General features: G+C 43.4%; 4 protein-coding genes across 9 annotated transcripts; 2 read left to right on the top strand and 2 right to left on the bottom strand.

Annotated features, from left to right (window-relative positions):
• The first annotated feature begins 30243 nt into the window (after nt 1-30243).
• Psmd12 (proteasome 26S subunit, non-ATPase 12) lies at nt 30244-50554 on the top strand. Its single transcript, XM_090349898.1, has 11 exons — nt 30244-30433; nt 35570-35629; nt 35716-35844; nt 38674-38781; nt 42697-42801; nt 44067-44216; nt 44307-44441; nt 45852-45964; nt 47478-47652; nt 48566-48643; nt 50282-50554. Exons 1-11 carry the CDS (start codon nt 30326-30328, stop codon nt 50489-50491), a joined length of 1371 nt encoding a protein of 456 aa, XP_090206024.1. The 5' UTR covers nt 30244-30325; the 3' UTR covers nt 50492-50554.
• A 24334-nt stretch (nt 50555-74888) lies between these two features.
• Nucleotides 74889-204828, top strand: Helz (helicase with zinc finger). Of its 6 annotated transcripts, XM_090349893.1 has the most exons (34): nt 74889-74971; nt 76605-76660; nt 79004-79097; nt 83893-83949; nt 96092-96319; nt 99761-99797; nt 114033-114157; nt 115281-115337; nt 119782-119833; nt 121104-121179; nt 123334-123532; nt 124458-124565; nt 125487-125784; nt 132324-132591; nt 138593-138926; nt 141677-141807; nt 146626-146805; nt 147670-147774; nt 150849-151027; nt 157014-157132; nt 159621-159766; nt 161600-161747; nt 167142-167325; nt 168956-169184; nt 173155-173359; nt 178106-178157; nt 179457-179647; nt 181823-182030; nt 186165-186244; nt 186478-187048; nt 187395-187629; nt 188815-189334; nt 196725-196977; nt 200228-204828. In XM_090349893.1, exons 5-34 carry the CDS (start codon nt 96110-96112, stop codon nt 200566-200568), a joined length of 5841 nt encoding a protein of 1946 aa, XP_090206019.1. In that variant the 5' UTR covers nt 74889-74971; nt 76605-76660; nt 79004-79097; nt 83893-83949; nt 96092-96109; the 3' UTR covers nt 200569-204828. The 6 variants fall into 6 exon arrangements, with proteins under 6 accessions (XP_090206019.1, XP_090206022.1, XP_090206017.1 ...); XM_090349896.1 differs by lacking the exon at nt 79004-79097 and having other exon boundaries at nt 147673-147774; XM_090349891.1 differs by lacking the exon at nt 79004-79097.
• Nucleotides 204829-214498: 9670 nt separating this feature from the next.
• Cacng1 (calcium voltage-gated channel auxiliary subunit gamma 1) lies at nt 214499-223327 on the bottom strand. The gene is made up of 4 exons (XM_090351611.1): nt 223099-223327; nt 215928-216002; nt 215084-215221; nt 214499-214725 (listed from the first exon to the last, which is right to left on the bottom strand). Exons 1-4 carry the CDS (start codon nt 223325-223327, stop codon nt 214499-214501), a joined length of 669 nt encoding a protein of 222 aa, XP_090207737.1.
• A 14166-nt stretch (nt 223328-237493) lies between these two features.
• Cacng4 (calcium voltage-gated channel auxiliary subunit gamma 4) lies at nt 237494-284947 on the bottom strand. Its single transcript, XM_090351610.1, has 4 exons — nt 284722-284947; nt 245827-245910; nt 241091-241231; nt 237494-240307 (listed from the first exon to the last, which is right to left on the bottom strand). Exons 1-4 carry the CDS (start codon nt 284939-284941, stop codon nt 239769-239771), a joined length of 984 nt encoding a protein of 327 aa, XP_090207736.1. The 5' UTR covers nt 284942-284947; the 3' UTR covers nt 237494-239768.
• Between the last annotated feature and the right edge of the window lie 3411 nt (nt 284948-288358).

The following is a 288358-nucleotide window of genomic DNA, read 5'->3' as shown; positions in this document are numbered from 1 at the left end:
TTTATGCCTGTCTTAAGTTTAGGGTCTAAGCACTGCCCCTAAGATTTTGTGCTTCCCTTAGCCCCAGTAACTGATGCATGTAATCCTAGCTACTCAGGAGGCCTAGATCTGAGGATCACAGTTCAAAGCTAACCAGGGCAGAAAAGTAGGTGAGATTCTAATCTGCAGTTAACCACCAGAAAACCAGAAGTGGTGCTGTGGCTCAACGTAATCGAGTGCTAGCCTTGAGCAAAAGAGGCTCAGGGACAGCATCCAGGCCCTGAGTTCAAGCCCTAGGACTGGCATACAAGGAAAGGAAGTGGAAGGGGAAACGGAAGGGGAGGAAGAAAAGAGAGACAAAGATGGACAGAGAATGGAGTCCTCAAAGACAATGGAAAAGAGGCTGAGCACTTTCATAAATAATGGCTCATTTTCCTCACACTTGAGCCTTCCAGAAATGTTTTTTCTTGAAAAGGTTTAAGGGGATTATTCCATGTGGACAACTAATAACCTAATATTATTTAGGGAGGGAGCTACTAAGCTCTCTTTCAGTCTGATCTTTAAAAAAAAATGTCTTTCTCTACCTGCACCCAAGTCATCTTGCCAAATCCGTAATTGCACTTGGCTAAATCCAAGTTACCACAATACACAACCCAAACGAGGTGCCTGCTGACACTTTTAGAGTTTGCATTTGGACATAACACCTCTTTACAGAGGGAAAAACATCCATCCAATAAATCAGCATTCATCAGAGCCTTCAATCCACTGGGGCTGAGCCTCCATCTTGCAAGGTACAACTTGTTCCCAGATGACTAAATGCAACTCAAGCTACCCAATTCTTAGCTCTTAGATGCGGGAGGATTAAATAGTCCATTTCATATCTGTCTCATTAATACTGTATTTTCACAGCATTTTTAAATATTAAGAAAAGAGCACTCTTGCCAGGCGCTGATGACTCACACCTGAAATCCTAGCTACTCAGGAAGCTGAAATCCAGAGGGGCTGCAGTTCAATTCTAACCCAGGAAGAAGAAGAAAGTTTGTGAGATTCAATCACCAAAATAACAAAAAGCTGGGCTAGTGGTGTGGCTTAAGTGGTAGAGTGCCAGCCTCACAAGCAGGAATCTGTGAATTTAAATCCAGTACTTAAAAAAATAGTAATAATAACAAAAACATGAATATTTGTGAAGGCTTCTTAGAGTCTTTTTTTTTTTTTTTGGCCCCTTTCTCTTTCTGGCCCCGCTCGCTCCGGCCCTGCTCGCTCCGGCCCGGCTAGGCCCCCTTTCTAGCTCAGGCCCCGCTCGCTCCTCCGGCCCGGCTAGGCCCCCTTTCTAGCTCAGGCCCCGCTCGCTCTGGCCCCGTTTGCTTCCGCCCGGCCAGCTGTCGCTTGCTCCTGGCCCCGCTCGCTCCGGCCCGGCTAGGCCCTCTTTCTAGCTCAGGCCCCGCACGCTCCTGGCCCCGCTCGCTCCGGCCCCTTCTCGCTCTGGCCTCGCTGGCTCTGGCCTCGCTCCCGCACGCTCCGGCCACCACTCGGTTGGGCTTTTTTTTGTTCACTTCAGCTCAGCTCTCTTCTTTCGCTCTCTGTCGCCGTCGCAGTCTCGTCTCTGCCACTTTTCCGGTTTGGTTGTGTATGTGGGATACCGAGGAATCGAACCCGGGTCTTTGTGCATGCTAGTCAAGCACTTTAACCGCTAGGCCAAACTCCCGGGCCCGGCTTCTTAGAGTCTTTAAAAGGACAGTGTCTATACAACATTACTGCTGTATCACTCTTATCAACCCATTACAGCTTCAAACTAGGGTAAATTTAATTGTTCCTGATAGAGGGTTATGTCACTCAGCACTAACCACAGAATTTACACATTCCAGAAGACATGAAGTATAACATTCTCTATTGATGACCTGATCAAGGTAAATATGACAATGCAGTCCTGTGGTCCCGGCTGAGGCAGAAGGATTTCTTGAGCCTATGAATTTGAGGCCAGCCTGGACAACATAGCAAAATTTTTTTTTAACCAGTCCTGGGGCTTGAACTCAGGGCCTAAGCACTGTCCTTGGGCTTTCTCAAGGCTAAGGCTCTACCACTTGAGCCTCAGCACCACTTCCAGCTTTTTCTATGTATGTGGTACTGAGGAATTGAACCCAGGTCTTTGTGCATGCTAGGCAAGCACTCTACCACTAGGCCAAACTCCCAGCCCAATATAGCAAAGTTTCATCTCAAAACAAAAACAAGACAAGTGACAGTGCCTCACGCCTATAATCTATGCTACTCAGGAGGCTGAGATCTGGAGAATGGGGATTCAACGGAGGCCAATCCTTGCAGAAAAGTTCCAGGGACTCCATCCCATCTTTAAATGAAATAACCAGTGGGGGGAAAGTGGGGAGAGAATAAGGCTGGGACATGGTTCAAGGGGTAGAACCCTTGCCTAGCAAGGCTTAGTCCAAATTCAAATCCCATTACCATCAAACTAACTAACTAAATGTCTACATCCAAGTCTCTGGTTAGTGAAAGCTTCCATTTGTAGAACTCACTAAGAGAAGTGGCAAGAATGAACATGTTACAAAGTTAATGGATAAATAAGCCATTATACTGACTTAAAGGATTTCTTCTCCTAAGTTAAACATTTATAAAGTCCTAAAATAATAAATAATATGTAACTGTACTTTGGTCCTCAAAAAAGAGACTAATTAATGTCTTATTTCTACCCTGTAAAAGAATCAACATTCTTTCTAATCACTCGCTCTGCCTACCAGCCTGCTCTCCTCTGAAAAGCTTCTTGAAGCTGCTTCCTGACTCTTCTGAATCAGGGCTACTTTTTATGTCCACTGACAGCGCAGAAACTCTTCTGAATGAAAACTGTCAAGTATGCTGACTATTGCTGAAAAGCCAAGTGAGAGCATGAAGCCCTGAGTACAAGTTCCAGTAACAACACAAAAAATAGTAAGAAAAAATTGTCCTCACTGTCTAACTCCATACCCACACAACCCACTAGATCCATTTAGAATAGTACATTTTGGGGAAGATGGAGAGGATGGTGCTTTAACTCTGGGCCTGAGCCCTGTCCCTGAACTTTTTGCTCAAGGCTAGTGTTCTACCACTTTGGGCCACAGAGACACTTCTGATTTTCTGGTGGTTAATTGGAGATAAGTCTCATGGACTTTTAGGCTGGGAGTTTGGCCTAGTGGTAGAGTGCTTGCTTTAGCATGCATGAAAACCTAGGTTCGATTCCTCGGTACCACATACACAGAAAAAAGCCAGAAATGGTGCTGTGGCTCAAATGGTAGGGTTCTAGCCTTGAGAAAGCCCAAGGACAGTGGTCAGGCCTTGAGTTCAAACCCCAGGACTGGGGGAAAAAAAAGAGTCACACAGACTTTTGTGACTAGGCTGGCTTTGAACCACAATCCTCAGATCTCAGACTCCTGAATAGCTAGGATTACAGGCATGAGCCACCAATGCCTGGCTAGATAGTATATTTTGATTAGTTTTTTTGTTGTTGTTGTTTTGTTTTGTTTGTGTTCTTGCTTGGTGTCTGTGCTGGTAGTGGGACTTGAACTCAAGGTCTCATGCCTTCACTTAGCTTTTTTGCTTAAAACTGGTGCTCTACCACTTGAGCCACATTTCCACTTCTGGTTTGTTTGAGGGGGAGGATGGTTGTTGGTTAATTGGAATAAGAGTCTCACAGACTTTTCTGCCCAGGCTGGCTTTGAATTGTGATCTTCAGATATCAGCCTCCTGACCAGCTAGCTACATTTACAATATGAGCCATCAGCACCCAGCTCATTTAAATTATGTTGAATATCTTCCAATTTGCTTACTGCATAGGAAGAGTTTTAAGTTCCCAACTCACTGTAACAAAGGCACAATGTCTCTTCCCTCCTGGTATTTTTAGACACTAATTCTGAATCACCTACAGAGGCTCCACAGAGAACTTCTAAGCTGACAGCCCTGGAAACCAAAGTTTCTGAACACCATTCAAAGGGATAATTCCCACGAGCGCTGGGGTGGTTCTCATTTTAGAGCACAAATTACAAAAGTTCTTTTCCCAAAGGAATATGATTCACATATTAAAGTCAAACAGAGGAATGTGACTTGGTTTAATTCCTAGGTAATCAGGCTAGATCATCACTCTTTTTTACTGAGACCGAAAAAGCAGACCACCCCTTTCAAAAAAAAAAAGTCACAGCAACTCCATCTCTAAAATAATTAGCAAAACCCTGGGCTGGAGGTATGGCTCAAGTGGTAGAGTATCATCTGAGTAAGCATAAAACCCTGAGTTTAAACCCCTATGACAGGGCTGGGAAGGTGGCTTAGTAGTAGAGTGCTTGCTTAGCATGCATGAAGCACTAGGTTCCATTCCCCAGTACCACATAAACAGGAAAAGCCATAAGTGGCGCTATGGCTCAAGTGCTAGGACTCTAGCCTTAAACAAGCTCAGGGACAGTGTCCAATCCCTGAGTTCAAGCCCAAGACTGGCACCATAAATAAGTAAATAAATCCTATAATATGTAACTCCTAGGACTATTATAAAGCCTACAGAAAGCTAGGCATCAGTGGCTCTTGCCTGTAAGCCTAGCTTCTCAGGAGGCTGAGATCTGAGGATCATGGTTCAAAGCCAGCCCTAGTACAAAAGTCCATGAGACTCTTATCTCTACATAACCACGGGAAAACTGGAAGTGGCACTGTGCCTCAAAGCAGTAGAGCTCTAGACTTAAGCAGTAGAGCTCTAGACTTAAGCAGTAGAGCTCTAGTCTTGGGCTGAAGAGCTCAGGCCCAGAGTTCAGGCCCACAACTGATTAAAAAAAAAAAAAAAGACTAGAAGAAATAAGAAATCACTCACAAATGCAATTTCTATCTTTCCCTTCTTCGCATATGGAAAGTGATATAAAATCTAAAAATTTTTTAATTTAGAAACCAAATTTTAACACTCATACTTTCCAAGTAGAGCCTTTCATGAGATGCCTGGCTGAAATATATAGATCTGGCATAAAGACAAGCTTGCTGGAACAGAGGCATAGCTTAGTGGTAGAGTACCTGCCTTGGAAGCACAAGGTCCCAAGCTCTAAACCCAGGCACCCCCCCAAAAAAAAACAAAACTGAACCCAGGTCACACTCAACCAAGGTCTCATTCCATAGAAACTGCCTAACTCATCACTGTGTAATCAAGCCAGCCCAGACAAGGGATTGTCACAATTTATGTGACATGTAGAGAGTGACAGGCAGAACAGCTTTCTGGGAATTATTTTTCCAGAGACAAGAGATAAGTGAAACTTTGCTGATTTAAGAATAAATAGCCAGATATGTCGGGACACTCTGTAATCCCAGTACTTAGCAGACTAAGGCAGGAGGACCAGTTCCAAGTTGGGAGATGAGTATAGGCTACATCATGACATCCTGTCTCAACAATAAAAAAATAATAATAATAAGCTGGGGCTGGGTATTGATGGCTTATTCCTATAATCCTAGCTAGGCAGGAGACAGAGATCTGAGGCTCATGGTTCAAAGCCAGCCTGGGCACAAAAGTCTGTGAGACTCTTATTTCCAATTAACCACCAGAAAACCAGAAGTGGCGCTGGGGCTCAAAGGGAACAGCACTAGCCTTGAGCTGATAAGCTCAGGGACAGTGCCCAGGCCCAGAGTTCAAGCCCTAACCAACAAAAAAAAATTAGAAAAAAATAAAGAAGAAGAAAAAAAAAAGCTAGGTACCAGTGGCTCTGTCCTATAATCCTAGCTACTAGGGAGGCTGAAATCTGAGAATCACAATTCAAAGCCAGCCTGGGCAGGAATAGCACTTATGCCATGAATTCAAGCTCTAGTACCAGCACACACATACTTGCACACATACATACATATATACATATATACATACATACATACATACTAAAAACCTAAAGGAAATAAAATATACAAAAGCAAATAAAATTTAAAAATGAAAACAGACTCAGTACATTTAAGACTTAAACAATAATAGCTTCCAAGTTAATCAAGATACATTTTTTCCTCTCTGTTTTTGTTGACAGTATTGGTACTTAAACTCAGGGCTTGCCACTTACTAGACAGGTGCTCTACCACTTCAGCCATATTCTAGTCTACAAATTTTCTTTTAAATAGTCACACAGGTGAGCTATTTTCAGTGTAAAATCCACACAGAAATACCTGGATCTGGCCCCAATACAAAAATTATCATCAGAGTAGAATCATGTGGGCACATACATAACCGAATGACACAGGCAACAGAGAATTCTGGAAATGAGCTCCGTCGATTAAGTGTTTAAACAACATTATTACAGGTTCTTAACAAATTACATTTGTTTTGCCACTCACTTCTTCAGATGATTCTGTCTGGGAAAGAAATAACACCCTACAGAGAATCAGCTGCTAGAAGAAAGGACAGTGATTTTTCTTTGCTTGGGAACAACAGGAGTTCTAGAAGGTCACACTTTGCTTACAATTAGAAAGCGCAAAGAGCCAGTGCCGGTGGGCTCAAGCCTATAATCCTAGCTACTCAGGAGGCTGAGACCACTGGTTCAAAGTCAACTGGGGCAGGAAACACCTTGAGATTCCTATCTCCAATGAACCACCAGAAAACCAGAAGTACAACACTTAACTAGCCTTTAGGGAAAAGGCCACTGGACAGCACCCAGGCCTGAATTCAAGTCCCAGAACCAGCATAAAAATTACTTAATTAACAGAGCAAAGATCAAAAGAAAAGGTGGGGGGGAGGAAGGGAGGAGGAAGGAGGAAGGAAGGGGAAAAGACAGAAAGTGAGGAGAAGAAAAGGAAGTCATTAGTTAGATTAGATCTAGAACTTTCGGTGGCCAGGTGGTTGGCTAGGAGGCACTTTTAAGTGCAGGGTGCTGATATGTAAAGGATGAGTCACTTTAATACTTGATGTCAAAATCTCCCTGCACTCTGACTTTCGTGTTTCTAAATCAACAAACAGCATTGTAGGAGGTTGCTCAGGCAGCCAGCCAGGGAGGGGCAGGGGCCCCACCTCTGTCAGTCATGTTAGGAAAAGCAGTGAGCATGTGCCGGGCTGCATGGTTCCCCTCCAGCCAGTCCATCCTCAGATTCACCCAGCGTCAGGTAGTGGGATTTTATCATCCTACCAGAGGTGAATGAGGCATGCACTGAGTGCAAATAGTCAATCCCTGGAGACCGCCTCAGACCCACGGTGTGAGTTCAACCGTTCACCTGGCAGAGGCATCACTTCCTATCCCATGGACAAACCAAGCCAGGAAGTCCCCACTCAGCATGGCCATGGGCTTCTGAACCCTGTGGTCCCTGAGGGAAGGGAGTGGTCTTGAGGAGTGTGCAGTCAGGGGAGTCCCTCTGGTTCCTGCAACCCTGCTTTAGGCAGTTTTCAAGCTGTGATTACCACTATCAGTCCCTCTAGGACCAAGTTCTGAACTAAACCACAGTCATTCCAACCCACATCTAGCAGATAATTTTTTCCAACACTCTTTTAAAGTTATCTATAGCCAGAACAATCAGGAATCCTAATTTTGTGTGTGTGTGAAATGGTATTGGAACTTGAACTCCAGGCCTGGGCACTGTCCCTTAGCTTTTTATACTCAAGGCTGGTGTTCTACCACTTACACCACATTTCCAATTCTGACTTTCTTGTGGTTAATTGGAGACAAGAATCTTTTTTTTTTTTTTTGCCAGTCCTGGGCTTGAGCTCAGGGCCTGAGCACTGTCCTTGGACTTTCTCAAGGCTAGAGCTCTACCACTTGAGCCTGAGCACCACTTCCGGCTTTTTTCTATGTATGTGGTACCGAGGAATCGAACCCGGGTCTTCATGCATGCTAGGCAAGCACTTTAACCACTAGGCCAAACCCCCGGCCCGAGACAAGAATCTTACGGCCTTTTTTGTCTGGGCTGGTTTTGAACTGTGATCTTCAGATAATGATTCCTCCTGAGTAACTAGAATCATTGGCCTAAGCCACTTGTACCCAGCAACATTTTAATTTACTCCTAATCTCAAATCAGAAAAGCCAAGTGTGGTAATAATGCATGCCTAGAGGCTGAGACAGAGGACTGCAAATTGGAAGTCAACCTGGGCTACATAACAAGATCCTATCTCAAAACCAGTAATATTTATAATAATAATAATAATAATAATGATAATAATAATAATTCCAGCTCAGTACTGTCAGTGGCTATCTCTGCTGCCTAATCATCTCTATTAAATGTTCTCAAAAAGCTTGTCCAGTGCCTTCTGGTCTGTGAGCTCCACAGCTGGAGAGACTGTGACTGCCTTTGTGACTTTCTTGTTTGTGGCTCCATCCCTAGCACAAGCACCCAGCACGAAGTCAAGAAAATACCCGTAGGGCCAGGAGTTTGGCCTAGTGGTAGACTGCTTGCTTAGCATGCACGAAGACCCGAGTTCGATTCCTCGGTATCACATACATAGTAAAAAGTGGTGCTGTGGCTCTAGTGGTAGAGCACTAGCCTTGAGGAAAGCCCAGGGGCGGTACTCAGGCCCTGAGTTCAAGCCCCAGGATTGGCCAAACTAATAACAACAGATGCTGGAAGGGATGTGGCCAGGAGGGATCACTACTACACTGTTGGTAGGAGTGCAAACTCGTTCAACCACTATGGTAAGCAGTATGGCAGTTCCTCAAAAGACTAAGGCTCCCCTATGACCCAGCAATTCCACTACTTGGCATTTACCCAACCGTCCAGAAACAAGGGCATCCTAAATCCACTAGCACAACGATGTTCATTGCAGCACTATTTACCATAGCAAAGATATGGAACCAACCTAGATGTCCCTCAGTTGATGAGTGGATCAACAAGATGTGGTATTTATACACAATGGAATTCTATTCTGCTGTCAGAAAGAATGACATTGCCCCATTTGTTAGGAAGTGGAAACACTTAGAAAAAATCATATTAAGTGAAGTAAGCCAGACTCAAAGGAACATAGGCCCAATAGTCTCCTTCATTTGTCATAATCAGTAGAAACCTTGGGCTCTCCTAGCAGAGATTTACAATAGAACAAAATCTAGAGACATTAGGCCAAATAGTATGACACTAAATGTAAGGACCTCCAGGATAAGGAACAAAAGCCATATAATGAATGACTGTTGTTCTTAATGTACTATGTTATCTCTCATCTCTTTTGCCATCCCTTGGTTATCTCATATTGTTACAATATTTCACCTTGTTATCTGATATATTTTTATATGTGCTTAATTGGTCATTTGAAATTGGATAGAGAAGGGGGGAAATCAATCCTGAGGGGGGAGGGGGGAGGGTGGGAGGGAAATGGGGACCATGTCATGAGAAAGAGTATCAATGTTTGTGAAGTTATGCACCTTTTATCTGGTGAATATAATGTAACCCTTCTATTAATCACAATAAAAAATAAATTAAAAAAAAAAGAAAATACCTGTGACCCGGTTATCAGTGGCCTCCCTCCTGTAATCCTAAGCTTAAACAGGAGGTTTGAGATCTGAGGATTGTGGTTTAAGGGCAGGGAAATCCATGAGTCTCTTATTTCCAATTAACCACCAAAAGGCCACAAGTGGCTCTGTTGGGTAGAGTACTAGTCTTGACTGAAAAAGTTCAATGACAGCCCCCAGACCGTGAGTTCAAGCCTGAAGACAAGCACAGGAATGAGAATGCGCATGTGCACAATCACTTGTGTGCACTCGTGAATGTGCACATGCCTACACACACACACACACAAAGTATATGTAAAATACACATTTTCAAGATGATCACTTACCAACCTAGAACATTCGAATACCCTAAAAAGTCAAGAAATAATTACTGCTCTCTTTCAGGGAAAGTTTCCAATTCAGCTATTCTCCTTATAGTTGGTTTGATAGAAGGACACACACTTCATTGAGTGGTGGGCACACACTAGTGTATAGATAATCCTCTTCCCTTATGCACAGTAGGCCTGGTCTAAGTAGGTAAATTCTCCCCGTTTTGTTTTGTCATTCCTGGGCCTTGAGCTCAGGGCCTGAGCACTGTCCTGGGCTTTCTCAAGGCTAAAGCTCTACCACTTGCACCACAGCACCGTTTCTGGCTTTTTCTATAAATACATGGTACCGAGGAATTGAACGGGGTCTTTGAACATGTTAGGCACTCTACCGCTAGGCTACACTCCCAACCCCCAGTAAACCCCTTTTGAGAAAGATTCTTAAGGGCTAGGAGTGGTAGATTGCTTGCATGAAGCCCTGGGTTCAATTCCTTAGTACCACATACATAGAAAAAGCTAGAAGTGGTGCTGTGGCTCAAGTGGTAGAGCGCTATCCTTGAGAAAGCCCAAGGATATGCCCAGGCCCTGAGTTCAAGCCCCAGGATTAGCAAAAAAAATCAAAACTAGAGGTCAGAGATCACAAACCAGACGAACTCAAAATTGCAGTAGAACCTTCCCCATTAGCCTTGACAGAAGAAAATGTAATGCTGTATAAAAGACTAGTTGGGCTAGGCAATGATGATTCATGCCTGTAATCCTAGCTACTCAAGAGGCTGAGATCTGAGAATCACAGTTCAAAGCCAGCCTAGGAAACCACCAGAAAACCAGAAGTGGTGCTATAGCTCTAAGTGGTAGAGTGCTAGCCTTGAGCTGAAGAGCTCAGGAGCAGTGCCCAGGCCCAGAGTTCAAGCCCCATGACCACCACCAACAACAGAAAGACTAGCCGGAAACAGCAGATGGTTTACAGGAGCTAATTTCTAACTGCTAAACAGTAAGAAGGAACTTTAGCCTTATACCTGCAAGAATTAAATTCTGCCAGGAACCATGTGAGCTTGGAAGATGACTTCCTAGCTCCACACCCACACTTCTCCTTACAGAGACTGGGAAATGATAGATGCTGTTGTTCCAAGACACTTAGTTTCTGATAATTTGTTCCATAGTAATAGAAAAATGAATATACTCCTTTGGGAACAGGAGGAAAACAGCCAGATTACATTAACTCTTTGGAATGACTGACCTCAATCTTCTCAGTGATAATGCAGAGGAATATTGTGGGGGGGGGGGGCCCTCCCTCTACCACTGGGCGACATCTCCACTTCCATCCAGCCTATCCAGCCTTTTGTTGGTTAACTAGAGATGAATTTCTTTCTGGCTTTGAACCCCAAACCTCAAATCTCAGCCTCCTGAGTATGAACCACCAGTGCCCAAATTTAAAGTGAAGCTTTTATAGTACAAAAAGTAAAGCTACCAGGTACTGGTAGCCTGTCTGGCCTGTGTGGGCTTCGGCCTGTTTTCTGTTGCAGTGAGCTGCGTGGTTTAGGAGACGTTGGAAAAGCCTTTTGTGATCTGGATAGTGCCCCTGCCTCAGCTCTGGGGGGAAAGACTGAGCTGTGCAGCTGAACTCAGCTAATTCCTGGCAAGAAGGCAGGAAGGTTGGGCGCCTCTTCAGCAGATTCGCCCATTGGGAGAGAAACTGACAAATTTCCCAAATTGGCCTGCCCTCCCTGAGCATTTTGGAAATCGGATATTTTATGGGATTTCCAAGTGGATTTGTTTTGGTAGGTCACAAAGCAGATGACCCCCCCCCAAGATATTATAAATTATTATACAGCCCAGCATCAATCATAGGAATGTAATTTTTTTGGAAAAATTATCTTAGAAACTTTACTTTTTCTTTTCTTTTTGTCCATTCTGGAGCTTGAACTCCACTTGGGTGATATCCCTGAGCCTCTTTGTGCCACACAAAAGCAACAGGATGGCCTGGGACCTTTACAGTATGAACTCACACCCCCATACATATACATATATATACACATATACCTCTGTATATGTTAATACACATATGTACATATATGTATGAACACATATATGTCTGTATGTGTGTGTGTGTGCATGTATGTGTATGCACACCAGTACTGAGGCTTGAAATCAAGGCCTGGGAGCTGTTCCTTAGCTTTTTTTTGCTCAAGACTGGAGCCACAGCTCCAGTTCCAGCTTTGTGCTGGTTATTTGGTGATAAAAGTCTCACACACTTTCCTGCCTGGCCTGGCTTCAAACCTTGATCCTTAGATTTCAGTCTGTTGAGTGGCTAGTATTACAGATGTGAGCCACTAGTCATTTATTATATATTTTATACATAATTACATTATATAAGTATATGTACTATATAATCATATCTTATACATAGTTTCTGTATTACATTATATAAATATGTATGTATACACACACACACATATATATATATATATATATATTGAAATCTCTAGGTGGAATGTTTGCTTAGCATGTACTAGAATGTGAGTGCCATTCCACAAAAAATAAAATAAAATGAAATATAATGCTGAACTAAATTTCCAGTAAGTTCAAGGCCAGACTACAGGTTACAACATGAGACTCCACCTCAAAACAAACAAAACAAATGAACACTCTTTGTGACTCTTCTGACATACTATACACTTCCCTAATTAACACCTCAGGGAAGAGGGGATCCTGGGCTGAGGGCTGAGATGCCTTAGCATTTTACAGACTGCCCAGTCACTGTGTAGCTTCATGATAGAGAACCTGCTTAGTATCTGTAAGGCCCTAGCTTCCATCCTCAGCAATATAAATTGGTAAATAACCAAAAAAATAAAGGCTGCCTACAAAAGCAGTGGTCTCAGCAGGCACTGGTGACTCTAAGCTTGGCTCTAATAGACTGAGGTCTGAGGATTATGGTTCAAAGCCAGCCAGGGCAGAAAAATCCGTGAGACTCTTATCTCTAATTAACCACCAGAAAACCAGAAGTATAGCTGTGGCTCAAAGTGGGAGACTGCTAACCTTGAGCTAAAGAAGTCATGGAGAGTGCCCAGGTTCTGAGTTCAAGCCCTATGACTGATCAAACAAAAAAGGTCTCGACCGAGGGTTTGGCCTAGTGGTTAAAGTGCTTGCCTAATATGCACGAAGACCCAGGTTCAATTCCTTGGTACCTCATACATAGAAAAAAGCCAGAAGTGGTGCTGAGGCTCAAGTGGTAGAGCTCTAGCCTTGAGAAAGTCCAAGGACAGTGCTCAGGCCCTTAGCACAAGCCCAGGACTGGCAAAAAAAAAAAAAAAAAAAAATTCTGTGCTTTGCACCAGCATTCTTACCACTAAGCCATGAGCCAGCCCCAAATGTGCACTTTCTAAGATGATTTTCTGAGAATTTTCAAAGACTGGGAGAGGGGGAAAGGTAGTTCAGTAGTAGTAGGCTTACCTAGCATGTGCAAGGCCCCAGATTCTATCCTCAGCACCAATAAATAACCCAAGTTGGATGCCAGTGGCTCACACATATAAGTGTAGCTATCAGGAAGCTGAGATGGAAAGGATTAAGTTTGGAGGTCTGGGAGAAGAGTCTGAATGACTCCATTTCTAAAATAACCAGCAAAAGTTGGTCTGGAGGCATGGCTCAAGTGGTAGGATTTTGTGAAGGATGGCATTCTTTTCCCTTAAGACCCAGTGCCTGTTTCAGGTGACAGGCATGAATCTCAAGTGGCAGGAACACACAGTGTCCTTCAGGCACAAAGTCAACATCCCTAGCTGGCTGAGGCCAGCATCTGCTCCTGAGGCTGGTTCCATTAGCAATGAAAAGGTTTGCACTGTCCATTAACCTGCCCTCCTCTTCCTGTGAGCCACTCTCAACCAAAAAAAAAAAAGCCTGCAAGATGGCTGGGCTGGGCTGTATCAGGAACATAGCCTGATCGCCAAACAAAGTTACTTAGATTACCCAGAAATCAAATCCATGAAGCCAACCTGGCTCCCTCTCAATAAAGCCAGGCTAACCATTAGAAGATTAAAATCCAGAACCTGGGCCGGGAGTTTGGCCTAGTGGTAGAGTGCTTGCCTAGCATGCACAAAGACCTGGGTTCGATTCCTCGGCACCACCGGAAGTGGTGCTGAGGCTCAAGTGGTAGAGTGCTAGCCTTGAGAAAGTCCAAGGACAGTGCTCAAGCCCTGAGCCCAAGCCCAGGACTGGCAAAAAATAAAAATAAAAACCAGAGCCTGTGATCCTAGCTAGAACAGGAGGCTGAGATCTGAGGATTTCTGCTGGAAGTCAGTCCAGGCAGGAATTTCCTGAAGACTCTTCTCTCAAATCAATTATGAGAAACCAAGAGGTGGACTTGTGGTTCAAGTGATAGAGTGCTAGCCTTGAGCACAAAAGCCTAGAGGCAGAGCCCAGACCCTGAGTTTAAGCCCAGGACCAACACATACACATAAAGGCAACCACCACCAAAATAATTCAACTGTCAGAAGAATAATGGTCATTCTGGAAAATGATAACATTTTCCAATGTATGATGTTTTCTGAGGAGCCCTAGGGAAGAAGCAGATTAATCTAAAAAGTCTTAATCAGCCTAGGAGAAACACAGTGAATACCCACGTGAGTCTTCAAAACCACTTTCCTGCACCAAGGTCTGTCCTGATTCATTTGTTGATTGTTGAAACTTGACAACACACAGGCACTACCGCACATGTGGGCCTTTCCATTCATGGTATTTCTGCCCCCCAGCCCCAGATCCTGCTCTCAGAAATGTCCATAAGACAACTCTCCAGGGATTCAGAGGAGGCCAGATAAAAGTACACTGGCTCTCTGCCAGGGAAAGGAACAAAATACTATTCTGTAGGGAATTGTTTTGCCTTTCTCTTCTTAAAGGTGGATGAAAGTGTTTTCTTCCTTGTGTACTAAGCCCCCAGAGACATCAAATAAACTCCTGAGAGGACACACATTCACCTTAATGCAATCAGAAGAGGAACTGTTCACACATGCGAAGGATCTTTTTTAAAAAACCCAATTGAGAAATAAAAAGTTCTTGCCTTAGCATCCTTGCAGGATGTACTCATCTATTGAGGCGAGTGACCCTTGGTCTTGAGTCTCACTAGGTAGCCCACACTGGCCTCAAACTCACAATCTTCTTGCCTCTGCTTCCTGAGTGCTGGGACTTACAGGCTAGTACCACCACAGGAAGCTAATATTGAGTTCTGAGGCCATGCTTCCAATAGATTAGGACAGAGACTGTCCTACATGTTCCCTGAGTAGACACAGAGACAGAGTTTCTAATGTCTTCTCAGCTGGGGACTGACCAGCAAACCTGCTGTACACATAAAGCTGAGGGATTTTATTTTCTCCCAGAGACAGGAAACATTATAGACTCTCTGGTCTCCAGTGAAACAGCATTATGCCAGGAAGCAGAAGACCTAGGCTCTAGCACAGAGCTTGCCCTTGACTAAAAGGGATGAGTAACCCACGGAAAGAGCTGAGCCTTTCACAGGCTGAGTTCTCCATAAAACGAAATGGCTCAACTATAAACTATTCCGAATAAATAGCTCTTCCAAGTCCGAAGTTCTCCAGTCTAAATGCTTGCACTGAAGAGCATGACAAATTTCTTTTTAGAGCCATCACCATCCTTCAAGGATCTTTCTTGTTCAAAACTTTCCCACCAGGCTTCTAATATGTTTAGTCCAAAGACAGCTACACTTAACACAAATGAGAGGAAACGAGTCCTGTGAAGTTTGGAAATTAAAATGAATCCATAGAATGTTACCTTTAAAAAATATATTTTATTCTAAAACTCTTTCTTTCCACGCTAGGAATTGAACCCAAGGCCTCAAGCATGGGAGACAAGTGTTCTACCACTAAACCACACCTCCACGGAATCAATGTTTGAAATAGTCCCTATGTCCATCACTCTGGTCTAGATGTAATTCAGCTCTATCTTCTTTAGAACCTACTCGGGTTACCTGGAACTATGGAACATTTATAGGTTAAAATAAAGGCAGAGGAGCTGAGCACCAGTGGCTCATACCTGTAACCCTAACTACTCAGGAGGTAGACACCTAAGGGTCAAGGTTGGAAACCAGTCAAAAGAATATGTATCTATGTAAGATGTATCTATGACATACAAACTATCAGTTGAATTTTAATTATGTTTTAAAATCTAAGTGCCAGTGATTGTATATAGAAATTCCCTTCTTGAATACTTGTTAAGCGTGTCGTTTGAAATATGATGTAAAAAATCAATGTTAATAAATTCTTTAATAAAAAAAAGAAGACAATTCTGAAAGACTTCTAACTAACCTCCCTTCAAGTGAGAAATGGAGTTGTGGCTCAAATGGGAGAGCACAGTCCATAAGCCAAAAAAAAAAGGCTAAAAGTTAAGCAAGAACATGAGGCCTTGACTTGAGTTTAGGCCTATAATAATAATAATGGGTATAGCTTAATGACAGAGCATTAAATTACAAATCAGAGGCCCTGAATCCAAATCAAAGTGCCCCCAAATCAACCAACCAATCAATCATCAAATAGTAGAAGGCAATGTTATCTGCAGCAATCCCAAGACCTTTGACTTCTTGCAATCAAAGGCACTGAGCTTGAGCCAGACGCTCATGGCTCAAGCCTGTAATCCTAGCTACTCAGGAGGCTGAGATCTGAGGATAGCAGTTCAAAGCCAGACCGGGCACCAGCATTTCCACTTACCTGCCAGAAAAAAGAAGTGGCGCAGTGGCTCAAGTGACAGAGTGATAGCCTTGAGCTGAAGAGCTTATGGACAGCACCCAGGCCCAGAGTTTAGGCCCCACAACAACAACAAAAAGGCACTGGGTTTGAATCTCACACAAAAAAATAAGACACGTAAACAATAAAAGCCCAACTAGAGAAATAATAGAACCCTATAAGAATTCCAAGGCCTGTATTTCCTAGGGTACTTGATATCTTCTGACTTCATGTGTTTCCTACAAAGGATTTTTGTTTGCCCTGGATTAAAGGGGGACTGACAGCAAAAAGCTGAATCAGGAAACAAATCATGACTCCACCAGGGCTCTCCTCCGCATCCCCCACCTCACCCCCTCACCCCAGTCACTAATCATGTGGCCTGGGTTTTGTTACTTAATCTCTGGGTGCCTCCAAATGCAAAATATGGATAACACACTAGGCTCCCTAAGGCCCGCCCATCTCCAGTAAGGGGGGAGTGTTGGAATAGGGGATTAGATAAGGCCAGGGACCCTGTCTGTACCTAAACACCGGCATTTGCTTCACTCGCAAAAACTCTTACTACTAAATAACTGTCACTATTAAATAGAAACAAGTTCCAAAAGCTCCCTGAGGGTTGAACCAGGTCCAAAGTGAATGCAGAGCTGAATAGGTGTCCCAGTAAATATCATCTTCCTAGGCAGTTAGCTGGCTTCTCAGTTTTGAGGGTTCAGGCAGAAGAGTAGAGTGAAAGGGGAGCGGGAGGTGGCCGTCCAGGGGGGGCATCCACTACTAGTTCTGATTATAGAGGTCTAAGAGCTAGCACATTAGGCCTATTATCTGGTTTGGTGGATTTTAATTCTCCCCTCCACGGTCCTGAATGCTGTCATGCAGCTCTTTTTGCTCAATGCTATCTCTCTACCACCTGAGCCACAGCTCTACTTCTGGCTCTTTGGTGGTTAATTGAAGATGAGAGTCCCACAGATTTTCCTCCTTGGGCCGGCTTCCAATCATGGTCTACAAATCTTAGCCTCCTGAGTAGCTAGGATTGCAGTTAAGAGCCATCAGCACCTGGCCAGTGGATTTGAATAGCTTGAAACTTCTTATCTATTTACCCTATTGCAGAAAACACCAGAATATGGCCTCACAGAAGCAGGCTCATGTTTTAGTCCAAATGAATTAAATAATTTATGCTTATACATCATCTTACAGGTGGAAGATGATTTCAATTAACAAAGGGCTCCACCTATACCACTCAAATACAATTACTTCACTGGCTACTCCTGGGCTGGGAGAGGGAGAGAAGAGGGTTAAGAGAGCCCAAGGAAAGAATCAACCTGAATAAAGAGATGTGATTGAAGATTCAGAACTGGCTTTTCCTCCCATCACTGGAATTTTTTTTTGGAGGGGGGAGGTATGTGATTTCGTGCAGCTTCAGATTGCAAACTTATCTAGACTCTTCCCCCAACACACACACATACACACCATAGGTGGACCTACCTGGTCCAGCCCAGCTGTGCAGGGACATGGGGGGGGGGGAAGATCCGGTTAACCAAATTGCCCACCTCCTCTACCTACCCAAGGCTTCCACCCTTCAAGACCCCCTGAAAACGTACCCAAGGCCCTCAAATGCCAGCAAAACTCCAGAGCCACGCCGGTGTGGCTCTGATCCCTCTCTCTCCCCTCTCTCTGGCAGACCTTGTGCCGGGTGGGGACAGGTTTTGTCAACCCCAACCTGCCAGGCACTGTCCGGGATGGGCCACGCAGGTCCACCACCGGCTCGCGCGGACTCGACCACGCGAGCCACCCCACACCCATCTGGCAAAGTAGGGAGGTCTGCTAGATCCAACGCACTGTTGTCTTTATTATCGACATAGTTTGTGTCTCGGGTTTCATTTGTTACGGGCTCCAAACCACACACTGGACTGTGAGTTTCCAACCGCCTCCATGGGCTTCCCAGCCCGAGCAGCACCCGAATACATCAATACTAAGCAGTTAGAAAAACGAGTCCCCCAGCCCGTCCCCCCAAAAAGGAAAGGGGACGCCGGGTCGGAAGAACCCCATGGAGGCACGAGCTCGCTGGCAGCGTGGAAGCGGAGCCCCCCATCCCCACGCGCCCCCCCCTCCGTGCCCCGGCCGGGTCCCTGCGGCGGCGGGCCGAGGATGGAGGCCCAGGTTGGGCACGGCGTGCTGGGGCGCCCCCCGGTGGCCGCGCCGCCGCCCCTGGCTCCCCGCGGCGGAACAAACGAGACCCGCAGAAAAGTTTCCGAACCCGGCGATCAGCACCAGCAGCGACCGGGTGGGCCAGGCTGGATGCGCGGGCGTGGCGGGAGTGCCGCCCGGAGTGGCGGCGGCCGCCAGATGTTGGGGCCCAGGTGGACATCGCCCCCCCCACACTCCTCGAGGTTCTGACGGGGGCCCTGGTGGGGAGGCTCGAGCCTCCCGGCGGGCCGACCTTCCAACCCAGGGCGCGGAGGAGAGGCCAGGCCCAGGGCCAGGACGGGTCACCCTGCAGCCCGGCTTCCGCGCGCGCCGGGGCGCTAGGGTTCGCCCCGTGCGTTTTCTCCATTGGAGGGAGGGAGGGGCGCCTCGAATCCTTCGGGTGCGTGGCGGCCCCCCATATCTGATTCTGGATGCCCCACCAAGAACCCACCTGGACTCCACCACCCCACCCCACCCTCCCTGGGCTGCCGGGGTGACCACGGAAACCGGGGACGCCGAGTCTCCAGGCTGGGGCAGCCGGACACACACACACACACACACACACACACACACACACACACACACACACGCGAGCGCGCGCGCGCCCCAGGTTTTCCCGTTCTCCCCCCCCCCCCAAGCTGCGATCCCGCGACGCCCCGGGAGCGGGCGAGGCCCGACGCGGCGCCTACCTCGTCCACGGTGAGCGGCATGCAGATCCGGTACTCCTTCAGCAGCATGGTGCGGCCGAACCCGAACCCGCGGCGGGCGCTCGGGGCTCCCCGCACCGCACCGCACCGCAGGGCGCTCCGAGCCCGAGCCCGGCGCTCAGCTCCTCGCTTTCCCCGGCCCGCACGAGACCATGTCAAGCTTCGAGTCCCGGTGTTCGAAGCTTCTCTCGTCTCCTTCCTGGCCCGGGGCCGATGCTCCCGAGAGTCGAGGGTTGCAAAGTCAAACAGAGAAGGAGGGAGACCCGCGGCGGTAGGCGCGGCCGCAGATCAGGACATGCCCGGTAGCGGGCGAGGGAGGAGAGGGGAGGGAGGAGGGGGGAGAGAGAGAGAAGAGGGGGGAGAGAAGGAGGGAGGGGAAAGAATTCCACAAATGAAAACAAATGCACGAAGTCCCCGCTCGTGCGTCTCGGGGAGCGGCGGGGAGCCCGGCGGCCGCCCCTTCCACCTCCCCAGCGGGTCCCCGATCCTGGATCCCCGGGATCGCGCGTGCAGCGGGGCTAGGGACGCCGACTTCCCAGACAAAGGCCCGCCCGGCCCCTCGCCCGGGTCGGTAAACACGATTTCCTGCGCGGCTTTTTGTTTTTCTGCGGGCGAGCCCCGAGCCTCCTCGAGACTCGGCTACGAGAGAAAAGGGGAAGCGACGGAGGCCGCTCGCCGCCGCCCGGCCCAGGGCCCCGGGCGCTCCCGAGCCGGGCCGCCGGCCGTGGGGCCAGGCGGGGATCGGGCGAGAGCGCGGGGCGCGTCCCCTCCCCGGGTCCCCCGGCTGCTGCTCGCGAGTTCGCGGCCGCCTGGCTGAGGCTGGAAGTCGGCGCCGAGCCGCGGGGCTCCGGGGCCGGGAGGTGGGCGCGGGAGAAGCGAGCACCGCCCGGCTGACATCAGCTGCGGCCGCGGCGGGGAGGGGAGCCCCGGCCGGCCAATGGGGACGAGGCGAAGAAGGTGCCGGATTTAAACAAAACGGCGTGTCTCGCCCGGGTTGCAGCCAAGAGGGCTGGGCTGCCGGCCTGGCAGCGCTGGGGAGGATCGGAAAGAGGGGTCCTCCTTCCGGACCCCTTCTACCCTTTGGGTTTGTCTGCAGAGGTGCACTGGGGTGTCTCCCACCCCCACGGGTCTGTCCGGGCCCCTCTGGGAAGCTTTGCGTTTCCAAGATGTACAAATACCCCTTGGCTTGGGGGCTTGGGGGGGGGAGGCGGAAACAAACCCCTTGGTAAGTTGTGCGATCTGGCAGGGGTGAGGGGTGGAGGGAAGCATGGAAATTTTAGCTACTCAGGAGGCTGAGATCTAAAGATTGAGATTTAAGCCAGCCTGGTCAAGAAAGTCACACGTGAGACTCACCTCCAGGGAACCAGCAATAAGCTGGAAGTGGCACTGTGGTCCCAAGTGGAAGAGCAAAAACACTAAGGAACAGCTCTCAGGACCTGAGTTCAAGGCCCAGGACAAAAAAAAAAAAAAAGGAGAGAGGGAGGAAAGAAAGGAAAAGGGAGGAACAAAGAGATAGAAGTGAAAGAATGGAGGAGAGGAAGGAAGGAAGGAAGGAAGGAAGGAAGGAAGGAAGGAAGGAACCGAATGTCCCATTACCTCTTCCAGGCCGCCTGGCTCTGCAGTCCCACTGCAGGCTTCCCAGAACAAAAAGAATAGGTTTTCATGTCAGCACTCCTAAGTTCAAAAAGTCACAGTGAAATGTCAGTGAAATGCCTGGAGTGTTGGTATTTCATCCATATTTAACAGACCCCTCCTTTTAACCACAAGAAGCGCATTCTTTGGTTACTCAGGAAGCTGCATGTAACTTGCTGAAGTCTGGTTTTCATTTGTCTGGGTTTTTTCCCCCCCTTTCCTTTTGGGGCTTGTTTTTCTGAAAAGTTGCTGATGAAATATGCATGGGTAGGTTGCCTGTGTGCGTGTAATGTGTAAGCATCATCTTTTAACATCATTCTCTAGAGACCTGCAGCTGCTCCTTGAAGCTTGCATTGGAAAATACAGATGTCCCAGAATTCCAGGATTTAAAATTACGTTTTGTAAGTGATTACTAAGCCACTAGCCAATGTAAGGACGTTGGGCTGGAATGAATCGATAATGTTATGAACATGATACAAAACCTGCTAGGAAAATGGCATTCTATATCCAGCTTATGTTTTAGTGAAAACTAGTTTCTAGATAAATGCTTCCCAGAGTTGGCTCTGAAATATTCACAGCAACTAATTAAAACTAAACCAAATTCCTTGAGGTGGAAGAATCTAAATCTGACACTGTAGTGTGGAAGAATAACATGTTGAAAATCAGTGATACAAAAAGAGCTCAAGCTATTTTCCTTTTTTTCCCTTTCTTTCTTTTTTTTTTTTGAACTCAAGGCCTTGTGCTTGTTCAGCTTGCTTGTTCAGCTTGCTTGCTCAGCTGGTGCCCTCCCACTTGAACCACACCTCCAGTACTGCATTTTGCTGGTTATTTTGGAGTATAGACAACTTTTGGGGCTGACCTCAAAATATGATTATCCTGATCTCAGCCTCCTAAGTAACTAGAATTACAGCTTTTCTTCTACTTCTACTACTTCTACTTCTTTTACTTTTCTTTGTTGTCTTTTTTTTTTTTTTTTTGCCAGTCCTGGGGCTTGAACTCAGGGCCTAGCACTGTCCCTGAGCTTCTTTTACTGAAGGCTAGCACTCTACTACTTTGAGTCACAGCAACATTTCTGGCTTTTTCTGTTTATGTGGTACTGAAGAATCAAACCCAGGGCTTCATTCATGCTAGGCAAGCATTCTACCTCTAAGCCACATTCCCAGTCCTTCTTTCTACTTTTTACTTGGAAATAACTAGAGTGGCTTTGATCTGGGTACCTGATTTTCTTGGCAGTAGTGGTAAAAAAAGACACCATAAACACATACATGTATATACATAGGATGTTAGATTGGGATGTGAGCTGAAGATCTAGCTTTCTAGACCTTTCACATCTCACCTGCACAAGAGGCTGAGATCTGAGGATTACAGTCCAAAGCTGGTCTGGACAGATAAAACCAAGAGACTCTTATTTCCAATAAACTACCAAAAAGCTGGAAGTGGAGGTGTGGATCAAGTGCCAGCCTTGACCAAAAAAACTAAGGAACAGTGCCCAGACCCAGACCTACTTTACTTTTCTCATGTTCTCCCTCTCTCTCTCTCTCTCTCTCTCTCTCTCTCTCTCTCTCTCTCTCTCTCTCTCTCTCTCTCTCTCTCTCTCTCTCTCTCACACACACACACACACACACACACAATTCAGACCTGCCTAGTGATTTCTATGGCTCAGTTGGCAGGAGTATCAAAGCTCTGACTCTACTCTACTTTTTTACCTCATCAATCCATCACCCCTCCTCAGCTTGACTCCAGCCAAATGAACAAACTAGTTATCATTCTTTGCCTCGTTCCTTCACAGAATCCCTCCTCAGCTCTATTTTTTTTTTGTCAGTCATGGGACTTGAACTCTGGGCCTGGGTGTTGTCCCTGAGCTCTTCAGCTCAAGGCTACCGCCCTACTCCTGAGGCCACACTGCCACTTCCAGTTTTCTGGTGGTTAACTGGAGATAGGAGTCTCACGGACTTTAGTTCTCTGGCTGGCTTTGAACCACGATCCTCAGATCTCAGCCTGCTGGGTAGCTAAAATTATAGACATAAACCACTGAGTCTGGCCTATAGCACTATTTTTAATCCAGGTATTGATCATCTGTGTTTTTGGAAAATGAGTCTGATGGCAGTGTACTGAAAAAGTTAGTACAAGTTACCAGAAGCAGGAGGTCAATATACTGTTATCATTAGGAGACATATGGGAAGGGTCTGAACTAGACGGAGAATGAAGGAAAGATGAATTCAAAGTATCTTGATAAGAATTGGGAACCAGTGGTATTCACTACTATCAATCACCCTTGAGTGGATGGGGAGAGTGCTTGAAGAGCTCATTCCTAAGACATTCACTCTGAGGAAGGAGTGCCATCTACTGGTCAAGAATAGTTGCTTAAAAATATCAAGTCCTTGTGGCCAGAATTGTACCTTTGTTGTCTTTGTAGATACAAAGAACCTGACGGGTAATCGTAGTAACTTCCCATTAGCAATGAGAAACATGCATTCACTGATCATCACATTTTAAAAAATGAAGGAAAGGAACACGCACACACGCACACACACACACACACACACAGCACAAGAGTAAAATTCGCAGAGAGGCCTTTTTTCCAGAAGGAAAACCACAAACTGCATGTCTGTGACCCCCTCTGAAGGGAGCTTAGAACATAAGCTAAGTGGTCTAATCCAAATCATGAGCTTTGCTTCTTGTGATGTGGGTTATGCCTGCAGATCAAACTCAGAGAGAAGCATTCTTTCACTGGGCTGAACCCTTACGAAATGTAGCCAGGCTGTCAATACAGGAAACCCTCTTGTCCCTCAAGCCCTCCAGCTGATTGACTCTCAGTACAGAAAGAAAGGGAGACAGGACAGAGGGGAGGGAAGGGAGAAAGGGAGAGGAAGGAAAGGGGGAGGAAAAGGTAGGGAGATGCTTGCTTATATAATCAAGCTCCATATACAATGCTGAACATCTAACCCCTAAGTGTCCTGTGTGTAGTATGATGCTGCTACTTGGTGGTTAGCTCTCAGGGGGACAGACCATTTTTTTTTTTGCCAGTCCTGGGCTTAAGCTCAGGGCCTGAGCACTGTCCTTGGACTTTCTCAAGGCTAGAGCTCTACCACTTGAGCCTCAGCACCATTTCTGGCTTTTTTCTATGTATGTGGTGCTGAGGAATTGAACCCGGGTCTTCATGCATGCTAGGCAAGCACTTTAACCACTTGGCCAAACTCCTGGCCCCTGGACAGACCATTCTTTACCAATGATATCTGCAGGCCAGAGCATAGTATGAAAGCATGTGTGAGTGAACTGATAATCAGGAAATCACTACTTGATGTGTTCAGTTATTGATTCAGAGGTCTGAATCTCATTATTCCAAGGCCAAGGTTCTGGAGAAACTTTGAGCTGTGGAAAAAGAACTAAAAGAAGCTATAAAAATGGTGAGACCACTGGCCGGAGGCCTGGCTTAAGTGATAGAGCACAACATGCTCCCTGCCCTTTATTTATATTTTGTTTCTGATAAGTTTTGCTAAGTTTTCCCAGGCTAGGCCTTGAACTCATTGAGCCTCCTTTCTTAGTCTTTCAAAATAGCTGGTGTGTGTGTGCACATACACAAAACATTGAAATCCTGTATGACTGTTTTTGTTTGGTTACTAAGCAAATGTTAAATCCTTTCTTAATAAAATGACAGAAAGCAAATCCCAAGGTAACAACTATTTATCAGGCCTCTATTAAATACACAGAATGTCTTTTTATGGAATTACTTGTAACTGTGTAGTAAAAGCCTATAAAATATAAATGAACTGACAATCATGTGGTACAAATTGCATCATATGGAAAAAAAATCTGAAGGGGCCAAGAGTTTGGCCTAGTGGTGGAGTGCTTGCCTAGCATGCATGAAGACCCCGGGTTTGATTCCTCAGTACCACATATGTACAAAAGGCTAGAAGTGGTACTGTGGCTCAAATGGTAGAGCTCTATCCTTGAGAAAGCCCAAGGACAGTGGTCAGGCCCTGAGTTCAAGCCTCTCCCACAATGCAAAACAAATAAAAAACAAGACAACAATAACAAAAAAAAACCCCTGAAGTTCTGTGTCCAAAGATATAGTTGTTTGTAAATTAATCCAATTAACTAAGAAAGAAATCAAAGCTTTAACTTGATTCCTTATTTTTGAAAACTTAACTTAAAACATGGGGGAAACAAGGAAAAGAAAAGAGGCCAGGCACTGGTGCCTCCCTCCTGTAATCCTAGCAATTGAGGAGGCTGAGATCTGAGGATCATGGTTTAAATCCAGCCCAGGCAGGAAAGTCTGTGGGCCTCTTATCTCTAACTACCAGAAGACCAGAAGTGAAGCTGTGGCTTAAAAATGATAGAATGTTGGGGCAAGGAGTATGGCCTAGTGGTAGAGTGCTTGCCTAGCATGCATGAAAACCCAGGTTCAATTCCTCAGTATCACATACGTAGAGAAAAGCTGGAAGTGGTGCTGTGGCCCAAGTGGTAGAGCACTAGCCTTGAGAAAAGTCCAAGGACAGTGCTCAGGCCCCGAGTTCAATCCCCACCACTGGCAAAAAAAAAAAGAATGCACTGGGCACCAGTGGCTTACATATCTAATCTTAGCTACTCAGGAGGCTGAGATCTGAGGATGGTAGTTCAAAGACAACCCAGACAGAAAAGTCCCTGTGAGACTCTTATCTCCAAAAACTGAAAAGCAAGGGTCTTTTAGGAAGAAGTAATCATGTCCCCTCATTTTATAGTTTGTTATAGCAAAATATATTTGATCTAGCATCATCACTTGATGTCTGCACATATTCAGAAATAATATTTCATAGCTGGATAGCATCATTGGAGACATAATTTCTTTTTTTCTTTTTCTTTTGCTGGTCCCTGAGCTTGAACTCAGAGCCTGGGTACTGTCCCTACCTAGCAAGCACAGGTTCTGAGTACAAACCTCAGTTCCACTAAGAAAAAAAAAGTTTAAAAACATTAGAGTAATTATAGTATACTACATAAGACTTCCAAAGATGCAAAGCTCTGGTCTTTGGCTCCTAAAAACATTACTTCATATGGATAAAAAGATCTTTGCAGATGTAATCAAATTAAGAATTTTGACCTGAGGAGAACATCCTACATCATCTATATAGACACTAAAAATTGTCAGTAGTGTTTGAACAGAGAGAGGGAGACTTGACATCCATAGAAGAGAGGACAATGTATCCAGCAAGGCAGAAGATTGGAGTGCTGCTGCCACAAGCCAACGAATGCTGGCAGCCACCAGCAGTTGGGAGACACAAAGAATGCATCATCCTATAGAGCCTTGAGATGGAACATGGTCCTGTCACATCTTTATTTCCCTCAGTGATCCTGCTTTCTGCTTTCTGAGAGAACATAAATGTCTATCGTTTTAAGCCACAATTTGTTAACAAGAGAGAATAAATTTAATTTTTGTTGACTTTGTTCATTTGCTATAAAGATGCTCCTCAATTTATGATATAGTTATGTCCATGTACATGCATTGTAGGTTGAAAAATAGGGGTAATACTGGCTCACATCTGTAATTCTAGCTAAACAGGAGGCTGAGATCTGAGGATTGTGAGTAAAAGGTAGTCTGAGCAGGGAGGTCCATGGGACTCTCACCTTTAATTAACTCCCCCCCCCAAAAAGCTAGAAATAATGCTTTGGTTCAATTGGTAGAGTGCCAGCCTTGGGCTAAAAAAACTAAGTCAGGACCCAGTCCTTGAGTTCAAGTGTGTGTGTGTTTCGTCAAAAATGCCTGTTAATGAGCGGGTATGGTGGCTCATGCCTGTAGTCCTAGCATTTGCCAAGTATGAAGCAGAAGCAGAAAGATTGTGAGCTATCCTCGACTATTTAATGAAACACCATATTTAAGGGGAAAAATCCTTTAACACACCTAACCTACCCCATATCACATGATAGCAACACAGCCCAGGATACACAGTTGAGCTGCATGGTCCATGTTACCTGGGATCTATGGCAAAGAGGAGGTACTGAGCCATGTGCTGCTATTCTAGGAAAAGATCAATATTCAGAATTCAAAGCACGATTCCTATTGAGTGGATGCTGCTTTCACACCATCAGAAAATTTTTAAAAAAAGATAAAAGTTGAAGAATCATTCTGGGACTCTCTAAGATAGAATTGCATTTGGCAGGAGATGATTCCAACACAAGATTTACTCAAAGATAAAATACAATATAATTTTCTCCACAAAATGACTCACAACTGGTTTAAAAGAGCAATTCCCCTAATTGCCTCCTAAATAGGCAATTCACAACAAATGTAACATTTCAGAAACAGTTCCATAAGGCTTTAGATATTATCAATTCAGTAATGAGTCCAAACTTCAAATCTCTAGCCAAAATGATGTCCCTGAACTTGAAACTTTTACACATCCACTTGCCTTCTTTTGTCTTTAATTTTGTTTCACTTTCTTCCTTCCTCTCTTCCCCCCCCCCACTTACTTACTTTCTTTAATTTTGTTTTCTTTTTCCCTCTCTTCCCTCTTTCTTTCTTGAACTCAGGATCTGTGTGCTATCTTTCAGCTTTTTCTGCCCAGGCTAGCTTCATACCACAGTATCTTCAGACCTTAGCCTCTTGAGTCACCAGGATTACAGGCATGAGCCACCCCTTGATACCTCCCACTGCATCTGGGGCAAGGGGTGCTTCTTCCTGCCTGGCTCCCTCTGATCTGTTGCATCCGCACCATTTCAGACACTTGGGCCAAAAATCTCACAAGCACAGTTCTTCCTTTTTCCTACCCATCCAACCGTTCATCAGCCAATCGTAACTTCTGACTCAACCAGTGGTTACTACCTACACTGCCCCCACCTATCTGATTCCCAAGTTCCACACCATTTTGCCCCAAGCATCACCAAGCATCCAGACCGATGTTTTATAAAGCAGGGCTGGGAATTGAACCCAGGTCCCCATGAGTGCTAGATTAAGCATTCTACCTCAAACTGACCATTTTCATATGCAAATCTGTTCCTCCTGGCCTCCCAGCCTCATTCAGATTAAAAGCTCTTCCAATGGCCAAGCCTCCCTAAACTTCAGCTCCTACAACTTCAGCCCTTATTCATTCCAGTATGCAAAGCTCAGAGGGATCTGGTCTGTTTCTCCCTCCATCCATCCACCCACCCACCCAACTGTGCTGGCTTCAGGGTTCTTGGGCCTGCTGCCCCCACTCCCCCCCCCCACACGTGGTTATCTGTGAGAAGAGCCCCCTGATTTACTTGGTCTTGGCTTGTTCAACTGTTTATCATCACTCCATCCTGGCACATATTTATATGGTTACTTTCTGCTTTTTCTCCATTGGAATGTTCATTTCATTAGGGCAGCAACCAGGCAGCAGGATTTGGGCCTGATGTGCATACCATTGGTACGCAGAAAGTGTCAGAAATGCTAAATAGTAAAAAATACCAAATGTAGTACCTAAAAAACAGGCAAATCATTTTTTTAATTGTTGGATGTGGGACTTGAACTTTGGGCCCGAGTGCTGTCCCAGTACACAGCTACGACTCTATTCCTTGAGCCACAGTGACACTTCCAGTTTTCTGGTGATTAATTGGAGATAAGAGTCTCCCACTGGGCCAGGAATTTGCCTAGTGATGGAGTGCTTACTTAGTGTTCACTAAGACCCAGGGCTTGATTACTTGGTGCCACATACATAGAAAAAAGCAGGACATGGTGCTGTGACTCAAGTAGTGGAGCTCTAGCCTTGAGAAAGCCCAAGGATGGGCAAAAAAAAAAAAAAAAGAGTTTCATGGACTTTTTAGTGCCTGGGATGGCTTTGAACCTCAGTCCTCAGATCTCAGCCTCTCTCATAGCTAGGATTATAGGCGTGAGCCACTCTGCCTGGCAGGCAAATCATTTTTTTTTTTTTTTGCCAGTCCTGGGCCTTGAACTCAGAGCCTGAGCACTGTCCTTGACTTTCTCAAGGCTAGAGCAGTACCACTTGAGCCACAACACGATTTCTGCCTTTTTCCTATGTATGTGGTACCAAGGAATCAAACCCAGGTCTTTGTGCAACTAGGCATGCACTCTACCACTAGGCTAAACTCTCGGCCCGCAAATCATTTTTAATAATAAGGTGCTCCACCACTTGAGATATTCCCCCAGCTCTTAAGCTCTATTTCCTTCTTTGCCAGTCCAGAGTTTTGAACTCAGGGCCTGGGTGTTATCCCTAAGCATTTTCACTCAAGGCTAGTGCTCTATCACTTTGAGCAACAGCACCACTTTGAGCTTTCTGGTGGTTAACTGGAGATAAGACTTTCCTGGTTAGGCTGGCATCAAACCATGATCCTCAGATCTCAGTCTCCGGAGTAGCTAGGATTATAGGCATGAGCCACCAGTGGCTGACAAACTGTCTTAGATATGGGTGTGTGTGTGTGATGGGGCTTGAACTGGGGCCTGGGTTGTCCTTGCGCTTTTTTTCTGTTCAAGGCTAGTGCTCTACCACTTGAGCCACAGTGCCACTTCCAACTTTTCTGGTTAATTGGAGAAGTCTCTCAGACTTTCCTGCCCAAGTTGGCTTTTAATCAGGATCCTCAGATCTCAGCCTTCTGGATAACTAAGTTTACAGGTGAGAACCACCAGCGCCTGGCTTCCTGTGTTATTTTATAAGGGCCAAGAGGATAAAAACGATAATAACATTTGTACCATTCTTAGGAAATTCAAATAGTTCGATTCTCATAAGAGTCATACAAAAATAAATCAAGGGGCCGGGAGTTTGGCCAAGTGGTTAAAGTGCTTGCCTAGCGTGCATGAAGACCCGGGTTCGATTCCTCACCACATGGTGCTGAGGCTCAAGTGGTAGAGCTCTAGCCTTGAGAAAGTCCAAGGACAGTGCTCAGGCCCTGAGCTCAAGCCCAGGACTGGAAAAAAAAAATAAATCAAATGTCTAATGATTTGTCCTACAAACACGGTGGATTAGAATAAAAACGAAAACAAAAGTGTTTTTGCTTTTTCTATTTCTGAACCTTTCTTCTCTCAGAAACTGCACAGATGAAGCCACCAAGGTTTTTCCACTAGGTAACTCCTTCGAACTATTCTCGCTAAGGCTTATTTACTTCGTGAGAAAAACCGAGGTCAAAGAAAAGTTAAGCGAGAATCGCTTTTCCTACCACAAAGCCGAGGTAAGTTTGAGGTTTCCAGAGACTAGAGGGGAGATGGGCAGCAGAGAGCAGAGGCGAGCCCCGCCTTCCACGAAGAGGCCCCGCCCCCTCCCTCCCTAGGCCCGCCTCTAGGGCTGTCCGCGGCAGTGCCTTACTGGTAGCAGACTCGGGGGACCTCGAGGAGGTCCTTCGCGCGGGTGCCTAACGCACTGCCTGCGCTGGTTTCGCGGGTGGCTTCCGGTGTGAGTGAAGCGTAGTGGCGGAGGTGTTGAGAGACTGAGGGGGATACTCCGGCTGGGACCATGGCGGACGGCGGCTCCGAACGGGCTGATGGGCGCATCGTCAAGATGGAGGTGGACTATAGCGCCACGGTAGACCAGCGCCTTCCCGAGTGCGAGAAGCTCGCTAAGGTGAGGGGAGGCCGGGTGGCTGTTGGCGGGCGCCAGGGGCTGAGTCACGGCGCAGATCCTGTCTAGGCCTCAGGGCCTGCGGGCTGGGGCGCCCCCGTTGCCTGCCCAGCCCCGCTTAGGTCTCGGGGAGTCCGCGGACGAGGGCGCCCCCATCGCCTGCCCAACCTTATCGAAGATTCCTGCAGTGCGGGACCCCAAGTCTGCCCGCGAGAGACCCTTGCAGCAGGAGTACGCTCATGCTTTCCAGCCTCCCTGACTCCCCAAGACAGGGGGTCGCCTCTCTTGCCCCTTAGAAGCGGGGGTTCTTTCTTCCTCGGTGTCTGTAGCGTTTAGGTTTCCCAGGTAGGTTCAGGCCACCCCAGCCTTCGATCTTGATCCGCGAGTTTGGTTCTGTCGCTCTTAGCGAAGTCTGCTTATGTCGAGAAATCGCTTAGGAATCAAGGCAGCGTGCCCGATCCTTAGTTGGGAGAGGAGGAGTAAGAAGATGATAGTGCACACATCATTCACCCAGGACCCTTGTCCTGGAGGAGAGAGTGAGCGGAATGAATTAGTTCCAGCCATGCATCATAGCGCGCCATCCAAATGGAAAGTGTGTTTTCTCCCTCCTCCCTTTCAGTCTTTCCCCCTCTCCCCTCACTCTTCTCCTCTCTCTCCTCCCTCTTCTCTCTCTCACTTCTTCTCTTTCCTCTCTCCTTTCTCTCCTTTTTCTCTTGTGCCTGTGTTGGGGCTGGAAACCAGGGTCTTGTGCTCTTGTTTGGCTTTTTGCGTTCAAAACAGGAGCCCTGCCACTTGAGCCACACCTCCCCATCCAGCTTTTTGCTAGTTAATTGTAGATAAGAGTTTCTTGGATTTGTCTTCCCGGACTGGCTTTTACCTGCAATCCTCAGATCTCAGCCTCTTGAATTAGCTAGTATTCTAGACATGAGCCACTGGCGCCTAGCAGGTGTTCCTTCTCATTGCTGGCACGAAGCTGACGTTTGAATTGGGTCTTAGTGTTGGGAGGAGGGAAAGACCATTCCTAAAGAGGACAGTAGTGGAAGAAAGACAAGTAGGCACAAAAGTGCACACACAGTCACCTAATTAGACATGTAATGAGCAATAGTTCAACTGCTTGTCTTCCGTGGAATTGGACTTATTCTTTTGTAGTGCTAGGTCTTGAACTCAGGACCTGCACACTCTACCTCTGAGTCACACCCCAGCCTTCCACTGTGAAATAGAAGCTTAGTGAAAATATTTTGGTTCCTTGAGTAGAACAACTCTCTCTCTATTTTTACACAGAGAAACTAAGGCTCAGAGTTAGTTGCTCCAGTTACAGATGGTAATCACTGAAATCCAGGATTCAAAACTCAGGTTGCCTCTTTAAGGGGATGGGTACTTGCAGAGTCAGCATCCATCCTGGTGCAACGGATTGCACCCAGACCTCCTTGAATTCCTTGAGGAATTCCACCACCAACACATATTATTGTTCACCTGTTTGCATTCACTGCAAGACTTGTCAGTGTTCCCTGGGATCTTACTGCAAAAGTACATTACAGCATAGTACATACTTCGTAGGCAGAAGAAATATCAAAAGATGTGTCACATTTAGTTCTTAGAAGGAAACCTACCACTTCCGGCTTTTTTTTTTTTTTTTGTATATATGTGGTACCAAGGAATCGAACCCGGGTCTTCGTGCATGCTAGGCAAGCACTTTAACCACTAGGCCAAACTCCCAGCCCAGAAGGAAACCTTTTTAATGCTTTTTTTTTTCTCAAAACTTAATGGGGCTTTACAAAAAGCTGAGATATGTCAGCTTCAATAAGTGGATATATCTGTACTTGTGAGGTTCAGTACAGTTGTGGAGAACAGCAAATTCATTTCTGAGTTTATAGCAGTAAATGTAAAGGAACATCCATTACATGGGATAGAAAAACTCAGATGTCAGGTGGATAACAATAGCTGGCATTTATTAAGTTCTCTGTGCTATGTACTTTAAGTGATTTTTGAGCACTAACTTATTTGCTCTTCACCTAGGCCCTGATCTTGTTTGGTTGACAAGGAAATTGAGTCTAGGAAACATTGACTTGCATGGTCTGAGATCAATAGCTAGTAATTTAGTGGAGCCAGGACTAGAACAGAGGAGAATGTCCACTTGAGCATTCACCCACTGTGTTCTGTCCAGAAAGGCAAATGTAATGAGAACATCAATCTCTGAGCTCTACCTGCGGAGCAGATCCCTACTTCCACTCTGTCTTTGCCAGTTGGGAATGGAGGTGGATCCTTGTTAGTGCTGCTCATTTTCAGAGAAAAGCCAAAAACATGGATACTTACCTGCCTTAAAGTGGTAGTTGAGGACTGGGAATGGGGCATAGTTGTAGAGTGCTTGCCTAGTACCCATGAAGCCCTGGGATTTGATTCCTCCATACCAGAAAAAGCTGGAAATGGCACTGTGGCTCAAGTGGCAGAGCACTAGCCTTGAGAAAGCTCAAGGGCAGTGTCCAGGCCCTGAGTTCAAGCTCCAGGGCTGGCAAAAAAAAAAAAAGGGTAGTTGAGCTGGGTGGGTGGGCACTATTGGCTAACATTGTAACTGTTTAGGGGGCTGAGACCTGAGGATCATGACTCAAAGCTAGCCCAGGCAGGAAAGTCCATGAGATTCTTATCTCCAATTAACTACTAGGAAACCAGAAGTAGAGCTGTAGCTCAAGTGGTAAAGTGCCAGCCTTGAGCAGAAAAGCTTGGAGATGGTGCCCAGACTCTTGAGTTCAAGCCCCATGACTGACAACAACTACTAGTACAATTGAGCTGCCTTGGCAAGCAGTGTAGGCATGGTCCTTGTTCCTAGAGTCGATGCCTTGGTGAGGTACAAAGGCAGCTAAACCAAAACAGTATAGTTTGTGCTAACTGCAGAATACAGTGAGACTGAGTGTTGCAAGAACTGCTTAGACTTCAAAGAAGAACTAGCCTCAGGATCACCTTTCTGAGATGGTCAGCATCCTGTTGAACTGCAGTTTGTGGTGTTAGAGTTCTTCTATGCTTTCCTTTTGTGCAGGTTGCCATTCTGTATTGCTGTTGCTTCTGATTGAGACTGCCACTTTCCATCTGTCGTCTGCCAGTCCTTCTTACATGATGGTAGCAGTTGTGAATATGCCAAAATGCATTGCTTACAGTAGGATGCTAGGATGAGAGGTGCAGTGTGGGGAGGGAACCCAGGACCGGGAGGTAGGAGTCCTGAAGGTCAGGATCTGTTGATCCGCCCTTGGAGCTGAACTGTTACTCACACTGTTTTGTCCTGTGGCTTTTTTTTTTTTTTTTTTTTTTTTTGCCAGTCCTGGGCTTGAGCTCAGGGCTTGAGCACTGTCCTTGGACTTTCTCAAGGCTCGAGCTCTACCACTTGAGCCTCAGCACCACTTCCGGCTTTTTTCTATATGTGGTACCAAGGAATCGAACCTGGGTCTTCGTGCATGCTAGGCAAGCACTTTAACCACTAGGCCAAACTCCCGGCCCCAGTCCTGTGGCTTTTTAATCTGGGAAATCAGGTGATGAAATTAAATAATCTAACAGTCTTTTGAGAAAGACTCCTTTTGGTTTATAATCATCAACTTACAGAATTTAGAGATTTGCCCATTCTTTTCCTTTGGCTAAGTGTTTATCCATATTACACATGAATCTGTAGAGCTTTCAGAATTGGTAGTCCTCTTTGCAAAGGAAAAATGAAAATGTTATAATTCATGTTCCAGACTTAGATAAAAGAAGTTCAAGTTGTGACTATAAGTCTGTATCTTGTACTACATTAAAATACATAATTTTGCCCAGCACTATGCCTGTACTACTGGCTACTTAGGAAGCTGATATCTGAGGATCAATGTTTTAAACCTTCCTGGGCAGGAAAGTCCATAAGATTCTTAACTTCAATTAACTGCCAAAAAGCCAGAAGTGTAGCCATGCCTAAAGTGGTAGAACACTAACAAGCCTTAAGCAGAAAAGCTTAGGAGCAGCTCCCAAGACCAGCACACATATATACACACATACATGCTTACATTCACACAGTTTAGGGTTGGAGTTGTGGCTCAAGTGATAGAGCACCTGCCAAACAAAGTGGAAGCCCAGAGTTAAATCCCAATCACCAAAAACAGCAATAAAAAATTCATAGTTTGGGGCCTGCGAGTTTGGCTTATTGGTAGAGTGCTTGCCTAGCATGGGTGAAGACCTGGGTTTGATTCTTCAGTACCACATACAGAGAAAAAGCCAGAAGTGGTGCTGTGGCTCAGGTGTAGAGCTCTATCCTTGAGAAAGCCCAAGGACATTGCTTAGGCCCTGAGTTTAAGACCCAGGACTGGCAAAAAAACCCCCACAGTTTTAACTGGAGTTATTGCTCAGCATTAGAGTATGCTTAGATGAAAGAGGCCTGAGATTCAGTTCCTAGCAACATTCCCCTCCCTCCAACAATGAACTTATTGTTATAAATTACCCTAGAAAATATGGCAAAAATGTTTTGAGGAGTTCAAAGTTACCTGTATCCTTAATTCAAAAGCTGTACCTCCCTCCAGTTCTTAAGAGATAGGAGTGTAGCAGATTTCTCTGCTCAGATAGTCCTCTAGATCTCAGTCTTATTATTTAACAGTTTAGTCTCCTATTTTATTTGTGAAGTTCATCTGTGACTACCCAGCTAGTCTCTTCGAAGAACAAGACAAACAGGTATCACTAGTCTGACTTAATAAATCAGAACCCCAAACAAAGACTAGCTAGCTGATAACTCATTACCATTTTGTTTTTACAGTCCTGGGGCTTAAACTCAGGGTCTGGGCACTGCCCTTGGACATTTTTTGCTAGTGCCACTTCTGGCTTTTTCTGTGGATGTGGTACTGAGGAATCAAACCCAGGGCTTCGAGCATATGAGGCATGCACTCTTATCAGTAGGCTACACTCCAGCCCAACTCATTACCATTTTATGTTAAGTTTTTCTTAGACTGTTGTACCTGTTGAAAACTTTGAGGCCCTGTAGGGAATCACTGGAGAAGTAAGCATTGCCATGAGTGAAAAGGAACAGAGATACTTTGTCCCAATGAGCCTTTGGTTGTCCTCAGCAGCTTAATTTAGGTCAGTTGTTTGGTTTGCATTGGTGTTGTGTTTTTCATTGTTTAATTTTGTCTTTTCTAGGAAGGAAGACTTCAAGAAGTCATTGAAACCCTTCTGTCCTTAGAAAAACAGACCCGCACCGTGAGTAGATTAGTGTGAGGTCTTCAATTCTCAGGGACTTCACTCAGCACTGGGCCACTTACTTCTCACCATCTGTTCTTGTGCAGGCCTCCGATATGGTGTCCACCTCCCGCATCTTAGTTGCTGTGGTGAAGATGTGCTATGAAGCTAAAGAATGGGACTTACTTAATGAAAATATTATGCTTCTGTCAAAAAGGCGGAGTCAGTTAAAACAAGTGAGTTCACAGTTGCTTCTAAAACATTTGCTTTTATGTAAGAACTTGGAAAACTAATTCTGTGACTGTTTTAAACATGTTAAATCATTATTACAGAATATACAGGATGTTTTTAAATCTATTTAGATTTTTCCTAGTGATACAACTGTTGACATTTCTTTATTTCTCTTAAGTGTCGGCACAGCTTTGTTCTGTTCCCCTATTGTCTCTTATTTCATTCTTTTTACCAGTCGTGGGCTTGAACTCAGGGCCTGGGCACTGTCCTTGAGCTTTCTCAAGGCTAGCACTCTATCCTTTCAACTTTTTCTGTGAATGTGGTAGCAAGGAATTGAACCCAGAGCTTTTTGCATGCTAGGCAAGCAATCTACCACTAAGCCATACTCCCCACCCTCCTGGCCCTCTTATTTCTTTTTTTCTTTTTCGCTAATCCTGGGGCTTAAACTCAGGGCCTGAGCACTGTCCTTGGGCTTTCTCACGGCTAGTGTTATGTCATTTGAGACATAGCACCACTTCTGGCTTTTTCTCTGTACTTACTACAGAAGAGTCAAACTCCAGGCTTTGGATGTGCTAGGAAAGCACTCTACCACTAGGCCAAACTCCTGGCCCCTCTTGTTTCAATCTTAAGTGGTTGTGTTACAGTCTTCAAGCTGATAAATATATTCGCTAACTCTGTTAATTAATTCATCTTTAACTGAGGATCCTGTCATTCATTGCTGGGGTGGGAATGGAGTCTTGCACACAAAAAAGCACTGATACCTCTTTCCTAAAAATACACTTTACACACAGCTTTTAGAATTATCACCATTGGGTGCTCTTCTAGAAACCATTATTATATGTTACTTAGAGAACTTGTATGTTTCATAAAAGATTGGGTCTCCCGAAGCATTGCACTTGTAAAAGCATTATGTTTTACAATGAAAAATGTGAACAGGGCACTGGTGTGTACCTTCCATCTGCTCTGGAAGTGAGGCCAGAGAACTGATTCGAGGCTAGCCTGGGGAACATGGTGAGACACCATCTGCAGAGGAAACAAAGCAAACAAAACCTTTAGCTTTTTGAGCTGAAGGTAACTTGGACTACTTGAACATAAATGTTTTTTATGAAAATCTTTCCAACATGCTATTTGTATTTTTGGCTAGGTTAGGTTAAATTGTACCTTTTTTGTCTTTTCTATTTTGGTACTGGGGATTGAACCCAGGACATTGTACTTGCTAGGCAAGCACTTTGCCACTGAGCTACATCCCAGTCCTAGGTTATAGTTAACGCGCTATTCACATTCTTGGCTAAAATTATATTTAATGTGTTATTTATATATTTGGCTAGCTTAAATTATATTTAATGTGATTTAATACTTTCATGATGACTCAAGGACCAATTTATTACCAGTAATTATGATTTGCTACTTAAAATCTAGACTAGGGTTTTGCAAATGATGGGCTACCTATTTTTATAAATAAGCTAGAACATAGCCCATACATTTGTGTATGTAATTTTTCTGTCAGCCTTTAAGTTACAGTGACCGAGTTACTTACATGCCACAGAGACTGGGTACTCCACAAAGTCCAAGGTTACTTGGCAAATATTTGAAAAAAATCTATACAAAAGATTACTCTTACCAGGCACTGGTGGCTTACACCTGTAATCCTAACTACTCAGGAGGCTGAGATTTGAGGAGTGTGGTTCAGAGCCAGCCCAAGCTGGAAAGTCTGAGATTGTTATCTCCAGTTAACCACCAGAAAACCAAAGTGGTGCTATGGCTCAAAATGGTAAGAGTGCTAGCCTTGAGCACAAAAGCCAGGGATAGCACCCAGGCCTTGAGTTCAAGCCCTGTGACCACCAACAAGAAGAAGATATTACTGTTAGCTAGACCATGGATTGTTAGCACTAGAGGAAATGAGGCCCAGTCCTCTTATATTTCCTGAGGAAACTAAGGGCAAGAGACTGTGTATTTCAGTGGTTCATTTAACTGAGGTGGTGTAATTGCCACTGATTTTTTTTTTGAGGGGGGGTGCAGTCCTGGTACTTGAACTCAGAGCCTAAGCACTGTCCTTGGGCTATCTCAAGGCTAGTGCTTTACCACTTGAGCCACAGCACCACTCCCGGCTTTTTCTGTGTATGTGATACCAGGGAATTGAACCCCGGTCACATGCATGCTAGGCAAATACTCTACCACTAGCCCAGACTCCAAGCCCCTTTTGGGCACTTTTTGCTTAAGGCTAGCACTCTGCCACTGGAGCCTCAGCGCCACTTCAGGCTTTTTCTGTGTATATGGTACAGAGGAATTGAACCCAGGGCTTTGTGCATGCTAGGTGAGCACTCTACCACTAGGCTAATGCTCCCAGCCCTAAATGAAAGAACCCCAGGTAGTGTTGGAACTCAGGGCCTTGAGCTCTTCTCCCCATCCCCTCCCCCTCGTGTATGTGGTACTGAAGAATTGAACCCAGAGCTTCATGCATACTAGATAAACACCAAACTCCTGGCCATCACTGACTCTTTATCTATCCCCTGCCCAGGGTCTGCTGGTCCAGCTTCAACACTGTGTAATCTTCTCTCCTCTAACTTTCCCTTTAGTCCACTGCCACTTCTCTGCCTCTCTGCTGACTTCTCTTGGCATCTAAGCTTTTCCAACCATTACTGATTAGTTACTGGATAGTCAGTACTTGGCTATCAGGGAGATGTGGATGTACTACATCCACAGGGCAGCTACAATTATTTAAGAGTCTAGAGTTAGTTGGGAAAACCAAATATTACCATAGCCCTGTCAGTAGAATACATTGTTTCCCTCAAATGAGAAATAGATTTCACTTAAGAAGGTTTTTAATATTTTAGGCTGTTGCAAAAATGGTTCAACAGTGCTGTACCTATGTGGAGGAGATCACAGACCTTCCAGTCAAACTTCGATTAATTGATACTCTGAGGATGGTCACTGAGGGAAAGGTAAGTGTCCTGTCAGCATAAGTCACAGTGGTCAGTGCTCACATCTGTATTTACAACACTTAGGGCATTTTATATGTTTGTCTGTATGCATTTCAAGAAAAAAGACAGTGAGGTGCTAGTGGCTCACGCCTGTAATCCTACCTACCCAAAGCACCTAGTACAGGGCTAATTTTGAGCAAAAGAAGCTTGAGGTTCCTGCCCAGGCCCTGTTCAAGCCCCAGGACTGTCATAAAAAGAAAGCCAGGTTCCTAGTGGCTCACTCCTGTAAACCTAGCTACTCATGAGGCTGAGGTCTGAGGATTGCAGTTCAAAGCCAGTTCAGGCAGAACAGTCCCTGTGAGGCTCTTTATCGCCAATTAACCACTCAAAAACTGGAAGTGGCACTGTGGCTCAAAGTGTCCAGGCTGAGTTCAAGCCTCACAACCAATAAGAAAAAGAAGGAAGAGGGCCGGGAGTTTGGCCTAGTGGTTAAAGTGCTTGCCTAGCATGCATGAAGACCCGGGTTCGATTCCTTGGTACCACATACATAGAAAAAAGCTGGAAGTGGTGCTGAGGCTCAAGTGGTAGAGCTCTAGCCTTGAGAAAGTCCAAGGACAGTGCTCAGGCTCTGAGCTCAAGCCCAGGACTGGCAAAAAAAAAAAAAAAAAAAAAAGAAGGAAGAAAAAAAAAAAAAGACACAGATGCCATCACCTTTATTCAACCATTATTCTTTATACAGACCCTTTTTAGTGTTTTCCTTCCCATAAGCACATTAACAAATTTAAATAGCATCTCTTGCTGTAATCCAGTTTTGTTTTTGGTAAGCCCTGGGACTTGAACTCTAGGCCTAGGTGCTGTCCCTGAGCTCTTTAGTTCAAGGCTAGCACTCTACCACTTTGAGCCACAGTGCCACTTCTGGTTTTCTGGTGATTAATCGAAGATAAGAGTCTCACTGAGTTCAGTGCCGGGGCTGGCTTTGAACCTCGATCATCAGATCCCAGCTTCCTGCGTAGTTAGTATCACAGGCATGAGCCACTGGTCTCCAGCTCCAGTTTGTTTGTTTGTTTGTTTTTTTAAAGAATAAGTGGTCTTGGGCTGGGAGTGTAGCTTAGTGCTTGCCTAGCATGCATGAAGCCTTAGGTTCAATTCTTTGGTGCCACATACTCAGAAAAAGCCAGAAGGGGTACTGTGGCTCAAGTGGCAGAGGGCTACCTAACCTTGATCAAAAAGTGTTCAAAGGGGCCGGGAGTTTGGCCTAGTGGTAGAGTGCTTGCCTAGCATGCACGGAGGCCCAAGTTCGATTCCTCGGAACCACATACATAGAAAAAAGCTGGAAGTTGTGCTAAAGCTCAAGTGGTAGAGCTCTAGCCTTGAGAAATTCCAAGAACAGTGCTCAGACCCTGAGTTTAAGCCATGACTGTCAAAACAAAACAAGACAAACAAAAACAAGAATAAGTGGTCTTCAGGGGCCAGGAGCGGAGCCTAGTGGTAGAGTGCTTGCCTACCATTCATGAAGCCCTGGGTTCGATTCCTCAGTACCACTTACTCAGAGTTGGAACTATAGCTCATGGTAGAGTGCTAGTTTTGAGCAAAAAGTATCCAAAGACAGTGCCTAAGTCCTGAGTTCAAGCCCCATGACTGGCAAAAAAAAAAAATAAAAAAAAAAAAAAAAAGAATAAGTGGTCTTGGGAGAAAGCAAGGTAAGATACTGAAACAATATGAGAATAACCAAGGGACAGCAAAAGAGATGAGAAATAACATAGTACATTAGGGACAGCAATCACACATGGCTCTTGTTCTATATTCTGGAGGTCCTTTCATTTAGCCTCATCCTATATGGCCTTATGTATCTAGGTTTTGCCCTATTGTAAACCTCTGCTAGGAGAGTCCAAGGTTTCTACTAATTATGACAAATGAGGGAAACCATTGAGCCTATGTTCCTTTGAGTCTGGCTTACTTCACTTAATATGATTTTTTTTCTAAGTCTTTCCATGAAATGGTAACCCTTCTGTACAACATCTGAATAATAACAGTACAATTATATTAAAAAAGAAAAAAGAATTAGTGATCTTATCTCAATATTTCCTTGAGGTAGAGGGGTTGAGATAGGATCTTTCTGAGGCCCAGGCCAGTCTCAACCTTGTGAGATAATGTATATATATATGTGTGTGTGTATATATATATAAATATATATGTATGTATGTATATGTATGTATGTATGTAGGTATGTATTTATTTTTGCCAGTCCTGGGGCTTGAACTCAGGGACTGGGTACTGTCCTTGGACACTTTTGTTTTTGGTCAAGGCTAGCACTCTGCCACACTCCTGGCTCAATGGGTTTTACACACAGACACCCTTTTTTTCTTTTGGGTCAGTCATAGAGCTACCTTGCCTGGCTCAGGTTATATATTTTTTAACGAGATAAAAAAAAGGAGTATGGGGCCGGGAGTTTGGCCTAGTAATACAGTGTTTGCTTGCCTAGCGTACACAAAGACCTGGGTTCCATTCCTCAGTACTACATACATTAGAAAAAGCCAGAAATGGTGCTGTGGCTCCAGTGGCAGAGTGCTAGCCTTGAGGATGGTGCTCAGGCCCTGAGTCCAAGCCCTAGGACTGGCAAAAAAAAAAAAAGAGTGGGATGGGGCTAGGAGTGTGGCCTACTAGTGCAGTGCTTGCCTAGCATGCAGGAAGCCCTGGGTTTGATTCCTTAGTACCACATACACAGAAAAAACAGTAAGTAGTACTATTATTCAAGTGATAGAGTGTTAGCCTTGAGAAAGCCCAAGGACAGTGCCCAGGCCCTAAGTTCAAGCCTTAAGACAGGCACAACAGAAGAGGGTTCGGGGGAAGAAGGTGTTTTCAGTAGGAGGGAAATCATGTACAAAGACAGCTAGCTAAGAAAGCCATGATATGTTTAGGAAACTTGGGGGAGTTTGATATAATTGGAAAGTAAGATTTGGGAAGAGAGGGGAAAACTGTTGCTTCAGAGAGTGAAGACTCATCTCCTGTGCTCTTAGGTTCAAAGTGTTATTTTTAATGTCTTAATTTCTTGGAAATTATAAATGCTAGCAACTTTTTGATTAGCAAGAATTTATTTTTTATTTTTTTAGTTGTAGGTATGTTTGTAGACAAGGCCTCAGTTTATAATACAGAATGGCCTGGAACTCACTGTGAAACCCATGCTTTCTTCAAACTCTACTACCTTAGCTTTCTGAGTTGCTGGGATTATAGTTGTGTTCCATTACACAAGGCTCCACATTTTTTTTTCCTTTTGCCAGCACCGAGCCCTGAGTTCACACCTCAAGACTGGCACAGAAAAAAGTGATTCAGAGCATTTGAATTGCAGATACTGAATTGCATGTACTCTCTGTAAAGTGTCATCTATCCATCTATCTATCCACCCATCAATCCATCCATCTGTCCAGCTATCTGTCGGTCTATCTGTCTATCTTTTGACAGCCCCAGGGCTTGAACTCAGGGCCTAGGCACTGTCCCTAAGCTTCTTTTCCTCAGGCCAGCACTCTACCACTTGAGCCATAGCACCACTTTTGGCTTTTTTTTGTTTATATGGTACTAAGGAATCAAATCTAGGGCTTCGTGCATGCTAGGCAAGCACTCTACCACTAACCCACATTTCCAGCCCTGCCATTTTTTAAATAATTATTTTAAAGTCATTTACCATTTCTTGTGTAATTTATTTTTATATCTTGGGCGTCCCTTTGTTAAACAAGGAATTTTGTATTTAGGTTGTGAAAGCAAGGCTAAGAAATGTTACCTCCCACAGACCTTTTCAGTTTTGCTGTGTGTGTGACCTCTCAGCTGGGCTTGTGGGCTTGTGGAACCTGATTGCAGTGCAGGATGAGGACTCAGGCATGTAATTCCCTCATGGTTCCATTCTACCTTTTTTTGATAATAGAAATTTTTCCTTCTTTGTAGATTTATGTTGAGATTGAGCGTGCACGACTGACCAAAACCTTAGCAACGATAAAAGAACAAAATGGAGACGTGAAGGAGGCAGCCTCCATTTTACAAGAATTACAGGTAAGGCATTGATGTGTTGCGGCTGGTCAGTTTTGGGTTGAGTCAGCCATACTTCTTGTGGATATCATGTATTATCATGCATTATCACCTTTTGGTAAACCACCAAGGGTGGGAATGTGTGTGACAGGGTTATTCAGCCCTCTGGAAATGATGTCATTACTGTCTTAAGTTTAATTGCTAAAAAATTATTGAAGCCAAGTTAGGTCAACAAGGTGAATTGGATTGGGAGTATAGCTCATTTAGCTATATGAGACCCTGACTTCAGTCCCGATGATTTTCCTTAATTGAGAGCCATTACTTGAAGATTTGGGTTCTCTGTAGAGTTTAAGTAGCTAATTCATGTTATTCATTATTAACTTCATTTTAGTGACTATTCACTGGCAAATTGCTTTTTTTCTTTTTCTGTTGGTCATGAGGCTTAAACTCTGGGTCTGGTGTTGTCCTTGAGCTCTACTGCCCTACCCCTTGAGCCTCAGCCCTACTTCCCGTTTTCTAGTGGTTAATTAGAAATAAGAGTCACACGTTCTTTAGTGCCTGGGCTGGGTTTGAACTTCTATCCTCAGATCTCAGCCTCCTGAGTAGCTAGAATTACAGGTGTGAGCCACTGTATCCGACTTTTTTTTTTTTTTTTTTTTTTTTTTTTGCCAGTCCTGGGGCTTGAACCAGGGCCAGAGCACTGTCCATGGGGTTTCTCAAGGTTAGAGCTCTACCACTTGAGCCACAGCACCACTTCTCGCTTTTTCTGTGTATATGATACCAAGAAATCGAATCTAGGTCTTTGTGCATGCTAGGCAAGCACTCTACATGTACCTAGTCCAAACTCCTGGCCCCTGAATGAAGACTTCTTTTTGTTGTTGGTCCTGGGCCTTGAACCAGGGCCTAGGTGTTATCCTTGAGCTTTCGTGTTGAAGGCTAGTGCTCTGCCACTTGAGACACAGCTCCTCTTCTGGCTTTTATGGCATTTAATTGGAGTTAAGGCTCTTTGAACCATGATTGTCAGATCTCAGCTTCCTAAGTAGCTAAGATTACAGACATGAGCAGCACCCAGCTGAATGAAGACTCTTCTCTTTCACCAGGAGGGCTGGAGGTTGGTAGCTTAGCTTAAGTGGTAGAGCACAAGCCCTGTAAGCAGCCAGTCCCATGTTTAAATCATAGTACTGGGGAAAAAGAAAAATAGAATTTTTTATCTAGGGATTGTTTTAATATGTTCATAAGTTCATTACAGTTCATACTAGTATTAACTTCTTTGGGAATTACTCTGTTAGGTGGAAACTTATGGCTCAATGGAAAAAAAAGAGCGAGTGGAGTTTATTTTAGAGCAGATGAGACTCTGCCTGGCTGTGAAGGATTACATTCGCACACAAATCATCAGTAAGAAAATTAATACCAAGTTTTTCCAGGAAGAGAATACAGAGGTGAGCATTTCTTTACATATCTACATATTTAATTTGAAAGCATTTGAATAAAACCCCTAAACTTAATTTTACCTTGTCAACTTTTTTCAGAACTTGAAGTTGAAATACTATAACCTAATGATTCAGTTGGACCAGCATGAAGGATCTTACCTGTCTATTTGTAAGCACTACAGAGCCATCTATGACACTCCATGCATACAGGCAGAAAGTGAGAAGTGGCAGCAGGTGAGGGTGCTCTAACTAGCACACAGCCTTGTGGGACTGCGGGTTTGCTTGCTGGTATCTCCTCAACATTGTACTAGTTATCTCTTTGTATTGTGGGTATTTTCAATGGGCCTTGTGTGCCATACTGCCTGGGCAGTTCTTTTCATTATGAATGGAGGCTTCCTGTGTACCCTGTACACCAGGTCAACCACTAACACAGGTTCAGATAAGATTCAGTATCACCTAACGGTCTTGGAGACATACAGACACAGTGCTGCACACCTGTAATCCAAGCACTTGGTTGGGTATCTGCTTGTGCTACAGTGCAGGACCATGTATCAAGAGAAAAAAAATTTTTGTTGTACTTAACTTGTTACATAATTATGCTGATAATTATGTTAGCAAGAACTAAGAAATATTTTTAAAATGTTAGCTGGAGCCAGGCGCCAGTGGCTCATGCCTGTAATCCTAGCTACTTAGACTGAGAACTGGAGATATTGTAGTTCAAAGCCAGCCCAGGCAGGAAAGTCAGTGAGACTCTTGTCTCCAATATACTACTCAAAAAAAGCTGGAGTCAGGATAAGGAAACAAAAGCCATATGAGTGACTGTTGTCCTTAATGTACTATGTTATCTCTCATCTTTTTTGCCATCCCTTGGTTATCTCATATTGTTACAATATTTCACCTTATCTGATATATTTTATGTGTGATTAATTGGTTATTTGAAATTGGATAGGGAAGGGGGGAAATCAAGATAAGCAGGGGGAGGGTGGGAGGGAAATGGGGACCATGTCATGAGAAAGGGTATCAATGTTTGTGAAATTATGCACCTTCTATCTGGTGAATATAATGTAATCCTTCTATTAATCACAATAAAAAATTATTTTAAAAAAAAGCTGGAAGTGAGCAGGGCGTGATGGCTCACACCTGTAATCCTAGATACTCAGGAGGCTGAGATCTGAGGATCAAGGCTCAAAGCCAGCCCAGGTACAAAAGGACCTGGCTTGGGGCTTGGCTTGAGTGGTTAGGTCAGTAGCTTTGAGCTGAAGAGCTCAAGGACAGCGCTCAGGCCAACCAAGTTCAAGCCCCATGATCCACAAAAAGAAAAAAAAAGCTGGAAGTGGCACTGTGGCCAAGTGGTAGAACATTAGCCTTAAGCAAAGGAAGCTGTAGGACAACACCCAGACCCAGAGTTTAATCCCCAGGATCTGAGGGGAAAAAAAAGAAAATCATCTGGTAGTAGTTTAAGCTATTTATTGTTTTATGAAAACTGAATATGTAAAGGACAGCCTGGTAAGATTCCCCCCCCCCCCGCTAAGATTATAATACAAAATTAAGATAATCTATGTATCCATTCCACAACTTTCCAGTTCTAGTCCAAGTTTCCTTATGTTTGAAATACACTCAAACAGTGTTATATGCCTTCTTTAGGCTCTGAAAAGTGTTGTTCTCTATGTCATCCTGGCTCCTTTTGACAATGAACAGTCAGATTTGGTTCACCGGATCAGCAGTGACAAGAAGTTGGAAGAAATTCCCAAATACAAGTAAGTGCACATGCATTAGCTCGTGTCTCAGAAGCAGTACCATCCTAAGAAGATTGTGGAAAACTATAAAGAAAGTGGTGAGATGTGTTTAAAAATGACATTATATGTACTTTATTGTAAACCATACATCAAATACATATTTTGTGTCAAGGCCCATTTAGGAGCTTTTGATTAACCATTTATAAAGCCGTATCAGTAATAGTTTGGGATTTTGTTATTTGGTAGACATGCTTCCTAAAAAGCTGTCCACAAGCTCTTCAGCTCAATTCTATTGCTCTACCACCTGAGCCTCAGTGCCACTTCTGAGCTTCTATTTATTTTTATTTTTTATATTTTGTTGGTCAGGGGCTTGAACTCTGGGCCTGAGCGCTGTCCCTGAGCTCTTAAGCTCAAGGCTATTGCTCTACCACTTGAGCCACAGTGCCACTTTTGGTTTTCTGGTGGTTAATTGGAGAGTCTCACAGACTTTAGAGCCTAGGCTGGCTTTGAACCATGATCCTCAGATCTTAGCCTCCTGAGTACCTAGGTTTACAGGTAGGAGCTACCACACCTGGCCTGAGCTTCTTTTTGGGGAGGGAGGGGGGTGAATCTTGGGCCTTGAACTCAGATACTGAGCACTGTCCTTTCGCTTTTTCGTTACGCCTAGTGCTCTCCTACTTGAGCCATAGCACTACTTCCGGCTTTTCTATGTATGTGGTATTGAGGAATCAAACCAGGGTTTTCATGCATGCTAGGCTAGCATTCTACCACTAGGCCAAACTCCCCTCCCTGTGAGCTTCTATTTTTTTTAATGTGTAGTCCAGGATCAAACTTGTGATCCTCCTGCCTCTTTGATTACCAGTATGTGCTACCACGGCCGGCTGAGCTTCTATTTTTAAGAGTTGTTTTTCTAATCTGTTTCATTAGTATCTGAACAGTTATGTGTAGCTTTTTAAGCAGGAGAATTCACTCACGGTGTATGGAGATGGTGGGAAAGCCCATTAGAAGCCAGAATGGAATCTGTCTTGTTCTACCAAAGTACATAAACAGCCTATCTGCTTTGAAATCTGCCATTCCACAGTCTATTTGTCCCTTAGCTGAGGTGCTGGACCCCACAAGGATTTCTAGTTGTGATTTGCTCAGACTTGAGATCTTTTACCTATATATAATGTGATCTCTTGGGGATGGAACCCGAGTGTAAGTCGTGTGCACCTCAGGCACAAGGCTTTGATGTTTATAACGTTGGTGAAACTGGCTGCTGTACCTGAGCCATCATTGCTGTTGCACCACCTGCCTAGTTCTAAGTTTCTTGGCTTCCTTCACTGGTGTCTCTTGCACACAATCTCAACTCATCTCAACTGTTTGCCAGTACTTGCAGTCAGGTATACAACTGTCTACTCATGGCTCACACTGGCACACCAAAAGTTTCAGATTTGGGAACATTTCAGATTTAAGATTTTTATCTTTGAGATGTTAACCCTGCATTCGGTGATAGTTCTTATAGACTTCTAGTATTAAACTATATGGTTTACAGGGATCTTTTAAAGCTTTTCACCACTATGGAGCTGATGCGCTGGTCCACACTTGTGGAGGACTATGGGATGGAGCTAAGGAAAGGCTCACTGGAGAGTCCTGCCACCGATGTGTTTGCTTCTACGGAGGAAGGTGAAAAAAGGTGGAAAGACTTGAAGAACAGAGTTGTTGAACATGTAAGAATCTGGCATGATAGACTGCTAGTTGTAATCTTTTTTTTTTTTTTTTTGCCAGTCCTGGGACTTAAACTCAGGGCTAGGACACTGTCGTTGAGCTGCTTTTGCTCAAGGCTAGCACTCTGCCTCTTAAGCCACAATCCTACTTCTGGCCTTTTCTGTTTATGTAGTACTGAGGAATCGAACCCAGGTCTTCATGCATGCTAGGCAAGCATTCTACCACTAAGCCACATTCCTAGCCCATAGAAATGTATTCTTTTTGGCCAGTCTTGGGGCTTGAACTCAGGACTGCCCCTGATGTTCTTTTGCTCAAGGTTAGCACTCTACCACTTGAGCCACAGCACCATCTCTGGCTTTTTCTGTTTATGTGGTATTGAGAAATTGAACCCAGGGCTTTTCATATATGCTAGACTCTACCACTACACCACATTATCAGCCCTTGTATGATGTTTTGTTTATTTCTCTTTTGTTTTTATCTTAAGAAAAGATTCCCTTATGTTGCCTAGGCTGGTCTTGAACTCCTGGACCAAAGCAAAGCAATCCTCCCATTTCAGTTTCCTAGAAGCTGGAACTGGTTATGCTTTTTTTCTTTTGAGTTTTAGCCTTTTGAATATTTGTCTCATAATTAGAAAAGTTTAACTTTGATTATTGGATTAGCAAGAACTATAGTTATTTTTTTACTATATATTTTAAAATTTGTATAAAATATAAATTTACAAATGATTCTAGAAACTATCCCCATGTTGAGGTGTTGCTTTTGCGGTTTTGAATCAGCTTTCTTCCAGTGGTGGGCCAAAGACACATAAAAGCTGTTAGTTTGATGCTGTGAGTAGATGTACTTGAATGTGAAACAGATGGCTGCAAAGTTACCTGACAGCTGTTCTGGTGTCCCCTGCCCTCTGTCTCTCCTCAGAATATTAGAATAATGGCCAAGTACTATACCCGGATAACAATGAAGAGGATGGCGCAGCTGCTGGATCTGTCTGTGGATGTAAGTAGTCAGTGTCACTGGGTGGGAGGGGTTTGCCACTGTTCATCTATCTCAAATGTCAGAAATGTGTATAAGTACTGACTGAAAACACTTGTTTTATTTTATCACTAGTTATGTATTTATTTGAGAAAGGATATATATAGATCTATATATATCCTAGGATATATATAGATCTATATATAATCCTAGGAGGGCCTCAAATTGGAGATCTTCCTGCCTCAATTTTAGAGTACTGAGATTATAGGTGTTCTCTACAACACTATCACCCATTGTTTTATGTGATAGAAAGCTTCCCTAGCTATCTTGAGTACCAAAAAAATACCCTAAAGAGTTTTAATCTTTTTTTTTTCCAGTCCTGGGGCTTGAACTCAGGGCCTGGGCACTGTCCTTGAGCTTTCTTGAGTCTAGTGGGTCTACCACTTGAGCCATAGCACCACTTCCAGCTTTTTCTATATATGTGGTATGGAGGAATTGAACCCAGGGCTCCATGCATGCTAGGCAAGTACCTACCACTAGGCCACACTCCCAGATCCCAGTATCTTTTATGCCACTTAAACCTTAGGAGTTTGGGAATCTAGGCTCAATTTCTAGTCCTCCCCATCCAGAAATGATAAATTCTTAAAACATTAACTATTAGTTTTACATTGCAGTGCATAATAAATACACTTGGGTTTCCAGAAGAATTAGTGCGAGAGTGAAATGTGAGGAGGCTTGGCTGTGTTACCCCTGGCACAGCCACAGACTTGCTGGAGCATTGTACATAGCATGTACATAGCTATGTACATTGTACATAGCATAAGACGGATGACACAGAAGGAACATCATAGCTGGAAGCTTGGTCCTTGGTGGCAGCTTCGTTCTCAATTAAGGTCATGGACACAAAGTCCTGGTCTTCTCAAGGGTTGCCTGGTCTGGGGCAGAGCATGTGTTCTCAGCAGCCTTGCTGGCAATCAGGCAGCTGCTCCTATGCATAGGGCCTTTTAAGAGGCACCAGAAAGGCAAGGATGTCAACATGCTCTTCTCCCAGGCCTGAACTAGGGACAACACAGTGTAATCCTCCTTGGACTAGAATAAAGAAGTACCTTACAGTGCGTGCATTCGTGTGACTGCTCTGCACTTGCTGTTAAAATTTTTTTTTTCTAGTCCTGGGCCTTGAACTCAGGGCCTGAGTGCTGTCCTTGGGCATTCTCAAGGCTAGAGCTCTACCACTTGAGTCACAGCCCCATTTCCAGTTTTTTCTATGTATGTGGTACCAAGGAATTAAACCTGGGTCTTCATGCATGCTAGGCAAGCACAAGCACTATGTCAAACTCCTGGCCCATCAGCTGGTGTAATTTTTGGTTGAAGAATTTAGAAAACGCTTCCTCACATTTTTTTTTTTTTTTGCCAGTCCTGGGCTTGAACTCAGGGTCTGAGCACTGTCCTTGGACTTTCTCAAGGCTAGAGCTCTACCACTTGAGCCTCAGCACCACTTCCGGCTTTTTTCTATGTATGTGGTACGGAGGAATCGAACCCGGGTCTTTGTGCATGCTAGGCAAGCACTCTACCACTAGGCCAAACTCCCGGCCCCCGCTTCCTCACATTTTATTTATCATCTGTGGTAATGTGGACTTAAGCCAACTTCTGTTTGTCTTGCAGGAGTCAGAGGCTTTCCTCTCGAATCTAGTTGTGAACAAGACCATCTTTGCTAAGGTAGACAGGCTGGCAGGAATCATCAACTTCCAGAGACCCAAGGATCCAAATAACTTATTAAATGACTGGTCTCAGAAACTGAACTCGCTCATGTCTCTGGTCAACAAGACCACACACCTCATAGCGAAAGAGGAGATGATTCATAATTTACAGTAAGGTCTGGTGCTTTTACAAAAGATAAAATTGGAAGTGATTAAAAAAAGACAAAAAAAAAAAAAAGACTTGTTATCCTGGTGTACATGTGGTTTTTCTGTCTACATTAATGTTAGTTGCAAGCAGGCCTGAGGCTGGTTTTCCCTCAGCACTTGGCCTCGATGTTAACCCTGAGTTCAGTTGGTATAAAACCATTTTATGACACACATTCTTATTGTCCAAATATGTAAGAACATGTGTCAACTTGAGTTGTTTGAAAACCTCCTGTGCTCACTTGTTCTTGTGTGATCATGAAACCATACAGGAGTGTGCTGCTGCTCCTTGGGGTGGGGTGATGGAGTAAATGATGCTGGAAACCTTCTTGACTCCAGACACACAGGATGTTGGGTGCAATTGTGATTGATATCTTTATGTTGTGGCAATGTCTCTACATGGAGCATTTTGGTAGGATAAAGATTTTTTTAAAAAATTAAAACAACAACAAAAAACTTTTCTAGCCCAGTAGTTGGGTTTCTTTTACCCTGACTTCACCCGACATTGGGTCTTAATATTTTTCTTCCACTTTTAGAGATAAGATCTATGTTGATCTTCCCATTTCGGCCTCATAAGTCAGGGTTGCCGGTGTGTTACTGTATCTGGCATAAGGCTTCTCTGTCAGTTTTACTTATAAAGTCTAATTAAATTGTTAGTTTTCTAAATTATGTGCCTATATCTATTGTACAGTGCTGGGTAATCTTATTTTTAATACTTAAAAATGACAAAAAACAACAAGACCATCTTCATAGTAAATGGCATAGATTTAATCTTTTTTACAGAATTAGAATAGTTTTATTATATAATATGTGGGGGTCAGTTAGTATGAGAAAATATTGGGAGCTTTTGTATTTCAGAGCAAATTAAAATACGAAAAAAAGTTAGAAAGTAACTTAAAAGGTATTTAAGTGAGCTGGGCGCTGGTGGCTGATACCTGTAATCCTAGCCACTCAGGGGGCGGATCTTGATTCAAAGCCAGCACAGGCACAGCAGACTCATCTCCAATTAACCAGGAGAAAAAGAAAAAACGGAAATGGCGCTGGCTCAAGAGGCAGAAGAGCACAGGGACAGCACCCAGGCCAAGTTCAAGCCCCATGATAAACACACACACACACACACACACAAATTAAGTGAGGGTCCTCTTAAAAAGAAAAAAAACACAAAACAGGGGCCAAGAGTTTGGCCTAGTGGTAGACTGCTTGTCTAACCTGCATAAAGACCCAGGTTCAATCCCTTAGTACCTCACGGATGTGGTGCTGTAGCTCAAGTGGTAGAGCTCTATCCTTGAGAAAGCCCAAAGATAGTGCTCAGGCCCTAAGTTCAAGCCCAGGACTGGCAAGAAAAAAAAAAAATCCAAGCCATGTGCAGATGTCATGCCTATAATTTTTTTAATCTAATTTTTTATTGTAATATATAGAGGGGTTACAGTTATATTCGCCACATAGAAGGTGCATTACTTCTCCCACATTGATACCCCTTTTCTGTTTTTGTCCCCATTTCCTTCCTCCCTCACACCTATAATTCTAACAACTTAGTAGGAGGCTGAGATCTGAGAAGGAGGATTGAGATCTGAGTTTGAAGCCAGCCTGGGAAGGAAAATCCACAACTCTTTATCTTCAGTGAACTATGGGGAGGGGAGGGGGGCATGCAGGGGGAAGCCAGAATGGAGCTGAGGCTTAAGTGGTAGAATGCTAGCCTTGAGCAGAAAAGCTCAGGGCAACCAGGCCGAGTTCAAGCTCCAGGAGTATCACTTGCATGTGTGATTGATCTCTCCACCCCCCCCCTCCCCAAATGAAGTAGGAAATAGTATAGTAGAAATGACATTTTTCTAATTTCCTCACTAGAGGCCAGGGATAGGGATGGCTGAGAGACTTGTATGTAGAAAGTTAATGCGTTGGCCGCATTCGTAAAGCTGGTTTGTCTGCTCTCCTTACCTCGTAAAAACTAACAGTACAACAAGCCCGGGAACATCAGAAGTTTTCTCTAGCAGTTAGAACATGGTTGTAATTCTGAAGGAAAGCTTCCTTTTGTATTGTTACTTGCAGGAGAGTTGCAGTTAATTCTAATCTAGCTTCTCAATTGTCTTGGGCATCATTACCCTTGTGCTGGGCACACCTAGACTGAGGCAAAGGTATCACATTGCCATTTGTAGCTGTCCTAGGGGCCAAATCTCAATTTCTTGATTTTTTCTCAATTATTAATCAAACTGACAGCTATTTATCAACTTCTTAGTGTTGCTAAAAATGATCCTTTCATTGAAGGTAGTCTGCATTGGGAGTGTTCAGAACACTCCTGTATTGTGTTTGGGACTGAGCTCTTACCTCCAGTGTCTGAGACCCTGGGTTCAAGCTCAGACACTAAAGTTAGCATGAAAGACTGGGTCTATTTACTTCCAAATTAAGAATAAACCCAGCAGCATGGTACATACCTGTAACCACAAAGGGAGAAGCAGAATATCCGAGATTTTGAGGCCAGTCCAGGCAAAGACAGGGAGACCCTATGTCAAAAAACGAAAGTACACAAGGGGCCCAGAGACCCAGCTCAAGTGGTTGAGCATATGCTGGGTTTGGTCCTCAGGCCCACAGAAAAGATTAAACTCCATTACCATTCATTTACCAGCCAGCATATGAGGTGGACTGCATCTTTTTGTAATCAATCTACATTTTCCTTTAGTTATTTTACAGTCCAGTAGCTATGTAATGGGGACAGCTGTCATTTTCCTCATCTTATTCAGGAGCAGGCATCTCTTTTTAGTGCTTAATAATATTCCACTGTAAAAAGAAAAATACTGAATGAAGACTGCAAGCTTCATCTTGCTGTTCCTATGAGGCTAAAGACAAGGCAGGCATGGTCATGCAGAGCATGGTAACTTCTGGTGACTGTGAGACACTTTTTTTTTTGTCAGTCCTGGGACTTGAACTCAGGGCCTGAACACTGTTCTTGGGCTTTCTCAAAGCTAGTGCTCTATCATTTGAGCCACAGCACCATTTCTGGCTTTTCTATGTATGTAGTGCCAAAGAACTGAACCCAGGTCTTTATGCATGCTAGAGAAGCACTCTACCACTAGGCCAGCCCTGTGAGACAAATTTAGAGGGAGGAGATCTTTACTTTGGCTCAGGGCTGAGTGCTCAATCCAGGCTGGCAGGGATTCGGAACTCATGGCAACCAGAAAGCAGGAGATGACAAGCAGGAAGAGATAAGGATAGAAGCCCCAATGACACCCACTGATCTTTCTCCTAGGCCTTGCTCCTTCGCAAAGAGTGCCACTAGCTGGGAATCAAGCCTTCACAGGAGCCTGTGGGAATATTTCATATTCAAACCATAAACACCAGCAATTGTGGTGCTCCAGAGGCTAAAGCAGGAGGATCATGAGTTCACAGCTAAGCTGTGAGTTCCAGGTCAGCCTGGGTGAAATAACCAGGCCTTGTCTATGAAACAAAGACCAAGCTGGGCACCAGTGGCTCATGCCTGTAGTCCTAGCTACTCAGGATCAGGAGGCTGAGATCTGAGAGTTGTGTTTTGAAGCCAGATTGAGCAGAAAAGGCTGTGAGACTTTCATGTTCAGTTAAGCATCAACAAACAAAAGAAACAAATGCTGCAAGAAGTAGAGTACTAGCCTTGAGCAAAAAATCTGAGGGACAGTATCCAGCTCCTGAGTTTAAGCTCCATGACAAAAGAAAGAAGAAGGGCTGGGAGTTTGGCCTAGTGGTTAACGTGCTTGCCTAGCATGCATGAAGACCCGGGTTCGATTCCTCGGTACCACATACATAGAAAAAAGCCGGAAGTGGTTCTGAGGCTCAAGTGGTAGAGCTCTAGCCTTGAGAGAGTCCAAGGACAGTGCTCAGGCCCTGAGCTCAAGCCCAGGACTGGCAAAAAAAAAAAAGAAGAAGTAGTAGCAACAGCCGTCTACTGAGATACAGGACTTCATGTTGCTGTAGTATGGAGATTGCTTGAGTGCCCCCAAGGCTCGGCTAAAGCAAGGGTCTTTTCTTTTCTTTTTTTTTTTTTTAGCCAATCCTGGGCTTGAGCTCAGGGCCTGAGCACTGTCCTTGGAATTTTCTCAAGGCTAGAGCTCTACCACGTGACCCTTAACACCACTTCTGCCTTTTTCTAAGTATGTGGTACTGAGAAATTGACCCTGGGTCTTCGTGCATGCTAGGCAAGCACTCTACCACTAGGCCAAACTCCTGGCTCGGGTCTTTTCTTTTTTACTTGACCTGTAAACAGTTAATTAAAAAAAAATTAATTTACTTTATGAATTTCTTTTTTTTCCCCAGTCCCAGGGCTTGAACTCAGGGTCTGAGCACTGTGCTTGAGCTTTCCTCAAGGCTAGAACTCTTCCACTTGAACCACAGCACCACTTTCAGCTTTTTCTATGTATGTGGTACCAAGGAATGAAACCTGGGTCTTTGGGCATGCTAGGCAAGCACTCTACCATTAAGCCAAACTGCCAGCCTAATTTGCTTTTTTTGTATAGAGGGCTTACAATTACGTGAGTCAGGTAATAAGTACATTTCCTTTTGTATAGTCTTGTTTCCTCTTTTCCAGTCCTCCCTCCCATCGCCACCCATGAGTTTTATAGTTCAGTTTTCTTTTTGCCAGTCCTGGGGTTTAAACTCAGGACCTGGGCGCTGTCCTTGGACACTTTTTGCTCAAGGTTGGTGCTCTGCCAACCTTGTTGCCTAGGTGTTCTGTTCCTACCAAGGAACCGAACCCAGCAGGGAATCGAACCCAGAGCTTTGTGGATGCTAGGCGAGTACTCTACCACTAGGCTATGCTCCTGGCCCTGTAGTTCACTTTCATCTGTGTCCAGTGAGTTCTACTGCTGCACTTTTCACCCTTTTTCCCTTGAGATCCTCCCTTCCACCCTGTCAAAGATACACATGTGAATATATAATACATAAAGTAGATAGAATCATCCAAAATAGAAATTAAAAAAAGATATTTATCTTAGAGGTTTTTTTTTGTTTTTTAGGTTTTTGGTTGTGGGACTTGAACTCTGGGCCTGGGCCCTCTCCCTGAGCTCTTCAGATCAAGGATATTGCCCTACCCCTTGAGCCACAGCCCCACTTTGAGTTTTCTGGTAGTTAATTGGAGCTAAAAGTCTCACAGACTTTAGTGCCCAGGCTGGCTTTGAACCACTATCCTCAGATCTCAGCCTCTTAGAGTAGCTAGGATTACAGGCGTGAGCTACTGTTCCTGGCTTGGACTTTGAAATATATATATACATATATATATAATATAAATATGAAGGGATTTTAGGAATTGTACTTTTGTGTTTCTCCCCTAAGAGTATCCTCTTTTGATCTCACTGTGAGTATCTAGAATCCTGTATAATTTATATTCCAGTGTATTTTAGATCTAATTTCTGTATATCAGAGAAAACATGGGCTGTGTGCCTCTCTAAGCTTGGCTTACCACATTTAAGACTTTCCAGGGGCTGGGAGTTTAGCCTAGTGGTAGAGTTCTTGCCTAGCATGCATGAAGACCTGGGTTCGATTCCTTGGTACCACATACATAGAAAAAAGCTGGAAGTGGTGCTAGGCTCAAGTGGTAGAGCTCTAGCCTTGAGAAAGTCCAAGGACAGTGCTCAGGCCCTGAGCTCAAGCACAGGACTGGCAAAGTAAATAAGACTTCCTAGTTCTACCCCTTTCCCTGTAAATATTATTTTATTCTTTCTACTGGTTTGTAAAATTACATTGTGTGTGTATAAGTACATTAAAAAAATCTACATCTGAGCTGTTTCCATACATTGGCTATTGTGACTAGTATGACAATGAACATGGATGTGCAGGTGTCTTTATCATATCCTAGCTTGTGATGTTTAGCATAGATGCCCAGTAGTGATATGGCTGGGTCTTTCGGGAAGACCTATGGACAATGAACAGGATATGCAGGCGTCTTTATCATATCCTAGCTTGTGATGTTTAGGGTAGATGCCTAGTAGTGGCTGGGTCTTAGGGAAGATCTATGTTTAGTTTTTTAAGGAACCTTTAGACTGCTGTCCAGAGTGGTTGTATTAGTGTATATTTCTATCAACAGTGCAATAGGCTTCTTTTTTCCCTATACCCCCACCAGTATTTGTTGTTTAGATTCACAATGTTAGCCAGTCTACCTGGGTTGAGAGGGAATCTCAGGGTTGCTTTAATTTGCCAGTGTTCAAGTCTGTAATTTTAGTAACTCAGGAAGCTGAGATCTGAAGATTGCCATTTGAAGTCAGCCAAGCAGAAAGTCCATGAGACCTGTCTCCAACTAACCACAAAAAAAAAAAAAGGCAGAAGTTCAAGCCCCACCATCTGTATACACATGCAGATGAAAAAGGAAAAAAAAAATGGGATGGGAAGGTGGCTTAGTGATGGAGTACTTGCCTAGTAGGCATGAAGCCCTGGGTTCGATTCCTCAGTACCACATAAACAGAGAAAGACAGAAGTGGTGCTAATGCCAGCCTTGAGCAGAAAGAAGCTCAGTGCCAGTGCTCAGGTTGTGAGTTCAAGCCCAGGACAGGTTTTTAAATTAAAACCAGTTTTGCTTTGCCTCCTGACCCCTTCCACTTTTTCTTAGAGAGAGGAAAAGAGGAAGAAGACAGCATTTTGGTGATTTTTTTAAAATTACTATTTTTTTGGTGGGTCATGGGGCTTGAACTCGGCCTGGGTGCTGTTCAGCTCAAGGCTACCAACACCCTAACCCTGGGCCTGAGCTCTGTCCCTGATCTTTTCAGCCCAAGGCTACCACTCCTCCATTGAACTAGGCCCCACTTGTGCTTTTTAGAGGTGAATTGGAGATAAGAGTCTCAGGTCCTTTTGTGCCCAGGCTGGCTTTGAACCTTGATCCTCAGATCTCAACCTCCTGAGTAGCTAGGATTACAGGCATGAGCCACTGCACCCAGCACATTTTTAGTGTTTTTAAGCAAAGCATGTTTTTTTTTTTTTTGCCAGTCCTGGGCTTGAGCTTAGGGCCTGAGCACTGTCCCATGGACTTTCTCAAGGCTAGAGCTCTACCATTTGAGCCTCAGCACCACTTCCAGATTTTTTCTATGTTTGTGGTACCAAGGAATCGAACCCCGGTCTTGGTGCATGCTAGACAAGCACTACCACTAGGCCAAACTCCTGGCCTTTTTTTCTTTTCTTTTTAAAAAGAAAAGCAACTCAGATTCCAAGGCCTGCATGGCACCTGGTGGCCACCAAGGGGGCGCCTCTGAGTCTCTGCCATGGCTGTCCTGCTTGCAGGGATGTGCATGCTGCTGGGCGAGGCCAGGAGCAGGAGGCCAGGAGCAGGAGTCCAGGGCTGGCCACGTTCCCCAGCAGCCTCTCCAAGGCCAGCAGGAAGCAGCTGCTGCCTCTGTGCTGCAGAGGCCAGTGGCCCAAGTGACTGGCATGCTGCCAGGACCTTGGGAGGGACTGCTGCCCATCCCCGGCTGAGCCTTTGGGAATTTTCCTTTGTCACCAGGAGAAGTTAGTGGGGGATCAGTCAGAGAGGAAGAACGACCTTTGCCAGGGTGAGTTCACCTCCAGGACAAGCCTAAGCCATCTCCCTATATCCTCCATGCAAGGCACTCTGAGGGCCTGACCCATGTCCATGGATGGGAGGCCCTTTCCTCTCACCAAAGCAGACCCACCACAATCCCTCCAGTGGGGCAAGAAGGGAGGCTGGGTCTGTGGCAGTCCTATTCCAGGCATTTCCATGCAAGGGTGCAGGATCTCTCTGGGCCTACCTGCTAAGGACTATTGGTTTATGGGGGTTACTGCAACAAAATGCCACAGGCTGGAAGGCTCCAATGAAAAGAACTTTTCTTTTTTCTTTTAAAAACTATTTCTGAGGCTTGAACTTAGTACCTAGGCACTGTTCTGAGTTTCTTTTGCTCAAGGCTAACATTCTACCATTTGAGCCACATTCCTGGTCCCCCTCTCCTTCTTTCTCTTCTCTCAAACTTCACCTTGAGGGACCCTAACCTGAAAGCAGACTCTCCCACTTTGGCCCTGGTGGGGCTGCTGGGTTGTGCGCATCTCCCTGTGGGTAGCTAGTGGCAGGCAGAGCTAAGAGGTACTTCCTAGCTTTCTTCACTGGCTTCTTTCTTCTAGCTGGGTCAGTGTCCTATACTCAGCCTTGCCATGGCTCCTCCCTGAAGTCCCAGCTCCTGAGCTGCCCTGGCCCAGCCCCTGGCTCCCTCCCCAGCTCCTAGATGCACGGGTATGAAATGAGCTCAAAGCTGAGATCTGGGAAGCCATCACCCAATCTTCTGAGGTGCCTGGGGTACAGCCTAAGCGCACACACGTACACCCCGAATGATAGTTTGAAACCATCAGCCAATATATAGATTCCTGCAGAGCTTGAGCGATGACTTGTTCTTTTCTTTCTTGGGATGAGCTCAGTTTTTCCTCCTAAGTACACGCCAAATGTTTCTGAGGCACAGACTCTGCCTCTGTGATTAGCCACAGCTTGGCTGCTGTGAGCAATGTGGTCCCAACAAGGCTGGTTACGCAGGGGGTGGGTGTGGGGAGCTTGCAGGGGGACAACACAGTGGGAGCCAACGACCCAGCAGGAGTGTCAGAAGAGATCTGAGAAGTTGTGGAAATTTACATTAAAGGCTTTCTGCACACCAGGTGAGGGGGCAGAGGCCGGGAGCTCCTGCTCTGGGGTTACATTTTACTGGGGGTGGTGGAGTGGTGGTGGTTAACATCTGCTACTGTGTTCTTTTGCTAAATCAGCCAATCAACAGGGAAACCAGAGGAACAGTGGAGGAAACTCTGAGGCACAAAGACAAGGGGTGGACCCTTTGCTTTGGCCTTCCAGACATTTCCCCTCAGCAGCCAGCCTGTAACAACTGCCAAATGTTTCTGAAAGAGCATTTGCCACCCATTCATCCCTGGCTCACATCTTCCTTATGCTGAGGGGCTGCTGGCTGGGGGTAGATCAGGGGATCATAATACACTGTTGGAAAGTGTGTGAATGGGGATCAAATAACACATCCTAGAAGCATGGAACACACAAAGATATAATAAAAAGTGATCTGCTAGACAGGCATCTGAGGCCCATGCCCAAGTAGCAAAGTCCATGAAACACTTATGTCCAATTAAGGAGCAAGAAGCTGGAAGCAGAGCTGTGGCTCAAGTGGTAGAGCACTAGCCTTATGCAAAAAGAAAAAAAAAAGTATGGGACAGTGCCTAGGCCCTGAGTTCAAGCCCTAGAACTAGTACACACACGAGGAAAATCTAGCTACCCAGGGAAAACAGCTGATAAGATTTTTTTTTTTTTTTTTTTTGCTGGTACTGGCACTTGAGAGTCACAGGTCTACTTCTGGCTTTTTGGTATTTAAAGTTAAGAATCTCATGGACTTTACAGTCTGGGTTGGATTTGAACTGTGACCTTCAGATCTCAGCCTCCTGAATAGCTAGGATTATAGGCATGTGAATTCAGGTTCCTGGATGTCTTTTGTTTTTTCAATTCATGATTTTTTTTTTTTTTGCCAGTCCTGGGCTTGGGCTCAGGGCCTGAGCACTGTCCTTGGACTTTCTCAAAGCTAGCACTCTACCACTTGAGCTTTTTTCTATGTATGTGGTACCGAGGAATCAAACCCAGGTCTTCGTGCATGCAAGGCAAGCACTCTACCACTAGGCCAAACTCCCGGCCCCTCAAATCATGATTTAAAGACAAGGGGGATCAGGCCCAACAGCTCTTGCCTGTAATCCTAGCTACTCAGTAGGCTGAGATCTGAGGATCAAGGTTCAGCCTGGGCACAAAAAGACCTGAGACTCTTTTTTTTTTTTTTTTTTTTGCCAGTCCTGGGCTTGAGCTCAGGGCCTGAGCACTGTCCTTGGTCTTTCTCAAGGCTAGCACTCTACCACTTGAGCCTCAGTGCCACTTCTGGCTTTTTGCTATGTATGTGGGGTACCGAGGAATCGAACCTGGGTCTTTATGCATGCTAGGCAAGCACTCTACCACTAGGCCAAACTCCCGGCCCCAGACCTGAGACTCTTTATCTCCAATTCACCTCTAGAAAACAGGAAGGGGGGAAAGGTAGGGCGATTGCCTTAAGCTGAAGAGCTCAGGGACAGGGCCCAGGCCAAGTTCAAGCCCCATGACCCCCTCCCCCCAAAAAAAAGACAAAAAAGGGGGAGGGATTGAGGCTGAGGCTCAAGTGGAGGAGGACTTACTCAGCAACTAAGAGGCTCTGTGTTCAATCCCTAGTACTACTAAGAGAGGAGAGAGGGTAGAAAAGAGAAGGAAGGGGATGGGGAAGAGGAGAGGAAGAAGAACTGAGGAATGTAGTTCAATAGTAGACCTTAAGATCTGCAAGGCCCTGGATTCAATTCCCACCATTCAACAAACAAAAACTGAAGATGTAATTGTTTTGAACATAAGTCCAATTAGATAAGATAGGTATAATCACCCGCTCCCTCCTCTTGACTTCCCACAAGTGTTTTCCATGGATGATGCTCTTTGGAGAGAATTGAGACACCCACAACTATCAGACAGGCTCACCTTCATGCATGTGAACGGCTCCCCCCTCCCCCATTCCTACCCCTCCAGCCCTGTACTCCCTTCCATGCTCAGAGCTGTGCTCCTGCTCTAGGCCAAGCTTCCTCCCACGGGCCCTCTGCATCAACAGCACTTTTGTCTGCTCCACTTGGAGGAGATGACCGGAGAGTTTGTTTGTGTCCTGCCTGGATGGATGCAGCCCAAGTTTGATGGGGGCATGGGCTTGCTCAGTTTCCCTAGAGGGCCCCAGTCCAAGAACAACTCAGAAGCCAAGAAAATCAAAATTCCTGCCTCTACAGCCAACATGGGCAGGCTGTTTCCTGACACTGTGTGTGTGTGTGTGTGTGTGTGTGTGTGTGTGTGTGTGTGTGTGTGTGTGTGTGTGTGTGTGTGTGTGACTTAATCAGTAATTACATTTGATAGTAAGAAGCAGCCTCACATGGAGTACTGCTGCTCTGTTTCCCTCCAGCTTTCCTGTCCCTTCATAGCTGACTTAGTTGCAAAGAATAAGCAATTGGACAGGGAGTGTAGCCTAGTGGTAGAGTGCTTGCCTAGCCTGCATGAAGCCCTGGGGTCTATTCCTCAGTACCACATACTCAGAAAAATCCAGAAGTGGTACTGTGGCTCAAGTGGCAGAGCGCTAGCCTTGAGCAAAAATTGTCCAAGGACAGTGCTCAGGCCCTGAGTTCAAGCCCCAGAACAGGCAAAAAAAAAAAAAAAAAAAAAAAAAAGTAAGTGATTGTGAATGACTATTTTTGCATTCACAGTCCAGTGAATCCTCCCATTATATAGATCAGAAGTTGGTGGTGGATGCAAATAATTGTTCAACTGGGAGCCATCTACCCAGGATCTGTCCCTTAATGTGATTTGAGTGTCCCCTCTTCCATTGTGGTTGAGGGCCTGCTCAACAGGGGGGTGCTATTAAGCAACAAGGAACCTTTATAGGGCACATGGGGGGGAAGGAGAAAGCTTTATGTCACTTGGGGATGAGGCTTCCAGGGGGATTGTGGACCCATGTAGCTTCTGGTGTCCTGCTTTTAGATGAGACCACCAATTCCTAGCATGCCTCCATCCACAGCCCTCACTAGAGACCAAGCCAATGCCCACCGAAGGAGCTTAGACTTTGAATCTCTGAAAATGTTAGCAAAACAAATCTCCTTTCCCTTCATGAGAAGCCTGATATTCCAAAACAGTAGTAAAAATCTGGCCCCATGACTACCCCCCCAAAAAAAAGCTGATTAGAATACTGATCATGATTACAAGTGCAAGGATTGAAGATACTTTTTGTTGTTGTTGTTGTTGGTCATAGGGCTTTTTTTGTTGGTTAGGGCCTGGACACTGTCCCTTAGTTCTTTTTGCTCAAGGCTAGTGCCATACCACTTTGAGCCACAGTGTCACTTCTGGTTTTCTGATGGTTAATTGGAGACAAGAGTCTCATGGATTTTCCTGCCCAGGGTTAGCTTTGAACTATAATCCTAAAATCTCAGCCTCCTGAGTAGCCAGCTAGTTAGGATTACAGGTGTGAGCCACTAGCATTCATTCTGTGAGACGTTTTCTTTTTGGTTGGTTGGTGGCTTAGGTGCTGTCCTTGAGCTCTTCAGCTCACAGGCTAGTACTCTACCATTTGAGCCACAGCACCATTTCCAGTTTTCTAGAGGTTATTTGGAGATAAGAGTCTCTCGGACTTTTGGCCTTGTACCCCACTTTTGGCTTTGTACCCCGGGCTGGCTTTGAGCTGAGATCCTCAGATCTCAGGCTCCTGAGTAGCTAGGATTACAGATATGAGCTACTGATGCACGGCTTCTGAGAGACTTTTATCTCCAATTAACCACCAGAAAACCTGAAGTGGAGCTGTGGCTCAAAGTGGTAGGGTACTTCCCTTGAGCAAAAGAGCTCAGGGGCAGCATCCAGGCCCTGAGTTCAAGACCAATGACCAACAAAACAAAACAAAGAAACCAGCACTCCCAAAACCAATGCCTCCTCTATTAAATACTTTTGGATATCACTGACTCTTGATCAAGACACATTCTATGTTTTAAGAGTCTTTCCTCCCTCCCTTCCTTTCCCGGCCTTCCCTTCTTCCTCTACTTCTAGTGATTAAACTCAGGGCCATATAATAGGAGGCATGTTCAAATAAGCAGCACTCTACTTCTGAGTTACATCCTAGCCCACAAAAGAGATTCTAAATAAGCACCATACTTTGCGTTACAGTGCTCATGGAAGCAAGCCCAAGTTTTTGCCTTAATCCTTAGCCTTCAGAAAAAAAAAATGTTTAGAAAGTATCCAAATACAACTATTGGCCAATGATCAGAGTAAATAATTGATTTACACGAGAATCATCAATGGATGCTAAAGTTTCAATGTGAAAACTGAAGAAGACATTTACACAGCCTTGAAGATGTCCTCCAACCAAGTACTTGCTAATTTTGCAAGGATAAAATAGTAACATTGTGGTGGGAAGTTGACAGCCACCATCTTGAGCAACAATGGAAGAGAACAAATTGACATCATGTGACATTGAATTCCTTCCAGTACCTCCCTGCCCAGATGTACAACCCCAATCTAATCTAGAGCAAAGTATCAGATGTTCCCAGAGGGAGAGGCAGTCTACAAAGTTACCAACTCCTCCTCAAAGATGTGAAGGTTAAGAAATGGCAGGATGAGAAAGTTTTCCAAATTGAAAGGGACTTAAAAAAAAACAAAAAAGATCCCAGGTCAAAGTTGGGGGTGGGGCTCAGTGTTAGAGCGCCTTGCCTGCAGGCACAACCTTAATTTTTGATGCAGAGAACAAGATGAACAGGATAAGAAAGAGTAACACATGACTGATTTTTTTGGGCTGTATTGGGTTCAAACTCCGAGTCTTGTGTTGGCTGTATGTGAACCACATCTTAACCCTTTATACTTTTGCTATTTTCCCCCCTTCCTCTGTTCCTCTTTTTATTTATTTATTTTTTTACCCCAGTCCCAGGGCTTGAACTCAGGCCTGGGTGCTGCCCCTGAGGTTCTTTTGCTCAAGACTAGCATTACTTCCCACCTTTTCTGTGTATGTGGTACTGAGGAATGAAATCTGGGGCTTCATGTATACTAGGCAAGTACTCTACCAGTAAGCCACATTCCCAGCTCTTCTGTCATTTTTCTAACAGGGTCTCACATTTATGCTTAGGCCAGTCTGGATTGCTAGCCTTGCACCTCTACTTACTGATGAGCTTGGGATGGCAGAAGTATGCCATGGCACACACCTCATTATTGGTAGAGATAACATATTGCAAACTGTTAGCTGAGACTAGTGTTTTGTTTTGTTTTGTTTTTTCCTGTCCTGGGGCTTGAACTCAGGGCCTGAGCACTGTCCTTGGGCTTTTTCCTCAAAGCTAGCACTCCACCATTTGAGCCACAGCACTGCTTCCGGCTTTTCTATGTATGTGGTACCAAGGAATTGAACCCAGGTTTCATGCATGCTAGGTAAGCACTCTACCACTAGGCCAAACTCCTGCCCTGAGGACATTCTTGATAAGAGTTATTTCCTGATTTTAATAATTATACTGTAGATATATTCCCCCATAAAGCCTCACTTTAGGAAATACACAGAGTGTTTAGGGATAAAGAAGAGTATGCCTGCTAGGGATCCGCTAGCGTTTCAAAAAATACATAGAAGCCAGGTACCAGTGGCTCACACCTGTAATTCTAGTTACTTAGGAGGCTGAAATCTTAAGATAGTAGATCCAAGCCAGCCTGGGCATAAAAGTCCAATAGACCCCCATCTCCAATTAACTAGCAAAAAACAAGAAGTGGGGCTGTGGCTCTAGTGGTAGAGTACTAGTCTTTACTGCAGTAAACAAAACAAGAGTTCAAGCACACACACACACGGAACTAGAGTATGCTCAATGGAGTGTGGGAATAGAGGTGAAAGTTCTATAGAAGTTTCCTGTGTTCTTGCAACTTCTCTGCAAACTGCAATCACGAGAAAAGTTACAAAACATATTATCTCCTGCCTCCAAACGAACACTACTGCTATTATGGGATGCATTCTTTGGCACAGAGGGTACCTGGCCATGTTTACACTGTATAATGCATTTTTTCCCCATTATTGAGGATTGAACTCAGAACCTAACACATGCTAATGCTAAACATGTGTTATACTGCTGAGCTATACCTCTTGCGCAAAAGGGTTTTTTTTTTGGCTCACTACAATTCCTTCTATTAGAATGTGTTGTGTGTGTGTGTGTGTGTGTGGTGTGTGCGCATGTGTGCATGTATTTCTGCCAGGACATGATTCTTGAATGGCTTGGATAACTATTATTTATATGTGATATGACTCTACAAATTCCATGTTAGGATCTATTTCCATCTATTTCCAAAATAACAGTGGCTTCTATGTGACAGAAATCTAAATTCTGTCTTAAATAACTGAGAGAGAGAGGTTGGTAGGGGGCTTTTAGTCCAGCCATGGAGTACCTGGCCTGCAGTTTCTTTGCACAACCTCAAGACAGCACACTCCTGTTCTGACCAAATGAACAAGTAGGTGCCTGTTACGTTTCCTTCCTTCCTTCCTTCCTTCCTTCCTTCCTTCCTTCCTTCCTTCCTTCCTTCCTTCCTTCCTTCCTTCCCTCCTTCTTTTTTTTTTTTTGCACCAGTCCTGGGACCCGAACTGGGTACTATTCCTGAGCTTTCTCAAGGCTAGCATTTAACCACTTGAGCCACAGCACCAGTTTTGGCCTTTTCTGTGTATGTGTACCAAGGAAACAAATCTGGGGTTTCGTGCATGCTAGGCAAGCACTGTACCACTAGATTACACTTCTGGCCCATTACTCTTTTTTTTTTTTTTTTTTTTTTTTTTTTTTTTTGCCAGTGCTGGGCTTGAGCTCAGGGCCTGAGCACTGTCCTTGGACTTTCTCAAGGCTAGAGCTCTACCACTTGAGCCTCAGCACCACTTCCGGCTTTTTTCTATGTATGTGGTACCGAGGAATCGAACCCAGGTCTTCATGCATGCTAGGCAAGCACTTTAACCACTAGGCCAAACTCCCAGCCCCTGGCCCATTACTCTTATGGACATTTTCAGACAAAGTACACCACAGGGATGTGTGTGTGTGTCTGGAGGTGGGGGGTGCGCCAGTACTGGGGTTTGGATTCAAAGCCTTGCATGCTGGCTTGGCTTATTCATTCTAGGCTTGTGTTGACCACTTGAGTCCCACCTGCACGTTCAGGTTTTTAGTGATTAACTGGAAATAAGAATCTCTTGAAGCCTTGGGTTCAATTCCTAGGTACCACATACACAGAAAAAGGCAGAAGTGGTGCTGTGGCTCAAGTGGTAGAAAGCTTAAGGCTACTGCCTAGGCCCTGAGTTCAAGCCCCCAGGACTGGCACCAAAAAAAAAAAAAAAAAAAAAAGGGAAAAAAATCTCTTGAGTTGGGTTGGGTGCCAGTAGCTCTCATCTATTTATTTAGGAGTCTGAGATGTGAAAATCAGAGTTCAAAGCCAGCCCTGGCAGAAAAGTCTGTGAAATTCTTATTTCCAATAGAAAGCTTGAAGTGGCATTGTGGCTCAAGTGGTAGAGTGCTCACCTCGAGCAAAAAAGCTCAGGCACAGCACCCAGGCCCTGCGTTCAAGCTCCAAGACTGACAGGGGTAGGTGGACTGGATGTACTCAGGAGATGTTTCTGAAAGGAGAAGAAAATGGGAGCAATTGTATGTAGTAATGAAAAAATGCTAGCTGGGGGTGGCGGGGAGGAGAGTGGGAAGAAGAAAACAAAACATACAAGGGGGGCGGGGAATTTGGTCTAGTGGTAGAGTGTTTGCCTAGCATGCACAAAGATCTAGGTTTGATTCCTCGGTACCACATACATAGAAAAAAGCTGGAAGTGGTGCTGTGGCTCAAGTTATAGCACTCTAGCCTTGAGGAAGGCCCAAGGACAGTGCTCAGGCCCTGAGTTCAATCCCCAGGACTGGGGAAAAAAAATACAAGGGCAGGGGAGGGCTAGAAATGTGGCTTAGTGATAGAGTGCTTGCCTGGTATGCATGAAGTCCTAGGCTCGATTTCTCAGTATCACATAAACAGGAAAAGCTAGAAGTGGCTCAAGTGGTAGAGTGTTAGCCTTGAGCAAAAGAAGCTCAGGGATAGTGTCAGGGCCTTAGTTTAAGCTCCAGGATTGGCAAAAACAAAAACAACAACAACAACAACAACAACCACAAAACCCCAAAACAAACAATAAAAAAATGGAAAAACAGGCATCAAGAAGAAAGGATAAAGGACCAAGAGTGGCAGAGACCTGAAATAGGAGAGTTAAGTTCAGCACTGCTCAGGCATGTCAGGTGCTGACTCTGTCCCTGGGGCTGTGGCCTCTTTGTTTCAGGAAGTTTCACCCCATTCACAACAAGCTTATGTTTTAAATGCCTGCCTGTGCCAATGATTTCAAAATCTAAAACCCATAGGTTCTTTGCAATTTTTACAAAATAGCTTGTAAATCTGGTTGGGAATCACTTTGCATAATTTAGGCTCGGACAGGTTGCTGGGGGTGTGGGCCCAGAGCAGCTCTCAGGAGGTGATTCTAGGGTGAGTCCACACCTATAATCCTACCTTACTCATAATGAAATATGAAGATCACAGTTCTACGCTATGCTGGGCAGGAAAGTCTGTGAGACTCTTATCTGCAATTAACCAACAGAAAGCCAAAAATAGAGGTGTGGCCCAAGTGGTACAACAGCAGCCTATCCAAGTACTGGAGTGAAAGTGTGCACGTGTACACACACACACACACACACACACACATACACACAAAATGAAGGCAACACATTTTGTTTCACAATATATGAGCAGGCAACCTGCCAAGCACTTGGTTATGAATGTAGAATCCAAGAGGGGTGGGGGGGAATCCTGCACTTCATGACTCTTTCTATACTGAATTAACCCTTTAGCACCAGATACAATCGAATAGTCATTCAAGCTGGTTGACCTTGGGATGCCCTTTCTTTGCTACCATTTATGTGAAAAATGAACCATCTAGGTTCAACTGGCCTGTCAGGTGACAGAGGCCTCCCACATACTTTCTGCTGAACTCATCTGCTGCAAACAACAAATAAAGTTAAGCTAAACTTGACAGAAAATGCCTAAAGATGATTTTTTTGTGATTATAGGCATTCATCATCATGTGAAGCTACATTATCACATTTAATGCTGATTGCATGTAGAAAGAACTTGATTCTAGAAATTCATGCCAAAACTTGGCTACAAGGTTATTTTTTGTTTTGCTTGCTTGCTTCAGATTAGTTATTAGCTGGAACACAGAAGATAAAAGGATAGTAATAAAATATTCTTTTCTTTCTTGAAAAGGGGTTTTGCTATGTTACCTCAGCTTGTCTTGAACTCATGGACTCGAGCCATCCTTTTACTTTGCATCTCCAGAATAGGGGACTTCAGTGTGCATCTGCTTAATTCTCCTTTCAAAAACTGTAAGCTCGAGTGCTGATGTCACACTTATAATCCTAGCCCCCACTTGAGTGCCAATACTGGGGCTTGAACTCAGGATCTGAGCTTTTGTGCTCAAGGCTAGTGCTCTACCACTTGAGTCACAGCTCTATTTCTGGCATTTTTTGGTAGCTAATTGGAGATGAGTCTTATAGACTTTTCTGCCTTCAGATCTAAGTCTCATGAGTAGCTAGGTGTATAGGTGTGAGCCACAGGCACATGGCTAAACTATTTTCTAATAATATGATTAAAAAATCAGTTATATATATGCATAGTTAAATGACTACATACTTATGTATATATATTTATATATGATTAAAAATCAGTTATACATATGTATAAAGAATTACAAACCTATAAATATATATATATATATATTTCTTCTGAGCATGCAGATATTTTCTATTTACTTTATAAAATTCTTATTTTCTGGCTTAATCGCCTCATTGTCTGAGAATGTACTCTGACTTAGATTACTTAAATTTGTTGGGACTTGCTCTATTGCCTAGCATATCATAAACATTTCATACACACCTGAAAAGAATGTGTGGTGTGTAGTTGGGGTGCAGTCTACGTGTGTCCAGTTGGTTAAAGTTTGCTTACCGGGTTGTTCAGATTGATTTTTTTGCTAATTTTGCATTTATCCATCAGCTACTGACAAATATAACACCTACTCTAACTACAAATGTGTCTATATCTCCTTGCAATTCCTTTTTTTTCCTTTGGTGCCTGTATTGGTACTTGAACTTGGGGGCTCTTACTCTCATTTGGTTGGCACTTTACGTTTAAGCTATGCCTCCATTTCTAGCTTTTTGCTGTTGCTGGTGAAGTGGAGATAAGAGTCTCTTGAACTTTCTTGTTGGGGTTGGTTTCAAACTGCGATTCTGAGATCTCAGCCTTCTAAGTAGCTAGGATTACAGGCATGAGCCATGATCTAGCATTTATTTATTTTTATTATTATAGTTTTTGTTGGTTAAGGGGCTTGAACTCTGGGCCTAAGTTGTCCCTGAGCTCTTCAGCTCAAGGTTAGCACCCTACCCTTTGAGCCACAGCACCATTTCCAGCTTTTTTCTATGTATGTGGTACCGAGGAACAGAACCCGGGTCTTCATGCATGCTAGGCAAGTACTCTACCACTAGGCCAAACTCCTTGCCCTTCCCTTTTACTTTTTTTTATTTTACTTTCTAGTCAGTTATGGGGCTTGAACTCTGGGCCTGGACACTGACCCTGAGCTCTTCAGCTCAAGACTAGTACTTTACTACTTTGTGCTGCAGTGCCACTTCCAGTTTTCTGGTGGTTAATTGGAGATAAGAGTCTCAGGGACTTAGGTGCCAGGGCTGGTTTTGAACCATAATCATTAGATCTCAGCCTCACAAGTAACAAGGATTAGAGGTGCGAATCATTGGCACCTGGCTGTCAGTTCTTCTAAAGGTCCTATTATTCCACTGTTTGGACCAATTAATCATATTTGTATTTTCACCGCTTACCTGGGTTGTTGTCTTCTGGTTCTTATGTAGAAAGCTGCATGGAACATCTATATATGAACATTTGTTTGAATGTCTGTTTTCAAATATTTTGAGCAAACACCCAGATGAGAAGGAAAACGCCTAGATCTTTCTTAAGGTTATCGTGTGTGTGTGTGTGTGTGTGTGTGTGTGTGTGTGTGTGTGTGTGTCCTGGGACTTGAAATGGAGAGCCTTGACATGGTCCCTGAGCTTTTCTGCTCAAGGCAAGATATCTACCACTTGAGCCACCATGCCACTTCTGGCTTTTTGATGGCTAACTGGTGGCTGCTAACTGGTGGTTAGCAGTGGTGGCTCATGCCTCTAATCCTAGCTACTCAGGAGGCTGAGATCTGAGGATTGTGGATGAAACCAGCCAGGCAGGAACACCTTTGAGACACTTACCTCTAATAAGCTATTCAGATAAACAAGCTCAGGAATAGCACTCAGGCACTGAGGTCAAGCCCTAAGGCCAGTACTAAAAGACAAAGAACACCTCATAGTCTCATAGACTTTCTTGCCTGGGTTGGCTTTTAACTGAAATCCTCATATCTCAGCCTCTTCAATAGGATTATAGGCATGAGCCCCTACTTCTCAGCTCTTTTTAAAATTTTTTTCTTATTGTTATCATAAAGGCGATATACAGAGAGTCAGGTAAATGACTCTTTTTGGACAATGTCATCTGCATCTCTTCCTTCACTCTCTCCCAGTTTTTTTCTCCCATTTCTATCCATAAGTTTTTTGTTTTGCTGGTCTTGGGGCTTGAACCCTGTCCCTGAGCTCAAGGTTAGCATCCTATCACTTTGAGACACAGCTCTACTTCCTGCTTTTTCTGTGATTAACTGGAGATAAGAGTGTCACAGTTTTTTCCTGCTTGGGGTAGCTTGGCACTGTGATGCTTGGATCTTGAGCTAAGGCACCCAGCTAAGTTTGATTTAGCTTCATGCTTGCTAGGCAGGCATTCTACTACTAAGCCACATCTGCAGCTCTCTCTCCATCCTTCCTTCCAGTTGCATAGTGCATTTTCTTTTCTTTTTTGCCAGTCCTGGGGCTTTGAACTCAGGGCCTGGACACTGTCCCTGAGTTTCTTCTGCTCAAGGTGAATACCCTACCACTTGAACCCAGCACCACTTCTGGCCTTTTCTGTTTATGTGATACCAAAAATGGAACCCAGGGCTTCATGCATGCTAGGCAAGCACGCTATCACTAAGCCATATTCCCAGCCTCTGTATACTTATTTAATATAATGTCTAGTGATTATCACTGCTTCATTTGTTCATCCTTTGTCTCCTCATTTCTGTGTCCCATCTTATACTCCCAAGGACACATAAATAAACAAGACAAAACATAAAAAAAAAAACCCCTGATTTCCATGTCCTGGAGTTCGTTCATTCCTTCCTTCCTTCCTTCTTTTCCTTCTTTCCTTCTTCTGCCAGTCCTTGGGCTTGAACTCAGGACCTGGGCACTGTCCCTGAGCTTCTCATGCTCAAGGCTTAGCAATCTACCTCTTGAGCCACACTCAGTACCACTTCTGGCCTTTTCTGAGCAGTTTATTGGGGATAAGAGTCTCATGGAAGCCAGCACAGTGGCTCATCATGCCTGTAATCCTAGCTACTCAGAGGCTGAGATCTGAGGACTGCTGTTCAAAGCCAGCCCCAGCACTAAAGACTATTATCTCCAGTTAATTACTAAAAAATGGGAAGTGGGGCTGTGGCTCAGGGGTAGGGAGGTAGCCTTGAGCTGAAAAGTCCAGGGACAGTGCCCAGACCCAGATGATTCACCCAAAAAACAAAACAAAAAAAAAAAAACCCAACAACAAAAATTCTCATAGACTCTCCAGCCCAGGCTGGTTTTGAACTGTGTTCCTCAGATCTCGGCCTCCTGAGGAACTAGAATTACAGGGGTGTGCCACCAGTGCCCAGCCCCTGAACTCTTTTTCAATACTTCCTTACCCTGATAATAATTTGGACATGTACTGTCAAAATAATTGCAAAGCCTCACTCTATGGTTTAGATCCTAGTGAAGACAGACTAAGAAAAACAAGTTGGAAGAAGCTTGTTCTACTTCAATAAGAATGGATAAATAAGGAACAACAAACAGGTAAAGAAGGTCATTCCTAATGTAGGCAGGACTATGAAGCAACCTGCTTTTGCTGGATTTAAGGTGCTGTTTGGGAAATGGAGGAAACATTTGAGCTGAGACCTGACTGATGAAAAAATGATGTCTTGGGGGAAATAAGGTTCTCACTGGAAGAATGTATGGGGTACAGCCTGAGAAGATGCCAGTTTGGTCCCCTCCCAGAGGGAAGGGAGCTTCTAAACCATTGGTGGAAATTTGGGAAATCTTTGGTAGGTTTATATGATCTGATTTAACCATCATAGGACTGGTTTGATGGACAACAAACCTGTAAGAGTTAGCAGGTCTTGCTGAGCTTCACTATCTCCCACTTGTAATCCTAGTCACTCAGAAGGCTGAGATCTGAGGATCCTAGTTCAAAGCCGGCCTTGGGAAAGTCAGTGTGACTCTTACTTTCAATTAACCACAAAAAGCCAGAAATGGAGCTTGTGGGTCAGGGGCAGAGTTCTAGTCTTGAACATAAAAGCTCCAGGATAGCACCCTGGCCCAGAGTTCCAGTAGCAGGACCAGCAAAATAAAATAAAATAAAAGTTCTCCTTGTCTAGGTCTTGAGACAAGGACGGGTCCCAACAACCAGTGGGGACAGTGAAATCGTCAGGAAGTCACATAACTAATCATGTTTTGGGTCCAGACCTTTGCAAGACAAAAGAAAAGCCACCTACCAAAGAAGCAGGTATGGGAGACAGTTCTTGTGCTCAGTGTATTAGTATTTACTTAAAGATAAGTGCAGGGCCGGGAGTTTTGCCTGGTGGTGCTTGCCTAGCATGCATGAAGACCCAGGTTTGATTCCTTGGTATCACACACATAGAAAAAGTCAAAAGTGGTGCTGTGGTTCAAGTGGTAGAGCTCTAGCCTTGAAAAAGCACATAGACAGTGCTCAGGCCCTGAGTTCAGGGGACTGGAAGGGGACTGGGGTACCTTATAAAGATGCTTGTCTTCTCAACTCTAAGAGGCTACCACAGTTGGAAACTAAGAACCTGGCTCCAGGGTCCAGTTTCTCTACTCCTTCCAGCTTCTCCAGAGCTGAGAAAAGTTGACTCCTTCCTTCCACGCCTTTCTGCAAGTGACTCACCTAACCTCCCTCACCAGTGACCCTGGGGCCAACCCTTGATGAGTTCACACCCCACTCTCTCACCAGGCCAAGACAATAGCTTGGTAGAGTTTTTGGCTCCCTGGGGGTAGGGCTGGTCTGCCACCTTCGTGGTTCCTAAAGAGGCTTCTGATAGGATCCCAGAAGCTTTAAAATGGTAGACCCTTGGCCTAACCTGAATACAGGTCCACGAATGTGTGTGTGTGCGTGCACACATGAGCATGTGTTAATGTCAGTGAGTTCTAGGTGCACAGCCATTCAAGAGTATTTTGTACCAAACAGTCTCACAAGGGCTGATGTCTACGAGGATCACTTTCTTTCTTTCCTTTTTGCCAGTGGCATTGAATATAGACTGGTGCAATGCCAAACACTGCCTCTACCTGAAAGTCTTGGGGGAAAAAAAAATTGCAGCCGGTAGAGCCCCAATTGACTTACTCAAAGAGACACCGAAAGCTTTTTGGGAAGAGAGTTACAAGAGTATCATCAGACCTCCATTTCTCGGCGTGGGGGGAGTGTGTGGAGGTGAGACAACCGGATTGCTGGAAGTTGGAGCGCTAGAGTAAGGGGTCTCGGGCCTGCACAACCCTAGGGCGGGGACATAGCTCGGCCCTGGGGCACATGGTGGAGCAGATGTTGGCGGGGTGTTGGCTGGAGACCCCGGTAGGCGCCAGGTCGCGGCTTACTTCCAGTACTGCAGGCCCCTTGGGCATGGCCCCGCACCCCACCCCCCAACCCCCAAGCCAGCGCGGCACCCTCGCTCCACCCCTGACCCCGCCACCAGTTCTCCGCCCAGTGGGAACCCGGCAGTAGGACTGAGGTTGGACACACCCTTCCCCTGGTCCCAGACCCTCCGGGGGACCCTCCCCCCGCCGCCCCGCCCCTCACCCGCCCCCCTCCCCACGTTCCCCCCAAGTTACCTGCCCGGGGAAGACTCCATTCGCAGCGGGTCCCAGCGGAACCCGAGGCCACCTCCGTAGGCACGGGAATCCTCCACCTAAGGGGTCGCAGGCCCCCCTACCGGCCGAGAGGAGGAGACGCCGAGCACCTCGGGGGTAAAAGTTGCGTTGAGCTCCTTCCTCCTTTTTCCCCCTCCGCAGTGGCGCTCCGACGGCGGTAGTCGCTCGGCGTCCGGAGCCGCCCCCACCCTCGACCCCGCGGCCTCGGAGCGGACCCCCAGGTTCTCGTGCGCGCGCGCGGGGGACACCAGCGTGCGGGGCGGGGCGGGGGTGGCGGCCGTCGCGCGGCTGCCCGGGGCGGGAAGCGCGGAGTACGCGGGGCCGGGACGCTCACGTGCGTGCGCTCCGGTCCCTCCCTCCATCCACCCATCCATCACCCATCCATCACGCGGCGGGCTGCCGGGCGCCGCCGCGGCCGCGGGCGGGGAAACCTCGGGCCGGCGGCGTGCAGACGTGGGGTGTCGGGTCTGCCCGGACCGGGAGGGTGGCGGGGCCGGAGGAGCCCGCGTGGAGGCCACGGCGGGGGGCAGGGAGAGCAGGGAGGGCGGGAGGAAGACAACAACAACGAAAAACACACCCCCCGAAGCCGCATTGTAGAAATGGGTTGAGTTTTCACGGCTACGTCTGGGGAGGCCGAGGCGGGGGCCGGTGGGGGACGCCCGGGCAACTTTCCGGCGGGAGGCGCGGCCGGAGGGGGCGGCGCCGGCGCGGGAGGCGGGAGTCGGGGGCCGGGGGGGGGGGGGGCGAGTCACTTTAAAGGCTCTTTCTTACCCATAATGCTTTGTGGGGACGTTGACAAGTGGATCCAAGATGGCGTAGAAAGTAATGACAGGTAAGTCCTGACTTCCCCGTTCTCTGCTGCCGGGGCCGCTCCACTGGCCTCTGGAGTCCTCCAAGGGGGAACCCCGACTCTCCTCCAGTGCCCCGAGTCCCGTGGGGCGCATTCCCAAGGCGGGTTGGGGACCTGAGTGACCCGCGGCGGGGCCTGGGAAGCGGGGCTCTTCGAGGCGAGGCCCGGACGCTGGGGCTGTTTACAGCTTCTACCCCCCCCCCTCCCGCCCCGCTCCCGTCCCCTTCCCCTCCGCCGCGGGCCGCGGCGCCCGGGCTCTAGGCCGAGGCGGGAGGCGGGGTGGGCTTGCACGGCGCGGGGACCCCCGGGAGTCCGCGGAAGGCCGCCAAGGCGCGGGCCGCCCCGGGACGAAGCCCCCCGCCGGGAGGCGGGGAACGCGCGGGCCTCCCACGCCCCGCCGCGTTCGGCCCTGAGGGCCGGGGCCTCCTCCCGGGGAGGGCCGGAGCCGCCGGGGGGCGCCAAGGAGGAAAGTGGGTCAGGGGTGCGCCCCCTCCCCTCCGAGGGCTCGCGACCCTAGAGGCACTCTCCGTGCTCCCCCACCTTCCACTTCCCGGTTCCGCTCCTTCGGAAATGCTCCTCGGCCCCTACGCACATCCACAAGAAAATAAAAAGCGAGGCAGTCCCCTCTTCCTGGAAGTTTCCTCAAGAGCTCCCCTTTCAGGGGTTCAGAGACGCTGCTGCAAAGACCGGAGAACTTTGACTCGTCCCCCGCCCCCCAACTCATTCAGACTTCCCTTCCCCCTGCAAATGAGTTCCTAACAGACCTCCCCCCCCCCAGGCCGAGCTGGAAGCCAGGGTTTTTGGTACCCAGTTTGGGTTGGGACCCATAGGCTTGTTTTGTTTTTGTCTGCAATTCAAAAGTGGACATTCTTCCTCACAACTTACACTTTTCGGGCAAATCATTAATAGAATTAAAGTCTTAACTTCACGGATAGTGGATTCCTGGAGCCACGGGGTAGATGGAGGTGGGATGTTGGCGGCTTTGGCTAGGTTTTTGGGTTTTTTTTTTTTTTTTGGCCAGTCGTGAGCCTGAACTCAGAGCTTGTGGGCTGTCTCTGACTTTTCAATGTTAGTGCCCTACTACTTCGAGCCACAGTTCCAGTTCTGTTTTTTTTTTAATTTTTGTTTTGTCTTTTTTTTTTTTTTTTTTTTTGGTGGATAATTGGCGCTAAGAATCTTATGGACTTGCCCTGCTGGGCTGGCTTTGAACCGTGATTCTCAGGTCTCAGACTCCTAAATAGCTAGAATTACAGGCATGAGCCCCTTCGTGCCAGTGTCATTTGTTCTTAATTTTGTCTCTTGACCCAAAGTAATGAAGTTTCTTTTCATGCCTTCCCCCCCCCCCTTTGAAAGTACGGTTAATGGGTGCTGGAAAGAAGTGATTATATTTTGAACTTGGAGAGTAAGTGGTTTAAAATTTTATTGTAAGGAAATATTTTCATTTTAGGGCAAAAGAAACATTCATCTACACAGCTGCACGTACTGTACTGTTTTTGCAACTTTTTCCTTGGGAAATTTATTTGTTTTGTTACTTCAGTCTGATGAAAGTATTTGCTACTGATAATGTCTGTTACTGGTACACTATAGACACATGTTACTTTTCTGTTTACCTCAGGATTTGGATGAAGTAATTGATCACTAATGAACTACAGTGCTGGTGAGATGTGTAAGGTGAGACTGGAGTTTTAAAAATGATTTTCCGTTTTCCTCTCTTATCTTAATCGGCTTATAAGGATAACACTGAAACTAAGTGATTTGGTGGGGCCATAATCTTTAGTTTCCAAATATATCACTCAGTCAAATGGCGTTTGGGCAGGGCTAGATTTAGAAAGGAAAAAATATGTCAAATGTACTAATCTTTTTAGTGACTACAACATATTCAAACATAGTGGAGCTTGTCCAGAGCAAATGTTATTTGTAGCTATCCATGATCAGTGTCTTCTCCAGGGGTAATTATAGTTTGCCTCTTCAAGTTTCCTTGTGTAACTTTAATTGGATGTCTTAATTTATATTTCTTTTGATGCCCGCTGCTAATTTATCTACATTAAACATAAGTGATTGTGTATTATACATCCACAGCTTGTAGGAGTTGTAAAGTACACTGTGGGATTACAACCTTTCCATTGAAAAGAATTATTTTAGACAGATCAATCACTTGCCTGTAATTTATTTATATTAATTATTTTTTATGGTGCTGGACCCTCAAACATGTTAGGCTAATGTTTCGATCCTGGAGTACACCCGCTATCCCTTGCTTTTATTTTCTTCAAAATGGGAAATAGCAGTTGTCTTACAATTATTTTGAAGTAAAATGGTAGACGATTAGGGATAAGACTATTTTCTGGTATGTGTCAGTTTTTTTTTTTTCAATCTAGCTTGTTCTGTTTTAAATTTAAAGGACATTATTGCTATGGAACTAATGAATATACTATATATAGAGAGGTTTGTTTATATAGCTTTACTTTTTTTCTTCTTAAAAAGGTGATGTACAGAAGGGTTACAGTTACATAACTCAGGTAAAGAGCACTTTATTTCTTTGGAGGGGCTAGTCCTGGGGCTTGAACTCAGGGCCTGGACAAGGCCCTGAGCTTCTTTTGCTCAAGGCTATCACTCTACCTACCACATGAGCCATAGTGCCACTTCTGGCTTTTTCTGTTATGGGGTACTGAGGAATGAAACCCAGGGCTTCATGAATGCTAGGCAAGTACTCTACCACTTAGCCATATTCCCACCCATATATGTACACACACATACATACACACACATATATACCCACATATGTATGTATACGCTGTATATACATATATGAGTGTATGTGTGTATACACACACACACACACACACACACACACGCATATACGCATTTTATAATGGGGTTTGCACTCAGCTGCTCCCAATTGCAAGGCAGGTATTCTACTTCTGATCTTTGCCTTTAGTTCTGTTTTTCTTTCTTTCTTTTTGGCCAGCCCTGGGGTGTGAACTCAAGGCCTGAGTGCTATCCTTGGCTTTCTCAAGGCTAGAGCTCTACCACTTTGAGTCACAGCTCCATTCCAGCTTTTTTCTACATATGTTGTACCGAGGAGTCGAATCCCGGTCTTTGCCCATGCTAGCCAAGCACTCTACCACCAGGCTAAACTCCTGGCCCTAGTTCTGTTTTTCACTGGCTGTTTTTGAGATAGAGTCTTGATTCCTGGTGATTGTTGCTGGAATGACAGGTGAGCCATTACATTCAACTTCCCTGCATTGACATGTAATTTTAGGACTGTTCTGCCTGGGCTGGCTTGGAACTGTGATTCTCCTGGTCTTAGCCTTCACATAGCTTAGAATGACAAGTGTGTGCCACTGTTCTCAGTTATAGATTGAGAAGTATGGAAAACGTTTTCTGCCCAAGCTGGTCTTGAACCTCTTTCGTCTCTTTTTTTGTTTACATTTTTTTTTTTTTGGTAGTCCTGGAGTTTGAACTCAGTTTCTGGGCATTGTCCCTGAGCTCTTTCACTCAAGGCTAACACCCTAACACTTGAGCCATATCACCATTTTTTTCTTTTTTTTTCCCCTTGTCTATGTGGTACTGAGGTTTCGATCCAGGACTTCATACATGCTATCCAAGCATTTTGCCACTAGGCCACATTCCAAGCCCAGCTGTTGACATTTTTTTTTTTTTTGGCCAGTCCTGGGCTTGGACTCAGGGAGGGCATCAGCACTGTTCTTGAATTTTCTCAAGGCTTGAGCTCTAACACTTGAGCCTCAGCACTACTTCTGGCTTTTTCTGTGTATGTGGTACAAGGAATTGAACTCAGGTCAAACTCCTGGCCTATTTACATTTTTTTAAAACCACTTTTTTTAACTTCAAAAATATTTTACTATGATGGTTTTACCAAGTGTAATTATGGTCAATTTATAGCTTATTTCAGTTTTTTTTCCTCATTTATACATTTGGCCTTTGGATTTTAAATCTTCTCATTAATGTTTCATATTTCTTATACCTTTAAGAAGGAGCTCTTTTTTTTCCTTTTAGATTGAATCCTATAATTGATATATTTCCCTTTAAAACCACACACAAGAAAAAAATACTTTGGGAAAGGAAGGTGGACCTAGACCAAGATTCTTTTGTAAGTGCGCATACCATATTTGTTTGTGTTAAAACTCAGCACTGCTTATGTATTATGTATAATTTTAATTTTAATTCTTGGCAGAGCACATATGGACTTCTAAATTGATGTTCAGTTTGTAGATGGAAGAGTATTTATGCCTTAGACCTCCTGATTGGAACTTTTGATCTTATTTCAAAACCTATAGATGATTCTGTGGAAGGGTCTACTTTGTCCCTAAGGAAGCATTCATTTAGTTTATAATTGGAGATTTATTAGTAGGTAATTGTGTGTGGTTAGTGTTGATTGGCTGAACTGTCAAGAATTTTTCCAGTCATGTAGACAAGTGTTAGTATTTACTTCAAAGTGAAACTAGGGATGGGACAGCAGACAACTTGTCACATAATGAGTTCTAAAATGGGAATTACCGTAGTATATTGAAGGTTGCGTCTTTGTGCTAGATAAAGGCCTAGCTTTTTTAGTTTGTCCTTTTGGCTGGTAAGCTAGGACATTATTTTTAGATAAGGTAGTAGTTTTGGGAATCAGTACAGTCCTGTACTTCTCTGTCAGCTGGGAAACTTACTTTTCTGTATTTGCTATTATGAAGTTTCATTTTCTAATAGCACAGATTTTCCATTTTCCTCATCTTAAAGATTGTGTACATTTATGGACTGTGCAGTTTTCACTAGCAAGGGGATTGATGCCAAAATAACAGGAGAAATCATTCCTGTTTGCAAAGGGTTTTGTATAGTGTAAAAATGTACAGCATACTCATGGAAGGCTAAGAATAGTGTAGGGGGACCTACAAGTGAGTCGACCAGATTTTGTAAGTGCATCTGTGTTCACTGTCTAGAAAGCAGGCTTGGCATTAATATTGAATGCAGATTAGTTCATAATTGTCTCTCGGGCTATATTTAAGCTCCAACTAAGGGGGCATACAACAAATAAAGCACCTTGCCTGTTGTTTCAAATGTATGGAATATTCTGGGCCATATGTATCAATAATAATTATGCAAGGGAGGAAGGAGGAACTACTTAAGCAAATTGTTAGGGCCATTTATTTTCATATACTTAGGTAAGTGCACTTGCAAATGTAATTGGATCTCTAAATAATATTTTGAAATGTTTTCTTAAAGGGACATGGAGAGTATGGGACTGGCACTGGTGGCTCATGCATTGTAATCTCAGTTACTCAAGAGGCTGAGATGGCAGTTTGAAAGTCAGCCTGGGCAGGAAAGTCCCTGAGACTCCTATGTCCAATTAACTGCCAAAAAAAGGTAGAAGTAGAGCTTAGGTCAGGTGGTAGAGTGCTAGTCTTGAGCATAAAAGCTCAGAACTGAGTTCAAGCCTTAGGACTGGCACAAAGGGAAACACACAGGCCACATAAGCTTCCATTTGATTACAGTTCTTGAGCCTGTCAGGATTAATTCTATAGAATGGGCCTTAGGAGAATAAAACCTAGCAGTCTTGGGACTGGGACTTAGTGGTAGACTGCTTGCTTAGCATGCATGAAGCTCTAGGTTAAGTTCCTTAGTACAGAAAAAGCCAGAGGTGGCACTGTGGCTCAAGTGGTAGAGTGCTAGCCTTGAGCAAAAGAAGCTCGTGGACAGTGGCCAGGCCCTAAGATCAAGCACCAGGTCCAGCAACAAAAACAAAACAAAAAGCCTAGCATGCTTACTGCTTCCATGGTGGTGGGAATACTGTTTTAAGGCATCCTGAAAGTAATTGTGTGTGTGTAGTTGCTACTATTCAGAAAATCATTTTATTATAAGTACAATACATCTGTTTCTTATCATTAGAATTTAAAATTTATCAGAATTATTTTTTATTTTTTTGCCAGTCATGGGGCTTGAACTCAGGGCCTAAGCACTGCCCTTGGACTTTTTCAAGGCTAGTACTCTACCACTTGAGCCACAGCACCAACTTTCAGCTTTTTCTGTGTATGTGGTACCAAGGAATCGAACCTGCATACTAGGCGAGCACTCTACCATTAAGCCAAACTCCCGGTCCAACCCGAGTGATTTTAATACAAGTTTTAATTTTTAACACTTGTAACACGAAAAAGAATAAAGAAAGACAACCATGAGAAAAATCTGTTAATTATGTAATGGATTTGCCACAGTCTTATGAATAAAGAGGCAAATTATTTTACATTTGATTCTACAAGTTTGCATTTACAAAGATTCCAGTTTATCAATGAGAAATGTTTCTGGCTTTAAAAAGTCTAAATATTTTCACATGGTTTATAATTGTTTTGATCTTCAGGTAATCTCCAAATTAAAGGAAACTTGTATGTTTTTTTGTTTGTTTTGTTTTTGTTTTTTTGCCAGTCCTGGGGCTTGAGCTCAGGGCCTGAGCCCTGTCCTTGGACGTTCTCAAGATTAGAGCTCTACTTCTTGAGCCACAGCACCATTTCTGGCTTTTTCTATGCATGTGATACTGAGGAATGGAATAACAGTCTTTGTACATCCTAGGCAAAACATTCTACCCTTAGGCCAAGCTCCCAGCCTCTTTCTTTCTTTTAAATCTTTTTTTTTTTTTGTCATTCCTGGGGCTTGAACTCAGGGCCTGAGCACTGTCCTTGGGCTTTTTCCTCAAAGCCGGCCCTCTGCTACTTGAGCCACAGCATCTCTTCCAGCTTTTTCTAAGTATGTGGTGCTGAGGAATTGAACCCCGGTCTTCGTGCATGCTAGGCAAGCCCTCTACCATAGGCCAAACTCCTGGGCCCTCCCTACTCCCTTCCTCCCTCCCTCCCTCCCTCCTTTCCTTCCTCCCTTCCTTCCTTCCTTCCTTCCTTCCTCCCCCTCTCCTCTGTCTCTCTCTCTGTCTCTCTCTCTGTTTCTCTCTCTGTCTCTCTCTGTCTGTCTGTCTGTCTCTCTCTCTCTCTCTCTCTCTCTCTCTCTCTCTCATTATTTGTGGAGCTTGAACTCTGGGCCTGGGCACTGTCCTCTGTCCTTGAGCTCTTCAGCTCAAGGTTAGTTAGTGCTCTACCACCTTGAGCCACAGTGCCACTTCCAGTTTTCTAGTGGTTAACTGGAGGTAAGAATCTCATAGACTTTTATGCTTGAACTGGTTTTGAAAGCTGATCCTCAGGTTTCAGCTTCCTGAGTAGCTAGGATTACAGGTGTGAACTGACAAACCCATTCTGAAGTGTGAAGGGTTGTGGTTTTTTTTTTTTTTTTTTTTTTTTTTTTGCCAATCCTGGGCTTGAGCTCATGGTTTGAGCACTGTCCTTGGACTTTCTCAAGGTTAGAGCTCTACCGCTTGAGCCTCAGCACCACTACTTCCGGCTTTTTTCTATGTATGTGGTACGGAGGAATTGAACCTGGGTCTTCGTGCATGCTAAGCAAGCATTCTACCACTAGGCCAAACTCCCGGCCCTTGGTTGTGATTTTTATACTTGGATTTTCCCCTTTGCTTTCTTCTGTGTGAATTTTCTTTATGGTAGAAATATTCATTGGTGTTGTGACCATGGTTCAGTTGGTAGCGTACCAGCCAGTGAGTGAAATTGTTAGATACTGTGTTTGAGTATCAGTCTCAGATTAGAAAGAAAGAAAAGACAAGAAATATTCCCATAATGCATATGTTCTGCTTTGTCAGTAAGCAGTAATTAATATTTTAAAATGTTTTTATGCAAAAAATCATGTATGCATACAGTAAATTGATTTGGGCGGTACTTATATATATGATATATATGTATATATGTATATATCATATATATATGTATGTGTGTGTGTGTGAAATATATAACCACAAAGGTTTAAATAAAAGGCTAAGTTTTTTCTGAATTCCTTGGGTTGACTATGGCGAATAACTGGGTATCATTTAGCTTTTGAAAGGCCTCTGTTCCCAAGTTATACTGGCAGTAATGAGAGTGGAGTGAGGAGGTAAGAGAAGTGTAGTCATTGATAGAGACTCTGGATGCTGTGTAGGGCCGATTATTCCCCTCTGCTGTGATGTTAAGTAATCATGATAATCTTAAACTCCCATTAGTTTAAGATAACTGATGGATGTGTTAGACACATAGACAACTATTTCTGTGGTCAAGCTGGTAAAATTTTGGATTGTTGATCTTTTAAAGTAATTGTGAATTGAATTTATTTAATTCTGGGATTGAGGAATAGTGGTAATCAGTTACCAGCTGTTAAATTTTGTGATAAGCTGAACAGTATATTTACTATGGGCTTTTAATAACTCACTCTACTCTAATTCTCCTAACAACTCATAAGACAGCTGTCATTCCCATTTTGCAGCAGGGACAGAGGAGGAGAGAGGAATTTAGGGTGGACTGTGAACTAACTAATGAAAAGTCACAAAACCAGTAAAGTAATAGAGTTAGTGTTCTTTCTGGAAAGCCTCTGTTATGCTATCTGTACTTAGTCCAATTTCCTTGTTTTCCCCTTGAGGAAGATAAGAAACAGAGGGTCCTGGAGTTGACTAGCCCAAGGTCACACAGCTCAACAATAGCAATATTAAAGCAAGCTTTTTTATTTTTATTTCTCATTAAAAATTTTTATCTGTAGAGGCATATTATCTGAGACTTTTCGGTCCACTGTTGTTTTGCCACATTTAATTGAGTACTGTGGACTGAAAGACCAGATAGTCCAGCAATAGTGGAAACTCAAGTGTCAGAAGTGGCATAATGATCAATGGTATGTTTCTTTGATACATGCTTTTGGTATGTAGGCCTGGTAGGTTATACACATTTCTTCCCCCTGCTCAGTCTCCTGAATGCTGGGGTTATAGTCTGTGCCACCATGTGTGGCAATCAATGTTTTCTACCAGGTATTTAAAAGCACCCTTCTCTTTTTTTCAGAAATTATAAAGAGCTCTGATGGGCTCTTTGGGTGACACCCAGTGCAGTGATCTGCAGGTGAGTAAGGCTTAGGAGAACAGTATGTAAAAAACCAAAAGAAAAAGCTGGAAATCTCTGAAGAAGGGACAGGATAGACTTCATCTTGCCACATGTGTGAAAAATGGTGAGGTGAGACAGATGGAGTGACTTGAGGGTGTGTGATGCATTGGTGATCTGAGTAGATGGGTTCTGACCAACTGTTTCTAGAACAAACTGAAGGATGATGTAAAGAGTCTTCCTACTGCTCTGTCAGACTAGTTCGGGCAAATGTAAGAGTCGGTTCATCTTCTACTTCTGAGTGAATAAGTAGGCTGAGGATACATTCATTTTGTCTGTATGCGATTAGAACCTGAGAGGTAATCACCTTGTGAAGAACTTGGTTAAGTATTGCTATTTTGTTATCTGTGTGTTGGGTATGGACTACTATATAGCATTCTAGAAGGACCTAAATACTGAGATCTGTCAGAAATAAAAGGTGGGGCTTTTTCCAGTGTTGTACTATCTCCATTTATGCTATTGGCCCTTCATATTATCTGTTGCTGAAATGCTTTCCAATTAAAGAGAGTTCTTTTTTTTTTTTTTTTTTTTGCCAGTCCTGGGCTTGAGCTCAGGGCCTGGGCACTGTCCTTGGACTTTCTCAAGGCTAACACTCTACTACTTAAGCCTCAGCACCACTTCTGGCTTTTTTCTTTTTCTTTTTTTTTTTTTTTTTGCCAGTCCTGAGCTTGAGCTCAGGGCCTGAGCACTGTCCTTGGATTTTCTCAAGGCTAGAGCTCTACCACTTGAGCCTCAGCACCACTTCCGGCTTTTTTCTATGTATGTGGTACCGAGGAATCGAACCCGGGTCTTCATGCATGCTAGGCAAGCACTTTAACCACTAGGCCAAACTCCCGGCCCCACTTCTGGCTTTTTTCTATGTATGTGGTACCAAGGAATTGAACCTGGGTCTTCGTGCATGCTAGGCAAGCACTCTACCACTAGCCCAAACTCCCCGCCCCTTAAAGAGAGTTCTTAACTACAGTAATTATTTCACAGTAATTCATCTTGATCTTTGTTAGCTAAGAAAATGGAATTTGTAAGACTTTCCTTTCTTTTTTGGCATTCTTTGAATTGAACTCAAGGCCTTGTGCACATAAGGCAGGTACATTTCCAACCCCTGGAAGACATTTTCATAGTCTTCTGGGGCATCGATGCCAAAATTCTTTATTTCGCTACTGAGGGTTTAACTCAGGTCTGTAACATGTTCAATATGTGCTCTACTGCTGAGTTTCACTTTCAGCTTTTTTTTTTTTTTCCAGTCCTGGGCTTGGGCTCAGGGCTTGAGCATTGTCCTTGGACTTTCTCAAGGCTAGCACTCTACCACTTGAGCCTCAGCACCACTTTCGGCTTTTTGCTATGTATGTGGTACCGAGGAATTAAACCCGGGTCTTTGTGCATGCTAGGCAAGCACTCTACCACTAAGGCCAAACTCCTGGCCCCCACTTTCAGCTTTTAACTTGTTTCTTGATGTATTTTTTAATACTAGTCTTGTTAGACATCTCACTCTCTAGAAAGCTTCAGCTTTCTATCAAGTGACTTACCTACTAGCTACGTATTCTTTTTTTTTTTTTTTTGCCAGTGCTGGGCTTGAGCTCAGGGCCTGGGCACTGTTCTTGGGCTTTTTCATGACTAGAGCTCTACTACTTGAGCCACAGCATCACTTCCAGCTTTTTTTCCTATGTATGTGGTACCAAGGAATTGAACCAAGGCCTTCATGCATGCTAGGCAAGCACTCTATATCACTAGGCCAAACTCCCAGCCCCTGTAATTTTTTTTTTTTTTTTGCCAGTCCTGGGCTTGAGCTCAGGGCCTGAGCACTGTCCTTTTGGACTTTCTCAAGGCTAGAGCTCTACCACTTAAGCCACAGCACCACTTGTAGCTTTTTTCTATATATGTGGTACCGAGGAATCGAACCTGGGTCTTCATGCATGCTAGGCAAGCACTCTACCATGAGGCCAAACTCCCAGCCCAATTTTTTTTTTTTAAATATACTTTTTTCTTCTCTTTTCATGTCTCCTGTACTTGGTTTGTTGATTTGCCCACAAGTCTATATAGTTATCTCTCACTATATTGCAATTCACAACTTCATTGTATTGTGGGCTTTAAAAAATGTAAATAGTAATCCCTCACTTATCACAGGGACTGTGTCAGAGACCCCTGTGATAGTCCTCGAAGTAGATGTAGAGAGGGAGGACTATAGCACTGCTGCTTCTCAGATTCTCACCTATCAACATAAGTCCTATGATAGGTAAAGGATCACTATCTTGCTTTTACCTGTTAGGATATACTGCTGAGTCAACACATTGACCTTGAGACCTTAGACGTTTATTTATTTTTTGGCCAGTCCTGGGGCTTGAACTCAGGGCCTGGGCACTGTCCCTGAGCTTTTCTCGCTCAAGGCCAGCCACTTGAGTCACAGCACCACTCCAGCCTTTTCTGTTTATATGATACTGTAAAATTGAACCTAGGGCTTCGTGCATGCTAGGCAAGCACTCTGCCAGTAAGCCACATTCCCATATGAATATTTTTATGCCTTTTGATATGTATTATCATATTGTTTTACAAGGATATTGTGTGAATTTCCCCTGGCAGATTTATGGATGTATCTGATTCACCATAAGTTAGACAGAAATTTATTTTTTCTTTGTAATTTTTTTTTTTGTGCCAGTCTTGGGGCTTGAACTCATGGCTTTAGACTCTGTCCCTGAGGTTTTGTGCTTAAAGCTAGTACTTCACAACTAGAGCCATAGGTCATCTTCTGGCTTTTTTGGTAGTTAATTGGAAATGAGTCTTATGGACTTTCTTGCCCAGGCTTCCTTTGAACTATGATCCTTAGATCCTGCTTCCTGAGTAGTTAGAATTACTGGTGTGAGCCACCAGCACTTGCCTCCTGGCAGTTATTTTATTTATTTTCTGATTTAATGGTGTGAAATGCACTGGCATCTTGTTAGTTTAATACTGAGGTTTACAATTTAAATCACTTTATGTCCTCTGATATATTAGGTGACAAAAGTAGTGATGTAGACTTTGTACAGTAAGGCAAAATAACCAGCTGGTAAATAGAAATAGTGTAAAGTGTATGAGAACATGTTCAGTGAAGATGTTCATAAGGCAGAATGGCCTAAATAGTATATGGTCTTAGGGATGGAGTTTGGAGGGGCACAGATGGATTATTCTAAGAGACAAATCAAAAAGTATTTGTTGGGCAGTCAGTGTCTATAATCTATTTCTTTTTTTTTTTTTGGCCAGCCCTGGAGCTTGAACTCAGGGCCTGGGTATTGTCCTTGGACAGCTTTTTTTTTTTTCTTTTTTTTGTGGGTCATGGGGCTTGAACTTGGCCTGGGTGCTATCCCTGAGCTCTTCAGCTCAAAGCTACCGCCCTACCCTTGAACCAGGCCCCACTTCCTATTTTCTAGAGCTTAATTAGAGATAAGAGTCTCAGGTCCTTTTTGTGCTGGGCTGGCTTTGAACCTTGATCCTCAAATCTCAGCCTCCTGAGTAGCTAGGATTACAGGCTCCCATAATCTTTCGATATCATCAGATTGTGCACTGTGAACATGCACTGGCTTAAGGAGGAGATTTAGACTTCTGTTGTTCCTTTCTGCCTATTTGGAGGGCTGAAAAGACCACTACTATATAATCTAGGACATCTGTAATTCTTGTTTGGTACATTCTTAGAGAAACTTCTGAAGGATTCAGAGATAAGTAAAACATCATTTCTGTTGACAAGGAGCAAATCATCGTATAGAGAAAATAAGGACACCCCAAATTAAAGAACCAATAGGAAATGGATAATTTATTGTGAAAGGGACTAACAAGATGTCTAAAGGAATAACTAGGAATGGAGGAAGGGAGTGAGTGATATTGCCTCACCTTGCAAAAAAATCACAGAACACATCATCCGAAAGAGATAGCATTCTGATGTGAAACAGTGAAAAGAATAAGGTGTTGTAATGGTAGTATTGGAAATGTGGGTGTCATGAAACTCATATCCAAATTACCTAGGTCTGGGATTACATTAAAGTACAGAATGGAAGATGAGAATCACAGTTGGTTAGGATTGAACTTTAGAGAGTCTTAAATGTCAGATCAAGGATGAAGATGGGATTGGGAGGTAGGAGGATTGAGCAGCAGGCACTCTAGTTAGGTTCTGATTAGAGTTCAAATGAGAGGTGATGAGGAATTGAACTGAAAAGGTGATAATGGGGTATAAGAGAGGTATTTTGGAGGTTGATAAGAGAGGTAGTGGCTGATTAGGTGGGTAAGGTAGGTGGAGAGCAGTCAACTCTCTCAAATCTCAAGTGAAGTGGATGTTGCAAGAATGGGACATCAGGGATAAAAACTCATGAAGAGTGGGATAAGCTTTAAGGGGTTAGGAGAGTTTAAGGAGCTAGTAAAAAGTTTAAATCCCAATTTTAAATCTAGAAAAAACTTGAGAGATTTGTAAGAACAGAAGTTTAGGTCTGAGGAATTAGCAGTTTTTCAATGTCATTTAAAACAGAGTGAAGACTAGTATCTCGTGATGTTGGGAATTTCTTTGCTGTCACAATCTGGGAAATGCTAAAGGTCCTCTTCCAGGTAGCTGTAATGAGTTGGACATGAATAGTTTGGGATGGGATATTTTTAAGGTGGTACTGGGGCTCGAACTCAGGACCTTGCTCTTGCTTAGGGCAGGCACTCTTCCATTTGAGCTACTCTATCAGTCCTTTTTTTGCATTATTTTTTGTGATAGTATGTTGCTTTATGCCCAGTCTGGCCTGGACTGTGATCTTCCTATTTGTGCTTTCCTTTGTCACTCAGATGGCAGATGCTTTCAACCTCACCCATCTATTGATTGAGAATAGTCTTGTGAAGTTTTTATGCCTAGGTGACCTCAAACTGTGATTTCCCTAGTCTCCCTATTTCCACCAAACCACTGTACCTGGTTATGACTTTTTTACTTGAAAACTTCAGTTATGGAAACATATATATATGGAAATATATATATATATATATATATATATATATATATATTTTTTTTTTTTTTTGGATGATCATGGGGCCACAGGGTCACTTCCAGGTTTTTCTGAGTAGTTTATTGGAGATGAGAGAGTCTCACAGCCTTTCCTACTTGGACAGGCTTTGAACCACAGTCTGCAGTGCTTAGATCTCAGCCTCCTGAGTAGTTAGGATTATAGGTGTGAACCACTGGTGCCCAGCTTTGTTATAAAAACTTTTTTGTTGTTGTTGCCAATCCTGGGGCTTGTGTTCTTGGGCTTTCTCAAGCTATTGCTCTTGAGCCATAATACCACTTTCAGCTTTTTCTGTGTGTATGTTAGGATTGAACCCAGGGCTTTCTGTACGCTAGGCAAGCACTCTATCACTAGGCCATGCTCCTGACCACTGTGGAAACTTTTTGACATGAAAGAATGGGAAGGAGTTTGGCCTAGTGGTAGTGTGCTTGCCTAGCATGCACGAAGACCCGGGTTCCATTTCCCAGTACCACATGCATAGAAAAAAGCTGGAAGTGTTGCTGAGGCTCAAGTGGTAGGTCTCTAGCCTTGAAAAGTCCAAGGACAGTGCTCAAGCCCTGAGCTCAAGCCCAGGATTGGCAAAGAAAAAAAAAAAAAGAATGGGAAGAAGAATGTAATCAATCCCCATATACTCATTTCCAGCTTTTCATCTACAGTGTTGTTTTGTCTATTTCTTCCTTCCTATCATCATATCAAAGCAAATGGGAGAAGTAACTTAATGACTGCGAAGTTTGTCTTTGCAAATAAGGAGTTCCCTGGTTTGGTCCTGTGTGTTCTATGGCTTTTGGAACTGTATAGAGTGAAGAGATATAATTAACTCTAGAACTCCTGTGCTGCTTCAGCTTTGGGTCTTTGGTCTAACTTATATCTCCAAAGATTAAGCCTTTTTGCTTTACATAATTATGAAACTTGTTACTTATTGAAAATTATAAAAGCAAATGTGTTGGGAAATAAAAACCAATTCTTCTACCCCTAAATGCCCACTTGTATTTTTAATAATCTTCTGGTTTGGGGATAATTTTGAATTTATACAGATATCATAAGTATAGGTCAATTCATATATATCTTATTTTATTGCCCTTACTGATCTTGAACTTGGACTCAGGGCCTTGACATCTCACTTGGCCTTTTCTAGTCATGGCTGATAGTCTACCACTTGAGCCAGGCTTCCTGTCTGACTTGTTGCTGGTTAAGTGGAGATGAGTCTCATGGATTTCTCTGTTTAGAGTAAATTTGAACTGTGAGCCTCAGATCTCAGCCTCCTAAGAAGATAGGATTTCAGACGTGTGCCCTTGGCACCTGGCTTCTTATGTTCCATCCCATTAATTCTTCTGGTTTTTTTTTTTGTTTGTTTTGTTTTGTTTTGACAGTCCTAGGGCTTGAACTCAGAGCCTGGTCACTGTTCTGAGTTTCTTTTGTTCAAGGCTAGCACTTTACCACTTAAGCCACAATGCCACTTTGGTTTTTTTATGTTTATATGGTACTGAGGAATTGAACCCAGGGCTTCATACACTACCACTAAGCCACATTACCAGCCCTAGATTTAATCTTAATAGACATGACAGGTACAGAAATCATGTTGAATTTAAGTTGATGAAATTTTAGTTGATATTCTTGGCTCCTACTATTTGATCAATTTGTTTTTACTTTTCAAAGTCTGTCTCTAATCAGATTAAGGATTTAGATCTTTGGGAGCAAAGAAGACCATAACTGGAATGTCACAAGATGTTAGCTTAGGAGTATAACTGTGTTTACAATAAGAATATAGTTCATGACTTGATTTCAAGGTGGTCTGTTGTACATTCTCCCAGACAGTTTACAGTGAGAAAAGAAATGATGTTCTCCTGTCATCTGTTGCCAAAAATGTCTTGGTCCAGGCCAGTCTGCCTAGCACTTCTCTCACATAATATTGATTTCATTTTTCTTTCAGTTGGTCCTGAACTAACCATCTAGTTGTGTTGGCATTCTTCAGAAGTGTCCTGTGTTTTGCACCAGATGACCTGAGAGATTATACTGTTTGGAGGGATTCTAGGGCTTCATTCTTGTCATTAAAATCTATATACTAGGGAGGAGGATGTAAGCCTTTCCCATTTATTAGCAAAACAGTCTTCTACATCTGCTTCTTTTATCTTTTTTTCATCTTCTTAGTTGTGAACTGAGATTGAACTGAACTGAGTTCAATTCACATTTTAAAAATAATTAAAACATTTTTGTTTTAAAAATCTACATATAATTGACATGGTTAATAGTTTTAGTAACAATCTATTTGTAGATTGTGTGACTGTCATGATACTAAGGATACAGAAAAGAATCATTGCCTCCAAAACCTCCCCTAGCTGTCATTTTAGTTAGGCTTCTCCAGCCTGAAACTGCTGACACCTGCTGATTATATCTCCATCCTGATCATTTCTCCTCTGGGAATGTCATATAAAGGGGGTCAGATAGTACGTAAGCTTCTGAAATTGGTTTCCTTTACGTACAATAAGATTTTAGAGAATGATCCAAGTTTTTGCATGTCTTTTCAGGTGTTTCTTTTTCTGTTGTGAAGCAACACTGCAGTGTGTCCAGTTACTTGCAAGGGACACTTGTTTCTGGATTTTAGCACTTTGTAGTAGAGTGGCTGTGTAACAGTTTTTGTGTTTTGATGATGACACTGGGATTTGAACTCAACAGACTTTGTGCTTACAAAGCAGGTGCTCTACCAGTTGAACTATGCCTCCAGCCCTAGCATGTCATTAAACATTTGTGTACAGATTCTTGTGTAACTATAGTGCTCATTTCTTTCTCTCTCTCTTTCTTTCCTTCTTTCTTTCTTTCCTTTCTTTCTTTCTTTTTCTTTTTTCTTTCTTTCTTTGCCAGTCCTGGGGCTTGGACTCAGGGCCTGAGCACTGTCCTTGGGCTTTCTCAAGGATAGGGCTCTACTACTTGAGCTGCAGCACCACTTCTGGCTTTTTCTATGTATGTGGTACCAAGAAATGGAACTCAGGTCTTCGTGCATGCTAGGCAAGCACTCTACCACTAGGCCAATCTCTGGGTCCAGTCCTCATTTCTTGAGGATAGTTGTTCTTTGAGTCATATAGTGTAGTATTTGATAGTGTAAACTTCACTTTGTAGACTTGCATCTCATTATCTATCTCTATCTAATCTTTAATGGAAACAGCGAACCAATTTTGTAGAGTAGCTTCTAGTACTAGCAGGGCATAAATGAATTGGTTACTTTGTATCATTTGGTATTGCTAATATTTTATTTTATTTATTTTTGTTGGTCATGGGGCTTCTTAAACTCTGGGCCTGGGTGCTGTCTCTTCAGCTCAAGGGTACCATCCTACCCCTGAGCCTGGGCATTGTCCTTGAGCTCTTTAGCTCAAGGCTACCACCCTATACCTGGAGCCCCACACTGGGGGCCACAGCCTCACTTCTGGTTTTCTAGTGGTTAATTGGAGATAAGAGTCTCATGGTCTTTAGTACCCGGGCTGGCTTTGAACCTTGATCCTCAGATCTCAGCCTCCTGAGTAGCTGGGATTACAGGTGTGAGCCACTGTACCCAGGTTAATATTTTATTTTTTATGATGCTGGACTGGAATCCAAGGCTTTGAACATGCATTCTACCTCAGAATAACATCTCCAGCCACCAATATATTAAGCTTATCCATTATATTAGGTATATAGTGCTATTTAATTGTATCTTTTTTAAAATGAGTATCTTTTTTTTTTTTTTAATGTGTGTGTGCGCGCGCCAGTATTGGGGCTTGAACACATCCTTATTCTCTTGCTTTCACTTAAGGCTGATCCTCTGCCACATTTTGGTGTTTTGCTGGTTTATTGGAGATAAGAGGATCATGAGCTTTTCTCCCCTGGACTGTTTTGAACCAACAGCCTCATATCATAGCCTCTTGAGTAGCAAAGATTGTAGAAAGAAGGAAGAAGGGAGGGAGGAAGAAAGAGACATTTTTGGTTGTCACAAGTTGGGATGCATCTAGCAGGAAGAGGCCAGGGCTGAGACATCCTATCCCCAAACAAAGAATTATTCAGCCCCAAATATCACTAGTGTCAAATCTGCTCTACATCATAACTTACAACTATCTTGTAATGCTGTTTTTATATATAAGGGACAAAGTTATTATAATAAGAAGGCTTTTCTTTTTTTTTTTTGGCAAGTCGTGGGCTTTTGCTCAGGGCCTGAGCACTGTCCTTGGGCTTTCTCAAGGCTAGAGCTCTACCACTTGAGCCACAGCACCACTTCCTTAGTTTGTTTTTATTAGTGATTTTTACTAAATTATTTGTACCACAGAAGGATTTCACTGTGACATATTTACATGTTTATATTTCAATCTCATCTTCTCTGTCACTCTCCCTTTTCCCTGTTTGTAAAATAATTTCAGCAAGTTTCATTGTTCTGTTTCCATAGATGCAGATGATCTATCTCTATTTCAATCTTATTCATCTCCAATCCTTTTAACAAGAAGCCAACCTCATCTCACTAGTACCTCTCTCCCAAAGAGTCTGTTTTTTCTTTTCCAACCTTCCTATTTTCTAATCCCCTTATTGATTAACAGCTTTCATTCAATTTGTTTCCATATATGCTTGGGATGCATTCTAAAATTATTCGTTCTATCTTTCCCTTTCCTCTTCCCTTCTTTTTCTCTCCTTTTCTCTTGTGCCACTGTTGGGGTTTGTACTCAGGGCCTGGCCTTGAGTTTTTTTTGCTCAAGGCTAGCACTATACTACTTGAGCCACAGCTCCACTTCTGGCTTTTTGGTGATTAATTAAGAAGTTCATTGACTTCTTTTTTTTTTTTTTTTTTGCCTTGGCTGACTTTGAACTGTGACCCTTAGATCACAACCCCATGAGTAGCTAGGATATCAGGCATTAGCCATTGACACACAGCTGCCCCCCCCTCTCTTTCTCCCTCCCTCCCCCCTTCCTCTCTCTCTCTCTTTCTCCCTCTCCTCTCCTCCTCCGCCTCCTACTTCTTCCTCTCTCTCTCTCTCTCTCTCTCTCTCTCTCTCTCTCTCTCTCTCTCTCTCTCGCCTCTCTCTGCCTCTCTCTGCCTCTCTCTGCCTCTCTCTGCCTTTCTCTGCCTTTCTCTGCCAGTCCTGGGGCTTGAACTCACAGTGTGGGCACTGTCCCTGAGCTTCTTTTGCTCAAGAGCAACACTCAACCACTTGAGGCTTTTTCTGTTTATGTGGTACTGAGGAATTGAATCCAGGGCTTCATGCCTGCTAGGCAGGCATTCTATCACACATTCTCAGCCCATGCCCTCTCCTTTTAAGAATTTCTTAGAATCATGTTCTTATCTACCTGGAGGTATTAATATCCTTGTCCATGAATATGTATGTCTTTTCAATTTAGTTTCCACAAAGGAGTAAAAACATGACAATACTTTGTTTTTTGAGCTTGTCTTATTCAGTATGTTATTTTCCATTTGCAGCCATTTTTTGCAGATGACATGATTTTTTTTCTTTTGGCGGTGTAATATTTCATATAATACATAAAGTATAACTATTCAGTCACTTATTGTTATCTTAGCTGATTGATTCTATGATTTGGTTATTGTCAACAGTGTTAAACATCTCTAATGCCAGTGTCTTTCTGACATATTGTGACATATTGATATACTTTCTTTTGTTTACATGCCCAATGAGTGGTATGGCAGGGTCATAAGGAGGGCCTATTTTTAGTCCTTTTTTTAAATTTTTTTTTGCCAGTCCTGGGCCTTGAACTCAGGGCCTGAGCATTGTCCTGGGGCTTTCTCAAGGCCTAGTGGTCTACCACTTGAGCCATAGTACCACTTCCGGCTTTTTCTGTGTATGTGATACCAAGGAATTAACTCCAGAGAATCATGCATGCTAGGCAAGCACTCTACCACTAGGCCAAACTCCCAGCCCTATTTTTAATCTTTTTTTTTTTTTGGCCAGTCCTAGGTCTTGAACTCAGGGCACTGACCTTGGCTTTTTCCTCAAGGCACCACTTCTGACTTTTCTATGTGTGTGGTACTGAGGAATGGAACCCGGGTCTTCTGCATGCTAGGCAAGCACTCTACCACTAGGCCAAACTCCTAGTCCCATATTTTTAGTCTTTTCAGGTAAGTTTCCTCTTTATTTAAACTTCCCTGTGCTATATTTCCTAGGGATGGGAGGTAATCTATGTCTCCTGTTCCTGGGGCTCTGCACTTTGATTTAAATGTTTTTTCCCCCCTTGGTAATTGTATCTGAACTTTTTTCAGGTGAGTTCCTCTTCACTCCTGAAGGTCTCTCATACCTATAGGCAGACTGAGTAACTCTTGTAATTGCTCACTTACACTTTGCCTCTCATTGTAAAATCTTAGTTTCCTGAAAGCAGTCTCTGCATGCTCTGTCTGCATTGGAGTTTGTTAGCAGAGGGCCTGGCTCTCAGGGAATGTTTCCTGAATTGTATTAATGGACAGGTTACACTTTGGTTTTAGCTGGCTTTTTACTTGGTGGGAAAAGTTCTACACAGCATTGATTTTGAGTTTCTACAATCACAGTCACAGAATTGTGAGAGTAATGTTGGGAAACTTGAAACTTGACAATTAGAGGAGAGGAAACAAACATTTGTATCTTTGTCCAAAAACAAGGGAATTCTCCATGCTTTGCTATACTTGGTACTATTCAAAGTCTTGCTTCATTTATACTTTTGGTATATTGCTGGTGTAATTCTGACTTACTATTATTTTGACATGGATCTGAAAAAGACTTTAGTATAAAGAAGGAGTTCAGGGGGTTTTTTTTTGGCCATGCTTACGGCTTGAACTCAGGGCCTGAGCAGTGTCCTTGGCCTTTCTCAAGGCTGGAGCTTTACCACTTGAGTTACAGCACCATTTTGAGCTTTTTCTATGTATGTGGTACTGAGGAATTGAACCCGGGTCATCAAGCATGCTAGGCAGGCACTCTTACCACTAGGCCAAACTCCTAGCTCAGGAATTTAGATTTTGTACTATCAGTAGCTGCTGCCTAGCTAGGACCTTGACCAGAAAACTAGTTAGAAGAAACTTCAGGTAGGTAAATTAGTTAGTGAAGATAGGATTGACTCTAGAATTTACAATTAGTGTTTAAAATCTCTTACCTGTTCTTTCCCCTTGTCTTTAGGATTTTTGTCCCTGAGTCATGGAAGACAGAAGAGCTGAGAAGTCATGTGAACAAGCATTTGAATCACTGAAGAGGCAGGACTATGACATGGCCCTCAAACACGGCACAGAGGCCCTCCTTTCTCTTGGCCAGTACTCCATGGCAGACCTCACAGAGCCATGTCCCTTGGAGATAGAACGCATCAAAATCGAGAGTCTTCTTTACAGAATTGCCTCATTTTTGCAGCTAGTAAGTACATACTGTTGGTTCAATAATATAGTCATATGAATGGTTCTTTTATTGATAGGAGACAATTTCCAGTCATTCCCTATACAGGTTAGCTAATTGGTCTGAGTGATTGCCAAACATATTTGGCAATTAATTGTTTTATACTTTTGAAGATTGTACTGTGATATATCATTTTGTATTACTCATTCAATAAATAGTTTTAGGGCATACTGTGTAATAGATGCTGTTCAAGAGCTTAGCAAATATATTAAGGAAAAAGACTTCACCCCCTGTTTTTTTTGTTTTTAAGTCGGTCACGGGGCTTGAACTCTGGGCCTGGGCGCTGTCCCTGAGCTCTTCAGCTCAAGGCTACCTACCGCCCTACCCCTTGACCCATAGCACCACTTCTGGTTTTCTGGTGGTTAATTGGAGATAAGAGTCTCATGGATTTTAGTGCCGGGCTGGTATTGAACTGTGATCCTCAGATCTCAGCCTCCTGAGTAGCTAGGATTACAGACATGAGCCACCATGCCCAGCTGAAAAACATCTCTTAATGTTACTTTGTCTAGTGAGGGGATAGACAGAAAACAGTTTGTAAGTAAGGAGACACTATAGGTAAATAACATGGCAAAAGGAAAACAGGGCTGGGCATGGTGGCTCACGCCTGTAATCAAAGCTACTTAGGAGGCCGAGATCTGAGGATCAAGGTTTAAAGCCAGCCCAGGCACTAAAGAATGTGAAACTCTTTATCTCCAATAAACCTCTAGAAAAATGGCAAGTAGGGCTTGGTTCAAGGGTAGGGTGATAGCCTTGAGCTGAAGAACTCCAGGTCAAGTTCAAGCCCCATCACCCACAAAAAAAAAGGAAAACAGGGGGCCGGGAGTTTGGCCTAGTGGTTAAAGTGCTTGCCTAGCATGCACGAAGACCTGGGTTCGATTCCTTGGTACCACATACATAGCAAAAAACCGGAAGTGGTGCTGAGGCTCAAGTGGTAGAGCTCTAGCCTTGAGAAAGTCCAAGGACAGTGCTCAGGCCCTGAGCTAAAGCCCAGGACTGGCAAAAAAAAAAAAAAAAAAAAAAAAAAAAAGGAAAACAGGACACAGGACATTGGTAGTACTGAGATTGGCACTGGAGTTGCAATTCTTCTACCCAGAGTAGTCAAATTAAGCCTTATTGAGAAAGTCTTAAGGGTGACCCATATGGATGACTGGAGAAAGAGCCTCAGAGGCACAGGGAATGGTTAGTGCAAAGACATGGAAATGTGCCTGTTACATTTGAAGGATAGTTGCTAGTACCATGGCTCAAACCTGTAATCCTAACTACTTGGGTAAGTAGAGATGGAAATCGCGGTTCAAAGCCAGCCTGGAAAAAAGGTTTACAAGATTCCATCATCTGCCACTTAATGGCTGTTGTGGCTTCTGCCTGTTATTCCAGTTATGGGGGATATACCGTGACTGGGCACAATGGTTCATGCCTGTCATTCCAAAGTGACACCAGAAAGTACAGCAGCTAGGTAGATTGGGCATAAAGTGAAACTCTGCCTTGAAACTTACCAATGCAGAAAAGGATCTGGAGGTGTGATAGTGTGCCTACCTAACAAGTACAAGACCCTCAGTTCTGTCTTTAGTGATGCTAATAAAACCCCAACAAAGAGGAGCCGGGAGTTTGGCCTAGTGGTAGAGTGCTTGCCTGGCATGCTCGAAGACGTGATTCCTTGGTACCACATACATAGAAAAAAGCCAGAAATGGTGCTGTGGCTCAAGTAGTAGAGTTCTAACCTTGAGAAAACCCAAGGGTAGCACGTAGGCCCTGAGTTCAAGCCCTGGGACTGGCAAACAAACAAACAAACAGAGGAGAGATCAGTGTGGGTGCTGGAATATGGTACATAAAAGGGATAGGAAAAAGTCAGAGCTCATAGAACCTGCTAGGTCATCCTCAAGTTTTTTGCTCTTGTTCTGTGTGAGGCAGGGGTCTTTACAGAACTTTGAGTAGAATTGACATGAACTTGTTTTTTTTAGGCACTCTTTGACTTGTATTGAAGATAGACTATAAAAAAATTAGAGTAGGGGGCCGGGAGTTTGGCCTAGTGGTAGAGTGCTTGCCTAGCATGCATGAAGACCCAGGTTTGATTCCTCGATACCACATACATAGAAAAAAGTCAGAAGTGGTGCTGAGGCTCAAGTGGTAGAGTTCTAGCCTTGAGAAAGTCCAAGGACAGTGCCCAGGCTCTGAGCTTAAAACCAGGACTGGCAAAAAAAAAAAAAGAAATAGAGTAGATGTAAGATCACTTGTTTGGGGACTATTAGAATAATCCAGGCTAGAGGTGACAAGTGACTCATCTCCAAATGAACTAGTGAAAAGTTACTAATTCAGAGACAAGTAAGCAAGAGCTGATACAGTTGTTTGCTGGACATTTTTTTGTTGTTGTTGTTTTGTTTTTGGTCTGAGCAATTAGAAGAATAAGAATATGAGGAGAAATAGGTTTGTGAGCTCAGTTTTGTACTTAGGGAGTTTGAGATGTCTTTTAGATGTGTAGCTGGAGATACTGAGTGAGCAATCAAATACACCGTTTTGGAGTTTGGGGAATCTGGGGTTATCAATGCTAAATAAGAGTCAAAAGCCTAGGGAAAATTCTCAAGGGGGAAGAGAGGATCACTGTGGTGCTACAGTATAGAAAGGAGGAGGAGGAGAGTACCTGAGGAAAAGGAAAAGCTGCTGAGAGCCAGGGTCCTGGGAGCCAAAGAAAGGAAGTTTTTTTTTTGTGCTGGAGACTTGTCTCAAAAACAATAGAGTGCCTGCCTAGGAAGTGTGAGGCTCTGAATTCAGTCCTCAGCATCTGCAAAAAGAACAACCTGCATGAGAATGTATATATGTAACATGGGCATCTCTGGAAGAGTTTTTGTAATCTTTGAGGAGTCACTGAAAAAATTTGAAAGGGCAAAAGGGAAATCAAAGGAGTAATTCCTCTGGAGAAATCATAGCATGTTTGTTTATGGAAATGAACCGATTAAAGGAAAAAGTCAGTGACATTGAGGAGAGGTGTGGGGAATAGTTCTCAAGTAGACAGAAGATAGGGTCTGTATAGTGGTGGGATTGGCTTAAAACAAGCACAGATAAGTTCATGTGGGAACAACTAGAAGCAGAGGCACTGGCATGTAGGTAGACACAGTATGATCATTGAGTTTCCAAGTTTCTCAGTGAAGCCCCTGGATTAGGAGTGTATGTGTGGGGATTGTGGCTAGTTGAGAGGTGAGGTTGTTCATGTGTAGAGTGTTGTGTAAATTTCTCAGTGCACAGATGTTAGCTCTGCCTGTGAATATTATATTTACAACATTCCTGATTCAGCTTTGAAACAAATCCCTAACCTCTTTTTGGCAACATTTGTTATGTTTTACAGCTCTTAAATTAAGGGCTTAAATTTATCTTGTGTCTTAATTTTATTTTGTTTCTTTTGTCTTGCAGAAAAACTATGGACAAGCTGATGAAGATTGTAGGCATGGTATGTTTAAAAATGTGACTCTTCGGAGTTGAGTTCTTTGAACTATTTATAACTGAGCTATGTTTAAGGTTTGATTTTTTTCCTCTGCTAATTTCAAGTTATAATTTATAATCCTATTTATTTGGGAGATTAAAATCTGGAAGATTGGTTAGAAAATCCAAGAGAGCTGGGTACTAGTGACTCATGCCTATAATCCTAGCTACTCAGGAGGTTGAGATTTAAGGATGATGGTGTGTTCAAAGCCAGCAAGGCAGGAAAGTCCATGAGACTCTTATCTCCAATTAACCACCAGAAAAGGGGAAATAAAACTGTGGCTCCCAGTGGTACAGTACTAGCCTTGAGTAGAAGAGCTCAGGAATAGAGCCCAGGCCCTGAGTTCAAGCCCCATGACCACCATAAAAATACCAAAAAGTGAGCCATGAGTTTAGCCTAGTGATGAAGTGCTTGCCTAGCATGCATAAAGACCCGGGTTCAAGTCCTCGGTATACATAGATAGGAAAAAAAAAGCTGGAAGTGGTGCTGTGGCTCAAGTGGTAGAGCTCTAACCTTGAGAAAGCCCAAGGGCAGTGCTCAGGCCCTGAGTTCAGGGCCCAGGACTGGCAAAAAAGAAAAAGAAAAAAATACCAAGAAGCATGAATAGAGGAATAGCTCAGGTGATAGAGCTGAATAAGTTCCGGGTTCTGAGTTTAAACCATAGTGCCCAGTAACTGATTTGGTTAGTCTTTTTGTCCAGAAAACCAGAAGCGGTATTGTGACTCAAAGAGGTAGAATGCTAACCTTGAGCCAAGAAGCTCAGAGGCAGTGTCTTGGCCCTGAGTTCAGTCCCTATGACCTACCAGAAGAAAAAGTTTGAACAAATAGTTCAGGTCTGTAAGAAAGTACATTTAAGAAATATAATCTTTGATTGAAATGTTACTGTTTCCTTGCATACACTTAAAATTAGAGCATGGGCTGGGAATGCAGCTAAATGGTAGAGTGCTTGCCTAGCACGCATGAACCCCTGGTTTTGAAAGCCAGAAGTGGCACTGTGGCTGAAGTGGTAGGATGCTAGCTTTGAGCAAAAGGAGCTCAGGGACTGTGCCTTCACCCTATGTTCAAGTCCTAGGACTGGCAAAAGAAAGAGAGAAAGAGATTTTTCTCAGAAGAATTTGGCTAGAATGCTCTTTAGGGTTTTTTGTTTTGTTTTGTTTTTGCCAGTTATGGGGCCTGAGCACTGTCCTTGAGCTTCTCTCAAGGCTAGAGCTCTTCCACTTGAGCTGCAGCACCACTTCTAGCTTTTTTTCTATGTATGTGGTACCAAGGAATTGAAACTGGGTCTTTGTGCATGCTAGGCAAGCACTCTACCACTAGGCCAAACTTCTGGCCCTTTTTCCTGTTTTCTTTTAGTCAAGAACTTGAGATTAACATGAGTACTTCAAGTGCAGAAATCCTGTGATTGCTGCCATTTCAGTAGAATGAATGTTGGATCTTATGGGCAGGGTGTTAAGTATATTTTTCCACAGGCTAGTAGAAGAGTGCTTTGCAGAGCTCAGTGACTTAGATAATAGAATGCTGATTTGCCCAGAATTAGGGGTTGGGGCTAAAGTGTTTAGTGTAAGTTCATTTTTCCTGCCTTACTTTGTTTTTTTTTGGTTGGTTTTGGCCTGGGCGCTGTCCCTGAGCTCTTCAGCTCAAGGCTACCACCCTATTCCTTGAGCCACAGCGCCACTTCTGGTTTTCCAGGGGTTAATTAGAGGTAAAAGTCTCATGAACTTTAGTGCCTGAGCTGGCTTTGAACTGTGATCCTCAGAATTCAGTCTCCTGAGTAGCTAGGATTACAGGTATGAGCTTGGCTCCTTACTCTTTTTTTTTTTTTTTTTTTTTTTTTTGCCAGTCCTGGGCTTGAACTCAGTGCTTGACTGTCCTTGGGCTTTCTCAAGGTTAGTGCTCTGCCACTTGCACGGCAGCACGACTTCTGGCCTTTTCTGTGTACATTGTACCAAGGAATCAATCCTGGGTTTTCCTGCATGCTAGGCTGTTGTCCCTTGAGCTTTTGTGCTCAAGGCTGGCACTTTATCACTTGAGCCACAACTCTACTTCTGGCCCTTTCAGTAGTTTATTGAAGATGAGAATTGCATGGACTCTCCTGCCCAGGCTGGCTTTGGGCCATTATCCTCAGGTATTTGTCTACTGAGTTGCTAAGATTACAGTGAGTCACTAGTGCCTGGCTCTTCTTTAAATCTTTTTTTTTTTTTTTTTTTTTTGGGTGGGGGGCAGGTTCTGGGGCTTGAGCTCAGGGTATGGGTACTGTCATTGAGGACTTTTGCTCAAGGCCAGTGCTCTGCCACTTGAGCCACAATACCACTTTGAGCTTTTTCTGTGTATGTGGTACTGAGGAATTGAACCCATGGCTTCCTGCATGCTAAGCAAGCATACTAACGCTAGGCCACACTCCTAGCCTCTTTTTTTTTTTTTTGGCCAGTCCTGGGCTCGAGCTTAGGGCCTGAGCACTGTTCTTGGACTTTCTCAAGGCTAGAGCTCTACCACTTGAGCCTCAGCACCAATTCCGGCTTTTTTCTATGTATATGGTACCAAGGAATCAAACCCGAATCTTCGTGCATGCTAGGCAAGCACTTTACCACTAGGCAAACTCCCGGCCCTGTACAAGTGTTTTTACAGACACTGTCAGAGTATTTTTAAATGTACATACCCTTAGTAATATATGATCACCTGTTCCTTGTAATATGAGACCTGTCCACCCTAAAACCTGACAGCCTCACTTGTGAGAAACAGCTCCTTTTTCTTTGATTTTCACTAGTGATGTTGATACAGTCTTCTCATTTTGGAAATATGCACAATTTGGGAGGAGTTATAGAAAATGAAAAAGTGCTGATGACAGAACTTGTAGAAAGATGTTGTATTTTTCTGCTACTTTACTTGGTATTTTAAATTTAGGCACTATTTTAGAGCAGATATGTTGGCAAGATACAAGGTTAGCCAGTGCTGAGATGATGTTGTCATGATTTGTGTGCTATGCGGTGGCAGAGAAGGCACTGAAATGCAGCTGGGGAATATGGTGATTCCTTTGACCCACTAATCTTAGTTCTGGGAGACTGTCTGGAATACATATCTGAAAGAAGTAGAAAGTCATATGTAGAGTAGTGTTCATTACTGCAAAGCTGTGTGTAAAAGTGAAAACTGATTGGCTGGAAATAAGGTAGGAGTTCATTAATTTCATTCTACACATTCTTTGTGCCCTTTTATGTGATAAGTAACTTGGAAAGTAGTCATTTTAAAACATTTATGATAGCATTGTTCAAGTGAAATACATGTCTGGGAGTATTGGTTAAGATTATGCCCGTAGGTATAGAATTTTGATATTACATGTAATTTTTTAAAACTTTCATTAACATTATTTCTATATATAAAGTGGTTAGGTATAAAAAGCAAGGGGAGACCTGTGTTGGGTCTCTGTTAATTATTACCCTGCTTGATTTTACTAAGATGCTTCCAGAGACAGCTCTGAATAGTGACTTAGTGTGCCTGACTATGGACCACCCACTCCCTCCTTCACCTTCCCTCTCCCTCCCCTTGCCTGTCCCTGCCTCTTCCCCCCCTCCCCACCACGCGCTGGACATTGTCCTTGGGTTTTCTTAAGGCTAGTGCTCTACTGCTTGAGCCACAGTACTACTTTTGGCTTTTCCCTGTGTATGTGGTACCAAGGAATTGAATTCAGAGCTTTGTGCATGCTAGGCAAGCACTCTACCACTAGACCATACCCCCAGCCCCTTCATTTATATATGTTTGGCTTAGTTTGGTTGGTCATAGGGTTTAAACTCAGGGGTTGTTTCTGAGCTCTTGTGCTCAAGGCACTCTGACACTTTGAACCACAGCTTCACTTTTGGTTTTTGAGCGCTTACTTGCAGACAAGAGACTCTTGGGACTGGCTGGCTTTAGACCAGGATCCTCAGATCTCAGCTTCCTGAGTTGCTTGGACAATGTTTATTAATAATAAATCACTCTATTCTTGAGCCATACCCCTAGCCCTTGACTTTTACCATGAATTTCTCCATAATGCTTATTAAATGTTCATTTTAAATTAATGTTCATCAGTAAGCAAATTGAAGACAGAAAGTGAAATGAGAGAATGCTTTAATTGAGGGTTTCCATATCAAGATTTCCCTTTAGGGCTTAAAAGGAGATGGCAAGATGTTATGTTCTAAAACAGGAGGTGGCAGGGGGCAGTTTTAAAACAAAAATATTGCCAAGTTCATGTGGGTTTTTTGTTGTTGTTGTTGTTGTTAATAGAAGTTTAGAAGTTTAGTTAGATTATACCAGAAGTTAATTTTGCATATAGCAAAAGCATCTGTGGAAGTGAGAATTTTTTAAAACAATTTTCTAGTTTGTTTAATCCAATAATAATCCTTTTTTAGAGGGCAAAAATGAGTAAGTACAATAGTTCAAGGACCATGAACTAATAGTCTCCAGCTATAAAATTCAGATACTGTAGAAGTACTGTTTTTTTTTTTCTTTCCCTTAAATTACTTTATTGTTTTAAAGGTGATAAACAGCAGGGTTACCTTTATATACATCAGGTAATAAGTACATTTTCTATTCCATAGTATCTGTTCCTTCACTCATCACCCACAGATTATGTAGTTCACTTTCCACTGGCCTATGCAGCCAGTGTGCTCCACTGCTGCATTTTTTTTAAAACCATTTATCCTTCATTCTGTCCTCTCCCCCCCCACCTTCCCCTACGAAGATGGAAGTGAGGATTCTTTATAAAGAGGCATTCTAAGCAGCAAAACTTTTTTTTTCCCTCCATTTTATCTACATTTGCAGATAGAATTTTAGCTACACCTTAAGTAGATATTTTACGCAAACATGTAGATGAAATTAAAATCTCCTAGGATATTCTAAAAACCAGGACTCTGGTATTGGCAATATTTTTCTGTGTATGATTATTTTATACTTGTATGTAATGAGGAAGGTGAGGGGTACTAAAATAACTAGTGCTAACATTTAAACTGGAGCACTGAAAGTAAACCAGAAGAAATGACCTGTGTTCTGTAGAAAGAAAACATCTAAAAGGACCATGTCCAGAAGGGAACTGCAGGTGAAGAAAGGGTTCATCTAAAAGTAGGAGGTTAAGTTTAAGGCTTAATGCACCCTCAAGGGGAGTATAAGAGCCATCACAGAAGTATCTGTGATACCATTAAACTGTCAGCCTAGCAAGGGTGAGTCCCAATTCAAACCTCAGTACTACCAAAAACCCAAATTCATAAATGTGTGTGTGTGTGTGGATATCTCAACATACTTATTTACATATACACACACATATGCTAGAGATGAAATACTTAGGAGGATTGTGTGATTCCTATTTTTTTGTTGTTGTTGCCAGTCCGGGGGCTTGAATTCAGGGCCTGTGCACTGTCCTTGGGCTTTCTCAAGGCTAGAGCTCTTCCACTTGAGCCACAGCACCACTTCTGGCTTTTTGTATGTATGTGGTACTGAGGAATAGAACCTGGGTCTTGTAAGCACTCTACCACTAGGCCAAACTCCCAGTGTGATACCTAATTTTGAATAGTGTTAGTTTAGGATTTTTCATCTGGCATGTACATATCATGAAGGAAACATTTTATCTGCAAAAGAGGGACATCAAATGCCATAAAATTGTAGCCTATATCTCCAAAAGCATTTGTTTATTACAGTTAGAAAAAGAAGAAGGAGGAATGGGGGAAAGCCTGAGGTAGACGAGAAGAATCTTGTAAACAAAAAATTGGCAAAAGGTATTTGCTATTGTCTTCTTACTTTGGTTTCTTTATACTTTTTTGTGCTTGTAACAAATGGGCATTTTAATCTTGAGTTAATTTAGGCTTTGAGCTTTCTGTGTGTGTGTGTGTGTGTGTGTGTGTGTGTGTGTGTGTGTGTGTGTGTGTGTGTGTGTGTGTGTGTGTGTGTATACATACATACATACATTCTTTACCCCTTACAATTATATATGCATGGCTGTGTGTGGTGAATTAATTTGTCAGAAATAACCAGCTAAGTCTTAGAAAGGGAATTTATGTTCATTTTTAATTCAGTTTCTGACTGTCACACCTTTCTTTGCTTTTTCCCAGTTTTTCCTCTCATTCCTGCCCTTCAAGTTACGTAGGTCATTTTTCACATAGTGTATTCTGAATAGCATGACTGCATTTATTTATTCTTCCTTCCTCCATTTTTGAACTACACTTTTCCCCCCTTTCCCCCCAAACAAAACAAATACAAACCCCAAACAAAAACACACATCACCACTACCACCCCCAATAACAACAGAAAGTGCACATTTCCATTTCTTGGAGTATATATATATTTTTTTTGGATGAAAGATTTTTCATTTCACATGTAATATGATATTTGTTTTATCAGTTCCCTTTTCCTTAAGCACAAAAGTTGCAACCATTAAGATTTCAAGTCCTTCACACTATGTTCACATTAATATTATATTAGTTTATTTTCATCTTCATCAGCATCATTAATGTTGTTGTTGTTGTTGGCAGTCAATACTAGAGTTCAAACTGAGGGCCTTACACTTGCTTTCCAGGCACTGTACCACTTGAGCTATGCCTCTAACCCCCTATTTGTATTGGTTATTTTTCAAGGTAGATTTTTACCTTTTTATCCCAGGAAGGCTTGAGCTGTGATCCTCCTACTTCCCTATATTGCTGGGAATAACAAGCCAGGCCACTGGGCTTCCACAACAGGTGTGTGCCCGGCCCTTGGTTAAGATGGAGTCTGTCAAACTTTCACTGGGTCAGCTGCCCTGAAATCATGATCTGATTTCCATCACTTGGAGTTCATTTTGATTTTGGTTTGCCTTTTTGTTCCTCTCCTAAGGGTAGCCTCCTTTAGTCTGCCTGTATGTGAATGCTAGAGTCCTATATAGATTATTATGTCCAGTTATATTTTAGAAAACGTGCCGTTAGTCTCTCTGAGCTTTACTTAGCATGGTTTGTTTAGGTTCATCCTTTTCCTTGCAAATGACATAATCTTATTCTCTCTGAAGGGTGAGTAAAATTCAGTTGTGTTCGTATACCACATTTTATTGGGTATCTGGGCTGTTTCTATAACTTGGCTGTTGTGAATAGTGCAGAAGTGAACATAGATATGCAAGTTTTTGTTGTTGTTTTTAACTATATCCTGACTTCTAATGATCTGGGTAGATGCCCAAGAGTGCAAGAGTGATATGGCTGGGTCATAGGGTGGTTCTATGTTTAGCTGTTTTAGGAACCTTCAAACCACCTTCCAGGATAGTTGTATTAGTTTAAAAAATACCTTTGGAGGGTTTTGTGTTGGTCAGTCATGGGGCTTTTACTCAGGGACTGTGAGCGGTTCCTGAGCTCTTTTGCTCAAGGCTAGCCCTCTACCACTTTGACCACAGTAACATTTCTGTTTTTCTGGTGTTTAGTTGGAGATAAAAATCTTCAGGACAGGCTGGAGCTGATGGCTCAAGCCTGTAATCCTAACTACTCAGGAGACTGAATTCTGAGCTTCTCAGTTCAAAGTCAGTCCATGCACTAAAGGCCGTGAGACTCTTATCTCCAATTAACCACTAGAAAACTGGAAGTGGCACTGTGGCTCAAGAGGTAGGGCGGCAGTCTTGAGTTGAAGAGCTCAGGAATAGCGCCCAGGCCCAGAGTTCAAGCCTCATAACCAACAACAAAAAAAAGGAAACATGTACCTTGGGGACACTGGGCCTGATAGCTCACGCCTGTAATCTTAGCTACTCAGGAAGCTGAGATCTGAGGATCGTGGTTCAAAGCCAGCCTGGGCACTGAAGTCTGTGAGACTCTTATCTCCAAGTAATCACTAGAAAACCAGAAGTGGTGCAGTGGCTCAAGTGGTAGTGGCCTTGAGCTGAAGAGCTAAGGAACAGCACCCAGGCTCAGAGTTCAAGCCCCATGACTGAACCCTCCCCCCCCAAAGGAAGAATCTCAGGGATTTTCCTACTTGGTTAGTTTTGAACCTCAGTCTTCAGATCTCAGCCTCCTAGGTAGCCAGGATTACTACCAGTGCTTGGCTTTTTTTTTTTTTTTAATATTTTTGGAAAATTGTTTTTTATTAGGTTAAGCTATTTAATAACAAGTGAAATAACTTAAGGATTTGATTTAAAAAACCGCATGTGGTCACATTATGAAAAAAGTAGAGAATAGTACTAAGTATTTATTGTATCTAAGTTTAGTATTATCTCTCACTGCAAGTAATTTTTTTTTTTGCCAGTTGTGGGGCTTGAACTCAGGGCCTGAGCACTGTCCTTGGACTTTTCTCAAGGCTAGAGCTCTATCCTTGAGCCACAGCACCATTTCCAGCTTTTTTCTATGTATGTGGTGCTGAGGAATTGAACCCAGGTCTTTGTGCATGCAAGCACTCTACCACTAGGCCAAACTCACAGCCCATTGCAAGTAATTCTTTACAGGCAATTAGAATTACATTTTAATTGTTAATTCTTTCATTGTAAATCCCCCAAAACTATTAAACTCTAACCATGACTAATTTTGTTTAAACAATTAAATGATGCTCATTTTAATATTATGTAGTTTCTGTTCAAAGCATTTCAAGTAAAATTTGTTTCAAGTGTTAGAAATATTCCTAAGAATAGTGCAGCTGAGATGTATGAGTGCCCTCTTTTCCCTCCAGCACTCCCTTTCTCCCCTTCCCACTCCACAGAAAGGACCAGTTCAGTATGTGTGCTCCTAACAGTTTTAACAGATAGTTGGTAGGAAGAGAATATATCTGCAAGGAATTTTAGCTTTCTCAAAATTGCTTGATAGATTATGTTCTTAACGTAACTTTTTTTTTGCATGTTTGTTACAGCTGTGACAAATTCAGTAATTCACTAGGCCATACTTTTATTTCTTTCAGACTTTTTCAAGATACTAAAGATAATAAGGGGCTAGATGGGCAGTTTTACAATTTAGTAATATGATATAATAGCAGTAGTTTTAACATATATTAACTATGCAAGGGAGATTTCGGTATAATTTCCTCACACGTACAAAATGGATTCCAGTCAGTCCTCCCCTGTCTCTTTCCCTGACCTCTCCTTCCCCTAACAATTTCAGCAAGGTATTATATTGTTCTTTTTTCTTAAAAGCTGACAATCTATTTTGATCGTATTCATTGTCTTTTACCTTGGATAAACTGCCCCTTTTGGTAGTACCTGCTCCCTTCCCCCTAACTCCCTATTGATTAACAGGTTTTTTTTTTTTTTTTTTTCTTCTGTCCTGGGACTTGGACTCTTGGCCTGGACACTGACCCTGGGCTCTTCAGCTCAAGGCTACTGCCCTACCCCTTGAACCACAGCCTCACTTGTGGTTTTCTAGTGGTTAATTGGAGATAAGAGTCTCATGGTCTTTAGTACTCGGTCTGGCTTTGAAACATGATCCTCAGATCTCAGTCTCCTGAGTAGCTAGGATTATAGGCATGAGCCACCGCGCCCAACTCAGCAGCTTTTTTTCCCCCCCACTTCGGTTGTAGGACTTGAACTCTGGGCCTGGGCATTGTCTCTGAGCTCTTCAGCTCAGGGATACTGCCCTATCCCTTGAGCCACAAGGCCACTTTCGGTATTCTGGTGATTAATTGGAGATAAGAATCTCAAGGCCGGGAGTTTGGCCTAGTGGTTAAAGTGCTTGCCTAGCATGCATGAAGACCCGGGTTCAATTCCTCGGTACCACATACATAGCAAAAAGCCGGAAGTGGTGCTGAGGCTCAAGTGGTAGAGTGCTAGCCTTGAGAAAGTCCAAGGACAGTGCTCAGGCCCTGAGCCCAAGCCCAGGACTGGCAAAAAAGAAAAAAAAAGAATCTCAAGGGCGGCCTGGGAGTTTGGCCTAGTGGTTAAAGTGCTTGCCTAGCATGCATGAAGACCCGGGTTCGATTCCTCGGTACCACATACATAGAAAAAAGCTGGAAGTGGTGCTGAGGCTCAAGTGGTAGAGCTCTAGCCTTGAGAAAGTCCAAGGACAGTGCTCAGGCCCTGAGCTCAAGCCCAAGACTGGCAAAAAAAAAAAAAAAAAAAAAAGAATCTCAAGGGCTTTGTAGTGCCCGGGGTTGGTTTTGAATCAAGATCCTCAGATCTCAGCCTCCCGAGTAGCTAGTATTATAGGCTTGAGCTACTGTGCCCAGCTTTTTTGAGTTAAAAAAAATGCTTTCATTGAAGCTCTAAATTTTAAAATTTCTACCTATTTTTTGCCAGTCATGGTGCTTGAACTCTGGGCCTGGGTATTGTCTTTGGGCTTTCTCAAGGCTAGCACTCTACCACTTGAGCCACAGCACCACTTCTGGCTTTTTCTGTACATGTGGTACTGAGGAACCAAACCCAGGGCTTTGTGTGTGGAAGGCAAGCACTCTAGCACTAGGCCATGCTCCCCGCCTTGAGGTTTTTATATAGTTGGAGTTTATATCAAAATCATTTGTCTGTTTTTGTTTTTCTCTTCCTCCTGTACCTTCTCCTGTCCTTAGTTAGGCTTACGTTTTATGTTGTGTATGCCTTATATACTTATGTATCTTTCTAATATATACAGGTATAAATGCAATGTCTTTAAGGTCTGGCTTCCACATGTGAGTGAAAACATAGTCTCTTATAGTTTGGGAGGAAGTACACAGGTATTGTTGCTTGCCTAAAAAAAGGTAGGAAAAGGAAGCAGAGTTGTGACACCTATTTAGATGTTTAAACACTCCAGTGATGGAAGAACCTTTGTCAAATAAGAATCATCAAATACTTGTGCAAAACCAGCAATCTATGGCAGAGATTAAAGTGTCTTTAAGCATGATAAAATCATCAGGGTGGAAATGTTATTTAACTTTTTCAATCCCCTGAACATTTTTTAGATCTCAACTAGTTTCTAAATATCCCAGTTACTAAGAAAGGAAATAGGATATTTCCTAAAGAATTCTTAATTCTGCTTGAAAACTACAAAGGAAAGTAACATCGAGGGAAGGTTTGCTGATCCAGACAGAAGATTGATGGATACTTCACATAATTGACATAGTTAATCTTCATTCACTAAAACTTCATGAGGTCACCTGCAATAAGGGTGGAACAAACTTAGCAAATAATCCAGACCTCAGTAGTACTGCCCTATAGCTACAAAGCCTTTTCTCCTTTCAGAAGTTGAAAGATGAAAGTTCTCCATCCCTAGAGGAACTTACCCATGTTGCTTTTTTTCTGATAGCCACACTGAAAGCCAGGGGGACAAAGTGACCTGCCTAAGGTCATTTCAATAGTTTTAGCAATAGTAAGATCTGAGGAAGATAATGGGATTTTGTGGAGATGTTAGACATATTTAACATCTTAGCGAAGTCACTAGAATGGTCTAGTGACAGCTGATTAGAAGGGTAAGCTATCTGTAACATGAATATAAGGAGACAATAGATTGCCTCACACTTAGCTGTCTTGAGAAGAGATACCTTAACTTTCACTTTCGTCCTCTGATTCAAAAAAGGTTATTTATACTGGCATTGAACTCATAGAATTCCTTCTGTACTTTCCTGAGTACTGGGTTTGGAGGGGTAAATTTTTTTTTTTTTTTTTGAAACGAGTCCTGAAGCTTGAACTCAGAGCCTGGGCACTGTCCTGAGCTTCTTTTGCTCAAGGCTAGCTAGCACTCTACCCTACCACTTGAGCCACAGCTCCACTTCAAACCTTTTCTATTTATGTGGTACTAAGGAATCAAGCCCATGTCTTCATGCATGTTAGGTAAGCACGCTACCACTAAGCCACATTCCTAGCCCTGGGATAGTTTGAACTACAGTCCTCAGATGTCAGCCTCTTGAGTAGATAGGATTACAATTGTGAGCCACCGACACCCAGCCATTATTTTTGAAAGTAAAAAATTGGAATCTTTCTGGACCAAGGGAGTAAATTGATGTGCATACTAGATGGAGCATTAATAATATGATAAATGTAAGCACTAGTAACAAGGAAAATATTGAATTTGCTGAGAAAAAGAAATATAAAACCTATCATTTATGTCAGTTATAATCATTAAAATCATGCAAACAGATACAAATTGGAGAAGAGCATAAATAATACTTGAAAACTGTTTGGTATGCTTTTATTTAATAAAATTGTAATTGTATGATTAGATACTTGTGTGATTTAGTGTAGTAGGAGGATACATTCATTTTAACTCAAATATATCATGAATGGATGGATCTAATGGGACTTTATAGATGTAGCAGGCAATATACTTAAAAGCAACATTACTTTGGAAATGATTTGAAATAAGTTCAAATATATTTTCTTTCAGTGAAGGATTTTCTTGCAAAGAAGGCTAATGTATTTATAAACTAAAAACGGGAACTTGTACTGAATTCAATAAAATCTTGAATCCTTTCCTGGACATACATTGCCATATTAATTGCTGTGAGAAATAATTTTAAATGACTTGGTATACAAAAGAATACATTTTCTATTTTTTTCACTTACATTTAATCATCTGTTCTATCGATTTTTTATTATTTATTTGTAATTTTTCTTATTTCAATGTATAAAGGGGTTATAGTTATAGTCGCCAGGTAGAAGGTGCATTACTTCACACACATTGATATCCCTTCTTATGTTTTTGTCCCCATTTCTCTTCCCCACACCCAGGAATACATTTTCTATATTAGAAATAATACAGATTTGTTGTGATTATGTTACATGTACAAAGACTTACAAACAATTTGGAATAGTAATTTTTGTAGCTCTTGGGCAGTTAGATCCTAAATATTGCTGGCTTTAATAATGGTAAGTTTGTAATTGATTAAGAATATAAAATGTTGGGCTAGGTGTGTAGCCTATTGGTAGAGTGTTTGCCTAGTATTCATGAAGCCCTGGGTTTAGTTCTTTAGTACCACATACACAGAAATAGCCAGAAGTGGTGCTGTGGCTCAAGTGGCAAAATGCTAGCCTTGAGCAAAAGTACTCAAGGACAGGCCCCAGACTCTTAAATTTAAGCCCCAGGATTGACCCTCCCCCCCAAAAAAAGTTGAGATTTACTGTTTCTGTTACTCATTTTATTTATTTACTTTTAAAAATAACTTATTTAACATGTACATTACAGAAAACATAAAGTGCATAAGCAGTTTAGTTGGTCATGACTATCTAGATCCTCCATGTACATACCAATCCCTTTTAGGTAACTGAGATCGTATGTTTTTCCAAATGTTACGGACTCATCAATTCAAAATCCCAAAGCTTTGTGAATATTTTGATAACCAAGAATAAACTATACCAACACAATCTGGTAAAAAAAAAAAAGAATTGAGATCCTGCTTTTATTAGGGATAAAATTTTTACTGGAGACAAAAGTGGCAACAGGCTTCTAGACAGAAGTATTGGCAGGGGTACAATTAAAATATTGCATTTCCTTTATGTTTTGTTACTCATTTAATGGCACAAAATCTTGTAAATATAGCCAACTAATAAACCTTAAGGGTGTGTGTGTGTGTGTGTGTGTGTGTGTGTGTGTGTGTGTGTTTTGTTTTTTTGGTTGTGGTGTTTGAACTCAGTGCCTGGGCCTGGACACTGTCTCTGAGCCTCTCTACTCAAGACTAGCACTCGACCACTTGAGCCACAGTGCCATTTCCAGCTTTTGAATGGTTAGTTGGAGATGGGAGTCTCACAGAACTTTTCTTCTGGGCTGGTTTTGAACTGTGATCTTCAGTTTCCTGAATAGTTAGGATTATAGTCATGAGCCCCAATGCTAAGCAAACCATAAGTTTTGAAAGCCCTTGTTTAGGTGAAACAATATTATTCACTGAGAATGTTTTTCTTATTCTTTTTTTTTGGCCACGACTCTGTGTTGTCCATTCTAGTCTGGAACTTTTGTATCTCTTTAGCCTCTTAAGTGACTGTGATGACAGATGTGTATACAAGTGCCTTTTTTTTTTTTGGTGCTTGAATTCAGGGCTTATCTACTGTCATTGAATTTTTTGCTCAAGGCTAGTGTCTTACCACTTGAGTCACAGCTCTGTTTCCAGATTTTTGGTAGTTTATCAGAGATAAGGAGTATTACAGACATTCCTGTTTGCACTGGCTTTGAGCCATGATCCTTAGATGCCAGCCTTCAGAGTAGTTAGCATTACAGGTGTGAGCCACCAATGACTGGCTTGAAGTTACTGTCTTTGTATATAAAAAGTCATGCTTGTGGTAATGTGTTAACATTGTAATCAAGATGCATGTGATTAAAAGCTGTGTGGTTAATGATACCTGTTTTTTGATGGTAGTGCTGGGAGAAGGACTGGCCAAGGGAGAGAGTCCCTTCCGGGCAGTGTTGTGCTGCATGCAGCTGAAAGGGAAGCTCCAGCCTGTTTCCTCCATCCTTGCCAAATCACTGACGGGAGAATCATTGGTATGTTAGTGAGCTTGCGTTTGAATGTCTGAAAGCAGAATCACAATTGACATTCATGTTTTAGAAAAAAGTGTATAATTTTGTTTTTTCTATCAGAAATTTTTTAGTTTTGTAACATATCTTGATTTCATAGATTCATAATTGTAAACATCGCAAATTTATATAGCTATTTAGTTCTAAATAGATAAGAGAGAAAGAATATATTTTGTCTTTATAATTTAGATAATTTTATCCTTGAGGGGCTTTTTATGTAAATTAAACATTTTCCAGTTTTACCTGTTAGATTATTCAATTTAAAACTATGGAAAGTTACTTGGTTTTAAATCTCAAAGTTTTTGAGCTTTGAATTTCAGGGAAGTGAGGATTTTCCTCCAGTAACTTCATTAACCAACTATCTTGAAAGTGGACTGTTTTTTTGTGAGTCATTACCTGCTTCAGTTGGCCACTTTACACATGCAAGCACATAAATTCTAGAGAACAAAGAGTAAAAAAGAGTAGTGTGGAAGTGAAGCCTTGAGCTTGAAGAGCTCAGGGACAGCGCCCAGGCCTAGAATTCAAGTCCCATGACCGACAAAAAAGAAATAGGTGTATTTTTTTTTTTTTTTTTTGCCAGTCCTGGGCTTGAGCTCAGGGCCTGAACACTGTCCTTGGACTTTGTCAAGGCTAGAGCTCTACCACTTGAGCCTCAGCACCACTTCTGGCTTTTTTTCTATGTATGTGGTACTGAGGAATCGAACCCGGGTCGTCATGCATGCTAGGCAAGCAATTTAACCACTAGGCCAAACTCCCAGCCCCAATAGGTGTATTTTTTTTCCGTACCAACTTTGCTCTTCAGTGATATGAGTTGTGATGCTTATTGAATTAATTTTAAGCTCTAAAGTCAGTACAGTATTTTAGCCAAAAAAGCACACTGAGTAGTTTGCTTGTTAATCTTTTTTTTCCTTTCTTCATGGATGTCTAGCTTTGTTACCAGAATTATTGATAGTAGTGATGAAGAAGGGAGGCAGCCTTGCATTGTACTGATAAACTTCACCAACAACTAAGGATTTGAGCTAAGGAGTTGCCATAGTAAAGAGATGGTATACTGATTCATTGGTTTGTCTGTTTTTCTTTCCTATTTCAGAACGGGATGGTAACGAAAGATTTGACAAGACTAAAAACACTTCTCACAGAAACAGAGGTATGTCTCTCAGGGATCTCTTCAAAGAGTCTTAAGTTAGTCTAGCTGATGAGCATTATAAGTGAAAATTTGGAAAGTCAGTATGACATTCTCACAAAGTGATCAAGGGGTACGTGTGACTTGTTTTACTTTATTTGTAACTTAATTTTGTCCCATCTGAGAACTCAACTTCGTCTAGCTTGGAGCTTCTCAAATGGTAGAGCACTTGCTGAGCATGCTCAAGCTTGGTTCAGTCCCAAGTACCACCAACCAAATTAAACCGTAACAAACAAAACACATTACTTCTGTGTCCTCTCTACCCCAACACCCCAGGTTATGTTCCTAATTTTTACCAATTGTTTCTAGACTGAAAATAAAAAATGCAAAAGATATTTGAGAAATCTTAGTTCTTACCTATTTCTGGGAGTACAAAAATGCTGTCATTAAGAAAGTGGTTCTGTTGGGTTGGGTACTGGTAGCTCAAGCCTGTAATCCTAGCTATTCAGGAGGCTGAATTCTGAGGGTCCTGGTTCAGATCCAACCCAGGCAGGTAAGTCTATGAATACTCTTATCTCCAATTAACTTTCAGAAAATTGGAAGTGGAGTTATAGCTCAAAGTGATAGAGCCTTGAGCACAAAAGCTCAGTGACAGCCCCCAGGCCCTGAGTTCAAGCCACATGACCAGAAAAAAAAAAGAGGTTCTGAAAAATACAGAACAAGTTATTTTGCGAGTCTTTTTTTTTTAGCAGCAAGAAGTCTGTGGCTTATGGAATAATTTTAGGGGATACGTTTAGAACATGCAAATGAGGTATCAAGGTAAAATGGTTGAGAAAAAAATGTAAAGGCACCAGTGGCTTATGCCTTTAATCCTACCCACTCAGGAGGCGAGATATAAGGATCGTGGTTCACAGCCAGCCTGGGCATGAAAGTCTTGAGACTCTTTATCTCCAGTTAACCACCAGGAAATGGAAGTGGCACTGTGGCTCAGTGGTAGAGCACTAGCCTTGAGCTGAAGACCTCAGGGACAGGGCTCAGGCCAAGAATTCAAGCCCCATGACTGACAACAATAGCAAAAAAATGTGAAGGAGGGCCGGGAGTTTGGCCTAGTGGTAGAGTGCTTGCTTAGCATGCATGAAGACGTGGGTTCAATTCCTTGGTACCACATACAGAGAAAAAAGCTAGAAGTGGTGCTGTGGCCTAAGTGGTAGAGCTCTAGCTTTGAGAAAACCCAAGGACAGTGCTTAGACCCTGAGCTCAAGCCCAGGACACATGGAAGGCAAGGGAAAACAGTAGCATGTAACAGACACACAGCTTTCTAATTCACTTTTACGCTTCATTTAAGTATATAAGATTCTGATTTAGGTGATTTTAAAAATATTTTTATTTAGCTATAAGGTCAGTTTCTATCATCAGAAGCCCATGTAAACTAGTTGATTTGGTATATTTTCATGAGTTGAGCATCTACTACTTACATACTTGTGACTATGGTTGGTGCTGTGGATCCATCATGAAACAAGACACGTGAGGTTCTTTCTGTCTAGGAGTTTGTACTCTTGAGAAGGAGATAGATTCTTTAAACAGTCTTAGATGCAATTTACATTCTAGAAATGAATAAGCCTTTCTGTTAGAAAAATCATGGGATCTGGCTGCCAGAGATCAAGCTGGTCTAAAAGCTGAGGTTGAGAAGTGCTGGTTTAGGGGAAAGTGAAATAGAAGATGATCTAGAATGGGAGGGTGTGTGTGGACCCCTGGCCATCAATCCAAGACCTCCAGTGGATCCTTTCCCAGCTCATAACATTAGTCAACAAACAATTTTACAAATTACATAATGTTTCAATACAATGTCATTTCCTTTGTCTTCTGTTACCTTATTATGAATCAGCCAAGAATTAGTAAGCTTTTATTAACTTCAAAGACATTTTAGTTTTTTGAGGGGAAGAGGGGAATTTGGTTGTGGCTTTGGCACTGTCCCTGAACTCTTCAGCTTAAGGCTAGCACTTTTGAGCCATAATTCTACTTTCTGTTTTCTAGTGGTTAATTGGAGATAACAGTCTCATGGACTTTTGTGCCTGGGCTGGCTTTGAACCTTGATCCTAGATCCCAGCCTCCTGAGTAGCTAGAATTATAGGTGTGAGCCACTGCTGCCTGGCTAAGACATTGCATTTTTTTTTTTTTTGACTAGTCTTGGGGCTTGAACTCAGGGCCTGAGCACTGTCGTTGGGCTTTTTCTTCAAGTCTAGCGCTCTACCGCTTGAGCCACAGCACTACTTCTATGTATGTGATACCGAGGAATCCAACTTGGGTCGTGGTACATGTTTTAGGCAAGCACTCTACCACTAGGCCAAACTCCCGGCTCCCAAATTCTTACTTTTGATATTTATAATTCTCTTAAATGTAAAGACACAAATCTCATTTGACTAGTTTCTGATTATGCAATGAGACAGAGTGACTATTCTTGTTTTATTGTCTCCCCTACCCCACCCTTCCAAATTAGGGCAATTGATTCCTGGGCTTCAAGCACATGAGACAACCACCGAGCTACATTTTCAACCCTCAAATTGTATTTGTAATTTCTTTTCTATTTAAGCAGAGTAATGTTCTTCAGTAGTAAACAATACACTTTAAAAATAGCACCAATGTATAATTTAAAGATTGGGCTGAGCTGGTATTTAACTTGTAAATGCTAGTGAATAAAGACTTAGAACTAAAGGCTGATTCAAAAAGCAAAAATAGTGACTTTCTTTTGTGTGTGTGGGTCCTTGAACTGATGGTCTTAGTGCTGACTGAGCTTTTCCTTTTTTCTCTGCTCAAGGCTAGTGTTCTTTCACTTGAGCCACAGCTCTATTTCCAGTTTTTGGTGGTTAATTGGCAATAAGAGTCTCATGGGCTTTCCTGCCCAGGCTGGCTTTGAACTCCAGTCCCCAGATCTCTGCCTCCTGAGTAGCTTGGATTACAGGCATGCACCACTGGTACCTGGCCTGAAGTGATCTATTAATTAATCTTTTTAATGAAACAATACATATGATGGGATTACTCCTGATTTACTTGTCAGTTTGTTCAGTCTCTTATTTTATAGAAGTGTCAGTTATCTTTTAAAAACTTTGTAATAAGTAGTTTGACGGTGACACTTTCTTGTAGGAGCAAGATAATAGTGACTCAGTTCCAGTTGGACCTAGGAAGTCCAACTTACTCAACTTAACAATGCTAGTGATTGTATTATTTTAGATACACCTATAACATTTATGACATGCCTTTATGATACTTTTTCTATGATAAATGAAGTTCCAGATTTCATCATGGGGCATGTTTCTTCCTGATTAATTTTACATCTGCTGTTTTCTAACTTACCTATTATTTGCCTCATTCCCTGGATATATAAGGATATAGAAAAGCCCATTGCATATCACTGACATAAATCTATACATAGCTGCAGTGATCTAGCATGTAAATTGCTGCATAATTGTAAGAAAAAGCATGATGCTTAAGTACTTTTCTAAGGAAGCTGTAACAAGTGGACCTTCTTCAGTCTTGTATTTCATTGTGGAAGAAGGGGTCATCTGAGATCGAGAGGAACTTGATACAAACTGTGCCTCGGTCCTCAGATGGTAGTACATCATTAATTGCAGGAGAAAAGATAGTTCTTTCCCTTGTCCTTCTCTAGGTGTTAGGAAGTAGAGTAAATAATGGTAGAGGCACCTGATGGGGGTTGGCACTTATTTTTCTCTTTGGCTATCAGGCTGCTTTTGGTATAGAGGAAGATCTCTGTCACTTTCCTTAGAGAAGACCTGACAAGTTCTTCTTCTCCATATTTAATTGTAGTTTAACAGAACAAAAAGCAAAAGGTAATCACTTGTACTATAACATCATAAATAAAAATTTGTAAATATCCAAACTGTATTTTTAGGTTGTGTGTGTGAGGGTGTATTTTTTAGTGCTGACTTAGGACTTCTGGGTGCTGTCCTTGAGCTTTTTTGCTTAAGGCCAGCATTCTACCATTGAAGCCACAGCTCCACTTCTGAAGATTAGAGTCTCACAGACTTATGCCCAGGCTAGCTTTGAGCTTCAATCCTCAGATGCCATCCTTCCAAGTACCCAGGATTATAGGCATGAGCAACTAGTACCCATAATGCATGCATACACACACACGCACACGCTTGTGGGACTTGAACTCTGGGCCTGGGTGTTGTCCCTGAGCTGTTCAGCTCAAGGCTGCCACCTTACCCACAGCGCCACTTCCAGTTTTCTGGTGGTTAATTGGAGCTGAGTCTCATGGTCTTTAGTGCTCGGGCTTGCTTTGAACTGTGATCATCAGATCTCAGCCTCCTGAGTAGCTAGAATTATAGATGGGAGCCACCACACCTGGCTCATATTATATATTTTTAATGCTGAAAATATTCAAATTTAGTTCATCATTGAATTGTTACTTCTTAATTATCTCATGTGACTTTTATTTGAAAAATTGCAGACAGCAACTAGTAATGTTCTTTCTGGATATCACATGGAAGAATTAGATGAGGGTAAGTAACAAATTTTGAGTCACTTCTGATAGCTATGATGCTAGGCTTTGCTTTTGATTACTGGGAAGAAATTTACTGTATTGTATAGTAAATGCAATAGGAAAGAATATGAAAGTTTAATTTGAAGAAGCAGGTAAGAGCAATTTTCTTCCTACCACCTTTTCAAAGAATAATAAAGTAATGGAGGTAGGAGGTAACTCTAGAGGTCAATCAGGATCATCTTCTTGCCTCCTTGTAGGACTGAATTTAAGATACTTCTTAGCAATCCAGAGGAAGGACTTTCCTTCCTCCCCCTCCCACCTCTAGGCTACTATAATTATTACTTTTTGAAGTTTTGATCTGTAAAGTGGTTTCTTCCTGCCCTTACCATTTCTTCCTCTCTTGCCAGAGAAAAGGAGGAGAGCTGAACATTCACTGAATGCTTGCCATTGTGCCATGTACTGCTATAGTGCCTTTCATGGCATGTGCCAACTTCTTAGACTCTTTCTCCATCTTTTCAAGAGGTGTTGAAGTGGATATTTATTAAAGTCTAGTAGTTTTCCCAAGGTTACCCAGCCAGTAAGGGGGGTAGAGCACACCTTTAAACTGAGCCTGGCTTTTCCCCCTTAAGGTGAGATGGCATGATGAGTTTTGAGGAAATAGAAAATGGTTGCTCGGCTTCTAAAGCGTTAACGTTTTCTGTCTTAAGCCGTATTTCTTTGGCTTATTTGGGACTTTAGCTAAATGAATCAAAGTTTGTTGTAACTTTTTTAAGCTCCTATGTGAGAAGTCAATGCCTGAGCTTTATTTCAGTTACAAAAAGGATGTACACAATTATGTATGAGATAAATCCTAAGGAAAAAGGAAAAAGCTTCTTGCTCAATATGTAGCACTGAAATTTCTTATATAAGATTTCCTTCCAGGATGCAGACATTTTATCATTCCTGGAGTATTCTGAATGGAATGCTTAATAAAATGACAAGCATGACAGTTTCTTGCTTTGAGTTCTGAATGAAGAGATGGCACTGGAAATAGATCCACCAGTTGCCAGGGCAGAGATAGGGCCACAACCTGATAACTGCTGGGTAACTGCCTTTTCAGTGATTTTTTTTTTTTTTTTTACATTTCACATAGTTGCTGGACTCGTTTGATTAATAGAGGCAAGGGTCCTGTGTCCTTTTTACATCATCTGGGATGATGTGTGTGGAGGGATATAGTATTTCTTACACATTAAGTATCAGAATTACTAGGTAGCCTCAAATGATAAGACTATATCCTGATTACTCCCTAGGGTCTTGTAATGGTTGGCATTTCCGGCCACCACCTAGGGGAATCACAAGCAGCGAGGAATATACTTTGTGTAAAAGGTAATGTGAATTTTTGTTTTTAAACCAATTACATGTCTTTGTTGAAAGGATAGGTAATTTTCCTTCACTTTTTAAAAAAGTCATTCAAATTCAAAGGAGAAAAACTATAATTTGTGAAGGAAGATTGATTGGGTAAAATGGTTTATCTTCCATTAGAAACAAAAGCCATAAAGGTCATTATTATTAAGTAATAAAAGTCAAAACTATGTCCATGAGATTTACTTTAATTATGAACAGCAGTGATATGAAGGCAGGTCATTAAGACTTTGTTCAGACATTTTTAATAATACCAGTTATATTTTTATGGCTGCACTTAATTGCTGGTGTCTCATTAGTGTAAAAGTTACCTAGGTATAGTGACTGAAATTGAAATTATATTAACTGAAATAGAATAAAATAGACATTATCCCAGTAACTTTTGTGAATAATATCTTTCTCTAAGCATTCCTTTATGGAAATCACAAGTAATTTAAAGGGTTAAGCATTCATAATTTACATAGGGAAAGAAATAGGGAAATTACATTTAAAAAGGCAAATTAGTTCTTTTTTATAAGAACTAGTAATTAATGAGCTTTTAGATCGAAATTCTCACTCTACGTGTCATTTTGGAAATTTGACACGTGGTTTTTATGGTTAAGTAGTCAAGGTAGTATGATTTTTGGAACCAAGTAGTAAATATTGTGTGTCCTAGTGGCATGGTGTTGTAAGAGAAGTAGAGCACTATCATTGAAAAGGAAATCTGAGATTTATTATCTAGATGAATGTAAGAGTCCTTCATTTTTTTTTTTTTTAGGGAAACAGCAAAACACATTTTTTTTTCATTTGTGAACATGTACTGCACTTAAAGGACATAAATACATGATTTTAAATATGTCTTCTGAAGCATGTTAAATATCATGCTTAAATATCATAATTTTAAACTCCAATACTTGTTGCACCACCAGGAGAAACTAAATGCACGCAGCTTTTCAGTGTGGCACGTCATTGGATATGTATTGTGCTGGGATTTGTGTTGTACTTCTCACCGCCCATGTTTTTCTAGTTGCACGTTGTCTATAACATACCATTTCTCTTGTGTCTATTTTGCATTTTGTAGTTTTCATTTTCATTTCTTCCCTTTTATCATTGTTCTGTCTCTACTAATTAAAAAGTGGCTTTAAAATTATGCAGCATATTTAAAACTTTAATAAAATGAATGGCTAAAATCTTTTACTTTTGTTTGTGATCATATATTTTTCAATTGAGTTTTTTTTTTTTGTTGACACCTAATTGCATATTTTATGGGGTATGTGCGCACACACACACACACACACACACACACGCTGTATAATGACCAAATCAGTATCATGTAATGGGCATATCTACCATGTATCTTTTCTTTGTGGTATCGACACTCAAAAATCATAGGGAATTTTTGAAATATATTTTAGTTGAGTCACAGACACAGAGAAATCATTATCTCTGTATCTTTTGAAGTGAACAATTAGGTGTTTATCTCTTGAAGAATTGAATATGACTTAAATACATATGTGACTCTTTGATATAGACATTAATTTTGAGTATATTTAAGACAATATTCTCCAATATTTGAATGATATTTAGAAAAGAACAAAAGTATTACATTTGAAGATGAAAAGTAGAAGTCTTGAAATGATCATTTAGTAGTGTACTAAGTTTTTTTCAGGATGGAATTCCTAGTTGTAGAACATTTTCTGAGGTCATTTAATTTGGAAAGTAGGTCATGTCACATGGGGCAGCTCACCCACTTGGTGTCAGTGTTGCTTTATGAAGCTTTGGCTCTCAGCGTTGCTCATAGGCTGTATATCACATAGGAAGAAACTTTTCAATGTCTTTTGGACAAGGCAGTTATAAATATGTTGTGCTTTAGGATCTTTTCTTTATTCCAAAGAAAGAAGTCGATGAAACAAAGAGAGACACAGAGAGATGTTTTGCTTGTCATAAACACTGTCACGTTCTCTGACCCTCTTACCACCACCCCCCTTTTGTATCTATGTGATAAACATGGCTTTTCAGAAGATGTTTTATTTTTTCATTGAGGAGCTGAGGGCAAGTACTGGACGTTATCTTTAAATGGTGTAAATAAACATTTTTAAACAAAGTATATGATAAAACAGTCTTTCCTATTCCGCTTAGATTTTTAGAGCAAGGAATCTGTAGGTATGGTGCCCAGTGTACTTCAGCACATTCCCAAGAGGAACTAGCAGAATGGCAGAAAAGATATGCTTCCCGGGTGATAAGACTGAAACAGCAGAATGAGAATAAACAACTCTCAGGCAGTTATATGGAAACTTTGATAGAAAAGTGGATGAATTCATTGTCTCCTGAGAAAGTGGTGAGAAAAATACTTGATTTTTTTCATCTGAAACAATAAATGTGTTTGAATCTCGATCTTTCATGTGCTATATTTGGTTTATTTCCTTATCTAGTCATATGAAGAACTTTTTCTTAGTAAAATGGTGTATAGGGCCAGGAGTTTGACCTAGTGGTAGAGTGCTTGCCTAGCATGCATGATGCCAGGAGTTCAGTTCCTCATTTACCACATACATAGAAAAGCTGGGAGTGGTGCTGTGGCTCAAGTGGTAGAACTCTACCTTTGAGAAAGCTCAAGGACAATGCCCAGACCCTGAGTCCAAGCCCAGGGCTGGTTTAAAAGAAAAAAAGGTATACGCTTATTTTTTATTTTATTATTTATTTATTTATTTAGATCAGTCCTGAGGCTTAAACTCTGGGCCTGGGCGTTATCATAGAGCTCTTCAGCTCAAGGCCTTACCCCTTGAGCCACAACCCCACTTCCCATTTTCTAGTGATAAGAGCCTCACATTCCTTAGTGCCCAGACTGGCTTTGAACCGATATACTTAGATCCCAGCCTCCTGAGTAGCTAGAATTATAGGTGTGAGTCACCTCACCTCGACCAAGTTGTATAAATATAAGTAGCAAAAGAGCATAAACATAAAGAGCAGAACTGTTTGGCATTTTGCAGTATTATATTTGTTCCCTTCTAGGCAGTTTTTGATTGCCTTTTTTTTTTTGGTTTCAGTTAATTTTCTTGTTTTTTATTTTAGCATCATATTTTGTTCTTATAAAAATGGCTAAAAATGATTGTACACAATACCTTGTTTTTGTTGTTTAAGTTACATGCATATTGCCTTCAACAATATCTTGTTTGATGAATAAATCAATATGATTTCTGTTGATGTGTATTTGCTAGTAGTTTTTGTTTTCAGTGATAGGACTGACATCAATGACTTCTTTTCAGCTTAGTGAATGTATAGAAGGAGTAAAGGTAGAGCACAGTCCTGACCTGTCTATCACCGTCAACACCAAAAAGTCTCGCCAGATATGGACCTTCGCTCTCACTTGTAAGGTATGAATTTTGTACTTATTAAAGAATAGAGCATGTATGTAGAGCATTTGTGTAGTTGACTTAAAGCCTCTTTGGACCTTGAAAGCTCTATGTTAAAATAAGAACATTGAAATGTTTTAATCTAAGTCCATTTGATGTAGGTTCATTGTTATACTAAAGTGCATTTTTGTATTGAATTCACTAAAAGTGTGATTTTTTTTTTAAACTTTCAGATCTTTTTGGATGTTTAAGATGTTTTGGATGTTTAGAATTGGGTTCATGGCATACAAATAACTAGTTATTTGAGTTGTTTTAATCTGGCAGTTGCAAGCTTTTTAAACAGTGACAACTTGTTTTATATTTGATTTGACGAAGTCACAGATTCTGTGAAGAGTTTTTTTTTTTAATAGAAGACATCTTCTGTAGTGCTTCTGATCTTAGAGTAGGTAATGTTTAGGATTGAAACAAAATAAAAACTTTCGGTAACTATGTTCAGTGGAAAATTATTGTGTTCTTTTTGGTATTGTTTCTTCTGTATCTGGAGATGAAAAATCTATAAACCTCTAGCTTTTGCCTTGAACCCAGTCCTTGCTATGAGGGCTTCCAATATGAGGTTCTGTAACTCTTTTTTGGGCAAAGAATATGGGCAGTTGGAGGTTGAAGATGATTAAAAGAGATAGATTTTGCCATAGTGAAAGTAAACAGACCAGGAAGGACCACGAAGGTTAGTGATGTAACATAAATATAGTATTTAACAACTGCTTTCTTCTCACCAGTCTTCAGTTTTTCCTTAAGTGGCTTATGGGCACACTTTGTACTTTTTATCATAGTATCTTAGAAGTATGGGAAAGTCCCTTATGGAAATAATTTCATAAAAGAGCCCACTTACAACTGGATTTTTCATCCCCTTGTACTCAATGAATTATTTTAACTTCCTTGTAGCCTGCAAGAATGCTGTATCGTGTAGCATTGCTTTATGATGCTCATCGTCCTCATTTTAGTATCATTGCAATATCTGCCGGAGATAGTACTACCCAGGTATCACAAGAAGTCCCAGAAAACTGTCAAGAATGGATAGGAGGAAAGATGGCCCAAAATGGATTAGATCATTACGTGTATAAAGTCGGGATAGCATTTAACACAGAAATATTTGGAACTTTTCGCCAAACCATAGTTTTCGACTTTGGATTGGAACCAGTGCTCATGCAAAGAGTAATGATTGATGCAGCTTCTACAGAAGGTAATATTTAGACTTTTTTCCCCCTGATAAAATGTATTAAAAGGCAACTTTGAAGGATTGTGTTGGCCCCGAAGTATTTTACAGATAGGGAGGGGATAAGGAAAAAAAACCTCCCAGGGAGGAAATAAACTACCAAAAAAAACTCCCAAGTTAATCAAAACATTTGCTGTGTAGTGAGTGAAGAGGGTAACTTTGAGACCTGATCTCTTCATTCAAATCCTTGGACTGATCTTGTTGTGAGTTCCCTGAGCTTATGTGAGTAGATGATTATGTCTTTTTTTGTTGTTACCAATTTTATTTTACTGTAAGATGATTTTAGCAGAATTAAATCTTTCGGTATTTGTTTGAGTGGAGTGTCTTTTTAATGGTAATTGTGTATGTCCTCTCAGTGCCTATTTCTTTGTTCTGAGGACTGTCCAGTTAGATTTGCTGATGCTAGTACATTATCTGTAAATTAGAAGTCCTGTGTACGTAAGTCTTCACTAGTCAATGTACGCACACACTAGTGTTGAGGAGAGCAGGGTGTCTAATAGAACTTGTTTGATGCTTATGAGAAGAGAATCCTGGTTTCAGCATGCAAGTACCTAAAAAAAAAAAATGATGTGTTTTCAGCACTATCACATCATTTCCTGAAGTTTGGAGTCTGGATCCAATATGATAAGGGAAGGGCATGTTAGTCAGTTCATTGTCTTTTGGTTGGATTTAGAGGTGCTTTACTTAAGAAATGCTTACGTCTTTATATAACAATATGCTATTAACACAGCATGCTGTATTACTCACTGTAGAACCACAATACAAAAAGAAGTTTTTCGCTATGTAGGAGAAACTACAAGGCCTCATTTCTGAGACCCTAGAAAAAGTTGTTCTTTTCATGACTGAAGCTAGGATTTTATTGTTTGGAAGTGGTGGATAGGTGGAATGGTCTTTCTCCTTTTCTTCACCTGTTAGGTGAGGCCAGAACAAAATGAAAATTCTTTTTGAGAGGACTTCATTGTACAGTCCATGTGGCCTTGAACTCACATGCCTTCACCTCTTGAGTGCTAGAATTTCAGGCATATATCATCATGTCTGCCCTTTATTAACATTTGTGGCCAAACTTTCCAGTTAGGTGTTATCTTCTTGCTGGTATTATCCAGACTTTATTTTGCCCTTATTTCTCACTCATTTTGATCCCTTTTATTATTTAGTTGGGTGTATTTTGATCCGTTTTTTCTGAGTACTCTAGGGAATTTTTATTTTGATAAAATAATAGTAAAAGTGAAAGTGTAGGATTTGGCAAATTAATCCTATAGGGGACTAGATAGTAGCTCTTTTAGATGTTTCAGGACATAGAGTTTCTGTCCCAGGTGTCCAGCACTGTATTGTGAGAAAGTGGCCAGAAGGTAATATATAAATGAATGGCAAGGCTGTGTTCCAATAAAACTTTATTTTCAGATATAACTGGGCTAGGTTTAGCTTGGGTGATAGATATTGTTTGCTCTCTGTATTGTAAGTAGTTTTTAGAACTACTGAACTACTGGGAAAACACACTTTATAGATTACAAAGAAATTTAAATTTTACATTCAAATGTAAAAGAATGTGGTTAATCTGTGGAATATATATATATAATTTATTTATTTATTTATTTTTTCCCCCAGTCCTGGACTTGAGGTCAGGGCATGAGCACTATCCTTGGACTTTCTCAAGGCTAGAGCTCTACCATTTGAGCCTCAGCATCACTTCCAGCTTTTTTCTATGTATGTGGTACCAAGGAATCGAACCCAGGTCTTCATGCATGCTAGGCAAGCACTCTACCACTAGGCCAAACTCTCAGCCCATGTGGGTTATATTTTAAAGAGTGCTTTTACCGTAGTGATTTGTAACTCATGATTGGTTCCTCCAGAAGAATAAATTTTAAGTATTGTCAAGAATTTCTGCTAGCTAAATAAAAGCATATCTAGTTAACACAAAATGTTAAGTGTCTTTAAATGAAAAGAATGTTGCACAAAGGTGGAAAGAGGTCAGGGTGGTTTTATGTCAGGAGGAGTGAAGGCACATGGACTACTTTGGCTTTAGGTATCTGCTTTTTGGCTAGTTAGAGATGAGTGGAGGATGAAATTCCTTGCCAAACAGAAGTGTATTGAGGGGCTGGAAATGTGGCTTAGTGGTAGAGTCCTTGTCTAGCATTCATGGGTTTGATTCCTCAGTACCACATAAACAGAACAAGGCAGAAGTGGAACTGTGGTTCAAATGGTAGAGTGCTATCCTTGAGCAAAAGAAGCTCAGGGCTAGTTCAAGCGCCAGGACTTGCCAAATGAAAGAAAAAAAGAAAGGAAGAAAATGAAATGTTTAAGTACTCACTTTCCACCTAGTTGTATGATCCTAAGCAGAGCACTTGACACCTCTGAGCTTAAACATTTATCTTTCTTAGATGACATGAGGTCTAAAAAGGAGTCCTAGACAGTATCTAGCTCATAGTAGGCATGTTATAAATAATTGTTACTTTTATGTTATCACATTATCATTTCAGACTTACACATAGTGAAGAAAGCGAGAAGAGAAAGAGGCAATTTGTGTGTGTGTGTGTGTGTGCGTGCGTGCGTGCGTGCGTGCTCACGTGTGCATGTGCGTGTGTACACGTGTGCTCACATGTGTGCCAGACCTGGGGCTTGAACTCTGGGCCTGGGCACTGCTCCTATGCTTCTTCTGCTCATGACTAGCACTTTACCGACTTCTGCACCTCTAGCTTTTAGTGGTTAATTGGAGTAGGAGTCTCATGAGCTTTCCTGCCCTAGCTGCCTTGGAACTGCAATCCTCAGATCTCAGTAGCTAGGAATATCTTCTGAGTAGCTAGGAGTATAGGAATGAGCCACTGGTGCCTGGCAAGTTTTTAAATTTTAAGAGGAGATTTTAGATAGAGGGACATAAATCAAAGAGTGGAGACATTAAGGGCAAAGTGTGCAGAGGTGTTGGCAAGAGAACCTCTAGGGAGTTGAAGGATTTCCACAGAGCTCTAGAGTTTGGAGCCTGGTAACTAGCAGTAGTCTGCTTTCTGGTACTTCTCATCTATCACTGTGTAAATACAACATTTTATATTTTGTTCATGAACATCTTCCTTTTTATAATACAGGTATCATATTTTCAGTTATTTTAGTTTTATAAATCTTTGCCTTTTTCTTCAAATAAGGCTTTTAAGTATTTGTGCTTAGAAAACAATTGAAAAATATGAAATGTTTTCTTGAACTAATTTGGAAACATGAAATAATTTTACATAGTGAACTTTGTGGTTCAAGGACAGAGGAAAATATGTATTATATTAATATAAAATGTACAAAATTTATTTTCCGGTAAAAGATTTTGAACATTGTAAAAGGGAAAGCCTAAATCTGGGTTTTGACAAGCTAGATGACATTGGCATGTCAAGATAACTCTGTCTCTTCTTACAAGAGGAAGTAGTTACTGGTCATTGGTTTACGTCTGTGACCTTTTGATTATTTTCAAGGTTCTTCATTCTGTTAATCCAACTTTCCTCTGGGTGTGGTGGCTCATGCCTGTAACCCTAGTTACTCAGGAGGCTGAGATCTGAAGATCACTGTTCAAAGCCAGCCCGGGCACTAAAGTCTACAAGACTCTTACCTCCAATTAAACACCAGAAAACTGGAAGTGGCTCTGTGGCTCAAGAGATAGGGTGGTAACCTTGAGCTGAAGAGCCCGGGCCCAGAGTTTAATAAGTCCCACGGTGGATTCCTCCACCAATATATATACTTTCCTTACTCCAAACAGTAAAGATATTCTGTATACCTTCTTCATTATTCTGAATTTTAATTTGTTAAAAGAGCTGATTAGGGCCAGCTCTAGTGGTAGACATACTCAGAAAAAGCTGGAAATGGTGCTGTGGCTTAAGTGGCAGGGCACCAGCCTTGAGCAAGAAGTGTCCAAGGACAGTGCCCAGGCCCTGAGTTCAAGCCCCAGGAATGGTAAACCAAACAAACAAAAACCCAAAAAACTGGTTATTTGGTTTGTTGCTGTATTGCTGTTTCTCTTTTTGACTTGAATTAAAGCTGAAAGTTGTGCACATCTTCTATTTGGATGATAATGAGTACCTAATGTTTAGTGGTGGTATGTGTATTTCAGGAATATTGGCATTTGTGTAGCTATGCTCTAATGAGGAATAGGTAGAGATTAATTTTAGAATGATTAGGAAGATGTGTTTAGCGTACTTTAGGAAACTATGCTTGTATGGCTACTACAAAGACAGTCAATTCAGGATATTTGATTTCTGTATTCTTAGAGGCTGCAGGTCAAATCCAGAATCCTGTGTGGGCTGATCAAGCATTCTACTCTGAGATGTCTCCAGGCTCTGTTTGTTTCCCACTCCCTACTTTCCCTTTCCTATCCTCCCCGCCACCACCCCTCCTCTCTCTTTCTCTCTCTTTTTAGCTACTTGTACCAGGGCTTGAACTCAGGGCCTGGCACTGTCCCTTAACTTTTTCTCAAGTCTCATGCTCTGCCTCCTAATGTCTTCAAATAGGGATCTTCAGGATCTCAGCCTCCTGAATAGATAGGATTATGGGCATGAGCTATAGTGCCTGGCTCTAGCATGATTTTAAACTGTCAGTTTTTAATTAGCAGGTCATCTTTACATCTTGATGATGATCATTTGTGTTCATGTTGCCTCTTGTGGCATATTTAAAATAAAGACAAAGGTTAAAATTAGAGCCTATATCACTTGGGAACTTGTCTATCTATATACCCATCGACTCATCCTGGGGCTTGACCTCCAGCCCTAAGCACTGTCCCTGAGATTGTTTTGCACAAGGCTAGTGCTTTATCCCTTGAGTCACAGTGCCACTTCCTGCTTTTCTCTGAGTAGATTATATTAGAGATAAGAGTCTCACGGGCTTTCTTGCATAGGCTGGCTTTGAACTCTCATCCTCCGATCTCAACCTCCTGAGTAGCTAGGATAACAGGGTGAACCACCAGGCCCCGGATGGGATTTGAATTTTATTTTTTATTAAGATACTAGGATATTTGTTAATACAGACAAATTTTTCTTGGTGAATGACTATACTTACATGTTTAGAATATATATGTAACATTTGAAATTTGCAACCGCAAGATGGTGTGTAGCTCAGTGGTAGAGTGCTTACCTAGTATCTGTGAGGTCCTGGGTTCAGAACATCCTGAGTTTGACAAAAGGACAAAAAAATAAATTGAAAATCATTCACTAACCATCACAAGGTAGTTATATCCATATTCTCATTAAAAAGATAATTTAGGTTAACTTTTTTTTGTACTTTGAGTCTCACTGATCTTGGCCTGAACTTTTTGTTTCTTTCTCAAATTTTAACCTGTGATATAAAATGGTCTTACCAATTATATTCTCTTAAAACTAGATAGTCAGCTGCTCAATGTTTTTTGCTTTGTCTGAGTCTCATTTTCATAAGTTTTACTCAGGAGGAAGTAACAGACTCTACATACTGAGCAGGCTTTGCTCACTGAATCTGTGGCTCTCATCCTGGACTATGTGCAACAGGATTTTCCTAGAGATGTCAGATTTGAACAATTCTCCACTTGTGATAGTGTGTCCTATTTACAGTTACCAGTTCACTGAAACAAAGCTAGAATTTTTCAGAAGTGATGTTTAAATGATACTCATTTTTCCTATTTAATCATAAAATATCTTGACATAGTTGTACAAATGAGTTTCAGTTCAACATATCAATTTATGTATACAATGTATCTCGATCATTGTCACCCCTCTCTTTGTTCCTCTATCTATCCCAACCCCACCAATTCCCTTCTGTTTCCTGGTTCCATTTTCACATATGTACACTGAATGTTATGACTGTCTTTGCCTCCATTCCTCTCTCTATTCATCCTGTCACAGCAGTGTTGTACATGTGTATTGTCTAAACTGTGTTTGCATTCAACCCACTTCTAGGTAGTTTCACTCTGCTTTATCACACAGGGAAAAATCTATCCTCCTCTTTCTATAATGGTACAGATATTGGTACGTGGAATAGAGAAGTTTATAGTGTCACTCAATATGAAGAATTTATCAGATCTTCCTACAGATTTGATTTCTCTTTACCTGGAGAATTAAATTGTAAATACTAATCTGCATTGAAAAATCATTAATAACTATTATGTGTAAAATGACATTCTTGCCAGGCACTGATATAGTTCATGCCCGTAGTCCTAACTTCTTAGGAGACTGAGATCTGAGAATTGAAATTTGAAGCCAGCCTGGGCAGAAAAGTTAAGTGTAGAGTGCTAGACTTGTGCAAATAACTCAGGGGTAGCACCCAGGCCCTGAGCTCAATCACTAGCTCCTGAATAAAAAAAAAAGAAAAAGAAAAAAAAAAAAAGAGGATTTCTAATAGCAGTTTTTTAAATGTTGAAAAGTTTGATTTGAGGATAATACTGGATAACACTCTTTGAGTTTATATTTTGCTTTTTACTAATTTTAGTGCTAGCATTTGAAATTGTCTTAGCAAGATATTAATGTATTTTAACATTATATTCCTTTATAAATGTGTTTCTTATTTCCATTTAGATCTTGAATACCTGATGCATGCAAAACAACAGCTAGTAACCACAGCTAAGCGGTGGGATTCTTCTTCTAAGACTATTATAGATTTTGAACCTAATGAAACTACTGATTTGGAGAAGAGCCTTCTTATCAGATACCAAATTCCTCTCTCTGCTGACCAGCTGTTTACTCAGTCCGTTTTAGACAAATCATTGACCAAGACCAACTATCAGTCACGGTTACATGACCTCCTGTATATAGAGGAGATAGCCCAGTATAAAGAAGTCAGCAAGTAAGTTCTTGAGAAACATTGTTCATTCTTGTCTTCTAACCTTTGGATGACATTTTAATTTTTAAAATGAAGGAGTATAACTCAAGATCAATAGTGAGATGATTATTCTTTAATGCCTGTATTCAATCTTTAACATATGAGTAAAAGCACTGTTTATTTTAGAGCATGGCTCATTTTCACAAGATCTTTCTAAGCATCTGTAAGAGGTTCAGCTCTTTGCCGTGTGTTGGGAATGCAAGCCTATGTTTCCTGCTCTTAAGCATTATGGTAGCTAGGTACTAGTGGCTCATGCCTATTATCTTAGCTACTTAGGTATCTGAAATGGAGAGGATTTTAGTTTGAGGCCAGCCCAGGCATAAATGTGAGACTTCTCAGCCACCAGCTTTATGGTATAGTGACTGCTTGTTACTCTAGCTACTTAGGTGCTTGAGATCAGGAGAATAGCCTTTCTGGACAGTCAGAGAAGAAAAGTCCACAAGATTCTCATCTCAGCAGAAAAAGCTGGGCCTCGTGGTATGTGACTGTTAGCTACAGAGGGAAGGGAGGGAGACTAAAAAAAAGGTTGAAGGTATGACTCAGTGGTATAATGTCTTCTCTTGCAAGCAAGGGGTTTTGAGTTCAAACCCCAGTAGCATAAAAAAATAAAATAGAATAAAATGAAATAAACCTTTAACATGAATGTTGGTCATACAAAGTATTCAAAAAAATACTTGTTGAATAAGTATATGAACACAGAAAGAAATTACATATTTTGAAAGAATGAAATGATTTAGATCTTCAAGAAAGTTTTGTGTGTGGGAGTGTGTGTATATGTATGTGTATATGTATACGTGGTACCAAGGAATCGAACCCAGGGCTTCATACATGCTAGGTGAGCCCTCTACCACTAGGCTATGCTCCCAACCCTAAGAAAGCTTTTTGATAGTAAGACAACTTTAGAAAAGTATACAATGCTTTAACATGTCTTATATTTTATTCCTGTGTCATGGATTAAAACCAAGTGCTTAAACTAAAAGCTTAGAAATGATAGTACAAATGAAAAAAGCTGTTGAGATCATTGTTATACTGGGTAGCAACTTTTTAATTCTTAGGTTTTTAGTTTTGTTTTGTTGTTTTTTTTTTTAATTTAATTTTATTATTTTTTTTTTTTTGCCAGTCCTGGGCTTGAGCTCAGGGCCTGAGCACTGTCCTTGGATCTTCTCAAGGCTAGAGCTCTACCACTTGAGCCTCAGCCCCACTTCCGGCTTTTTTTCTATGTATGTGGTACCGAGGAATCGAACCGGGGTCTTTGTGCATGCTAGGCAAGCACTTTAACCACTAGGCCAAACTCCCGGCCAGGATTTTAGTTTTTGAATGAAGATAAGCCCTAGCAATTGAACCACATTAGGAGACATGATGGCATTTTTTGAAGTATTTTTCTTAAGTATATTCAGCCTAGTCTTTTTTTTTTCTCATCAACTTGCCTTATTGATACCTTATCTTTAATATTATCAGTTGATCCTGAATAATTATTAAAGATATATTCAGAAAGAAAGAGTAAGTTAAACCTCAGTCTACTCTATTAATACATCTAACTTTCAAGGTGTACCTATTTTCAAATTAAATATGTAAAATACACAAAGTTAGTAGTTTTCATTATTTGAAGACTATATCTTGGCCTATTTATGGTGCTTTTATTTCATTTTTTGACTCAGAGTCTTGCTCTGTGGCCCACATTGTCCTCAAATTTGCAAGCCTCCTATCCATGTGCTGGTCTATGAGCCTTACCTAGTCATTTATGATATGTTTGCTCTTTCTTTCTGTCTCTGTCTTTCTGCTAGGGATTGAACTCTAATGGCTTTTGCTTGTTGAACCACTTTGTCAGGCTAATTTATTGTCTCTGAAAAGGCTTTTATTGCTGGGCATTGGTGGCTCGGATTATATTCCTTGCTACTTAGGAGATTGTGATCTGGGAGATCACAGATCAAAGGCAGCTGGAGTACAAGTCTACTGAACTCTTCAAAATAACCGACAAAAAGTTGGGCTGAAAGTATGGTTCAAATGGTAGAGCACTAGCCTAGCAAGGAAGAAGCCTTAGATTCAGACTCTTAATAGTATAAAAAAAAGTATTCACTGATTGTGTCTGTAGATTTTTCTAATTAAATGGCAAGCATAGTCGCTTGTATCATATATTTTATTTACATGTTGACATCCTAGTTCCTTTTTCCTTAAGAAAGAACCTGATAAATATTGGTATGAGATAGAGTTTAGAAGATAAGAGACTCTCGGACTTCTGGACTTCCGTGTGGACTGGCTCTGAACTGCAGTCCTTAGCTCTCAGTTTCTTGATAGCTAGGATTACAGGAGTGAGCCACCAGTGCCCAGCACACTCCTTTTTTAAACTAGGTTGAATAAATGTTATTAAAATTTACAAAATAGCAAGATGCTTGTGGCTTATGCATATAATCCTTGCTCCTCTGGAGGCTGAGATCTGAAGATATTGGTTTGAAGCCAGTCCAGGCAGGAAAATCCATACGTCTTTTATCTGTAATTAACCATTGAAAGGTTGGATGTAAAGCTTCAGGAGCACTAGCCTTGAGCAAAAAGCTAAGACATAGTACCTAGGCTCTGAGTTCAAGCTCCAGTATCAGAGAACAAAAAATATAGTATATCTGGATCTGAGCCTGAATTTAGCAGTAAAATTTATCTTTTATACTTACTGGTGGTACCAGAGTCTGATGGAAGATGGAGGTACACATAGAAGATAAGAGTATATCTTCATAGATGTCTGTGGAAGAGTGAGCTTGGGGAGGTTTGGGAGTGGTTGCCAAGTTAAGTGGTGGCTTATATACCTTTAATTTACTACTCAGGAGGCTAAGATCTGAGGATTGTGATTCAAAGCAAACCTGGGCAGGAAAGTCCATAAGACTATTATCTCCAGTTAACCACCAAAAAGCCAGAAGTGGAGCTTTGGCTTGAGTGCTCATAGAGTGCTAGCCTTGAGCAAAAAAATTCAGATAGTACCCGGGCCCTGAGTCCAAGCCCCAAGATGGGCCCCAAAACAAAAAAGCTGTACATCACTTTTTAGCAACGATGGGATCCTTTGTAAATTAAGAGTACCCTAAAAACTGCACACTGATAGCTCATGTCTATAATCCTAGCTACTCAGGAAGCTGAGATCTGAGTATAATGGTTTGAAGCCAATCTGAGCAGACAATCTGAGAGACTGATGAACCAGCAAAAAATGAAAGTAAGGGTGTATCTCAAATGATAGAATGCCAGCTATCAGCCAAACAAGAGCTTGAAGCACTGAAGTTTATGCCCCAGTACTGGCACACACCCAGATAAGAATGCTCTAGGAGTAATCTCTTCTCTCCAAGAAAGTCTTGGACTCCATAAAGAACTTAGAAAAATCCTCTAAGTCCAGAGTGTGGAAAAAGTCTTGATTTATTTCTCTTTTCTATCTTACTCTGAGATAATCTCATGTTGCCCAACGAATGGGGTTCATTGGTAATTTTTAAAAGCATATTACGTTATAGTCATTGGAGTTTTTAAACTTACCAGATGAATATCAGTCAATTTCTGAGCAGAAAGCTTTGAGCAGATCACTTGCTCTCTGGGGAATCTTGATTCAGTCCCTGCCAAGTGTGAGTGTTCAATGGAGGACTCATTCCTTCCTTACTGCTCTTCTAAAGGTTCTGGAAAATATCAGCAGAATGCAAGTGTTGTGTGTTTTTAAGCTGACACTGCTCTTTTAAATGCAAGATGTAACTTACGATTTTTTAATGGAAATAGTTCTAAAAAATATAAATAAAGGGCCAGGAGTTTGGCCTAGTGGTAGAGTGCTTGCCTAGCATGCACCAAGGTGGGTTTGATTCCTTGGTACCACATACATAGAAAAAGCCAGAAGTGGTGCTGTGGCTCAAGTGGTAGAGCTCTAGCCTTTGAGAAAGCCCAAGGACAGTGCTCAGGCCCTGAGTTCAAACCCCTGGCAAAAAAAATAAAATACATTAAATTTATACACAAAAGAATTCTCTTCACAACTGAATGTATAGATTTTAAGACTTCATTTCTTCATTCAAATTTTGAAGTGTTCTGAGAAAAAGTAGAAAATGTGTGCCTTGTTATTATTACTGCCTTTTCAGAATGGCAGATTGCTGGTTTATATCCTTCTCACCGCATATTTTTTGACTGAAGGTTATCTTGATTCTCTGTGCTGCTTTCGTATACATGTTCTCATACTCGTGTACGCATGTGAAAGAGTGTCCCAGCTAAGGTCCAGGAGGCTTGATTTTTCCATCTGTATCCCACATAAGATTTGGCTTCTTGTAGCCCTGAAGGCCTGGGGGTATGTCTTAAATATAGAGCACTTCTCTAGCAAACGTGTAGGTTTACTCACACATACAATTATGCTGTTGTTACTCATTAACATAATTGAAAGAGAAATTGTTTCTTAGTCTTGGTCCTGGGACTTAAACTCGGGGCCTGGGTGTTGACCCTGGACTTTCTTTAAAGCTCAAGATTATTAGCATTCTTTACTTGAGTAAAGCCATTTCTGGCTTTTTTTATTCTTTCCCATTGGTTGTGGGACTTGGACTCTGGGCCTGGGCGTTGCCCCTGAGCTCTTCAGCTCAAGGCTACCACCCTATCCCTTGAGCCACAATGCCACTTCCTGTCTTTTGGTGGTTAATTGGAGATAAGAGTCTGGAGGATGGACTTAGTACCTGGGCTGGCTTTGAACCACAATATCAGATCTCAGACTCCTGAGTAGCTAGGATTATAGATGTGAGCCACTGTACCCAGCCTTAATTTTTTTGATGAACTTTTCCTCCCTGGACTGGCTTTGAATGTGAGAATGTGATCTTCAGATCTCAGCTTTTTTTTTTTTTTTTTTTTTTTTTTTTGCCAGTCCTGGGCTTTAGCTCAGGGCCTGAGCACTGTCCTTGGACTTTCTCAAGGCTAGAGCTCTACCACTTGAGCCTCAGCACCACTTCCGGCTTTTTTCTATGTATGTGTTACCGAGGAATCGAACCCGGGTCTTCGTGCATGCTAGGCAAGCACTTTAACCACTAGGCCAAACTCCCTGCCCTCAGCTTTTTTTTTTTTTTTTGGTTGGTCATTGGGGCTTCAACCTGCCTGGGCGCTCTTCAGTTCACGGCTACTGCCCTACTCCTGGGCCTGGGCCTTGTCCCTGAGTTCTTCAGCTCTAGGCTACTGCCCTACCCTTGGGCCACAGCCCCACTTCCCATTTTCTAGAGGTTAGGGTAGAGGTAAGAGTCTCAGGTCCTTTTGTGTCCACGCTGGCTTTGAACCTTGATCTTTAAGATCTCAGCTTCTTAGCCCAGAGTAGAGGCATGAGTCACTGGCACCTGTCAAAAGAGAAGTTTCATGGGGCCAGGAGTTTGGCCTGGTGGTAGAGTGCTTGCCTAGCATGCATGAAGACCCATGTTCCATTCCTTGGTATCACGTACATAGCAAAAAAAAAAAAAAAAAAAACCAAAAAAACGGAAGTGGTGCTGAGGCTCAAGTGGTAGAGTGCTAGGCTTGAGAAAGTCCAAGGACAGTGCTCAGGCCCTAAGCCCCAGGACTGGGGAAAAAAAAAAAAAAAGAAGTTTCATGAGTATGTTCTTTTAGTAAGATCTACCTGGAAAACAACCACTTGAAAGGCATTCTAATTTTACTGTAGTATCTTTGCTTCTGGTCCCATGTGATTTTTAGTCTCAGTTGTATCAATGGTTTGCCTAAACAGGTTTTTATATTAGTATGTTTTATTAAAATATTGTATCATTTCAATACTCAAGTATTACCAAATATGCATATTTACTTTTGTTTTTTAAACACAACTAAGTTTGTATCTTTATATACATTACATTTAGTCATGTAAAAGGTTTTTTGTGTCCAACTTGGGTTAAAGGCAAAAAGAGAGCAAAATGGAATTGATGGGAAAGTTTAACTTTCATTGTGTTTATATTCAGTTGTTATGGTTTTGATGTAACAAACTAGTTTTCTACTTCTGATTCAGGTTCAACCTCAAAGTGCACTTGCAGATTCTAGCAAGCTTCATGCTCACTGGAGTTTCTGGGGGCGCTAAGTATGCTCAGAACGGACAACTTTTTGGTCGTTTTAAGCTTACTGAAACACTTTCTGAAGATACTTTGGCTGGACGACTGGTGATGACCAAAGTCAGTGCTGTTTATTTATTACCAGTCCCTAAAGAGATGTCAGTACAAACCCAGGGAACCAAAGAGAAGGTTTATGAAGCTACTATTGAAGAAAAAACAAAAGAATATATATTTTTAAGGATATCCAGGGAATGCTGTGAAGAACTGAATCTTCGGCCTGACTGTGACATACAGGTAGGTTGGAGGGCTGCATTCTCACTGTGTTGTCAGCTGATAGTCTTCTTTTCCCATCTTATACCTTAACCAGACAGAGTGCAGTTGGCTTTGAATTCTTGTGTAGAGAGTTGAACATTGGACCTCTGATAACTCACAGAGAAATTCATTTTTGTAGTGTGTGCGTATGTGTTTGTCTGAGTTCTGGGGTTTGAAATTCAGGGCCTGGGCACTGTTGCTGAGCTTTTTTTGCTCAAGGCTGGCACTCTGCCTCTTAAGCCACATCTCCACTTTTCATCTTTTTGCTTTTTTTTTTTTTTTGTGCTTACGTTGGAAATAAGTCTCTTGCAGGGCGGGGAATGTGGCTTAGTGGTAGAGGACTTGCCTGGCATGCATGAAGCCCTGGGTTGGATTCCTCAGTACCACATAAACAGAAAAAGCCAGAAGTGGTACTATGGTTCCAATGGTAGAGTACTTTAGCCTTGAGCAAAAGAAATTCAGGGCAGTGCCTAGGTCCTGAGTTGAAGCCTCAGGACTGGCACAAAAAAAAAAGTCATGGACTTTGAGCCTGGGCTAATCCTCATATCTCAGCCTTCTGAGTAGCAAAGATTATAGGCATAAATTACTGCTACCCAGCTTTTTTGTTGTTTTCTTGAGACAATCTCACTGTTGCATCCACATTCACCTCAAACTTGTGATCCTCTTGCTTCAAGTCCTGAGTGCTGGATTGCAGTTGTGTGATACTACACCATACTTTGAATCTTCCTAATTTAAGTAACAACTAGAATATTCCTGTTTAATTAAGGTTGATCTTTCTGATTAAAGTTTTAAATCTGCAGTGAGTGAACAGAACAAAAACAACAAAAAACTAAGACATACACCTTTTATCTTACTCTCCTGTTTTGCTGTTGTTGTTGTTGTTGTTGTATTGTTTTGAACTTAGGGCTTTGTACTTGCCAGGCAGCTTAACACTAGAATTAAGCCTTTGGAGTTGTAAAAATTACTTACTTTATTTATTGATTGATTGATTGATTGATTGCCTGTCCTGAACCTTGAACTCAGGGCCTGGGCACTGTCCTTGGATACTTTTTGCTCAAGGCTAGCCCTCTACCACTTGAGCCACAGTGCCATTTCCGGCTTCTTCTGTGTATATGGTTCCAGAGGATCAAACCCAGAGCTTCCTGCATGCTAGGCAAGCACACTACCACTAGGCCACACTCCCAGCCCTTATTTATATTTTTTTGCCAGTCCTGGGTCTTGAACTCAGGGCCTGAGCACTCTCTTTTGGCCTTCTCAAAGGCTGGAACTCTTACCACTTGAGCCTCAGCACCACTTCTGGCATTTTCTTTTTCTTTTCTTTTCTTTTTTTTTTTTTTTTTTAAGAAGGAAGAGAGTTAGCCATGAGCTAGTAGCGCATGCCTGTAATTCTCGCTACTCAGAAGGCTGAGATCTGAGGATTTTTTTTAATATATTTTTTATTGTAATTAATAAAAGGGTTACATGATATTTGCCAGATAGAAGGTGCATTAATTCACATACATTGATACCCTTTCACATGTCTTGGTACCCATTACCCTCCCCCCACCCATCACCCACTCCCCGACTTCTGGCATTTTCTATGTATGTGGTACCAAGGAATTGAACCCAGGTCTTCATGCATGCTAGGCAAGCACTCTACCATTAGGCCATGTTCCTGGCCCATAACTTTATTTTTCTAATAGGAACTGCTATTTTTGCCTGGGGTTAGCCTGAACTGTGATCGTCCTATTTATTCAAATATGAGCTGTTATGCTCTAGCTGTCTTCTTAAACATAAAACTTTGTGGGCCGGGAATTTGGCCTAGTGGTAAAAGTGCTTTCCCAGCATGCATGAAGACCCAGGTTCAGTTCCTTCAAACCACATACATAACAACAACAACAAAAAGCTGGAAGTGGTACTGTGGCTCAAGTGGTAGAGTTCTAGCCTTGAGAAAATCCAAAGACAGTGCTCAGGCCCCGTGTTCAGTCCCCATGACTGGCAAAACAAAAACAAGAACTTTGTGAAAATTATTCACTTATAGTAAATCCCTATGTAAGGTAGATTATCATTCAATATATGATAGTTCACAGATGTTCTATGGATTTTATAAAATTTTATTTATTTTTTTTGAGGGCCTTGAACTCAGTCTGGGTGCTATCTCTTACCTCTTCAGCTCAAGGCTACTGCCCTACCCCTGGGCCTGGACACTGTCCCTGAGCTCTTCAGCTCAAGGCTGCCACCCTACCCTTGAGCCAAGCCCACTTCCCATTTTCTAGAAATCAATTGGAGATAAGAGTCTCAGGTCCTTTTGTGCTCTGGGCTGGCTTTGAACCTTGATCCTCAGATCTCAGCCTCCTGAGTAGCTTGGATTACAGGCGCGAGCTACCGCATCCAGCTTAAAATTTTATTCTTCATAAGAAAGAATCAGATACTCTTATCTAATTTGTACATAATTTATAAGTCCCTTAGTTTCTTAATGTGTCAAATGATGTTAATAATAGTATATACACTATTAGTACTGTTAAGTGAGATCATCATGTAAAGTACTTATTACAGTGCCTGGTGCTAAATAAACAAGGCAATATTATATACATCAATAATTTTTAGAATAAGAGTGTGCTTCCAAGTAATCTCCAAACTTGTCATCTCCTAACTTTTATCTCCGCAAGGTACTCTGTTGAACTACCAATAGTGATGTTTGCTTAAATGCCTTGAAAAATTCACTTGAAAATGAATTTTCATTTGTGTTTCAGGTTGAACTTCAGTTTCAGTTGAATAGATTACCCCTCTGTGAAATGCATTATGCACTAGACAGGATCAAGGACAATGGTGTTTTGTTTCCAGACATCAATATGACTCCCATCATACCTTGGAGTCCCAACAGGTACTGAAGTCTTAGGAGGAAAGCATGTTCATGTCAAGTTTAATGTCTTTGTCAAGTAACTGAAGCATATTTTTACAAGGAAGTTTGTCTGTAGTTGAGGGAGTGGAAGTATACCTAGAATGAACCATATGAGGTTCATCTATTTTCCTTTGTTTTCCCCCAGAATCTAAATGAGTTCTTTTGCTTTTCTCAACAGCTTTCATTTGATAGGATGCTAAACATCCCAATTTAGGAATATTGTTGCATAGAAGCAAAATGAAAAAATTAGGGCTTTTCTAAAGTGAGTCAAATAGTTCATTAAAAAAAAATGTGTGTGTGTGTATTTTTTTGTGGGGGGTCAGTCATGGGGCTTGAACTCTGGGCTTAGGCACTGTCTTAGCTCTTCAGCTCAAGGCTAGCACTCTACCACTTGAGCCACAGTGCCACTTCTGGATTTCTAGTGGTTAATGGGACTTTACTGCCTGGGCTTTGAACTCTGATCCTCAGATCTCAGCCTCCTGAGTAGCTAGGATTACAAGGTTGAGCCACTGGCACCCAGAAAATATTCCTGGTTTTTTTTTTTTTTTTTGGTTTGGTTTGGGTTTTTTTTTGGTAGTATTGGGTTTATTTTTCTTTAAGAAAAACTTTTTTTTTTTTTTTTTTGGACATTCCTGGGCTTAAACTCAGGGCCTGGGTACTGTCCTTGGGCTTTCTCAAGGTTAATGCTCTACCACTTGAGCCATAGCACCACTTCTGGCCTTTTCTGTGTATATGGAACCAAGGAATCTGACCCAGGGCTTTGTGCATGCTAGCTAGGCAAGCACTCTACCACTAGGCCACAAGACCAGCCCAAATCTTTCCTTTCTATGGGCCATGCTGAATTTCAGCCTAAATTATTTCTGTAGAATTCTTGTTATAATCTTTGTCCTTCATACAAATCCTTGTTGTTTGGCTAAACTCACATATTCCTTCTGGAGTTAGTTTTGTAAAATAATCCTGTTATTTCACTGTTGACAATATCTGATCAGTTGGTAATCTGAGATCTTAACATAAATCTGTATTACTTAATGACTGCTTTCCCTCAGTATCTTTTAAGAGTATGTCGTAGTTTTGCTTCATACTGCCTTTCTTCTCTAATGTTTGTTTGGTCTAACCATATTGCCTTGACACTTATTTAAGTTGTCCTATATTTATTTCCCTTCTTGTTATAATTTTGTTAAGTAATTTTTGATGTTATTGGGGGTTTGAACTCGGGGCCTTGTGATTGCAATGCTGGCACATTTTTGCTGAGACATACTTTCAGCCCTGTTCAGTAATATTAAATGTATTCATGTTGTATAGACTTTTTTTTTCATCTTGTAAAACTGAAAGTGTTAATACCATCACATAACTTTGGTCTCTTCCTTCCCCATCCCTGTCTAGTCTTTACATGGTGTCCAGTTGAAGAATGCGGGGCTGGCTTTGAACCTTGATCCTCAGATCTCAGCTCCTGAGTAGCTAGGATTACAGGCATGAGCCACCATACCCGGCTTGAATAGAATAAATTTTCAAATTTATTTAGAATACATTTGGGAAGACTGACTTTTTTTAATTGTGAAAATCAAAGATGATTTATAACATGTAGTATTGATAAAGAAACATAATTTGTAATTATTGGCTTTTTTTTAACAAATTCATTATTCAGTGCTAAAAATTACACAGATGGTGGACAGTGATAGTTTCTGATCTCTGAAGCAACCATTTACACTGAAAGAATTGATAACCGGACTAGGTGCATAAATAGAATAGACCTTGTTTTGTTTTTCCGAAATTACACCTGCAAGTTTTTCATTAATCTCTTAGATTTGTACCTACATATGTAATCTTCTCCCTCCCCCTCTCAAATTTGTTTGAGTCCCCAGATTTGAAAGATTAGGATGAATTTTTAAGGGTTTGTTTTTTTTCATATATTTTTTATTGTAATTAATAGAAGGGTTACATGATATTTGCTAGATAGATGGTACATTAATTCCCATTTAAAAAATATCTTCTGGTCAAGTAATACCTATTTTTTCTACAGTCGTCTGGAGTATTACAGAATGAATATAAACTAAAAACAGTTAACGTCTAACCAGTTTTCCAAACATTTTTGTGTGAATGTTTGTTTATATAAATAGGTGTTTATTTACAGCTAACCATCTGATTGTGGTAGTATTGTTACCTCCACATACAGTTAAAGGAACTTGAGGGGCAGTTATCAACGAATCATAGTGATCTGCTGTGAATACAAGTTGCTGTTCTCTATTGTAATGGGGGGACAGAGGTTACTAAGCCTTAGAAGTGGCCTGGGGTGGGGCAGGGGCACAGCAGTGCTGGGGAGGCTTGTGATTCCCTTCTGCTCTCTGCCAGTGGAGTGTGTGGCTTTTTTTCTTCATATTGTCTCATAGCTATTCCATGGTTGCTCCAGAGTTATTTTCCACTCACACTTTCCAACCAGCTGAATGAGGAAGGTGACAGAGCAAGAAGGATTCTTTCTTCAACAACAACTCATGAGGCTTTGCTTTTATCTTGTTGACTCTAGAAGCTATTTTTTTTTTTTTTTTTGCCAATCCTGGGCTTGGGCTCAGGGCCTGAGCACTGTCCCTGGATTTTCTCGAGGCTAGGGTTCTACCACTTGAGCCACAGCACCACTTCTGGCTTTTTGCTATGTATGTGGTACTGAGGAATCAAACCTGGGTCTTCGTGCATGCTAGGCAAGCACTCTACCACTAGGCCAAACTCCCGGCCCTCTAGAAGCTATTTTGAGAGACTTCTTTGTACGCTTGATTGACTAGGATATGTCTCCAGGAAAAGAGGCTGGGAATAGTGTGTTATGACTTAGTTAGGCCTAACAATAGAAGAAGACAGGAAGAGGGTGCTGTGAATGTTTTGGGGGTAATCATTCAGTGTCTGCCACATATATCAAATCTGGACTTGGTCATCATTTTCTTCATTTCTAGAAGATGGAACATTATTGTTAGGTACTGGCAGAATTTGGATAAACTGCTAATAACCTGGCTCCTAGATGTCCACTGCATAGAGCTCATTTTGTCCTTTTTTTTGTTAATGTTAAAAATGTTTTTAAAGGGGCCAGGAGTTTGGCCTAGTGGTTAAAGTGCTTGCCTAGCATGCATGAAGACCCGGGTTCAATTCCTCGGTACCACATACATAGCAAAAAGCCGGAAGTGGTACTGAGGCTCAAGTGGTAGAGTGCTAGCTTTGAGAAAGTCCAAGGACAGTGCTCAGGCCCTGAGCTCAAGCCCAGGACTGGCAAAAAAAAAAAAAAAAAAATGTTTTTAAAAGAAAAAATAAGTGGGCTAGGAATTTGGCCTAGTGATAGAGTGCTTGCCTTGCATGCACGAAAACCCGGATTCGATGCCTCCATACCACATACATAGAAAAAGCTGGAAGTGGTGCTGTGGCTCAAGTAGTAGAGCACCAACCTTGAGGAAAACCAAAGGACAGTGTTCAGGCCTTGAGTTCAAGCTTCCAGGACTGGCAAAAAAGAAAAAGTATAAAGAAAAATAAGCAAGGGGCAGTGACTGTGGCTTGCCCAGCATACACCAAGCTCTGGGTTTAATTCCTTGGTACTGCATACACTGAAAAAACTGAAAGTAGTTCTGTAACTCAAGTGGTAGAATGCTAGCTTTGAGAAAGCTCAAGTACAGCGCTCAGGCCCTGAGTTCCTAGGACTGGCAAGAAAGAATAATAAGCAGTGGTAAAGTTTATTTTTTAAGTTGCATTTTTAAAGAATTTTTAAAGTTTGAGATATCTTTCGTAGTGACATGTAATTAAAAGTTGAAAATATTAAGATAATTTTCTATATATAATTAGCTTTAGTTTAGGTAGAATGCAGTCTTATTAGAGAGGGGATTTTTTTTTAATCTAAACTCTCCTATTTGGGGATCATTATTTAGGGATGTTAGAAATTTTCTAAGAATCTCTTTACTTACATACCCTTCTTACTTTGGTTCGCATCCCTGTCATTTTTATCATAGATGTGGCAATATTTAGTATTTTAATTGTAAATTTGGATGGGATGCTATTTATTCATTTGATCTATTTCAGCATGTCCTGTCCATTTAAGTGTTTAAAACTTAGCTAAATCATAAAGGGGACACTAGCAAGCTGGATCTCTAACCCTCATTTGTGCTACTGTGACATGTATATGATTTGTGTGCATGAACATGTTAGAAAGCGTGTTGTTTGGCTTTTAATACTTTTTAAAGTTTTTGCTGTTTTCTACGTTAATGTTTTGTAAAAAGTATCTCCTAAGAGCATACAAGTTCCCTACTTTTTTCTTGTTTTAAACCTTTCAATGGATTAATACTTGAAATTCACTTGGTTTTCCTTTCATATTTTATTTTTTATACATTTTACCAGCTGCTTTGATGCTTTTATCAGGGGACAGGCAAATAATGTCTTTGAAACATTGCTGTTACTTACTCAGGAAGGTAACAGTAACTGGATTACAAGTGTTTTAGTTTTTAGTTTCTTAGTTGCTTTAATAAGATTAGAGTATTTTTTTGTTCTGTTTTGTTTTGGCAGGTTGTGGGGCTTGACCTCTGGGTTTACGTGCTGTCCCTGAGCTCTTCAGCTTAAAGCTGTAGCTCTACCACTTGAACCACAGCACTACTTCTATAAGATTAGTTTTGAATTTCCTAAAAAGTGGTTTTAGGATAAGTATCAATTGCTTTAGGTGCTATTATTTCAGTAGATTTAATGGCATAGTAAAATTCAAAATACTTGTGTGTCATATCAGGTTGTGTTGATAACTATGAAGCAAATGATTTAAATAACGTATGTTTTTATTTTTCACAGACAATGGGATGAACAGTTGGACCCTCGACTAAATGCCAAACAGAAAGAAGCTGTCTTGGCAATTACCACTCCACTTTCCATCCAGCTGCCGCCTGTCCTTATCATCGGACCCTACGGAACAGGCAAAACATTCACATTAGCTCAGGCTGTCAAGCATATACTACAGCAGCAGGAAACTAGGTGAGGGGGTGGGAGCTATACTTGCATTTTGGTATTAGGGCTCTATGTTCTTTTAAATATAAAATGGGGGCCAGTAAGACAGTTTTCATCCAGGACTTAGAAAATTTCTAAAGTAAAACTTAGTCCTCTTAAAACATACATATTTATTTACTTTTGCCAGTCCTGGGGCTTGAACTCAAGGTCTGGGTACTCTCGTTGAGCTTTCTCAAGGATCGTGCTCTACCACTTGAGCCATAGCACTACTTCCAGCCTTTGATGTGCATGTGGTACCAGGAGTCAAATCTAGGGCTTTGTGCATGCTAGGCAAGCACTCCACCTCTAGGCCAAACTCCTGACCCAAAACATAATGTGTTTAAAATTGGCCAATATAAGACTTCCACTTTGCTGAGGAATTATGATATATGTTAGAGCCCAACAAGCTGGTTAAAAATGACATATTTATGGGCCGGGAGTTTGGCCAAGTGTTAGAGTGCTTGCCTAACATGCAAGAAGACCCAGGCTTGATTCCTTGGTACCACCTCTATAGAAAAAAGCTGGAAGTGGTGCTCTGGCTCAAGTGGTAGAGCTCTAGCCTCGAGAAAAAGTCCAAGGACAGTGCTCAGGCCCTGATTAAAGGCCCACAACTGGCAAAGAAAAAAAAAATTACATATTTAAATATAGGTTTAACCATGGTTTGGGGGAGCTTCCTTTATAGGCTAGAATAGTAAAAATTCTTAACAGTATCATTAACTAGTGTTAGAGACTGCCGGGTAGGTTAAGGGAAAGGGATACTGGATTAGTAAGATGGCCACTCCTTTTTTTGTATTGTACTGCTTGAGTAGTTTTGTGTTTTATCATTCTTTTTATTTGCACCATTTATTTCAGCAGGATTCTCATTTGCACCCATTCTAATAGTGCTGCTGATCTCTACATAAAGGATTATTTACATCCATATGTAGAAGCAGGCAATCCCCAGGCAAGACCTCTCAGGTATTTTTTTAAGGCTTATATTATGTATCTGTATCACACATACTTTGTCATTCTTAAGAAAAGGTGTCTGTAAAGATTTTAGTAGCTTTGGAAATACCCAAATCTTTAACTTCCTGTTGTCATTTGGAGGTTATATCTTTAAAAAAAAATCATTTAAAATTAAGGTAAAATATAAAAACTTTGACCATTAATTTCTTAAACATTAAATATATAGAAAGACATCCTTTTTTTAAGTTTCATGTGTAAAAATGTTACACCCTAAGTAGATTTTGATATGTACTAGTATGACAAAATACTATAAATATGATTAATTGAAGTTGAAAATTGAATTTAGCTGAAATTCTAGCATGGCTGAGTGGTCATATAGTGATGTTATATTTATGAAAAAATTTGATTTTAATCATGGTAATTTCATGAAAGCTATACATGAAATACTAAAATGATTTTTGCAATATAAATGTCATTAAGTGCAATTCACAAATTTTTGCTAGGAAAGTTTAGTGAGATCCTTTGAGTGTATATTTGGATGTGAAATGTACCTAAATAGAGGATTATTGGAGAACAAATCCTTTTCTTTAGAAAACAATCAAAAGTCATGAAGTGTTTATTATAAAGCCACCATTTGCTTTCATTGTTATATGAATTAATGTTTAGTTTTGCCATTTTACCAACTAATATATCATGGCCTAGATTCTTCAAAATATTGTTAAAAATAATTTCAAACCACACTTTGATTCATAATTTACTAACCTTTTATTTTTAGTTGGGCCCAGGCATGGAAAATTGAAATTATGCAATATAACACTTTAAGAACCATAACCAAAGCCATTTAAATGGTTTTGGAATTGAGTTGAAAAAGAGAGAAGAGAGTGGTTTGGCCTTCTCACATAGATTCTTTTGCTATATTTTGTTTTTATTCTAGAAGACAAAGCAGAGATAATTGTCTTAAGTAGAATTTAGTTGTGTTTACTAAGAAAATATTAAGTGAATTTACTTACTGTAAGTTAAAACATCACATTTATTGAAGGATAATTTTACCAATCACTAATTTGGTTCTGAGTCTTATCTACTGTAGATTAGAAATGAAAGTTTGAGTAGCTGCTTTTTATATCATTAATGTTATTCTTTTAATGGAGATAAAATGTTCATTTGTTGTTTTGGTAGAATTTGTGTCTATGTGTGTTGTAGGAAATGTGCCAATCTCAATTTTTGTGCTGTGCTTGGTTTAGAACAGTGGAATAGAGTTAGAATGCTTTCAACTCTTGGTTGGCTTAGCATAGGGCATTTTACACTTGAAGGGTAGAACTGTTGTTGCTGACCACTAAAATGTATTGTTTCACTAGGTAATGTTCACCATATTCCATGTAAAATTCCTTTTTTTTTTTTTTTGCTAGTCCTGGGTCTTGAACTCAGGGCTTGGGGACTGTCCCTGAGCTTTTTTTGCTCAAGGCCAACACTCTACCACTTGAGCCGTAGGACCACTTCTAGATTTTTCTGATTATGTGGTTTAGGGCTTTATGCATGCAAGGCAAGCACTCTATCACTAAGCCACATTCCCAGCCTGTAAAATTATTTTTTATAAGCTATAATCTGACAAGGAATGAGTGCATCTAAACATGTAGAATAACAAAGTTATATTCCAGTGTCTTTTATATGTAGTTAGTGGCCCATGTATGGGCCACTTGCTGCTAGCTGATCTTCTATTCTTTAAGTCGTACAACTGGCTCAGTGTAAAATGGGAAAATAACCAATATATTTAAGTTCAATTTTATTTAATAAATGGAATAAAACTAGGAAAACCATCTAACTTCTCTACATGTTTTATTTACATTTTTATAGTACTTTTTCTGTTTAGGAAAAGTGTTAATTTATAACTGTTTTCTGAGAGGATTAATACAGTAGTTCTTAGGATTTATTAGCACCACCTATATTAACTCAGATTAATGTATATTAATCACACTTTTCGTCATGATGAACAATGAATGTGAAATGTTTGGGAGATAGAGTAGAAAAATGAAAATGACAAACTGCGCTGGGAGGAGATCAGCTTTAGAGTGGAATTGTCGAAGGATACCAAGGAAGGAACACAAGAGGGCACCAAGTACCTATGTGTGATCATGAGAAAGGATGGGTTTCTTCAGTGAGTCAGGCTGATGAGGGATTTACTGTTTCCTCAGTACTGTGCAAGCTAGATGATGCCTTGGAAAATATGATAATGTGGAAATAGAGTGAATAGTATCTTTAAGTATATACATTTAGGATTCAAATTTATAGAATCCTGTTCATTGCCAGGGAAGAATTAAGTGTAAATTAAAATATTTAGGGATGAAGATTTTAGATTGTCCTTGGTTTCATTTTTTTTTTTACCTTGAATTAATTATAATGAGCCTTTAAAAGCAATGTAGAGGAAAACATAGTTTCTTTCTGTCCATAGATCTGGGGATCAGCATCTCTTCTGGCAAAGTAATAACTCTGGGAAAGCTGTCTTTTGAGAAAAAGTGCGTTTGCTGCTTTCTAGGCATATTGAAGGCATTTGTTGTTTTAGATAGCTCTTTAAAGAAATAGATATTCTTCTTAGGTCAGATCTTTCTGATTCTTAATAATTGAAGTATCCATTTAATTGTGTATTTATTACATATGAATAATGCGATATTCAATTACATGAATAAGGTTGCAATGAATTAAGTTTGTCACCAGACTATTGCCTGCTTTAAGAATTGCTTTCTTCTTTCTTAATTGGTATCATATATATGTACTTTCCCCTGTTGCTGGGATTGTACCTAGGGTCTATCACATGCTACCCAAGTGTTTTACCAGAAAGCTACATTGTTAGCTAAAGTCTTTAACTATGAACTTAACTGTCATTTGTCACTATTCTCAGAATTTGAAAAATATTAGATGGTTTTGAATGATCTTATTAATGATGTCTACCTTAACTATCACAAAAAATGACAGTATAAGATATTTAAGTATTTTTACAATCAGCATTACTAGAGTCTTCGCTAAATTTACAGTAAAACAGATACTGTTAAAATATTATTAAATATAAATCAGAAATGTTACCTTTTTTACAGGGTATATTTCCGAAATCGCTGGGTAAAGACTGTCCACCCAGTTGTGCATCAGTACTGTTTGATCTCCAGTGCACATTCCACCTTTCAGATGCCCCAGAAAGAAGATATTCTTAACCATCGAGTGGTGGTGGTGACCTTGAACACTTCCCAGTACCTCTGTCAGCTGGACCTTGAACCTGGTATGCCCATTCAAGACACAGAATCTGTGTCTTACAGGGTCATGGCGTATGTATTCAGTTTAGACCAGAGGTTGATAAATGATAGCTCTTGGGCCATATCTGGCTTGATACCTGTTGTTAGTTTTTTGTTTTCTTGTTTGTTTTGTTTTGTTTTTGGGTGATAGTATTGGGGTTTGAACTCAGGGCCTAATACTTACTTGGCTGATGCTCTACCTGACCCATCCCTTCAGCTTTGCTTGTTTGCTTTGGAGATAGTGAACTTTTCTGGTAGAGCTGGCTCTAAACCTCTGCTTCCAGATCTCAGCCTTCTGAGTAGCTAGGATTTCAGGCATGAGCTGGTACCTGGTGTGATGATTGATTCTGTAAATAAACTTTTACTGGATGGAGCATGGCTATCTCTTTACTTGTTTCTTGTCTACAGCTGCCTTGTGCTGCAGTAGTTGAGTGAAGTAGTTACAGCAGAGACCATCTGGCCTACAAGGTCTAAAATGTACACTGGATGGCCCTTCACTGGGAAGAAGTTGCCAACGGTAGTATAAACAGTTTGTGACTGCTGATTGACTTTTCTCTGAAGGCCAAGTGGTGGTCCTTATTAAGATCTGTAAAGAATTCAAATTTGGGCAGTGTTGCTTTTTATAGTTTTCTCAGATTTTTGTCTTAAGTTGCTTTTGTATTATAGAAACAATTATGGTAAGATTTTTGTGTGTGAGATCGGAAGATTGTTTTATTTATACACTAGAACTGTGTAAAAATCAGTCTAACTTAAATACAGATATAAGATGAGAAGTTCTGGTAAATATGTAGAGCTTAACAATGGAAAAGTAGTAACGCTTTGTACTAGTTACTAAAAGGAAACTGATTTGCTACTACCATAGTGTTGACTTCACTCAATGTATTTTTTTGCTGGTCTCCTTTTGGAATTGCTTTTAGAGTCTGTGACAAATCCTTTTGAACACACAAGTCCCCAGTCTCTACACATTATTTTCTTGGCAACTGACCCAGGATATAGATACCTGGAGGCTCCTGATAAACTTCCGTTTATCTTAAAGGAAAGAGTGGTGGTCAGCTTTTTTCTTTTTCTCTTTTCTTTCTTTCTTTTTTTAAAGGGAGATATAATTTTTGAAAATCTTCAAAGAGCTGAGATGTGTCTAATGAGTATGGTAGTTGATTAGCCTGGGAAATCCATTAGGGGTTAAAAAGAAATAAGAAAAAGAGATGTGCCTCCAATGTAATGAGACCTGTTTTCTTGTGCATGCAGCTCATAGCTGGCTGGTGAGGGCAGTTACAAAGCAGAGGTTCAGAAATGTTTTGAACTGTGGCAGCATTATTGGAATGAGTTATATTTCATCCCAAGTGACTTCTTTGCCTGGAACAACACTATATGAAATGTAAATTTTGGTATGTCCATTTAACAATCAGTCTCATTACTTTATAATTATATTATATGTATTTGCCACATAGATTAAAAACTTCACCTACCTAAACTAGGATCATTTGTAAGAAAGAAAGAATGACTTTGAAGAGATTGAGTATAGAATCATAACATTTTGGAAGTCAGTTAGGTCTTTAGCCTTGAATGTTGTTTATATTTTATTTCCTTTAATTCTTACATCAATCTTATGAAGGCTTACTTTATAAATAAGAAAACTAAGGCTCAAGCTAAGCCAGTTTGATTAATTCAAGTTGCTTTTTCTAGCTTAAGTAATAATCAACAACAACTTTATGATTTATGTAGTTCCTAATGAACTCCTAGCTCCATTTACCTAATGAAAACAGATATTTTTCATTAGTCTCAGTTTTTCTGTTTTGAGCCCCATGTTTATATAGTCATTTTTCTTAATCTTTTAGAACAAACACAAGCCAGGCATGGTGGTCCATGAGTGTAATTCCAGCTCTCATGAGGCTGAGGCAAGAGGATTGAGTTTGAGACCAGTTTGGGCTACATAATGAGATCCTGCCTCAAAACAAAAATAAGCCAAAAGCAGGCCTCTGTTCAATAGGAAGAAAAATGTGATTATGTCCTGTGTATGCCATGTGGTATAGATGAGTCAGTGCTCCCTGTGCTGTCACTTGTCCACAGCTATTTATTTTGGCGGGTGGTTGTGATTGGTACTGCAGCTAGCCTGGAAGATGTAGAAAGTTCCCAACCTAAAGATGATTCGCATTAGAACTTTATACAGAGAAGTTAAATGCTAATTTTTTTTTTTTTTTTTTGCCAGTCTTGAGCTTAAGCTCAGGGCCTGAGCACTGTCCTTGGATTTTCTCAAGGCTAGAGCTCTACCACTTGAGCGCCAGCACCACTTCCAGCTTTTTTTCTACGTATGTGGTACCGAGGAATTGAACCTGGGTCTTCTTGCATGCTAGGAAAGCATTCTTTTTTTTTTTTTCATATATTTTTTATTGTAATTAATAGAAGGGTTACATTATATTTGCCAGATAGTAGGTGCATTAATTCACATACATTGATACCCTTTCTCATGTCTTGGTCCTCATTTCCCTCCCCCCACCCCCAGCTAGGAAAGCATTCTACTACTAGGCCAAACTCTCGGCCCCTTTCTTTTCTTTTTTGGTGCTGGCCCTGGGGCTTAAACTCAGGGCCTAGCATTGTCCCTGAGCATTTTTGCTCAAGAATATCACTCTGCCACTTCCAGCTTTTTGTGATAGTTAGAGATAAGAGCCCCATGGACTTTGTTGCCTGGGCTAGCTTCAAATGGCAGTACTCAGATCTCAGCCTCTTGAGTAGGATTACAGGTGTGAGCCACCAGTGCCTGGCAGGTTGAATTCTCAGTAGCAGGGAAATAGGAATCAAAATAGGAGTTAGGTTCCTGCAGAGACTCACAGGAAAGCAAGCATCTGTATGCCAGTGACATCCAGCAAGTTTTGTACTTCCACTCTGTGATCTCTGCTATTACAGTAAGATGGGGTCTACTTTCCTACCTGGGGAGTTGCATTGTGGTGATGGGGTTGTTTTTCCTTCTTTTTTTTTTTCTTTTCTTTTTTCTATCTTTATTTTTTTTGCCAGTCCTGGGGACTGAACTCAGGGCCTGAGCACTGTCCTTGGGCTTTCCTCAAGGTTAGTACTCTACCACTTGAGCCACAGCACCAGTTCTGGCTTTTTTATGTATTTGTTACTGAGGAATCGAACCTGGGTCTTCATGCATGCTAGGCAAACACTCTACCACTAGGCCAAACTCTGGGCCATCGGGCTTTTCCTTTGTCACTTTTTCCCTTCTAAGGGGCAAAGGAACTTTTCCTTCTTTCCTGTATGCACTGTTACAACAGTAGCTCCAACAATGAATGTTTCCTCCTGAGTTCAAGCACAGGACTGGCCAAAAAGGAAAAAAAAACCCAAACCCACAGTAGGATCTTAGACTGGAAAAATGGTATGAATGATATGTATATAGTCATCCTTGTTTGTTCTGTATTTATAATGGAATTGGAAGTTCATACTGCCTAGTGAGCCTGTAATCATGGCAGAATCACAACAGATTACATAACTTAATTGGTATAGTGATTCTAATGGAAACAAACCTACTGTGCTCCAGTTGTATCATATGCAGCATGCCCAGGAATGTGCCATACATAATTCTATAATGATGACACAAGACTGTGTTCTAGGCCTATGTATTTACTGTATTATTGTATTTATTATGCGTGTGTGTGTGTGTGTGTGTGTGGCAGAAGAGAGAGAGAGCGCGCAAGCGAGAGAGCGAGAGAGCGAGAGCGCACTCTCCTTGGGCACTGTCCTTGGACACTTTGCTCAAGGCTAGTGCTCTGCCATGTGAGTTACAGCACTACTTCTGCCTTTTTCTGTGTTTGTAATTGCCGAGGAATCGAACCCAGGGCTTTGTACATGCTAGGCAAGCCCTCTACCACTAGGCTATACTACCAGCCCTGGCCTTGAAATTCTTCCTTCTCAATTTCCTGAGTGGTTGTAACTATAGGCACATGATACTATTACTAGTTGCATTGTAATTTTTAATCAATATTTTGGAATGTACTCCTTTTACTTATGTAGAAGTTTGTTATAAAGCAGTATCTCATTCATTGTTTACCATGGAATACCACACCTCATGTTTACTGGGTCTTTGGATTACATTGTTTTTTTTTGTTTTTTGTTTTTTTGGGTTTTTTTTTTTTTTTTTTTTTTTTTTTTTTGCAAGTCCTGGGCTTGAGCTCAGGGCCTGAGCACTGTCCTTGGATTTTTTTCTCAAGGCCAGAGCTCTACCACTTGAGCCTCAGCACCACTTCCGGCTTTTTTCTATGTATGTGGTACCGAGGAATCGAACCCGGCTCATCATGCATGCTAGGCAAGCACTTTAACCACTAGGCCACACTCCCGGCCTACATTGTTTTTTTGTTTGTTCATTATGGCCCCTATCAGCAATAGGTTCTCCCTGTCCCCCCCCCCCACTTCATTGTGGCCCCTATCAGCAAAAGGATCTCTCTTTCCTCCTGCTCCCCTTTCCCCCTCTTCCTCTCCCTCACACATACAGATAGTGCATTTAGATTTGTGTAAGTATGCTCTCTGATATCCATGCAACGTTACATTTCTTCTAATCTGTGTGTGTGTGTGTGTGTGTGTGTGTGTATAAATGGACATCTGTCTGTATGTGAAAAATGAACCTAAACAGATTAATCAGTTTACAAATAAGAACCCTTTGTTGTCAGTTGAAGTTAGGTTATAGCTCTTTCCTTTATATTAGATATCGGGTATGATATTCTTTAATGTCTAGTATACGTGCTTTCAGTAGAGTTACTTATGAGCTACTATTACTGTACTTTTGATATTTTAACAGATAGAGTAAAAAGATATATTTTTCTTTTGGTGAAAAGCCTCTATCTTTTTCACCTTTTTGTGGTACAAGGGATTAACATCATGGCCTTGTTCTCTTCTCTACTATTTGAGTCATAACTCCAACCCTTTTTGCTTTACTTTATTTTTCAGATAGGGTCTCACTTTTTGGATTAGGCAGGTAGTCATCTCCTTACCATTGCCTCCAATGTAGCCAGCCTAATTACACCATGCCTAATTTGTTTGTTGAAATGGCATCTCATTAACTTTTTGCCAGAGTTGGCCTTGATCCATGATCCTGTCTGTCCCTACTTCCCAAGTAGCTAGGTTATAGTTCTGAGCCACCATGGCTGTCGATTTCTCCACTTAAAAAAAAAAAATCCTTTCTTAGTTGGGCACCAGTGGCTCATACCTATAATCCTAATTGCTTGGAAAGAATTTATTAACATTGATTTTTTTATATTATATTTCAAATGATGTGTTTAACAAACAGGTATTTAAGAAGGGAATCTCTGTATACAATCACTGGCACTTAGATTTTAGAACATAATTAAAATTAGGCTAAGGGTTTGTATGTCATAGATACATATTAATCTATGTAGGCCCTGAATTCAAATCCCATTAATCCTCCCTCTCCTCCATAGTATTTGTTGTTTCCCTTTTTCCCTCCCTCCCTTCCTTCATCTTTTGTGGAATCACAGTACCCAGGCATGATTCTTGAGCTTCTCAGCTCAAGGTAGCACTCTGCTACTATGAACCACAGCTCCACTTCCAGTTTGCTGTTGTTTAATTAGAGATAGGAGTCTCATGGACTTTCCAGGCTCTGACTGGCTTCAAATTGTGATCCTCAGATCTCAGCCTCCTGAGTAGTTAGGATTGCAGGTGTGAGCCACAGGTGCCCAGCTCCATAATCTTTTCTATATATACTGATTTAACTGCTGGCCTTTGAGTGGTTTGAACCAGATAAATTTACATATCTGTTAAGTCAAAAAGCTATTTAACTACCTAAAGAACTATTTTTTAGTGTTGACTTACATTGATGATTATCTAATTGAGGATGGGCCTTAAAAATACTCATTAGATAACTCTTAAATTAATAAAAGTAAAGTCTTTGCTTAGTAGACTCAGAACCAATGCCTGCCATTTTTGCTGCTGTAATACACTTCACTGTCTTTCCACTGTTCTTTCTAGGGTTCTTTACACACATCCTGTTAGATGAAGCTGCCCAGGCCATGGAGTGTGAAACCATTATGCCTCTAGCATTAGCAGCTAAAAATACTCGGATTGTTTTGGCTGGTGATCACATGCAGGTAAGTGCCCTGCCAAATATTGTCTTAAAAGTAACTTTTAACTTTTAATATTCTATTTTCTAACACATCCTGTTGTTACTAGAGTACCAGAGTAGAAACCTGGCTTTTAGGGTCTCAAGAGCCAGGTTTGGCTGTGCATCCCACATGAAAACAGTGTAGCACATTGGGAAGGCTGGTTTTTGGGTGGCCTTTGTCCTGTCAGTAGCAGGGGAAAACACAAAAAAGTGCTGAAGGGCTTCGAACAGCACAGTCTTCCTGGTGTTCAGAAAGCGGCACTCTGCATTTATTTGCACTTGCTAGTCTCAAGGACAGTCTTCATTTGCTTTCCATGATGCTCATCTCAGCCTGGGATCCGAAAGGGGGCAGTAGTCTTCCTTTGCTTTGCCAGAGGTTTATCAGAAGACAAGTGAAAATATGAGAGGAGTCCAGGGCACAGAGAGACAAAATGAGGTCTCCTTTTCCTATGAGATTGTGTTGTATTTCTAATGTACTAATAGTGAAAATACTGATAATTCTGAAGAAAAACTATTCTCTTTTTTTTCCTTCTTTCTTTGGATACATGAGTACTAACAAGAATCTTACCAGGTTAGGTTATTAACTTGAAGTTTGTTTTTAAATTTTTATTATTTATTTTTTGTGCCAGTCCTGGCGCTTAAACTCAGGGCCTTGGCACTGTCCCTGAGCTTCTTAGCTCAAGGTTAGCACTCTACCACTTGAGCCACAGCACCACTTCCAGCTTTTCCTGTGTATGTAGTACTGAGGTTTAGAACTCAGGACTTTATGCATGCTGGACAAGCACACTACCACTAGGCTACACTCACAGTCTTGAAATTTTTCTGTTTTTTTTGGGGGGGGTGGTCATGGGGCTTGAACTCAACTGGGCCCTATCCCTGAGCTATTCAGCTCAAGGCTACCATCCCACCCTTGAGCCAAGCCCCACTCCCCATTTTCTAGGGGTTTCTGCCCAGGCAGGCTTTGAACCTTGATCCTCAGATCTTAGTCTCCTGAGTAGCTGGAATTATAGGCATGAACCCCCACGCCGGACTTTTTTTTTTTATAGTCTGAATACTCAACTTTTCTTTTTCTGTCTGGTACTCAGGATTGAATCAAGGCCTCATGCATGCTAAACATGCATGCTGTTCCTCTAAGCCACTTTTCATCACCACCCCACCCCTCTTTCTTTTCCTTTTCTTACATGTTGGGATTGAACTAGAGCTTCCACTTGCTAACAAATGCTCTTTTACTTTGCCATGCCCCACAGTACTTTTTCTGAGAGAATTTTATGCGTGTGTGTGTGTGTGTGTGTGTGTAATTTTTTTTTTGGTGATGGGTCTTGAACTATGGGCCTGGGTGCTGTCCCTTGAGCTCTTCAGCTCAAGGCTAGTGCTCTACCACTCGAGCCATAATGCCACTTCCGGTTTTCTGGTAGTTCATTGGAAATGAGAGTCTTACTGTCTCTTGCCCAGGCTGGCTTTGAACCTTGATCCTCAGTTCTCAGCCTCCTGAGTAGCTAGGATTACAGGTGTGAGCCACTGGTGCCCAACTTAGAGAATAAAATTTGAATTATGCTTTCAACAAGTCTCCATTTCTGCCTCTAAAATCTGTTTTCATGAAGGGTTAATTTTTTGATGTCTAGAAAACAAGTGCCTAATTACAATTATAGTCAGTTTCAAAGACTAGTCAGATTTCACACCTATGTATAAGAAAGAGAAACACAGATTTTCTTTAAGGTATCTCTATTTTACAAAGTGGCAATTTAGACTTCTTTTTCTGCCATAGTTGATTAAGATTGCACCTACAGTATGTCAAGACAGCTAGGAAAGAAGGGAATGTAAATTAGCAAATTCTGCTTTTTTTCCTTTGCCTAAAGTAGCTTAATTTGTTCTTTTGCAGTAAAAGGTATAATCTTGAATGGCTTCTTATACCTTGAGATCTAGAATGTTATTTTGTTACTTATTCAAAGTAATTGCTTAGGGTCAGGAATAGGGATACATGCCTATAATCCATTCAGTATGAATGACAGATAGGGCTATTGAGATTTGAGACCAGTCTTGGCATAAAGATCTGTAAAAACAACCCAAGCATGGAGATACACAGCTATATAATCCCATCTATTTGGACAGCAGAGATAGGAGAATTACAATCAGAGGCAAAAGGGAGACCCTGTTTGAAAAAAACAAGTTTTAAAAACAGTTGAGATGGCTAATAATGATAGAGCACTGGGTCTCTGAGTTCAAATCGTAGTGCCTCAGAAAAACCATCATAATCTATATGTCATATGAATTCCTTATTTTTGCTCATTCATTCATTAATATTTTTTGAGGCAGCCTGGACTGGAACTTATGCTATTCTTGACCTTTAGAGTGCTGGGATTATCATTGTGTACCACCACATGTAGCCTGCACTCCTTATTTTAAATAATTGATTGATTTTGGTGTGGTGAGTTTCATATTTAGTTAAATTTTCTCTGTATGTTTGTCTGTTACAGCTCAGTCCTTTTGTTTACAGCGAGTTTGCCAGGGAGAGAAACCTTCATGTTTCATTACTTGATCGTCTCTATGAGCATTATCCTGCCGAGTTTCCATGTAGGATCCTTCTATGTGAAAACTACCGCTCCCATGAAGCTATCATCAAGTAGGTGTGACCTGACCTCTGTCTGATTGACACTCTCCTGGTCTCTGGGAGGGAACTCAAAGCACCAGGTGACTAGGGACAGGCTATTTCCAACAAATAATGTAGAATCCCTAGTTTGGCAAATGTTTAATTTTAGGATTTTAAAGGAACACTTTAAAAGTTGGAGCTATAGGTTTTGTTTTTGGTTTTTTGTTTTTTGTGGTTTTTCTTTTTGGTGTGTGTGTGTGTAGTTTCCACAAAATAAGGCACTGAATATTTTTCTGTGGGTAAAGGTACAACCTATATGCTATAATTGAAGAATATCAACAAATGTTATGATGGGTGTTATGATGATCTGTGTGGCTGTGTTATATAAAGAATATTTAAAAAAGACTGAAAGGAAGGGAAAGAGGGAAGCTGTGACACGTATTAATGAGATTTTTTGAAGACTTCTATTAAATCTAGCATGCATCTTTAAAAAGCAGCATGTGACAGCTCAGTGATAATCCTAGTTGAACACAGCCTGTATTGGCTTCCACTTGTAACAACAGATTTTTGTTGGCACTCTAGAAGCCTCATTTGCTCCTTTCCATTTATTAAGCCCATCATAAACTTAAAACTTTTTTTTTGGTGCCAGTCCTGGGGCTTGAACTAAGAGTCTGGGCACTGTTCATGGGCTTTCCCAAGGCTAGTACTCTACCATTTGAACATAGCACCATTGCCAGCTTTTAACAAAACCAGGGCTTAGTGCATAGTAGGCAAACACTCTAATACTAGGTCACGCTCCCATCCAGAAACTTAATCTTTTTACAAGCTTGATATAATTTAATAGTATCAACCACGTCAGCCATATGGAAATCATTTTTAGGTATTACTGAAAACAGTTGAACAGATAAAACATTACTAGTATCTCAGGATGTGACCCAATCATTTGCTGCAGCCTAGATGGCGTCTTCTAGAGTAAAATAACTGCTTGTTACAGTGGGAGACTTGAATGTACTGCAGCCCTGCTGCACTATGTAGTGTGCATGTACAGAAACTTAAACGGAGTAGGTCATTAAGTTATCTTGATTTTTCCGTGCATTTAGAGATGTGGTGCTCTTGGGATAGCATAGCAATATTTTACAGTCAGCGTAGCATATCATTCTACAAGTGTAAGAAGAAGTATGGATATTAGAAAGGTGATAAAATGTATCCAGAAAGAGTAGTAGTCATTGATTGTCTTCAAGTATAATGTACTGTACATATTTGTATAGGCTTTACTTCTCTTCAACTGTGTACAGGAAGTTTTACCCCAGCATCATCACGGATACATGAGGAATGCAGTGTGCTGGTGTTGTGATAGGAACACCATCAAATATGAGGTCCATTGTTAACCAAAAAGTTACCAAGTGGCCCACAAATGGAGAAGTACATAGTAACTGGAAGAACCATACTGGGTAGCAAATTTTCTCCAAGAGCAAAAATCTCAGCCACTATTGAACTGTGTCATTTCTTTCTGTATTTTCCTATTTGACCAAAATCAATCCATTTTAACAGTAGTATTCCAGAACCCTTTGCTATTGTTACTCCTATCATTATTTTTGGAGAAATTATTGTACACTTTCTGTGCTTGGAGCTATGGGAAGAGCTCAGGGATGATACATGTATCTACATATATAAGGCCTTGGGTTCTGTTCTCGGCACAAGAAAAAAACCAAAAATCTTAAAAACTTCTGTGATAAGTATTGCATCTTTGGACAAAAATTAATCGTGAATGCAAAGTAGTATTTTTAGGATTAGTGACTTTGTGTGTATGTGTTGAGATTAATTAAGGTGATAAATAACTCTTTTTCCTCTTTTCTTTCTGTGCAGTTATACCTCTGAGCTCTTCTATGAGGGTAAGCTGATGGCCAGTGGAAAACAACCAGCACATAAGGATTTCTACCCTCTAACATTCTTCACAGCAAGAGGAGAAGATGTACAGGAAAAAAATAGCACAGCTTTTTATAATAATGCAGAGGTACATTAGCATTTTTTGTGTAAATTGCTTTCCCAGTCACATGGTAGGATTTTCCTTAGCATTCATTCATTCAAAGTTTTGCATTGATAATATATTATTGGTTTCCTTTATAAGGAGTAATATGTAAAATTTTATGCTTTCTCATACTTGGCTTATAGATGAATGTCCTTCAGGAACTAAACTGATTTGCTTCTTATCTTAATGATAAAATATAAGATTTTATTTATTTATTTATTTTGCCAGTCCTGGGCCTTGAACTCACGGCCTGGGCACCTGTCCTTGGGCTTTCTCAAGGCTAGATCTCTACCACTTCTGGCTTTTTGCTATGTATGTCATACCGAGGAATAGAACCTGGGTTTTCATGCATGCTGGGCAAGCATTGACTAAACTCCTGGCCCCCCAAGATTTTATTTTTAAAGAAGCTAATATTCTTTTATAGATTACTATTGGTATAGACATCTAGACTTGTTAAATTTTACAGTACATAATCAAAGGAAGTATTATTTATTCATTTATTTTTGCCAGTCCTGGGGCTTGAACTCAGGGCCTGGGCACTGTCCTTGGATTTTCTCAAGGCTAGCACTGTACCCCTTAAGTTATAGCACCACTTCTGGCCTTTTCTGTATATGTGGTACCAACGTATCAAACCCGGGCTTTGTGCATGCTAGATAGGCACTCTACCACTAGGCCACACTCTTGGCCTGTAAGTATTATATTGAGTCCTGTGTTACAGAGATCCAGTGATCTGGATGGTCACACAGCAAATGATGAGTTGCTGTACCATCATATCTTCCAACTGACATGTAACTCTTTTCCAATCCCTGTCTTTTGGGGAAAATGTGGGGAAAAAGCCCTACTAGGCAACAATAAAAAATCATGGTGGCCTATAGGGGCCAGCAGGCCAGAAGCTTTATGGTCAAGGTTTTAGTTTTTACAAGGGGCATGAAGAAACTCAGGAGTCTAAATTGCATGGTTGTCTTTAGGGGACTTTCCTATTTTCTGATCTTTGCTGTCTCTCTGCATTTTGTTTACAAAGAAATGACTTTTATTATGTAATAGTAACTTTCCCTTTTAAAATTGATCAGAGAGCTATAGTTAGAAGTCAATACAAGAAAACAATCAGAACCTCTTGAGAAAATCCTAGACCATGGCTAAGGAACGTGGTATTTTCATTAGTCCATGCCATTTAATTTTAGGAAAAGGTAAATTTTTCTGTAACTATTGGAAATACTGGAAATTATTCCAGGGATCTTGTTTGTTGTTTTAGAACTCAGGTTGGAGAGGGACAAGAAAGACTTCAAATTCAGAAGGCTCGATGGTCCTACTTAGCACCAGGATCATAGCTGAGTCCTAAGTAACATTGATCCTGAGGTAGAGTTGATGTTTGCCAGAGGCTCAGTTTCTCAACCTGGGTTACTTGTTCCTTCACAGTGAACTGTTTTCCAGGAAAACTATATTCTATAAAATTCATAAAGCACATCTTCCTGGACTTTTGAATGTACTCAAATTTTTTAGATAAACATGTTTTTTTCACAGTAAGAAGACAAAGGTTGGCCAGGGATGGTGGTGCATATTAGTAATCCTAGCACTCATTCAGGAGGCGGAGAAAGGAGAATCGTGAGTTTTAGGTTCTGGGCAACATAATTAATATTGTCTCCAAACAAAAAAAAAGTTTGACTTGTAAATTTCAAATGATCTTGAACTCCACCAGAGCACAGCATTCACATTTCTTGGATCCCATGATTGCCTTAGGAGCTCTTTATACAGGATGTAAAAGCTGACTGGAGGGGAATACCAGTCTAGGCATGTTTGGACAGTAAAATGTTTATAGACATTGGCTTTTTTCTTTTTTCTTTTTTTTGCCAGTCCTGGGGCTTGAACTCAGGGCCTGGGCACTCTCCCTGAACTTCTTTTTGCTCAAGGATACTCTCTACTATTTCAGTCCACTTTAGGCTTTTTCTGAATAGTTTATTTGATGTAAGAGTCTGACAGACTTTCTTGCCTGAGCTGACTTCAAGCTCAGTCCTCACACTATATAATACTTAGTACTACTCAATATGCAGTACTCAGTCTCCTGAGTAGCTACAATTATAGATGTGAGCCACCAGTGCTCAGCTTTTTTGGTTTCTAAAAATTTTTATTTTAATTTCTTTTTTGTTTTATACTGAAGACCTTGCACCTTACACCTGCTAGGTAGGAGCCATATCCCCAGCTCTAGACATTTTTTTTTTTTTTTTTGCTACTCCAGGGGCTTGAACTCAGGACCTGAGCACTGCCCTTGGGCTTTCTCAAGACTAGTGCTATACTACTTGAGCCACTTCTAGCCATTTCTGTGTATGTGGTACTGAGGAATTGAACCCAGGGCTTTGTGCAAGCACTCTACTACTAGGCCATGCTCCCAGCCCCAGCCCATAGCCCTAGACTTTTTTTTTTGCCAATCCTGGGGCTTGAACTCAGGGCCTGAGCACTGTTCTTGGGCTTTCTCAAGGCTAGCACTCTACCACTTGATCCACAGCACCATTTCCAGGTGTTATTGTTTTTTTTAATTGTATGTGGTACCCAGGAATTGCTAGGCAAGCACTCTACCACTGGGCCAAACTCCCAGCCACCTAGACATTTTTTAAGCTCTGTTTTTCTTCTCTTTCTGGTTTTACTCCTTCTGTGTATGTTAGTGAGCTTAATGCTAATTTTTCTTTATTATTTTTCTTCTAGTTCTTCAGATTATATAGTCTCTATCTTTGTATTTACTTATTTTGTTAGCTCAGATCTACTGTTGAGTCCTAGAGTAGGCATGTGTGCATGGGAACACATGTACACACATGTGCGTGCATGCATGTGCGTGTGTGGGTTGTGTCTAATCTAGCTGCTGCCACCACCTCCACCTGGTGTGGATCTTTTGTATGGAGACCAGGGGAAGGTTCCTGTTCCTGGGAAGTTCACAACTGCCATCGGACTACCAAACCTTATCAGATCAGCTGTCATATAGTACAAAGTAGAGCAGGAAAAGAGAGCCACATTCTGCCCACTGACTTCCAAGATCTTCCTTGTGTGACATGAGATGGGGTAGGGAAAAGCCCTGCACATGTACTGCAAGGTGCTCAGTATAGGCTTTTTATAGTATAAAACTCCAGATACTATGATTTGCCGGTGTTTAGCAATTGTAGAAACTACCTGAAATATCTTCACTTCCAGTATGCTGGAAGAGAATTATACAGAGGGAAATTGGCCACTGAACTACTTCTCTAAAGATAGAGGTGAGTAGCTGGGTGCTGGTGGGTCACACCTGTAATCCTAGCTACTCAGGAGGCTGAGATCTGAGAATCATGGTTCAAAGCTAGCCCAGCCATGAAAGTCCATGAGACTCTTATCTCCCAAACTAGAAGTGGTGCTGTGTGGCTCAAGTGGTAGAGCGATAACATTTTGCTGAAGAGCTCAGCGACAGCTTGAACCAGCGTTCAAGCCCTACAACCAACAAAAACAAAACAAATAAAAATAGAGGTGAGTGATAACAATTACTACTGGAAAGCCTTACTTCCCACTTTTTATACTGAGATGCTGGAGAATTCCTTGAATAAAGGATTTCTGTCTTCTTTCATTAGTCCCTAAAGTCTAAATTTTGACCAGATGGTCAGGCCTCTCACCACCGCCATTCTGAATCTATGTTTTATGTTGACTAGAATGCATGTGTGTGTGTTGAAAAATTTCTCAAGTTTCCTTTACTGTTACCTAAACATAGGGGTAAATGCAATTTTTTTTTTTTTTTTTTTGCCAGTCCTGAGCTTGAGCTCAGGGACTGAGCACTGTCCTTGGACTTTCTCAAGGCTAGAGCTCTACCACTTGAGCCTCAGCACCACTTCTGGCTTTTTTCTATGTATGTGGCGCCGAGGAATCGAACCTGGGTCTTCGTGCATGCTAGGCAAGCACTCTACCACTAGGCCAAACTCCAAGCCCCTAAATGCAGATTTTATTTATTTATTTATTTATTTTTGGCTTTTTTGTATGTATGTGGCACCAAGGAATCAAACCCGGGTCTTCGTGCATGATAGGCAAGCACTCTACCACTAGGCCAAACTCTCGGCCCTAAGTGCAGATTTTTTTTGTTTTTTTTTTGTTTGTTTGTTTGTTTTTTTTTGCCAGTCCTGGGCTTGAGCTCAGGGCCTGAGCACTGTCCTTGGGTTTTCTCAAGGCTAGAGCTCTACCACTTGAGCCTCAGCACCACTTCCGGCTTTTTTCTATGTATGTGGTACCGAGGAATCAAACCCGGGTCTTCAAGCATGCTAGGCAAGCACTTTAACCACTAGGCCAAACTCCCGGCCCCATGCAGATTTTTTTTAAAAAAAATTTTATTGCAGTAAACTCAGCTGCATCTTTCTCATTCCTTTTACTGAGAATACTGATCGGTTGTTAGTCCAGGTTGCTCTTCAGCATCCTTTAGCAGTTTGTGCATTTGATACACTTGCTGTTGTGTCATATCAATAGCACAACTCTAGTCTTAACTCTGTCATTCATTGAGTTTGTATCTGGGAATGGAATGGAAATGACTTCCTATCCACTAATCCTCGAAGCCTTGAAAAGATTTTAAAAGAACTGTTATTTTTCTTTTTTGCTAGCCCTGGGGCTTGAATTCAGGGCCTGAGCACTATCCTTGGGTTTTCTCAGACTAGAACTCTACCACTTGAGCCACAACATGACTTCAGGCTTTTTTCTATGTATGTGATACTGAGGAATTGAACCCTGGTCTTTGTGCATGCTAGGCAAACACTCTACCACTGGGCCAAACTTCCTGAGGAACCCTTGTTTTTATCCCCACTAACATCCATAGGAAAAAGAAAAAGGAACTATTATAAAATCACTATCATGAATCTAATAAGCAGGATCCAAAAAATTTAATTGTATAAATTGTGGTGTTCCTTTGTTGCAAAGGTAATGAAATTGGGTGGCTGAATTTGTGCCTCAGGAAGGCAGTGAATTCTGCAAGTCTGGCTCTGATCTGATCAAAATTTTTTCTTGTCCTGCCTGAGTTTGGTGTCAATTGATAGTTATTAGTTGGTCTGCTGGTTATGTCAGTGGGAGAGGACTTGGGACTCATTGGTACATGACAGGGATCTTCTGGTTGGCTAGTTTCATTGACCTCATCTGTAGGAAGTGTACCAAGAAGCACTGGGAGGTGGAGACTTGCTTTTCTGCTTTCCTATCTCTTTTTCTCCCAAAGCAGAAGGATGAGGCTAGCTGCCAGTTATTGTCTCTGATTTTTCCCCCATTCTTTGCATTATTATAGAACATTACTGTTTGAATATTTGTTTTTCTTTGTGTGTTCACATAAATCTATTTCAGTTACCATATTCTTTGTGTAAATGCTGATGATAACTTTACCATGTATGTGTTTGTTTAAAGGTATTTGAAGTGGTAGAACGTGTAGAAGAGTTAAGAAGGAAGTGGCCAGTAGCATGGGGGAAGTTAGATGATGGCAGTATTGGTGTGGTGACTCCATATGCCGATCAAGTGTTTAGGATACGAGCTGAGCTTCGGAAAAAGAGACTATCTGATGTTAATGTGGAAAGGGTGCTCAATGTACAAGGTAAGTATTAGGATAAATTAAGTTATTCAGATTCATATACCTTAAGGAATATTCACATTTGATTTTTAATCTTAGTTTCCTCTCTCCCCCTCCCCTTTTCTTTCTTTTTAAACAGTCAAAAAAACAGAATGAGCATTAGGAGTGATTGAAACAAATATTGTTTTGGCCTAGGGAAGATTAAAGGGCTAACCTTAAAACTTCTTAAAAAATATTTGGAGACTTGTCATAAGACAAGAGCACCTGTATGCAGATTACTACAAATAGAACATAACAAAAGAAATGCCACTTCGCCTCTAGAGCATTTTCTTAGGGAATCAGCCATTTTGGCAAAGGTTGGCTCGAGGCTGAGTGATGAACCCTGCTTCAGGGAAGGTTCTTTTTTTTTTTTTTTCTTCCTCCCCCCAGTCCTGGGCCTTGAGCTCAGGGCCTGAGCACTGACCTTGGGTTTTCTCAAGGCTGGAGCTCTACCACTTGAGCTACAGTACCACTTCTGGCTTTTTTCTATGTATGTGGTACAGAGGAATCAAAGCTGGGTCTTTGTGCATGCTAGGCAAGCACTCTACCACTAGGCCAAACTGACGGCCCTGGAAGGGTCTTTTTGTTGATAGAATCTGGTGGTAGAGTTAACTTCAAAAGTTGGCAGAAGACTGGGTGCTGTGACTCATTCCTGTCATCCTAGCTACTCGGGAGGCTAAGATCTGAGGATTGTGGTTCAAAGCCAGCCCGGGCACTAAAGACCTTGAGACTTTTATCTCCAGTTAATCACCAGGAAGGGGACCATGGCTCCAGGAAGTAGGGTGGTAGCCTTGAGCTGAAGAGCTCTGGGACAGTGCCCAGGCCCAGAGTTCAAGCCTCATGACTCTTCCCCCATACCCCCTCCCTCCCCCACACAAACTTGGCAGAAACATTTGAAATGTTTTTTTGGTGAGAGGATAGTGCAGTGTAATGTATATAATATAAAAGCTCCCACTTTAGCACTCAAAAGTAGTGAGTCCTTCCTCAGAATTTCCTTAATCTTCCTACATTGAAACTGTACCCCTTTTACTTTTCATTCTTCCTTCCATAACCTCTGGCAACCACCATTCTACTTCCTGTCTCTCTGAATTTTAACTGTTTTAGGTACTTTGGACAAATGGATTTATTGAGTACATATCCCAGGCACTTACTTGAAGTGCTTGGGATCAGCAGTGTTTTAGGATTTCAGATCTTAGATTTGCATTTCTTCTTTGGTGACTGGCTGATTTCACTGCCATAATGTCTTCAAGGTCATCTATATTGTAGCATGTGTCAGAATTTCATGCCTTTTTAAAGCTGAATAAGTCATTGCTGCTATGAGTATGGATGTCCAAATTAGGACTTTTGTTTCTGTGCCTCTGGGTGGATACCCAGAAAGGAGCCTTATGATAATGCTATGTTGACATTTTTTTTTTTTTTGAGGGCTATCCTGCTACACTATTTTCTAAAGTAGCTGTATGATTTGACTTGCCTACCAACAGTGCAAAGGATTTTAGTCTCCGTATATCTTTGTCAACATCTGTTAAAGCAAGTACATATAAAAAATGCAATGTTATTATTATATTAGTGATTCATAATGACAACTTCATCTCTTCCCATTTTTTCTTTTTTGTAGGAAAGCAATTCAGAGTTTTGTTTCTTAGCACAGTACGTACAAGACATACTTGTAAACATAAGCAGGCACCAATTAAAAAGAAAGAGCAACTTTTGGAAGATTCCACAGAGGACTTGGATTATGGTTTTTTATCTAACTATAAGCTCCTTAACACTGCCATCACAAGAGCACAATCCCTGGTTGCTGTGGTGGGCGATCCCATTGCTTTGTGCTCTATCGGAAGATGCAGGTAATTGTTATTCTTGAAGATATTAACAGGGATGTATTTGGATCCCTAAAGGATATGTATTTTTATCTGACCATGGCCAATCAAAATCGAGAATATTATTATCTGATATCCAGCAGAAAAGGTCTATTTAATAATATTTTTTTCTTTTTTGGCTAGTCCTGTAACTTGAACTCAGGGCCTAGGTACTGTACCTACACTTCTTTTGCTCAAGGCTAGCACACTACCACTTAAGTCACAGGGCCACTTCTGGCCTTTTCTGTGTATGTGGAACTGAGGAATCGAACCCAGGGCTTTATGCATGCTAGGTAGGCACTCTACCACTAAGCCACATTTTCAGCCCAATATGCATAATTTTGTAGTCATTCACTCAGAAATTATTTAGCAGATACTTCCTAAATGCCTTCAATGTTCTAAGCATCTTCTTACCACTGGATACATACTAATGAAGAAAATAGGCAAAAATGTCCATCCTTGTTTGATAGGAGAGGAAGACAGATGATTAACTAAATGAGAATAACTTATAAAGTCCATACCATCTGATTTTAAGGTGTGTGTGTTTGTGTGTGTGTGTGTGCACGTGCGCACGTGCGTGTGCATGCTTTAGAGATTAAATTTTATATGCTGCCTCCTTTTTTTTCTTTATTGCTATATTAGTTTTGATTTTTGATAAGTTTTCCTCTGTAGTAATTTTCTCTTAAGGCTTCTCAGTGTAAATTCTTTTCCTATCAGATTAGAAGTAGACCTGACTTGTCTTTCAATAGCATCATTAGTATTCATTAGACTGTAGTAATGAGGACTAATTTTTACTGAAGTGTAGTCAAAGTATCTACTGAAAATATTCCTTTATACATTTATTATTTGTACTAATTAACAGAAATTTAAATTGTTTAAGCCAGTATTGTAAGATTGGCACTTTGGAGTACTAAAAAACTGTTAACTTTTTCTTTTAGAAAAATAACTGAAAATAAATTTAGATATAGTTTCATTAAAAAAAATATATTAGGAATTACTTTTCTGGGAGTTGAAGTAGAAGAGCTCTTGTTATATAGTCCAGGCTGGCCTCAGCCTTCTAAGTACTGTAGTCCTGTGCTTGGCTTTATATTTCACTAGTACCTGTCATAGTAAGTTCAGAATAGTAAAAAGTGGTTGTCGACTGTCCTGAATATTCGTTAGAAGTCAGCTATGTGTTCTTTTTTTGTTTTTATTTATTTATTTATTTTTGCCAGTCTTTGGACTTGAACTCAAGGCCTGAGCACTATCCTTGGGCTTTCTTGAGGCTAGAACTCTACCACTTGAGCCACAGCATCATTTCTGACTTTTTCTATGTATGTGGTACCAAGGAATCAAATCTGGGTCTTTGTGTATACTAGGCAAGCACTCTCCCATTAGGCCCGAATTCCTGGTCCCCTTTGTTTTTAAGTTTTAAGTTATTTTGTGTGTAAATTTTTCTTTTATTATCTTACTTCGGTTAACAGAGGGGATAGTGGCTGGGAATGTGGCTTCCTGGTAGAGTATTTGCTTAGCATGCATGAAGCCCTAGATTTGATTCATACCATATAAACAGAAAAGGCTGGAAGTGGTGCTGTGACTCATATGGTGAACAAAAAGAAGCTCAGGGACAATGCCCAGGCACTGAATTTGAGCCCCAGGCCAGGAAAAAAAGGGAAGAGTATTTCACTGTGATGTTTGCACACATTTACAGTGTACTCCACTCATTCTCTTGCTTCCATCATTTTTTCCCCCTAAACAAACTGATTTCACTGTTCAGTCATCATAATTACAAATGATGTATTTGACAGTATTCAATCTTCACTCTCTTCTTTGCTCAGCCCTCAGACACTGCTAGTACCCCCTCCCAGACATTCTGCTTCTCTTCTCTCCCCTAGTTTGTTCTATTTTCAAACAATTTTTCTATTGGTTTGAAATGAATAGAGTGAGCTTGGTTTTCCCTTACTAGCAAATTTAACATTGTGGCTACCATTTACTGACAGCAGTCAGCATAACCAGGTGCTGGCTGTGTACCCTGTACATAGCACATCATTCAGTGATCCTAGCCACCTTGCAATGTGTATCTGTCTATTCTATTTCACACTTGAAGTGGGCAGTGTGAGTCAGAGTGTAAATCATTGCCCACAATCTTGAAGCTGTTTTGTTGTTCACTCATACATACACACATGTCACATTGACTTCCTCCAGACCAGCTCTTCTCCCTCCTAGTGTTGCCTTTCCCTCAAATTGACAAATGCGCTCAATGGAGGAGGTAGCACAGGAGACTGTCTCCAGACCACCACATTTGGAGAAGGTCTTTGCTTTAGCTGGATTTCTTTTTTTTTTTTTTTTTTTTTGCCAGTCCTGGGCTTGAGCTCAGGGCCTGAGCACTGTCCTTGGACTTTCTCAAGGCTAGAGCTCTACCACTTGAGCCTGAGCACCACTTTCAGCTTTTTTCTATGTATGTGGTACCGAGGAATTGAACCCGGGTCTTCATGCATGCTAGGCAAGCACTTTAACCACTAGGCCAAACTCCCAGCCCTAGCTGGATTTCTTTATGAGCACATTTTATTAACGTGGTGTGTGTCTATTTGTATATTTACATATTTGTACATATACACCACTGTATGTGATCCAGGGTCATCAGAGGTTTTCCCTTTTCATGTATTTTCAGTGGTCCTTAAGGTAAAGGTAAAAAACTGAAAGCCATCCTTTATGCTTGTGTTTTTGTTTAGTAATTGTAAGTCAATATCTAAAATCCCTAAGTTTAGGAGTGAGGAATAAAGCATTTTCAATATTGTAAGCATGATGATAATATTTTCCCCTTTTACCCATGAGAACACTGTTGGACAAAGAGAGGAATTAAGACTAACAAAATCATCATTCAGGTATAGGAAGTATGGGTTGCTAAGAAATGCACATTAGAAAGCTTCATTTTCAATTCTGGAACATTCTGAAGGAATTACATTTTTTTGTTCCTTCTATTCACAAGAGAAAATATAAGGAAGAATTTTCTTCTTCTTTTTTTTTTTTTTTTTTTTTGGTAGGTAGTGGGACTTGAATTCTGGGCCTAGGCACTATCCCTGTGCTCTTCAGTTCAAGGCTACTGCCCTACCCCTGAGTCAGAGCTTAAATTTTCTGATGGTTAATCGGAGATAAGAGTTTTCTGGACTTTTGTTCCCAGGCTGGCCTTGAACCACGAACCTCAGATAAGCCTCCTGAGCAGTTAGGATTCCAAGCATGAGCCACCCACACCTGGCTAGAATTATCTTTAATGTAGCACTCTGAATCTAAAAATCTGAAATTAATTAATAAATATTATTTTGATGAATAGCCACATTTGACTAAATATCAGCATAATCCTAGTTTGCTTTTCTTAACCATCTAGAACCAGACTCCTATAATTCATACTAATGTACATATAAATTCAAGTTGCATATGTGTGTATACAGTCACTATTGCTTAATGGTTCATTTTGAGAAATGCATTGTTTGGTGAGTTCATGTCATATGGACATTATATGGTAAATATTTATACAAATTAAAAGAACCTTTGATGTCACATGATAACATCTTATGGAACCATGTTGTGTCTGCAGTTCTTGTTTATTGCAGTCATAATGTAGAGCATGACTGTATTTAGATCTACCTGTATATATGCAAGTTTGCTTAGATGTGCAAGTCTCCTATAAATTTAGCTACCTCCTGTTTTGAAATCATGTTGCTTACTCCTTACTCATTCTTCATTACTTTAACATTGATCATGTTTGTTACCTACATTGATGAGCCGTTCATTTTGTATTAAGCCTGACTATAGTTTGAATATCACACTTCTGAAATCTTCTGATTTGGTCTTAGTCAGATGGCTGTTGGATTTAGGGCTTTAGCTGGGGACAGAATTTGAAATTATCTTTAGATTTGTATATTTGTTTCTGTGATCTCACCAATTAATTTGTAACCTGATCTCAACTTATTTTCTGTAGGAAGTTTTGGGAGCGGTTTATTGCTCTGTGTCATGAAAATCATAGCCTCCATGGGATCACATTTGAACAGATCAAGGCTCAGTTAGAAGCATTAGAACTAAAGAAGACATATGTGTTGAATCCACTGGCTCCTGAGTTTATTCCTCGGGCTCTCAGACTGCAGCATTCAGGAAACGGCAGCAGGCAGCAGCAATCACCACCCAAGGTAGAGTTCCTGTTAATGGAACTGGAGAGGTTCCAGGAGGAGAATGCTTCTATTATCAAAGGCTTTCTGGGCTGCAGGTTACTTTTTAAGTATTGGAGTTGAAGTTGATATGGTGGCCAATGCTTTCTGCAAACAATTTTTCTAGATTTGAGAAGACAGTATAGTTTAATCATCTTTATTCCATAATCATCCTCAAGGAGTTTTAAGCACCAGCATCCTTTCTTTGTGTACTCTTAACTTCCCAGGACCCCCTGCCAGTAGACGTGTAGCTATCAGCTAAGAGGGGATAAAACAACACAACTTAAAAACATGTCCTTGCAACATATCATTTACAAAGATCTTTTTAGAACAGCAGTATTTATATAAACAGATGGTTCTGATTTTTATTGATGACTCAGTCAAGTGACATTTGACACCTGAGGCAATTTGCCTGACTTGTTGACAATTAAGTGATTGTGACTTGTCACAATGACTTATCTATGACTTTTTTTTGTATGGAAGAATTACAGTCAGAGGGAGTGGAGGTGAGGAATCAAGCCCATTTCCACTTTTGTGCTATAGTTATTTTGGGCAGAGACAGCTGGCTTATTTACTAGACTGCCTGAAAAATTTCTTAGCATTGTCTCAGACAATGGCATGTGTAGTATTTGCTCTGGTGGCTGTGTGCGTTTGTGTCTTTAGCTTGCTATTAAAATTCTTAATGTAAATTAAAAGAGCATGATTGTTCAACTTCAGTACACAAATGTGTAAGCAATAAAGAGTGGCTTAAGCTGGGGACCAGTAGCTCATTCCTATAACCTAGGTTCTTAGGAAACTTAAGATCTAGGATCATGGTTTGAAGCCAGCCTGGACAGGAAAGCCCATGAAACTCCAGTGAACCAGCAAAAAGCCAGAAAGTGGAGCTGTGGTTCAAGTGGTAGAATGTCAACTTTGACTAGAAAAGCTATAGGGCAACACTTCAGTACCAGTATGTGCATGCACAGGCATGCATGTGCACGCACGCGCATGCACACATACAAAATGGCATATTATTTTGAAAGTATTTCAGCTAAATAGATTTTAAGCTGAGAATTACTTTTTTATGTTAATTACTAGGTTGTATATTCTTAGTTTAATTAAAATATACTTAATGTGGTTGGCATTATTGATGGGAGTAAACAGCTGCAAAACACCTTGTAGGTCTACCAGGTCATATGGTTGGTCTAAGGAGAGGAGGCCTAGGTAAACTAGACCCATGTCATGTGACTTTTCTGTCTGGGATGGCTTTGAACCTTGGTCCTAGAACTCAGCCTTCTGAGTAGCTAGGATTACAGATGTGAGCCCACCAGCACTGGGCTTCCTATGTTTTTTATTTTTTATTTTATTTTTGGGGTGATACACAGAGGCTTTACAGTTACATTCATTAGGTAGAGAGTACATTACTTCTTGAACATTGTTACCCCTTCCCGGGTTTTTCTCCCACTTCCTTTCCCTCCCTTCCCACTTTCCCTTTTTCAAATAAACAGATAAAATATATCAGGTACCACATTCAGATACAGTAAGCCATAAGGGGAAATGAAGAGAAAAGAAATAGCTTCACATAGCACTTTTTTTGTTGTTTTTGTCTTTTTTTTAATGGCCCATAATGCCTGGCCTCAAATATTACACATAGTCAGTGCTCAGTAAGTACCTGGCAAGAGAGTGATAGTTACGACACATTCAACAAAGTGTAATATAGTGTTTTTTTTTTGTTGTTGTTGTTGTTTTTTTTTTTCTGCAAGTGGGAGGCAGTGTCATTTAAGGCCAAAGTAATCATCTTCACTGATCCTATAGACGTCTTCTATTATTTTCTGTATCACTAGCTCACAAAATTATTTATATATCTGGTTATTTAAAGTTATTATTCATATGTGGCCAAGTGTCAGGCTACTCTAACTGAGAACTGATTTGAAATCATCCCTGGGCAAAAAGGACTGAGAGACTCCATTTTCACTTAACCAGAAAAGTGCCAGGGCTAGAGGTTTGACTAAACTTGATAGACTGACTACAAGCCATGAGCAATGAAGCTTAGCACAAGGCCCTAAATTCAAACCCAGCTTTAATAACTTATCCTAAACATAGCGACTTGAAAAAGCACTAATTGATCACCGTACAGTTTTGTGGGTCAGATGTTGGGGATTGACTTGGTTGATATCTCTGCCCTGAGTTTCTCCAACTTGAGACCAAGGTGTTAACTACCTAGGTTTCTTACAGGTGGGTGAAAAAATCCAATTGAGATTATAGGACTAGTGGCCTCATTTCATTGCTAGATATCAGGTTTTGTGGTTTTCAAAAGTGCCTCCTAAATCTCAAACCCAGCAACAATGTGTTGGATTGTTTCTCTCTCAGAATCTCTGACTTACTTTCTACCACCTCTACCATCAGAAAGATTGCTCTGGGTTTAGAGCTCATGTTGTTAGCTTGGGTCCACACATATAGTCCAAGATAATCTCTCTATTTTAAGTCCAAACTTGAACTGTATCTGGACCCTTAGTCATATAACACGGCTTATTAATTCACAGGACCTAGGGATTGTGCACATGTAAATTGTATATGCAGTGTCCCTTATTAAGTGTGATAGCTTTAGAGGCTAAGAAATTTAAATGCTTCTTTATGTCTTGGAACTGTCTTACCTGTTAGTCATGGGCTCTCCTTGCTGTCAGTGTGTGCTACTCTCTGTTCTTCTTGTAATGCTTATACTTCTGATCATACCCTTACTTCTGTGTCTTCTGCCTTTCACTTTCCTGTCTTCTTCTTGCTTTTCTTTTTTTTTTTTTTTTGGTCAGTTGTAGGGCTTGAACTCTGGGCCTGTGCACTGTCCCTGCGCTCTTCAGCTCAAGCCTACTACCCTACCCCTTGAGCCACTGTGCCACTTTTGGTTTTCTAGTGGTTGATTGGAGATAAGAGTCTCACAGACTTTAGTGCCCAAGCTGTCTTTGAACCACGATCCAATCTGTTCCTCGGATCTCAGCTTCCTGAGTAACTAGGATTATAGGCATGAACCACCGTGCCTGTTGATTTTCTTAATTTTTTATTTATCCTTTTTTTTTTTAATCTGGTGTCAATTGCTGTGAAAATTTTTCTCTTCTGTCTTATAGGCCAACTAGATTTAGCTATTTTTTCTTCTGACTTTTCAGTTAGATCTTTGATATTTTTGTCTGTACATATTAACCAATTGACCTGAAACCTCCAGAGTATTAAATTCTGACAGATAAGTAGATAAATGAAACATCATAGTGTTGTTGCTTTTGTTAGGAAAGAGGTTTTCCTCTTCTTGTAATCATTATTCATTCTTTACTTAGGCCCCAGGTATCATGTATAATTAAATGTGCATGGATCTAGAGGTCAGTTTTCTAGTGTGTCACGTTTCCTCTTCTGGCTATATATGTATCAGTTACATTTAGCGAATAGGAAGAGAACAGTTTCATTTTTATGTTTTGAAAGTCCAGAACTTCAGAAGTAGTGTCTCTTCAAATATTTCACATATTTCTTTTCCTCTCTGCTCACCCCCAGCGTTGGTTCTAGGTTTGAATTTGGGGCCTTGCATGTATGCTTGCCTTGCTTAATCAGCTGGTGCTATACCACTTGAGCTGAGCTTCTAGGCCAGCTTTGCTGCTTAAATGGAGATAAGTTCCCTGACTTTCTTTACTGGACTGTCTTTGAACACTGATCCTTTTGTCTCAGTTTCCTGACTAGTTTTCTTTATGTGTGTGAATTACTCAGCTTAATAACATTATGATTATTTTTAAAAAATTTTTATTTTTTGCCAGTCCCGGGCTTGAGCTCAGAGCCTGAGCACTGTCCTTGGACTTTCTCAAGGCTAGAGCTCTACCACTTGAGCCTCAGCACCACTCCCAGCTTTTCTTTTTCTATGAATGTGGTACCGAGGAATCGAACCTGGGACTTTGTGCATGCTAGGCAAGCACTCTACCACTAGGCCAAATTCCCAGCCTGACATTACTTTTAATGGTAGACTAATATGCTATTTATATGAGTCTGCCATTGTTTACTTAATAAGCCCTCCATTGTTAGATTGCTAACGTTAATCACACATCTAAGTCATGCTACAATGAACATCTGTTCCCAAATTCATGATTATTTCATTGGATAAATTCATGGAACTGCAATTATGGGATTAAAGTATGTGCATTTTTGATGCCTGGTATATACTTTCAAATTGCTCCTAGCAATTAGCTGGATTTTCTCTCAAACAAATTAGGACAGTACCTCTTTTCCTCTTCCTTTAGAAAATTTTGTACTTTAAGATATTATGAATCATACTGCATATATCATAATCCTGAACCATGTTTAAATTCCTTTGCTATTTTCAAGGTTCTCTTCACAAATAGAAGTTTGACGTTTTTTTCTTTGAAAAACACACTTTATGTTTCATAATTTAATTCTTAGAAAATTTATAAAGAAGTTAAAAAAGGATTTGAATTCAAATTTAATGTTGACTGCATACTACTTTTATCTTAGAAACTCATTCAAAAGAGAAGTTTAGGCACCTTTAATTTGAAACTGAGACATTGAGTGCCAAAGGTAGCAGTGACCTCAACTTTAAAAGAAATTTGTCTCTAATCATCTAGTAGTTATTGACTATTGACTCACAGGTTTTTACATTTTAATTGCTGGTATTTATTTAATTTGCATATGATTAGTAAAAAGAATTCTTATTCTCTAATATTAATCATGTCTAAGTTAGATTATATATTTTTTTCTTTAAAGGGGAAAAGCCTGCTTCCTACCCAGAATGAACATTTCCAGAATGATGGAATTGGTAGGTAAAAAAATTAATCCTAAAGAAATTTGCTTTTATTATGTAAGCTATATATCCTGTTCAGCTAGGCACTTGTGAGGTGGAAGCAGAAGGATCATGAGTTTGATGCCAGCCTAGACCAGAAGACCTTGTCTCTAAAGAGGAGACAGACAGACGGATGGATAGACAGACAGAGGGACAGATAGAAAGAGATCCCAAATTTTACCATGAAAAACAGTTCTTTACCTCTGCCTCATTTCTCTTTTTGTATGCAGTCGTAGTCACTTTGAAATTTGCTGGGGTTTTTTTTTGTCAATATATTGGCATGTCATTTCTGAAAGTTAGTCATCATGTGTATTAACCAGTGCATATATATTCCAAAGTTTTGCAGGAAAATTTAAGCCTTAGGTGCAACAGAAATATTTCTGTTCTACAAATGTCAGGTCATATACATTTTCAAGATAAAGTTTATTTGAATGTTTTTAAATGTTGCAGAGTTCTCTTTTTAAGGTAATGATTACTTAGTTTTATTTTTGTATGGGCTATGTTACAATTGCAAGTCAGTTTTTTTTCCCCTTAGGAACTGTGTTTTCTGCTCCCCAAAGGAGCACATGTGTTCCTGGGAACATGTGCTTGCTTGGTTCTAGCTTTTCCCCTCTCTTTTTCTCTCCTTCTTTTCCTCTTTCCTTCCCTCCCTCCCACTCCCCCAACCCCTCCCTCCCTCTCCCCCAGCCCCTCCCTCTCTTGTTTCTGTCTCTGTATCTATATCTGTCTCTCTCCAGTATTTACAATAGTAAGTTTTGAACTCATGTCCTCATTCTCACCAGGTATGTAATCTACCATTAAGCTTTTTTTTCTTTTTTTTTTTAAGCTAGGGCCTTTTTTGCTTGAGTTTGTTCACCTGGACTGTTCTCCACCTACTTTATGACACCTGGATCACTCTCCACCTGTTGTATGCTTCCCCTCATTACTGGAATAATAAGTGTGAGCCTTGAACTAAGATCCTTCTGATTTCAGCCTTCTAGATGTAGCTAGAATTAAGCAGATTGCTTACAGATGTAAGCCTTAGTACCTGTCTGGTATTTTTCATTCATCAGAAGCTAAAGTCGTGCTAATTAATAAAAGGAATATTTGTACAGAAAACATTGTAAAATGGTTATGATTCTTAATACGCTTTACTTGTCCATGCTGATAATTATTTGATTATAAGATATTTTGTGGCACACCTGGGAAGTCTATTTGTTGTTGAATGATTCAAACTATTTTTGTTTAGGTGACTGTATAGTTATTGAGTGCATCCTTTTTCTGTTTATTTTTCAGTTCAGCCCAATCCTTCTGTACTTATTGGCAATCCTATTAGAGCATACACTCCTCCACCCCCTCTTGGACCTCACCCAAACTTGGGAAAATCTCCAAGCCCCGTTCAAAGAATAGATCCTCATACTGGGACAAGTATTCTTTATGTACCTGCTGTCTATGGAGGGAATGTAGTTATGTCGGTGCCTTTACCTGTAAGTGGATGTTTGAAATACTCTTTACCATATACAGCAAATACTTTTTACTAAAGCAGTGATAATTCTGCCAACCTCTTTTTGGGGAGTACTTGTCTTGCACATGTTAATAAAACTGTGCTTCAGCTTTCCCAATCTCTTAGCTGGTGTCTGTAAGCACCTTTTAAAGTAACTCTTAATGTTAAATTTTGAAATGACCAAAGAAATGTATGTTGTTCTTCACAATTTGTTATTGGATTATCAGAGACTACAAAGAAGTTTGTGAATTAGATGTTTTGATTTAGAAGCTTCAGTAGTCTTCTGAAATAACTTTTTTCTGAGGAAAATTTGGTTGAAAGTTAACAGCTAGTAAGTAGCTCCTTTGTTCAGTGGGGGTTTTTTTGTTTGTTTTTGTCTTTTGCAGTTGGTCCTTATATAAATCACATACTAAGGAATAGCTTATTGGTGGAGGCAGAGGTACATAGAAAATCAAATCTTGTTGATTTGGCTTTTCTGATAAATCTCTGCCTTATGAAATATGACTACTACTTTACAAACATTACTATATCCTTGCTTAGATGATAGATTTTTTTTCTAGAGGGCTTCGATCTATATATAAACTATTTTTATTTCCTTCAAAATTTTTGGATCTTTGGGTAATTTTCTTAATTTTACAGTAAATTTGAGAATTTCCCAATTCAGGAATGCTAGCGTAGGAAATATATATATATATATATATATATATATATATATATATATATATATATATATATATACATACATTTTTAAATTTAGGTGAAGAATTTGAATTACTGGCATAGGTGCCAGTGATCTTTGACACCCCTGCCCACATCCTAGAAACTGCTTCATTGCAAATGTTTCATAGCCATGTTTGCCCTGTTAATTCACAGTAAAGAACATGGATTTTATGTTTCTCCTATATGTTAGATTTCAACTGAGTTATTTCTTCCCAGACAGCTTGGCAACACGATACATCATCTACTTTATTTAGTAAGTCTGTTAGGATTTCTATTTCACTTATGAGGTCAATGAAGCTTTTATTATGTAAGATTTCTAATAGTCTATATCTAGAATTACATTGTAGTAAAACTAATAGGGGGTGCCCGGGAGTATGACCCATTGGTAGAGTGCTTGCCTAGCATGCACAAAGACCTGGGTTCGATTCCTTGGTACCACATACACAGAAAAAGCCAGAAGTGGTGCTGTGGCTCAAGTGGTAGAGTGCTAACCTTGAGAAAGTCCAAGGATAGTGCCTAGGCCCTGAGTTCAAACCCTAGGACTATCTTTAAAAAAAATAGTTAAGTCACTATGTCTGCCCCTTTTGCATTCGTGTGCTGAGATTATATACCTAGACATATGCAAACTGGTTTTCTGTTTCTATATTTTAAGGTAGAGCTGAATTAATGACATTCATTAAAATAATGATATGTTTGCATTTTGCTTGCAGGAAATGACCATTAAGTGATTAGGTTATTCTTGGCACGTTGGAATATCAAATGATATTCCACTTCTTAATCTATATTCTTCTAACTTTCCCCCTCTTTTCTTATTCAGTCTGTTTAACTATATAACTATAGTTATGAGTTAAAAAGTAATTTTCAGACCAGGAGTTTGACCTACTGGTAGAGTGGTTGCCTAGTACGCATGAAGACCCAGGTTTTATTCCTTGGTACCACATACATAGAAAAAGATGGAAGTGGTGCTGTGACTCAAGCTCTAGCCTTGAGAAAGCTTAAGGACAGTGCTCAGGCCCTGAGTTCAAACCCCAGGACTGGCAAAAAAAAAAAAAAACAACAAAAACCCGTAATTTTCATGGTGCTATGTACATTTTAGGGAAAATTATTCAAAAATATAAACTAAGTGCCTCAAGGAATAATTACCAAGTTTAACTCCTTAATTTCTTCTCCACTCAAAAATAATCCTTTTTTTTTCTTACATGTTAAAGATTATGGAAGCCAATTTTTGACCAATTAGGACATAGAAATGATTTTACCAATTGTTATTCTTAAGTAGCATTGGCTTTACAGTTATTGTTTTGGTAAAATCATCATGTGCCCTGTGTGTTGATAAAGTAATCATGTGCTTGTATTTGCTCTTTCCTAATTAACTGCAATATATCAATTTTCAGTCCAAAATATACGTAATGCTATTATTTTATTTCTTGTACTAACCTAGGTACCATGGACAGGATACCAGGGTAGGTTTGCAGTGGATCCTCGAATTATTACACATCAGGCAGCAATGGCCTACAATATGAACCTGTTACAGACCCATGGACGGGGATCTCCTATACCTTATGGCCTTGGACATCACCCACCTGTCAGCATAGGGCAGCCACAGAACCAGCATCCAGAGAAGGATCAACATGAACAAAATCGAAATGGTAGGGTGCTGTTCTTGGCTTCCTCTTCCGAAATTGCTGATCACACTGTGATTGCTGGCTTAAATCATAGATGTCTTTGAGGGAGAATCTCATATCTTTCATGACACAAACATGTATGCACACAAGCTGCACACTATTTCAAAGGGTCTTTTAGGTTAAATAAACATTACCTCTTAGGATTGTTTTTTCTAATTTTTCTGTCATTTAAATCATGAAGAATTCTTAACACTTTTATTATTATTATAAAGGTAAGATACAGAGGTTATGGTAAGATTTTGTAAGCTTGATGTTTACGATGAGGTTTTCTATATTTTTTGGTAGGCTGTGGGGCTTGAGCTCTGTCCTTGAGCCCCTTTTCTCCAGGCTAGTGCTCTACCACATTGAGCCACAGCACCACTTCTAGTTTTCTGGTGATTAGATAGAGGTAAGAGGCCAGCAACCAGAAAACACACTCAGTACAGTCAGAAAACAGGCCAGAGATGACAGAAACAACAGATACAATACCACTAAGCCAATTCAGCTTTGATGAAGAGCTGAATTGGGACACCATGCTGATGGGAGAACAGCCAGGAGACCAGGCACAGGACCCGAACATGGAGACATGTGGCAATGGTGTCAAGAATTCTCTTTTGTTAGTATATATTCTTGTGATATACTAAGCTTTTAGCTCAGGGCTCTAGAGCTCTACCACTTGAGCCACAGCACGACTTCTGGCTTTTCAATGTATGTGGTACCGAGGAATGGAACCCCGATTTTCATGCATGCTAGGCAAGCACTCTACCACTAGGCCAAACTCCCGGCCCTAGCATTAATATTAAAGACAGTTGATACAGTTATTTTTATGTCATTATAAATAGGAAACATTCCCTACTGGTTTTTAACGTTTTCAGAATTACAATTTATAGACCGTATAAATATACAATTTCATGAGTTTTAACAAATACACGGTAACTACCATCAAATCAAGATGCAGGATATTCACATCACCTTAAAAAGTCTCTTAGGTCCCTCCCTTGCCTTAGTCCTGTCTTCCAACACAGCCCTGAGTACTGCTTATCTGCCCGTCCCACACTTGTGCCTTTAGTGTGCCATACAAATGAAATCATGCAGAATATAGTTCCTTTCATCTGGCTCTGTTTACTCGGCTTCATGCTTTTGTTATTTCATTAGTTTGTATGTATCATTTGTTTACTCCTTTCATTGTTGATGTGTATTCCACTAGATGGACACACTGCAATGTGTTTATCCATCTTTCTTTGATGGATATGTTAATTATCTCTAATTTTTGGCTTGTATAAGTTTTTATTTCTCTTAGGTAAATATCTAGTAGAGAGATTGCTGAGCATTTTGTAAACATGTATTTAGCTTTATAAGAAACTGTTGTATTATTTTCCAAAGTGGCTGGACTGTAACACTGGTAATATTTAAAATTTCATGTTCTGCATCCTTGAAGCACTTGATATTAACATTCTTTTCAATTTGACCCTGGCTGGTCAGTATCTGAGTGCATGTAGTATAAATGTGCATATCATTAATGACTAATGAATGATAATTGAGTATCCTTTCATTGTGTTTACTTGCCATATTGTGGTCTCTTACCTTTAAATTGAGTTGCTTGTGTTATTAACTTGTAAGAGTTGTTTATACATTCTGAAAATACCTTTTGAAAACATTTTCCCTGAGCATATGGATTGTCGTTTATCCCCCACTTTTGTAGCAGGATCTGAACTCAGTCTCTTGCTGGTACTCTGCCACTAAAGCCATTTGGTCCATGCATGTTGAGTTGTACCAGCATAATTTTTTTTGAAAATCCTGTCTTTCTCTCATTTAAACTACCTTGACCCCTTTGTTGGAAATTAGTTTACTATAAACTTGAAACCCATGTTCTTCCATTGGTTCCTGTCAAATAGGCCATCTTGATTATTATGGCCTTAACAGTAAAAGTCATGAAAACAGTATTAGTTCTCCAACCTTCTCTTTGAAAACTGTTGCAGGGATTTATAGTCAACTTGCTAGATGATATTTTCATCAGAAATGTGTAAGTCTTTAGGAAAAATGGAGATCTTAGTATGCAGGGGAGATTGGGTTTGATCCCTAGCACCACAGAAGGAAAACAGGTGGTAAGAAAGAAAATCTTTCTCTTCCCTTCCTCTCCTATGCCTGTTTTAACATTGCTTGTAGTTCAGGTTATCCTGGTAATAAATTCTTTTACTTTTTATGTGTTTGAATGTTTTTATTTTACCCTTATTTTGGTAAGATTCTTTTTTTCAGGGTGTAAAATTCTTGTTTGGCAGTTATTATCTTAATATAAGTCCTTTAATGATGCACCTGTGTTTTTTCCCTTGCATTGTTTCTAGTGAGAAATTGATGTCATCCTTTTCCTTGGCTGCTATAAACATTTTGTTCATACTAGTTTTAGCAGTTTGATTATGATACACCTTGGGGTAGTTTTCATATTTCTTATTTTTTAAACATTTCATAAAGTTAGGAAAATTTCTAACTTTACGTATTGAGATCTATTTTCTATTTCATACCTTGTCATTTTTAGTGACTCCATTTACCCATACATAGTGTAAAGTAGTTGGGTTTTCTTTTAATTTTTTTCCTTCAATGTTTTTCTCTTTGTGTTTCATTTTGTATAGATTTTATTGCTGTATCTTTAAGCTGGTCAAATTTTTCTTACTCAATATGTAATTTTTTCACTTTCATGTGGTTTTGGCATAATGGTTCATTTAAAAAGTAGTGGCATGACTGAAAGAGTATTTTTGAACAAACACCTATATCAAAGATTCCTTTAAGGAATTCAAACAAATTAGCAGTTTAATCTTATACATGCAAAGCTTTTCACAGGTGTGGGATTATTCAAGTCTATTATAGTACTTTTTAAGCCTTAATTTTGCTTCCTCTGTGATTCATCCATACCCAGTTATATTTCTTTGCTGTCTTTTACCTTTAAGCATTATAACTTAGCATCTCTTTCAGAATATCTTTATGTTAGCTTTTTGTCACTATGACACCTGAGATAAACAACTTAGAAGAAGGAAAGATTTACTTTGGGTTATGGACTCAGAGGTTTCAGACCATAGTCACTTGGCCCATTGCCTTGGGCCTGTGATGTGCAGAACATCTTCGTGGGAGTGTGGTGAAAAAAGTCTGCTTATATAATAGTAGGGAAGCAAAAAAAGTGCTAGACACCAGGGCCCCACTATCTCTTCCAAGGGCACTCAATGATCTAATAACTTCCTTCTATTAGTCCCTGAAGGTTTTACCAGTTCACACTGGGCCTCACATGAAGACCAAGCCCTTAGCTCCTGGGGACCAACACTGATTGGCTTTAGTATCCAAACCATGGCATTCAGTTTAGATTCCTTTAGTAAATTGGATTGGCACAGTGTTTAAATTCGTAAATGCAAATGAATAAAGCATAAAGCTTCCCCCCCCCCCGCCCCCGGTCAGTCATGGGGCTTGAACTGTGGGTCTGGGCGCTGTCCCTAAGCTCTACAGCTCAAGGTGAGTGCTCTACGTCTTTGAGCCATAATGCCACTTCTAGACATGTAGCTTTTATACATAGCCAGGATATTACATCATTTCGTATGTTTAAGAAAATGAAGCTAAGCCAGGCACAAGACTAATGCCTGTTATCCTAGCTACTCAAGAGGCTGAGATCTGAGGATCAAGATTCAAAGGCAGCCTGGGCACAAAAGGACCTGAAACTCTTATCTCCAGTTAACCTCTAGAAAATGGGAAGTGGGGTTTGGCTCAAAGGTAGGGTGGTAGTCTTGAGCTGAAGAGCTCAGCGACAGCGCCCAGGCTGAGTTCAAGCCCCATGACCCCCACAAAAAAAAAAAAAAAAAAAAAAAAAAAAGAAAGTGAAGCTATAAATTTCCGGAGCTAGATCATTTCCATCATTAAATGTTGTCAAAGGTTATTCTTTAAGTTTCTGCCTTGTTTGCTTCATTTGTAAATTTTCTTTCCTGTAACTGAAAATTTCAGAACAAAACACACATTGTAACATAAATTGGTAATGATGAGTGAATAATGTTTAATATTCTACATTGTCAAATATTGTATAGTCATTGGAAATGTTACATTCACTGGCAAAACTTTATAAGATTAAAAAAAATTTTTTTTTAGGTAAAAGTGATCCAAGTAATTCTGGACCTGAAATTAATAAGATTCGAACACCAGAGAAAAAACCTCCAGAACCAAAACAGGTACTCTGCTTCCTTGTAGTAAATTCCTTGTTCTAATGGGTAAAGAAAATTTATCTTTATTATGCTTACCTTTCATGTTTGTTGTTTCACAGGGATGTAACAGGTCACTTTTTCTTGTGATTGATTCAGCACCTAGTTTTGCAGTTATTATTGATAACATTTAGATTTAAATGTTCTAGGGTTGTGAAAAAGTAGATTTTCTACAACTAAAATTGCTTCTTATTTCTTTCTAGGTTGATTTGGAATCAAACCCACAGAATAGAAGTCCTGAATCACGTCCTAGTGTTATTTATCCCAATAGCAAATTTCCTCGAAAAGATAATCTCAATCCAAGACACATAAATCTTCCTCTTCCTACCCCTCATGCTCAGTATACAATCCCTAACCGCCACTTTCATCCCCTTCCCCAACTACCACGACCCCCATTTCCAGTTGCACAGCAGCACACCTTGTTAAACCAGCAGCAGAATAATTTGCCTGAACAACCAAATCAAATGTCACCTCAGCCAAATCAGGTAGCCCAACAGCAAAGCCAGTTGAATCCACAGGCCCAGCAGCCACCTACTCAGCTCTCTCCTGCCTATCAAGCAGGACCCAGCAATGCTTTTTTTAATAATGCAGTTTCTCAACGGCCACAGTCTCCTCCTGCAGAGACTGTGATACCTGAACAGCAGCCCCCTGGCATGCTGCAAGAAGGCCAAAGTCCTCTGAGAGCCATTGCTCAGCCCAGCCCCATCATTCCCTCACATCTCAACACCTTCCTTGATGAGAATCCCCCAGGACTGCCTATAGGAGAGGCTTTAGGTAAGCTTGCCTATTACTCCTACATGTGAAAAGTTCAGAGCCTATTTATTCAAATGAAATTGACTATACAATATTAATTCAGTCAAGACTGATTTTTAAGAGTAATACTAGGGGGAGAAAAAAAAAAACAACAAAGTAGCACTCAGAATCTAGTTCCAAGTGCTTAAATGATGATAGCTACTTACCTTTATTTTATCTCTGGGTTCCTGGCAAATATGGAAAACCAAATTGTAGCTATTTTTTTGTAAAGAAAATCTAGTTGTGAAAACTGGAAAAAAATAAACTTTGAAGCTCTAAATGCATGCTGGCAGATTTGTTTGTTTATTTATTGCCATTTTTTCTGCAGACCGCATGCATGGGAGTGTAGCTCTGGAAACATTGAGGCAACAGCAAGCTCGATTACAGCAGTGGAATGAACACCACGCCTATCTCAGCCAAGGCAGTGTTCCATACCCACACCATCCCCACCCTCACCTCCAGCATCTTCCTCAGCCACCTATGGGTCTCCATCAGCCACCAGTGAGGGCAGACTGGAAGCTCACCAGCAGTGTTGAAGATGAAGCAGAAACAACATTCTCAAGGTAGTCCAATTTAGTAACAGCCTCAGAAATGCCATCCCCTGTGTTTGTTTTTTTTTGATAGTTGACATTTTAGCTTTCAGCTGGAACATTGTCTCAAAGAAATCAAGTGCTAGCCCTCTTGAAGCACATTACAAAATTCCTTTGGTTGACTAAAATATAAAAGTTCTGGATATGGATGGTCTGCTATGAGTCATGTATCAGTTTGGCCTCTTAGATTGTGGCTTCTTCTGCAAGAGAAACATACCATATCTATGGGTGGTTTTCTGTTTTTTTTTTTTTTTCCCCCCCAATCTTGGGGCTTGAAGTCAGGGCCTGAATACTATCCTTGGGCTTTCTCAAGGCTAGAGCTCTACCACTTGAGCCACAACACCACTTCCGGCCTTTTCTATGTATGTGGTACCAAGGAATCAAACCCCAGTCTTGGTGCGTGCTAGGCATTTCGTGATCTACCACTAGATCAAACTCCTGGCCATTTGTTTGTTTATTTTTTGTTTTTTTTAATTTTTTTGCCAGTCTTGGGCTTGAGCTCAGGGCCTGAGCACTGTCCTTGGATTTTCTCAAGGCTAGAGCTCAACCACTTGAGCCTCAGCACCACTTTTGGCTTTTTTCTATGTGTGTGGTGCCGAGGAATTGAACCTGGGTCTTCGTGCATGCTAGGCAAGCACTTTAACCACTAGGCCAAACTCCCAGCCCCCATTTGTTTATTTTTATGTATATGTTTAGTAGTAATTCTTGACAATGAATGAATAAGGACAGGAATAAATTATTAGCCAAAAGTTAGAAATTACAAATATATATGTTTTCCCTTAGTAGTACAGAATTCTGCCTTCTTACCGTAGCAGGTAGTGCTGACTCTTTAGTCCCAACTTGGAGCTTATTTTTATGGCCTGTGCCATATAATGTCAGATGTTTCCTATTCTCTGGATAAGTCTCTCCATCATGCTATTTATAACTTCCTGTTCTGGTGTAGAAGAGATGCTTTTAATGCAAAGGGAAAAGAAAGAAATCAAGTCATTGTCATATTTTGTGTCCTTAGTTCAGCATCTACTGAGCATCAGTCCTATTTGAGACTAATGCTACCTATGACTAAGTATTATGGTTCAGTTTGTAGAAATTATACACGTATTTGCCTAAGCTCTCCTTTTCTTTGTTTTTTTTTTTTCTCATATTCTCATCTTTGTATAGGTTTCAAGACCTAATCAGAGAGCTATCTCATCGTGATCAAAGTGAAACTCGAGAGCTAGCTGAAATGCCACCACCTCAGTCAAGACTTTTGCAATATAGACAAGTTCAGGCTAGAAGCCCACCAGCAGTCCCATCTCCCCCATCCACTACAGACCATAGTAGCCACTTTTCTACTTTTAATGACAACAGCAGAGACATTGAAGTAGCGAACAATCCAGCATTTCCACAGCCACGCCTTCCACCCCCAATATTCAGCTCACCCTTTTCATTGCCATCTGAACACCTAGCTCCTCCCCCTTTGAAATACCTGGCACCAGATGGTGCATGGACTTTCACTAACTTGCAGCCTAATCACTTAATAGGGCCAGGCTTTCCCTATGGCCTGCCTCCATTACCTCACAGGCCACCACAAAACCCCTTTGTACAGATACAGAATCATCCACCTGCTATTGGTCCAGAGCCATTTCATCCATTGTCATCTCGAACAGTGTCTTCTTCTTCACTCCCCAGCTTAGAAGAGGTAAGTCTACTCCCTTTTCTCATGTTGGAATTAGGAGACTGTGAACAAGTCAGTACTGATTTAATAATAGGTGTGGACAGATCTTATTAAAATTGGTAAGCTTTAAGATACAATCCCTGAGGACTTCGTGTAGCTTTGTCTTTTCTAATCTAAGGAAATGGCTGTCATTGACTCATGTTTTTTTGCTTGAAGTTTCTTTTGTTAATTACATATTTGTTAATTAGCACTTCCCAGAAATCTTGGCTTTTCTACCCAGGGGCCAGTTCCAAGAGCTAATTCTTTATCCTGTCACTTGACCTGATGTGTTGTCACACTGAGGTATTTGATGCAGAGGGAAGCCAAGTCTCAAATGTCAGTTATGTCAAATTCCTTCTGCTAAACTTTTTAAGGTGTACTTGATTTTTACCATAAAATACTTAAATATTTCCAAAGACCTCTGTTTTGTTTGGTTGGTTTTGGTTTGGGGGTTTTGGAGGCCTGAGGTTGAACTCGGGACTAAACACTGTCTAAGCAGGTACTATATTTCCCCAGTGTTTTAATTTAAAAAAAAAATTTTCCTGTGTTCCTTTTGGTGTTAGTTCAAGTCCTTATTTTCAAGGCTGCCACTGAATTAGAGAAGAGGGGATGAGATATAGAATGAAGTGTAATTATCACAGAATTTTCTTTTTTTAAACTTTAAAAATGTTTGAATATTAATGAATTACAAGTAGTTTAAGTTAGATTTTAGCCAGAGCACAATTACAGGTTAAATACAATCACAGAGATGTTTTAAATAGAAACCCCACCATGGCATCAATTAAGTTCCTGATGTCCTCTTTAGAAAGGAAGTTAGGAGGGTGAGGGTAAAGAGGACTTCAGGCAAAGACACAAAAACTAGAAGAATTTCCATGCTGTGAGTGACTTTCCATGACCAGAATTTTCTTTTCTTTTCTTTTTTTGGCCAGTCCTGGGGCTTGAACTCAGGGCCTGAGCACTGTCCTTGGGCTTTCTCAAGGCTAGGGCTCTACCACTTGAATCACACAGCACTACTTCTGGCCTTTTCTGTGTATGAGTACCGAGGAATCAAACCCGGGTCTCCATGCATGCTAGGCAAAACCTCTACCACTAGGCCAAACTTCTGGCTCATGACCAGAATTTTCTATTCTTAAAAAATTTGTTTTTTCTTGATCAAGTGTTCTTGTAGGTTCTACAGTCGGGTAGATTCCTAAGGCCCCTAAAGTTGCTTATAATGCTCTTGGGGTATTTAATTTCCTTTGTAGAAGGGGAGACTTTGGGCTTGTATTCCACCATTTCTGCTGCTATGGGTCGCAAGGTTCCACTTTAACCTTTCAAATGTGCTCATAATGTGTGGGATAAACTATGTCAAGGTTCTATGAAGTTTGTACTTTACTAACGTAGTATGTCACACTGAGTAATCTACTTTAATCATTGAGTTTTTTCAATGGTCATTAGTTTTGAAATTCAAGATCTTTCTACCCTGGTTTTCTCAATATTTGACATTTTTATGTTTGTGAGTGTATGAATAGGTACCTTCAGTTGCCAGTGAGTTCTTTAAGACTGAAGAAATTTTTTGACAGGAAAAATATTTTTTCTACATCGACATTTTCAGTGCATTAGAGTAACTGTTGTATGTTCAACGTGATTTTGCATGAATCATCTCAGAATGAATAGCTCGTGTTCTTGCTATTTGTTTCCACCTTTTAAAACATTTCTAAGCTTTAACAATACAGAAAATATCTTTTCTTCCTTACTGTAGATCTTTGATTGCTAGACATATTGGCAGATTATTCCCATGTGGGATAAAAATACTTAGATGTTAGCTTAGCAGTTAATGTGAATGGAAATGGTCTTTTTTTTGTCCCTTTCATATTTTGTCTAACTAGTTTTATCTCTTATAGTAACTTTTACTTAAGTTTAGAGAGATGGTTTTTACTGTGTAGCCCAAGCTGGCTTAGAGCCCGATGGCCTTAAATGTGATCCTCCCGCTTCAGCCTCCCATGGGATAGGATTACAGCAGTATGCCGCCATGCCCAGCTTTTTTATTTTCCTCATTCAAATAAAATATATGGTCAGCAGAAAAAACATAAGAATTAGAGGAATCAAGGGGAGGGTAATGGGGACCGAGACATGTGAAAGGGTATCAATATATGTGAATTAATGCACCTTCTATCTGGCAAATATCATGTAACCCTTTTTATTACAATAAAAAATAAATTAATTAAAAGAAAAGAATTAGAGGAATCGTTTAATTTTATTATACAAAGATAGCTGCCCTAATAGGGGGATTATTTGTTGGGAAACTTGAAAAATACTCATTCATTCTTCAGCTACTGCATGAGCTACAGTGCTACACCCAATCTCTTGTTCCTTTAGGTTAAGACATCCTGAAATGGATTCTGATCCTTTTTATAACTTCCAAATTTTAGAGTATCCTACTTAAAAAGTTAAGGCTTTCCTCCATGAGATTTCTTTCTTTATTCAGGTGCAATGTAAGCTGCAGCCCCTAGCTGCTTGGCTGAGACTGGAACACGTGGATTTTGTCCTGTTCTTCAGATCAGTCATGGTTAAGCGAACTCAAGAATACCACCCCGCCCCCAACACACAGTCTGTTAAATAATGCACTTAATTGTAAAAGTAATTATTTTTAAGTAATGTAGAAAAATAGTGAAGAATGTCATAGTCATCTAGGTGACAAATAATGATGGCATGTAATGTGATGCACTCTATGGTTTAGCAGTACAAAGGATGGGAAGCACCCTACAGAAATTCCTGGTGGGTTAGGTATGGTTAAGAATGGAACGAAATTTAAATTTAGATTCCTCAGTCTTTCTAGCTAGAATTATTTTTATTTTTTAACAATTTCTTAAGACAGCACATTTCTTTTAGGGCCCACGGCTGCTTGTGGACAGGTACTAAGACATCTAGCATGTGTATCACAGAAAGATCTTTGGACAACATAGTTCCAAAGAAAAATTCATACCTATCAGCTGTGTGAAACTTACTCTTCCCCTCTCTCTTTCCTTCTTTCCTTCCTTCCTTCCTTCCTTCCTTCCTTCCTTCCTTCCTTCCTTCCTTCCTTCCTCTCCCCCTCACCCTTCCCCTTCCCCTTCCTTCCTATGGTTCTGTGGCTCTAATACTTTAGGCACAACTCAAATTCCAGCTTTTTGATGGTTAATTGGAGAAGAGTCTTATCCTCAGATCTCAGTCTCCTGAATAGCTAGGATTACAGACATGAGCTACCTGGACCTGGCCTAATTCATAGACTTGATTAGACAATTTTCAAAGTAATAAGTTAATGCCTTTGTAGGCCTCAGATATCACTGAGGCATTTCCCCTTGTTTTTAGATATTATGAATCAAGTGTCATTATCTATTTTAGTTTCTGTTCATTGTAATCATACTTTCTGGCACTGGTCTGTCTTTGGACATTAATCTTTTAAGAATTACGTTCTGAGTCTTCTCTCCTAAGACTTCATGTATAATGGCATCTTGTACATTTTAATTATTTTGAACTGATTGAAGTCATATAATGTCTGAATTTGTGTTAGAGCTAAAATGGTAACAAAAGAAATTTTATGGGATCAGATCTTTACACTAAAAAAATTGGACCTTACTTTTAGATCAGTAACTGAAGTTTCTATCTTAGGAAATTAAAGATGAGATCTGAGAATTGCAGTTCAAAGCCAACTTGGGCAGAAAAATCCATGAGCTTGTTATCTCCCATTAACCAGCAAAATGTAAGAATTGCAAGTTCAGCTCAAATGGTAGATAGAAGAATCTGAGCAAGAGCATGAAACCAAGCCTCGGTTCTAGCACTAAAATAAAACAACAACAACAACAAAAATAAACTAGGTGTGGTGGTATACTCTTGTAATCTCAGCACACAAAAACAGGAGGCAAGAGGACCACAAGGGAGGACCACAAGGGCTGTGCAGTGAGGCCATGTCTCTGGAGGAGGAAAAAAATTCAAGCTTCATTTCTCTCTTCTGATACAAAAGATCAGTTACATTTGTATTATGATTTGAAATTGTATCTTGTAGTTCATCTACACATTCATCTCTGCCAATGACTACTTAAAAACGGTTACAGATGTTATTCAGCAGTTCTGCAGACTTGCTGTATGTGTCAGTTTTGTGATTTGGGGAGGTTTCTACCATGTTGTGACCTCTTGTATCAGCCTCTGTTTCTCTCTGACTTTTCTTTATCTAAGCCTGTGACCTACGTCTACTCATTGTACTACTATTATATGTATATTGATTATTTAAAGCAAGAGTGCTTATAAAGTGCATGACCATAATTCCTGAGTGTATATAATGTCCATATCTCCAGGAGACTATTAGAATCTGCTCTTTCTGAGGCTGTGGCCAGTGACAGTTTTGTATTTTAATATCGGCAGTAAGGATTGAGAATGTGTCCTTGCAGGTTGTGACCTGGCCCAATTCCCAGTAGAACAATGAAGAGAAACACTGCATTTTGGCTTTTAAAAGCCCATTGTTTTCATTACCAATCTGATGAGGCGCTTCACTAGTTGTTGCAGTCCGTTGTCTAGGAATGGAGAACCTTAGACCACTTAGGAAGCAAGTAGAAGTACTTACTACTTTCATTGATGACTGAGACACAGAAATTTTATGTGTTAAATTCATGGTTGACATTGAGGTTAAATTAATAAGGCCATTTAGAGTTCTTGAAAGTTAGAATCATACAAAATGATTTTGACTACTGAAAAATATTTCCTTTCATAGAATAAAATTAAAAATGAGGTGGGCGTGGTGGCTAACACCTGTAATCCTAGCTATTCAGGAGGCTGAGATCTGAGGATCAAGGTTCAAAGCCAGCCTGGGTACAAAAGAACCTGAGACTCCAATTAACCTGAGATCTCCAATTAACCTCTAGAAAATGAGAATTGGGGCTTGGCTCAAGGGCAGGGTGGTAGCCTTGAGCTGAAAACAGCTCAGGGACAGTGCCCAGGCACAAGGGAAGAGGGGTAAGCCTTGAGCTGAAGAGCTCAGGGACTGCTCCCAGACTGAGTTCAAGCTCCATGACCCCCCCCTCCAAAAAAAATTGGGAATAGATTACTTTGAGTCAGAAGAACAGTGAAACTGTGAGAAAGGAGGTAACCAGATCATTGTGTTACCCGCACCTTCCTCATCCAATAGCTGCAGCTGGCCCCACATGGCCTCCCTGAAGACAAGACTGCCTTCTTCTGCGCTCACACAGCTAGGCAACTCCTGTTCCCTCCCGATTATATCCTGCAGTTCCAGCTGTCTGGACCTGGACTGTCAGTTTTTTCCTTTTTACTGACTTGATGATGTCTACCTGTGCTATATGATATTTCCAAAAAAGTATCCTACTATGTCTGATCAGCTCTTTCTCATCTTTTTAACCCATTTTCCACTTAAAACAATGGTGTAGGAAAGATTATTCGGGCTGGGTTGCAGCTCAGTGGCAAAGCGCTCCTGGGTTCTATCCCTAGTACCAAAAAGAAAAGAAAAAAAAATGGTTTAAAAAAAAGAAAGATTTCTCAGAACTGTAATGGACCATAACAAGTTTATTAGGGGGGGTGGGGGAGAAGCAATGAAGAATCAGTCTCATGCTAGGTGCAGTGGCTCATGCCTATAACCCTAGCTACTCAGGAGTCTGAGATTTGAGGATTGAGGTTCAAAGCCAGCCCGATGAGACTCAGAGACTCATCTCCAATTAATCACCAGAAAACTGGAAGTGGTGTTGTGGCTCAAGGGGTAGGGCAGTAGACTTGAACTGAAGAGCTCAGAAACAACACCCAGGCCTAGGCCCAAGGGTAGGGTGGTAGCCTTGAGCTAAAGAGCTCAGGCACAGGCCCAGGTCCAGAGCTCAAGCCCTGTGACTGACAAAAAAAGTGAAAATAGAAAGTCACTCTCATCTGTGAATCAAACATGGATTCCCCCCTTCTTTGTGTGTGTGTGTGTTTATGTTTGTGTGTGGAGAGAGACAGTCTTGGGACTTGAACTCCAAGGCCTCATGCTTGCTGTGTCTTTGCTCAGCAGGTGCTTTACCACTTGAGTAATGCTTGTAGTCTAGCATTTTGTTCATTGGCGATATAGTCTGGCAGACTTCAGACTTTAAGTAGTAAGGATTAAAGCATGAGCTACCACTGCCTTTTTTTTTTTTTTTTTTTTGGTGGGGGGATGCCATTCCTGGGGCTTGAATTTAGGGCTTGGGTACAGTTTCTGAGCTTTTTTTTTTTTTTTTTTTTTTTACTCAAGGCTATCACTCTATCACTTGAACACAGTTCAAGAATTACATGAACTTTCCTGCCCAGGCTGGATTAGAACCATGACTCTCATATTTCAACCTTGTGAGTCAAGCTAGAGTTAGAGGCATGAGCCACTAAGTGCCCAGCCCAACAGCAACCTTTTATGTAACAATAAAAAAAAAATCGTGGGAACAGTGACCACCTTCTTATATGGCAGGAATTAATCTAAATGCTACACATTTCCAACTCATTGAATTTTCTCATCCTTCCTAAGAGGTGGGTGCTGGGAGTACTTCATTTTACAATGTTGCCCAGGCAACACTGCCAGTATGAATCAGTGCCCAAATGCCCTAGCCAGCCAGGTCTAGATGTTGGCTGGCACCTCATAGAACTGCACTGCCTGCTATTAGAACTGACATGAAATATCCCCCTAACAATATAAGACATTTCAAAATGGCTGGCAAGTAGCTCTTGTCAGGAGTATAAAGAGTTGGGTTTGTGCACATTTATGAAGTTTGGAGAGGAGGAAATCTTGTTTCAAACATAAAAGAAAAGCATTTTGAAGAAAGTTAATGAATTTTTTTTTTTTGGTTAAAAGAAATTAAGCGAAGTCCATTCAGAAGTATCTGTTGGACAAGGAGAACCAACTGTATCTTGTCATTATGTCTAAGTAAATGAAAGAAGGAAGTTATAAAGGCCCAAGAGATGAGTTTAGCATGACCACTGCTCAGTTGCCAGTGACTCTGTGACTCAACTTTTGAGTACATCTCTCCATCCTATATACTCTTACTTTATTCTGTTCTGTTCTATTAATAGTCACCTAAAATGTCAATAGCATTTTACAACTGAAGACAACCAGTTCTGTCCCCCTGTTATACATACCAGAAAACAGAATCTCAAATCAGACGTATGTTGTCACAGGCCTATATAGTAAGGGACAGTGTTGAGCTTTGAACCCAAGTCTCCTGATACCATATCAAAGTGAAGGCTGCCTTTTTCCTAATTTTTTTTTTTATGACAGAGTTCCACAGCCACTGAAAACAATATTTTGGGGGATGTCTACTTAATAAAGTAAAATTGCTGTGAACCACAAAGGGGTAGGATTGTGATATGAGCTATACTGACTTAAAAATTGTCCTTTCTCTTTTTCTTTATGTAGTATGAGCCCCGAGGACCTGGTCGGCCCTTGTACCAAAGAAGAATCTCATCTAGCTCAGTGCAGCCTTGTTCTGAAGAAGCAAACACTCCTCAAGATGGCCTAACTCAGAGTAAAGATCTGCAGGACCAAGGCAACTCACCTTCTTTCAGCTTCTCATCCCCTGAGTCCTGGGCAAACACCACCTCATCTTCCTCCTACCAGAACATTCCATGCAATGGATCCAATAGGACAGCTCAGCCCAGGGAGTTGATAGGTAAGCTGAGTGGGTGAGTTGCCTGCTCATTGAGATCCTCAGCACCTAAATATTTGTATTACTTTCTTCTATTGTCATTTGCATATTCCCCCACCTCCTGTTTGTGCTAGGGATTGAACCAGGGTCCAAGAGCATGCTAGGTCAGTGGCCTACCACTGAGATACTTTCCCAGCCCATTTGCAGTATCATCTTTGAACAATATTCAGTACTCAGAGCAGTACCTGGGCCATGCACATTCATTTAAGACCATGGCAGTTAGGTATGTATGATGTGCAAGTTTAGTAGGCATATCACTGTTTGGAAATTGATCATTTGACCTGTGTCTGAGTAAAAGAAGTAATGGGACTTCAGACATTTCTAAGTAGATATCACCTTTGCATGGGAAAAGTATGTTTTCTGATTGCCCTTATTCTGGCTGCAAGTGGGAGTTGGTTAGGTAAGCATCATTTTTCAAGGGTTAATGAAGCGTGGACAGGATACTGTATAATAGCGTGGCTGTGAGAGAAACAGTGAAATCTCCCACTGGAGGCTGTAGAAATCCCTCTAGTTATCCTGTTCACACAAACTGAGAATTCTATGGCTGAAAAACAAGGGGGCGGGCACAGAAGGGACAGGGATGGATGAGGGTGGTGGGAACCTTGAACTGCTGGGACAAAGTCTACAGGCTTTCTCTTGGGCCTGAAACATAAATGTGCATTGTCTTTTGGGTTGGTGTCCCCTCTTTTTACTGTACCGAATATAAAGAATTGTCTTCTAAGTGTCCCTAATATCCTCAGTGTAGGCTGTAGTGGATCTTTGTGAAAGAGGCTGAGATCTTCCAGTGGGGCATTTCCCCCATACCATCAGCCTTTGTGTTTAAAATTAACTTCGTTCATCTTTTTAATGTGAATCCATTGTTTCTGCAGCTGACCCATTTTTGAGTATATGCCATCCAAAAGCATATTTTTAGAACAGTAGTGCATGGTAGAGAAGAAGAAAAGAAACCATTTTGCTTGTTTTCTGACAAGAGACACAATTTTAACTTTAATTCATTTTAATCTTTAAGCATTCATCAATAACTACTTTAGGCTGTTGTATTTTGCCTGGGGTTGCTTTGTTGTTGTTAAGGTCTAATATGAATTTATTCATGTTACTATATTTGAATTTCCTGAGAAATATCTAAATTGCATATCAGTGATGCTAGATAATTTTGCTTAAAGTTTTATCTTTAAAAACATGGTTTTCCTACTTAAGTTTTAGGATAACATGTGGTTAAAATCAGTTTAAAAACCTGGCCTGGGCTAAGGCAGAAAGTTCCAAAATGCCTAAAGCATATATCATTTGTGGTTTCCTCTCCACACAGCTTAATTACTTTCTTCATTAGTGGGAGATGAGTTGTATTTTTTAGTTGCAAGTAACACTTGAACATTAAACAGTTAATTCAAATCACTAATGTTTTGAAGCATAACTTCTTTTTTTTATCAGTTTTTGTTGTTATTTGTTTTTTGTTTGGCCAGTCCTAAGGCGTGAACTCAGGTTCTGGGCACTGTCCTTGAGCACTTTTGCTCTAGGCTAGCTCTCTACCACTTGAACCACAGTACCATTTCTGGCTTTTTATGTTTATGTGGTACCAAGAAATTGAACTCAGGGTTTCTTGCATGCTAGGCAAGTGCTCTATCACTAGGCCACACTCTTGGCCCTTGTTTCAGATGTTTTGAGATTTATTTTTTGAGTGTGAAGGAAGCTGTTCGTATTATAATGGCTTAAAATTTAAAAAGAGATCCGTGACATAGTTGTCATAGAAAATCTTAAAGCTTAAGAGCTTTTATAGTTTTAAATTTGAATTTTCATAGTTTTAAATAGTACTGTAATGTTTTGTATTGAATAATTGAAGACCAAATATATTTTCATTCTGAACTATTTCTGGTATTAAAATGTTTTTTTTTTTTAACTTGGTTATATTGAATAGTACCAGTATAATTTAGAAAAAGTGGTCCATTGGTGTTTGGGTTTAAAAAAAGAAATACTTAGGTTTTTATTAGGATTTTTTTCTTGATGTGGTTAGTTTATTTTGAATCTTTCTATGTTATCTGGACTGGCTCAGAATCCTTGGGCTCAAGTCATCTGCCTGTACCGCTGGGGCTACAGATTTCCTCCTCCCTCTTCTCCTCCCTTTCCCCAGGGTCTATTTCTTATTTTAATTTAACTTCAAAGATAACTTTTTTGAAAAAGCAGCACGATCTGGTTTTCCTCTATTTGGCGATTATCTTAAGCTATATTTGATTTCAAGAAACATAAGCCAGCTCAACCTAGCTCAATGTAGAGAGTCTTGTGCTGGCCATTGGAGATAGGAAGCTCAGGTGGACTCCATGTGAGGAAGTGTGTGATTTGGGGATCACATAGTCCATGTAAAGTATACAGCACAAGCTCCTGGCCCCTATGGCTGGTTTTTCTGCATGGTCTCCTCCCCTCCCTTTCCTTACTCCATGTTTATTCAAAATATTACAGTAACTAAGTGTTGAAAAGATGACTGAGTTCAAAACCAGCCTGGGCTACAAAATGTGGCTCTGTCTCAAAGAAACAAAAGAAAATGATTGCAAGAAAATATTGCAAGAAAGGATAGAACTTTTAACAAAGGAAATCTATGGCCCAGGAGCTGTAAATATAGCTATTGCTCCTCTTCCTCCTCCTCCTCCTCCTCCTCTTCCTCTTCCCCCCCCCCCTTTTTTCTCTGTTTACAGGTCCTGGGTCTTGAACTCAAGGGCCTGGCCTCTGTCCTCAAAGTTCTTTTTGCTCAAGGCTAGAGCTCTACCACTTGAACCACAGTTCTACTTTGGTTTTCTCTGAGTAATTAGTAATATATTTGAGATGAGAATCTCACAGACTTTCCTGTCTAGGCTGACTTCAAATTGCTATCCTCAGGTCTCAGCCTCCTGAGTGAGTACCTAGGATTGAAGGCATGTTGCCTAACACTTCATTTTTGTTGTAGATAATGCACATTTCTGTTACAGTCTATACATAAGTGCACAGTTGTACAAATTATTTTTTTATCTCACAACAGGCATTCACATTTGACCTTTAGCTGTTTGTGTATGTATAGTGTAGAGGGGTTTGGTTAGATGCATAGTGATTTATATGTTTTGCCTGTTTTTGTGATCTCCACTATCCCTGGGGTCCTGGGGATAGATCTGTGGCGCATCAAGCCCAGGAGATTTCCTCAGTACTGCTGGACTGACTCCCCTCAACCCCTGTTACTTTTCTCTGCTCCTAGCCCCACCCAAGAATGTCAAAGCCTCTGAAGAAGAGATCAAGTCTGAGAATGCAGAGGTGTCGGGCACTTTCAACTACAGTGTGCTTCAGCATCTCGGCCAGTTCCCACCGCTCATGCCCAACAAGCAGATTGCAGAGACAGCCAGCAGCAGCAGCAGCCAACAGAGCTCCACTGTGGCCAGCAAGCCGGCCATGTCCTATGCCAGCGCACTGCGGGCCCCACCCAAGCCCAGGCCCCCTCCTGAGCAGGCCAAGAAGAGCAGTGACCCCCTGTCTCTGTTCCAAGAACTCAGCCTGGGCAGCTCCTCAGGCAGCAATGGCTTTTACTCCTATTTTAAATAATCACTTTTTTTCCTCAAGGGAGAATGTTTTAATTTCTGTTTTTATCAGTAGAATTAAGGTAGTTGGACTTCATGTATAGATGCACAATACCTTTGTTTTAATATTAAATATGTTCTCACTTAATTGCTTTGCTGCTAGACTTGCAACTAATTTTTTAAAATATATTTCATTATTTTGCATTTTTGATGTGAGTCAGAATTTTGACAGCTTTTATGTAGAATAAAAATATTTTTAAATTTGTGTATTGTTACATATGTTTGCATCAAGCTAGCAGCTAAGAGGTTAATTGTGCAACTATAAAAAAAAGAAAAAAATGTTTGTCTAAAATGTATTTAAAAAGAAAAAAAATTGTAAGTAGCATTTACATTTATTCAATAATATTACCATATGCTGGATTTCTGTACCAGAAATGGCCAGTTGATGTACAAATGTATGTTATTTTTGCTTAAATTCATTTAAAATTTTTTTCAATAAAAGAAGGGGCAGCATCTTCTAAATACTTTTTAAGTTTATCAGCTTTTTTTTTTTTTTTTTTTTTTTTGTGACAGGATGCTGCCATCCAAGACTTTCAGAGTTTTGGATGACGTGTGCTGTGCTGATGTATAATCTCCATCCACCATAGGATAGAGTTCACACATCTTTGCTGGTGTTTCTGTGTGAAAGAACCAGCATACTTAGATTTTGTTTTGTTTTGTTTTGTTTTGTTTGAGTTAGGTTGGACAAGCTACCCTTTGAGCTTGTTTTTAATGTTAATTTGATAGTGTGTGTGTGTGGTTTTTTTTAAACAAATCATGAAGCTGAAAAATTTTTAGGATTGTTGGTGCTTAGTAGACTTGATAACTATTTTAAAATTGCGTGAATTTAGTAAAATCCTTTTTTCTTCACTATGCATGTATAACTGTTTGTAAGCTGGCTTCCCCCTTCAGTGGTATACAGAATTGTGCCGCTTTTGAGGTTTGGTTATTTTTCTCTCCAGTAAAAATATTGGTACCTTATTTGATGTTTACATTAAAATGTGACATTATCTATGGCAATTCAACTATTTTGCTAGTTGTTTTGTTTGAGGAACATCTCTAAGGAAAAATACAATATTTGTCAAAAATTGATCAAATTTAATCAGAATCTGGGTGAGAAAACTACCTTGGTTTTCATGTCTTTTGGTTCTTTTAAATTACTCCTTTTGTTGTACAAAAATAAGAAATTTAAATAGCTATCTTAAATATTCTATGGTCTGATGGTTGTGAATGAACTTTGGTAAAATCCAAAGGAAAATGTTTACCCTTTTAGAACTTGTGGTCTTTATAGCACATTTGAAGCAATGCATGTCCTTACCTTTTCCCAACTTCAGATAGGTTTCTGGAGTACCATAAATCACTTCCTTTAAAAAAATAAATTAGGGTCGCATGACCCTTTCCATTGAGCCCAGTCTTCCTAAGGATCTAGGCAGATATAGTTTGTGGGAAAAGACTACTTTTAACAGGCCATCCTGTGTTCTTAGTAGGTTTAAAGCCGGGTTGAAAGTGGCATCTTCCACCTAACATCTCTTCTCTACCTGGGTTAGCTTGTGTTGGCCAGCCTCAGCCTCCTGTAATGCTCAGACCATTTGGGGTAAACCAAGTCCCTTTGGTTAAAGGCTAGCAAGTCTGGGACAGATGAAGCATGCTTCTCTCTTGTGTTCTACCTTCCTGCTCAGAATGCAGTTCATTTGCACACGGCTTCCTATTACAAGCCTCTTGAGGCTGTGGATGTGTTAATGGTTAGAATAAATCATTGTGGGGGAAAGCCATGCCAGGAAGTGGCAGCACCAGGCTTTCTTTGGATATCAGAATACCACATTTAGCTGTATGTCAGATTTTGCTCAGCATACTTTAGTAAGAAGGGAAAAAAATGCCACATGGCTGTGTTTGTCCAGTTCCATGCCAAAATTCCAGACATAGCCCAAATGAAAAATAGGTCTCCTCATTATGAGGATATCTATGAAAAATAATTTTCTTATCAGTGGATTGATTCCCCACACACATGTAAAGACTGCAGGTTTACCACAGCAGCTAGATGACAGGGCTTTTGGTTCACCTCTTGAGCTTATTGCTATTTTGTTTTCCCTACTTGAACCTTTAACAAGCATCTGTTTTTAAGTTATTTATATTTATATTTGTTAAAGAAGTGACATGGACACTCTACCACTTTACATAAATACATGGGTGATAGAAGCCTTGGATAAAGAAACTTAAGTTGCTCTGATATTCTGTAAGCAATTATTTCTCTAAAGTAAATAGTAGTAGCTACTTGTTATATCCCCCTATTTCTCATTTTTTTGGCTAGTTATGGATTTGAATGTTATTTCTGTCTTTTTACATTCTTCGTTGGATGTTTATTTTGATCTTTGACACACTTTCTCAGTTTCAGCATTGCTTAATGCCATCTTCTCATCCCAGCTCTTCAGAATCTTTTATCTAGTAGTAGTTTTGAGCCAGCCTCACTGAAGAATCATTGCAAGTCTCCACTGATGTGAGGCGTGGCTTCAGAGTGCCCTTGATAATGTACTTTGCTGTTGTGCTATTAGCAGATGACCACAAGCCAGTTGGAGAAAAGAAGTATGTTTTATAATTTCATGCACTCGGCATTGCCTTAGAACTTAGAGTGAGCATGCTCACGCAGATGTATATTTGAAGAAAATGATGGTAGCTCTGAGATAATACCAATTATTACCAACTTCCTTTTCCTCCAGAGCAGATTGTTTCTAAATAAGATTAATTGTTCTTATGATTTCTTCCTACTTCTTTGTTCATTTATTGTTTCTTGATGGAGTTTCCTTGCTCTTGCCAGTACTATTTTTTTGTTCATTTCATTTTTTGAATTTCAATGCAACTTGAGATTTTGTTTTTCTTTTTCTCTTGAAGAAATGCCTTTGGGTGATAGTTGTATTCATGCTAAGTTGGAGTTTTTCTTTTTTCTTTTTTTTTTCCTTTCCTGATCTAAAAATGCATTTTTCTTAAGACTTGAACTTCTTTCACTTAACATGATGTTTTCTGGTGTGTTTTTTGAGTTTGGGTTGCCATCTTGACAAATATTTTACCAAATTGTGACCACAACATTTAAACTAACATAACCTTTGTTTTCATTTCTTCATATAGATCATGTTGTATGTGTAAAATATCAAACTACTTTTTTTTTAAACCACAGATTCTAGAGTTAGTTCAGGTTTAGTAAACATCAGCTGGTCTTTTCAGTTTGAAGAATTGCAGAATAAATAAAATAAGCAGACTTCTCTGTGAGTAAGCATTACATAATTAAAGATAGCAATTTTTAAGATCTATTTGTGAAAATAGTTTCCTTGTTTCTGAAGCCATTAAAGTTGCTGAGAAAGCAAACTGACTTTTCTAACATTGAAATAATATATAGTACTATGCTGCTCCAGGAGAGTTGATTTTATATGTTTAATATTTTTCATCTCAAGAGTAAAGCTATAAATGTATCGAGCTACTTTGGACAGGGTGTGAAAAGTAATTTCAAGATAAATTTGAGTATTTCTAAGATTTATTTAGAAAATTTGAGTTTCCTGGAATAGTTATTTTTTACACCCATGATAACATTGTTTCATAGTGGAGTTATTTTTAAAAAAGGAAATCCCATTTAAAAATCAACGAACATTCAAGGTTAAAAAATGTCAGTGTATTATTGAAAGACACAAATGATGGCTTTAAAATATTATTGAGGCTAGCATCCTGGTTTTTCCTTTCTGGGTCTTCAGAGGCAGCGGCTTGCCCTTTCTGATTATCCACGGGTGATTTCTTCTGATTATCCCCCTGTAATAGTAAAACAAAAAATTGGCCTGAATCTTGAGGTAGATCTTCATGGATCTGATTTGTCTCTCCCTGTTTGTCATCTGATCTCCATTTAAGCCACCAAGAAATGAGCAAGAGTGGATACAGTTCTAACTGCGATGTCTTGTTCAAAACATCCCTTAATAGTGGCTATCACACATCATAAAGGAATTGTCTTGAAAGAGTAAGTGACATGTTCATTTTTCAAGGCTTCTCACATTTCTGCCTACTTGAGGTCGGGCATTTCTTTGCTGAGACTTTTTGTAAAGCTGCTAAGTTCACGCTTAAACCATATTCAAACCTGTTTAATTCGCAATCTTAAGGCCCTTGTTAAAAGAAGTAAATCTCAGTAATATTCAGTATTCTTACAAAACACATTCAGAAAGTGGCATGATGTTACTTTAAACTAGAATATCAGGTTAAATAAACATTAAAAAATGTATAATGTAGCGTTTGGAAACTTGAACCTATTAAAAAAAACAAACCTACTTTGAAGTAAACTTCCAGAAACAGTTGTCAAGAGTCTCCTAGGAGCTAGTTCCTAGTTCCTGATCTAGTCATAGAAATGTGGAGAATCTCGATGTAGAAATGTGAACTGTGCTTAGGTACCAGACCCAGTGATACAATGGGAGTCTGAAACTTGTAAACTAGAGAGCTAAGAAAGCCCAGAGATGTTCATAATATTCATATACTTAGAGTGTCAGCAATCAGAGTATTCGACCAGACTTTAGTTGCAGTTTGTTCAACAAGAGATTTTATTTTGATACAAATATTAAGTATAAAGCATAGTAAGTTTTATATAATTCTATGAGTTCATTAAACAATCTTAACAAAAATTTTCACTATGTTCTTGGGGAGTCTTTTTAAACTATTTCTACCTCAGAGATGAGGTTTCTTCTGTATTTTATTTTGCATACTAGCATGTGATTGCCTGCCTTAGAATGTGTATAGAAGGAGAAATGAATATTACCTTTTAAGCAATTGTTTTTTTTTTATGGAATAATTGTTTTTCATCCAACACTTTGTAAAAAATGTTGACAAGGAAAGGGGTGGCCAATTACATAGTTTTCAACAGAGAGTAGCATCTGATTTAAATCTATCCAGTTAAAAGATTTTTTAAATTGTGAGAGGGATTTAAAAAAAAAAGGTTCTCAAACAAACTTGAGTCAGCTTGGACTTAGCTGGCTGTTACAGACTGCTGGATCCATCCGAGTTCCTGGTTCTTGGCTAGAGACTTGGTTCTCTGGCTGGGGCTGCGTGGTCCAGAACCCATACTTGGAGGATCATTGGTCTAGAGAAAGTTGAAGGTCTTTTCCATGATGCATTATTATTTGGTGTAAACAACTGATCTCTTGGATCATTTTTAATCGTTCAGATACCATGAATGACGTTCATGGAGAATATGCTTTTACTTTTGGCTTGGCTGCCACTCCCCTTTCCGTTAACAGGGTCTATGCTGTTCTTCCTCAGTAGAGAGAAAAAGCCCTTTCAGTTCTAGGGTGCATTTGTTAGGTTTTGTGTCCACAGCTGCCCAGCTTTGGTGTGGAGCTGTGTGTTCGTTGCTACTTAGCTAACCCTGTGTGTAGAGATGAGAATTGTGGAAAGAAGCCATCCAAATGTCACGAGAATGCACTGTGCATTTGTCGAGGCACTTTTACAGGAGTCCCTGTCCTACTGTGACAGTGACATGGAGCTTCAAAAAGTCTATACTCCCCAAATAATGTATTCTGTCATTTTTAATGGGGATAGAGTTTTGTTGTTTTTTTTTTTATGGGTTTTTTTTTGTTTGTTTGTTTTTGGTGGGAGGGGTAAGGGCACAGGATTTGCTTTTCAAATTATGTGTTTCTCAGGTTAACACAGTTATTTTGATTCTCTGCCATGCCTGCAGGTGTTAGGGACAGCCTGAGGTGTTGGTGGTGGCAGAAAGTAGTTGTGATTATTATGTTTGGGAAACAGTCTAGGGCGATCTACCACCTATACAGCATGACACGTATGCACAAGTTGTTTTGGAGCGTGAAATTGTCTCCAACATACTAAATCTGATAATGTCTTTGGCTATTTTTACATTTGTGTATTGTTATTTCAAATATTCACCCTGGACTGCATGGTGGGGTGGGGGTGGGGGGAATTGGGCTCAGATTCTGGTTTTTTTAGTTTGACTTTGAATTTACTGAGATACTAGCAAGGGAATGATTTTAAGTGTAATGTAGAAAGATTTAGGCATAGAAATAAACACAGGCCATCAAATGGTGCATGGCTTTGGAATCCTCAAAACCCAGTCCTTCCTGCTCCTGGCCTGATGCTCTTTGGTGAGGGCTGCTTATGTGTTTGGCACAGGTTTCTTTCTGCTGTCCCCATGTAGGGGGAGCTTTGCCCTTGTGTGATACCTGTATGCAAAGACTTCCTTCTAGCTCTGGGCAGGTCAGGGGGCTCTTCTGTGCAGATTAAGGTTCCAGAGTGTCAGTGACACCAGAGAATGTTCTCCACACCCCTTCCATTTCAGAGGAAGGGTCCCAGATATTCACATATCTCCTAAAAACCCATGTATATGGCGTGTACATCACGTACTGTATCTGATTTCTGTGCCAGTCGTCTGACCTGGTCCTTTAAAACTCATGAAGGTACTGGTTATAGGTAGTTAGTTGTATCCTAGTTAAGTACAGTGATTAAAACACATCTCTAAATTATAAAGATAATGGCTTTGCATTATTATTAAAGGATCCTGTTATTCATGACACAGGATTTTTTTAATGCTTCAAAACTATAATTCTTAACTAAATATGATCAGCTAGCTTTTTTCAGCATCAGTTGTGTAGCACATTCATACTGGGTCTTATTTTGGAAAGCCTGCCTTGGGGAAGGCTGTATAAAACTGAACTGTAAGTTCCTATCTCTTCCTGATACCAGCTGTACAGCCACCTAGTTAAACAAACTTATGGCAAAAGGATAGCAATTATTATATTTTTCTTTGCAGTAAATGATACCTCATTAGAGAGGCTCTAATACCTAAAGAGTTTATTCTTAAAAGTAAAAATGACTGTACCATAAAATAACCCCAAAGCCACTCTCTAGAGTTTTTGTTTTTCTTCTTTCTTTGTCTTCATCTTATTCTAACTTAGTTTTGGCTATTTCTTTAGCTACTTTGGTTCAAGTTTTCAACCTGGGGGTCTACAGTTCCTGCCGTGTGATCCTTGTCTCAGTGAAGTTCTTTTGTTTTCAAAGTTTCATGGTAACACAAAATGTATTTTACTGCTACAACTAAAATGTATTTATAATAAAATGCCTTTTTAATAATTTGGAGATTGTTTTATTGTTTATGTACTAGAACTTTCTATTTCCTTCTAATTCTCAGTTCAAGGGGCCTAGAGGGTTAAGCTGACTTATGTCCCCATTTCAAATTGTAGTTCAACAGGGGTCTGATTTTACTTTTTTAAGTGTCATGAATTACCTATAACAACTCAGTTGGCAGAATATTCTGGGTATGAATAGACCAGAATTTGAGGGTATAAACCTAGTTTGCCTCACTACTTTGTGTAGGAAACAATAGATGTATGACCATACAGCTGGCAAAACAATTCTTTGCTGACTATTCAGTGAAGGGTGGTGTTTTGCTGGAGGTGGGGGCATCTGAGAAGCATTTCCAGATCACCAAATGCTCATATTCCCCACCTTTATCCTTAATGTCCCATTAATATGGCACCAGAAATCTAGGTAAAATACACAGTGCTAAGGTTAGATGGGTAGTCAGCCTTCAACCTTATAATTCATTGTAGTGAATTTGTTTTTAAGCTAGGCATTTTGCTTTCTTTCAGTTGATTTGAGAGGATAAGAAACACATTTTTAGATTTTAGAAAAAAAGTTTTGTTTTTTACATAGAAACGCAATGGAGTTGGGACCTCTGTGTTTTGCCAATGTGAGGTATTCCCCAAAGCTATATGGGCAGTAGGGAAATGCAAGTCAATATTCATTTTTCTGCCATCTTAGAGTTCTCGGGTTATTTTTCTCAGTATGATATTGGTATGAAAGTTAACATGTAAGTTATTGTTATTGTTAAAAGCTAATCTCTGGCTGGGCACTTTTTTTTTTTTTTTTTTTTTTTTTGCCAGTCCTAGGCTTGAGCTCAAGGCTAGAGCTCTACCACTGGAGCCTTAGCACCACTTCTGGCTTTTTTCTATGTATGTGGTACCAAGGAATCAAACCCGGGCCTTTGTGCATGCTAGGCAAGCACTCCACCACTAGGCCAAACTCGCGGCCTGGCTGGGCATTTTTGCCTTTTAATCAACAACTGTAATCCTAGCTACTCAGGATGCTGAAATCTGAAAATCCCAACTTGAAGCCAGTCCAGACATATCTGTTAGATGCTTATCTCAGTTAACAAGCAGAAAACTGGAAGTGGCACCATGACTCAAGTGCGGTGGCTCATGCCTGTAATCCTAGCTACTCAGGAGACTGAGATCTGAGGATCTTGGTTCAAAGCCAGGCTAAGCACTAATCTCCAATTAATCATTAGAAAACTGGAAGTGGGGGCTGTGGCTCAAGGGGTAGGGTGGTAGCCTTGAGCTGAAGAGCTCAGGGACAGCGCCCAGGCCCAGAGTTCAAGCCCCATGACCAACAAAAAACAAAAGGAAGGGGGGATATAGAGTGCCAGCCTTGAATGGAAAAGCAAGGGGCCTGCGTTCAAACTTCAATACTAGCACACAGGAAGGGGGGCATATAGAGTGCCAGCCTTGAGTGAAAAAGCAAGGGGCCTGAGTTCAAACTTCAATATTAGCACACACACAATCACACACACTAATTGACACCAAAACTTCAGAGTGGTAAATTCTGCAGACCACACATGCAGTTTACATAATTTTTGACTAATCAACATTAAAGCAGCCAAGGAGCCCTGAATCTGAAATGGACGTCACTGCTGTCCCCTCCTGAAAATCTTCCTCTTCACCGTAGGAAGACCTAACTTCATATTGCCTTGCCTCTTCTGATGGGCCTTGAGCCTGCACCCAGTCACCTCAGTGGAAATGATCTGACTGTGCCACTTCCGAGAGTCATCCACGCTTCTGCACCACACCTTACATTTCTTAGCTGGACAGTCATGGTATCCCATACTCACTCCCAGGCCCTGCACATGCCAGACTACAGTGACCTGTTCACTACTCCTACCTGAATAAGCCCTGCCTTTGTTGACACCCACCTCCAATTTGGAAAACGCTCTTTGGTACTGTTCTCCCAATCTTTAAAGGTTTTCACGGGGGAAGTTCTGTTCAATAATCAAGACTAGGTAAGTTGCATCTCTGTTACACCCTCAAGTTGGAATGAACCTTCTGTGCCTACACTTAGACTTTGCTATAGTCTTCTGTGATAAATACACTAAAGGGTTTGTGATTACCTAGGTGGCATAGACCTTGTCCTGACAAACCCTACAATGTACTCAGAGAACAGGCTTTCCAGGAACATTTATTGAACTGGATCTCAAAGTATAATAAGAAGTATGCAAAGACACTCTTCACTCTGTGGGCATCTTTTGCTGGCACTGTGTGGCAGATGACAACACTTGGCAGAAAAAGAGTCCTGTGGTAAAGGAGGAGTTGGCTATTCGGTCAGTAACAAAGCAATAGCATTCCCAAGTATTTTGCCCCTTGCTAGATGTCAGTGTTAGAACCTCCACTCCAGAAGCTTGCCCTGTCAAGTTTTGATGGCTGCTTCCTAGTTTAGTGTCTCTTGGTCTGTAGGCATAAGTCTACCTACCATGAAGCATTCTGAAAATGTCACTGAATTCTCCTTTGTTTAAAGCTCTGGCTAATGTCAAATCCTCAGAGTGAGGTGTTTAAATTGAATAGAAACTGCAGTTTGCAAGATCTATAGTCTTAAACCATTCTTAGCTCATTAAAACACATGCTTTGCAAATTGATTTAAACCCTAGTTTCAGGAGATTGCACTGCTCATCTCTGAGAACAAAATGGAACTGATTGGTTGTGACTGGTTGATACAGAGGAGCCAGTAATGGATTCTGGGAAGTAGGTGATTTGGATAGGGTTTCTCTCTAATTGAAAATGGAAATACCAATTATCTGCTAACGGAAATATCATTTATCATTAGCTGTCAGTCCTGATGGGATGCAGACCCCCCCAGGGAAGGCATGACCACTCTGCCAAGAGATACCAAGGTCTTTGCCCGAGCAAATGCCAGGTGGGCACTGGGGCTGAGGAGCTTGGCTGAACCCTCATACATTCCACATGCATCACTTCCAGTCCTCAGCCATCTTATGCTATTTGCAGGCAGTCAGGAAGACCGGGCCTTTCTCTCCTGATGTGGCACAGGCACTGTCACTCCTGTAGGACCTGTAGAATTGCTGGGGTTCCTGAGCCCCAGACATCTCTGCTGAGGCCTCCACCTCTGAATCTGTACACAAGCTTTTGCTCCATTCATGCTTGGCCTCGCTGAAGAGCTCCCTGTGGCCTCCAGGCTCCCTCCTCTGTCCTGCTTGCCTCACATGCTTGGCTCTTCCATTTTTTTCCTTATTTCCCTTCCCACTAGATAGACAGGGTACCCTCTGTCACCTCGCTGGCTTTTGGCTATTTCTGTAGGCCTCATGGGAGCCTGTGTTTGGATGACGTGGCATCCCAGGCTATTTGCATGACTCGAGACAGTGATGGACCAGCAGTGTAAATCGGCAACTGGGAAATGTGTCTGAGCTTCTCAGTCTCTTCACTAAGGTCTTTCAGATTATGGCTTTATAGGCAAGTTCTCTGTCCTCCGTTGCTCAAAGTGGTGACTGGGATTGCTTTTTAAGGGCAGACAGTTAAATCTCCAAAATGGCGACCACCAGATCTCAGGAGGCTGAGATCTGAAGATTGAAGTTCAAAGCCAGTCTGGGCAGGAATGTTTGTGAAATTCTGATTTCCAGTTAATTACCAAGAAAGCCAAAAATGGAGGTATGGCTCCAGTGATAGAGCATAAAAGATCAGTAACAGAAACGAGGCCTTGAGTTCAAGCCCCAGGACTGGCACAGAAACAAAAAGTCAAACTCAAAATGAAAACAATGTCTATGAAGTCAGCTTCCTCCCCGCCCCTCAAATATTCTCATCAGGGGTAAAGAACAAAAAGTGCCACTCTTGGTGACAGCTGTTACCATAATGGACTTTCTGGGCTGTACGGACCAGGATCAACACCCTGTATGGGGATCAATTTATGTCCTTGGTGGCTGCAGCTGAGGGAGGCTGAGCTGAAGGCCTGGCTCACCAAATAGCTCTGTCCTCTCCTGACTCTAGACGCTGGTTTAATAGATCCGTTCCATATCATGACTTTATAAATGCCTTGTCTCCAAGTCTGATCTTTTCTAAAAGCAGGCAAGGGTATAAATTAGAAATGAACTCATTTACAAATTGTGAATAAAATAGTTGGTCAAAATAGAACAAGTCACATCGATAGGGGAAATAGTGGAATAGGATGTGATTAAATGCTTTTTTACCTCTTAGCCAAGCATGGTAGAATACACCTGTGGTCCCAGCTAGTCAGGAGGCTGAGGAAGGAGAGACATGAATTTAAAGCTAGACTTGATGACATAAGTAATATAGTGATAATCTGCTTGGCATCTCACCTCTAATTCCTATTTATGCAGGGGGCTGAAATTTGAGGGTCATAGTTTCAAGCAAGAAATTCCATGAGACTCTTAAACGCAGCAGATAAAGCTGGAAGTAGTGCTGTGTCTCAAGTGGTAGAGCTCTAGCCTTGAGCAAAAGAAGCTCAGGATCAGTGTCTAGGTTCAGAGTTCAAGCCCTAGTACTGCCCAAATGGAGTATACAGAGATCCTTGAAATTTTTCCTGTAGAAGAGGAGCTATGACCCTAGGCCTTTGGGAGGCCCTCCTAGGTGTTAGTCAGAGAGAGGGAGATATTTCTTGGGCTCTGGTTTCCTGGACAGAGACCAATTGAGGCCCACTGCACTATTATTTTGAAGTTGGCCCTTCAGACTAAGGCTTGGATGGGGCTAGACCCAACCAGCCTAAGACCGGCCCACGGCCTATTCCAGCAAATGTCTCTCGTGGTTAGGAGATCAGAAGGAAATGGATTGCTTTGTTTCTCAGTTCACCTGCGGCTCTATTGCTCTTTGATGCCTTGTCTGGGGTGGACACCAGTATGGATGTCTGTCTGGCAGCCACCCTCTTTTTATCTCCACAGTGGTTACAGCAAGCAGCAGCCTCTCACCAGGGAATGAGAATGCTAAGCTAGGCATCCATGTGGAAATATCAGAAGCCCACAGTCGGGTTTGAGACAGTAATGTCAACCTTCCAAATGGTGCTTTAGGTGATGAAGTCTTGTCTTCTTTCTTGCTCATAAACTATCTGGCTCACAGCCTTCTTTTTCATCCAGAGCAGGTTTATTCCCAGAATCCACGTCTGCCACTTAGGGCCAGTGCCCTGTTGTTGATTGCAGGGTCACAGAAGCTACTGTGACTTCCCCCACCAGGAGGAAACTCTTGGCATCACATTTTACATTATCCTGATCTCTGTGACTTTTTCTGGAAGTGGGCCAGACTTGCTGCTGGGCCTTGAACCTCAATACTGGGGGTGGCGGGGAGGTGGCTGCCACTCCTCTGCCACCTAAGCTGTCATAGAAGAATCTTCACAGGTTCCACCACAGCCATGACCCAGCTGTCTCCAGACCCATGCTCTTTCCTTCTGGATTGTTCAAGGCTGTGACACAGTAACTGGAAAAACAACTGTCTTTCACAAATGGGAACAGGGTGGTGTCTGAGGACTGTACAGTTCCTTCTGGAACAGGTGACTCTCAGAAACAGATGAAATGTATTCTGCATTATGGTATGGACATGAGCTATTGGGGCCAGGGGAATAACACTATAATTTGCAATGTTCCCTAAAAACCCTTGTGTTGGTGATTGGACCATGGTGATTCTCCTCCCTCCCTCCCTCCCTCCCTCCCTCCCTCCCTCCCTCCCTCCCTCCCTCCCTCCCTCCCTTCCTCCCTCTCTGCTTCCTTCCTTCCTTCCTTCCTTCCTTCCTTCCTTCCTTCCTTCCTTCCTTTCTTCCTTCCTTCTTTGAATACTGCAGCCTGGACTCAGGGCCTTGATTTTGTCCCTTAGCTCTTTTGCTCAATGCTGGTATTCTACCACTTGAGTCATAGCTCTCCTTCTGGCTTTTTGCTCTTTAATTGGAGTCTCACAGACCTTCCTGCCCAGGCTGGCTCTGAATGGTGATCCTCAGATCTCAGCCTCCTGGACAGCTAGGAAGATAGATGTGAGCCACTGGCACTTGGCTCCTTAAACAATTTGAAGCTGTCAAAACTACTTTTAGCTTGTAGACCTCCTCAGTGGGCCAGGACGGTTCAAATGAGGTTTGGTGTTCATAACATAAAAATCCAATCTGTCATTGCTGAAGGCTAGGTAGGTCAGGAGGGTTTGGGAAGGGAACGGTGTAAGTGCAGCACCTTGTGTGGCTCTGACCATTAAGCCTCACTTCCTAGTGTTCTTGCAGCTGGAATCCAGCCTCAGACATCAGAGCTGGGGAGGGGGTGTCTCCAGTGCTGTGAAAGTGCTGGATACTTAGCATGCCATACTCTAGAAGTAAGTCCTCCTATTTTTAACACCCTGCTTGGCCATAGGGTTTCCAGTTTCACCAGACACATCTCCCAATGCCCTCTTCAGAGTTCCCAGACATTGGCTAGGCATCCAAGTAATTGCTATGCAAGGGTACAAGAGACAAAGAAAATGGGGAGGGGGAAGTTTTCTGAGAGCTTTTATTTCAAAACACAGATTCTACTAAGTTAGAACTGCTTCTCAGGGTGTTTCGAAGCCGGTGGGGGTGTTCAGGTCACAGAGGATCGTGAACCTTGTTACCCAGAAGGAAAGAGAATGTGGATCTTGATGGGGGCCATGCCTGGAGCACGTGAGTGAGCACAGAGCATCCCTGGAAGGTTTTAAAAGATGTCTGGGGCCAAGCTGTCATAGACAAGTGGCCCCACAGGACAGAGCTAGGCCAGGTGGGGCACCTCCAAACACCCCTGCCCTTGCTGGCCCCGGGTACATCTGGGCTCAGCTCTTCTGGGACACCCTCCCTAGAAGGTTCTGGGCTGAGGCTGGGCTTCCCGGAGACTAATGCTCATGCTCTGCATCCATGCAGGACTCCCAGGGATTCTGGGGCATTCGAGGCAGGGAGAAGAGCAGGAGGGCCAGCCCACCCAGGAAAAGCAGGATGAAGGCCACGCAGGCACAGGCAAAGGACCAGGAATAGTAGTAATGGATCCACACGGTGTCCTCACTGTCGATCATGCGCTTCACTGACTGCCGCAGGACCTCCACCGACACGAAGATGCAGAGGCCTGGGGACCGAGCCGGGTGTCTCAGGGTCTCAGCCCTGTCCTGCCCCCCCTGCAGCTATTGTTTTGGACCTTGACCTGGATGGGAAGGAGACCTACACAAGCAGCCCCTTTTCCTTGCCCTGGCCCCATCCCAGAGGGTGGCCAGGGAGGACAGGGTTCTGTCCCTAACTGCACTCTAGGGACTTCCTCTGTGTCCTGGAGCATTGCATCATGGTGCAAAATCGTCAACCTAGCACGCTTTCGAGACTTCCCAGCGGTGCTGGAGTCAGGTTTCACTCAGCATGGAACCTAGCAAGCAGAGTGGGGGCTCCCTGCACCCCACCATCCATGCCAGCCCACCAGCGCTGCCCCTCCCTACCTGCAAAAGTGTAGAACATGGAGGCAGGCCGCAGCAGGTAATCCCGCTTCTTCCCAAAGGACAGTAGCGCACAGAGGGTGCCCAAGATGGCAAAGCCCAGGCTGAAGATAGCAATGGCTGCGGCAGAGATGCTGTACTCTAAAAACACATCCCAAGAGCACGTGCTGGCTGGAAGTCCAGCCTGCCTAGTGACAAAAACCACATCCTTCATTCTATGTCATCCCCTCTTGAGAGGCCATGCACTCACTCACTGAGTCACACCTGGGAAGAGATGAGGCTACACGGTTCTATTACCACCACCACCACCATCACCACCATCACCATCACCACCATCATCACCATCACCACCACCATCACCACCGTCACCACCATCACCATCACCATCACCACCATCACCACCATCACCATCACCATCACCACCCTCACCATCACCACCATCACCACCATCACCACAACCACCACAAGCCAATGTGATGCCATATCCCAATAGCCAGTGTGCCTCTAGACTCCATGGACCTCCTAGCCTCTTACACGGATAAAGATCAATAATGGAGGGAGGAAATATGGCCTCCTTCTGGAACCTTCCCTAGAACTGTGAGCATTTGTTCTGTTTTCTGTGTCCCCAGGGCTCTGTTGGAAAAACCCAGTCCTACCACAACATGGAGCCTTCTCCCCTCTGTCCCCAACCCCAAGGGGCTAGAGAGGGCTGCAGGCACCTGCACCCCCGTAGTTGGGAGGTGACAGACACCCCACTGTTAGCACAGGGAGTGAGTACTTTTCTGCCAAGTGGCTTCCTGGCTGAGCACCATGTCATGTCAGTTCCATCTGTCTTCCATGGCCTCACCCCTCTGAGTGGTGAATTCGAAGATCTCCGAGCTCTCGCCTGGGTTGAAATGTCGGAAGTAGGAGCAGTTCTTCTCTGCAAAGAAGGAAACGGCTTGTGAGTGAGGAGATAGCGTGGTGGGAAGGAGAGACTGGGGTACAGGGTGGCATAGGGGAAACTCTGGCTGGTTCTCATCCCCCAAATTCAAAATCTGGGCCCAAACACTCCTCTGACAGCAGGATAAAGGACCTGTCCTGGAAGCTGAGATCACTGGGGAGCAAAGGCAAAATAAAGAATTGGCAGGTGGATCCTGAACCCATTGAGTAGATGGAGAAACTGAGGCTTAAGTGGAAGTCATTCATCAAAGGTACAAAGTCAGTGAAGCCTCAAATGGCAGTTCTCTTCCCTGGCAAAATCAAACATACTGGGAGACCTTTTGGCAAAGATCTGAAATCACCATGTGGTGGGGGAGGGGGTGGGAGGGGGTGTTCAGCATCAAGGAACTCTTTCAGTGTCTTGCACATAAGCAGACATGTTTCTAACAGCAAAATATCGTCTTATTGTTTGTTGAGTACATTTAACTTTTTTTCTTTCTGATTTAGGAGTAAGTAAGCAAATTGGTTATTCTGCATTATTGTATGCTTCTTTGAAAAGATAGTTTTCTTTTGAATCAGGTTGCTCTTCACTGATTTCCTGTTCCTATGGGTTTTATGGGTCCTTGACCCTCAGTCAAAAAACATCTTGGCTTTTAGTTGAAATGGCATTGGGTTTAGGAATTGACTGTTTTACCTCTGGGGTACATGTGAATGATCACAGGAGGCTCATGCCCAGTTTCTGGAAATGTACTCTAGGGATTGCCAGCCACACGACTTTTGCTTGGATGATGACTTCTTTCTATCTTGTGACATAACTTCTTTGTTTTTTTTTTTTTTTGGTGGTTCTGGGGTTAGAACTCAGGGCCTCACAGTTGCTAGGAAAGTGCTCTTACCACTTGATCTATAACCCCAGATCTTTCTTGCTTTCACTGCTTTTTTTTCAGGTGGGGCAGTTGTCCTCAAAATTGGATCCTCCTATCTACAGTTTTCTGTGTAGCTTGGATGCACTAACCTTATTGATTGAGGTGGGTGGTGGTTTCTCACTAACATTTTTACCTGGGATATCCTAGAACTGGGGTCCTTCTGTTTTCTGCCTTCTCCTGAGAAGGTGGGATCATCTGGTCTCTGGATATTATCATGGTATTGCCATTTAATCCTTTGGTTTGTCTACCTTCCCCACCACCTCCAAAGTTGCGGTTTCTGCCTCTCCTGAGATTGAGAAAGAGGGCGATGACTGAGGATGACATCTTGGTTAGTGATAGTGAATATCCAGGAGCTAACCAGATTTCTCTGCTAGCTTCTATATTTACATCATTTTCCTTTTGAATGGAGTTACCTGAGGATCTGACCGCCGGTACTGATGTCAGAGCTCTTGGCTTTTTCCACTCACAGCATCTGCTGCTATTTTTAAAGCATAATACAAACCTCTTCTATTTGTTAGATTATTGGCTTGTAGATTCACTTGAATTGCTGCTTCAAAATGGCTCACACTCTGTCATAAGACTCCCAGGGTCTCCCTCCACACAAAGGAACATTTCTGTTTTCGTTCTTGAAGGGCCAATTTCAGTTGTCATTGAAAACCCTCCATGAAGAATGGCTTGGATTCAAGTGTATTTCACGGTCAGCTGCCTCCCTGACTGTTCACTTGCTGTCTATGAGTTAAAAGCCTTCTGAGCTTGGGCCTGTGGTCCAGGCCACCCTGACAGCTGGGCAGGCTCAGCTGTCGGTTTTTGCTGGGTTGCTGTGGCAACTCTTGCTCAGGGAGTGTTTGGGGGGGTCGGTCTCCTCCAGGCTAACAGCAGGCTCTACTCTGGGCAGATGTGCATGCTGGCTGTTAGGGTTCAAGCTGAGCTCACATACCCGGGCTGAGCTGAGTCTGCAGGACCAGGCTTCACACTCTGGGACAGATATTTGTTTCACCTGGGAGCAATATTTCCTTCTCTGTTCCCCTCCTCAGTTGACTGTCCTCAAATGAGGACAAAGGAACAGGGCACCCAGTAGATTGGATTCCTTCTCAGGGCTTCTCTCTAACAGGTGGGGCCTGAGGATGGATGAGCTGGCCTGTATCTTCCCTTGGACTTAGCCTTTAGGGGAGCCAGCATTCTTGAGAAATATCCACTCCAGTCATGTATGGCTGCCTGAGGCAGGGAGACCCTTCCTGGTCCCTGATAGCCTCCCAAAGGCAGAGTGGGCATAGCAGGCTCAGGGCCCTTCAGGAGCAATCAAGCTGGGCAGAGATTGGGGCTTGCAGCTCAGCCTTGGTGGGCTCCAGCCTCTTCAATGGGCAGAAGCTGGGCAAAGATCCTGATGCCAGGAACATGATTTGGAGTGATAGTTACGTTCTCTGCAGATGCTTTGTAAGGATTCTAATATTTCTTCTTTTATATGACTTAGTGGTGGAAAAGTCTGTTACAGACTCCCATTTTCAGCACCAAAAAAAAAAGGCAGAAGTGGCTCTGTGGCTCAGATGGTTGATTGGTAGCTTGGAGCAAAACCACTCAGGGACAATGCCTAGACACTGAGTTCAAGTCCCAGGATCTCTCTCTCTCTCTCTCTCTCTGTCTCTGTCTCTGACTCTGTCTGTCTGTCTGTCTCTCTCTCTCTGTGTCTCTGTGTCTCTCTGTCTCTGTCTCTGTCTCTGTCTCCGTCTCTCTCTCTCTCTCTCACACACATACACACACACACACACACACATACACAAACACACACATAGAGGAGCTCACTCTTAGCTGTCTGGAGGAATGTAGCAGTCAGCTAACCACATGTTCTGGTTCAGGGAGTTACTGATTATGCAGAACCTTAGGTAGTATGCCACACCGTATCACAGGGGATGACTCTGGGTTGTCACTAAGAATGGATCAGGGTAGCAAGTACCTGTTGATGGAGAATTTAATATATATATATTATATGTTATATACCTATAATATATGCATATGCACATACATATACACATACCCATCCATATATATATATATATATATATACGCACAGACACATATACACATACACACATATGGTTGGATTAATGATCAATTTGAAGAGCTGGGGTTTTATTATCATTAACTTGTATTGATAATAGTTTTATCCACAGATTTTCACTGAGGTTCTATCAGCGAATAATGGCAGTTTCTATGTTCTGGGTCTCCTCCTACCCCAGTGAAGAATGAGCTGAAGATGAAGCAGATCCCAAGACCTGAGCTCAGAGCATCCTGGCCCTGCTTTTCAACAGGGAAGGCAAGGGAAAGTGTTGGCCTCTAGTATGGGTTCATGTGGGGGATGATGCGAGCCCCAGAAATTCTTAGGGCCATCATGCATTTTCCTATAGGCCTAGGCTTTGCACTGAGACAATGGGTATGCGTGTGTCTGTGTGTGTGTGTGTGATGGGGGGTGATGCACCACTAAGAAGCTAACATACTGGGCGGGATGCTGTGCAGCCCTAAAGTGTCAGAGTCTAAGAGAAGCATGGGCCGTGTGGCCTCTGTGGGGACTCACATGGTCTTTCATGATGCCTAAGAAGGCTTTGGAATAGAGCTTGACTGGTAGTTTCCAGCAGGGGTGGGCTGTGGTTAGAATGAGATCAAGCTCTCGTAACCTCAGCGTCCCAAGCATTCCATGGCAGAATGGGTTCTCAGGAATCCTCCTCCTTGGGTCAGTTCTTAGTTTGGCTGCCCCTGAATCCTGCCATGTACTCCTGGTGGTCTCTCGGATGAGCCGGTCTAGGGTGTTGTGTTGTCTGTACTGTGGAGGTCATGGAAAGGGTCTGGAGTGCAAGGGAGGTTTTGGGTTGAGACTTGACTTGAGCCTCTCCTTGCTAGATGGCTAGCCTGGGGAAGACATGCCCAGCTGTCCTTCCTGTCACGTGAAAATCACCAAGAGAATGAGAACATACTTACTGGGTTGTTGTATAAGGATGTAGTAACTTAAGAAGGTACATTAGGGGCAAATCATTGTGTGATCTTGGTTAAATAACTCAAGCTCTCTTAGCCTTAGGATGATAGTATAAAGTAAGTTAATACAGTCATGTGTGGCTAGTCCTGAGAAACATGTCATGAGGAGATGCCATCCTTGTGCAAACATCATAGCACATAGTTTTACAAACTAAGATAGGCACGAAGTCACCAGGTGATGTAGTCTTATGAGACCACTGCCTTAGACTTGGCCCCTCCATGACTAAAACTTTGGTATCTGGTGTATTTCTGTATGCGTACATCATCCACTGCCTTCTGTCCACTATTGTGTCTGGGGAAAAAAATCAGCTCTTCATCTTATTAAGGCTCCCATGTCTGTAAAGAGTTGTTTCTTGCTTTCAGTGTTTAAGATTCTCTTTCAATCTCTCATCAATTTGATTATGATGTGGCTGGGTGTAGTTTTGTTTTGTTTTGTTTTTATTTTGTTGTTGTTGTTTTATTGTTGTTGTAGAGCTGAGGACCAAACTCAGGGCCTTGCCTTTGCCAGACAAGTGCTGTTCCATTGAGCTAAATCCCCGACCCTTAGAGGTTTTGTTTTTTTTTTTTTAGTTTATCCTACCCCTCCATGGATTCCCTGAGTTTGTAGGTTAATGTGTTTCATATAATCCAAGAAGCTTTCAGCTATTATTTCTCATGTGTCTTTTTTCCTTTCGCTTTTCCCCTCTCCTTCTGAAACTGTCACAATGCCTATGCTAGTGTCCCTTGGGTTTTTTTTTCTCTATTTATTTCTTGGATTAGTTAATCTCAACTAATCTATCTTCAAGTTCATAGAGGTTTACTTTTGTCTGTTTAGACCCACTGTATCATCTGTGATCCCGGAAATCTCTGTTCCATTAGATTAGTGGTGAGTTCACAGAGATTTTCTAAAATGCTTGGAACCAATACTTCTCTCAGTCATTGTGTACACCTTGCCTATTAGGGTCCAATGAATATGTGGGAGGTGCTCAAAACCACCCATGGACATCTCATTCTCTAGCATTTTGGCTAGTCTGTTGTTTTCTTAACTATTAGGAAGAAAACACTGTCTCAAGAAGCCATGGCATTAGTATGGGCTCTAATTGTTTTCAACAGGTACCTACTAGGTAGCTGTTCATGCTGGATGAACTCAGAGTCAGATAAATAATGACAGGTCTACAAGTGAGACTTCCAGTGAATGATAAGTAAGTCAGATGACATTCTGGGAATGGGGCTTTGAAAGAGATCCAGCCTTATCTGTTCCCTTTAGTGGGTACTACTTTTCATTCATTTTCCCTACCAGGATATTGCTTTTGAGGCTACAACAGAGCACGGGAAAGCACTGGAAAAATCCAATGTGGATTGTGCAAGTTCCAATATCATAAAACTCAGGAAAGCTGCTCCTTTTCCTGGCTAAGCACTTGTTGGGCTGCTATAAGCTTCTAGATAGTTCCTGGAGTTGGATAATTACCAGTATTCCTCATTAATTTTGTAGAGGAAAGAGTTCAGGGGCTCTTACTTTGTAATTTCCCCCAATGTTACTCAAAGTTAATATACACAAAGCATGCACTGCCATATTTGCCACTTAATGATCCCTTTACGTGTCATTATCACACTGTCGATTTCAAATGAAGGAACACACATGTCTTCCAGAAAAGACAGGTCTCAGGGAGCACAGGAAGGATGAGCAGGTAGAGAACAAAAGATGTTCATTTCCAGAGGGCAAACACAAAAAAAGACAAGAAAGGGCAGGAACATGTTTTGGAAGACAATCAGGGCAAGGCAGCATTCAGTGTCGCAAGTGTGGAGAATATGATTCATGACAGGACTAGGACAGAGAGCAATGGGACAGACTCTGCTCAGGCTCGAGGCCCAGCCATGCCTGCCACTCCCAGAAGCTGGTCCTTGTGCCAGCCTGTCTCATCCCTGCTCACTAATTGACTCATCTGCTCTGATTTTAAAAGGCAGATGGCTCCAAGAACAGGTAGACAGAACCATAGTATATGTCCCTAGGAATGGTCTCTAAACACACTGCCCTGCCCTGCCCTGCCCTGCCCTGCCCTGCCCAGGGAATTGACTAGATGTTGTTTCTGTTTGTAAGTTTGCAGTAGCGTCCAAGGGGTAAAGGCACTGGGCTACCGATACCCTCCACGCCCATGGCCGAACCTGCCAGAGCCCAGGGTTTCTTGAAGCAAGTAGCAGGGAAGAGGAGGACTACGAGTATGCATAGAAAGACCATCCTGGACACCAGCACGACCATCTCACAGGTCATCATCGCCGCCATCTTGGAGACACATTTGCAAAACCTGGGAGAAGGGATCTTAGGTTGCTGACTTTGATTCTTTCTATTTTATACAGGGGAAGCAGAGGCTTCTCTGCCTTTCTCTCCCCAGAGAATTCTTTGGCAAGGTGGTGAGAGCTCAGCTCTCTGACTCTCCCTGAAGCCATGTTTGCTTTCTTTCCCAAAGATTTCACATTTGAAAGTCACACCAGTTCCAGGTCTCCTGGACCAAGAGTTTTACTTACCTGCCATGCATGGCTCAGTCACGTGGAAGGGAGTAGAAGAATGCTCTTAAACTACGGTGTCAGGAAGTGCTCCGGAGCTTGAGTGAGCTGAGCTCAGGGAGGCCACACAGTAGGGCTGCCACATATATCCTGTGTCCCTGCCATGTAGCCCAGCCCCAGCCCCCACAGGCACCCCTCACTTGTTTCCATGCTTTACTGTAGCTAGCTTGGAAGTCTTAGTAGTTATGACCAAAGAATCATTGTACGTTTTCATTTAGCATGTGGCCCTGCCAACTCCATGGCAGTCGTGTCCTCATTCCTCCTGCCTGGAGCCCAAGAACGAGAGCCCCCAACCTGTCTCTGCACCCCATAGAGCTGGGACAGCAATGAGTGCCACCCTAGGGGCCCCGGCCCTGACCTGGTACACCTGCACTGTCAGAATCCCTTCTGCTGCCGCCCCTGCATCTGTGCTAGGTGAAAAGCCTCAGGCCCCACAAGATGGAAGCAGCGGGAGACAGGTGGAGGCCCCACTTCCCATGGCACCTGGGGCCTCTGTGCTGCTCCCAGCTCCTTTCTCCACAGACCAGTTGGCCTTCCTTCCCATGAGCAGCTTAGCTGAGGGACTGTGCAGGGCAGGAGACGGGGAGGGAGGAGAAGGAGCTACGTTACCCCGTAACAGCATGGTGTGGCCACAGCTCTTGTCCTCCAGGGTGTCCACAGCGACACGCGTGGTGCAAATCCTCCAGAGGCCGAAGTGGGCCGCCTCGCAGGTGACATTGTGGTGCTCCAGATGGGGGCTCAGCACGGCCCAGTGGTCTGTCACCACAGCCACCGTGGCCAGCACCGTCCCTACCAGGATGCAGAAGAGGGTCACTTGAACCTTCATGGTTTGGGACATGGTTGCTGGAGTGTGGGCAGGAGCAGCAGTATCTCCTGGAGGAGATGCTGCCCTGCCAGGGGATGGCAGGGGTTATGGAGCACAGGGCAGATGCTAAGTTTAGTGTGTCTGGCTGAGCCAGAGTGGGCTGGTCCTGGGCTTGAGGGACGCAGCTGCCCAGACGTGTCAGGGGCCTGAGGGCTACTTCTATTAATGCTCATCTGCAGGCATGTCACCGAAGATGCCTTCTGCTCAGGTTTCAGGGCTTTCTTCCCATCTTGGGGCCAGAAATACCTCCAGGGTGGGGCACAGAGAGAGGGCTCCGTATGGCAACTTGAGATCTCTGTGAAGTGGACTCAGCGGAGGGGCAGGGGCCACACCAGGCTCACCAGGAGTGGGCATCTTCTCTGTAACTGCCAGGTGCGGGCACGGGATACTGGGAGCACAGGCTGTGTGAGGCCTTCTTGTTTCATGTCACCAGGGCGGCCAGTGAGGCGGTGGGTAGGTCCTCTGTGGGTCTGGAAAGCTCTGAAATCGGCCTGAAGACATCTCAGGGTAGGCTCAGGGCTCTGGAGCCCACATCCCAGGCAAACTTCACCCTGTGACCCATCTCCAGGAAGATCCTACCTGTTTTTCAGGCCCAGCCTTACCCATTGCTCACCCTGCCAGCATAATACTGCTTACTTTTCCATTTGCACCCCCTGCCCCTCAAATCTGCCTCCCTTCTCTTCCCCTCCCCTTCTCTCTCCATTCTTCTCTCTCTCTCCACCTCCTGGGTTATAGGAACTACAGGTACGCGACTACCATACTCAGTCTCCTCAACACCTTTCTGATGCTTGTAAACCATTCTTTGGATCCCAAAGAGAGAGAGGAAGTGGCCTGAAAGAGAGAAAGGAGTCCCACTGCCTTTGACCTCTGTGTAGTTTTGCCTGCTACTGGGGTCACTCCTACAGCTTCTCAGTTGTATGCTCATTTAAACACACAAAGCGGGTTCCTCAGAGCAGAGAACTTAGGAAGGGTTGGAATCTTCTCCCTGATGAGGGTCCTGCTGACTGCATTCTCCACTCTTCATGCTCCTTCTCAGGTTCTAGCTCCTACAGCCTTTCTGCGTGCTGTCATTTCTTCTGCTTGCCCTCAGTAGATTGTCTTTTGAGTCGTATTCAAGAAGGATGCATGATTGTGAATTGAGCCCCGAGTTAGTTAGGGTCTTGGGGCTCCAAATGTGGACTTCAGATGGACAGGTTATGGACAGGCTGCTCAGCCTTGGAGATGCAGAATGCAGATGTTAATGCCACAGTACGGAGATCTCATTGCACTCTTGACCAGGCATGGGTCTAAGCACAAGCTTTATATGGGATCAAAGTTAATCTTTGAACTAATCCATGGAGTGAGTACAACTAGCATTGTACAGCAGGGAAACCCTGAAGCCAAGTGTTAACCTTCAGCCCAAACTCTGAGCCAGCAGCAAAAGTGGAAGAACACCCTTCAAGATCTTTTGTGGCCACCAAGGAATCCACAGCTGAGAGAGAAGACGGGATTAGCCAGGATTAGCTGGTGAGCGACCATCAGGGCTGAGCTGTTGTCTCCTGCCAGCAGCCACGGGCTTGTGTTACTAAAGTTATTTCTGAACTGTCACCTTTATCCAGCTTCTCCTACATTCTGATCCCCCAAGAGCTTCTCTCCAAACCTTTCTCCTCTCTCCCCTTCCTCCTTGGCCCCCCACCCTGGGTTTCCAGTGGGGCTGAGTCATGATGGAGGACTGAGTGCTCACTGGCTTGCTAACCTGCTACTGTCCCCACTCAGCTCAGAGAGCAGCTGCCAGCTTCTGGGCAGGTTCTCTCTCCACACACAAGTACCAGGACCGCGGCATGGCCCAGCCTCTGAGCCCTTCCTCCTGCCCAATCTCATGATCTCAAGGAGTCCTCAGCAGACTCAAGCAGACCCACTGTGCATCAAGGCCTGCCCAAAGCAGAAGGTAGGGAGCCAGAAGTTTCCAGGGTTTTTTTTTTTTTGTTGTTGTTGTTTGTTTGTTTGTTGTTGTTGTTTTGTAGGTCATGGGGCTTGAACTCAGCCTGGGCGCTATCCTTGAGCTCTTCAGCTCAAGGCTACCACCCTACCCTTTTTTTTTTCCTGAGATTATTTTTTTTTATTGTAATTAGTAAAAGGGTTACATGATATTTGCCAGATAGAAGGTGCATTCATTCACATACATTGATACCCTTTCACATGTCTTGGTACCCATTTCCCTCCCCCCCACACCCCCTACCCGTCTTGGTTTTCCCCCCTTCCCTATCAAATTTCAAACCCACTTCCCATTTTCTTTTTTTTATTGTATTTAATAAAAGGGTTACATGATATTTGCCAGATAGAAGGTGCATTCATTCACATACATTGATACCCTTCCACATGTCTTGGTCCCCATTACCCTCCCCCCCACTCCCTCTCTTGGTTTTTTTCCCCCCTTCCCTGTCCAATTTCAAGTAACCAAATACAAATGTATCCACTTCCCATTTTCTACAGGTTAGTTTTGGAGATGAGTCTCAGGTCCTTTAGTGCCTAGGCTGACTTTGAACCTTGATCCTCAGATCTCAGCCTCCTCAGTAGCTAGGATTACAGGTGTGAGCCACCGCGCCCGGCTTCCAGTATTTTTTAAGACAGAACACCTATAAACTGTGATTTAGTTTTAGTGTTAGAAGTAAAGCAAGACTTGGTGGCTCAGACCTGTCATTTTAGCTACTTCAGAGACAAGGAGCGAGGGAGTCATAGCCCAAGGCCAGCTTGGACAAAAAACATTGGCAAGGCCAATAATGAGTTGGGTGTGACAGTGCACACCTGTTGTCTCAGCTGTGCAGAAAATATAAATAAGAGGATCGTGGTCTGGACTGGACTGAGGAAACAGGAAGATCCTATTTGAAAAACAGTGAAAACAAAAAATGGCTGGGGGTGTGGCCCAAGTGATACTAAATGCAAAGTTCTCAGTTCGAACCTTAGTACTGCTACACACAGACACACAGACACAGACACACAGACACACACACACTTAAAATGGATCATTTGAAGAAATGCAACGATAGTTTGAATTTGTTCTCAGGGCTATCTTGGTAGGGCTTGCAAAATGCCCTGCATGGAGCATTGCATGGTGGTGGTAGGGGCAGAGTAACTGACATGGCAGGGCCTCAGAGGACGAGGACAGCCACAGGGCCCTCTCCTGCATTTCCCTCAATGGGGCAGGTCCAGGCAGGTCCTCCCCCAAGCACAAGAACTCACATTCAACACTGATGGCCTCTTTTTGAAGTTGTCTTTGTGTAAGCTGGGAGCTTGGCTGGCAGCTCTGGCATTCGCAGGCCAGTCTCCTTTCTCTTTCTAGTTTGCTAAATCTTCAAACAGAAAGCAGAGATGCCAGGCTTCTTGTTTGACACCCCCCGCCCCGGGGCCTTGCTGGGCCAGGAGAGGGGTCAGTAGCTCTGGCCAGAGGCTGTGGCAGACTGACCTCTACCCACTTCCGGGGCACCAGTGTGCAGAAGGTTGTCTCAGGGAGGCAGCAGAGTGGGAGATGCCTGCTTGGCGGCCTTCCAGCTGTGTGGCTTCCAGCAGGTTCTGAGCCTCTCTAAGCTGTTCTCTCCTCCCCTGTAAAATGAGGGCAATGGCCTGGAGGGAGCAGGGGGAGACAGGGGAGGATTAAGATGAAGAGTTTTACCAGCTTAGCTCTTGACAGATGTTGGGAACTGAATTGTCCTCTGAAATTCCTAGGTGGAATAGCCCAGTGAGATAGTGTTTGGAGTTAAAGCCTTTGTAGATCACCCCCCACACACCGATCAGGGCAGTGGGGGTCCTCATGAGGGGATTATGGAGAGAGCAGCGTGATGCCTCCCTTTCACTCTTCTCTACCAAATGAAGACACAGTGAACCAGGTAAGAGAGGCCTCACCAGGGATCCAGTCATTCTGGAACTGACAGAGATGCATGTCAGCTGTTAAGCCATCCCATCCATGGTATTTTGTGGAAGCAGTCTGAGCTGATTAGTAAGTTAGTAACTGATCCTTGAAGGCTGTTACTTTAGGACTACAGATGGATTGGTTTTCTCTTAAAGGCAACAGGCTTCCAGAAGGCAGGGACACTGAGACTCTCTTAGAAATTCTTCGTAAGTCTTCTCCAAGCATCTATCCCAGAATAAGTCCAGGATAGGTTCTTCATTGTGGGTTATTGAATGACTCTTGGGTAGGTGGATAGCTGGATAGATGGATGGATAACTGGTTGGGTGGAAGGATAGGCAGATGAGCTACAAGCAGACAGGGGTTCCTAGAGAATGCGAAGTGATGAACCAAGGAAATATTGTTTGGGGACTGTTAGTGACATTCATTGGCTGGTTCATGCATTCACCAAACATTTACTGATCACTTTAGGGTGGATAATGTAAGACACAGGGTTTGCCTTTGAGGACTCACATCTGGCTTTAATAGAATCCAGCAGTAAATCTGTCCAGTTTTTCTTTGTTAGGATTCTTTGTTACTGCTTCAGTCCCATTGTGTGTGTGTGTGTGTGTGTGTGTGTGTGTGTGTGTGTGTGTGTGTGTGTGTGTGTTTGCTAGTCCTGGGCTTGAGCTCAGGGCCTGAGCACTGTCCTTGGACTTTCTCAAGGCTTGAGCTCTACCACTTGAGCCTCAGCACCACTCCAGCTTTTTTCTATGTATGTGGTACCGAGGAATCGAACCCGGGCCTTTGTGCATGCTAGGCAAGCACTCTACCACTAGGCCAAACTCTGCCCCCCCCCATAGGTTGCTTTGTTCAGTTTTGGTAACTCAGGTGTGTGTACAAATTTACCCACTTTTTTCCTTCTAGGTTTTCCAATTTATCAGAATATAAGTTTTTAAAAATACTACCTAAAGATTCTCCATGTTTCAGACCCTCCAGCTCTAAGTGATTTCTGTTGTACTAGCCCCTGTCCCATCTCTACTTTTATTTCTTCGGGCCTCTCTCTTCTTCTTTCGGTTAGCTTGGCTAAGAGTTCGTTAATCTCGTTTATCTTTGTTTCACTAATGCTTTCAGTCTCCATTTCATTCAGTTCTTCCCTAATCTTTATTACTTCTTTCCATCTACTAATCATGGGTTTGGCTTGCTTTGTCTTCCTCATGTTTAATTGAAATTGCAGTGTCTCCTGGTGGGCTTTCCCTTTTATTAATATGTATTGACCTTTTAAAAAATCTAAACAGTAATTTTGGTTGGCAGTAAGCTTTGCCTGGAAGATGAGTTTCTGGTGGTAAGCATATAGTTGGATTTTGTTTTAATCTATTAAGCCACTCTGCATCTCTTAGAGTATAAGACCACTTCCTTTTGGGGTACTAACTTCTCCCTTTTTCACCTCTGAGGTTTAATGAGCTTATGTTGTTAGAGTCTTTTTTTTGTCAGTTGTGGGACTTTAACTCTGGACTTGGGCGCTATCCCTGAGCTCTTCTGCTACCTCCCTACCCGTTCAGCCACAGCGCCACTTCCTGCTTTTCTGGTGGATAATTAGAGACAAGAGTCTCATGGACTTTAGTGCCAGGGCTGGCTTTGAACCGCAATCCTCAGATCTCAGCCTTCTGAGTAGCTAGGATTACAGGTGTGAGCCACCATGCCCAGCTTTACGTTGTTAGATTCTTTCCTAGTTCACAGTTATTCATCTGTTCTCCTAGTGGAATGTGTTCTTTCAGGAGCTCTTATGCTGTGTATATCATTCTTCCTCTTTCCTGTGTAGTATTACTTTTGTTTGCCAGTCCTGGGGCTTGAACTCAGGGCCTGAGCACTGTCCTTGGGCTTTCTCAAGGCTAGAACTGTATCACTTAAGCCACAGCATCACTTCTGGCTTTTCTATGTATGGGGTGCTGAAGAATCGAACCTGGGTCTTCACGCATGCTAGGCAAGTTACCACTAGATCAAACTCCTGGTTCCTTTAATTGTCTTTTGTAATACTAGCTTAAAGGTCATGGACTGCTTTAGTTTATGCTTAGCATGGAATGTCTTTATTCATCCCAGTGCTCTCTCTGCCCCTCTGGAGTATAGTCTATAATTCCTTATCCTGAGTCTTCTCATTCATGGTAGTATGCAAAGGAAGTCTCTAATCTACTATCTTACCTGGAAGTGCTCTTGCTAAAAAAGTTTTTCTTTTTTGCTCAATACCTGCACTTGAACTTAGAGCCTTATGCTTTCAATCAGCTTTCTTGCTGACATCCAATACTCTGCCACTTGAGCCACACATCTAGTTCAACATTTTACAGTTTAATTGGAGATGAAGTCTCTAGACTTTTCAGCCTGGGCTAGTTTTGAACGTCAATCTTCCATGTCTTAGTCTCTTGAATATCTAAAATTACCAGCATGAGCCACTGGCTTCCAGCCTCATCTTCAGAGTTCCTTTTTCCATGGAAGGTGGTAGGCACAGTGCCAGCAACTAGATGTGGACATCTCAGGGGGCCTTGTTCTGCCTGCCACAGGCACTAGTTTACCAATGGTTAATTCAAGCTCAAGGGCAGGATTGACTATGGAAGGTGAAATTGAAGGAGGGTTGGGGCTGGTCTAGAAAAATCTAGAAGGGGAAGAAACCTAAGGCATTGGGGATAGTGGCAAAGATGAGGTGGAGCAAGGACCCAGCATGGTGTAGGCAATCAGGAAAGGTGGATAGAGCAGAAGAAGACCCTGAGCTTGATGAGGGGGATAAACAGGTAGAATGATAGAATTGAGAGCACTGAAGGTTCTGGTGAGAGAGGAGGACAATAGCCCTGAAGATGAAGGGGTGGAGGGAGGTATTGATAGTGATGACACCAAGGCCCAGGTTGCAAATGAAGATCAAGGGAGGGGAGGAGGCTAGAGAGAAGTGAGGTCAGTGAGTCAATTAGACTGGTTGTTCCCATGGCCTTGATATGGCTTCATGTGATGTGACAGGACGTGGGAGTGTAGAGGAGGCCTGTAGCCAGAGGTGACACTTCTGACACACATAAAGCAGTGGCTGAGAAGTAATTGGAAGAATGATAGAGATAGAAAAGCATTCAGGGTACTCTCTGAGAACACAACTATCTAGAGACTGGAGGAGAAAGTTGGAGGTGTCACCTTTTGTCACCCACCGCCCTCTCTTGCAATTCTTTTTTTTTTTTTAGGAATATAAAACTATTTATTGACCACTGTTCACCATTGTTTACAATAAAGTAAACAATCTACAGTTGGGTAACATTCTGATTACTACAAGGTTGTTTTTCTGGCTTTTGTGGAATCAGTAACCCAATACTGAAAAAAAAATTGAGGAATGAGTTAGGGTAAAGAAAAAACATGCAGGTCAACAATTATAAAATTTTATCCACTCATTTAGGCCAGCAGGTCCTAAATAGTCGAAATCTCTATCCAGTTGATTTTACATTTCCATGAGCAGTCTTAGATAGCTCATGATCTATGAGCTTTTAGTATACAGATTCTAATACTCTGTAAAGGAATGCTCATTACAGAAACTTTTAATGAAAGGAAATCAGCATTTATCTTAGTTGTCTCATCTGGGTGAGGGAAGCTGTTGATAGAGGTACTTTTCCTTTCAAGACATTTTGCAAACATATTGCATTTGCTATCTATGGCAGAGGCAGGATGACCTAAAGTTGAGGCTAGCCTGGCTATCTAGTAAGTTCAAGGCCAGCCTGAGCTGCCTAGTGACCCTGTCTTAAACAACAACAAAATAAAACAAGGGCCAGGGATGTAACACAGTGATACATCATTTGCCTAAATATGCAAGACTCTGGGTCTGATGCCCAACACCTCTAAACAAGCAAAATCTCCAAAAACAAAAAAAAACAAAAACAAAAACAAAAAAAAACTACCTATGGGCTGGGAGTTTTGCCTAGTGGTAGTGTGCTTGCCTAGCATGCACAAAGACCTGGGTTCGATTCCTCGGTACCACATACATAGAAAAAAAGCCGAAAATGGTGCTGGGGCTCAAGTGGTAGAACTCTAGCCTTGAGAAAGTCCAAGGACAGTGCTCAGGCCCTGAGCTTAAGCCCAGGACTGGCAAAAAAAAAAACCCCAAAACAAAAAAAAAAACCTACCTATGTGTTTTGTTTACACACACACACAAACACACAAAAAAATTCAGGATGGTCCTTCAACATAGCAGTTAAAGACAAGTTGTTCTGAGTTAGTAATGACCAAAAAAAAGTTGCCTTATAAAAAAAAAAAAAAAGTCTGGGGCCAGGAGTTTGGCCTAGTGGTAGAGTGCTTGCCTAGCATGCACGAAGACCCGGGTTCGATTCCTCGGTACCACATATATAGCAAAAAGCCAGAAGTGGTGCTGTGGCTCAAGTGGTAGAGCTCTAGCCTTGAGAAAATCCAGGAACAGTGCTCAGGCCCTGAGCTCATGCCCAGGATTGGCAAACAAACAAACAAACAAACAAAAACAATCTGTTCCTGGATACAGAGGAAATATTCCATGTTATTAAATATTCTTTTCTGATAAAGGAAGCAGCTACAGAAAGCCTTAATTATATTTGCTCAAAGTAACTAGTGCTATTGAGGAAAAAAAAACTCAACAACTCCCCCAATACTACTTCCAAAACCAACACATCAAACTTGATGTTCATTAGAATGTAGTTGTTTCACACCATTAATTCAAAAACCAAGACTCAGATTATATATATGTGTGTGTGTGTGTGTGTGTGTGTGTGTGTGTGTGTGTGTGTATGTAAATATATATAAAAAACAATGCAAGCAATTATTGAGCTTCATCTTCTGGACAAGAATGCCAAGTTAGTCTCTCTTCATAGAAAGCAATTACAATCTGAGGACACTTCATATTTGCCTCTTTTGCCAGCACCAAGTCAGCTTCATCTGAATCTTTCCATTTCATGACAAACATCAATTCTCCACTGCCATCTGTGGCACCAATTATTCGTTCAGGATCTGGAACCCTAGCAAAGCCTCTTGGTTTGCCAGCAGTATCTCTTTCTTTGATTTGCTGTCATCAGATCCACTGTCTGATAAAGGGTTTCTTTTTGTACCATCCTTTACCAGTGTTTTGAGAATTAAGAAATGCTTCAATTAATTCTGGTAAATCTAAATTTTCTTCAGGTTCCCAAGTATTATCAGCATCTGTAAATCCCTTCCACTTCAGGAAATATTCCACCTTTCCGTTCTCTACACGTCAGTCCAGTACTTTTTCCACAACAAATTCTTCAGGCTCTGCTTCTTCAACTTTTTTACTCTTTTCGTTCTGTTTCTTTTCCAGTTTTTGCAATGTAGTTTTGTTAGAGGCCATGTTTAATTGTAGACTTGACGAGCTATTATCCGCCACCTCAGATGTTTCCAGGCATGATCGTGCAGCAGCAGCATCTCCACTCTCTTGCAATTCTGAGCCCAAAGATGAGGTCACGACTGTCCCTTCTCACAGACTTCTGTTCCTGAGGTTGGGCTGCCAGGTGTGTTAGCAGCTGCATGTTCAAGATGCTGTGTCTCAGGTGTACCCCTTCAGCCTTCTTTGGGATTCTATGTGTCTTCATATCCTCCTCTTTGGTTGCTAGCCAAGTATCCCCTGGGTCTGAGCACTGTGAAAGTTGGGATGATATACTGGGAAATTGTGGAAGAGACTCTTCAAGTGAGCACCTTTCATCAGAGAGGTCCAGGGTTCAGGGTCCTGGGTTGAGGGGGGAGCTAGGCTCATTTCCCCCAGGAAGTGGAAAGGGATCTCAGTGAAGAGCTATAAAGATGCAGTGAGTCCCTCAGGGGGTATTGGAGATGGAGGATGAAATGGAGGGAGTAGAAGTAGGAAAGGAATCCAGAACCAGGGGAGGTACTAGAGAGCCAGGCAGCAGGCACACTGTCTCCTTCCTGACTCTTGTTCCCCCATCACGAGCTGGGATCTACTTCCTCTCCCTGGATGGTTTTCTACTCTGTAGCCTTTGGAGTACCATGCAAAAGGCTTTCTCTCTTGTTCCCGGGACACTTGTCCTTGGGCCCCATCACCAAGCTGTGAAGAGGTTCAGGCCACCCAGAGAGGCCAAGGATAGGCATTCTGATTTTGGTATCTATCAAATTTTCTGGTCCCTACCATGGAACTTCCAGCTGAGGCCTTGAATTGTGGAGCTGAGAACTATCCTGGCCCGGGCCATGTCAAACAGAGACGAGACTCTGTATATTTCATGGTTGTTTCCTCCCCCTTTGGTTTGGTAGTAATTCCTCACACAGCACTATTAACTAATATGCTGGCTGGCTGGGTGGGGGGAGTTTCATTTGGAGTGCTGAGGAGAGCTGGGTGTGTAATCAGGTGGAATGAAGCATCTCTATCTTTCCACTGGAACCCAGTGGGAAGCTGCTCAGTGGCTCCTGAGCAGGGAGGGTAGTGGAGGCTGCATAGGCAGCCATCCCAGACTCCCTGGACATGGGTGGGGACAGCTCCTGACTCGATTTAGAAGGCCGCTCTATTCATCCACTTCTAGAGGAAAGCTGCTCCACAACTTCTGAAAAACCATCAGATTTTAACCAAGTGTACACTGCACATCCTGTCAGTTGGGCTCCATTTTGATGTCATTTAAGATCTGGGAACAGGTGAAAAAAAGCTTGTTCAGTCACAAGGCACTACTTAGGTGAATAGTGATAGCTATTGTATGCAGTCATGAACAATTAAATGCTTAGGGCTGGGCATGGGGCTGGGTTGGAAAGTGCATGTTTGGCAAGTGCAAAGCCCTGGCTTTGATCTCCAGCACTGCAAAACAAGGCAAAACAAATATGTTTCTGAGGAATGGTTGAAGATGTGGGAAAGATTCTTACCATGGAATCACAATGAACAGAGGCAGAATCTCAAGCCACCATGTGCTTTTCACATTTGTGCCTACTGACATACTAACTGCTTATCCTTTGGGTCAGTGGGCTATTTTTGCCAGTCCTGGGGCATGAACTCAGGGCCTGAGCACTGTCCTTAACTTTTCTCAAAGCATTCTACCACTTAAGCCACAGCACCACTCTGGCTTTTTCTGTGTATGTGGTACCAAGGAATTGAACCTGGGTCTTTGTGCATGCTCAGCAAGTATTATACCACTAGGCCAAACTCCTGGCCCCATCAGTGGGATTTTGACTGAAAATACTTTCTCTTTGAACTTTTCTCAATTCTCTGAACTTTTTAGGTGAATGAATGACTTAGAAGTAGGAAAGAAAAAAATATATATACTTATATATATTTATACCATTTATTTTTTCAGTTATTTTTAATGGCTATTGTGATTTGAGTTGTGGCTTCTGGATGTTCCAGAGGGGTTACTGGAGCCATAGTAAGGACAAGGAGAGGATTTCAAATTATTATTATTATTATTATTATTATTATTATTATTGTTTTGATGCCAGGCTCTCGTTCTTCAGTAGCTCCAACAGTTTTGTTGAAAGCTTCAAGTTTAAAAATATTTGTGTTAGGACTATCCAGCCCTGCTCTGGATCCATCTCCTCTCCATATTCTAAGGTCTGTGCATCCTCCACATTTAGGGGTCTATGGGGTGCTATGCTGGGTACTAGTGCAGGAAGCTAAAGTCATGTGGCTGGGTCTGAGTGCCCCTCCCTCTTCTCACTGCTGTCAGCTCTTGGTGGCTCTGTACAAGGCATATAGGGACAGGACTTGTGACTTGAATCCTGGACACTTAGGGACTATGTTCTTGCTACGGGTCCATGTTAGGAACTCAGGAATACCCCGTAGTGATGTGGAGGTTGTCAATCTACAGCATGAAGTACTTCACTATCCAAGAGCCTAGAACACTGACGGTCAAAATCACCTGAAGGAACTGACTGCAGGGCACAGCCACATGGCTGGACAGGTTTCTTCCGAACTAAGAACTCTGGGCGAGGGCAGCCCGTGTATCTGGCTCTCGGGGCACCACTTCCAAGGGTTATTGTAGAGCAACCTACTGTGGGAACTCCTTGAGTGTATCACAGACACCTCTCAATAGGACCAGCCATGGAGCTGGGTATGTATAAAGGCTGTTTTTAAAGATTAATTCATTGTCTGTCTGTCTGTCTATCTGTCTATCTGTCTGTCTGTCTGTGTCTGTCTCTGTCTCTATCTCTGTCTCTGTCTCTGTCTCTCTCTCTCTCTCTGCCCTAGGAATGTCGCTTCACTCCTATGGCAGAGGGAGCCAGAATGGTAACTTGTCTATTAATGTGAAGAGAAGGAAAAAACGGAAAGAGATATTGGGGTTTGGTCCTGATCTTCTGCCTCTGGTTCACCTCACTGAGCTGCTGGGATGAGGATGGAGGATACCATGGAGCAGTGAGTCCCTGGGTTATACTGGGCCAGGCTTCCAGCCTTGATACTTTCCACCAGAATTCTGTACTCAACTCCAGGGACAAAGGCTTCAAGGAGAAGTCCCTCCCTTTACCCTGGTCAGGATTTCCTCATTTCCTTCTTTCTTTCTTTTTAACCTCATTGCTTTCTGACTCAATTTCTCTTTCTGAAACGGATGGCTTAAATGTGAAGAGGAAAGGGGCCATCCTGTAAACACGGGGGAGAGAAGGAATTCTGGGAATAAATCAGTTTTCATAACAGCACCTGGCTTATACCAGCTGTATGATCTTGTACAAACTCCTCCCACTTCCAGTGCCTTGATTTCCCTCCTTGTAGAATCAACTAGAGCAGGGCTCTCAACCGCAGATGTTGGAGCACACCATGGTGAGGGACAAGGCATGAGGCATTTGGGGACATCACTGGATGCCCCACAGTATCCTCATTCCATCCTGTAGCTCCAGGTTCATTCTCTACAAGTTAGCACAGCTGCTCTGCCACTTGAGATATGCCTTCAGCTCAGCTTCTACTGTCTGAAGCCATGCATTTGGGGGTTGTTGATTCTGTCCTGAGTGTACTCTGAACAATACAAGTTGGAGGAGAGAGTAGGGGCTACTGAGCCATGTTGGGGGGGGCGCTCTGAGTGGCATATTCATTAGAACAGTAGCATATCCACCCTGTGTGGTCTCTGATGGATCACGCTTTATCCAGTTCCAGAAAAGAGGTTTTTAGCTGCATAAAACACATGACTAAGGGACCCTGGAAGGTGACAGCAGGTCCCAAAGTGCAGCCTGGCACAGCCCGAGAGTCCACTCGGGATGGCCAAGTGGCTTATGCTGAGCCAGGATTTCTTCAGAGCTAAGAATAAACAGTTCTGCCACCAAGTGCCAAATCTAGGCTGGTGGTATGACAGGCCTGAAGCTTTGTCAGGAGGCCATTACGCCTGGACCCACAAAGGCTCCAGCTCCAGTCCTGTGGCTTCAGCACACCTGGGAACATCTTTCCTTCTCAGACAGGATGACAAATAGCTATCAAGCAGGGACTTGGCACTCCCTGGCATGAAGTCTGGGGTACAGGGACACAGGGGTGTGAGAACCCCTGATCAGTGCTTTTTCTTTGGGAACAAGGTGCCACTGGCCTTTACAGAAATTCAGTTCTCAAAGCCTGTGGCTCTCAGGAAGAAGCTTCTAGATCATAGTCCTGAAAGAGACATAGGGAAAGGTACAAGGAGAGCAGGAGGTTGCCTGGCTACTGCGTGGGCAGAATTAAATGAGGTCATACACCAGTCCTCCTCATGCGTCCACAAGAGAAGCTGGATTTGCTGACATCACCAGGGCTGTGCAGTCTGATAAGTAGACAGGTCAATGGGTCACTCTGGCCCCCCTCTCTGTCTCTCTCTAGCTCACTCTTTCCCATGGCTGGCTACCCTGTTTTGGATTAGGTGGGAAGCTTGCTTCCTGAGTCTCTCTTGCCCAGCTTTGCAAGCTAGCACACAGGCATGTAGGCACTCAGGTGCCTCTGTACCTCGTTTACCAGTGTGGAGGGAGAAATGTCGGTTGACTTCTAGCCCCTACCAGGTAACATGGCACTTCAGTGCTGATGGCACAATCTGGCTGGACAGGTCCAGCTTATTTAGACATGCTGCTTACACCATTACCCCCGCTGGCCCGTGTATCTCCTGAAAATTTATCTCAAAGGCATCACCCAGAAGCCCAGCAGTGCTGATGACCCAGATCCGAACCAGAGAAACTGGCCTTGGTAGCCAAGTGTCCATCCTCCCCTCAACCTCTTTCTTATCTCAGACAACCCCTCCCCAAACCATTGCACCCAAAATCCCAGAGCAGGGTGTCTGTAAAGACTCAAGGGGAACCCTTCCCACCTCCCCATATCAAGAAGAGAACATTTTAAAAATGTGTTTATTTAATTAAAAAAAAGAGAGAGAAAGAGAGAGGAGAGACAGAACTAACAACCAGGAGAAGTGGTGTTGGAGAGGATCACAGGTGTTGAACTGGCAAAACACACAGTGGGAGGGAGGGGTGGAGGGTGGGTAGGGGGGCTTTCGACACAAAGCCCCCAGAGATGGTGCCAGATGAGCCTGGCTGCAGCAGGTTCTGCTCCCTGTGCCTGATCAGAGTCCAGGGAGCAGGGCGGGATGGCAGCGAGTTGGGGTGGCAGGGAAGCTGTGGAGACTGGAGCACTGGAGGTTGTTTTGCTCCCTGTCCTCTGTCCCCTTCTTTCTACTCCTTCCTGGACCCCAGCATGGGCCCTACAGGTCCTCTGCCTGAGACTGGGGAAGAGGTAGGATTCATTGGAACACAGCTTTCTCTATGGGGAGAGGGTCACAGGAACTTCTAGGGGCAGTGGTCAGGGAGGTGGCGTGGCTAGAAGCCACAGAAGACTGTGTGGCTTTTGGAAGAAACCAAAGACAAATCCTGGGTCTTGTGGGCTTCCTGCAACCTCCTAAGATGGTGGCATGGCAGTGGGGTGATGGTGAGGGTGGTGGAGGTGGGAAGTCCTGCAGCAGGGCCTGGCCACACCCCCAACACTGAGGTGCTCAGTCTGCATGCTTGGACACACCCAAGAGCCAGCTTGGCCAGGGGGGAAGGGTTTTGGCAAGCACAAAGGCATCCAGGCATGCCTCACATCTCAGCTTGCCAGCACACAACGGCAGTGGGTTGGGCAGTCCTCTCCTGGGGGTGAAGGGTGGGCAGGGGGAGACGAAGGTCATCACTTAGGTCAGATGGACCTGGGTTGGCCCAGGGCCTCTGTGAACCAGGTGGCTGAGGTAAGAATTTGCTCATCACTTCTAAGTGAGACAGCTACGAGATCACAGATTGGATTAAGAAATGTCAAAAAGTAAGAAATCATTGGTCCTTAGAAAGCACATGTTTGATAGAAAAGAGGGCACATTCCATGTTTCCAGGGTGCTCAGTCTTCCAAATCTGTATAACTCAGAACCTACCTCCTCAGTTCCAAACAAACAGCCAAGATTTCTTTCTCCTAAGGAAAAGAAAGCCTAGTCCAGCCCCTTCACTGGACTTTCTGCATGGCAGCAGAATAAATTACAATTACAGGAGTTGGGAGGTGGGGTGATGTGTTGCTGCTTTTTAAGAAGAGAAAAGAAACGTAATTCACTCTTCTGGTGCTGGTTCATAACCACTGAGAAATGGATGCTTACTCTCTGGTGTGTGTGTGTGTGTGTGTGTGTGTGTGTGTGTGTGTGTGTGTGTGTGTGTGTGTTTTGGTCACTATTTGCACTCAAATCTTCCTTTCTTATACCAAAGTCCAAGCTTCTGCAGTCACACACCAGTGTGGAGGTGAGAGTCAGCCTCATCTCCTCATGCCAGGCAACTCTGTTCCTCCAGCAGAGCGGAGGGACCCAGCAAGAGCCCTTTCCTCTGACACATGGAATATTCCAGACCTTCAAGTTCCGTCAGTGTGTCCTGCCTATGATCAGTAAGGTGGGAACTTCTGGAAGCTGACTGGGAGGCTAGCTGCTGCCTCCATCCACCTTTACCTCAGACTCCTCCACAGGCCTAGGACAGCTCAAGGCTGAAGCACCAGTTAGTTGACCATTTCTCTTCAGGCTGACTTTTCCCTGCCAACTTGTCCGAAAGAGATGGAGAGAAGAGAGATCGAGAGGAAGGAAGCAAGCTCTGTTGTTTCTGGCTCAAAGACACTGGGGGCTCCAGATGCGAACGTAGCTGATAAGAGTCCAGAAGCTTCTCTGTGCCTGGAAAGGCCTTCCAGTGGCCCAGTGCCCAGGCAGAGGTGGGGGGGGGGGAGCAAAGGCCTGAAATCTCCTTCTTGCAAGACTGGTTTCCAACAGGAGATAATGGCTCATTTTTTTTTTCCTGTGTAGCTTCAAGGAAAGATCTTGGGCTTCCTAGAGATTCTGGAAAAGCCTGGGGCAGGAGAAAAACAAAAAAATAAAAACCAAAAAACAAAACAGAAATAAAAAACCCAAGACAACCCAATCTTTTCTGGGGATAAAGTTGGCTTTCACTTGAAGGTCTCGATTCCAGTCTCCTGGCTCATGAGCTCTAAGCCAGCCCACTGCACCTGCTGAAGGCCAGGGAGGGTTGTGTCTTCCTTCAGTTCCTTGTCCATTATTGTCTTACGAACCGTAGGCCCTCCTGGGAGGGGCGGACAGCTGCTGGGGGAGGGAGAGCCGGTGCTGGGGTTGGGGGAGACACAGATCACACGGGGGTGGTCCGCCGGTTCAGCATGCTGACGGGAAATCCCTCCTTCAGATCTTGCTGGAAGAAATCGTGCACCTGCAGGAAGCCGGCCTCCTGGTCAGGGCTGTAGCTGGCGGCCGTGGTCACCTTGAGGGGTTCTCTGGACAGAGTGTACATGGACAGCTCGCCCATGGGCATGGCCCCGGTGATCTTCAGGCCCACAGGAGATGCGTCCCTGGAGGGTGAGGCCTCGGTGGACCTAGAGCTGGACCTGGAGCGCCGTCGGCGGTACCTGTAGCTTGGCATCCTGGCATAGGGAGAGGAGGATGATGCCTTCAGGAACTCCCGTTTGGTTTTAAACCTCAACTCTTTGTTTTTCTCAATGTAAATGTTTACAGCCAAGACGCCCACGGTCTCGGCTACAATGAACGACAGGGCTCCGAAGTAAAAAGACCAGCCGTAGTTGTAATGGTTCTTTTTGTCTTCATCACGCTTGTCACTTGGGTCCCCCGTGTTGCTGGAGATGTAGACGATAATGCCTATGATGTTGCTGAGACCTGAAATGGAAGTGGGAGGGGGTGGGGAGGGACAGCGATGCAGAGGTTAGACCCATGTCTGGAGGGGCAGGACAAGGCATGATGGTCAGGGGAGGGGCTGCTGACCAGTCCTCCCCACCACCACGAGTAATGGTCTAGTCCCACAGCTGATTTTTGTCTCCTGTGCAGTTGTCCCTTGGTGTCGTGGGGATTGGTGCTGGGATCCGTTGTAGAAACCAAACTCTGCCCAGGCTCAAGTCCCTTGTTCATTCACCATTGAATAGCTACCACCTCTATCCAGCTCTCAAACATGCTTGTCGCCCCAAAAGGAAATCTCATGAAGGATTTGCTCCTCCCTATCACAAACCTGGACTTTTGTTATTTATTTTATTATGATTTTTTTACTTTGTGTTGGTTTTGGGGCTTGAACTCGGGGCTGAGCTGCTATCACTGAATCCTTTTTGCTCAAGGCTCTACCATGTTGAGCCACTTCTGTCTGGTTGATCATTTCTGGTGGCTCACTAGAGATAAAAATCTCCTAGACTGCCTGTCCTTGCTGGCTTTGAACTTCGATCCTCCGATCTCAGCCTCCTGATTAGCTAGGAATACAGGCGCCAGCCACCAGCACCTGGCTGCAAACCTAGATTTTAAAGAGTTAACAGAGCACAGTGACTTTCCAGTTGGTTCTCCTACAGGATGCATGCCCCCTGGCCATCCAGACCACGTGTCTACCTCCTCCATCACGTCCCCATCTCCCGTCCCATTGTGGGGCCCTACTGGTGGCCATGCAAGCCCTAGGCTCACCCGCAGCCACGAAGAGGATGCCGGCACTGAGAACGATGTTGTTCTTGCGGCTGTAGATCCGCCCGGCACCTATGCAGAGCCCTCCAAGCAGCAGCAGGATGGTGCTGAGGATCGGAAAGATGCTGGAGGCACGCACGATGCCTGGGCCGGGGAGGGGACAAAGCAGAGGGCAGTGAGACCAGCCCCCCTCTGGCCACAGCAGCTGGGCCCCACATCTACCCATCACTCTCTGGGATGCCATGGGGCCTGGAGTCACATCTATCCCCTCAGCCCCTTGCTGAGTGGAGGAGTCAGCTGGGAGGAGCAGAGTCTCAGGGCGGGGAGGGGGGAGCGGGCACTGGGGCACGCAGAGTAACACCAGCCTCTGGGAGCTTGGACTGTGGATACACAAAGTACTTCACAGACACTCAGTCCTTTTATGGAGTCACCAGGGAGCCCTGATTCCTGGACAGAAGCACAGGATCTGGCATATTAAGTGAGATGGTGTGGCTCTGGCTAAGTCACTTCACCTTTCTAAAACTCAGTTTCCCCTATGAAGCACAATTGTCTCTTCTTAGCTGCAGGATGCTCAAAATCTAACAGGTACATATACATGTACATATACACATACCTACATATGTTATATATAACATATACATGCATATGCATATACACACATATATTTATAATGTATTATATATGCACATATACATTTCCATATATACACAATATATATTAAATGTTCATATTCTGCTAGCTCATGTATAAGTACCTGTGATAAAGTTTAATTTAGACATTAAATTTAGGGAGAGATCTGCCCCACATATAGCATCATACTATGATTTTAAAAACGATTCAAAATTTATGAATTATTTCTGCACTTTCCCATTTCATACTGTTGAAATGCAGTTGTCTCACTTCTCACCAGTGGGAGAGAGGAGGGGAGGAGGAGCCACCACAATACCAATACCCTGCAGCTGGCTTTGTCCATGTGACCCCCAGGCCTGGCACAAGGTTGGCTACAGTATATGCTTCCTGGGCATTTTCTTTACCACCACACCTGGCATCTTAGGATGTACCTGAGATCACAGGGTCAGTAGGTCTGTCCAACAGCCTGGTCCATCTATACCCTTGTTCTTTCACTGACCAGCAGGCGAATGTGGGCAGGAACTTTTGGTTAGTTGTGGGGCTTGAACTCAGGACCTGGAACTCTACCACTTTGAGTTACAGCTCCTCTTCTGGTTTTTAAGTGGATAATTAGAGATAAAAGTTTCATGGAGACTTTTCTGCCTGGACTGGCTTTGAATCATGACCCTTAAATCTCAGCCTCCGGAGTACACAGGATTACAGGGGTGAGCCACCAGTGCCCAGCTGAATCTACTCTTCCATAACTTGTGGACAGTAGTTATGCGGATCTGCAGATGTTAAATTGTGCCCCACCTCTAGAAATATCCTCATCTTAACCCCAGGAACTGTGAATGTGATCCTATTTGGAAAACAAAAAAGTCAGATGCAAATAAGACTTTCAAGATGAGATCGTCCTGGCTGACCAGATGGTCCCTAAGCTCAAGGACAATTGTTCCAAGGAGAAGAGAGAGGGGAGGAGGCCACACGAAGATGGACGCAGAGAGTGGAGTAGAACCCATAGCCCAGGAGTACTAACATCCCCAGAAGCTACAAGATGCAAGAGAAGAGCCCCACTTCTTCCTGAGCCCGAATGAATTTCTATGACTTCAAGCCACACAATGATGATCATTTGTTATGACAGCTCCACGATTATTGTGAGAAACCAACACACACAGTAGGAGCTTTGGGCTTCCCTTCCCTTAGGATCAGGGATGGCAGGAAAGCTAGAAGAATGGAAGAGCCATTTGGGGAGGAGTCCAGAGCCCAGTCCTCCCTATGTCCCTGGGGGTCCCCCAACCCCATCCAAATCAAATGGCCTGGGTCTTGGTGGCCCCAGCAGGGGACAGTGAGTCAGGAAGTGGTGGCAGATGTCCCTCTTAGGCCAGCTGACTGGCGTGGGGGCTTTCAGCATCTCAAGGCTATGTTTGTCTCCTTTTGTACCCGCCACTGTGTCCCTGGAACACAGAGGAAGGATTGTCTGAGGACACTCAATGAAGCTCTTCTCTCCGGCCCTCCTGGCCTCCATTGCTGTAGGAGGTTTCCTGTGTGCTTCGGAAATGTGCTGCTGAGCTGTGCTGGCAGAGCCAGAACCAGGCCCTGCCTGGAATTCTGCAGACAGGTTAGGCAACAGGGGAGAAGGGAGGAGCCTAGTTCCTTTGAGCTCACCTGAGGCCTGCACCTGGTTTAGAGCCATCCATTCTGCCCCACGTAAGTCAGACAAACACTTGACCTTTACCACACGGACTGCAGTTGCCATGACAATGGCATGAGTCCCGTGCCTTGCAGGACCTGGGGCTGAGGTGTGAGTGAGACTGAAGTGTGGCCAACTCCTAGAAGCTAGAAGAAGGTTCTAGGCTCAGGGAAAGATGGACAGGAGACTTGGAGTTCTTGGGCTGCCAATGTGTACCCCAACAGGGGATCCCAAGAGCTCAGAGGCCTTCAGGAGTCCTGGGACAATGACATAACTCAAGATACAAGCCCAGCCTCTGTGGTCAGTTTCAGAGTGTTGCTTGGGATTGACTTTCTTCCTGAGTTGCTCAAGCCAGGTTTGAGCAGCACAACCTTGGATCCGCCAGGCTGGTGCTCCTACCTGGATGGCTGTACTGCCCCACAGGCACCTCCTCTGCGGCAACTTCTGTGCCTTCTCCCCAAATCTCCAACCCCCAGTTCTCCATTAGCATGTTAGCATCAAGAGGGTGGAGCTCCGTTCTTCTTGCTGCTATATTCCATGTGCCCAGTACAGGACACATAGTAGGCTCACAATAACTTCTGTGGTTATGAATACATGCATCTGCATGAAGTTTCACTTCCTGCAAACACTGGCCCTCGGAGACCACTCTCCTGGGCACCTCCAGATTTTGGAGTTCAGTGGTTTGAATAGAAACCATAAGACTGATTGCTGGGAATCAGGGGACACAGTCCAGCCAGCCATGGCTCCAGGCTCACCTACATGAAGGGCTGAGAGATTATCAGGGCCAAATGTCCCTGCCTGCAGCCATGGAGTAGATGAAATACACCTTTCTGCTCCCTCCCACCCCCAAGCCTGCCATCACTTACAGACCAAGGGCCTGGAGGCCTTCAGCCCCAGGCTAGGTTTGCTAATGAACCTGGCATGTCTCCTCACACTGTACACTTGAACATAAGCTCTAATTGTTGTCATGCTGCCATCATTACTTCATTTGAGGGAGTCATTCTGTCGCTTCTAGGACCCTCCAGCAGCAGGACTGAAGCTGGTCAGGTATGTGCTTCACGTGCCTCTCCACTTCCCCATTTTGTCCTTTTTCTCCATCCTGCCTTTGGCCCCAGGACACCGGTTGTGTGGATCATACCACAAGGCTCCCCGACACTGGCTTTGGAGAGTCAGCAATAATTATTTCTCTGGCTTTCTCTTGCCAAGCTGCAAAATGAAGAAGCTACAGTTTCTCCAGTGGGCCGCAGCTGTGCCGCTCCAGCTCACCCTCTTGGGCCTGCACTACAGAATCTGAAGACTGTCCATAGCAACATATGCAAATAATACCCCTTGGTGTTGTGCTGTATCTCTCCCCTACAGTCTCTGGGAGTCTCATTTGTCTGGTCCAGTGCAGCTTCCCCCACTCAGGAAGCAGAATGGACGAGCAGGAGGAGGAGGAGAAGATGAAGGAAGAAGGCAGGAGAAAAGGGCTTTGGCCAAATGATTTCTGGGCCTGGCTGGAGCTGCCTGCCACAGCCACGGCTCCATAGGAACCACATGCTGTTCTAGTTCAGCAGATGACTCAGAATCTAAAGCCTTTCTTTTTTTGGGAAAAAAAAAAAAGATCTGTAAGCAGGTGCGGAGTGAATTGCATTTTCTCTGAGGGCCCCGGTATTGATTCTCCATAAATGAAGCCAGGCTCAACCCCAGGAGTGCCATCATAAGCAGCATTTCGTGTCTTTTGGCTAAGAGGAAAATGACACCGAGACCTGGTTTTTCTAGTTCTAGGCTCCATATCAGGCTAGGGATGAGATCAGGCCTTCCTGAAGTGGGGCTAGGTTTGTTCTCTGGGGCTTAGCATGTGCTGTGACATCCTGGCTCCGGTCTGAGGGATCTCACCCAGCCCCAGCCCCCAGATGGGGATAATGACTGCAATATCAGCTGGTAGACATAGGTAGTGACTTGAGCAGTTGGTGCAGGAAGGAACTGAGGCCACATATCAGGTCGTCCTGCCCCTTCTTCACTTTTCTCAGGCTGCTAGCACACCAAGAAGCTGTCCTGCCAGGGTCCTAACCTGCTGTTTCAAGGACCTCAAGTGTGTACGTGCAGTGGAGGGCTGGACATGTCTACTTCTGGCTGAGCAATGTGCTGGATATCTTTACTCTCAAAGAAATGTAGACAGAGAACATGCCCTTAAACCAATGTGTTCCAGCCAATCAACTGGTCCAAAGCTGGCCACACCCAGCAGCCCAGGTTGCTACAGTCCTCCAGCTCAGGCCTTGGATCAGTAGGAGCCCATCTGCCAAATATCACCCAGCCCGTGAGGTGTCATTGTGCACAACTCCACCCCCCGGAAGGGTGGGTCCACAACACCCAGAGGAAAGCACCCTCTCCATGCCCACGGGGTCTGCCATGCTCCCCTTCACACACACAAAACAAACCAGGGGCTCTTGACACTCACGAAGGAGATACTCCGAGCTGTCATGGTCGTAATCGTTGTCCTCTGGGAAGTGATTGATCCGGAAGCAGTGCCCTCTATAGATCCCTGGAGGAAGGAGAGGAAAGCACTCTGTAAATGTCCTGTGGCATCACAGGGCCATTTATTCCAGACACGGTGACTGCACATGGTGCAGGCCCTAGACCCACGAGGGGAAAGGGTGGCTCCATAATTTGTCAGGTGGGGCCCCAGCACATACACACACAAAAACAACAACTACTACTCAGTGGGAGTGGAGCCCCCAAGGGGGCCATGTCATTATTGCTCCGGGTCTGATACCCTTGAGAAAGTGAGAGGACTCATCTTGGATGTCTGTCGGATCAAGAGGTGCCAAGAAGTATGGGGCTTTCCCTGCCCAGAGACACCTGCAAAGAACTACAGCTTGGAAAAGGACAAAGCACTTGTTGGTATAGAACCTTCCAGGCAGAGGAGCAAGAGCTGAAGGCAAGGGTGAGATGGGAGTCCGTGAATCGGTCTATGTTGCTCTCTTTCTAACATGCAGAAGGGGTCTCTCGCCCCAGGAACATGCTCACATGCTAAACATGGACAGGTGGACTCACAGTCCAATCTCCTCAGGTGAAGGTAGAGAACACAGAGTAAGAGAAACTTTCAGATGGAAATGAGCCTGTGGCTCACGCCTGTAATCCTAACTACTCAGGAGTCTGGGATCTGAGGACCAGGGTTCAAAGTCAGTCAGTGTAGGAAAAACAGCAAGACTATCTCCAGTTGACCAGCAAAAAGCCAGAAGTGGAGCTGCAGTTTATGTGGTAGAGTGACAACTTGGAGCAAAGAAACTGAGGCACAACACCCATGCCTTGAGTTCAAGTCCCAGTACCAACACAAACACAGAAGGGCTGAGCCCATCTCCTGCCCGCCTTTCTCCTTCCCATCCTGAGACAAGGCCCTCACAGGATAAAAAGCAGGACTTCTGGGTGGTTTGTAACTGCACACCAAGGAGACAGGCCAGTCCTTCCTTCCAGAATCTTCCATCCAGCTCTCCCAGTCCCTGGCCCTGAAGCCTGAGGTTGTCTACTTTAGAACTGGCCACCAGTAGAGAAGGTGGCTCATGAGGTGTCTCAGCCATGCCTTGCCTGTGCCTACCAACCCATCATGCGTGGGCCCGACCTGTCACGCAGAGTCAGCCTCTCCACCCCCGCAGGCAGGTGACTTTCTGACACTCTGAAGTTAGTTGTTTCTATCTGGGGCCAATTCTCTCTCTGCAGCGGCTACTAGGCATCCTGCTGGCCTCCAGTAGCCCAGGCTGGCCTCATAGTCAATGGGGAGAGTCTTGATAGCAAATGTGTGGGCCAGACACGCAACTGTCTCTCAGTGCATCCAACAGAGCCGCTCTCACATCTGGCCCCCAAGGTGCTGCTCTGCAGCTGCCCCTCCCCCAGCTTTCCTTGGCCAGGCTCCTTCTGCTGCTGCCTCCAAAGAGCTTGGGTCAGGGGTGGTGAGACAGGATGAGGGTCTCACCAATGAGGTGATATCTCAAATGGAGTGTGCTTCAGCAGCACACTCTGTGCACGTGAATCCAGCATGCAAACAGTGAAGCCCTCAGTATGCCCATTTGTGCAATGGGCATACCCGTAACCCACTGGGAACTTCTGTGAATCCATCAGGATTATGGAACTGAGCCTCTGGTTGTGGAGAGAGTCCCTGTTGCAGGATCCAGAAGCCCCCATCCTCTCCTCCATGTGTCCTGGCTCTTACCAGCACCCGCGGGTGCTGGTAAGTACAAGGAAAGAGCAGCATGACAGGCTGGTGGTTACAGGATGGACTCACAGAGGCTGGAAGGGAGCGGGCCACACATTCTCTCATTCCTCTTCTTTCTTCCCCACCTCCCCAGGTTCAGAATACTCCTGTGCACTCAGAATACACATTATCCACAAAAATGGATGGAGTAGCATAGCTTCTGCCACTCTCTAGCCACATGTTATTCTATTTTCTTTTTCTTTTTGCCACTTCATGGGTCTAAACAAAATCACCAAATCACACCTGCCTGCTGGATCAAGTCAAATAATAAAAGGTTGCAAAAACAGCAAGCAATCTTTCTTTTCAGATCCGTTCGCCTGCAGAGCACTTGTCAGGTTTGCTCCAGCCCTTACTATTTTTATTTAAACCTTATTTTGAGATCATCATAGACTAACATACATGTGAGAAACAACATGGCGGGGCAGAACAACCTCCACTGACTTTCCCCCAATGGTAACACATTACAGAACCGTAGCCCCATGTGTCTCTCTGGGGAGACATGGACACAGCCAGAGCCCAGCTCTTGCCAGCTTTAGCCACCTCCCTCTCTCGCCACTTCCCCGCAATGCAGTCATCAAGATGCTCCCTGTTTTGGTGTCTTGTCCTTTCCAGAATGTTCCACAGATAGAAGAACCATATCACATATAACCTTCAGGGATGGTTTCTACCTAGCATCGTTCTCCTGAGGCTCATCCAATGTGCATGTTAATAATTTTTTTTTTGCTAGTCCTGGGCCTTGAACTCAGGGCCTGAACACAGTCCTTGGCTTTCTCAAGGTTAGTGCTCTACCACTTGAGCCACAGCACCATTTCTGGCTTTTTCTATGCATATGTGACACCGAGGAATCGAACTCAGGTCCTCGTGCATGCTAGGTAAGCACTCTATCACTAGGTCAAACTCCCGGCCTTAATTTGTCCTTTTAACTGCTGAGTAGTATTCCACAGTACATATTTTTCTTGTTTGGCTATCAATTCTTTGCCAAAGGATACATACTCTTTCCAGCTAGTCATTACAATCTTCTCCAAACATAGGGGTGAACCTCTGTTTCCATTTTTTCTGGGCTAAATGCCCAGGATTATTATTATGGGGTTCTGTGACAGCCACGTGTTTAGTGAGTCTGCATTCTAGAATGGCTGTGGCTTCTGAGTTTTACAATGAGATGATGCTGTGTACTTTAATCTCAAACCTGCGATTGCATTTAACCATAGATAGAAACACCGCCCCGCTAAGAAGGCAGGCTTATAAGATGAATTTTTATTTTCTACTTAAAGAACTGATGTGAACTCCAAAGTTGCTGAAAATCCTAATAGGAATTAAGGAAGGAGAAGGTTTCCCCCTTCCTGCAACCCTAAGAGCACTAAAAACAACGTGTCCTGGCAGAAAGATGACCATGCGTTTACATATTCAGCGTGAAAATGAAACTTGGTAGTTTGCACATCAGCTTGCACACAGAAATATTTCCTCAGAGCACTCACCCATTCTACACTTTCGGGCATTGATAGAAATTATTCCTAGAAATCACACAATGTAACACACTAGCTCTCTTTTTTTTTGGCGGCAGTGGGGACAGAACCCAGGGCTTTGTGCATGTTAGGCAAGTGCTCTGCCACTGAGCTACATTCCCAGCTTTATGAATTCATGTTAGGCATGTTTGTTGTAGTAGTGGCTGCTTAGCTAAAAGCAGTCATGGATGTACCAATTCAACTATGTTGTAAAGTAACAAAAAAAAGTCATTTCAGTTACTTGACATTCTGTTCCTACACAATGGATCCTTCCATGTGGGAAGACTGAATCCCTCCTTCCCTCCCTCCCTCCTCCTCTTCTCATCTTCTTTACCCACCAAGCTTGTGCAGACTACAGAAATGGGTACTGTACTTGGTCAAACTGTGTCCCCCAAAAGACAGTTTGTTATCCTAGTCCCCTGATACCCACAAAGCCCCCTGGTATCTACAAAGGTCTCTGTGTGAATCAGTTTTCCGTCACTGTGAAATAATACGTGAAATGAACAACTCAAAAGTAAGAAAGGTCACAGTTCTTGAGCCTGTGGTGGCAGATAGGAATAGCAAGTAGGGAGCTCCATTTCCCTCCAAGCAGCCAGGAAACACTAAGGGCACAGTCCTAACTTCCTCCAACTAGGTCCCCCCTCCACCAGTTCTCAGGGGTGCCAACAGAAAGGGGACCAAACCATTACACACAAACCTTTGGGGGACATTCGAAATCCAAACTATAGCAGTACCTTCCATGGAAAGGGGCTCACAGGAGTAAGGATGATGAGGTCATACTAGACACAGTCATGAAGCCTGAACCTACCACCTCCATCAACCTCACCCCTTCCTTCCACCCAAATATCTTCCATTATTTCTCTCCTCACAGTCCCAAGAGGTGTCTTGACCTTTGCTTCATCCAACCCAGCATTCAGGCTGGGTCTGAGCAGCCTTGGACATGGTGAGGCTGCCCTTCCTCCTCTTCTCTGGACCCCATACCTCCGGTAATGGAATCTGGCATTATTCTGGACTCAGTTTCCCGGGAGCTGTTCCTGACACGCCTTACTTCTCCTACCCTGTTTTTTATGGCATGCAGTGTCTATCTTCTCTGTCATTGTCAAATTTAATCATGTCAGCACTGCCTTAAGGCATTTAATAGGGAGAAGATTAATGGCTGATATGAGAAGGAAGAGCCATTTCTAATCCATGTCACCCCTGTGCTTTCTCTCAGTGACTGGGCATTTGCTATGCTATCTACTAATATTCAGGGTTGCGAATTTGGGAACTCTGGCTGGACTGGTCACTCTGCAGGCATACTGGGGGCCCTCGGGCCAGGGGAGGGACCTCTGGATTGTGCTCTCTGAAGCACTATGGCCCTTGCCCTCCTGAGAGTGAGGAATCCATTGTTGTGAGAAGACTTCGATAGCCATGTGAGCCTAGGTAAGATATTTCATCCCTAAGCTTAGAAAGTGTGCCAGAGAGAGGGTACTGCTCTACATTGCTAGAATTGTGTGTGCAGAGGTGGTACGTGTGTGTGTGTGTGTGTGTGTGTGTATTCATCTCTACCCATCATTAAAGGCCCATCTCTGGGCATAGGAAAACATCTAGAAAGAGATTTCCAAAATATGTTCAGTTGTGGGGCACGACACATCAAGGGTAAAAGGCCTACCTCATGGCCCAGTGTTCACTTCCTGGTTTTGGAGATTCAACCTGCCTGTCTCCTGGTTGGGAGGTTTGGCTATGGTTTGTGATGTAAAATAAGGCTACCTTGAACCCACGGATTGGCCCCTCCGCCCTCTCTGACTGCACCTACCTCCCCCTCTCCTGCCTACTTTTATGTTAATAGATTCCTGCTCCCTGGCTGGTCTGTGTCTTCCCTCTGGAGAAGGGAGGGCTGGGTGAAGGCGGCCAGCCAGCCCTATCCTTTCTCGGTCTCGTCTTAGTCGGGGTGTGTTCTCTTTGCCCTTCCTGCTGGTCAGGAGGCAAAGAGTGCTAAAAACCCCGACATTCAGTGGTTTATTTCTGGAGGGCAGGTTGAATGAAACAAATTTTCCTGTACATTCTTTTCTGAATTTCTACAATGTCTACAAATGAAGGAATGGTTGCTTTCTTAGTATGTGTTGGTACTGGGCTTGAACTCAGGGCCTCTTACTCTTGCATGCCTTTTTTTGCTCAAGGCTGGTGTTCTATCACTTGAGCCACACCTATACTTTCAGCTTTTTGCTGATTAATCAGATATAAAGAATCTTACAGACTTTCCTACCCAGGCTGGCTTTGAACAAAGATCTTCAGATCTCAACTAGGATTATAGGCATGAGCCACCAGCACCTGGCCAGGAATGAGATTTATAAAAAGAAAGCAAAGAGCAACTCAATTCAATTCTAAGTAGAAATGTGGAGTTGAACCAGATGCCCTCAGCCTTGGAAGTTGCCGAGTGAGGAGGGAACCAAGTTGAGGGAGGGAGCGGGGAAGCCTCTTGTGTGTGCCCCCCCCCAACTTCTGTGAGGGTTATAGCCTGGGGGGAGGGGGCTGTCACAGGGACCAACCAAGGAGACTCCACGCATACTGGGCTGTAAGAATTTCAATACAATACAAAAAAAAAAAAAAGAAATTTTACAGAAAAAAAAAAAGAATTTCAATACACCAAGTTCTGGTGGCTTACTTCTGTAATCCTAGCTACACAGGAGGCTGAGATCAGAGGATCTCTGTTTGAAGCTAGCCTGGGCAGAAATGTACTCATGGGACTCTTATTTCCAATTAACTACTAAAAACAAACAAACAACCCAGAAGCAGAACTGTGGCTCAAAGTGGTAGAGCTCTAGCCTTGAGCAAAAGAGGTCAGAAACAGTGCCTAGGCCCGAGTTCAAGCCCCACACCCCCACAACTGACAAAAAAATTACAATACTAGATCCTGATCAGCTTTGCTTGGAGTTATTTCAAGGGTGCTGGCATCTGACATCAGCTTCCATAGCAGACACCTCAACGTCGTTTCATAGTTAAGGAAATTCTGGAGAAAGGAAGGTCAGCACAGATTTTTATTAATAATGACAGTTATTTGTGTTATTTAAAAAAAATCATCTGCAAAGTGTTTCCACAAGAATGACATCACTCTATCTGCAGGGGTATGACGTCATTTCATGTCTACAAACATGATGTCACCCCATCTGCACAAATGCCAGCAGCTGCAATGATAGAGTGCCTGCTGAGACAGTAGGGAGGCCACTGAGAAAGTGGATACCTCAACTCAGCAGCCCCAATTAGTTCTTGCCTTTTGCTCCGGGCATTGGTAGATTGCCTGGGGGAAACTGCTCTGCAGACACTCGCATCTGGAATTCGAGGAATTTTATCCAACCCATAACCTCTAAGCAGTGGGAGAGGATGGGATCAGGTGGACAAATGTATTTGTCACCTGTAGACATCCCGTCTCTAAATAGATACTCTAATGGACCACAGTCTGAGGTGGGTTTGTGTTTAACATGAGGAGTTTAACATGAGACTTTTTGTGGGGTCTACTTGTGAGTGTGGGGGTGGGCATAATTCAACCCATAGATGCAGGCTAGGAGTGGTGCACTGGTCAGGCCTGCAGGCCACACATCCATGCTGCTATTAACCAGGGCTCTGCATCCCGCCCTGAACCTGCTCCCCATAATTCCCCCTCAGAGGTCCTCCTTGTAATCCCTCCCCTCCCACGCCCATCTCCAAACAGCCCTCCTAATAACTGTGATTTCCCAATTGGCATGCTCTGGTCTCCGACGGGCTGGCATCTCTCCAGCGGCAGGGAGGCAAGGCTGTTTGGAAACCTCTGTGGATTCCTATGGAGAAACTCCAGGCTCAGAGAGGCAGCGTGGGCTGAGCTGCTCTTTGGTGGTGGTGGCAGGGGGTGGGGGGGATGGGGGGTGGGAGAAGCGAGAGCTTCAGCTTCTCAGACTTTTACTGATTTCCTGCAAGAAATGTGGTAAGTCACTCAGGATTTTGGTTCCTTCATTTGATTTCTATTTATGGAGCACCTGTGATTTTCTAGAGGCTGGGACCTCAGAGATAGCTCAGAGTTAGATTTTGCCTACCTCCCTTTCTTCTTTTCCATGATCACATGGCTATTCCACATTCCCCAATTTCCCTGAAGCCAGATGTGGGACCCTAAGGAATGTGAGCTGAAATGACATGTGCCATTCTGGGACAGGGATTGAAACAGCAAGCATACCCCTCCACCTCCATTTTCAGTCTCTTCCCTCAATAGGCCCAGGGAATGGGGAGCCCGTGAAGGACAAGGCCTGGGTCCTGGAGCTGTGCCATGGGAGGAAGACAGCCATTCACTAAACAGGCCACCTGCTCTGGACCATTACGGGAGCAGGAGATCAGCAATGGGGTTGAGTACATCCTACGCTGTGACATCTTTCTGTTTCAGCTCCAGGTAGATATGGTCCCTGTCCTGCCAGAACTTTCTAGTTGCACTGTTGGCACCATGCTGACCTGGGGAAGGCTCAGAAAGGAGGTGTCCCAGAGTACCAGGAGTGCATCCTGGAGAACTCAGGCGAGGCTGTGGCTCTCTGAGGACTGGAGAGCTGCTCTTCATCTAGAAAATGGGGAAATAGCTTTCAGGGCTGAAGTGAGACCCATGTGGGGCAATGCAATTGGAGAGGAGACATTCTAGTGTGTCACTCTTGACTCCTTCCTTTGTGGAGATGCCTTAAGAACAGACTGTTTGTCCATGGGAGTTTGAGGAGGGACTCTACATGTCCCCTCCATGTCCAAAGGCTTGTGATCCGAAGTCTAGGATGCCCCTCTGGACAAATGGGAATCCTACTGCTGGTGTCTGCGGGAGGATAGTTGTTTTTTCAATCTTAGAGCTTGAACTCAAGACCTGGAGTTTTTTTTTTTTCTATGTATGTGGTACCAAGGAATCGAACCCGGGTCTTAGTGCATGCTAGGCAAGCACTCTACCACTAGGCCAAACTCCCAGCCGAGTTTTGTTTTTTTTTTGCTCAAGGTTGGTATTCTACCACTTGAACCATAGCTCCACTTTCAGTGCTTTTTGAAGTTAATTGGAGATAAGAGTCTCATGAGCTGGGCGTGGTGGCTCACATCTGTAACCCTAGCTACTCAGGAGGCTGAGATCTGAGACACTTATCTCCAACTGACTTCTAGAAAATGGGAAGTGGGGCTTGGCTCAAGGGTAGCGTGGTAGCCTTGAGTTGAAGAGCTCAGGGACAGCACCCAAGTTCAAGCCCCAGAACCCACAAAAAGAAAGCCTCAGGGACTTTCCTACCCCGGCTGGCTTCAAACTGTGATCCTCAGATCTAAGTCTCTTGAATAGCTAGGACTACAGGAGTGGGTAACCAGCTAAGCTCAGCGCCTTCATTTGATAGACTAGCTTAGCATCCTTGAGGAGCTATGATATTTGGGGTTTTCATTTAGACATCCTGCATCCATTGCTCCCTTTGCCCATTGTCTCCTTTACTTCAGTAGTCATGAATCCATGCCAGGGAGTCCAGAGACTTAGAGTCCACCTGTGAGGACATGCTCTCTAGATGAGCAGGTGAGGGAATGTTTCACCTGGGACCAAGAGAGTCACAAGGGAAGGAGAAGATATGTGGTGCTTCCAAGAAATTGGATATGTACCAAAGTGGTGCTAAGGAAGTTGACCTCTCACTGAGCCAAAGAGGAAATGGTGCAGGGCCTGCGGTAGCTCAGCCAACTGTGAGGGAGAGATGGCAGACGGGAGACAGGACAGGAGAGACAGGGCCAGAAGTGACTGGGCCCCCCTGCGAACCATGCCAGTCCCTTCTGCGGGCACCCCATTGTGCTCTGTATCCTAAGGACTCCAAGAGAGCCGAGACAGCCTGAGTGACTCTGATAGGGAGCTGTGGTCCCTGAAGGCTCTGCCTGACACCATTCCCGGAAAGGCTGGGCGGTGTTTAGCCTTGTTGAGTTTGAGGACCTCACCCTGGGACCCTTGGAGTGTCTGCCTGTAGTCTTGGAGGAGCTCAGTTGCCCAAGAGACTGAAGGCTCTGCTCAGCCAGGATCAGCTCACTGTACTGGTTTCCCCCTCATACTGAAGCCCCTCACGAGGAAGACACATTAAACTCTGGCTCTGCGCTGACATCTTACAGCTGCTAGAGATTCCTGGGCCACTGCATGTATGCTGATGCCAGAGTGAGGGGTGGGGAGGGGCCAGGTGTGGATGGGCAGGCACAGGTTCTTCGGGCTCATCCTTGGACACCACCTCCAGGAGCTGCGGGATCCTGAGTGCAGGAAGAAAGCCTCTACTGTGGCCTGAATGAGCGGGATCCATCAGCTGCTTCCGTGGGAGTTTGGTTTTGGATTAGAAACAGAGGAGACCCAGGGACCAAGAGATATCAGAGAGTTCATAAATGTGGTGCACTTTTGAATGGCTCATGATGGAAGCCACTGGCTCTCTCCTTCCCCTGCCCCTTTCCTTGGCCTGAGCTGTTAAACTCTTCCCATCCCCTGCTATCCCTTTTCATCTTTCCAGCAAAATCCTCTTTAGGGATCAAGCCAGAAGTCCATATCTGTGCTTGTATGCAAGAGAACTCAAAGTCCCCACCAGCTGTACCTTGGGTGCCCAGCAGGCTTCTGACTCCACCTAGGTTTGGGTTGGGATCTGCTTCTTCTCCCCCGTCTCCCATGACTTCTGGATAGACCAGCCTGTAGTCAGGACGCCAGAGCCTGCTCACAACCCAGCTCCTGCCCTTTGGCTTCGTCTCTCATCATGCCTCCTCCAGCTCCCAGAGCTCAAGAACACACAAAGCCAGCCTCATGCCTCCTCCACCGCTTTGCTCCCGAGCTGCCGGGATTTTCCAGGCTTCCTGCCGAGATTCATAATTGAACAGAGCCAGGGAGATTTCCCCAACCAATAGCTTGTCTTCTATCCTAACACAGGGAAATAGGTGTTTGGTTATTGTCTCTGTGATTTTTCTACTTGTATCTGTTCAGTAATTGCTGCTGGGATGAAATCTCAGTACCAAGGGTCAGGGGTTGATTTTTTTCCCCCACTTTCTTTTAATGAGGAGCAAATATGGAATTCTAAGGGGGCAAAATGGCTCTCTGCTGATTCCAGGCTTTTCCTCCGGATTGTCTCTGCAGACTTCTGGCAAGTTATGCTCCAATAATCGAAGTGTATAACAGAAGGGCCTGCGGTGGGGGTGGGGAAAATTGTGGTAGAGAATGAAAAACTTCTAGAAGGGGCCCTGGGGCCATCTACCACTTGTTCACTTCTTAAGAACTGGGTGCATGGAGATGTGAATGGCTGCTTCTAGGGTGATCAGTTGGTTGCTCACAGTGCTCTTTTGTGTACCTATCACTGCATATTCAGGACAAATTTCAACCAGGCTGATTCTACCTCTTAGGTATGCCTGGTACTTATGAGTGGAGGCTATTGTGAAGAACCAATACTTGTGTTGCACCTGATGTAGGAGAGGTGTGTCAAGAAAAATACAAGGATAGGTCTGGGAATGTGGCTTGTGGTAGAGTTTTTGCCTAGCATGCTGGATATGATTCCTCAGTACCACGTGAACAGAAAAAGATAGAAGTGGCACTGTGGCTCAACTGGTAGACCAAAAGAAGCTCAAGGATCAAGCCCCGGCCCTGAATTCAAGTTCCAGGACTGGCCAAAAAAAAACCACAAAACAAACAAAAAAACAAGTGTGGATATGACTGCTGAAACTCAGAGGCCAGTGGGCCTGGAAGCCAAAGGGAGCCACGGAAGGTATTAAACCAGCCATTCAACAGGATCAGATTCACTTTTTGTCCTCCAGGGTTAGAGACAGAGGAGAGGCAGGACGGCCAGGCACTGAGGTCACATTCAAGGTCACCTGCTGATCTGGAATAGAGATGAATGTGCCATCACTGTCAGCTGTCAGACTCACTAAGGACCAGTCTTGGCTTGTTGCATCAACAACCTCCTGGTGTAACCTTCCTTGGCCCCTTCCACCTGGCCTTGCCTTCACTCACTACCTGGGGGTCTTGGGTACTAGCCCACCCGCTCTACTTCTCTCAGCCTGTCCTCAAGGTTTACCACCCCCAGTCTCTGATGACAGATTCTGGAGCAGTGTCTTGCACTCAGGGCTGCCTCCTCCCTGGCCCTGGCCTCCACTTTCTCCAGGAAATTGGGCATTAAGGCCTGGCTGAAGTTTTTGCTTACTTGCAAAAGGAAAACAAAGTCAATTGAATACAAAAGCCAGCTTCTCTCCCTCCCAGGTCCAGCAGGCTGAAGAGCACACAAGGCTTTTTGGAGGGCAGGATTGGGCACCAGCAAGAGCAAGAATTGGCTGGTTGTGAGCCTGGCAGTAGAGAAACCCTCAGGAACAGAGCGGAACCATCCTCATTGTGAGTTAAGCAGGCTGTTTATGGGAAGGATAAAAGTTAATGAGAAACTGAACTCCAGCCTCTACCATTAAGCTAGAGGAATGCTGAAAAACAAGAAAGAGAGGTGGGTCCTGGGTGCCTGGAAGAAGCTATGAGAACCCATAATTCCCAGAAAGCTGGGCCTTGGAAGTCAGATGGAAGAGGAAGTGGAGAGCCACTCCATTACCTGATTAGGAGGGCATCTCAATTCTCCAGGTGGCTTCTTAATCAATTACTCTCTGTCCCCTTCCCTGGACAAGTTGGGGAGGGAGATGTTTGGGTTTTTTCCCCCACAAATTCATCTCATTACATCCCCACACTCAAGCTAGAAGCCAGTAGCTCGTGCTTCTAGCTACTCAGGAGGCTGAGATCTAAGGATCCAGGTTCCAGTCAGCCTTGGGCAAGCTAAGTCCATGAGACTTTTATTTCCATTAACACCCCGAAAGTAGGAAATGGAGCTATGGCTCAAATGATATGAGCCACAGACAAGTTAGGTGTCCGTGGCTCATGCCTATAATCCTGGCTACTCAAGGCACTGAGATTTGAGGATCTTGCTTCAAAGCCAGCTCAGGCAGGAGAGTCTGTGAGACTCTTCAGGTAATCACCAAAATACCAGACGGAGAAGTATAGCTCAAGTAGTAGACAGGTAGCCTTAAACAAACAAGTTCAGGTCGTTCATGGTGTCCTTTTTCAACTCTCCATTAGGGTTGAGCTGGTTTGCTGAGATGTTTTATTTCCTGCTCTTTTTGCTACCCTCATGGCACAGTTTTAATTGCATTTCAGGCTGCAAGTTTTTTGGGGGAGCATGAGTCTGCCTGTAGTCCTGAGCTTTCTGATAAAGACTCCCGATTTAACCTCTCAAAATGCATCTTCTCTGTATCTCATGACCTCATGATCTCCTATAATGTGGTAAGCTGTAAAAGTAATAACAATAAGAGTGCTTCACCTGTACCTAAAGCAGCCATGTCCTAAACACATTAATTCTTTTGGCACATCATTCATATTACAGACAAGAGTGGAGGCTGGAAGAGCTCAGGTGATTTTGCTGGGCAGGAAGTGCAGAGCTGGGGTCAGAAGCAACCAAGTCATCACCTCCTTCTCAGTTTTTCATGGGCGTCCTTGTCTAATACTCGCTTATATTTTTTCTTCATATCCTTGTGCTCCTGCTGATGATCTGCACACCTTGTGCTTCTCTCTGCTGCCATGTGCTGTGATTCCTTGGTCCATGGTTTCTTCCCTGACCTAACATCCACCTGTCCAAGGGACATCATCTGATGCTCATCAGACTCAACTGCTAACCTGCTCTGAGATGGTCTCTTCTCTCAGTGTCTTACCCCCATCCTCCACCAGGAGGCGTTCCCTGGAGGGCATCTTGACTATCCATCTGCCAATTGTGCAATTTGAACATCCCCACCACGCCTTTCAGCCATCCATCCCTCTTCTCCATCCACACTACCTGTCCCGTTTTTCAAAGGTACCTGCCACAGTGAGATGGTGACAGGATTTTGGGGCACAGTACTGTATATCACTTTGTACTCCTTGTAGGAGAACATTCTGGCATGTTAGCCTTACCTGGCTGGCTCCTCTTGTTGCTGAGTCTTGCTCTGGCTCTGTCATCAAACCACACTGGGTTCCTTATTCACATCAAGGGGTTCTGACCCAGATCTGTCCATGTTGTCCTGTTTGTCTGTAGTTCTCTCTCCCTACCCCATATGCCCTGTCCCCTTGTAAATTTTCAAAGGCCATCAGGACAGGTAGCATGTTTTCCAAGAGGCCTCTGGGACCTCATCTCTTTCCTTTTTCATGTAGAGTCAGCAGCCCTCTGTACCCACCAATCCTGTCTCCACGCACTCAACAAACTGCGGATGAAAAGATGCAGGAGAAAAATGCATCTGGACTAAGTAAGTACAGAGCTTTTACTATGCCATTTTATATGAGGGACTTTAGCATTGTGGTATCTGCAAGAGGTGGACCTGGGATTCCCACTGAATTCCAAGCAACTTCTGACCTCTGTGTTTGGTCTTCACCTTTCTCACCCCCACCTTATGCATGGTATTTAAATTGTGTCTCCCTCCCTAGGCCACAAGACCAGGTCTGACAGTTATCTTTAGATTTGTGCTTGATTTATGTTGGCTGAATTGCACCAAGGTCCTTTCTCTAGCCATCACTGGGGTCGGGGACATGGGGACACTGCTTTCCCTTGATCCCGAGTCTGTGTCCATGGATGTGCACAAGGCAGAAAAAAAGATCCGCTCTATGTTCCCTTGCCTCTTGCATTCCAGTAGGTGAAGCACCCCAAGAAAGCTACCAGAATGTCAAACACGGACAGGCAAAGCCAGAGGAAGGAAGCACATCAGCACCTGTCCACTCGAACTGCCTGCCTTCAGCTCTCCAGACTCCACAAATCACTCCTAGAACCTGAGCTGATGGTGATGCGACAAACATGAACACTCTAGACGAGAATCCATGGGCTGCACCCGAAAACCCATAGTACGAGAGGGAGTGCCACCAGGTATCAGATACAGTTCCACAAGAACCAATTCTAACGTGAAACCACCACCCCATGAATGGATAGCTGCCAAAAAATTTAAAAATAATGTTTAAAAGATGCCAAGTCTGTCTCTATCATCCCAACACACAACACTCAAGTCTGTCCTCTTCTCTCCCTGGGGATGTTTCTGGAGACAGGTGGGCTCACACCCAACAAGATGTCAACACACCCTGAGACACCTGTCCCCTGTCTCCATGCTCACCCTCTCTCCCTTTGTTGGATGGACTCTGAGAGGCCAGGGGCTCCTTAGGTACCAGGAGGAGTCACCATGGGGTCACACGCTTTCGTTATTCATTAAGTCATTTTTCCTCCTGGTTGAAACCATGTCGAGACACATAAAGGGTACAGCTCCCTCCCACCCGTGCTGGAAGCTGGCGCTTCAAGTATTCATGGGAAGCTGAAGCTTGCTGAGATGTCACCACTCAGGTCTGCTGCAGGCGTGTCTTGGCTACAAGCCAACGCTATGTCCACAGAGGCCTGAATATTTTACATCGAATGACTCTTGCGTTATATAGACTTTATACCTTAGACACAAGATTAAACTTGATTTGAAATTGGTCCTGGAGGTTATTTGTGAAGGGGAAAAATAAAGATGGTAGCTGTCCTTTGCAAGATAGCTCTTTCTACAAACAAGGCTGAGGATTTCTGGCTAATCCAAGGCACTCTAGCCCTCCTCATATCAATGCCATGCTTCCCATACCTTATTCTGTTTTTGCCTTGGAAATCTTGCTTTCTTCTTCCCTCCTCCCCCTCTACCTGCCACCAGCCTCCAGGGAGGCTTGGAAGTGAAGCTGCCTGCCAGCTTTGTTCATCATAATGACATTGTATGTTATATCCTCAAAGTCCAGGCCGTGGGGCTGCTGTTCCCAATTCTTACAGGAGGAAACTGAGGCACAGTAATTGCTTCCCTGAGAGAATGCAGAGAGAAAAGCTTCATTTTTTTTTTTATGCAAGGCTGGCATTCTACCACTCAAGCCACAGCTCCAGTTCTGGCTTTTTGGTGGTTATTTGGAGATATGAGTCTCATAGACTTTCCGGACTGGACTGGCTTTGAACTTCCACCCTTAGATCTCAGCCTTCTGACTAGCATAATTAAACTACTGGTGCCTAGCAGAAAAACTGGCCTTTGAACTTGATCGTATCTAATTCCAAAGCACATACTGGTGACCTCACCACACCCAGCCCATGTGGTTAGTGGTGACCAGCGTGGGGTCACTGCCTATGTGCAGTCTGCCTGAGACTATCAGGTGCTATTTAGGGCAGTTGCATAGGCACACAATCTGTGGTAGAACTTGGGGGCGTGGCTCACAGGCATAGTCAGAGCATCATGAAGCTGCTTCTAGCACCACGGCTGAGCCTGAAAGTCTTAAGCCTTAGTCTCCAACTGGGCTATAATTCGCAGGGTGGCTGCCAGTGCTCATTCATAAATGATGAAAAACCTCTCAGCAAATGCAGAGCTCTGCGCTGCCAGGCTGGGAGGCCCCGCTGTGAACTTTGGGCCTCAGAATCTGAGCCAGGCAGACATTGAGTTCTAGGTAGATTGGGTTTGGCAAATGCCTGCATCTCATTGGCTGTGTGCCAGGGGCCCAGGAGGCTGCTGCTGACAGGTCCTCTACAGCCAATCTTCACCTGGGCAGGTGAACTGGGTGGCAGCTGGGGGCAGGGGTGAGGAGAAGGGGTAGGGGGAATGGGGGAGAAGGGGAGGGCGGCATTCCCTGTGGGGTTTCCCTCCAGGACCTCAGCCTGCAGTTAGCTTGGGAAGGCACTGTTTGCTGATAGGGATTAGGACAGCTTGAGTTAGAAAGGTCAGTGTGAAGAGCGTGTTTTCTGACAGTCTGGGGAGCTGGAGAGAAAAGAAAGACACAGTCCTTGTTGCAGGGGAGGGAACTGGCTTGGCCTGTAGGCTGGCTCTGTTAGGGAGAGGTCCTTGACTCTTAAGTCCCATGGCCTCCATTCTCACCTGGGAGACCGGATGAGGGGAGATAGCCAACCCTATGATGTGGATGCTCCCACCTGGGCCCCCAGACAGGTGAGACTTTTGTCTGTCATTGGACAGGAGCCGTCTAGGAAATGAGTGATAAATGTAAACTTAGACACAGGGCCCAGATTGCTTTTGCAGCTGGTGAGTCCACTTTTGGGCCAAGCTGCCCAGGCCACCCTGCCCCAGGACTGATCTTGTCAGAGAAAGCAGAGCAAATACCACCGGCCCCTCACACCCTGCTACCTGCTTAGGTAGCCCCCACCAGACACCACCCCACTTCTGCCATGGCAGGGCTGCCATGCCAGCCTTCCAACTTAAGTTGGAAGTGAGCAGGGTGGGGTTCCTCTGGGCTATCAGGACAATGGTGTGTGTGTGTGTGTGTGTGTGTGTGTGTGTGTGTACACGCGCCCGTGCAACAGTCTTGGGGCTTAGACTCAGGGCCTTAGCTTCTTTGCTCAAGGCTAATGCTCTACTACTCAAGCCAAAACTCCACTTCTAGCTTTGTGTTGTTGTTGCTGGTTAACTGGAGATAGGAATCATAAACTTTCCTGTTTGGGCTAGCTTTGAACCACAATCCCCAGGTCTCCTAGAGCCTAGCCTCACTGGAATTGAAGCATGAACTACTGGTGCTTGCACAGAGGAATGTTCTTACTGGTACGTGTCATGTGCCTGGGTGGTCCAGAGCCAGGCGGAATGAGTGCTGAGTGGAGAGATGGAGGGGGGAGTGCTTTCTTCAGCAGGTGCTTCATGTCTCAAAACTTCACAACTTCTCACTGTGGAATTTCACTGGATTGATTACATGTGGGCTTCTCAAGATACAGGCCTCTGCATCAGGGTTCCACATCTAATTAACTAACTCAAAGTGAAATATCTGCATCTGTACTAAACACATACAGACCTTTCCTTAGGATGAGTCCTAAACAATACAGCACAACTACTCACCCAGCACTTGCACTGCATGAGGGATTGCGAGTTATCTAGAGATAATTTAACGTAAGTGCCTAGGCGGATGTACAGAGGTTAACTGCAAACCATCTAGGAATGCTTGAAACCCAGTACCTGGGAGAATGTGCACAGGTTATATGCAAGTATGGTGATACACACACACACACACACACACACACACACACATATATGTATATACATGGCATGAACATCTGTGGATTTCAGTGTCCCAGGGGGTTCTGGCCCCAATCCCATGGACACGGGTGGATGACTGTGTGTGGAGAACAGTGAATCACAGGCTTCCAGGCTCACCTCCTCCCCAGAAGATTGGGTATATTTGTTCATCCAGCAAGCAATTACTTAGTCTTTTTAACTAGGGTTGCTCCGAGGGCATGGGAAAAGCGACTGTCTCTGCTCTTCCAGTTGGGGGGTGGGGGAGGGAAGGGAACCAGGTATTTCAGTGTTCCTATAATAGCAAGAAGGGAGGTATCACCAATTGGGAATGGCTGAAGTGTTTGAAATGAGTCCTGAAAATGGAAAAAAGATGGGTGGCTAATAGTTCCCCTGGTTTGGGGGAGAGAGGATGGGTTATTCCAACAGGTGTGGTGGTAGAATCTAGACCAGATGGTGGAAGTTTAAGTTAGAATTCTCCTTTCTAGCAGGAATGTGGGCTTGGCTGGTTCCATTTATGTCTCTGTGTTCTGGGTGTTCTGACATCAGGGCTGGTTCATGCTTTGAAATGTCCAAGGTTTTTGGCTATTGGCTGCAGAGAGGTGATCTTTTCTTACACTCTCAGAATCCTAGACACATGGTTGAGAGTTGTCAGGTCAGACCCGGGGCTGGTGTGTGTGTGTGTGTGTGTTGAACAGGGAGGTCATCCTCTATGTGATGAGATTCCACCAGGGTGGTGACCAAGAAACTGTACTACCATCATGTGTGTGGGCACCCTTCCTCACATGAGCAGGAAGTTCTGCTAGTCTGCAAAGGGCTTGGCCCAGGGTCCCAACCAAGAGAACAGACCAGAGCTGCTAATGGGGCCAACCTGGTGACCACACAAGAGCAAAGGCATCTGTCACCTGTGGATGAGCGTCCTCTTCCCTGTGCACGACTATCTCAGTGCCAGGAGGGGATGGCACTCCTCTGGCTTCTGATAAGAGCAGCTCTGGGCCTCCCACTGTAAAAGGGGGAAGAGGTCTTTCCAAGGGTTTCTGATTTGGGAGTCTCAACATATCTTCATCATTTACCAGACAAAGATGCTATGGCTCTTATTACTGACAAAAGTGGAAGGGTCACAGAAACCATGAGATCAGTGGACACTGCCCAAGACCAAATTGGAGTCCCTGGCCCCAGGACTCACCTGGTTCCTTCCCCAGAGACCTCCCAGAGGCCCTTGTTCTGTGAGATCCATTTGTGCAAGGGAAGGAAGAAGTTGGCATTTATTAAAGCATTTCGTAACTGCCAGTGTTTTAGAGTTGAGCTAATGTAATCCTCACAGTAGTCCTTTAAGTCCGGTATCATCAGCCTTCCTTTTACAAATAAGGATGCTCAGATTTGAAGAGTGTGGAAGGAAATTCCCTGAGATCACACTCCTTCACCAGGGCCAACGCCAGAACTCAAACTCAAATTCATCTGACTTGAAATCCCGCTTTGCTCCAAAGCCCCTTTGCCTGTAGGTAGGCAGAATCCTGAGGCAGCCCAGGATCCTTGGTGTGTGCTCCTCCGATGCCTGAGCTAGGGCAGAACCTGGGGACAGGCTGCTGTGGTTATGGGGGGAGTCAAAGGCATGTTCCCAGGGTCCTGGGAAGCCAGGGAAGAGCCTGCCGTTGAACTGCCGATGGGTCCTGTGAAAGGATTCACAAATACAAGGCTCCTGGCTAATGACTAGCAAGACAACGGAGCTTCAGCCTCAAAGCTACAACCATCGAGAGGATCTAGAGTTCCAGAAAGGACGATAGCCCAGCCTTGCCAGTCTGGGGACCCCTAGACAGACAATCAGTGTGTGTCCTAAACCCAACCTCCAGAAATGTGAGATAAACAAATCTGTGCCATGAGAAGTCGCTAAGATTTTGGAAATGTGTTAAAAAAAGTCTCATCCAAACAAATTCATTTTGGGGGAACCTCATTCAGCTTTGAAAAGCCAGTGGCCCAGAAGGAAAGATATACCCATGTTGCTTTGGGAACATTCTTGCCTCTCTGAGACTGTTTTCTCAGCTGTCCAGAGGGACACCAACAGCAGTTGCAGCATGGGGTTGGTGGTAAGATTCCAGGAGATGTTGCAGGTACGCCATTAGACACCACAGTGGGTAAAGCACACGGAATTGCACACATTTTACTGGGGTTGCTTGCCCTTGAAGGCTGGTGGGTGAGGATGATTGTCAGCTGGTTTCTTTTGGCAGGAATCTGTCAGGTGAGTGAATCTTGTTGTAGTTAATTGGAAACTCCCCATGACAGAGAACCACAAACTGGAGAGCTTCAAACAATAGAACCTGTTCCTTCCCAGGCCTGGGGAACAAATTCATGGTAGCACTGGGATAGCTGAAGACTATATGAGAAACATGGTGGCTGCTGGCAACCCAGTGTGCCTTAGCTTCCATCATGATGTGGGTCTGTCCCTGGACGGAGGGTGTTGGATTCAGGCCTACCACGATGAAGTAGTCCCTAATCTTAACCTGATTACATGGGGAAGACTCTTATTTCCATATACAGTTGTTTGTTTTTGGAGGGGGAGGCACAATTTAGTCCACGAACCTCCCAATGCTCAAGATGGGTCTGAAAAGCCTCTCTGGCTTGTTCACAGAAGCCTCCAGTGAAATATCTTCTGACCTGAGAGAGAAGAGCTCCCCTTCTGTGTCTCCTCTCTCCCCAGCACCTCTGGGAAACCACAGGCTGCTTCGTGTTGTAAGAGTGCTCGAGGGGCAAAATAGGGGGAAAAATAGCTGGCAAGGCCAAGGAGCAGGTGACAGGTGACAAGGGATGGAGGTGCGGGGTGGGGTGAGGTGGAGCGCTAGGTGGACAAGTAAAGCCAAGAGAAACACAAGCAACCTCTCTAGCTCTGGAGCCTGGTTTCTAAGGAAAGCTGCCTCCTTGCTTAGAAAGCTGACACTGCAGATAGTGGGGGCCTCCCCCTCTCCCCTTGCTCTCCAGTCCTTTCTCCTACAGCTGACAGTGTGAAGGAGGAAGACACATCTACACAATGGCTCAGACAGCCAGACTAGCCAGGTCATAGGACAGCTGGGGAGCAATGAGGCTCAATAAGCATGCGCCGGCCCGGCTCATTCTACCATTACCACAGCACTCTGGCATCCTTGGGTGCTGTGTGATAGCTTCAGGGGCTCCCAGGCGAGCATGCAGTCCTGTGTTCACAGTGTGTACAGCAAGCCAGAGTGCACATACGAGTGAATACACACAGCACACGGGAGATTTGGCTCTTAGGAGGAAGCATCTGGGGAAGGAAGGGGGAATTCAAAGCATGCTCCCCTCCCCTTGGCTCAGCGTTTTTGGCCTCTCCTGTGTTTCTTCTGGTGGGGGTCTGAATTCTCCTAGGTCACCCTTGCCTCTGTGATATCAGTTTTATCCCCCTGGTCCAGGTGCCTCTGGATTTCTCTCTGTGCAGGGATGGAAGGAGCTCCAGTGTGGGCTCCCATCTGGGCATGTGATGGCTTCCCCTCCTGGCTTCTCAGCTCTTCTGTCACCTGGTAATAACTCTCTCTCTTCAGTTCCCTCCATTTGATAGTCATACAAGGTGGGATGGATCCTGACTGGCAGTTTCACAGACCACTTATTAAGTCTCCAGGCTGTACCAGCAACAGGCACACCCATCACCTCCTTGGATCCCCAAGTCCCAAGAGGAGGGAGTTGATTTACTGACTTGACCCAGAAGCTGCCACTAGAACCCAGTAATATGAGAAAGAACACACCCTATTTTCACCACTCAGCAGCAATGGAACCCCCACCCCCATCCCAGGTGAGGCATCTCATCTTTCTAAGCTTGTTTCCCAGTTCCGGGATATTTTCATCACCCGAAATATCTTATACCCATTAAGTACCTGAACCACTCTCCTCTCTCCCCCAATGCCTTGAAATACATGGTGAATGCTTCTTCAAGAGCTGCCTTGAACAGAGACAGAGGCTCCTCTCTGGCGGAGAGCACCCCATCCTAAAAGCAGAGCCGCCCTCGGTAGGTCATGCAGTGGCATCATCCTGTCTCTCCAGGCTGTATGAGTCACATCCAGAGCCGACATCGTGTACTCTTCTGATCACGAAACAGTGCCTACCTCTTCTGAGAAGCCTACGTGCCAGCCTGGCCCACACCTGGGCTCTGGCAGCCATGGGGATGCCCTTGTGGGCTAGGCCTCACCCTCTCCTCCATCTAACCTTCCCAGGAAAGCGCTGATGGCTTTGTAGTAGGGTTCCTGAGTTTTGGGGGGTCACCCTGACACTGAGGTCTCCTTCTGATGTCAGCTAGTACCTGATAGTTTTGAGCAGCGGACTGAGGAAGAGTCCAGAATGAGCTTTGGACCTAGGTACATGTGCTGGCCTATGTCACACCCACTTGGTGCCCCACCCAGGAAGTGGTACCAAGGCTGAGGGTTCTAGGAAGTGCATTCTGACAAGTGTGTGCATGATCACGATTTGCTGTCATTGCTACCCCTGCTGTGCAGCTGAAGGCTAGATCGCATAGGCTGAGGAAAACGTCCAGCCTGCCATAGCCTGGGTTCGAATCCTGACTTCTCCACCTGCTGGCTCGGGGGCATTGGCAAGTGACTTTATGTCTCTGTGCCTCAGTTCCCCCATCTAGACAACAGTTCCTGCCTTAGCAGGAGGCTGAGAATTAACCAAGTAGGCATATGGAAAAGCTCCAGGCAGTGATTGACGCACAGTAAGAGAAAATACAAGTTCTTTTTTTTTTCCTGTCAGTGACAATAAGTGATTAACTCAGGTAATGCTGTGATTAACTAAATAATATAAAACCCTAGCTGTTGGGAGGACCCAGTGAGATAAAATAAGGAAAGTGCTGAAATATGAGATTATACACTTGTGCTTGGGGCACAGAAAACACACAATAGATAATTTCTCTTATTATGATTTGGCAGTTCTGGAGTTTGAACTCAGGGTCTTGTGCTCCTTAGGCTGGCACAATGCGCTTGAACCGGACTTCCACATCTCCTTTTCATTGGTTATTTTAAGCTTGGGTCTTACTCCCTCTCCATGCTGCACCATGAAGCTAAGACCTGCCTATTTAAGTCTTTAGATGTGTGTCACCAGTGTGGAGACGGAATCTGTTGGACTTTTCTACCCAGGCTGGCCTCCAACTCCGAGCCTCCCATTCTCTGCCTCCCAAGCATTTAGAATTATAGGCATGAGTTACCAGAGGCTTAATTGTTCTTATTTTTTTAACCCTCTGTAATTATGGATCCTAACTATAGAGATGAAAGGAAGGGAAATGTAGGATGACTATGTGGATGCCATTAGGGCTGGGCAGGGCTAGCCTGGGCACCTCCTTACTTACTAGCCTGCCTCTGATGAAAGATCTCCTGGGGGTGTCTGGACCCAGCATCCCTCCAGTGCTCTAGAATGGCTTAGTTGAGCTGGAGAAAGCAACTGGGTTTATTGAAACCAAACCAAAACAACTATAGAAACCCCTGAAAACAAAAAGCCCCAAATCCAGGTAAATTTCCCTTCCTTCCTCCAGAGATAGGAAAGAGAAATAAGAAGCATTCCCAAGAATATGAAGGGCTTACAAGGCAGAGATGAGTGCTTTGTTTTCAAGCTCCTCCAGGAAGGACTGGGGAAGGAAGGAATGACGTCACCTTGGCGGGACAGGGACGCCAGTCAGAACCAAGGAATAACTTTGCAGCTCAAGGCCTAGAACTCTCAGCCTGAGATCACGGCACTGGAGCCCTGCTGCCCTCCAGACCCGCTCCACATGTATACTTTCCTTTTCTCCCTTCCTTCCCTTTTTTTTTTTTTTGTGCCGGTACAGGGACTTGAACTCAGAGCGTCTTGTTCTTAATCAGCTTGTTTTTGTTCATGGATGGCACTCTATCACGTGGGCCATCCCTCCAATTCAGCTTTTTGCTGGTTAATTGGAGATGGAGGCTTGTGGACTTTTCAGCACAGGTTCTCTCTAAGTCTCAGTCTCTTCCGTAGCCAGGACAATAGGCATGAGCCACTGGCACTTGGCTTGTGCTTTTTATCTCAACTTGACCCCCAGCCACCAGGACTAACAGGAGTTGATCCTTCAGCATCAACAGGGTTTAAAGGATCAACAAAGAAAGACTCCACCACAGGTGGTCGTGTCAGCAAAGCTTCAAGTCAGAGGGGACAGCCTTTCTCCTCATACCACCGGGCAAAGATTTCTCGGAAGAATGTACTCAAATGGACCAGGCAGTAGAATTGTTCCAAAACAGAGGGACGTTTTCTTGGAAGGAGCAAGGATTTGATGTGTAGCCACACATGCTTTACCTTGCCACTGTCCTGTGGTAGATGGAGGTGGGGACCTGAAATGTCATCAGATTTGTACTCTAAGCAACTTGGTCAGGCGCAGGCAGAGAATTCTTCTGGAGCCTCTCAGGACAATGTTTTCTATGAAGCTCTTGGCTTTATACATGTGATTGAAGTTTGCAAGAGCTTGTATCTGGGTTTTATTTCCTCCTCATTTACTTTTGCGGCCAGTTTGGGCATTTTTATTGTAGGAGATGGATTTCTAGGGATGGAAACACAGCGTGTAAATTGTAACTTTCAGGAAATAAAGATTAAACTGCTCTGGAAGGCTCTCATTTAGGAATCACCCCTATAAGTCAGGGGTGACCATTCATAAAGCTCTGGTAAGAAGTCAGGGCTTGCTGTTTAGGTACATTTAAGAAGAAAAGATCAAGTCAGGTGTGGTAGCTCATGTCTGTAATCCTTACAACTTTGGAGGCTGAGAACAGGAGGATTATGATTCAAGGTCAGCCCAAGGCAGAAAAGTTGCTGAGATCCCCTTCTCCACTCACAGTGAAGCATGCTTACCCCCCAAGTTGTACATAGGAAGCAAAGATTGGGGGGGAGAGGATCAAGGCACCAGGACTGTTGGACAGAAAAGTCCACGAAATTCTATCTTCATGAACAAAAGTAGGATGCCATGGCATTCCTCATTCCAGTGCCTGTGCAAAGCCTAAAGTTGGTGGATCATGGCTGTCCTGGGTGGGAAGTAAGCATTTAACCTAACAATAACCAGTGTAAAACAGGGCTGGAGGTGTGGCTTAGTGGTATCATGCCAGACTAGCAAGTGTGAGGCTCTGAGTTCACAGCCCAGTACCAGGAGGAAGCGGAAGAAAAGATGAGGAAAGAGATCAAACATCTCTATTGTCCAGTCATTATCAGGCTTACATGTTTCACCTCTTTAAATAACAGAAATGAAAAAGCTAGAAGGGGATAAGCTAATTTACTCAAGTTCCTGTGGCCACCACAATCATATCCTTGTGAGTTTCCTTCCCCTTTCTTTCTCCCCAGCCATCGTCACCATCACGTCTTTAAAGGTTCCACATCTGTGGGCTTTTGATTCATTCAATTTGCCATTTAATAGAATTCTCTCCGTATTTAATAACCTTCCTAATCATCACAGAGTTAAAAGAATACTTTATTTTTTTTAAATCTAGGAAATGCTTCAAGAACTTTCAAAAGGCTGCCTTGCACAGGAAGCTGAAGAGGGCTGGCGTGATTTAAACATGGCAGAGAAGAAAGGAAACGGGAGGGGGGGAGCATTAGAAATGCAAGCAAGAAGGAAAGGAAAGATGAATGGGAAGAAGCGCATGGGGAAAATGGGTGCTTAAAGAAAAGGGGGGCCCCCCCGCCAGGTTGTCCAGGTGTGTGTGTGACCACCAATGAGTGGAAAGGAATGGTGACTGCTCAAGGGCCAGCCTTCGAGCTGTCATAAACAGCTACCACTGGGGATGGTGCTGGGTGATTGAAACAGGGAAGAGGAGCAGGCCAGAGGCTGGCACGGTATCTCTCTGAGACAGAACCTTAGGCCACAGGTGATCCCATCAAGGTAGGAAGGGACAAAGGGTTAAGCCAACAAGGCCTCTGGGCCCACGAGGCATCTGGCCTTGACTCACACGCAGGAATCCATGGGCAAAAAAGGCAACAAAAGCCATTTTTCAAGCAAGAGTAGTTGGACAACAGGACGAATCAGAGCCCCTTTGTATGACATGCCAAATCACTGAAGCAACAAAATGTCTCGGACGAAGGCTCAGATGTGTTCAGGGGGGTCGGGTGCCCGCCCTGGGGGACCCACAGCATCAATGTGCACTTGTTATCGGGGCTTCTCAGAGCAGAGGCCGGAAGCTTCACAGAGAGAACTCCCCCCAGAGTGCATGCTAATGATGAGCTGGTGGCACAGCCTTGGCTGTACAGCCCAGCCCTGGATGCCGGCCTGGGTGTCCTGAGATGTCCTCAGGGACTCTGCTGGGATCTCAGCTCTTTGTTTCATGCATGACTGCTTGGGCTAGGGGTGCAGTGGGTGGGGTCTGCCTCCACTCAATGGCCTATCCTACTTCAGACCCCTTTCCTGTCTCCACAGGCAATCTGGCCTTTGTCCTCACAAATGAGAACAATGATCCACACTGAGCCTCTGTGCCCCAAGCCCAGCCTTTACCCAGCTCATCTCAACTCCTGCCTGCTTTGTATGTCTAAGTACCAACTCTCCCCCCCACCACTCTTTCTCTCTCCCCCCTCTCTTCACCCTCCACTTCTGTGACAATAATTGGGGCTTAAACTTAAGCCTGGGAGCATCCTTTAACTATTATGCAAGGCTAGTGTTCTACCACTTTGCCTTTTTTTTTTCACTGTCCTTGAGCTTTCTCAAGGCTACTGTTCTAGCACTCGAGTTACAGCACTACTTCTGGCTTTTTCTGTGTATGTGGTAATCAAGGAATCAAACTCAGGGCTTCGTGTATGCTAGGCAAGCACTCTACTGCTAGGCCAAACTCCTGGCCCCCATTTTGGCTTTTTGATGTTAGAGACAAGAAGTCTCAGATTTTTTTTGCACAGGCTGGCTTACAATCTAGATCTATTTCAGCCTCCTGAATAGCTAGGATTACAGATGTGAGCCACTCACACCGAACTAAAAATCCCATTTTGCATACCATGCAACTGAAGCCCAGAGAAGGTGCAAGCCCTGGCTTTGGGTTCCCCAGCTAGGAAGAGTCAGAGCTTCAATTCAAACCCTGATTCACTCCATATCTGGGCTCTGAATCCCTAGGCCCCAACTACACAGCCAGATGTCTATGACAAGAGCCGCTCTTTCTCTGGGGTCTGTGGTGAAGCCTATCCTCACGCTCCACGCTCTGGCATGGTTTTCTTGATGGTACTGCCCCAGTCTCCAGACCCAGGGAGAGATGTAGCATGCTTTCTGTATCCACAATACCCACCCAAAGCTGGGCACTCAGCAGGGGTCCCCTAAGGACTGAGCTGGTGATCTGCCCACCCCTGCCCCCCCACCTGCTAGCATGATATAGCCTGTTCCTCTCCCCCAATGGTAGCACCCTCCCCCTTCCAGCCAAAATCTCAAGGCAAAAGGCAGAACAGGAGACCTAGAACAGTGACATAATTTTCCAGGTCCAATGAAAATTGCGACCCGGACTGTGAAGAAAGTGAAACGCAGCCCTTTCAGAGGGCAGGGCCCTGGGTGACGGCTCCAGCCTCAGGTCCAGGACATGGCCTTGGTGACTTCAGTCATTACACATCCTTTGTGCTGAACTACAAGTGGGATCTGGATTTTTCCAGAGCAATGTGGATTTGAAATTTCCTGGATCTCTTTCCCCTGTCCCCCCCATCCCTGCCTCTACCTCTACCAAAACTATGACTGCCAATATTCCAGAATCCCTTCCTGTACTGCTGCTTACAGCTAAAAAAAAAAGTGGAAAAAACTGTGTTTGGGTCCCTTAACTGGTGTTTTAGTTCAGACAATGCAGTTGCTACTATACCATTTATTTGTCCCCAGGGAACCACAAGTCCTGGGGTACCCACCAGGAAGGCCTGGTACTTCCATCACAAGAGGGCGCTGTTTCCACTCGGCCTGCAGGAGGCCTACACACAGTGTGGCCTCAGCTGGTGAGAGGGGGACCCCAGCTCTAGGATTCAATGCACTGCAGTGGGGGGGGGGGTCCCTCACTGGACTCTCCTCCCTGAATCCTAAATATCTCCCCACAGTGGTATTTTGGGTCATCACTCCACTTGTCCCATTTCCCAGGTCAAGTTCCAGCTACCTTCCTGTTTTCCTGCTCCTCTCCTTGACCCCCGGCTCCTCCCCAACTCCAGTCTCCACCAGACAGTCAGTCATCGGGGACTTCCCGACCTCCTCCGGGTCTCTAGAATTCAGCATTGTTGCTGAGACATCCAGCAGCTTCTGGTTTGTTCCCCTCTTTGGCCACCACCCCAGCCCAGAACCTGGTGGATTAATCTAGGAGAATGGAGTGGCCTCCTAGAGGGTCTTCTCACTTCAACCCATCTTTTTCAGCCTCAGCAGCCCTCCCACCTGCCCACTCCAATTTAGGATGAAGCACCTCCTAAGCTTGCGAGGTGACTTGGTGATCCTTAGAAGTGAATGGAGCGCCTCTCCCCCCGCCCCAACTCTATCATCTCCCTCTGCTCCTGGCTCCCAGCCTTGCCAAACTACTAGCAGGTCCTTGAGTTCCATCCACTCACCAAGTGTGGACACATCCCAGGGGGGTCCAGGCACAACCCCTTTAACTGTAACCATTCTAGGAGATGGGGTGACTATCATAATAGTCCCACTTTGCAGATGGGAAAATCGAGGTCCAGAGACACCAAGGAACTTGTCCAAAGTCACAGAGCTAACACGCGAAAGAGAGTAGGATTCAAATGCAGGGCTCTTTTTTCTAAAAAAAAATTATATTTATTTATTTTTCAGTACTGGAGTTTGAAGTCAGAGCTTTTTGCTTGCTAGACAAATCCTCAACTCTTATTACTTTAGTTATTTTATAGATAGGCTCTAGTACCTTTTTTTTTCCCTCCCATGGTGGCTTCAGATATGATCTTCTACCTACCCATGCCTCCCTTGGGCCATGTACCTGGGATTATGGAAATATACCATAATGCCCAGCTTATTTGCCAAGATATAGTCTTGTTAATTTTTTTGCCTGGGTCAGCCTCGAATCATGATCCTTCTGATCTTTACGTCCTGAGTAACTGGGACTACAGGCATGAGACACTGTGCTCAGACTAAAAGCCTCCCAACCTTCCGTCTGGTTAACAGAATAGTAGACATGTTCAGACTTCACCTTTGACTCCCTTCTGTACTGTGAAACCTGGCAGAGAGCTGGGCAGCGCTAGAACCACAGGGCACCTGTATTTTTCCACAAGTGTGTGTTGGGGGGGACGCAGTCTTATTAAAGGGTTTGGGGGAGGGGGGTGATCTGGTTGAAAGCTTGATAGGATCTTTTTGGCCATGTGTGGTGGAAAGCAGGGAAACTAGACAGGCCACTAGGGGCACCCAGGTAGGGGACCCAGAGCTTGGGACACAGAAGAGAGGCAATGGGAAGCTGTGATTGTGTCTGTAGGATAGGGGGGGGTCTCTGTAGTAGCCTGTGTTAGGCTGGGCTCAGGGGGATCCTAGCATTATCCTGGATGGTGAGTGGGTGAGAGGGCGGGAGGCAGTGACGTCAACGACCCATATGTGAGGCTCCTCCCCCTCCCAGGGTTTGCAATCAAGGTGTGAGGGAAAAGCCAACACACGTATTCCCAAGAAAGAGGAGCCCATCTCCTCCACAGTGCACGCGTGTGTGTGTGGGGGGGTGAAGCATGGACACATTACATTGCCTGGTCACACACTGGGGGAGGGGCATGGCTAGAGAGAGAGGGGAGGGAAGGAGAGAAAGGAGGAAGAGGAAGAGCGAGAGAACAAAGAGGAAGAACGGAACCAGGAGGGAAGGGGAGAAGGAGGAAAGGGAAAGGGAGGGGACACACAGGGAAGATGGAGAGAGGGAGAGAGGAAGAAGGAGGAGACATACTGCAATTTGGGGACTGAGCAAATCAAGGAGGGTCGGGCCATGGTGTCTGGCCAAGCACTGTCTATGACAGCTGGCAGATAGCTGACCCCGGGTCTCCACACCTCTGCATTCGGTCAGCCTCTGTCCTCTCTCATTGTTGATCCTGAGAAGCATAGCTGTAGCCTGGGTACCTCAGCTGACTTTGGCTCTGGGCAGATGGCCCCTGCTGGGGAGATGGTGGTGGTTGAAGCCACTGGGCTGCCATATCACCACCCCAGGTGTTTCTTAGGCTACCACTCAGCTCCTGCCCTAAGGCTTCTGAGAGTTCCTGGAGGGATGACGAGGACTCTTGGCAAACTGGACAGCAAATGTGAGGACACACACCTGGGTGGCTGCAACCTATGCCTGGGCACTGCCCGAGGGTGAGACTCCCTTTCATCTCCTAGTTGAGGCCCTCAGTTGCAATTTCACAGTTCACTGGAGCCATTCAGAGTAGCTCGGCCCTCAGGAGGGAGCCAGGGGGACTCAGGCTGGGGGGGTGGTGGGAAATGAGTCAGTCATTAAGTTAAGGTGACTCATTTCTTCTAGGAAAACTTCTGAGATTCAGGAATCACAAATAGGGGAAGAAAACAATGATGTTTGGAATATCACAAGGCCAGCAGAAGGGGTGTATTTTGTGGGGGGTTTTCCCTGCAACTTTATGATGGCCCCATGGGTTGATTCTGCAATGTTCTATCTTACAGTGAAGGCACTGAAATCTCAGAAAGGCAGATTTATCTATCTGTCACAGTTAACAAGTGGCAGAGTCTGGACTCAGGTCCAGGTGACTTCAGTAGTGCCCAGGTAGACAAATGCGGGGAGAAAAGAGTAAGCCGATGAGTGTCCCATCTTTGCTTCTGTTCTGGGGGAGGCCAGGATGTGACAGAAACTCAAAACAGGAGAAGAGAGCTACTGACAATTTTCAGTCATTTGATTTTCTCTCAGGCTCTATTAGGAATTCAGTTAAAAAAAAAAAAAAAAGACCTCTCCCTGAGTCTATCTACCAGTCTTCAGCCAGAGGCAGTGATGGAGTACAGGACAGAAACCAAAGCACGGAATTTGTATTTACAGAGGGTATAATGGCATACACATGGAATCCCAGCTTTTGGGAGTCCCAGGCAGGAGGAACATCATTCAAGGCCAGCCTGGGCTACGTGATGAGACCCTAGCTCAGCACACACCAAAAACAACCAAAGGAACAAATGCATGTCTTGCTCAACCCCTTCGCACATGGGCTGGATGTGGAAACATAGAAACCGGCTTTAAGGTCTGTGATTCTTAGAGGCAAGAGCAAGGGTGGGGGGAAGGAGAGAGAGAGAAAGAGAGACAGAGCAACAGAGACAAAGAGAGAGAGACAGAGGGGGGGCATGACAGGGTGAAGGATGCTAACAGCTCCAATTTAGATCCTACTTGAAAGGCGCAATGAGAGGCAGCTTGGTTTACGGGGACCCCGGGGCTCTACAGGGACAGTCCCCTGCATGTGTTAGGAGTTGGCAGCTGAGTTCTTTCTTGCTCCATCTCCTTGGGTACACCAGCTGGGCATCAGGAACCATGTGGGATGCTGGGCTGGGCTGTGCCCATGTCTTCCCAGGGGCATCCTCACGCGAGCATGCGATCCGCATGTGATCCCATTTCCCACACAAGGAACAGCTCAGAGATGCTGGGCAACCTGCCCAAGGCTGCACCGCGACCTGGCAAAGCTGAGATTTGATCTCAAGGTGGGCAGTCCTCCAAACCCAGCCTCTTCCTCCACTAGAGTCCGCTGAGATGTGATAGAATAACCCCATATAAGGAGATATGAAGCTGGGCACGGGTGGCTCATGCCCATAATCCTAGCAACTCAGGAGGCTGAGATCTGAGAATCAAGCTCAAAGCCAACCTCGGCAGGAAAATGAGATTCTTAGCTTCAGTGAACCATCCAAAGTGAAGCTGTAACTCAAGTGGTAGAACACTAACCTTGAGCAAAAAAGCCCAGGAATAATGCCCAGGTCCTGGATTCAAGCTCTAATACTGGCAGTAACTACACACACACACACACACACACACACACACACACACACACACACACACGGATGACATTTTTTCCAAACCTGTGGATAAGAATAAGCTGTGCTTTGTTCAGAAAACATTGCTCCCTTTTCACACACATCACGAACCTCCTGCGTGGTTTGTTGTGTTCTTCTCTTTCTCCTGACCTCTGCAAGCTCAGAGACAAAGCATGGCCTAGCTCCCGAAACCCACCAGGCTTTGTGGCCGTCCCTGCCTCTACTAGCATGCAAACTAAAAAGAAGTCTTTTTTCATCTATCTCATCCCAGGCCCTCACTTCTTTAACGATCAATTCTTTTTCCTTTCTTCTTCCCTTGGTTGGAAAAAGAAGTAGATGGTAAAATGGTGTGATGTCATTTTCACAGCTTGGAAAAGTTTGTCATTTGAAGAAATTGATGGGCTAGGGAAAAAGGTCCGTCACCAAGTACCATGCCCTGATTTGCAGCTCAAAAAAGATGCTTTCATGGGGCTGTGGGGGATGAGAAGTGAGAACGGTGGGGGACTTAGGGACAGCTCTAGGTAGAACCTACCCCTTACCCTATGGGATACAACTCATTTCTTCTTTTGGGGAAGCTGTCACTAGGACAGTGAGGCCAGCACAAACTCCTGGGAAGAAGGTCCTTCCCCACGGAGGCTGGGAATTTTGTTAATGACCTTCACTGCTGCCACATGACCTTGAATAAGTCACTCTGCCTGGCTGCTCTTGAGTCTCTTGGGCTGCTGGGTGAGCATACAGCTTCCTCAGCAGTTCCCAGCCCCCTGTGGCTTCCTGACAGAGTATCATGGATATTATTTTATTAATAGTAATATCAATACTATTACTATTAAAAAAGAGAGGAATGAGCGTACCTGAAGCAGATGCCAGGTCAGCTCAATCAGCGAGCTGTCCTCCCAGGCTTTGTTCCATGTGCTTTCTCAAGGGTCAGAGAAGGCTCCTGGCAGCTATCAGGAATCAGGCCTGCCTCTTCTATCCCCATCTGCCAACCAGTGGTCTCCACAGGGAGTGATTTTTGACCCCCTCCCCCAAAGGGCAGGTGGCAATATCTGAAGCCGCCTGGATTCTCACTGGGTGTCTAGACAGGATGACGCTAAGATCCCCCAGCACACAGGACAGTCCCACCACCAAGAACCATCTGATCCTGATCACCAGAGGAACATAAGCTGAGGAACCCAACCTTGTGGGGGACAGTGAACCTTTAATCCCTAGGGCTCCTGGTATGGATGGTGGGGAGCGGAGTGGGTTTCTGGGAGCTTCCAGGGGCTTGCCATGGATTTCCTTTCCCACAATTGCCTCTTCTTCTGTCATCTGCCATTGAATGGAGTCCTGTCACCTAGCCACCCCTTGGTCCTGTCTTCCGCCGCTGCTGCAGTCATTGGGCCCCAGGTCTCCAGTCCCTGGGCCCCCTGATATCCTCCCCCGCTTCTGGAACCTCTCTTCTCCTCATACAGCTGGAGGCTCCTCTCACAGGCCATCATGGGCAGACTCTTGATCAGAACTGCTTCCCATCCACTCCCTGCCCTTCTTGCTCTCTCCTCCACCCACACCTGGTTCTGGTCTGCCTTGACTCTGCTTGCCTTTGGCTCTCCCTGGATGGTCCACCAGGTCCTTCCTGTGGCTTAGGTTTTGGTGGAAACACAACCTTCTCTCTTTCCTTTCCCCTCTACCCACAATGGCAACCCTTTCCCAGGATGCCCTGCTCTGTTCATCTCAGGACCCAAATTGGCACCCGGAAGTGTCAGCCACCCACTGAGGACATCTGTCCACAGCTGGGACCCAGGGCCTCACAGACTGATGAGAGCAGGTGCTCCGTGACCACATGCTGAACGAATAAATGAGTGAATGAGTGAACAGGAGCATGCTGGCAGGCAGTTGATTTGTGACTGAGTAAGTAAAAAGGCTGAGAAGCACTGAAAGGATCCTGGGAGTCTTCTAGTTATGGAGCCCCTCTTCCTCCACAAGCTCTGGTGAGGCTACAGGGAAGCAGACTCAGCCTGGAAGTAGGAGTGGGGTTCTCAGAGACAAAAGAATGTTTCCAGGTCGGTCAAGATCTCTCCTTAGGGCTTTGTTGCTTTAGCTGGCCTGTGCTATTCTTCATCCATTCATCTCTGAAATCCTGCCTCCCATTACCTGAAGGCCTTCCCCATTCTGTACTTTGGTGACTAATCTTAGAATTCCTTACGAGGGAGACTGACACAGGAGATCACTGATTTTCCTCTTGAGCCTTTCTCTTTTTTGTTTTGTTTGTGCCAGTCCTGGGGCTTGAAACTCAGGGCTGGGGTCCTGTATCTGAGCTTTTGTGCTCAAGCTACATATCCAGCTTTGAACTAGAGATAAGAGCCTTACAGATTTTCCTTCCTGGGCTGGCTCTGAACTATGATCCTCAGGTTCTCAGTCTCCTGAGTAGCGAGGATTACAGGTGTGAGCCGCTGGCTCCTGGCTCCTCTAGATCCTTTCTGAACTTCCTGACATAGGATTTCTCCAAAGCCCGCTCTGAGACGCTCACCAGTCCCCATCCTGGGTCTCAGCATCTCTTCACTAAATCAGCCGGCTCCAGCAGAAAAAAAAAAGTGTTTCCTCATGAGAAGAGAGAAAGGAGTGAAGTACAGGAGAGAGTGGAGAATTGATAGAACAGGATACCAAAGGAAGGCAGACAAGACAACAGATAGACTTCTCTTCCCAAATGCCTGGAGAGTAAGCACCAGTGATAAATGAGGGCAGGAAGGGACAAACGTCCTGTTACGGCTGGGCTGTGTGATGGAGCCCTGCTCCCCAGGGTGGGCTTGGGGAGATTACTAAGTTCACGTGAAGATCTAAGATAGTCTTCATGACAGGACCAGGGCTCTTAGAAGAGATCAGCAAGCAGTGCTCCCACCTGGGGGGACAAAAAAGCCCTCTTCAGACCAGGAAGAGAGCCTTCTTGATCTCCAGGGTTGTGGGAAGTAAATGTCCTTTAAAGCTGGGTGCAGTGACTCACACCTGTAATCCTAGCAACTCAGAAGGCTGAGATCTAGAGGACCACTTGAAACTAGCCAGGGGACTCCATCTCCAAAATTACCAGCAATAAGCAAGGTTGGAAGCATGGCTCCAGTGGTAGAAAACCACTTGAACAGGCAAGTTGAGCATCCACAAGGCTGTGAGATCAAACTCCAGTACTCATCTACTTCCCCCACCCCCACCCAATAAAATAGTCCTGCCAAATGGCTCCATCCTGTGTTGTTACATCAGCCCATGTTAATCAAAACAGCCCCTTCCCAAAGCTGGCATTATGTAAAGGGTATTCCCAGACAGCGAAAGGCTGTAGCTGTGAGCTGGTAGCACGCAGGTGCTATGCCATCTTCCACCTCATCCCCAAAGCTAGACCTCTAAAAGTTAGCGGATGAATATTTATCTGCGAGTGTTGGTGGCAATTACAGGCACTGAGGTGAAGCATCGCTATGAAGTGATGTCTCTTATTAACACTGCCAGGGATCCCTGGGGACAAGTGACTTGTGGGTGATACCTGAACTGTGGGTGGGGGAGCCTTCTCAGGCTGCTTGTCATCTCCCTGGCTGCCTGGACACGCTGCCTGTGAGGGGACACAGAGAGGAGTGGTGTACACACAGCAGGACAAGCTCCCCAGTTGTCCCACGACCGTGGTTGTGGTACAAGGCTGTGCCACAGCTCATCTACCCAGAAAGCACTAGAATGGCAGGTGTGCTGGAAGAGACAGCCTTCTCCTCACCTGGGGGCCAAGATGTGGGCAGGGCTGCCAGCCCCCAGCTACAGCATCTGGAGAGGGCACCCCTGGCTGTCTGCTTTCTCCCCTTCCCAGAATTCAATGCTACAACTTCTTTTCTCTGTGTGCTCTTGTATGGATAAAGGTGTGAGTGAGGTGTGATGCCCAGGAATCAAGATTCTGTTCTCAGGGTCCAGAACCTTCCTTGGATCTTCTCTCACTGCTATGCAGCACAAAGCAGGCACCAAGTATACCCGGGGACTGCCCCAGCCATCAAGACTGTCTTGCCAGGACCCTGCCAGGGCTGGGAGTGTGCTGAGCTTTGTCTACAGAGAACCTGGAGCTTCATCTCTGCCACCAATCATGTCCCTGCAGAGCCCGGCCTCCCTCAGCAGTCCTTGAGTGCTCCAGAACTCAGGGTCTCCTTCCATGTCTTCCACCCCTGCTCACAGTGTCTGATGCGTTCTAATCCTCCTCAGTCCAAAATGCACTAGGGATTCAACCAAGGTTTCCTGATGATGTCTTTGATGGAGAAAACATTTATTTCCCCCTTTCCTACATCCCCAGTCTTAACTGGTTTTCACCAAAGGTACAAAGAGTGAGATTAGGGTCTCAGGAAGGGTGGGAGGAGAAGGTGACAGCTGGTGGAGATTGAGTTTGGTCCAGATCACAACAGGAGACTGAAAAATGATAGAAAGACAAACAGACTGATAGACATGAGAGATGGAGAGGGGGGGATTCAGAGAGAGAGAGATTCAGAGAGAAAGATACAAAGAAAGAGAGGCATGTGTTATGCAATTTGTGTATCAGGTGTACATTCTTGCTTCCAAATGCCTTTATGCTGCCGCCTGCTCATCTCTAGAGCTAGGTTCCACTGGGCACTCAAATACTTGGTTCTATTTTTATGGCAGTCCAGAAGCTGTTTGGCAAAGGGCAGGGTAACATGGTGGGAAGAGCTTTGTAGTGAGACAGAGGCTTAAATCTGCTCCAGCGGCCTCCAATCTGGGTAACTCTGGGTAAATCCTGGAAACTCTTTGGGCCTCGCTCCCTTTCCTGCAGATAGGTGTGAAGCCAGCACCCGCTGGGCCAGCTATACCAGGCACTGTGTGTTCTGATACTTGTCCCATGGAGAAGCAGGTGAGGGGTGTGGAAGGGATGTTTTGGGAGGCTGAGGCAAGACTGATCTTAATGAAGCGGGGTACAGCAGCTGTCTGTGCCCGGGGCTCTGCTCTCCTAGGCCATCATTTGTGGGATACACCCAGGAAATGGAACAAGCTGTTCACCAGTTAGCAAGGAATTCATCAGAGTCCTGGGCTGCACCCTGTGTGGTGTTTGCTGTCTGCTGCAGTGCTTAGTGTCAGCTCAGAGGTTTGCGCTCTCTCTCTCTCTCTCTCTCTCTCTCTCTCTCTCTCTCTCTCTCTCTCTCTCTCTCTCTCTCCCTCCCTCCCTCCCTCCCTCCCTCCCTCTCTTTCAGTTTGGATGTAATGCTTTGGAAGGACTTTGCTGGAGAACAGGTGGAAATTATACATTTTACACACAAAAGCCAACATGGAGGTGGCTCTCTGTCCCTCTCTGCTCCCTCTCCCTGGGAAGAGCAGTCTGTGGGTTCAAGTGAGCTCTCCAGGTCTCAGCCCTGGACCTGCTGCCAGCATCAAAGGAGGTGTTAGTAGGTTCTGGGAGCTGTCTGTTTCCATGGCCTCCATGATGGGGTGTTGCTTTTGTTGTTTTTTAATGCGATAAACTGGCAGTTCCCACCCATTATGGGACTGTCATGGCCAGGGCAAGGAAACTGGAATCAGCTCTGGCTCCCAGCCCCGGCTCCCAGGAGAGGCGGCTCTGGATGTTCAGCTCGCAGGGCCGTTAGAACCCCTGAGCTTCGGGGAATGACAGAGGCAGCCCAGTTCTTTTGGCTTCGCTGTTTCCCCCACCACCACCAGCCCCCTCCTCCATGGCTCTGTCTTGCCAGCAGAGCCAGCTGCCCAGATCAGCGAGGGGTTCTCTTGATGAACAGTGCGTGCAAACGGCTCAGGGCAGCTGGCAAGATGCTAAGTGCACCATCAATCCTAATTAGGATGAGGAATTAATAAAGGAGCATTGGAGTCACCAGGCAGGCCAGGCTTCCCAGCGGTGGAGGAGTCCGGTCCAATTTCCGCTGGGAAGCTAAAAAGGCTCCAGGTCCAGGAGTTTCTTGGGGTGGGGGTAGGGGTGGGGCGGCGGCGCGGTTTACTGTGCCCAGAGGGTGGCACCCAGTGGAGCCGGAGCGGTGGCGCACGGGGGGGGGGGGCACGGCAGCCCCCGCGCTAACAACTCAGGTGTGGTGGCAGGAGTGACGTGGGTACATTCTCCGGAGGAGAGGAGTAGGTGTTCGTCATCTGAGCAAACTGCTCGCTCAAAATGATGGAGCAGCGCAGGGCGTGATCGCGGGCCCACCGGCTCCTTTGTGTGGCTGTGAACGTTTCCCCCACAGCTCCGCTCCATACCTAAAGGATTCGCACAGGCTTCACTTGAAGCTCCGAAGTGGAGGTGGGGAGGGGGCGGGGGAGAGGGCGGGGGTGGGCAGGGCTCCGGAGGGGACTCAGGGGTCAAGCTGGACTTGGCCAGCGTCCTTTCCCAGGCCTGTAACCGCGTGCCGCCTGGCTGGAGCACAGGCGGGGGTCGGGTCCCAGCCGTGGCAGGAGAGGACAGGCGAGGCACGTGGAAGAACTTCCCAAACAACCAAGGGCCCAGGGAACACCACCCCGAGAGAAGGTGACACAAAAAGGCGGAGTCCGGGGTTGTTTTTCTCGGGGGGGGGGGGGAATGACAGCAACAGTCTCCCAAACCTGGCCCATCCCCACCTGCACCCTGCGGAGCGAGGCGGAGCAGCAGACCTGACCGCAGCCTCGCGGGGCCGGACCGCCCTCCACAACCACCTGTTAGCTCAAGTTCGGCGGCTGGGTGTGCGGGCGCGTTTCTGTATGTCATCCCGCCCCAGGGGGCCGCGGTGCCCACGGTCCCGGAGACTCAGACCCGACCTGACACCGAATCCTTAATCACGCGCGTCTGGGGGGCGCAGCGCCTCGCCCCCATGACCACGCCCCTCAGGACCGCAGGAGGCTCGGCGCACCCCACTCTCCTTCCGGTGGCGGGGGAGACCTTGCAGCCACCCCGCGAGGGGTCGGGATCGAGAGCTCCCTGCTTCAGTTAGGGGTGCTCTGGGGACTCTCCCTTTACCTCCCCACCGCGCAGGGAAGAGAGGGCTGGTGACCCCGCGGAAGAGGAGGCGGGTCCAGGTCGGGGAGCCCCTCGGTTCCCCCAGACCCGCAGGTGGCCGGGTCCACCACCCATTAGCGGGGACCCGAAGCTTTAGCCTAGCGGCCTGACGTTCCCCGCCCCCGGCCGGCCCCGCCCCAGGATGGCCAGTTCCCATAGCAATCGCACAGACACCGGTTGCCAAGCAACCTCCCCCTCCTCCCCGCGTCGGTTTCCCCCCCACCCCCCCACCCCAGGCCACCTCCCGCCCCCTCAGCAGCCTCCCCCTTCCCTGCCCCCTGGGGGAAACCGGCGCGGCCCCTGGAGAGCGCTCCGGGCTCGGGTTGCGCGCGTGCGCGCGCGAGTTTCAGCGTGCGTTTCATTGTGTCCGTGTGCGAGGGGGTGTGCGCGCGCGCGGGCGGGCGGGCGGGCGAGAGTTTGTGGGATCGGCGTGACGGGGAGGTCCCCGGCCGGGAGGGACCCGCGCTGGAGCCCAGCTGTCCATGCGGGGGACCCGCCCGCCTGCCCGCTCGGCTCCTTTGTGTGTCACCGGGAGCCAGCGCCGCGCCCGCCCCCTCCCCCGGGCCGCTCCCCCGGGCAGTGTGTGTGTGTGTGTGTGTGTGTGTGTGTGTGTGTGTGTGTGTGTGTCGCGGTGTGCGCGTGTGTCACAGGGTGCGTGTGTCGCGGTGTGCGCGTGTGTCTGCGCGCGTGTCGCGGTGTGCGCGCGTGTGCACCCGCGGAGGGGTCCCTACCTTCGATGCAGCACACCCGCCACAGCCCCGAGTGGGTGAGGTCGCCACGGGCGCGGCGGGGCGGGGGCCCGTCGTCCATGGTCAGGTTGGTGCCGTTGCAGATGTGCGCGTTGGAGTAGAGCCAGTAGTCGGTGCCGATGGCGATGGCCATGAGCGAGAAGGCGGCGAAGGCTCCGGCCGTGGTCAGCAGCATCTGCAGCCCGCGGTCGCATCGCACCATGGTGGGCGCCTCATACTCCGCCGCCCGCCGGCCCGGCCCGCCGCGCCCGCCCGCCCGCCGTCCTCCCCTCCTCGCGCCGCTCCGGGGGCGCCCGGGCCGGGGTGGGGGAGGCCGAGGGCCGGGGGCGGCGCCGCGCCGCGCTCCGGGCGAGCCTGCGCTCCGGCCGCGCGGGGCTCAAACTCCGAGGCGCGGCGCCGAGTGCGGGCTGCGCGGGGCGCCCGGCGGGCTGGCGGCGGCGGCGGCGGCCGGGGGCTCCTCCCTCTCGGCCCGCCCTTCCCCGCACGGCCCGCGCCCTCCGCGCCTCCGCTCGCCGCCGCGCTCCCGGCCCGCGCCCCGCGCCTCTCGGCGCCGCCCCTCCGCCTCGGCGCCCCTCGGCTCCCGCTCCCCCAGCCCGCACTTTGCCTCCCTCCCTCCCTCGTTCTCTCCCTCCCTCCCTCCCCGCGCTCTTCCTCTCCCGGGCTTCATTCACATAATTAGAGCGAAGGCAGCCGGGGGAAGGGCTCCCCGCGAGGATGGAAGGGAGGCGAGCGTCCAGCCACCTCCCCTCTCCAGCCCGGGACACCCCGACTCCCCTCAGCCCGTGGGGATCCAGGGAAATGTGGGGTGGCGCGTGTGGGCGTGTGAGTGCGTGTGTGATCCCTCTTTTTCACCTTCTACCTGTGTGTGTCTCTATCTGGTGATGAAGATAGAGGCAAGTGGGCGGGGGGGGGATCAGATTCTCAGATGTTCCAGATGTGGGTTGCACAGCTGGGAGATATACAGACCACGCCAGGCGCCCCCCGGCCAACCCCTTCCTAACCCAGGTGATCTCCAGGGCTGCAAGCCAGGACTCTCTTCCAGTTTCGCATTTCTGATGCTTTATTGCTGCTGCTGCCAGAGGCACCCCAGCTGCATTAGATCCAAGCCTCCCAGCCTCCAGCTGTGGCCCTCTTCCTCCCAGCTCTTTCTTAAGTCCTTTATTTCTGCCTTTTGGCTCTACTGGAGCTTGGTGGGGGGGGGGGGGTTCCACCACCTCCTCTTCACTGCCAACTGCTTCACCTGATTGCCCGACGCTCTTCTCTAAGCGAATCCAGGGTTCCAGCTCTTCCCTTCTGGAGGCCCGAGAGGCCCAGGGACCAGCCCGCCTTTGGGCCACACCGGCCGGCGGTTCTCTTTCCATCCTGTGGGATGATACTCTGGATCCCAGAAAACAGAGAGGTAAAGAGGAAAATGTAGTTTAGATTTCACTCCGTGTGTGGTACCCTCTCAGCCGCTTCTCAGATAAAATGATGTTATACTGGGACTGTTCTTCTATCTCCTCCCCCCCCATAGTTTGGCGTGTATAGTTAAGTGTTTCAGTGAAAGGCAGTGATTGCCCCTTCTTTTCCACTTATAGCCTGGTTGGGGGAAAGGAGAATGTAAATAAAAGGGGAAAAGCACTGCAAAGTAATATAGCCCTAGGATCAGGCTGGCTGAGTTAATGAGCATTTGTTGACCCCTTCTCCAGCTGTTGGGATTTCTGTTCTGCCTTCCAAAATTTCAAAGGTCACTACCTCTATTTTTTTTTTAATTTTTAATTTTGTCACTTGGCACAGCAGGTGTGCATTGTGTGCTGGAGAGGACTAAAAAGTGCAAGATTACATGCCACCCTCCCTGATATCTTTAGAAAATTAGGCTCTGTTCTCAAAAGCTCTGAAAGCCCTGTGCTGGTGTGTACAACTGTCATTTTAGCTACTCCGGAGGCTGAGATCTGAGGATTCTGGTTCAAAGTCAGCCCAGGAAAAGAGACTCTTGTAATCTGCATTTAATCAGCCTAAAGTGGAGCTGTAGCTCAAGTAGTAGAGTGCCAGCTTTGAGTGAGAAAGTTAAGAGACAACGCCTAGGGTCTGAGTTCAAGCTCTAACACTGGCACTAAAAAAGAAAAAAAAAGAGGGGAAAAAACTCTTGAGAAAGAGGAATTTCAAGATGCTGCTTCCTTATTTATTTATTTATTTTTAAGGCAATTCTTGTTTCATAGCAAATCTTAAAGCAAAGCTAAATGAACCTGGGCTACCACCACTGGCCTTGTAGGGAAGAGCTGGCACTGAATGAGGTATACAGTGTTTGTGCCCACCCACCCACCCACTCACCCCTGAAGCCCCTGGGAATATCTGAGTATCTAAGAAACATGGTAGGGACCCCTTCCCAAGCCACTACTGGGATTACTGCTGCTTCCAGCCCTGGTAGGCTTCCTCTAGGATGTCTTGAGAAACAAAAAAGATTTACATAAATGAATCTGCTTGGGGGTGGGAAAGAGGGGGCAGGGTAGCTTCCCTGACTCCTATTACCTAGGGAGATGGCATTTGGGTGGTGAGAGTCTTCTCCAGTCAGGGGCTCAGGAGAACTTTTTTTTTTGTCTTCTGGTATTGGGGTTTGAAATCAACTCCTCACAATTGTTAGGCAGGTGCTCTACCACTTGAGCCAAGCCTAAGGGCCTTTCTTTTGCTTGAATCATTTACATTTTAAATAAGGATTTGCTTTTGCCTAGTCTGGACTAAAATCCTCTTACATACCTGGGGTTTTTAAATTTTTATTTTATTTTATTTTTTTGTGATGAGGTCTTTCTAACTTTTTGCCAGCTTGGCCTCAAACTGTGATCCTCCAGACCTCTACCTCCTAGTTGAGATTCCAGGTGAAGGCCACTGTGTCTAGCAGAACAAGACTTGTCATGCATCAGAGACATACTCTGCCAGCTCTCCACTCTCCATTCACAGAGGAGTGAGGACCTACAGGAGAGAAAGCTCATGAACACAGTGGACCAGGAGCCGAGAGTTTTGCCATGTTGTGTCCTCACTGATGAGAAGTGTGATTTGGACCAGCCAAACCTACCTGGGAGAAAGATACCTCTCCAGTCTACCTTCCAGGGTTGTTTTGTTTGGCAAATGCAGCCTTGGGCATTCATTGCATTACTTGAGCTCAATCAGCAGCCATGTGTAGGACAAGTGGTAAAAATCACCTTCCTGCTGTTCTTGGAGACTAAATCTGCGAATTAAGTATATATTGACACTGTCAATTCTATGAGCTACCTCACAACACGTGGGGAAGCAGAGGTACAGACGCAGGCCGTGGATTTGCTGGAGGTCTCCTGGACCTGGATGGTGTGGGGTCAGATCCCAGGTCCTGCCTGGATTACTTTGAAACCAGGACTTTTTCAAGGACATTAAGCAGCCTTTTAGCTCCAAGGTCAACTAGGCTAAATTATTATTTCCTGTTCCTTCTTTTTTGGGGGGGAGGGACCCCTGTGGGGACTTGCAGTTTGATTTTCTGTCTGTGGACACCCAGTTGGCCGCTGTGCTCCATCTTCAAGTTGTGAAACAGTAGACTATGGAGTCAAATAAGGACTTGACCGCCGGCACAAAGGGAGCTGAAGCAAACTCAGGACTGTCTGAGACCATTCAT

The sequence above is a fragment of the Megascapheus bottae genome, chromosome 17 (genome assembly GCF_031878675.1).
Source record: "Megascapheus bottae isolate mThoBot1 chromosome 17, mThoBot2.hap1, whole genome shotgun sequence".
Classification (NCBI taxonomy): Eukaryota; Metazoa; Chordata; class Mammalia; order Rodentia; family Geomyidae; genus Megascapheus; species Megascapheus bottae.
This window is presented reverse-complemented; position numbering and strand designations above follow the sequence as displayed.

What these genes read in the sequence shown, in the direction of transcription:
- Psmd12 (XM_090349898.1), top strand. Translation starts at nt 30,326, where the DNA reads ATGGCGGACGGCGGCTCCGAACGGGCTGATGGGCGCATCGTCAAGATG. An exon ending in CCATTTTACAAGAATTACAG is followed by an intron (nt 42,802 to 44,066) that starts GTAAGGCATTGA and finishes TTACTCTGTTAG; the next exon opens with GTGGAAACTTATGGCTCAAT. An exon ending in AGAACAGAGTTGTTGAACAT is followed by an intron (nt 47,653 to 48,565) that starts GTAAGAATCTGG and finishes GTCTCTCCTCAG; the next exon opens with AATATTAGAATAATGGCCAA.
- Helz (XM_090349892.1), top strand. Translation starts at nt 96,110, where the DNA reads ATGGAAGACAGAAGAGCTGAGAAGTCATGTGAACAAGCATTTGAATCA. An exon ending in TTGCCTCATTTTTGCAGCTA is followed by an intron (nt 96,320 to 99,760) that starts GTAAGTACATAC and finishes TTTGTCTTGCAG; the next exon opens with AAAAACTATGGACAAGCTGA. An exon ending in CATGGAAGAATTAGATGAGG is followed by an intron (nt 119,834 to 121,103) that starts GTAAGTAACAAA and finishes ATTACTCCCTAG; the next exon opens with GGTCTTGTAATGGTTGGCAT.
- Cacng1 (XM_090351611.1), bottom strand. Translation starts at nt 223,327, where the DNA reads ATGTCCCAAACCATGAAGGTTCAAGTGACCCTCTTCTGCATCCTGGTA. An exon ending in CCACACCATGCTGTTACGGG is followed by an intron (nt 216,003 to 223,098) that starts GTAACGTAGCTC and finishes CCTTCTTTGCAG; the next exon opens with AGAAGAACTGCTCCTACTTC. An exon ending in CGAATTCACCACTCAGAGGG is followed by an intron (nt 215,222 to 215,927) that starts GTGAGGCCATGG and finishes ATGTGTTTTTAG; the next exon opens with AGTACAGCATCTCTGCCGCA.
- Cacng4 (XM_090351610.1), bottom strand. Translation starts at nt 284,941, where the DNA reads ATGGTGCGATGCGACCGCGGGCTGCAGATGCTGCTGACCACGGCCGGA. An exon ending in GCGGGTGTGCTGCATCGAAG is followed by an intron (nt 245,911 to 284,721) that starts GTAGGGACCCCT and finishes TCCTTCCTCCAG; the next exon opens with GGATCTATAGAGGGCACTGC. An exon ending in CATCCTCTTCGTGGCTGCGG is followed by an intron (nt 240,308 to 241,090) that starts GTGAGCCTAGGG and finishes CTTCCATTTCAG; the next exon opens with GTCTCAGCAACATCATAGGC.